The sequence below is a fragment of the Prunus dulcis genome, chromosome 6 (assembly GCF_902201215.1).
Source record: "Prunus dulcis chromosome 6, ALMONDv2, whole genome shotgun sequence".
Taxonomy (NCBI): Eukaryota; Viridiplantae; Streptophyta; class Magnoliopsida; order Rosales; family Rosaceae; genus Prunus; species Prunus dulcis.
In genome coordinates, this window is record NC_047655.1 from 28,562,769 (window position 1) to 28,829,307 (window position 266,539).

At 37.0% G+C, this 266,539-nt stretch overlaps 37 protein-coding genes and 4 long non-coding RNA genes across 73 annotated transcripts; 20 read left to right on the top strand and 21 right to left on the bottom strand.

The window, feature by feature from the left end:
- Positions 1 to 7,188: 7,188 nt before the first annotated feature.
- LOC117632249 (AT-hook motif nuclear-localized protein 20-like) lies at positions 7,189 to 8,106 on the bottom strand. Its single transcript, XM_034365686.1, has one exon. It carries the CDS (start codon positions 8,104 to 8,106, stop codon positions 7,189 to 7,191), a length of 918 nt encoding a protein of 305 aa, XP_034221577.1.
- A 6,666-nt stretch (positions 8,107 to 14,772) lies between these two features.
- On the top strand, positions 14,773 to 17,639 carry LOC117632429. The gene is made up of 5 exons (XM_034365898.1): positions 14,773 to 15,018; positions 15,735 to 16,024; positions 16,129 to 16,218; positions 16,764 to 17,134; positions 17,230 to 17,639. The coding sequence occupies exons 1-5, from the start codon at positions 14,775 to 14,777 to the stop codon at positions 17,492 to 17,494; spliced, it is 1,260 nt and encodes a 419-aa protein (XP_034221789.1). The 5' UTR covers positions 14,773 to 14,774; the 3' UTR covers positions 17,495 to 17,639.
- Positions 17,640 to 17,672: 33 nt separating this feature from the next.
- On the bottom strand, positions 17,673 to 20,060 carry LOC117632428 (pentatricopeptide repeat-containing protein At3g26782, mitochondrial-like). The gene has a single exon (XM_034365897.1). It carries the CDS (start codon positions 20,058 to 20,060, stop codon positions 17,673 to 17,675), a length of 2,388 nt encoding a protein of 795 aa, XP_034221788.1.
- A 126-nt stretch (positions 20,061 to 20,186) lies between these two features.
- On the top strand, positions 20,187 to 21,693 carry LOC117629626 (peptidyl-prolyl cis-trans isomerase CYP19-3). The gene is made up of 2 exons (XM_034362175.1): positions 20,187 to 20,332; positions 20,929 to 21,693. The coding sequence occupies exon 2, from the start codon at positions 20,947 to 20,949 to the stop codon at positions 21,472 to 21,474; it is 528 nt and encodes a 175-aa protein (XP_034218066.1). The 5' UTR covers positions 20,187 to 20,332; positions 20,929 to 20,946; the 3' UTR covers positions 21,475 to 21,693.
- A 1,571-nt stretch (positions 21,694 to 23,264) lies between these two features.
- LOC117629623 (rubisco accumulation factor 1.1, chloroplastic) lies at positions 23,265 to 25,008 on the bottom strand. The gene has a single exon (XM_034362170.1). The coding sequence runs from the start codon at positions 24,877 to 24,879 to the stop codon at positions 23,521 to 23,523; it is 1,359 nt and encodes a 452-aa protein (XP_034218061.1). The 5' UTR covers positions 24,880 to 25,008; the 3' UTR covers positions 23,265 to 23,520.
- Positions 25,009 to 28,749: 3,741 nt separating this feature from the next.
- LOC117629625 (ethylene-response factor C3-like) lies at positions 28,750 to 29,684 on the top strand. Its single transcript, XM_034362174.1, has one exon. The coding sequence runs from the start codon at positions 28,833 to 28,835 to the stop codon at positions 29,583 to 29,585; it is 753 nt and encodes a 250-aa protein (XP_034218065.1). The 5' UTR covers positions 28,750 to 28,832; the 3' UTR covers positions 29,586 to 29,684.
- Positions 29,685 to 37,089: 7,405 nt separating this feature from the next.
- LOC117629624 lies at positions 37,090 to 40,862 on the bottom strand. Of its 5 annotated transcripts, none has more exons than XR_004586130.1 (8): positions 40,560 to 40,862; positions 39,877 to 40,020; positions 39,211 to 39,278; positions 39,054 to 39,104; positions 38,897 to 38,956; positions 38,354 to 38,809; positions 37,695 to 37,760; positions 37,090 to 37,359 (listed from the first exon to the last, which is right to left on the bottom strand). XR_004586130.1 is itself a non-coding variant. In XM_034362171.1 (8 exons), the coding sequence occupies exons 1-7, from the start codon at positions 40,684 to 40,686 to the stop codon at positions 37,706 to 37,708; spliced, it is 966 nt and encodes a 321-aa protein (XP_034218062.1). In that variant the 5' UTR covers positions 40,687 to 40,862; the 3' UTR covers positions 37,090 to 37,359; positions 37,695 to 37,705. The 5 variants fall into 5 exon arrangements, 3 of the variants coding, with proteins under 3 accessions (XP_034218062.1, XP_034218063.1, XP_034218064.1); XR_004586129.1 differs by having other exon boundaries at positions 37,509 to 37,765; XM_034362171.1 differs by having other exon boundaries at positions 37,695 to 37,765.
- A 5,778-nt stretch (positions 40,863 to 46,640) lies between these two features.
- LOC117630760 (serine/threonine-protein phosphatase PP1 isozyme 1-like) lies at positions 46,641 to 50,868 on the top strand. Its single transcript, XM_034363525.1, has 4 exons — positions 46,641 to 47,124; positions 48,125 to 48,684; positions 49,052 to 49,327; positions 50,506 to 50,868. The coding sequence occupies exons 1-4, from the start codon at positions 46,950 to 46,952 to the stop codon at positions 50,521 to 50,523; spliced, it is 1,029 nt and encodes a 342-aa protein (XP_034219416.1). The 5' UTR covers positions 46,641 to 46,949; the 3' UTR covers positions 50,524 to 50,868.
- A 4,388-nt stretch (positions 50,869 to 55,256) lies between these two features.
- On the bottom strand, positions 55,257 to 57,473 carry LOC117633086 (phosphoenolpyruvate carboxylase kinase 1-like). The gene is made up of 2 exons (XM_034366764.1): positions 56,353 to 57,473; positions 55,257 to 55,928 (listed from the first exon to the last, which is right to left on the bottom strand). Exons 1-2 carry the CDS (start codon positions 57,128 to 57,130, stop codon positions 55,882 to 55,884), a joined length of 825 nt encoding a protein of 274 aa, XP_034222655.1. The 5' UTR covers positions 57,131 to 57,473; the 3' UTR covers positions 55,257 to 55,881.
- A 3,929-nt stretch (positions 57,474 to 61,402) lies between these two features.
- LOC117631518 (transcription factor MYB30-like) lies at positions 61,403 to 62,967 on the top strand. Its single transcript, XM_034364726.1, has 3 exons — positions 61,403 to 61,622; positions 61,689 to 61,818; positions 62,293 to 62,967. Exons 1-3 carry the CDS (start codon positions 61,481 to 61,483, stop codon positions 62,756 to 62,758), a joined length of 738 nt encoding a protein of 245 aa, XP_034220617.1. The 5' UTR covers positions 61,403 to 61,480; the 3' UTR covers positions 62,759 to 62,967.
- Positions 62,968 to 63,950: 983 nt separating this feature from the next.
- On the top strand, positions 63,951 to 67,490 carry LOC117631356. Its single transcript, XM_034364465.1, has 10 exons — positions 63,951 to 64,252; positions 64,677 to 64,764; positions 64,881 to 64,985; positions 65,083 to 65,160; positions 65,361 to 65,416; positions 65,881 to 65,938; positions 66,535 to 66,660; positions 66,790 to 66,885; positions 67,070 to 67,141; positions 67,255 to 67,490. Exons 1-10 carry the CDS (start codon positions 64,146 to 64,148, stop codon positions 67,315 to 67,317), a joined length of 849 nt encoding a protein of 282 aa, XP_034220356.1. The 5' UTR covers positions 63,951 to 64,145; the 3' UTR covers positions 67,318 to 67,490.
- A 374-nt stretch (positions 67,491 to 67,864) lies between these two features.
- On the top strand, positions 67,865 to 74,236 carry LOC117630859 (cell division cycle 5-like protein). The gene is made up of 4 exons (XM_034363673.1): positions 67,865 to 68,345; positions 68,730 to 70,427; positions 71,401 to 71,682; positions 72,975 to 74,236. The coding sequence occupies exons 1-4, from the start codon at positions 68,169 to 68,171 to the stop codon at positions 73,860 to 73,862; spliced, it is 3,045 nt and encodes a 1,014-aa protein (XP_034219564.1). The 5' UTR covers positions 67,865 to 68,168; the 3' UTR covers positions 73,863 to 74,236.
- A 632-nt stretch (positions 74,237 to 74,868) lies between these two features.
- Positions 74,869 to 80,208, top strand: LOC117631292 (probable low-specificity L-threonine aldolase 1). Of its 5 annotated transcripts, none has more exons than XM_034364359.1 (12): positions 74,869 to 74,974; positions 75,255 to 75,369; positions 76,553 to 76,657; positions 77,172 to 77,628; positions 78,213 to 78,324; positions 78,679 to 78,729; positions 78,860 to 78,931; positions 79,032 to 79,164; positions 79,291 to 79,349; positions 79,550 to 79,650; positions 79,765 to 79,831; positions 79,933 to 80,208. In XM_034364359.1, exons 4-12 carry the CDS (start codon positions 77,186 to 77,188, stop codon positions 79,972 to 79,974), a joined length of 1,080 nt encoding a protein of 359 aa, XP_034220250.1. In that variant the 5' UTR covers positions 74,869 to 74,974; positions 75,255 to 75,369; positions 76,553 to 76,657; positions 77,172 to 77,185; the 3' UTR covers positions 79,975 to 80,208. The 5 variants fall into 5 exon arrangements, with proteins under 5 accessions (XP_034220250.1, XP_034220253.1, XP_034220254.1 ...); XM_034364362.1 differs by having other exon boundaries at positions 76,570 to 76,657; XM_034364363.1 differs by having other exon boundaries at positions 75,255 to 75,326.
- A 997-nt stretch (positions 80,209 to 81,205) lies between these two features.
- Positions 81,206 to 83,994, top strand: LOC117631561. Of its 3 annotated transcripts, XR_004586341.1 has the most exons (5): positions 81,206 to 81,466; positions 82,000 to 82,076; positions 82,196 to 82,290; positions 83,608 to 83,674; positions 83,751 to 83,994. It is a non-coding gene; the product is annotated as an uncharacterized LOC117631561 (long non-coding RNA). The 3 variants fall into 3 exon arrangements; XR_004586340.1 differs by lacking the exon at positions 82,000 to 82,076; XR_004586342.1 differs by lacking the exon at positions 82,000 to 82,076 and having other exon boundaries at positions 83,622 to 83,674.
- Positions 83,995 to 85,920: 1,926 nt separating this feature from the next.
- On the bottom strand, positions 85,921 to 88,097 carry LOC117631730. Its single transcript, XR_004586353.1, has 3 exons — positions 87,646 to 88,097; positions 87,304 to 87,379; positions 85,921 to 86,061 (listed from the first exon to the last, which is right to left on the bottom strand). It is a non-coding gene; the product is annotated as an uncharacterized LOC117631730 (long non-coding RNA).
- A 3,492-nt stretch (positions 88,098 to 91,589) lies between these two features.
- Positions 91,590 to 92,868, top strand: LOC117632101 (protein LIGHT-DEPENDENT SHORT HYPOCOTYLS 1). The gene has a single exon (XM_034365499.1). The coding sequence runs from the start codon at positions 91,790 to 91,792 to the stop codon at positions 92,435 to 92,437; it is 648 nt and encodes a 215-aa protein (XP_034221390.1). The 5' UTR covers positions 91,590 to 91,789; the 3' UTR covers positions 92,438 to 92,868.
- Positions 92,869 to 96,394: 3,526 nt separating this feature from the next.
- Positions 96,395 to 105,513, bottom strand: LOC117630034 (putative lysine-specific demethylase JMJ16). 5 transcript variants are annotated; one of them, XM_034362743.1, is made up of 13 exons: positions 105,322 to 105,513; positions 104,736 to 104,795; positions 103,723 to 104,247; positions 103,552 to 103,623; positions 103,287 to 103,364; positions 102,678 to 103,196; positions 102,281 to 102,505; positions 101,629 to 101,790; positions 100,330 to 100,698; positions 98,681 to 99,995; positions 98,463 to 98,566; positions 97,500 to 97,697; positions 96,395 to 97,117 (listed from the first exon to the last, which is right to left on the bottom strand). In XM_034362743.1, exons 3-13 carry the CDS (start codon positions 104,029 to 104,031, stop codon positions 96,785 to 96,787), a joined length of 3,684 nt encoding a protein of 1,227 aa, XP_034218634.1. In that variant the 5' UTR covers positions 104,032 to 104,247; positions 104,736 to 104,795; positions 105,322 to 105,513; the 3' UTR covers positions 96,395 to 96,784. The 5 variants fall into 5 exon arrangements, with proteins under 5 accessions (XP_034218634.1, XP_034218639.1, XP_034218638.1 ...); XM_034362747.1 differs by lacking the exon at positions 105,322 to 105,513 and adding an exon at positions 105,043 to 105,293 and having other exon boundaries at positions 96,670 to 97,117; XM_034362746.1 differs by lacking the exon at positions 105,322 to 105,513 and adding an exon at positions 105,039 to 105,291 and having other exon boundaries at positions 96,670 to 97,117.
- A 2,162-nt stretch (positions 105,514 to 107,675) lies between these two features.
- LOC117632666 (RNA-binding protein 42) lies at positions 107,676 to 110,786 on the top strand. Of its 6 annotated transcripts, none has more exons than XR_004586505.1 (7): positions 107,706 to 108,027; positions 108,296 to 108,473; positions 108,832 to 108,929; positions 109,031 to 109,078; positions 109,295 to 109,407; positions 110,112 to 110,208; positions 110,372 to 110,391. XR_004586505.1 is itself a non-coding variant. In XM_034366212.1 (6 exons), the coding sequence occupies exons 1-6, from the start codon at positions 107,794 to 107,796 to the stop codon at positions 110,613 to 110,615; spliced, it is 747 nt and encodes a 248-aa protein (XP_034222103.1). In that variant the 5' UTR covers positions 107,676 to 107,793; the 3' UTR covers positions 110,616 to 110,786. The 6 variants fall into 6 exon arrangements, 3 of the variants coding, with proteins under 3 accessions (XP_034222103.1, XP_034222104.1, XP_034222105.1); XR_004586504.1 differs by lacking the exon at positions 109,031 to 109,078 and adding an exon at positions 109,779 to 109,871 and having other exon boundaries at positions 110,372 to 110,390; XM_034366212.1 differs by lacking the exons at positions 109,031 to 109,078; positions 109,295 to 109,407 and adding an exon at positions 110,562 to 110,786 and having other exon boundaries at positions 107,676 to 108,027; positions 110,372 to 110,457.
- Positions 110,787 to 111,970: 1,184 nt separating this feature from the next.
- LOC117629558 (pentatricopeptide repeat-containing protein At1g08610) lies at positions 111,971 to 114,709 on the top strand. 2 transcript variants are annotated; one of them, XM_034362079.1, is made up of 2 exons: positions 111,971 to 112,137; positions 112,578 to 114,709. In XM_034362079.1, exon 2 carries the CDS (start codon positions 112,792 to 112,794, stop codon positions 114,547 to 114,549), a length of 1,758 nt encoding a protein of 585 aa, XP_034217970.1. In that variant the 5' UTR covers positions 111,971 to 112,137; positions 112,578 to 112,791; the 3' UTR covers positions 114,550 to 114,709. The 2 variants fall into 2 exon arrangements, with proteins under 2 accessions (XP_034217970.1, XP_034217971.1); XM_034362080.1 differs by lacking the exon at positions 111,971 to 112,137 and adding an exon at positions 112,146 to 112,469.
- Positions 114,710 to 115,238: 529 nt separating this feature from the next.
- LOC117630678 (pentatricopeptide repeat-containing protein At3g04760, chloroplastic) lies at positions 115,239 to 117,835 on the bottom strand. Its single transcript, XM_034363387.1, has one exon. The coding sequence runs from the start codon at positions 117,508 to 117,510 to the stop codon at positions 115,717 to 115,719; it is 1,794 nt and encodes a 597-aa protein (XP_034219278.1). The 5' UTR covers positions 117,511 to 117,835; the 3' UTR covers positions 115,239 to 115,716.
- A 225-nt stretch (positions 117,836 to 118,060) lies between these two features.
- LOC117630679 (protein prenyltransferase alpha subunit repeat-containing protein 1) lies at positions 118,061 to 122,992 on the bottom strand. Of its 2 annotated transcripts, none has more exons than XM_034363389.1 (10): positions 122,852 to 122,992; positions 121,281 to 121,634; positions 120,914 to 121,024; positions 120,498 to 120,588; positions 120,037 to 120,105; positions 119,604 to 119,681; positions 119,158 to 119,247; positions 118,903 to 118,953; positions 118,548 to 118,784; positions 118,061 to 118,449 (listed from the first exon to the last, which is right to left on the bottom strand). In XM_034363389.1, the coding sequence occupies exons 1-10, from the start codon at positions 122,935 to 122,937 to the stop codon at positions 118,309 to 118,311; spliced, it is 1,308 nt and encodes a 435-aa protein (XP_034219280.1). In that variant the 5' UTR covers positions 122,938 to 122,992; the 3' UTR covers positions 118,061 to 118,308. The 2 variants fall into 2 exon arrangements, with proteins under 2 accessions (XP_034219280.1, XP_034219279.1); XM_034363388.1 differs by lacking the exon at positions 122,852 to 122,992 and adding an exon at positions 122,316 to 122,838.
- Positions 122,993 to 123,212: 220 nt separating this feature from the next.
- Positions 123,213 to 128,517, top strand: LOC117632447 (serine/threonine protein phosphatase 2A regulatory subunit B''beta-like). Its single transcript, XM_034365921.1, has 13 exons — positions 123,213 to 123,681; positions 124,212 to 124,454; positions 124,612 to 124,717; positions 124,791 to 124,890; positions 125,037 to 125,142; positions 125,289 to 125,379; positions 125,513 to 125,654; positions 125,854 to 126,001; positions 126,206 to 126,315; positions 126,477 to 126,633; positions 127,046 to 127,171; positions 127,292 to 127,443; positions 127,967 to 128,517. Exons 1-12 carry the CDS (start codon positions 123,532 to 123,534, stop codon positions 127,430 to 127,432), a joined length of 1,620 nt encoding a protein of 539 aa, XP_034221812.1. The 5' UTR covers positions 123,213 to 123,531; the 3' UTR covers positions 127,433 to 127,443; positions 127,967 to 128,517.
- A 523-nt stretch (positions 128,518 to 129,040) lies between these two features.
- On the top strand, positions 129,041 to 133,727 carry LOC117632448 (diphthine--ammonia ligase). 2 transcript variants are annotated; one of them, XM_034365923.1, is made up of 12 exons: positions 129,041 to 129,335; positions 129,682 to 129,753; positions 129,891 to 129,995; positions 130,144 to 130,369; positions 130,448 to 130,480; positions 130,582 to 130,664; positions 130,840 to 130,912; positions 131,230 to 131,575; positions 131,676 to 132,007; positions 132,233 to 132,570; positions 132,900 to 133,257; positions 133,345 to 133,727. In XM_034365923.1, exons 3-12 carry the CDS (start codon positions 129,916 to 129,918, stop codon positions 133,558 to 133,560), a joined length of 2,085 nt encoding a protein of 694 aa, XP_034221814.1. In that variant the 5' UTR covers positions 129,041 to 129,335; positions 129,682 to 129,753; positions 129,891 to 129,915; the 3' UTR covers positions 133,561 to 133,727. The 2 variants fall into 2 exon arrangements, with proteins under 2 accessions (XP_034221814.1, XP_034221813.1); XM_034365922.1 differs by having other exon boundaries at positions 129,891 to 129,970.
- Positions 133,728 to 138,564: 4,837 nt separating this feature from the next.
- LOC117632449 (ankyrin repeat domain-containing protein 13C-B) lies at positions 138,565 to 142,449 on the top strand. Its single transcript, XM_034365924.1, has 3 exons — positions 138,565 to 138,952; positions 139,308 to 141,271; positions 141,822 to 142,449. Exons 2-3 carry the CDS (start codon positions 139,625 to 139,627, stop codon positions 142,203 to 142,205), a joined length of 2,031 nt encoding a protein of 676 aa, XP_034221815.1. The 5' UTR covers positions 138,565 to 138,952; positions 139,308 to 139,624; the 3' UTR covers positions 142,206 to 142,449.
- Positions 142,450 to 145,179: 2,730 nt separating this feature from the next.
- On the bottom strand, positions 145,180 to 150,395 carry LOC117632450. Of its 6 annotated transcripts, none has more exons than XM_034365928.1 (10): positions 150,077 to 150,395; positions 149,394 to 149,430; positions 148,903 to 149,222; positions 147,798 to 148,162; positions 147,080 to 147,329; positions 146,762 to 146,927; positions 146,559 to 146,661; positions 146,100 to 146,228; positions 145,793 to 146,008; positions 145,180 to 145,702 (listed from the first exon to the last, which is right to left on the bottom strand). In XM_034365928.1, the coding sequence occupies exons 3-10, from the start codon at positions 149,132 to 149,134 to the stop codon at positions 145,424 to 145,426; spliced, it is 1,740 nt and encodes a 579-aa protein (XP_034221819.1). In that variant the 5' UTR covers positions 149,135 to 149,222; positions 149,394 to 149,430; positions 150,077 to 150,395; the 3' UTR covers positions 145,180 to 145,423. The 6 variants fall into 6 exon arrangements, with proteins under 6 accessions (XP_034221819.1, XP_034221820.1, XP_034221817.1 ...); XM_034365929.1 differs by having other exon boundaries at positions 149,971 to 150,395; XM_034365926.1 differs by having other exon boundaries at positions 147,798 to 148,174; positions 149,971 to 150,194.
- Positions 150,396 to 152,174: 1,779 nt separating this feature from the next.
- LOC117632452 (protein JASON-like) lies at positions 152,175 to 154,317 on the top strand. Its single transcript, XM_034365932.1, has 4 exons — positions 152,175 to 152,437; positions 152,539 to 152,636; positions 152,798 to 153,851; positions 153,937 to 154,317. The coding sequence occupies exons 1-4, from the start codon at positions 152,351 to 152,353 to the stop codon at positions 154,015 to 154,017; spliced, it is 1,320 nt and encodes a 439-aa protein (XP_034221823.1). The 5' UTR covers positions 152,175 to 152,350; the 3' UTR covers positions 154,018 to 154,317.
- Positions 154,318 to 154,592: 275 nt separating this feature from the next.
- Positions 154,593 to 158,245, bottom strand: LOC117632453 (peroxisome biogenesis protein 12). The gene is made up of 10 exons (XM_034365933.1): positions 157,792 to 158,245; positions 157,555 to 157,660; positions 157,290 to 157,438; positions 156,929 to 157,178; positions 156,387 to 156,496; positions 156,079 to 156,153; positions 155,732 to 155,818; positions 155,493 to 155,579; positions 155,228 to 155,365; positions 154,593 to 154,956 (listed from the first exon to the last, which is right to left on the bottom strand). The coding sequence occupies exons 1-10, from the start codon at positions 157,897 to 157,899 to the stop codon at positions 154,885 to 154,887; spliced, it is 1,182 nt and encodes a 393-aa protein (XP_034221824.1). The 5' UTR covers positions 157,900 to 158,245; the 3' UTR covers positions 154,593 to 154,884.
- An 838-nt stretch (positions 158,246 to 159,083) lies between these two features.
- LOC117632454 lies at positions 159,084 to 162,260 on the bottom strand. Its single transcript, XR_004586472.1, has 2 exons — positions 160,405 to 162,260; positions 159,084 to 159,410 (listed from the first exon to the last, which is right to left on the bottom strand). It is a non-coding gene; the product is annotated as an uncharacterized LOC117632454 (long non-coding RNA).
- Positions 162,261 to 163,198: 938 nt separating this feature from the next.
- Positions 163,199 to 164,616, bottom strand: LOC117632455. Its single transcript, XR_004586473.1, has 4 exons — positions 164,379 to 164,616; positions 163,931 to 164,002; positions 163,679 to 163,743; positions 163,199 to 163,229 (listed from the first exon to the last, which is right to left on the bottom strand). It is a non-coding gene; the product is annotated as an uncharacterized LOC117632455 (long non-coding RNA).
- A 4,445-nt stretch (positions 164,617 to 169,061) lies between these two features.
- LOC117631914 (protein PHR1-LIKE 1) lies at positions 169,062 to 173,183 on the bottom strand. Its single transcript, XM_034365256.1, has 8 exons — positions 172,918 to 173,183; positions 171,604 to 172,391; positions 171,139 to 171,331; positions 170,948 to 171,024; positions 170,800 to 170,839; positions 170,324 to 170,381; positions 169,987 to 170,056; positions 169,062 to 169,783 (listed from the first exon to the last, which is right to left on the bottom strand). The coding sequence occupies exons 2-8, from the start codon at positions 172,174 to 172,176 to the stop codon at positions 169,418 to 169,420; spliced, it is 1,377 nt and encodes a 458-aa protein (XP_034221147.1). The 5' UTR covers positions 172,177 to 172,391; positions 172,918 to 173,183; the 3' UTR covers positions 169,062 to 169,417.
- A 3,463-nt stretch (positions 173,184 to 176,646) lies between these two features.
- On the top strand, positions 176,647 to 178,140 carry LOC117629999 (peroxygenase-like). Its single transcript, XM_034362693.1, has 6 exons — positions 176,647 to 176,829; positions 176,952 to 177,101; positions 177,211 to 177,296; positions 177,381 to 177,475; positions 177,734 to 177,859; positions 177,942 to 178,140. The coding sequence occupies exons 1-6, from the start codon at positions 176,715 to 176,717 to the stop codon at positions 178,093 to 178,095; spliced, it is 726 nt and encodes a 241-aa protein (XP_034218584.1). The 5' UTR covers positions 176,647 to 176,714; the 3' UTR covers positions 178,096 to 178,140.
- Positions 178,141 to 178,882: 742 nt separating this feature from the next.
- Positions 178,883 to 180,604, bottom strand: LOC117630000 (60S ribosomal protein L23). Its single transcript, XM_034362695.1, has 4 exons — positions 180,471 to 180,604; positions 179,958 to 180,242; positions 179,401 to 179,442; positions 178,883 to 179,113 (listed from the first exon to the last, which is right to left on the bottom strand). Exons 1-4 carry the CDS (start codon positions 180,481 to 180,483, stop codon positions 179,031 to 179,033), a joined length of 423 nt encoding a protein of 140 aa, XP_034218586.1. The 5' UTR covers positions 180,484 to 180,604; the 3' UTR covers positions 178,883 to 179,030.
- Positions 180,605 to 181,094: 490 nt separating this feature from the next.
- Positions 181,095 to 186,988, bottom strand: LOC117629997 (histone-lysine N-methyltransferase SUVR4). 4 transcript variants are annotated; one of them, XM_034362691.1, is made up of 9 exons: positions 186,827 to 186,985; positions 185,469 to 185,728; positions 184,504 to 184,846; positions 183,561 to 184,216; positions 182,921 to 183,186; positions 182,493 to 182,559; positions 182,287 to 182,337; positions 181,753 to 181,855; positions 181,095 to 181,442 (listed from the first exon to the last, which is right to left on the bottom strand). In XM_034362691.1, exons 2-9 carry the CDS (start codon positions 185,649 to 185,651, stop codon positions 181,435 to 181,437), a joined length of 1,677 nt encoding a protein of 558 aa, XP_034218582.1. In that variant the 5' UTR covers positions 185,652 to 185,728; positions 186,827 to 186,985; the 3' UTR covers positions 181,095 to 181,434. The 4 variants fall into 4 exon arrangements, 2 of the variants coding, with proteins under 2 accessions (XP_034218582.1, XP_034218583.1); XM_034362692.1 differs by having other exon boundaries at positions 185,469 to 186,660; XR_004586185.1 differs by lacking the exons at positions 181,095 to 181,442; positions 181,753 to 181,855 and adding an exon at positions 182,706 to 182,787 and having other exon boundaries at positions 182,293 to 182,337; positions 186,827 to 186,988.
- A 2,036-nt stretch (positions 186,989 to 189,024) lies between these two features.
- On the bottom strand, positions 189,025 to 191,061 carry LOC117629592. Its single transcript, XM_034362121.1, has one exon. It carries the CDS (start codon positions 190,790 to 190,792, stop codon positions 189,539 to 189,541), a length of 1,254 nt encoding a protein of 417 aa, XP_034218012.1. The 5' UTR covers positions 190,793 to 191,061; the 3' UTR covers positions 189,025 to 189,538.
- A 728-nt stretch (positions 191,062 to 191,789) lies between these two features.
- Positions 191,790 to 192,968, top strand: LOC117630626 (plasmodesmata-located protein 3). The gene is made up of 2 exons (XM_034363321.1): positions 191,790 to 192,555; positions 192,838 to 192,968. The coding sequence occupies exons 1-2, from the start codon at positions 191,790 to 191,792 to the stop codon at positions 192,966 to 192,968; spliced, it is 897 nt and encodes a 298-aa protein (XP_034219212.1).
- Positions 192,969 to 193,960: 992 nt separating this feature from the next.
- LOC117630793 (protein CHROMATIN REMODELING 20) lies at positions 193,961 to 207,184 on the top strand. Its single transcript, XM_034363572.1, has 26 exons — positions 193,961 to 194,312; positions 194,922 to 195,077; positions 195,177 to 195,239; positions 195,358 to 195,453; positions 195,534 to 195,626; positions 196,203 to 196,393; positions 196,474 to 196,714; positions 197,160 to 197,273; positions 197,958 to 198,041; positions 198,670 to 199,254; positions 199,589 to 199,878; positions 200,108 to 200,198; positions 200,277 to 200,492; positions 201,305 to 201,424; positions 201,640 to 201,806; positions 201,963 to 202,104; positions 202,430 to 202,579; positions 202,666 to 202,721; positions 202,811 to 203,114; positions 203,348 to 203,483; positions 204,212 to 204,273; positions 204,640 to 204,866; positions 205,280 to 205,483; positions 206,029 to 206,107; positions 206,182 to 206,435; positions 206,566 to 207,184. The coding sequence occupies exons 1-26, from the start codon at positions 194,082 to 194,084 to the stop codon at positions 206,945 to 206,947; spliced, it is 4,734 nt and encodes a 1,577-aa protein (XP_034219463.1). The 5' UTR covers positions 193,961 to 194,081; the 3' UTR covers positions 206,948 to 207,184.
- Positions 207,185 to 211,356: 4,172 nt separating this feature from the next.
- LOC117632549 (KRR1 small subunit processome component homolog) lies at positions 211,357 to 215,163 on the bottom strand. 3 transcript variants are annotated; one of them, XM_034366062.1, is made up of 8 exons: positions 215,130 to 215,163; positions 213,977 to 214,130; positions 213,255 to 213,325; positions 213,003 to 213,110; positions 212,586 to 212,675; positions 212,096 to 212,143; positions 211,967 to 212,011; positions 211,357 to 211,710 (listed from the first exon to the last, which is right to left on the bottom strand). In XM_034366062.1, exons 2-8 carry the CDS (start codon positions 214,110 to 214,112, stop codon positions 211,552 to 211,554), a joined length of 657 nt encoding a protein of 218 aa, XP_034221953.1. In that variant the 5' UTR covers positions 214,113 to 214,130; positions 215,130 to 215,163; the 3' UTR covers positions 211,357 to 211,551. The 3 variants fall into 3 exon arrangements, with proteins under 3 accessions (XP_034221953.1, XP_034221952.1, XP_034221954.1); XM_034366061.1 differs by having other exon boundaries at positions 213,255 to 213,331; XM_034366063.1 differs by lacking the exon at positions 212,586 to 212,675 and having other exon boundaries at positions 213,255 to 213,331.
- A 13,670-nt stretch (positions 215,164 to 228,833) lies between these two features.
- On the bottom strand, positions 228,834 to 231,315 carry LOC117630627 (KRR1 small subunit processome component-like). The gene is made up of 6 exons (XM_034363322.1): positions 231,231 to 231,315; positions 230,102 to 230,244; positions 229,638 to 229,727; positions 229,263 to 229,310; positions 229,127 to 229,171; positions 228,834 to 228,992 (listed from the first exon to the last, which is right to left on the bottom strand). Exons 1-6 carry the CDS (start codon positions 231,313 to 231,315, stop codon positions 228,834 to 228,836), a joined length of 570 nt encoding a protein of 189 aa, XP_034219213.1.
- A 5,869-nt stretch (positions 231,316 to 237,184) lies between these two features.
- On the bottom strand, positions 237,185 to 241,392 carry LOC117631220. The gene is made up of 2 exons (XM_034364249.1): positions 240,870 to 241,392; positions 237,185 to 239,182 (listed from the first exon to the last, which is right to left on the bottom strand). The coding sequence occupies exons 1-2, from the start codon at positions 240,979 to 240,981 to the stop codon at positions 237,582 to 237,584; spliced, it is 1,713 nt and encodes a 570-aa protein (XP_034220140.1). The 5' UTR covers positions 240,982 to 241,392; the 3' UTR covers positions 237,185 to 237,581.
- Positions 241,393 to 242,526: 1,134 nt separating this feature from the next.
- On the top strand, positions 242,527 to 251,336 carry LOC117631935 (probable inactive ATP-dependent zinc metalloprotease FTSHI 5, chloroplastic). Its single transcript, XM_034365277.1, has 19 exons — positions 242,527 to 243,523; positions 243,898 to 244,363; positions 244,509 to 244,709; positions 244,790 to 245,083; positions 245,174 to 245,443; positions 246,046 to 246,135; positions 246,223 to 246,354; positions 246,675 to 246,848; positions 246,960 to 247,081; positions 247,357 to 247,558; positions 248,000 to 248,128; positions 248,219 to 248,401; positions 248,959 to 249,078; positions 249,236 to 249,421; positions 249,529 to 249,603; positions 250,116 to 250,175; positions 250,267 to 250,374; positions 250,564 to 250,644; positions 250,928 to 251,336. Exons 1-19 carry the CDS (start codon positions 242,655 to 242,657, stop codon positions 250,994 to 250,996), a joined length of 3,831 nt encoding a protein of 1,276 aa, XP_034221168.1. The 5' UTR covers positions 242,527 to 242,654; the 3' UTR covers positions 250,997 to 251,336.
- Positions 251,337 to 251,682: 346 nt separating this feature from the next.
- On the bottom strand, positions 251,683 to 255,111 carry LOC117632049 (leucine-rich repeat receptor-like protein kinase PXL1). Its single transcript, XM_034365422.1, has 2 exons — positions 252,368 to 255,111; positions 251,683 to 252,266 (listed from the first exon to the last, which is right to left on the bottom strand). The coding sequence occupies exons 1-2, from the start codon at positions 255,015 to 255,017 to the stop codon at positions 251,857 to 251,859; spliced, it is 3,060 nt and encodes a 1,019-aa protein (XP_034221313.1). The 5' UTR covers positions 255,018 to 255,111; the 3' UTR covers positions 251,683 to 251,856.
- Positions 255,112 to 266,539: the final 11,428 nt, after the last annotated feature.

Here is a 266,539-nt window from a genome sequence, read left to right on the forward strand (position 1 = left end):
AGACGCAGCCTGCAAAACAGCGTCCTAAGGGAGACGCAGGGCGCGCCAGGAGTTTCTTAAAAGGGGGTCACCATGCTTTCTGCGGGAAATATCCAAGTTCCTATCCGTTTCCCAAGGGGGGCAGGATAGCTAAATAGTTGCCCATAAAAAGCGTCCTAAGGGAGACGCAGGGCGACGACCAGAAGCGTCCTTCCGGAGACGCAGCCTGCAAAACAGCGTCCTAACGGAGACGCAGGGCGCGCCAGGAGTTTCTTGAAAGGGGGTCACCATGCTTCCTGCGGGAAATATCCAGGTTCCTATCCTTTTCCTAAGGGGGGCAGGATAGCCAAACAGTTGCCCATAAAAAGCGTCCTAAGAGAGACCCAGGGTGACGACCAAAAGCGTCATTTGGGAGACGAAGCCCACAAAGCAGCATCCTTAGGGGGTTGCAAGGTGGGCCATGAATTTCCTAAGGGAGGTATCCAGGTTCCTATCCGTTTACTAAGGGGGCAGGATAGCCAAACAGATGCCCATAAAAAGCGTCCTAAGAGAGACGCAGGGCGACGACCAGAAGGGTCCTTCGGGAGACGCAGCCTGCAAAACAGCGTCCTACGGGAGACGCAGGGCGCGCCAGGAGTTTCTTAAAAGGGGGTCACCATGCTTCTTGCGGGAAATATCCAGGTTCCTATCCGTTTCCTAAGGGGGGCAGGATAGTCAAAAAATTTGTCCATAAAAAGCGTCCTAAGGAAGACGCAGGGCGACAACCAAAGCGTCCTTCGGGAGACGCAGCCCACAAAGCAGCATCCTAAGGGGGTTGCAGGGTGCGCCAGATATTTCCTAAGGGAGGTATCCAGGTTCCTATCCGTTTCCTAAGGGGGGCAGGATAGTCATACAGTCGTCCATAAGCAGCGTCCTAAGGGAGACGCAGGGCAACTACCAGAAGCGTCTTAAGCGTTTGGAAAAATGCAGAAAACGCCCGGAGTCCCTCAAGGGGGAACCTGGCTTTTGCCAAAATCTCAGGGGAAATACACCGCAAGACACGAACCGGTTACTCAAGCAGTTCACAAGACAATATGCAAATTGAGGTTGAAAAAATAAAGACTGAAATTTCCATAGCAAAGTGACCAACCGGCCAAGTTCAAACAAAAAGAAGATGGTCAAAACAAGACCAATTATTCTAAACAAAAAGCAGACTACAAAAGCTGAAAAGAAATAAAGAAGTCTTCGTCTACTCCGAAACGCAAGCAGGAGACCCCTGATCTGCAGCCTCTTCAGCGTCCACCTGATCAGCCACGCTCTCAGCAGCTCCACATGCATGATCTATGACGTCTGCCCCCGCCTCATCAGCTGCATCATCCTCTGCTCCATCTTCTTCAACTACTGCCTCTTCAGCCACCTGCTCTTCAGCTCATTTGGTATTTGCAGCATTAACCTCCTCACTTTGCACAGGGGGCAAGTGAGGATAGAGAATCTCGATGTCTTCATCTCCAATGGCATAGAAGGGATCATATCCAATTGTGCAGTCCAAGTAGCCTAACTTGTACGCGTCCATGACAGCTTCGGACTTGGATTCTTCAGCAGACTTATGATGGGTGTGAAACCTAGCCAAAAGCTTGTCATAACTATGAGAGATGTCAGCATTCTTGCGCTCAGGGCTGAAATAAGCCTCTTTTCGACTTGCCAAGTCAACAGCAGAAGAGCTGAGCTCGGAATCCTTCTCAGTAAGGGAACTCTTCAGCTCAGATATCATCGCCCGCAAATCAGACGTCTTCTTCTCGTAACGAGTCTGCTCGGCAGATAGCTTGCTAGCCAGCTCAGCATTCTTCTTCTCCAACTCACTAAGCTGAGCAGAAGAGGGGGCAACAGCAACAGCAACAGCAGACGACGAGTTTCGAATGGTCTCCGCAGCAAAAACCACTCCTTTTTGAAGCAGATGAAGTGTTGCTTCTCTTTGTTTTTCCAAGGAAAGACTTGAAAAAGTACCAAGATCACCAGCCTGACGGACTTGATCAACCAACTCAGCGCAAGCAGATGGACTCGATAGAAAGTGCGTCTTGAGCAGATCAGACACGCCCGCATCCCCTGTAGGGCTAGGCTTGTCCACCCTTAAATCAGCTGCTGATGTTGCAGAAGAACCTTTTTCCCGAGCAGATGACTCTCTTGCTTTCTTAGCCTCTGCCAACCTTACTTCCAAAGGAATTGACGACGATGAACCAACCCCACGCTTAACTGCTTGTGACTCAACAGTTGGATCATGATGGTTGGATGGATGAGCAGACCTCACACATCGACCTCCACTCTTCGACTGGTGTAAACGACCCGAACTTCGGAGAGGAAAATCAGCATCTCTTGGCTTTTTCCTCAATGGAGACACATTCCTCACCCGTAAAGAAGTAGCTGGAGTTCTCGAAGACTTGACATCGGCCTTCCTTTTTGGTGGGGGTTCAGCAAAGCACTCATCCTGTTCAGCAGATAGATCATCAGGGTCCGGACCATTCTGCTTCCATCTCTCGACATCCTCGGCAGGGGGCAGACCACCGTCTTCCTCCCGATACTCGCTCAACAGCCAGCGCCACTCACAAACTTTCGGGGAACGTTCAAAGCACGGCTAACCTTAGCCATGTCAGGCCCAAGCTCCAATTGCTTGCTGATGTCACTCACTACAAGCAGAAGACAGAAGTTAGGCCAGGTAGCTCCAAGACCAGCATATGCCTCATGCTCCATCTGATTCCAGCACGAATTCCCCAGCTATTTGTCCACTATTTCTCACGAATTGCAAGTCATGCTAGACCATCTCCTTGCTGCCAAAAATTGAAAATATATATATATATATATACATACATATATATTTTACGAGCTCGACTTACTTGGGATGCACGGCAACTCCTCTCCTCAACAAGCAGTACAAATTCTCCAAAATCTTTCTCAAGCCAGAAGGTAGAGAAGTTAAGTTTGTGATATGAGAAAGAGTGAAGAGAAACCCTGTATTTATACAGGTTGGACAACCCGGGTCAAGAAGGAATCACAAGCTCATTCCTACTGGGAATCCAACTCCAAACAACAGTTAGAAGCCTACACCAATTGGGAATCCGATCTGCGAAGGAGTTCAACTCACATAATAAAGCCCAGACACAGTTGGAGAGCTCGAAAAAAATAACTTCATCTCCTACATGCCACGCAAGCGCAATGCAGAAGCTGGGGGCATTTGTGGGAGCATATATTTTCGTCTCCAATCAGGGCACGCCACGTGAAAAAGAAGATTATCTCTTAAATTAATTAATTAAACCAGTTTATCTGGCTAATTAATTAATTGGGATAAATATCTTAATTAATATGATATTATCTTTATTTAAATAAATAATATCATTAATTAAGATATTATCCTAATAAAGAGAAGATAATATCATTTAATTCATATATTATCTTCTTAAGAGATAATATATTTAATTCGGATATTATCAAAGCCGACTCAATCCCTACGAAACCCTAGCCCCGAGGCTCCTATAAATAGACGGCCTCATTCATCATTCAAGACGACTTCAGAAAATCTACTCCTTATACCCGAGAAAAATACCCGAAGCTCTCTCTCCCTCTCTACTCTCCATATTTTCTCCACACGGCCCCGGCCACCACACACGGCTCCGGCCACCCGGTTTACACCCTACATACAACTCCGTACCCTTTGCTTAGCTATTATTTTCCTACAAACACTCGAACTAACTTAGGCATCATAGGGCCTTTGGCCAACACCCCCCGGGTGTGGTCTACTTACTCCAATCTTTTTTACAGGAATCAAGGAAGAGAGAGAAGGAAGATCGAATGTTGAAGGATCCAGAAGCGAATATTCTCCCGTGAGATTATTTGCACAAACAATAACTATATATATATGTAACTTTTTTTTCTTCTAATAATCTCCATGCAATATCTGAAACAAAGTTGGGCTTACAAAGGTTTTTTGTAATGCTCAATTCCACCCTTTAAGAATTTGGTTTGTTCCTGCTGGAAATAATGGAACACCACCTGTTTTACTGAACTGCAGAGGTTTATAAAGTAATCACGCTATTGAAAAGCTATTCTAAGCTAAAGCTTGCATTTAAATATGTAAAAGCAGATTGTCACTACTATATGCACATCTTACAGATTAATTGAAAGGACAAAGGAGGAAAATGAATTAAGATAGGCACTCCCGCGATCCCATCCCATGAATCATGATTAAAGTAAATATTCTAATAAAAGGATTGTATATGATTTGTTGATCGATCTAATTTCAAAATGAGATCCAAGAGCTGGTTGTCGTGTTGTCATTCGAATAGCGATCAGTTCATACAGAAAATATATAGTATATATAGCTGCGTACAGGTTGAAAGCGTTTTACGAAACGAAGCATTAAAGCACGTCGTCAATTACAAAAGCAAGCCTGCATCCATCTTTTAATATAAAATTAATTATAATATGAATGAATGAATGCCCTATTAGTAGCTTTTGCAGAAACAGCAGTGAAGTTGGAGAGCAGAGCACCTAATCCGGCCAAAGACGACGTGTACTCCACGGCAGGTGCATGCATCCAATCCAATACAAATTTTAATTAATATTTATAAATTATTAATTGTGTTTGCATCATTCACATTCATCTTCAGAGGTAGAGATGGAAAGTGATAATATGCTTTCAGTTTTTTCTCCACCGGTGATTTATTTTATTCGTTAATTATTTCAGTAGGTTTTCCATTAATTATGTTATTATTATTATTATTATTATTATATTATCCAACTTCAACTTTATTGGGTTGTCCTCATTTCCTTAATGCAGTTTTTGCGGATTCCCTTTCCAAAGTATTATAGTTAATTGCGTTGTTTAGACTTTCATACGGAACCGGGGGCTTGAAAAACATGTTGGTAAAACTACACCAGCAAAGAGCAATGAGCAAAGAGAGCAATGAGCAAAGACAACTACTGGTGCACAAAAAGGAGGTTTTATTTGTTTTCTAGTCTTAGTCGTCCCAAGATTATTTAATTGTAATCATCCTGGTCTGATCTGCTTTTAATATTAAACTCCTCAAGGTGGGTTCCATCCACATCGCAAAGCTGCTTTATATTATAAATAATTTTATAATTTATAACGAATGTTGTATGCAAATTACTAGGTAATATTATCATAAACAAATGTAAATTAATTAGGGTTGATTAAACAATGACACGTGAATCCATGTGAAGAGGGTCCTCCGTGTTTCAGTAAACAACTCCATATCTGGCTTTGGCCTGGGATTATATCATCATCTATATGTATCCTTTGAGTGCCAAGAAGACATCCTTTAAACTTTTCCTTTACTTAATATTAATCTATCTAACTTGAATTTTGTCGTGCATCATGTCCCATCCAAATATAAAACAACTCTATCTTAATTATAATAATAACAACAGGATTTGTAAATTTGTTATATTAAATCCACAGATGACTTTGTTTTGGACAATTGTTATATATGGTCATTTCGATCTTCCACATCACTGATATATTCAAGGCATTTGCTGCACTCATCTTATATGCAATGCATGCCCTGCTCTGATGGCCTTTCAAATAATTGGGTGTGTTTCTTCTCCCAAAAACTCGAATTTCTGCGCATATAAATCTTTTTTATATATATATAGAGTCTCTTTTTATTGAGAGATCTTTCAAATAATTTTATTTAAGAGATCCCTCAAATAATTTTATTTGAGAGACGCTCTTTAAAACGCTCTTTAAGGTACCCTACAATTTTTTTTCCAATAATCCAAACCATCTATTTTTTAGGTCTTCATTCATAGATCATCCTTACAAAAAATTAGACAAATCGGAAACCGTTTCAACATCCAATTGTGTCTTACAAAATCAATGAACACGGTGCTTTAAGAAAATACTAAAATTTCAATAACTGAATTGAGTGGTCAAATGATATCGGATTCAAGTGATTTTTTGTAGAGATGATTTTTGAATGATTATCTAAAAAATAGACTGTTTGAATTAGTGAAATACAATGTAAAATCGGCCCTATAAGGGTGTCTCTCAAATAAGCTTATTTGAATGATCTCACAATGAAAGCTATATATATATATATATATATTCTTTTATGTGAACGTCCGGACGTTATTATCTTGCGGACGCCATATATTTTCTATTACCCCTCCCTGTTTTTTTCCTTATTTATAATGGTATCCGTACAATAATAACGTACAGACATTTGAATGAGAGAACATTCAAATGAGAGAATAACTATAAATGTGTATTAAACTCTTTATATATGATAGCTTGGGAATCTGCTGACTATTGTTCTCCATTACGCACATTCATGCCACTAAGACTAAGTAGTGCTATATGTATATGTGGAAAAATACGCATGTCAGGGGACTAGTTGCAGCACCTTAATTTAGAATTATATTGTATTTATACATAGATTAAGCAAGCTATAGCTTCGGGCTTCAGGTTTGGCTCTTCAATTAGACATGCATAGCAAAGTTTTTGGAATCCTATATATACCAATATAATATATGCAGTTTAATTAGTAGCCAAAGTTTATCACCAAAGCTGGTCCTATAAAACTAGCTAATAGAAAATTAGCTAGAGAAACGGACCTGCGTATTAAACTCTTAAAAATTAGACTTTAAAAACTTGATAATATAATTATATAATTATAAAGAGACGAACATGTGTATATATATGATATCATATACTAGTATATTTATATATATAATATACAAAATTGATGCCAAAGATATATGTTGTAGAAATTAATTAAAATATACATGTTGTACTTTTTCAATTTGACACCTTCATCAATCATGATTGTTTTTCATTGGTAATTAACTAATATATATATACCTGTTGATGTAGATAAAATGACTAATTCATAACTAACAAGAGAAGAGAAGAAGAAGAAGAAGATGCAGAAACAAAATAGTTAACTATCATGATCATTATTGGAAAATATACATACAGTCGGACAGTCCACAGAGAGAGAGTACAATCCACTGATGACCAGTTCTTCAACTCATCTCTAAGTACAAATTAAGCACAACAGAGATTTGCAGCTTCATTCATTCAAAAGTTTCTCTTAAATTCAAGTTAATTCCAAACACTACTACTACAACTGCTAATTACTCATTCTCAATATATATATTATTCATAATTAATTCACAATAATCCATATCCCTAAATTGATTGATTAATTCACTAACTAATTAAAATGGAGGCCTACCACCACCTTGACCATGCGCCCAAGATGAATAAGCCGCGCCTTGATCATGGCTCAGTGCCTGTCCTCCTCCATTCGGAAGCATATTCGGCTGCAAGTTATAAACCCCAACCCCCATCGACGGGTCCCCCATCCCTCCTCCGCTACCACCAATCCCCGGTGGGGACCCCCCTCCTCCCGCCGCCTGCCCCGAATTATTACCACCCACCTCTTCTTCCTCCTCCAACGGCAATCTCTCATACGTCGCATTTGAAAACGTGGCTGCGATCACCATCACCGGCCCCGACGCCACAAGCGGGCCCACCACGCTGCCCCCAACAACCTGTCCCTGCACGCCCGCCAAGTATATTGTCATTCCAGTTGACCCGGGCGGTGCCGGTCCGGGCAAAAAAGCCCCGGTCAACGAGAGAATCTCGAACCTTCCGTGAAGCGCCATGACCGACCCTGCCGGGGACGCCTGCCTGATTGTGACGTTGGTGACGGTGCCGCTTCCGCTCAGGACGCAGACGCCACGCTGTCTTGTTCTGGCGAACCGGGCGACGCTGTCGGCGATGTCGGCTCCGTTGGATATCTCCATGACGTGGCTGCGGAGGGCGTTAGGGCTGTCCCTGGTCACGAAGATGGGTGGCTTGGGCTTGTTCTTGGAGCCCGGGGGACGGCCCCTCGGGCGTCTGGTGGCGACTTCGATTGCCCCCTCTTTGGGATCGTCGCTGTTGTTGTCTCGGTCGTCATCGTCGTCGCCGCCTGATCCTCCGAGGCTGCTGGTTCCGGTGTTGTTGTTGTTCATTGAGATTCCCAGATCTGGTTTAATGATGTTTTTCATTGGAGAGTTGGTGGCTGCTGCTGAGGTTTCATTCACTCCTCCTGGTAGACCAACCTGTCCGGCCCACCATCGGTTCGCCATGGTCGATCCAGAAAAATGAAAAAGAAGCTAGCACGGATCGATGTATATATAAATTTAAATCTCTTAGATCTTAACGATCATATATATATATATATATATATATATATATACATGGTTAATTAAGGTGATGAACAATTTTTGACTCTTATAGTTATACAAATACAAGTAGAATAGAAGAGGCTGATTTTGGGTTCACTCTCGATTTTCGAAGCAGGGAAGAAATAAGCTAATTTAAAAAAATTTAAAAAAATAGCAAAACCAAGCAACTAGAAGTGATGTGATGATATATTTCAGTAAGCTTGAACAAGAAAGAGCCGCATATCTGTAGGCGGATGTTTTCTACTTAAAGAAATGATACAAACAGTAAAAACTAATTAATTAGAAGAGGTAGGGTAAAGAAATGGGAAAATTGAGAGAGCTGTATAGGTAGCCAGCCAGCCAGTTATATAAGAAGTGAAATGTAAGAGAGATCTGATTTAACGAAGAAGAAGAAGAAGAAGAAAGTTTGGTTTTGAGTAGGGGTTAACTTGGGTAGGGTAGGGTAGGGTAGGGTGGGTGGGTGTCAAGGTTAAGGTCTGTTTAGGAGGGCTTTTGGGTTCTCTTCTTTCTTTAGGTTTCTCTCACTACAAGCTGATCAGAAATGAGCAGGGGATGAGAATTAAGATAAATAAAAATGAAAAAGAATATGGGGAAGGTGGTGTATGCCAATGCCATGGGGGTGTCGGTCTTGGGAATTAGGGTTTGGGTTGGGTTGCGTGCGCGTGAGAAGGTGGGTTGCACGTCCTCCTCTCCTTTCTTCTCCTTTCGCTAGCTATCTACGACTCTAGTAGCTAACCCTTCTCATGATCATTATGATGGATGCATAATTACATAACCTCCCCCCCACTCTTTAAGTCTAAATATTCCTGTAGTTGTGTATGAAAAATTTCCATTTTTTATAATTTAAATTATCGTTTATATTAAATAAATAAAAGAATAAACCAAATCATTATAAACAAATGTCAAATACAAGAAACACCAAAAATTAATGAGATTCGCCAATGTGCTGTGATGATGTAGATAAATCCACTAGTTGAACTAAGCAATTTGTTACAAATATCACCCTTTTAGCCCCTTTTTGTAAACCCTAATTCTTATAATCTCTCTCTCATCCTTGGTCACCCTCTCTTAGTGCTCCATCTAATTACGTTCACTTTAAGTTGAAATTAGGTCAAAAGTATATGCATATAATTATATATGTATATAGGTCATTCCTAGATAGTTTCAAGGTGTACTTGGGGATTATGTTATTGTTTTTACATCCAAGCACAACACAAGCAGATTAATCAAATCAAAGGATATCTTATAGTATGAACAACAGTAACTACGTACGTACGTACGTTAAGTACACTACAAATTGGAATGCGCACTACTACATTTTACACTTTGCGCGACGAAGATAATTTCGTCGCGCAAAATACATTGTAGTCGCACAAATTTTAACGCGACAAAAACTTCGTCGCGCAGAATCCGTCGCGAAAAGATCGTGAAGAAAGACTTTGCGCGACCAAGTTTTTTCATTGGTCGCGCAAAGTGACTTTGCGCGACGAAAAAATATTGGTCGCGCAAAGTAACTTTGCGCGACGAAAAAATATTGGTCGCCAAAGTAACTTTGCGCGACGAAAAAATATTGGTCCCGCAAAACTTTGCGCGACGAAACACATTGGTCGCGCAAAGGTTTGCGCGACGAAAAATATTCGTCTCGCAAAGTTTTGCGCGACAAAAAACATTGGTCGTGCAAAGTCTCAAAAAAATTTAAAAAATAAAAAATTCCCGCGTTCCATTTTTGGTACCCGCCCACATTTTTAGAGTTTTGCGCGACGAACACTAACGTCGCGCAAATATTTGCGCGACGAAATATTTTTTTGTGTTTTAAATTTTTTTAATTAAAATAAACTAATTTTTACTTTTTATTATTATTTCTTTAATATTAATTTATTCAAAATTTTTACTTTTTAAATATAATTTAATTGTATGATTTTTTTTTAAATCACTTTAATTTAAATTGATATTAATTTAATTATAGTAATTTTTTCAAATTTTTACTTTTTAAATTTAATTTAATTGTAAGATTTTTCTTAATTACTTTAATTTAAATTGACATATTCAAAATAAAATTACATATGAAAAATAGTGATCAAATTATCCAATAAATATTATATATATATAATATTCAAAATGTACACATGAATTAACAAAGTAAAATAATAAAATCCTAATACAAGCATATTGTGGTGGTAGTGGTGGATAATATGTTTTGATAGCTTCCTAATCCTCAACTTTAGCCATCAAAGTCTCAATGATTACCTACAAAAAAAACAAATATGGTCAAATAACAACAACAAAAAAAAAAAGAATGTATAATCTCCCCTAAAATTGTTATACCACAAATCCAACCCAAACTCCAATCTCTCCCCTTTACTCAACCCCAAACCCCACACAAACTCAAAACTAACTCAAAAAACACATATTAATGAAAAAAATTTAAAATTTGGAGAGAATATACCTTTTGGCAAGATTGAGAGTGAGTGAGAATGAGAGGGAGAAGTGAGAGAATTAGATAAGATAGTGATAGAGAGATGAGAGAGTGAGAGATAGTGAAAAGATAGATGAGAGAGTGAGTGAGAGTGAGAGATAGTGAAGAGAGAGATGAGAGATTAAGTGAGAGGAGTGAGTGTGAGAGAAAGGGTGGGATTTGGGGAGAGGGAAAGAGAGAGGAGAGGTAAGAGTAGAGAAAGAAATTGAGAAAATGGTGGAGGAGTTATTTCGGTTTTTAAAAACCGTATCACTTTGCGCGACGAAAATAAGCTTGGTCGCGCAAAGTTTTGCGCGACGAATATAGTAATATTGGTCGCGCAAAGTCTAAAAAAATTATTTTAAAAAAAAAAAATTCCCGCATCGCATTTTTGGTACCCGCCAAAATTTTAAAATTTTTGTGCGACGAAAAATACATATTGGTCGCGCAAAGTCTAAAACAATTATATAAAAAAATTCCCGCGTCCCATTTTTGGTACCCGCCCAAATTTTTGCGCGACGAAAAATATATATTGGTCGCGCAAAGTTTTACGCGACAAAATATATTGGTCTCACAAAGTTTTGCGCGACGAATATAGGAATATTGGTCGCGCAAAGTCTAAAAAAATTATTTTTTTTAAAAAAAAATTCCCGCATCCCATTTTTGGTACCCGCCAAAATCTTTAAATTTTTGCCTGAGGAAAAATACATATTGGTAGCGCAAAGTCTAAAACAATTATATAAAAAAATTCCCGTGTCCCATTTTTGGTACCCGCCCAAATTTTTGCGCGACAAAAAATATTGGTCGCGCAAAGTCTAAAGTTTTTTTTTTTAATTTTAAAAACCCGCGTCCCATTTTTGGTACTCGCCCAAATTTTTTGAGTTTTGCACGACGAACTGTTGGTCGCGCAAACTTTTGAGAGACGAAAAATTGGTTCGTAGCACAATATTTATAAAAATAATTGTTATGAATAATAAAAAATAAAAATATTTTATTTTATGATTTAAAATATAATTAAGGTGAAAGCTACTTAATAAATGTATATACTATTCAATTTCTTAAGTGTTATATGTACAAAATAAATAAATTTAAAGCTACTTAATAAATAAATATATATATACATACACACACACACACACTTCAACGATCTAACCATAAGACTTGTTTGTATATACTTCAAGATCGTATACCCCAAAAATCACAAAAAACAAACATTCAGAGATCTAGTAACGGGACAAAACTTTTCGATAGTTATAAATGAAAAATCACGATTTAACGGTTATTTTAACTCCAATTTTGATGATTTTTTTACAGCTACACTCCTTGACCCTATATGAATACAATGACTGAATTTGATCTTCAATTTAAAACATTTGCACTAGTGGATACCACAAAATGTTATGTTATATTTAACAAAAGTATAAATAAACTCTTAATTGTTAGTGAATATATTGTTTTGATGGCATATGCATTCTACGAAACTAGTTTCAACGATCCAACCGTCAAACTTGTTTTTTTAATCCAACCGTCAAACTTGTTTTTTTATACTTCGAGATCATATACGCCAAAAATCGGAAAAAATAAACATTCATAGATCAAGTAACGGGACAAAACTCTTCGACGGTTATAAATGAAAAATCATGATTTAACGGTTATTTTAACTCCGATTTTGATGATTTTTTACAGCTACACTCCTTGACCCTATATGAATACAATGACTGAATTTGATCTTCAATTTAAAATATTTACACTAGTGGATACCACAAAATCTTATGTTATATTTAACTAAAATATAAATAAACTCTTAATTGTTAGTGAATATATTGTTTTGATGGCATACACATTCTACGAAAACTAGTTTCAACGATCCAACCGTCAAACTTGTTTGTTTATACTTCGAGATCATATACGCCAAAAATCGGAAAAAATAAACATTCATTGATCAAGTAACGGGACAAAACTTTTCGATGGTTATAAATGAAAAATCAAGATTTAATGGTTATTTTAACTCCGATTTTGATGATTTTTTACAGCTACACTCCTTGACCCTATATGAATACAATGACTGAATTTGATCTTCAATTTAAAATATTTACACTAGTGGATACCACAAAATCTTATGTTATATTTAACGAAAGTATAAATAAACTCTTAATTGTTAGTGAATATATTGTTTTGATGGCATATGCATTCAAAAAAACTAGTTTCAACGATCCAACCATCAAACTTGTTTGTTTATACTTCGAGATCATATAGCCAGAAATCGGAAAAAATAAACATTCAGAGATCAAGTAAGGGGATAAAACTTTTCGACGGTTATAATGAAAAATCAAGATTTAACGGTTATTTTAACTCCGATTTTGATGATTTTTTACTGCTACACTCCTTGACCCGATATGAATACAATGAAATAATTCGATCGTCAATTTAAAATATATATTTTCTAACAAAAACCCAATCCGAACAACAAGAATATATTTTTCTAATAAAAATCCGATCCGATCTAAAATAATAAATTTAAAGTTACTTAATAAATATATATACCGCTTAATTTCTTAAGTGTTATGCATACAAAATAAAAAACAAAAATAAATTGGTTTAGGTGACAAAATGTTTGGATTACGTCATGGAAAAAATTTTTAAAAATATTTTTTTTATTTTTTTTATTTTTATAAGGACTTTGCGCGACGAAGTTTACTTTTCGTCGCGCAAAGTCACTTTGAGCGACGAATTATTTTTCGTCGCGCAAAATTTGGTCGCACAAGACTTTGCGCGACGATGTATTGTCGTCGCGCGAAGTGACTTTGGGTGACGAATTATTTTTCGTCGCGCAAAATTTGGTCGCGCAAGACTTTGAGCGACGAAGTTTCAAGTTTCGTCGCGCAAGCAAAGTGGCTTTGCGCGACGAATAATTTTTCGTCGCGCAAAATTTGGTCGCGCAAGGGGTTTTTTTTACTAGTGGCGGTACTGCTTTTTTGATAGCTAGCATGTTCTTTTCCTATGCTTAATGCAGGCTAATTACAGCATTTCCTAGTTTTTAGCATTTTTCTTGTATTCTATATCTAAAACATATAATTTCAAAACAAAAAGCTGCCTCTACAATATTTTAGTTTATCAACTATAAAAGCGAAATGAGAAGGTTGTCGTTTGATAATACAAATAATATTTTATATATACATATGTTTTAGTACAAAAGATAATCTAAACTACAGAGGAGGGGGTTTTTTCACACATAAATTCGAACTTGATATTTCTGATCGCCAAGTCTAAACCCTAATATTATATAATATCTCTCTCCTGGGGCTGATCAAATTTCTTTTTGGGGGTCAATTTGGGGTGAGCTAGTCCATGGGAAAAAAGGGAATGAGAGTAGGAGTGTTCAATTAACATTCGACTTTTACTCCCACAATCTTTTCATTATATCATCTTCATAACGTGAAATTAGTTGAAGTTAATTCTTCGATATATTCTCTCTTGTAAATCTTCAGCCTATTCAAGTTATTTCAACCCATCACCACTCCACCATCTTTGCATGCTCCCTCTTTTTTCTTCTTCTTAAATTCTAAAATTATATATGTAGTTTGATTAGAAGGGGTGCCTATATATAATCTCGAGAAATTATTGTATGGTACCATATTTTGATATTGATTTACACTCAAACCATAAAAGTAGCCCTTGCCTATACATACAATGACTTGGAATACATAGTACACTGGTTTTTTTTTTTTTTTTTTTTTAAACAAAAAATTTTACATCTTAAGAATTTCATCATTACATTATAATAATTTACTTATAATTAAGCTTGTAGTTTATGAAACATGAACATGGTGGACAAAAAAATAGTAACTGCTGCGCCAAGTAATTTAGCAGTGGCTTAACAAACAAGTGGTAAATTAGTAATTATGCCTTGGGTTAAATGCGGATAAGTCTGAACTGATCGTGTCCGGCCCAATGAAATGTATTCACAGTGGGTTGAGTACTGCATTGTAATAGGCCCAATATAAGACAGGGCTCCGATTTGAACAATATATGAACCGGGTTGAGACCCATCGGGTCGGATCGTCGTTTATACTTGCGCGCTGGTTTGGTCAATCTGAACTCGTTGGAGAGAGACATGGCTGACGACCTGTTTGAAGGCCTCCCTCCACCTTCTGCAAACCCTCCTCCTTCTTCTTCTGAACTTCAAGAACGGAAACCACCGCAGGAAGCGTTAAAACCACAACAAAAACGAAAAACAGCTACTTTTAACACCGACTCTTCTTCTTCTGCCGCTCCTGCTCCTGCTCCTGCTCCCCCAAAACCAATTCTCAAAAGCGCCCTCAAGCGGCCTAAACCCTCTGAATCAAACGCAGAAGAAGGTAATTCTTTCTTCATTTCTCCTTTGTTTGTAATTGGGGTAGCTTCAAAACCCATTATTTTACTTCTGTTCCTTGATTATATTTCCAAGGGCTGCAAAAAAGTGCTTTTAGGGTTTTACTCCTGCATTAGTTTTCGATGCTGAGAAACCCCAATAAGAAAAATTGAACTCATTTTCTCTGGGACTTGCATTGTTTATGTTATTTGGTTTCATGTAGTTTGTTTCCAGTTCAAATTCTAGCTGCCAATCCGGGTCTTCTTGACATTTTATTATATTTAGGGCCCATTTGATAACCATTTCAATTTTAGTTTTTAGTTTTCATTTTTTGTGCTAGAGTATAGAGGAAAAAGAGGGGGAATGGAAGTGAGAATGAGAGTGAAGATGGGATTGAGAGGGAAGATGAGAAGGGAGGATGGGAGGAAGGAGTAACAAAAGTGAAAACAAAAACTGAAAACTGAAATCTATTTGAAATTGTTTTCACTTTTTTTACTCCCTCCCATCCTCCCCTCTCATCCTCTCTCTCAATCTCATCCTCACTCCCATTCTCACTCTCATTTTCCTCTATACTATAGCACAAAAACTGAAAACTAAAAACTAAAATTGAAATGGTTATCAAACGGGCCTTAGATTCTCTTTATTTCTTCATTTATGCTACTTGTATGTATGAAATTTAAATGTTTTTAAAATGAAGCTAAAAGTGTTGGAACTGTTTTTCAGCCCCTGTAACTGAAAAGAAGTTGAGGTTTAAAACCACGACAGATGCCTCAGAGAAGCAGGTCATTGAGGCAATGCAGAAAATAGCATCACATATAAAGAATCCTACGAAGTTTAGTAAGGCTTCAAAGCTTGCCATCCAGCTGATTCAGGCGGGAAGTGTCAAGCCTGAAACTGGTGATTACTTCTTTTCCGTTCTAGAAGCCGCAATGGCATCACCTACTTCTTGTACGGATCCTTCTCTGCGAGCCGATTACCATGCACTGTTCTCAGCCGCAAAAGATGCCTCTGAGGTAACATCATAAGTCTATGTATAGTACAGGGTAAAGTTACTGCTGGTTCATGAATTTGTATTTTAATACTCAACTTACATCTCCTAATTTTATTTATTTATTAGTGTCTCAATAAGAAGCAAAAGAATCAATTAACTGCATGGAGAATCAGGGCAGTGATGGCAAATGAATTATTTACTGATGACAGCTTCCAGGTGAGAACCCTTTTCTATGGCATAGTTTGTGATCATACTTTCTGAATCATGTAATGACTAGCTTCCTTTTTATATGATTTAATGAGAAGCATGAACCGTGCGACCATTTTTGACATGCATTCTGAACCAATTATCCAATTATCCATTGTTTAATGTATGAGACGTTTATATCCACACATCAGTATTTCCCCTTTCTTTGAATTTCTCGTAACAATTGATGACTGGTTTCTTGCGAATTGTTTATGATGGCTAATATATTTCTTGTATTTTTTCTAGTTTCTTTTCTTGAGCTTTGATAAATATCTTGTCTGTCACTTTATTGTAATTCATTCTTTATTTTAGTTAATAAAAATATATGTTTTCTATAATAAATAATCGTTTTGTTTCATGTAATATCTAATGATGAATTTTGGTTTGGAACTACTGTTTGTTTTTATGATTTCTTCACCATGCCTGACTTCCCTTTTTCTTTCTTTTTTTCCCTTTCTTTCCTTTCCTTCTTCTTTTTCCATTGTCATGCTTTTTCTATGTGAACTTTTACAAAGTTTTCAAAAACAGCTGCACAAGTAAAAGAAGCCATATCTAATCTGCCAGTTGCAACCGAGGACAATGACAGAGAGGAAGCAGCTGTGCTGGAAGATGAAACAAAGATAGCAGATCAAGATGATCAAATGGAGCAAGATATGGTTTCAGCTGCGCCAGCTGAAGAAAATAATGAGAAAGAGTCTGATCCATTTGGGCTTGATGCATTTTTAACTCCCACCCCGATGAAGAAAGATGATAAAACAAAGGGGAAAAAAGATGGAATTACCAAGATCAGGAAGGAGGAGGGGGAGACCAAGAGATTCCTCCGGTCACAAAGAGAAGCCTTGGTTCTTTGTTTAGAGATAGCTGCTCGTCGTTATAAAACGCCATGGTAGGTTCTTTTGAAATGTCAATTATTTCAACACATTCTATCAGGTTTATGATCTAATAGCTAGAACTTATGTTTTGTTTGATTCTACTTGTCAGGTGCCAAACAGTAATAGACATATTAGCAAAGCATGCTTTTGATAACATCGCAAGGTTCACGTCTAAACAAAGGAATGCCATTGAGAAACTTTGGGCTTCGATTCGGGAGCAACATAATCGACGAAAACAAGGGAAATCAGTTACTGGGAAACTTGATGTCAATGCTTTTGAGTGGCTGCAGCAGAAATATGCTACTGAGAAGATCAGCATTCGGCATTCTGTTGGAGGTAGTGGGGATCGTAAAACTGAAATGTGGCTTGGCTGATAGTATCTCTTTTTTTTGGGTACGAATGTTGATCATTCTTTAGAAGGAAGAAAGGGAAGCAAATTGTAATTGTTTATCTGGAATTTGTTTCAGTGTAGAATGTTTTCTCATCAATACAAAGAATGAATTAATTACATTTAGAATATATGTTACATTTTACAAAATAACTATCGGTTTGCTACCAATAATCAGCACAAGAACAATATCCATCTCTGAAATGGTGAAAGCGGTTACGGTCCCTTACTATCATTACCCTCCCATATATTTTTGATAAAAGCTTGGTTGCTGTGTGACAATCTTCACAGACTCGGAGATTCTTTACAATCCGAATTGGCGTACCTGCAGCAGTGCTGATAAGACCGAATGCCGTGGCCAGTCTCTCACTATGATAGTTAACCACCGTTTCTTTCTCTTCCTCATCAATGTTCTGCAACACAACAGAAGTGTTAGGAGTGTAACCAGCCTCTTTCAGCTTCCTGGTCATCTCAGCCAACATTTCATAAATCTTTCTTGTTTGAGGGTGCGCCTTATCTCCCATTATGAAGTCGTGAACTGAGCCGTTTACTTCAATTGAGCTCAGTCCTGGTTCTTTCTTGGTTCCTCTATCTTTCAAATATTTTCTCACCCCGTCAACTTCATTCCATCTGTTTGATGCTGCATAGATGTTTGACATCAGAATGTTGTAACCGCAGTTTTGAGGTTCCAACTCAAGAAGCTCTCTTGCTGCCACTTCAGCCAAGTTGGGATTCTTGTGAATTTTGCACGCAGCAAGCAGGGCACCCCATACAATTGTGTTGGGCTGCATAGGCATGCTTTTGATCAATTTATGAGCCTCATCAAGGTTCCCAGCTCGACCTAACAAATCCACCATGCATCCATAGTGCTCAACCTTAGGAGCCAAGCCATAGACATGAACCATTTTCTCAAAAAGCCACTTTCCGTCTGCCACCAATCCAGCATGACTACAAGCATGGAGAACTCCTATGAATGTGATGTCATTAGGCTCAACACCTTGTCTGTCCATTTGCTCAAAGAGTTCCAAAGCTTGTTTTCCACAACCATGCATAGCAAAGCCAGTCATCATTGCATTCCACATGCAACTATCTCGATTTGAGGCTTCACTGAATAGCCTCAGAGCCATATCTATGTCCCCACACTTCGCATACATGTCCACTAGTGCTGTTCTTAATATGACATCAACTTCCATCCGTTGCTGGTTTATGTAAGAATGAACCCACTTGCCCAAGTCAAGGGCTCCAACTTCTGCACATAATGAAATGAGGCTAACCATGGTTACTTGATTTGGTCTTACTCCACTATCCTTCATCTGAGCAAAGAGGTCTGAAGCCTGATTAGTGCAATTGGAATGTGCATAAGCTGAGATCAAGGCACTCCAAATCATGACATCTTTGTTATCTACGCTATCAAAAAGAGCCCTTGCATATGTGATTTCCTTGCATTTTCCATACATGTCAACCAAAGCAGTGGCCAATGCCAAAGACATGATAAACCCGTTTCTCAAAATATAGGCATGCAACCACTTGCCCAATTCCAGAGCACCTACAGACCCAGACTCGATAACCAAACTCAACATCGTAATCTCATTCGGATAATTTCTTTCCACCAGCATTCTGTTGAAAAATTTTGCTCCCTCTTGTAAATTTCTGCAATGTATGTATCCTGCGATCATGGCGGTCCACGAAACAATGTTCTTCTGAGCTAACCCATCAAAGACCCTCCTCGCATACGCTAAATTTCCACACTTTACATACATGTCTATTAAAGCAGTAGATATGGAAACTCCCAGTTTCTCATTAGTACTATTCCTTACAACATAAGCGTGCATCGCTTTCCCCATTTCTATATCTGCAACGTCTGCAAAGAGATTAACCATGCTAACCATGGCAATCTCACTAGGCTTTACTAGCATACAATGCATTTCCTTGATAAGTTCCAATGCCTCACGAAACAATCTGTTTCTAACATAGCTCCTAATCATGGTACTCCAAGAAACAACATCTCTATCAGCCATTTGATCAAACAATAAGCGAGCAAATACCACGTTCCCGCATTCACTATACATTTGGATCAACGCATTGCTAACGAAAACATCACTATCCAATCCATTCTTTAATGCAAAACCGTGCGTCTCTTTTCCTAAAACAGCCAAAGAGGATTGACCGCAAGCTTTGAGGACTGAGGGGATGGTGAAACTGTCAACTTGGGTGTCCATTCTACGCATTTGAGCATATAATTTGAGTGCAATTTTGGGGCAGTTGTTCTTAATGTAAGAAGTTATTAAGAAGTTGTACTGGGCAGCAGGGCTCAAGTGGGTTTGGAGGTGCCTAAGAGGAATTTGAATGGTGTGATCAAATTGGGTTTTGATCAAGTGGGCATGGATTTGCTGGGTCTGTTCAAAGTTGGGGTGTTCATGTGGTGTGAAAGAAGTGGTTGTTTGGTGCTTATATGGGTCTGAGTTTGGGTTTTTTATAGGGATTTGGTTGATTTTGAATCTGGAGGGAGGAAGGAGGGAAGGTGATAGGAGATGAGGTTTGGTGGTGACCATTATTTGGTCCATTTTGCAGCATAGAATGCGGACTTGCATGCTTATCTGAACCACAGGGCCATCACTCCGCCTCTTGTGCATAATTTTAATAACAAAAGAAATATGTGGCAATTTAGAGAATATCCAAGAAAACAAGGATGGTCTTGCAAAATAGTTACCATTTTAATCCAAAACCCTAAACCCCATCCCCTTGCGCCTATATAAACACAATCTAAAACCCTAGACACTCATCTCATCTTCACTTCCGTCTCCAAGTGAAATCTCATCTGCAGGTACGCAGTTTCTCTGTCCCAACTCCCTTCATTTTTTCTCTATTCAAGTTACTACTTCGTATTGTTCTCTCTGTAATGCCATTGCATCCCAGTAGTCTATTTCTGAAGAAAAACAGTAAATTGAGAAAAGCACATATCGAAGGCTTATGGGTGCTATATGAATGCCCATGCGCTCAAAATCTGTGCAAAATTATAAATCGTTCTTCTTTTCCGAGTATTCTCTTGATATTTTGCTCGAGGATTGTTTGGAAGAACGAAGACATTGCTGTTGTTATTAATTTTTGTGTTGTTTGATGGACTTGTCTCATTTTTACTGGTTTCCCTGTTTTTCTCTTGAAAGTTTGTGTATTTGATATGAATGTAAGTTTATAAATAATATAGGTTTTTTATTATTCGAAATGTGAGAATTTGGAAAAAAGCTGCCCCGATTGCGTTATCGGATCAAGTAAAATATGTGAAAAGTATACTCTTTCAGAGTTGTTTCTGATGTTAATTGATATGATCAAATATATTTTGTTTTAATGTGGTTGAGACTGGAGCTGCTTGTTTGGTGTCCCCAGAGTGTGGAGTTTTTCTGACATTTTTATTTTATGCAGGTTCTCATAAAAGAAAACATGAAGAACCCGAAAGTTTTCTTTGACATATTGATTGGAAAGATGAAGGCGGGCCGAGTTGTAATGGAATTATTTTCTGATGTGACGCCGAAAACTGCTGAAAATTTTCGGGCTCTTTGCACTGGAGATAAGGGGATTGGAGCAGCAGGGAAGCCACTGCACTTTAAGGGCTCTACATTTCATCGCATCATCCCGAATTTCATGTGTCAGGGTGGAGATTTCACAAGAGGTAATGGGACCGGAGGAGAGTCGATTTATGGCACGAAATTTGCAGATGAAAACTTCAAGTTGAAGCATACAGGGCCTGGAATTTTGTCCATGGCCAATGCTGGACCAAACACTAACGGTTCCCAGTTCTTCATTTGCACTGACAAGACCCCTTGGCTCGATGGAAAGCATGTCGTGTTTGGAAAAGTTGTAGATGGCTATACTGTCGTTAAAGAGATGGAGAAAGTGGGTTCAGATAGTGGGACAACTTCTCAACCTGTTGTTATTGAATATTGCGGTCAGATAAAAGATGAGAATTGATGTTTGAACAGTTGACATCATAGCTTTGCTGATATTATTAGTTCAGTTTAGGAGGCTATTGTAAAGCAAATAAAACTTGAATATGATATGTTTATTTAGTTTGGATCCTCTTTATGTCTATCTTTGTGTGGAATTTCTGGTCCTTATTTATGGAAATGGGATTGGCGAGGCATGACAAATAAATAACAATGTGTTAAGAAATTATTTTCTTCGGTTCAATTCCTGGCTCAACTTGGATGCATTACTTACAGCAACCGGGTACCAAAAGCTACGAATGTGAGAAGAGAAGAGTGGGATTGCCCAGGGCTAGTTCTATGTGCTTCGAAAAAACACAAACAAATTTATAAAGAAAAACAGCATGAAAATGGTGACGACGGTGGTGAGCAACGTGCGCATATCACATGGTTTATAAACACAAACTGAGTTCCTTTTTTTACATTCTGATCAAATTGCACCAAGCGCCAAGAGGTGCCGCTACTTTGTTTACATAAGCAAAGCAATGGAATTATTAGCTAGATATAGCAGATGTTTGTCAATTGCAACACTCTCAGTCGGCTTGTCACATTGTCAAAGGATTGCATATATAAAGGGGAGACTGAATACCCAACCCAACCTAGATATCATATACTCCCAATTGCTCACTAGCCTTTTCAGACAAGAAACAATGGCAGCTGCTGCTGGTGAGAGATATTGTAGCTACTTCCTACTTACATTTGATTAACTGCTTTCTTTATGAAATGCACTAATTGATTCATGTTTTCTTTTTTCTTGAAATGAGAAAACTAATTGTGCTCTATGTCATGCAGAAAATATGAATTGAAGAACATAATCCAGAAGGTAATGGGAAAAACACGGCTTCATGAGACTAACCAATGTTATCATTCCCTCTTATGACATCAAGTTTCTCCAACCAGTCATCTTCTCCACCTTGAAGGTACATACATTATTTAATATTTGAACTAGTTAATAATATAATTAAGTTCGTTAAGTCATTCATTAACTTTCTGTGTATTCATGCAGGCAAAACACGATCCATCAAAGGATGATGTTCTGCTAGTAGATGTCTGCATTGCCGCATCAGCAGCACCATACTATTTCCCTCACTATTTTCCAATGGAGTCCCAAGAAAATTTAACCTCATCGACAATGCTGTTGCAGCCAACAATCCGGTGCACTCGTAGAATTTAACTAATTGATTTGATAAAACTGGTTCATACTCGTAACAAATCAAAAAAATATCTATTTTTGCAGACTTTGCTGGCAATCATTGAGGCTGCTAGGGAGATGTCTCAAAATAAAAAATGTGGCACATTGCTTGAAGAACATTGATAGCAGTAAGCTCCTTGTTCTGTCCCTCGGAACTGGATCTGCAAGGAGGGATGAGAAGCTTCAGGTTGCAGATAAGGACTTGTTCTGTCCCTCGGAACTGTTTTAAACGTTCTTGTGCCTAGTATCTATTAAATAAGTTCAGCCATGTAAGGACTTGTAGAATAAAGCTGGTTTCCCAGTTCAGAGTGTTCTTCCAAGCCTGCTAAGTAGACTTGTGTGTTCGAAACTTGTAATGGGTGGTTCTCTTCTCTTGTCTTCCAGAAAGTATAATCAAATGAGGCTATCTCATAGCAGCTTTAATTACTTCAAATATCCATGGTATCATTTAATTTGAAGATAGATGTGCAGAAACAAAGAGTGCTTGTACAAATCAAGGAACTTCATCATCAATGTGTGGGGAAATAGAACTTTTATTTCAAGTGCATCATGTAGTAACATTCACACTTCATGTGCACAAATTTGAAAGATTAACATGTCTAGTTAAATCATAGATCGTTTTATCTGTGAAAGAATAAATCTGAAAATTACAACAACATGCCTATTACACAAGGGCCATCAAGGCCAAGGGAAGAAAGGATAGGTAAAAACCCTTGTAGAGGGGCATCTAACAAAACCCCATCTCAAGTTTCCAACATTACTGGAATTTTTTATGAGTTGTATAAATCTCAATCGTAACAAAGAGTGACATACAATACAATGATCATACTCTTTCTACTTTTACTCCCAATCCTCTTCGCTCAATTGATCGTCTGTTTCATCTCTTGGTGGCCTCACTATCATCACCACAGTCCCTAAACTTTCCTTCACGCCAGTTTCCTTCAATGCTGATCCCCTCACAACCTTAAACCCCAAACCCCCACCCTCAACTGCTGCCAAATAAAATCCATCATCAGCTGCCACCTCCTTCTTGCTCCTATCAGCCACCAACAGTATAGGCTCCTCCTTGTACCATCTATTCACCTTCCAAGGCAAAACCCTCGCGTCACTAAACGACACCACCACTCCCCCCTTTCCTAAACCTACCACCGGCTCCCATCCCGGCAACACCACCCACCTCTTCCACCCCTTCTCTGCCACCACCACACCAAACTCTCCCTCACTACTACATTCCCACGGTGCCTCCAATACCTCCTTATCCTTCTCATCTGCCCTACAAACCGGCAAAATCACAACTTTACTGGACTCTGCCACCTCCCCAAACTTCAATCTCACAACTGGAACCCGAACCACATCTATAACATCCCCTTCTCTCCCTTCTTTCTCATCAGTCTCCCCCTCCAAATCTGTCAAAATTATTTTTTTGGCCTTATCAGTCCCTGCAACTTTCAGAGCTTGCTCTAAAGCAGCAGTTCTGGGTTCAGAGGGGTTCTTGTGCTCCCTAGCCTGCCTATAATAAATAAAGCCTAGACAATCTCCAGGGTGAGCATAATCAAAGCTCTCCCACCCTTTATCTCCTCGCCTGCGAGGAAAGTCCTTCATAGAACGGGCCAGGTCCTGGGTGCCCTTAACATCAAGCTTGTTCTCAATTATGTAACGGGCTGCAGCAGCACGCTGCTGGACACTCAGGAGCCGAATTTCATACAACAACTCGGAACCCCCGGTGTCAAATTCCGCAAGAATTTTGGGGTCAGTCTTGGATTGGACTAAAGAGTCTCTTACCTGAGCCGCAACCACCAGGCGGTTCTGCTCAACACCGGAAATCCCAGTAACCTCTTCGATGGTGGGAGGCGTGAAGCCTTCTTGGAGTAAGGACGGGATTAGAGGGGCGAATTCGTACCAGAGGCCGAGGCGATTTGAGAGGATTTCGAGGCGGCCATTGGCGTCTAGAGAGCGGAACTTGGCGGGGACTGGAGATGGGGGTGGGCGGAATGGCTGGTACACTTGCTGCTGTTGGGAGCTTGAGGAGGGAGTTAGAGTGGCAGAGATGGGCTTTAGAGAAGAAGGTTTAGGATAGAGGAGGGGTGGTGGGTGTGGGTTAAGGAAGGAAGTGGAGAATAATAAGAGATTGGTGTTGGTGTTGGTGTTGGGGTTGAAAGATAAGAAGGGTTTGAGAGTATTTGCTGTTACAGAAAGCATGGTAGGTTTTTTGAAGTTGCCAATCTGGAGTGAGAGGCAGGGAAGGAAGAAGGAGGCTTTGTCCCTTATCTGCTGATGATGATGCTTCTTCAGTTATGGAGCAAAAACAAAGTATGTTGAATTGAGCTGAGATTTTGTTTAGCAAAGAAAGAAAGCAATGGGCTTCACCAGTAAGTTTGTTCCTAGCATCTGGTTGGGTATGGCCCATATCAACTTCATCAGCCCAAATGAAAGTGGCCAGCTGCGCACAGAATGCAGCCCAATTTGAAAAGACTGCTAGCTGCGCATATGTTTAGAAGAAATCAGCCCATTCATGAACCCTTTCTTTTATGATTATTTTTGCTGAGTCGTGAGTGAGTCGCGAGTGTGGATTTTTCCTGTTTAGAGCACTAATTTCAGACCCAAAAACAAGAGAGCACTAATTTCATATGTGAGATAGCATTAATTAGTATTTCGATTCTTCCATTCTTAGCAACCAAATGACTTACGTCACCGCCGCTGTGAGACTTTTGACCAAATATTCATGTGAGAGTTTGAAATTGTCAAATGCTTCTGGAAGTTTGATTGACCACCCTCTAAGGCCAGCTCCAGCGAGGGAGCCCAGCCCGAGGCAAGGGCAGAAAAAAAAAAAAAAAAAGTCCCTCCAGCGTGCAGCCCAAGCCCGAGTTTGGTGTGGGACCCACCAACTCGGGCCAGCCCGAAGGCCAAACCAGCCCCAGGTCCAAAACTCGGTTGCTGACGTCAGCAGCTACATTATCGCTACAGTGCCCCGCTACAGTGCCGCGCAGTGCTACAGTATCCGCTACAGTACTACTAAAAGTCCACGTGTCGCACTCTGAGCTCTCCGATCAGATTTTTTTTCTCCAATCCAACGGCAGCCAATTTTTGTGCAATAAAAAAATGAAAAAAATTGAATTTTTTTTAAAAAAAATACCAAAAAAATACTCTTTTTTTTTCTATAAATACCAAAAAAATTTCCGATTGAGATATGAATTTTATAATAAATATTGATATGTACGAACCCAAAAATATTATCCAAAAATATTATCTAAATTAATTATTTTTATTAAAACATTTGTGAAAAAAACAAAAAAATGAATAGTAATTGCCCTTAGCTAGGGCAACGGGTGGAGACACAATTTACTATTTGCAAGGACAAGCACTATTCACGTGAATAGTGCTTGTCCTAGCTCCACCCTTGCCATGGCTAAGGGCAAACGGGTGGAGTTGCTCTAAGGATGCATTTAATTCGACAGAGACAATCATAATAACAAAGCTGAAAGGCAGCGAGAGTGATTATATAATATATTAGCCTGACCAGCTTTTGAAACACACAGCCACTAATATATGTTTGTTGTAATTCATGAGTCAAATAAGATTCAAACATTGATTTACGTATATAAAAGTAATGGACTTTTTTCTTTTCTTTTCTTTCTGGTATTATAAATTACTTGTTCAATCTTCTTCTCTTTTATTATTGAAAATGACACTTGATTGGCCCTTGGCTTCATACAATGCACCACATGCTCTATTTCATGACGGTTTTTATTTTCAACAATGTACCACATGCAACTTGATTAGATCATCTACAAGAAACTCTTTGGAGCGAGTCATGTATAAAAACATCCACATGCACGACGGCTAATCAATAATCACTCTCACTCACTCACTCACTGTCTGTCGGTTTATCAATTATAATGCCTCGTCAAAGGCTGTCTTACCCATTATTAATCATTATTAACGGAAACTAACCAGAATATATTTACTTTATTTTAAATTAAATAATTATAGGTGTGAAACAGCAAAAAGCTCGCGATCGAAAGAAAATCTTTTGCGTTCTTCTCTAACATTTCCGGAGAATTCAAATAAGCATTATGTGAGTTTTATTTTATAATAATGACTAATTTTATATTATGTGATGTTTCACTATATATGCCCGCGACGGAAATGTACCAAAGACTTGAGCTAATGATATAGATGGGACTTTTATTTTGTCGTCCGCTGAAGGAAAACAATTATATGAATAAATTGACCATTTGGAAACCATTCATTCATCCATCCATTGCCTTGTTAATCTTAATGATGCACTGGGAAACTGGGGTCTTGTCTTCACCACAAAAATTAACATCTTGTCACTAAAAATGAATAACCAATAATGTGAAAGACACAAGGGTACCAACTTGAACCATTTTGATTTATACAGGTTCATGCACTTTCCATTTACCAATATACATCAAATTGAAATAATATATATAGTTATTCTTTCATTCGGATGTTCGCACGTTATTATCGTGCATATGTCATTGTAAACAAAGAGAAAAGAAATACATAACGTTCGCACGATAACAACCTCCGTACGTCCGCATAAGAGAATTTCTATTTATACATATATGTTTTTTTCTCTTTTTCCTAATTTTTTCCGTTTGAAGGGAATAAGAAATCGGAACTTGTTGAATTGGATAGGGACAGATGATGAGTATTAATATGGTTATTGGCTGGTGGTCCAAAATAGATGGGGCCATGGAGCTCGCAGAGTTGCTGTTGCTGCTGAGGGATCGATTGAGACATAATGCAATGCAAAGCAAACCTTTTCCATTTGTCTAGGTCATCTAATTCCAGACTCCACAATTACTTATCACTTGTGTGTTAATAAAATAAGAATATTAAAATAGACAGCCTCTGAAAAGGGTTTGTAGCATGCACGAACTTTGACTGGACTGAATGCACGATTTTGATAAAGGAATTAGGAATTTAGGACTACTTCCATTACCGTCCACAAAAAGATGAGACACTCGTGCATTATTATTATATATGCATACGTGAACCCCAAGCTCTATGAAAAAGTCAATAACTTTTAAACACATGCTGCAATATCAATTGAAATATAACACTATAAAACCTGAAAATTACCGTACTAGCCCCTAAAAGACAAGCTATACTAGCTCCGCCATTGTCCAGAGAGATGGCTTTTTGCTTTTTATTTTTTATTTTAAATTTTATATGTGAGACTAAAAATGCTTTGGAGCTAAGACATATATATTCCCATGAACAAAGAAGGTTTGGTTTGAAACGGACTGCAGTCGATACAATCTCGTTATTTTTTTGCATTAATTAATAATGCCCCCCCCCCCCCCCCCCCCCCCCTTCTTCTCAAATGCGATGACGTTGTCTAAACTTGATTCACATTATATTTTGTCAAAATTATAACCAACCTATCCAAAACTTAATATTTCAAACATACAATTGCATTTCGAGCAAATTACTATAAACACACGATGACCTAGTAAGTTAATATGACTTAAAATTAGTTTAATTTAAGTTAGGTCACCAATTGATGGAATTGGATGTATCATGTATGTGAGTATGACAAAGACGACACAACAAAAATTGTGAGCAATCCGGTCCGGTATTGAAATTAATAAACTTGCTTAAACTTGGGGTTGGGGTGGGAGGTGTAGAAACTTGCAACTTGCAAGTGGAGAAGGAGGCTCATCCATTGCCACGAAAACCCTCAACTCAACTCAGCCCTCCTCCTCATAATAACAACAATAATAATAATAGTAAGCGCAACGCACAATGAAATCATCAAGCTGATGTCATAAAATAATATTGAATTCTCACTATACCAAAAGGAACATCTAAAAAAAATTGAATTCTTACCTAAGATGGCCGCCATGTGTGTCTTTGACTCACGTGGATACTTGGCCCCGCATTTCAAATTCAACCCCCTTTCTTTCCTTTTCGCCATTATTTTCATTTATTTATTATTATACTTCAAACCCATGGGGTGGGGCCTTCCCTCCCTCCTTCCCCTATATAAACGCCTAATGCGTTCGTAATATTTTCCATCACCCCAAACCACACACACCACTCACTCACTACTACCATATCAATTCCAATTGTTCAAACGACACCTACAACAACAAAAATTCAATTTCCAAATTATTCAAACTATGGATTCTTCATTCTTCCAAAACCCCATTTCTGAATTTTCCTTTGATTTATCTTCTTCTTCCTTCAACTCAACTCTAGATCAATACTATTCTTCTGATCATCATCATCATCTCTCATGGTCATGGGACATGTTCAACTTTGTTGATCACCACCATCACAGTCAACCCTTGCCCCAGCTACCGTTCAATGAGAACGACTCCGAAGAAATGCTGCTCTATGGAGTTCTTGCGGAGGCGCCCGCAGGAGGAGATCACAACAACTCATCGGAGACAATAACTCATTCCAACAAAGATATTCACGAAGAGGTGAATTCTTCTAATTCCACTCCCGAAGAGGATCAAGAGATTTCCTACAGAGGGGTTCGGCGGCGGCCCTGGGGAAAGTTCGCGGCGGAGATAAGAGACTCCACTCGAAACGGTGTCAGAGTTTGGTTGGGGACATTTGATACGGCGGAGGAGGCAGCCTTGGCTTATGACCAAGCAGCATTTGCCATGCGGGGGTCTTTGGCTGTCCTCAACTTTCCAGCCGACGTCGTTTATCAGTCACTTGTGGAGATGGAGTATGGATTCGAAGAGGGTTCGTCTCCGGTGTTGGCCTTGAAGAGAAGGCACTCCCTCAAGAGGAAGTCGTCAATGAACAAAAAGAAGAAATTATCAGATCATCAAAAGAATGATGATGAAGATCAGTTGGTGTTGGAGGATTTAGGCGCAGACTATTTGGAGGAGCTTCTCCGCATATCGGCGATGACCTAGCTACAAGCTAATAGTGCTGCGAGCCGTCCTCATAGAAATTGTCCGTTTGTGTCGGCCATGCCATTTTTGGACCTTGTTTTTTCTTTTTTGGGAAAGTAAAGTTGGATTGAGAAGGTGGAGATGACGGCCACTAGGTGATTCTTAGTTTTTTCTTAGATAAATGTTATTCACCTTTGTTTCTTTCCTTGTATAAATTTCAAGATAATTGATGAGTAAGTAGCTTTTAATTAGTCAACTATGACAAAGAGAAAGAGTAGTTGGTGTACAGTTCTTTGCTAATTATTTTAGTCTATATTAATAATTGATTAATAGATTCAAAGTAGTGAAAAAAAGAAGAAAAAGAAGAAGAAGAAAAGATAAGAGTGCTGTTGGACCTTGATTATGACCGTTCAAACAGTTACTAGAGTTTACATTTGAAAAGGCTGCTGTCACAACCAATTTCAGCTACCTAAAGAATTTATCTCACAAATAATAATATAAAATAAGAGATCATATATTACAGAAAACCACATTATGCATTCTTCTTCTTCATCTTCTTTCTGTTTCTCTTTTTTGTTTTTTGATGTCATAGGAATTCAAACTTAAAACCATTAATATGCAAGTTAAAATCATTTTCCAATGAATTAGACCCATAAACTTATTTTTCCTGTTTAAGAGTCAAATGAGAATACAAGTTATGCCAAAACATCTTCTATCAATATATTTAATAAAAATACTAATAATATATGGTCGAAACCGAAAAACAATAATAACTTGATCGAGTCACTAAATTGAATGCATGATTGGATGGATGAGGATCTTTTGATCCTTTCTTTATTGGATCCTCTCTGAAGTATATATAAAATAAAGGAAATAATGTTAATTCAAAAGCCATTAACTATGTGATGCGAGATATATAGATGTATAGCATTAAATTTAGCACGCCATGCGAAACAGTGACATGCATCAATCTCAGTTGAGGGAGACAGTGCTTGTTTTGTAATTTGTATATGAGGCGGAAAGGCGTTGTTATTGTCGGCAAGCAGCAAGTGGGCAAAGCAACAACATTATATTCATGCATTTGATTTGATGATATATAGGCTAGGGCTACCTTCTTCTTTTTTTATGATGATTTCTTCATATGTAGTTTTAACTTTATGGAAATAGCAGGAAAGTCACTAAGATATGCAATTTATTCTTCTTTCGATTTGCATAAATTAATGTCGAAATCGCGTTCGTTGTGTTTTCTCGTTACTGTTTGGTTTTTAATATAAATGTGTATATATTATGAATCCAAAAATTCATATATGATAATAAAACTAATAGATATATACAGAATAACACCTAGACTATACTTATATATAAAAAACACTAAAGCCAAGCAATGTGAAAACAAGTTGTGAAAGTCGTATTGGCAACATTAAGGTTTTATATATCCAAGTGCTTTTGCCCCTCTTATTGTTTCTGGCCCTTTTCTGGTGGGCTTTCTAGTCCTTTTGGACTTCTTTGCCTCCAGTCAACCAATCCCATTGGGTAAAATTAATGGTTTGTCACACAACGCAAGATTCAAGAATATCAAATTAACAACTTCTAAAGATAAAAAGTTACACTGAACTGAAATGAAGCAAACAGATGAGAGACATTGACCACTGCCTAGACAAAAATTGATCAGTTCGTGTGTAAGACTTATTCGTTTCATCTCTGCATCTACAGCACCAAAAACTGCATATACTTATATAAAAATCATGGTATAGAAGAAGCTGAGGGCTTGCATGGTGGTGGTCGCTGCAAAAGCCTAACACGGGGCTTTTCAGGTGGGGCAGGGGCTACCATATGGACGGGATTAGAGCGTCTGGGAGAAGGTGGAGCACTTCCAATTCTTCGGCCTCCTAAGTTCACAGAGAAACCAGCTGCGTTTGCAACTTGAAGCACCGTATTACCTGCATCATGGATATCATCATGTAACGCTTGTGGCATTGCAACGTAGCTTTTGGCCATTTGACTATTTTGTGAGAGACACAGTAAGCCAACAATTGGCAATATTATCAAAAACAAGCGACAAGGAGCCATTGTTAGTTCACAGTTCACACACACAGAGTCACTTGAGCTACTTAATTATGGTTTGAGTTCTTTCTTTGTAATGCTTCAAATATATATATATATAAATCCATATGTATCCATTTTGTCTGGTGATGGCAATGTATATAGTATGAAAAACTTTCACCTTTATTAGGTGCAATAGTCATGACTTGCTGACTATACTCTTTGGAGTTTCTCTCCCACACAGACAAAATTTTAAAATATATATATGAAGGTCTAGCATCCAGAAATTAAGGAAAATAAAAAATTATATATTGTTGAATAAGATTTCATTGACTATGTCAACTTGGTCCTTTCAAAGATACAAGTCAAGAGGAGACCCAACTGCCGCCTAGAAAAGTTTTTTATTATTTATTTTTCATCTTATTGAATATAGTTATGAAGATTTAGGATGGATTGTTTATGTTGATTTTGTTGTGCTTTGTAAATCATAAATCATAATCAAACTCTACACGAATGGATTACAGACAAAACCCCATCCCTACTTCTACTTCTACTTGTGTGATGAGCAGAAGGGAAAATTAATATTTTATGATCATTGACTAAACCCCATCCTCATATGTATATGGATTGGATTATAGACAACAAAACCCACATCCCCAATGCTTTTCAAGTAAAATATTTAGACGGCAAGAAAAAGACCAAGAACTCCTGTCCTGTTTATTTCGAGTTGCATTTTTTTAATTAAATTATTCATTATATATTCCAACGAGAAAATGTTCACAACAAGTGAATTCAAACTTGATCATACCTCTTGTAATATAATAATAATGCCAATATAAAAGAAACTTTGCAAGCAAACCTTTCATGAGACTTTTGCAATATAAAAGATGTTGATATTTCTTCCTTCCTTGCCTATTGAAGGACTACATCTCTTTTATTTTTATTTTATATGTTTTTACACTTATTATGAAATATTTTATTCAATTTCGTTTTCATTCCCAATACAAAACTAAAAATAAAAATTCAAAAAAGAACTTAGTGTAGCCAAGTGGGTTTAGGGTAATGCCCTGATAGTAATAGATAATGCTCTAAACTACTCTTATCGATAAACGAAAATCAGGGAAAAAAATTTAAAAGAAAAAAGGGATCACAATATATATATATATATAAAGAGTATAGCTGATCGGCTATACTATTTATTAAAAAATAGCGGAGAATTTCTTAACTATGATATTAACCAGTTCTTACAAGATCATGGCATCATACATCAAAGTTCATGCCCTTACACTCCCCAACAGAATGGGGTGGTTTAAAAGAAAGAACATACACTTATTTGAAGTCGTTCGTGCCTCTTTCTTTAGTGCCAATATGCCACAATCATTTTAGGGCGAAACCGTCGTCTCTGCAACATACATTATCAATCGGATTCCCTCTAGTATCCTAAATTTTCAAACACCACTTCAAACACTTCACCACCATATCCAAACACCTCCCACCCCAAACTTGGAACCCTGGATTTTTGGATGTGTTATATTTGTCCACTTACATGATCACTAACGAAGCAAATTGGATCTCATAGCCAAAAAGTGTGTTTTCATTGGGTATGCACCTCATCAGAAAGGATACCTGTGTTATCATACTTCTAGTCAGAAAGTCCATACTTCTATGGATGTTGTGTTCCGGGAAAACGACATATATTTTTCAGCTGCACATAAAGAGCATTGCGACACCAACACTTCTCAAATTTTTGATTTTTTTCCTCCAGAATCGTCCAAGCCTGAAAACGACCGGCCGCCAATAACTCTACCTGATAACTACCAGTCACGGCCTGATAACGACCGGTCGCTTATGACTCTGCCAAAAAACTTCTCTACCCGAAAACCAGCCTCAGCTTGATCTGTGGTCTCCTTGCTGTCCAACTCAGGAGGAGGAAACTAATGAGATTTTGCCCACTCTGGAGACTTCTTCAGCTTCAGTACCACACCAATCATCTGCTAAGGCTGTCATTCAGGTAACATCTTGTCCTGAAACTGATAACATTAATGAAATATCCCATGATAATTTGATTTCAGAAGGCACAGAGCCTGAATATCAGATTCCAAAATGGAAGAACCGTGGCAAACCTCCAGTACACTACGAAGCAGATCTTAATGCCAAAGGAAAATATCTCATCAACAATTATGTATCCATCAGCAAATTATCAAAGTCACGACACTTTGTGAAACAGTTTGCTGACATACCTGTTCTCAACAGTGTAACTGAAGCAATGGAAGACCCAAAATGGAAAGAAGCCATGAATGAAGAAATGTGAGCTTTCCAGATGAATGGCACATGGGAACTCGTGCCATTACCTCATGGAAAGAAGACTGTGGAATGTAGGTGGATTTATACTATGAAACTCAAAGAAGATGGATCCATTGAAAGATATAAAGCTAGATTGGTGGCGAAATGGTACACACAAAGATATGGGATAGACTACTAAGAGACCTTTGCTCTAGTAGCCAAGATTAAAACTATCAGAGTCCTTCTGTCTCTAGCAGCAAATCTCAATTGGCCATAACATCAGTTTGATGTAGAAAATACATTCTTACATAGATACTTGGAAGAAGAAGTATATATGGACTTACCACCAAGTTGTAACTTAGCTCGTGACAAGGAGAGTCAAGTTTGCAAGCTCAGAAAGTCATTGTATGGGTTAAAGCAATCCCTTAGGGCATGGTTTGGCAGATTCACTAAATCCATGAAGAATTTTGGATATATACAAAGTAATGCATATCGCACTTTATTCTGCATTGATTGTTTATGTGGATGACATAATCGTAACTGGAAACGACATAGGAGAGCAACTGAAACTGCATAAATATTTGTCTCAGAAATTTGAGATGAAGGATTTAAGTGATCTGAAATACTTTCTAGAAATTGAAGTAGCCAGGTCCACAACTGGTATATTTCTGTCTCAAAGGAAGTATATATTAGATCTGCTCACTGAAATAGGAATGCTTGAATGCAAACTTGCTGATACACCCATCGAGATGAATCACAAGTTATGTGAAGGCATGGATCAAGAACTAACCAATAAGGAATAGTACCAACGCCTTGTTGGAAGGTTGATATATTTAGCCTACACAAGACCAAATATTGCATATGTTGTAAGTGTGGTTAGTCAGTTTATGCATTCACCCAGTGTGTCCTATAGGAATGCAGTTGATTGGATCTTAAGATATTTAAAGTTAGCACCTGGGAAAGGATAAATATTCTCAAAAAATAGAGATCTCGAAGTTGTTGGATATACAAATGCTGATTGGGCTAGCTCCATTACTGATAGACGCTCTACTTCAGGTTACTTGACCTTCATGGGAGGTAATCTAGTCACTTGGCAGAATAAAAAACAAAATGTTGTTTCTCGGTCTAGTGCAGAAGCAGAGTATCAAGGAATGACTCACGGAGTTTGTAAACTACTGTGGATCAGAAGACTATTGACAGAATTGGGTTTCAAGCCAGGAAAGCCAATGGAGTTACAGTGTGATAACAAATCAGTCATTGACATTGCCTATAATCCAGTTCAACATGATCGAACAAACATGTTGAACTAGATAGACATTTTATCAAAGAGAATATTGAGAAAAAGATCATCTGCCTACCATTCGTAAAATCAGAAGATCAACTGACAGATATCTTAACAAAAGCTGTTTGTAGCAGAGTATTTCATGACTTACTTACCAAGTTGGGCATTGGTGACATATATGCACAAGCTTAAGGAGGAGTGTTGACGTGAGTCTCCTAATTAATCAAGGAGATTTATTTCCTTAATTAATTAAGGGATTTACTTTCCCATTTTATTTAGTTGACAAATCTTTGTATAATTAGGATATATTATCCTACTTGATTACTGTATCTATTTCCTTGTAAAGCACTCATGTAAACTCCTATATATTTTCTTATAGAAAAGAATATAATTCAACTTGATACATTCAAACAATATTCACATTTTAAATTGCACAGCTAATAATAAATAGAAACAACACTTCCTTTCCTTACTTAAATAAAAGGAAAGGAGAGTTACATTTCATCGGATAATCTATTAATTATCTGCTTAATTAATATCATCCGTGTTTTATTAGATTGCATTGCATCACGTATGCATACAATATCAATATCACCTTCATATGACGTCGATATTGCCCACATAATTCTCTCATTATTCCAATATATATTAATTAAATACTTTCAAACTCATAGATATTCATCTCATCTCCACCACCTGCTTGTATGGTTTGTTGCCACACGTGTGAGAATTGTGGTTGAAATTGAATAAAGGGAGCCGAAGAAACTGATGGAAATATTAATGTCGATAGCAAAAGGAGGGTACTAGGGTGGATGAAATATTTAAGCCAATTAATGATATGTAACAAGAAGTGATCCAGAGGAGAGGAGAGTGAATGAGGATGAATAGCAAGCATTAATGAAGATGATATGCCTCACTCACATCCACATCCACATCATAATCAATCAATGCTGCGGACAAACCATTTTTCACCCAAAATTTGAGTGAGGGCTGAAGCTAAGCTGCCACTTTGTTAATCAATCACCAGTCGAACTGTAAATTTTATAATTACAACCATCATTGAATTTGTTTGACATTTGAGTGTTTGAGAGTTGAGTTGAGAGAGGAAACACATATTTTGTTCAATTAAGGAACCTCAAGTAAGATATTCTGTTTGATAATATGTGGAAGATGAAAGAATACGAGGTGGCTCAGTTATCTCTCTCTCTCTCTCTCTCTCTCTCTCTCTCTCTCTCTCTCTCTCTCTCTCCACATATATATATATATATATATATCTATGACGATGGTGGTGACAGCTGTAGTGGTAGTGATGGAGATGCCAATGGTGACGGTGGTGGTGGTGGGGGTGGTGGTGATGGCAGTGATGGTGACTGAAATGGCAGCGACGGCGGTGGTGCTGATGAGTTTGATGATGGAGACGGCTGCAGTGGTGGCAACATTGGCGTCTCTGGCGGAGGAGGAGGAGGTATTAAGGCGAAATGGCCACGAGGACGATTAAACAGAGGTGGCGGCGGCGGAGATCGAAAGCGACTGGGTATCATAGAAGAAGCTGCTGTTGCTTTGGCTTCTGCTTCTGCTTCAGAATCAGAGGCCTTCACCCTCTCTTTAAAACCTGATCTTTCTACTGGGAGTCCCACACCCACATTAATCAACAACACTAATAAACTCACCACCACCAACAACAAATGTGAAACACTAACACCCATTTGGATGGAGCTCTGTTGCAAATGGAGTATGTATCATCTACTTTATATGTATCTATGGACTATGGGGTTTGCTGCTTGCTCCTGCTCGATTTATATAAATAAAACAAGTATCATGTGGTGAACTCGTGTCCGTCAGAAGATACACATTTCAATTCAATTAATATCCACCCACTCCACTAGATATAAATAATACTTGAAAAACACAAACACAAGAAGAAGAAAAAAGAACATATTGCATTTACTTCAAATTTGACAATCATGCAGTTACCTACCTCATCCATCCCCCTAAACTAACATCAAGATCTACCCAGTATACATATTACATATACAATAAAATGCAGGCCGTGTAGAAAAGCATTCCAATTTGACATAACAGCTTGGTGCTGCAAACGAAAGGGTCATATTTTGCAACAGAGTTCCACCTTCCAAGAATATATGAATCTCATGACAGCTTCAGTGCTCTCACCGCCGCAGCAAAAATCTAAAATTCATTGACAAAAGTCTTCAGGTCAGGCAATTCACAAATGGCTATTATTACACTCCACTAATTGACAGTAGTACATCAAGAGTTTCAACATATGCACAATAAAACAATTGAAAGAAGATGGCATCACAAGCACCACTTATTACCAGGTTTATTATTGCATCCTGACCATCAAAATTAGGTTACATCAAATAGGATCCAAATTAGGTGACTAAAGCTAGCCAACGCTTAATAAACCCACAGCTGACAAATATCAGATGAAAAGGCCTATTTTCCACTTTGAGGAGCCTTTTGTTTTCAACCAAGAGGGCTTTCGGGCATTGGATCCTCACCAATGTTTGCATTACTCATGCGGACGGTCTCTCTTCCGCTTCATGTGCTCCCCTCTAGGTGAAATGCTGCCCTACCGATGCATTGTTTTACAAACCAAAGTAAGAATTCTATTATAGTTCTGTCTTCACTCCACAACCAGATATATTCTATGCAGCCTTGTAATGCCTTTTGGTTAAAATGACCCAACCTCAAATCAAATACTACATACAGCAACACAAAATACAAAACCAGATTTCACAAATAAAATAATTCAAATCTGATTTTTTAATTCCCGAAACAGGGGAACAGAATGAACTAGAACAAAGGACATTATTGTACTGCAAGCAGTGGAATTATGCAATAAGAAAATATGTTCATAAGGAAGGTGAAGAAGGAATTAAGTTACAAGTATAGACTCAAAATCAGCTTGCAGTAGAGCATCAAAGAGCACAACTGATGCAGTACCGCAGCAAAATAGCACACAAACTTATGTCCCAAAATTGTCATATTTCAGCTTGTATGACATGTCAAAGTCATGCATAAAAATCAAATTAAAATGAAACTAGACCTTATAAAATATTAAACTACATTGACTTCACACACAATTCTTATAATGGAATCAAAGTGTGCATGCACTTGTTTCAGGTATACTACAAAACTGAGAGAAAAAACTGCAAACCTTAGAAGGTGCACCAGGATGAGGTCTCAAACCTCCAGATGAAGGTTGACTGGGGCGGGTGATTTCCTCATACTTAATGGGACTTATTTTCTCCTTGTTATTTGATGTTAATGCCCCCTTATTAGAGGTCTCACTTAAGTTAGCAGATGGCGTTGTATCCTCTTCAAAAGATTCACTCTTTAATGGAAGTGTCCTTACAGATTGTGCTGTATTAGTTTGGGGAGTTGTTTCAAAATCTTGAACTTTCTTGGAGAACTGTGTAGCTGCTGCTCGTGCACCAGCTATGGCCGCTGTGAGACTTGAAGATCTCTCCAGTTCAGAAGTTCTAGTTTCTGGGACATTTGCAGAGATAGACCCTGGTTTCAACGAAAATGGATCTTGTGGATTTGGAAGTAAAAATTTTACTGGAAGGGGACCTTCAACCGGGGTAAGACCTCTAATAGCAGCTTCATATATCTGAGACAGATAAATAAGTTAGATCCACTACAAAATATACTCAGTGAGAGAGAGAGAGAGAGAGAGAGAGAGAGAGAGAGTATGCACCTTCTTTTCCAAGTTATAAACACCTTGGTACCCACGCATCTCAAACGGAATTAACAATTTCTGCATTAATCAGATCAACAAAAGCTTTATTATATAAAATGGTTACTTCTTCAAATCACAGGAGTAGCCAGAAATGGGCCAGTGTGAAAATACATACCTGTGGCTGCTCGCAAAGCCAACATAAATCAGTTTGTGCTTCCAGCCTCACCTGCATATGAACAGTCAGAGCTTAATCAACACAGTCTTGGAGCCCATGAAATCATCACCTTGCTATATTATGAAATAAAAAGGTCATAAGTAAATAGGTAGCCCACCCCTTCAGGTACCATCTCCCAGCATGCTAGTTCTTCACGTCTAACACATCCAACCACTTCAACACACCCTATGTCAAAGATGAAACTGAATGTCAAAATTTGTGTGCATGAGAGAGAGATATAGACGAAGAAAGAGAAACATAATATCCAAAGAAACTTCAGTATTTTTATATAATAGAATTATGGAATTATTAACAAAACATGGAGTCCATAAACCAAAAGCACAAGATGTCTACAAGAGAAACCCACCTAGGAAAGCACGACAAAGAACGTTTAAAACAACCGTCATAAAAGCTATACAGAACAGAAGTTTTACTATGGAAGTATTTTGCCATCCCCCCACCACTCAAAAAAAGGGAAGTAAAGAACCAGCCTCAGTAAAACATCTTAGAATAAAGAGACTTCAAACTTTAGCTGCAAAAGTTTCCAAAAGGCTACGTATTCCTGAGCTTAATAATTGATTCACATGCAAATATGTTAGCAACACAACTTGAACCAGCCGACTCAAAATCCAGTTGGTATAAGCATGACGTGTGAGGGTGCCTTTGGGTATTTTCATCCTTTCTTTCCAGTTATCTGATTGATCTTAACATCCCCAAATTTGTGTGCACACACACACACACACACAAGGAACGTGCATCACAAAAAGTACCAAACTTGGAATACCTAAAAGTCTTGAAACTGGATAATACTCTGGAAATTTAAGATCAGCGATTCCATCCACTGCATAAATTTCCCTGTAGAAGTCCTCCATTGCTTTGATTGTAGCCTCATCAGGAACCTTACTAGCGGCATGAATCCAAAGGCGCCCTTCAAAATACAAATTCAAGGCTTTAGAAAAAGGCTCATCTCAAAGTTCAAAATTATAATGGCAATGAATATAATCATAATAACAAGAGCACCCCAAAACAAAAAACAAAAAAAACAAAAAGATCCAAATTGAAGAGCAAAAAACCAATTTAACAACAGTAATGCTTGATAATCCTACATTAAACTTTTTCCTTTTAAAGAATAAAAAGAGAAGATTGATATCCCACTAAGTAGTTTAAACGTTCAGCGGACAATTCAGCGAGTTAACCAAAAAATCCAATCTTTTGCTCAAAATCAAATGCTTACAAACTAAAAAATTAGCAGCTTACTTAAAGTTTTCTACTTGTTCAGTTCCCAATATATAAAATATTTCTAACACTCAATATTCACACCCTCTCCTTTTCCACTCTTTCCCAGCTAGCAAATAGACCACATTCTCAAAAGTTCAAAGCTTAATACTTCCACGGCAAAGATGATGCGACTAAAACCAAACGGGTGTTGAAAGTTTGAACTGAATTAAGAGGTTTTAAGGTTCAAACCTCTAATAGGAGCGGCCCATGTCCGGCCTTCGATGCGCTTGATACCATAAACCAGCAAAGAAGCCCATGGCTGGTGCATAGTCAAACATGGGTTTCTGTAATTCCCAGAAGAATGCCCTCTCCTCATCTCTGCTTCTTTGATTCTTTAGAAGGGACAGGCAGTTTGATTCTCTCGCTGCTAATTGTTTCCGAGAATCTCCGATAAACTTAATAGTTACAAGAACGATTTTGATGAGTCAATAATTAGGAAAGCCTTCTTTTTTCATGTTTTAGGCGACAGCAGACAAGACTAAATTGGGAAAATCAGATGTAGGGGTTGTTTTCGTAGGTATGCTTATTTTTTGGTTTTAACCTATAGTTTTTTGTTTTTATTTTTTTTTTCTCCTTTTTGTTTTTAACCTATTCAATATTATTTTTAGGCTTATTTACTGTAGTGCCCCTTAAAACATCGGTCAAATTTCACTTTACCCGCACAAAATTAAAGTGGTCCACTTTCATCCCTTGACAGAAGTTTGGTGACCCACTTTGCCCCATGCTGTCAACTTCATCTAAAACTTTGCTAAATTTAATGACGTGGCAGGAGTGTTTTTGTAATTTCATACACATGAATTATTAAACTAATTAAGTAGGTGAGGTGGATACCACATGGAATTAAAACTTAATTAAAAATTTTTAAATCAAAATATATAAAATAATAATTAAAAAATCTAGAAAAAGTAACCAAACAAAATTCAAAAACAAACCCAGGCCATCTCATCCTCCGTCCCCCATCCTAATTTCCCCTCCCCCATCTCATCCTTCAGACTCTCTCTCTCTTAGATTGCCTTCACCTGAGGAATCTTTCATCTTTTCTTTTCCCCTTCTTTGTTGTTTCTTTGGTTACAAACTTCTGTTTTCGCTGCTACTTTTATGTCCAGCAATCTCTCTCTCTCTCTCTCTCTCTCTCTCTCTCTCTCTCTCTCTCTCTCTCTCTCTGCGCACAAAGAACCCATATTCAAATTTGGGTTAGGGTCGGTACTCTCTCTCTCTCTCCCCATTTCGCACACATAAGACAATGTCATACGCAGACCCAGTTTGTCGAAACAAATTCAGAGTTTGCTGGTGGTCATGGGGTTGTTGGGTGGTGCAATGGGTACTTTGTGGTGGTGGGTGGGGATGGGAGAAACACAGTGGGTATTTGATTTTAAATTAAAATATCAACCTGGGTTAGAGGGTTTGAAGAAACAAAGAAAGAGACATGGAGAGTGAGGAAAAGATAAGGGTTGGGTGGCTTGGGAACTGATCTCCACTGTAATTTTTTTTTTGCTTTTGCTCTGTTTCTCCTTGGCAGAGAGATTAGAGATCAAATGATGATTGAGTGATGGGGTTGGTGGGTGGCGAGAATTGTGGCGGCTGGGGGAGTGATTGGGTGTTGGGTAGGGTTTTTAATTATTATAATATATTTTTTTTAATTTTGTTATTTTTAATTATTATAATATTTAATTATATGTTTACCTATGTGGAAGTGGGCTCAACTTGCCATGTCACTCACTCAATAGGTGTAATGATTCATGTGTAAGAAATTACAAAAACACTAATGCCACGTCATCAAATTTAACAGAGTTTTGAATGGAGTTGATAGAAAGGGGCAAAATGAGTCACCAAACCTCGGTCAATTGATGAAAGTGAGCCATTTTAACTTTAGGGGGGTCAAGTGAGAATTGACTGAAATTTCAGGAGGCACTACAGTAAATAAGCCTTCTTTTTATGGCATGCTTATTGATTCGTAATCAGAATGAAGAGAAATTGAACTGAGGAAACTTTAGAATTTAATCAAACTGTTTATTAAACTATATAGAATGGTATTGATTAAATTGTTTATTAAATTATCATGAATCGAAATTGAAACTAATTAAATTATTAAATGGCTTATTTATGGATATGCACTCTGTGTTTTCAAAATAGTCTTAGATTACCACTTGTTTTTTGAAATGTCATAATATATCACCTATAATTTCAATAAGTGTCTCACGTTAGCTATTCCGTCATATTTGATAGAAGTTCTGTTAATTGATGTGGCCCCCACTTATTTTTAATCTCTTAACAAGGAAGTGGAAGGTTTAGTCAGGTGGAGAAAATGGGGAATTTGGGAGAAGGGTTTAGGGTTGAGGGAATTTCATATTTGAGAATCTAGAGGTTCATATTTGGGAGAAAATGAGGGATTTTGGAGAAAAGTAGGAATTTGATTTGAGGATTTCAGTAAGGGGAGTGAAAACAATGACTAAAAATTTGATCTTAAACATTCTCCTAAATCTGAAATCCCCAAATCAAATTCCCTATTTTCTTCCAAATTCCTCATTTTCTCCCAAATATGAACCTCCAGATTCCCAAATATGAAATTCCCTCAACCCTAAAGCCTTCTCCCAAATTCCCATTTTTCTCAACTTGACTAACCATTTCTCTCTCTTGTTAAGAGATTGAAAATAAGTGGGGGTCACATAAGCTAACAGAACTTCTCTCAAATCTAACGAAATAGCTAACGTGAGACACTTATTGAAAGTATAGATGGTGTATTGAAACATTTCAAAGAATATGTGGTAATCTGAAACTATTTTGAAAGCACAGGGAGTATATCCATAAATAAGCCTTATTAAAATGAAAATATTTTAAAGAAATTATTAAATTAAAAAATGATTTATTGATGAATTAGTTCTACATGAATACCGCCTCCTAGAATTCCTCATTAGTTGAATTGAAGCCATTATAGGAACCTGTTACCTGTCTCTATTTAAAATCCACCCCAAAATCTCTTTTGAGTCATCTCTTCTCGTCTCTGACGACAACACGAGCGACCATGGACATGATCATTGGGACCGACAAGGAAGGTTACGTTGAGCTTTTTGTGAAGTGGTACGAGGATATAGAAATCCTCCAGATGGTGAAGAAGAGGTTAATTTTCCCCTCCACTGAGAACTAGGATCCAGACAGACATACTCGTTATATATACTAGCCTTGTAAATATTATATATATATATATATATATATATCTCTCTCATTTAATTTTAATTATGTGTTTGCTTAGGGTTGTAAAAGCCATATCAACGATGGATATCGACAACGTGAACAACGGCATCGCTGATACGCCAAAGCAGAAATTGAAGTGGTACAGAATCCAGAAATCGTCCAAATATTTAAGAAGATGTTTGGGCCTTCACTGTACGAAGATGTCGTGCCTGACCCCACCTCGTTTCTCAGTCGCTGCCCTAATATTTAAGAAGATGTCTAGACCTTTTTTACGGTTTAGTTTATGATTCTTAAGATTTTGGGTGAAGTCACTCTTGTTTGATTTGTTTGACTCCAATCCAATCCAAAAGGAGTTGATGGGCCCAGAAGAATTAATATACTAGTAATAATATGGTAAAGCTCAGTCCGAAGGCCAACCTCGCTTAATATGAATATCCCATTATGATCATATTCATAGCAATCCATAAAACATGGAAAGGTTTTTAGTTTTGTATATGCAGCCGAAGTTTGAAATGTGACTGAATCATTTAGTTCACGGAAGTACTTTCACATTCACACTGATTCCCCTCAATGTCAATGTAGAGTCTAAATTAGAAACTTCACTCACTTGATAAATATTCGTAACTTACAATCTTATTAAGCAATAAGACTGTAAAACTCAGAAACACATTGTGCTTTCATATTCAAATCCTAATAAGAATCTAAATGATGATACTTCTCCAGTACTTTGCTTCTCATTTTGGACTCCTACGTACATGGTTTTTTGTTTTAACTTTATGTGCAACAATTAGATTGATAGAGAAAGACCATAAAAGAAAAGGAGAGGTCTTCGTCCATCTTCACTAGAACTATATCCAGATATGAGAAGAATGTTGAATGACCCAGATGAGGGAAGGTGAACAGAAGAAGACTACCAAACTGAGAAATGAAAACAACATGTTTGAGATAGAAATCAAATTACTTAACTATTTCAAATTCTTTGGAGTTGACTACAATATGAAATTAATGACTCACTATGAGGGTACCTCCATACAAGTGAAATTAAACTATTTCATTTTAGGCTTTTCTTTTTCAAAAAAGAAAAGAAAAAATTCCATTATTACTTAAACCATTCTTGATTGATTTATTTATTTATTTTATAATGACTAATAATACTTTAATTGTTTAGAAGAATAAATATGTTCTTACCAATGAGCGTTTGCATTGTTTCGGCCAGAAACGGATTTGCAGCTAGTCCAGTGGGGCTAGGATCCAGACATACTCGACATGGTGCATAACAGGATGTTTGAGCCTCCTCTGAATGAAGATGGAAAGCCTGAAGGGATCACATTTTCTAGCTACTTCCCTGAATGCTATGGTACCCCTCCTCTCTTGCTTTTATTCGTCTTTTTGTGTTAGCCTGCTCAGTCACTTGGGGAAAAAGAGAAGGAAATTGTTGAATTTTTTGAGTTATGATTATAAGATTTTGTGTGAAATCAGGCTTTGGAAGATAATCTCCCTTGTTTTTTTGTTTACAAGGGAGAATCTAAATAAACGTCTCGTTTGGGTAATGCAAGTAAGATAGAAGAGCTTTGGGTAGTGTTGGTTTGGAAGAAAGATAGAAGAATCAAGATTAAAAAAAAAAGGAAGAAGTACAAAAGAGGGGCAGAGATTTTGTCTTGAGTGTTGAATGGAGGAGGGAAGGGCTGGGATGAGGAGAGTGGTCTAAGGGCTAGAATGGGGAATGGTTTGGTCCCTGGGGTGGGATTTTGGGCTGGAACTATGCTCATGATAAACTCTTTTTCTCTGAAATGGGGTGGGCTACTTGGTTTTGTCACTAATATCTGACATAACTGTACTTGTTTGTTGGTGATGGGTGAAAGCAACCTAGTATGAAATCAAGTGCTTAGCCCGAGGGTGCCACCTTACTATTGAATGGTGTAGTTATTTAAAAGAAGGAATTCTTTCTTACCTATGAGTGTTGCATCTTTTTGTGCAGGAACATATTTGCACGAAGCTTGGGCGATGGTGAAATCTGCTTTAAAAGAGTATGATATTTCATGCAGATTGAATTTGGTATGTCATGATAAATGTTGAATTTGTAAATATGAAATATTGATATTTGTGAAATCTATTCTTGATTGATCCAGATATGTCAACAAGTTAGGAGTACTGACCCAGATATTATTGTCAAGGCCAAGCAGCTTGTTGAACTATTGTCAATACATATTCCTGTACATAAGGTCCAAATGGTAGTCCTTTGTTATTCTTTTATCATCTGCATCCTATGAGCTATACTGTGGTTTGAAGTAGCTGTTAAGGCAGTAAGGTATTTATTTTTGCAGTTTCAATGCGACTCTCATCTCTTTGAAGGCAATAGCATGCTATTTATATTGGTTGCACCATCGTTTTGATTTCAGGCCAAGCTCGCTTCCTATATTAATGAATAATACTACCAACTACCAAGCAAGTGTGAATTAATTCAGAACCCCCTTCCTCGCAGTGGCCGTGTTGTGTGAGATGTGTAAATTAATGTTTTTAGGCGACAGCAGACAAAAGACAAAGTGGGAAAAACACTCGTATGGGTTGTTTTTGTAAGTATGCCTTTTTTTTGGTTTTAACCTGTAGTATTCTTTTCTTTTTATAGGAACCTATCTCCCTTCTTCTTCTTTTTGTCATTTTTATAGGAACCTATCTAGTATTTAGAAGGGGGGACACATTACATTTGTAGTAGGATTTGAGGTTTTTCCAGTCATCAAAGGGATTGCAATCATAATTACATATACTAGAGCCCTAGACCCAAAAAATATCACTTTAAAAAAAATCTGGTTTTGATGTATTTGGCAAGTAAATCTGATGAAGTTTCCTAGGAAGGACAGTATATCTATGCCTCAAATGTCAACAAAAACCAAGTTATTATATCTACTGACTCTCAACTCAAGGAAGGTATTTCCTTTACAGCAAAGTTTGTACTCAATTCCCACCCAACACTGAAAAGAACACTTTCATCTTGTAGCAGAAAAAGAAGAGAACAAAAACAAAAAAAAGAATCTTATACTGTTCACTCTTCTGTAGACAAGAAAAAGAAAGAAAGAAAAAAATGAGGGTCACCCATTTTCCCATTTGTTCTCCTCCCTCTGCTCAAACTCAAAAAGGCATTTCCCACTTTTTCCCTTCCAACTCCCAAAAACAGAAGAAAGTCTCAAACACCACTCTCCAACGCTGAAACGACACCCTTTTCTACAGAAAACGACAGCCAGAACCCAACCCACCATTCCCCACCAAGGCTCATGCTTTTCTCTCACTCCCTCTCTTCCTCTCCTTCTGCTTCTTCTCTCTTCATGTTTCAGTCTTTCAATTATTTCCAATAGAGCCGTTGACTTTTCAGTCATTGACCGCACCTAGGAAATGGACCAATCAGTTCTGGACGACATAATCAATCGTCTTCTGGAAGTCCGAGGCCGACCCGGAAAGCAGGTCCAGCTTTCTGAGTCCGAGATCCGGCAACTTTGTTTGGCCTCTAAAGAAATTTTCTTGCAACAACCTAATTTGTTAGAGCTTGAAGCACCCATAAAGATTTGTGGTATTTTTCCTTTGCCAAAATCCTTCCTTTTCTTTCCTCCGTTTTATTTCAGTCTTTCATAGTGGGTTTGTTTCACTTGATTGAACTTTGAATTATTTGTGATTAATTGGAAAACCCGTTTCTTTGATTTGACTAGGTCATCAGTATTTCAAATATTTCATGTGAACCCATTTTCTGTGTTCGTATGTGGGCTCACTCGGTTGTGTTGGTTGTGGATAGCTGTAAATGGGGGCATTTTTAGTTGGTTTATTCTGAATCCCATGTTTGTTCTTGTGGAATAACCCATGAAAATCGTGCTGTTATATGCCAACCTTACTTATATTTTGTTATCAGGTTTACTGTCTTTGGGCATGGTAGAATTACTTCATTTAGATGCCTATACAAAATAATTAAGAGCTTCATTGAGGAATTTATGTTAATAAATTATTAAGCCAATGTTGGTACTTTGATATACATCAAGATTATCATTTGTGTGGTTCAAGTCATCTGGTTACTGATTTTGAGCATGACCTTGTTTGCTGAACGATATTGTAGATAGAAGTTATCAGAGGAACTATTGAGCTTGACTGCAGGCGTTTGCTTTATGGTATAGTATAGATATGTTTTTAGATAAAAGGTCATTCTTTTTAATCTTTCAGATATTAGAGGGTGTTGCGTAAGATGTTGATAGGGGGGGAACTTAGGGTTTATGGGTCTCTAAATAGTATTAAAAACCTAATCTGAATAATAGCTCTGGTATGCTATTTTAATGATATAAAATAGAGAGCAGGCACATGATCTCTTTGTGAAGCTGCATGTTTTGTGCTCAGTTCATCATTTCTTGTGGAAAGTTGAAGAGACCAAATAATTTAGAAAATTTCAGTCAGATTGCTAAGTTAATCATTCGGATGCTTATCTTGATATTTTAATTACTTATCTGCGTTTTCATATAAATAACATTAATTTTCAAAGGTTTATTAATGTCACGGATTCTTAAAAATCTACTGTTTATGGTTTTCAGGTGACATACATGGTCAGTACTCTGACCTTTTAAGGCTTTTTGAGTACGGTGGATTACCTCCTAATGCCAATTACTTATTCCTAGGGGATTATGTGGATCGTGGAAAGCAAAGTTTAGAAACAATATGTCTTCTCCTTGCATATAAAATAAAATATCCTGAGAACTTTTTCCTCTTGAGGGGAAACCATGAATGTGCTTCTATAAACCGTATATACGGATTCTATGATGAGTGTAAGAGAAGATTCAATGTGAGGCTATGGAAGACGTTCACAGAATGTTTTAACTGCCTACCTGTGGCAGCTCTGATTGATGAAAAGATCCTCTGCATGCATGGGGGTCTTTCTCCTGAGCTGCAGAATTTAGATCAAATCAGAAATTTACAGCGGCCAACTGATGTACCAGACGCGGGTTTACTCTGTGATCTTCTCTGGTCTGATCCCAGTAAAGATGTTCAAGGTTGGGGAGGGAATGACCGGGGAGTTTCATATACATTCGGTCCTGACACAGTGACGGAGTTTCTTCAGAAGCATGATTTGGATCTCGTTTGTCGTGCTCACCAGGTTTTATTGCTTGAATTTTTTTGGTTTCAGTTCATATCCTCTTTACACTTGCAGGACTGTAGGGAATATACCTGTGGGAGCCAAACACCTCTCCTATCAGAATTTATATGGTGATATTGGGGGTTTAGTGTAGTTCTAATTTTTTTTGTTCTTTTTTTTAAAAAATAATAATAATTCAGAGCAATTTACATCTCTTTGGTATAAGCATGAAGCCCCTGACACTCCCAGACCTCCACTGCTGGTGTAGTGGTATTGGCGAATGTTGCTTCTTTCTTTACAGTCTTGCACTGACTATTGAGGATATGGAATTTTACTTGATTTCAGTGCTTAAACATAACTAGTTATGTTTTCTTTTTACCAATGACAGGTTGTTGAGGATGGGTATGAGTTATTTGCCAACCGACAACTTGTGACAATATTTTCAGCACCTAATTATTGTGGGGAATTTGATAATGCCGGTGCCATGATGAGTGTGGATGATACATTAATGTGCTCTTTCCAAATATTAAAACCTGCAGATAAAAAGTCAAAATTCAACTTTGGGAGCACGACTACAGCTAAGCCTGGAAATACTTCGACTGGAGTTAATGCTTTTGGGAGCACAACTACAGCTAAGCCTGGGAACTCTGTAACAGGAATCAAGGTAAATGCAGCCTTTTACTCAAGAGAAATGAAATTGTGTTTTGTGAAGGAAGGTTTTAGATGGCATGTTAGACATTTAAAGATTAAATTTGAATTTGACACTAGTTTGTTCCTGTCACATCATATTGGTATCTTATGGCTTTAGCTCGCAACATGCCAGTTCTGTGCTTGCTTTTATATTCTGATTTTGCAAAAGGAAAAGAGAATTCGCTATGCTAGTGTTAGATTTATTAGAGAGTATAACGAAGAAAAATATAATGTGCATAAGAAGTGCGTTTTTCCTGTCACGTTTCTTGGATAACATGTAAGCAAATGCTTTGATCTTAATGTTTGTTCTTTTGGATCCATTCATTTGGTTTGATAAAAATATTTAGAAAAATTAAAGTTCTCATCTTGTTCCTAGGAATTTTATGCTATTGTAATTGGTTTCCTATAGTTTTGATTGGTCTAGTGTTTACAAAGTTTAAAGAAATTACCTGGTGGATCACCCATGTTTCCCCTACATCAGTTTATATAGAACCATCACTCTGGTTGTCCTGGAATATTAAGTTAATTGGACATTATTCCAATATAACGAAACTTCTCTGATAAGCAGATGTTTTCCTTTGCAGAGTTTTGTGCCATGAAACATCTATTGGTGTTTGAAAGAGGAAATTTATCTTTTATGTGATAAAAAAAGAGGAAATTCCTTTTCAGATTCATTCCCTAAACATGGATAAGGATTTTCTCCATGCATAATATTGTGAGTTTAGAGAAAATATTAGCTTTAATATGTCATTTTCTTCCAGTTAGATATTGCTTTCCCAGATAGAGATAGTGTATGCCTGCATTCACAGAAATCATTACCTGAAGGCTTCAACCAGTGAGATTATTTCTTGTGGTTTCCTTGGGTGAATCCGGCAGAACAAGTATAAGCTAATTATTCCAGCTAGAAATTCAAAAGTATAGGTTCCTTATTATTTTTCTCTTTCATTTACCTTGGCCAGAGACAGTTATAACATGAATCTGTATTATGTTTCTTGATGCAACTTGGATTTGAACGAAGTGCTTTCGCTAGCTACCTTTTTGGGCCATTCTTAATGCATTTCATTCAATACATTTTCGATTTGACTAGATTGAACTTTAAGGATGCATGTACATGTTTTGATTGCAAACGTGTTTTTTCCTTTTGCTTTGCAGTCCTTGATGCAGAGGTAAGATGTTGGATTTGGCAGATATGGGAGGTGCCGTGGCCCAGTTTGTATCATGAGCATGTCAAGGTCTCCACTGGGAAACATGAGGTCCAATTTATTTTCATTGTATCTGTTTAAATTGTAAAATTTGGAAGGAAAAGTCGTTAGAAACTAATGCAGAATGATATAAAGTTGGGTTTGGAGGTAGAAGGCTGCATCTCCTTCCCTTCCTCCTTGTACACTAATGGCTGCTACTTTTGCTGCTATGAATTATTACTCTCTCCGAGACCAAAGAAAAGGTCAGAACAGTCGGTGCCTGCCTATAATGAAATTCAGGGACAGCAAAATAGAGATGGAAAGAAATTTTCAAGTCGTTTTGTTAACAAAAGATATTCTCATGCATGTTAAGTTGCCGTGTTTTATCCTTAAATTTTTGTTGGCCTGGTGGTGAAGAACTTTCACACTACACTTGAGGGCCGAGGTCTTGTGATCGAATTAAGAGTTATACTAGCATAAGTCACGGGGGTGAGCCTCCCACCTGTATCAATAGTTCTTAACCAACCCTTTCTCTAGAGCTTTATAAAGCTTTAAGAGAGAATGGGGAGTAAGGGGGACCTTCGCTTCATTATAAAATTGACCCGGAAAGTAACCGGCATCAGGTTAGTATGGTTCTCCTGCTGCTGATTCAGGAGCTTCTTCTTTAGTCTAGGATTCAAAATAATAATCAAATCAAAAGAAGTGGCTGGCCGGAAACAAGAAACAGTCGTCGTCCAGCGGTTGTTAGCTGACTTTTCTTTGCGAACAACATGTGCAGTAGCCTAGGAGAAGAGAAGAAAGGTACCTTCGCCTACCTCCCATCTATATGATATCTATGGGCAGAACAGCACTGGTAAGAGCTGGTAAGCGTGGTATAACCCTTGTATTAAGAATACAAGTAGAAGAGTCAGATCCAGGTTTATGGTGGTGGCATCTGGAGTTAAAAGCCAGTTACACTTGGTGGTGACCATGTTACATTAAGATGGATCGTTTTTCAATTTAGTTAAACATACATCAGATGATCAGACGCTTAACTCTGATTGAATTTGAGTGACTCAGTTACAAATTACAATTACTTTAGGCTTTCACCACTAACAGTGTCTACTCCGCTAGCTAGGGTTTATATTCTTGGTGTTGGTGGGCTAAGGCTTCAATTAAATCTTTGATTTCCGTGGTCATTCACCTGCCCAGCCAAGAACCATTATCTATCTGAAACAAACAGAATAGCAAGCATAAACTCTCTCTCTCTCTCTCTCTCTCTCTCTCTCTGAAGAATCATAAATATATATCATATATGATATCTGCAGACTGCAGTGCAGAGTAAGCATTTTAAATTAACGATGGATGGATGTGCATTCCAACAAAAAGAAGAAAAAGAAATGTGTGTGCAATAATGAAGCTTTCGTCTGATAATGATGTTTATTTAAAAAATAAAAAACAAGTTATAATTAAATTCAATCAGCATATATAATACCATAGTAGGAAAAGCATTGGTGGTGTTACATGACTACGAGACTGTCGTTGGAACACGTGGTAGGTGTAGGATACGTCCACCCTTTTTATGATATTAATTAAATTTCTATTATTATATTTGTACTTGTATAATAAGATCAAATTGCTATTTAATTTAATTATATTGTGGCCTGGGTTTTAAATTTTTTAAAAGGGCCAAACCACTAGCGCCCAACGTTTTCATTTTTTATTTTTTAAGTTGCTTACTTGCAATAATGAGCTGAAAACACATACATTTTTCAGAAGAAAAAAAAAACTAAAAACTAAAAATTAAAAATTACATAGAATGTATAATGCACGCACTTTTGTTGAGTTAAATACTTTTTTGGTCAATAAATTTTATATGAATATTCAATTTGGTCACTGAAAAAAAAAATATAATCAAAATAATCATTGCATTTTTTTAAATTTACAATTTATAGAAGCTCGAAAAATTAAAATCTAAATAATTAAAATATAGATTTGAGACAAATAAACATTTACCTAATTACCTAATTACCTAATTGCATAGTAGGTAGCATGATGCAGATGCAGCCACATGGGATGGGAGAAGATACCCAAATGGGACGGTAGAGTCCCAAGTTGCAAGTGCAAATAGACTAAACACTGTTAGTGGTCCCCCAGATCAGCAGCACCACATGATAAGGACAGAAGCATTACTTATCAGAGTTAATCACGGACGAGCCACATAGAAATCTGGAGCTCCTGCGTACGTATTGATCTGCACAGGTACATATCATTTGTATTTGGTCGGGTAACCCAACCCAATTCACATCACGTGCTAACACGTGTGAGCCCATTTTCAAAGTTTATGCATTCATTGGACTCGGCCATAGTGGCCCAGTCACCCAACTGAAATATTTTATAGTACCTATAATCAGTTCAGTACTGCCGTTTGTTTTCTCTCCTCTCTTGTTTTTTTTTTTTTGGGTCAACTGAAAGTTCATTCTTTACTTGCTGTTATATATTATATACACACAAATTGAAATGGGCACATGCATGCGCATTTGATAAAAAGAAGCCAAGTCAGAGAACGCATGAATCAAAGCACATGTTAATTTTAATTTAGAGTTAGATGGATCCAAATAGGCATGGTTTTAGCTCATTTTATTCAAATGAATTCGAAAACCAAACAGAAAACTTCACATGAGTTTTTTTTTTTTATAGAACTTTTCCTATTGAGAGGGGCGATAGCATATTAAACTCACACACACTACACAGATGCTAAAACTCGAACCCAAAACTTTGCCTGATGGAATAAATACTCTATACCAGTACACTAGTGGGTCCTTTGCACATGACTTGTTATATTATACTAGAATGAATCAAAGGAATGGACCATGGAACAAGTACAAGTACATGGGCGGCCTTAGAGGAAAGATGCTTTTTCATATTCCAAACTGAAGAAAACTTCACATGACCATTGACCTGGCTTGTAGAATAAGCAGTGCTCAAGTACATGGGCGGCCTTATACGTATATTGTTAATGTTGTAGTAAATGAATGTACAGCGAAGCTTTGAGAGCAAGTTTCCTCCCGTCCTTGTTTGACTATGAGTTCAATATAGTGAAAAATCAATTCAAACCAAACAAAACGTTGGACAAATTCATGTTCAATAATTTGTCGTATATTTGATCTCTAAATATATATATGGGATGGGAAGGGACCGTGTGTGGGACGGTGCTGCAACACAATAAGTTGGACTTATGTGCTTCTCAAAAAAGAAAAAGAAAAAACATTTATGTATATGTATATGCACATGTCACCAACTCGCACATCAAAGACATAATTGGTTTTCCACGCAACGCAACACGACCCAGATGATACGTCAGGGATGACCATTCATTTGTGCAAACGATTGGAAATTTTTTATGCTTAACTTTTTTCTTTACCTTCTACGAAAGAAAAGGGATGACCTTTCATTTCTTCACCAAGCCTAAACAAGGAGATACCCAACTCAACTTATCACAGTCCAAAAAGTAGAGCCACATGGCAAACCGTTGACTGTCCATATGTCGAGGCAACCCAAATTTCACAACACCAAATTAAAAAATTTGCAATTACTTTGTCGATATGGACCTGTACTGATCATGCATGTGTATCTATTTTTCTCAGTGTCTTCCTCGTAATTCCCACTTAATTTACCTGAAACTACGGGTTTTCTACAGTTGATTAATTAATTAATTAAAGGTCTGCCACGTCTTCCTCCCTTGTGGCCCTAGTTTCAAAATTATTTAGGTTGCGCCACCCGTAATCCAAGGTTCATCTATTGTTAGATTCGCATAATTAATCATTTTAATTTTTAATTAAATCTCCTAGTCTTCCCATCCCTTCTAGTCCAGTCCAGTCCAGATGTAGATGCCTAGCAGCCTTGATTCCTAGATGCCTAGATGCCTAGATGGTGGGTGGATTCAATATACGTTCGACAGCTCACATGCTGCTGGTTCCCCTCTAATAAGGACACTTGGACCCTGCAGCTGCCTATTCATCAATTTTACTACCTACATTGGTAACTACTAACTAGAGTGGGGTTTTTTTTTTGGTCGACCTAACTAGAGTGGTTCGGCAAACATCAATTAGGTCAGTTTTCAAAAACAGTGTGTCTGTGTCTTTATATTAGAGTTCGATCTTCTTTTATTGGTTGAGTAATATTAGATTTATTACATTTTTTATACTACATTGTGTACTATTTTTGGACTCCACTTCTATTAGAAAGGTGGTACACAGTGTGGTATGAAAAATATGGTAATCCTAACATTTTTCTTATTGGTTTAATATGTCTGTATTTTTACATCAGAGTTCAATCTCCCTCCGTTAGTATATCCGTCTCTTTACATTAGAGTTCGATCTCCCTCCACTGGTACTACATTGCTTCGTCAAAAAACTAGATTGGTGCGATAATATAAAACAGAATTTATTAAATAGCATTTATAAAAATTTGTTGCCCTGGCCTGCATCTAAAATATCATTAAAAAAAAGTCAAAATATCCGTTGATTATGACACTATTGGGTATATAATATAGTTTTTTCCCTGTGTGTATCCATTTCTTGGCATGAAATGAAAGTTGTAATATGGTGGAGACTGGAATCAAAGCATATGCTACATAGCTTCAGAATTATGGACATTTTGATCCCAAAGTAATGGCATAAACCAACAAAAGTTTCATACTTGCTTGCATTGCACATGGATATTTAAAAGCATATACCGAAATACCTACATTAAAGACACGTTTTATTCCACCAGAAAAGGGAGATGAAAGAAACTCAGATTCCAATCTCCATACAAACAAAAAGAAAAGAAACTCAGATCCCAACTCAAAACACACACATTTTCCGTACACAAAACATGCTTTTACACTCAAAAGAGTAGATGATAAAGTAGCAGGAGTACCATAGCCTATGGGATGGGAGTGGTTTTGCTTTCTCACTTCCTAATCTCTCTCTGACCAAAAAAAAAAAAAACCAGAGAAGGCGGGGAAAGACAGGATCCTCATAAACCCCATGATATGTATCTACAATCTCAGATTCTCTCACAACATTTTCTTTTTCTTGTTTTCTTAAAGTAAAAAAAGAGAAAAACCCTTCCAAGAGCTTCATGTGCAGGGGCATCTTCTCTCAGACCGATCTTCTATTTCTCTTTTTGTAGCTCTTGATTGGAAGAGGGAGGAGGGGGTCTCTGGATCCATCCATTACATCAGGGTTTTTGTGCTTTAAGAGAGTGAAAGTGGGCTCGCTTATATTCACATAGATGGTTGGGAACCTGGGATATATGTTATATGTACTTGGGTTGGCTCTGATTGGTGCGCTTTTATATGATATCTTCGAACCAAGTCAGATCAGTCTATTGGATTTGCCTCTCCGCCACTTAAGATCCATGGGTGCCCTGGAATTTCACAAACAAAACAACACAACTTTGTTAGTAATCAATGAAAAACTACAACAAAAATAAAAACTCATGAATTGAGGAAGACAAAAAGATGAACATGATCCTACAATTCCATTTCTTTCCTAAAAAGGAAAATCTACAATTTCTAATTTTGAACATGGCAAGGAGTAACTTTCTGAAACTTATCCCTAATTTTCGTTTCATAGTGTGGCAGGAAACCATCTAAGAGTAAAAACTTTTTTCACAGACTAAAACAAAAAAGGAAACATATTTCACAGGCAAAACAGAGCAAAGATACTAGAAAATCAAAGAAAGTTTAAGTCTTTCAGGTCAGGTGAGATCCTACAAAAATAAAAATACCCAAATCAAATAGAAAGTGAGAAGATATTTCAACCGCACAAAAACAGGGGAAGAAACTTACTAAGTGCCTGGTCAGCGGAGAATCTCCTGGAAACGTCTCTGCAAATCATCTTCCTTAACAGATCCTTGGCAGCCGGAGACACAGATCGGAAAACTTTCGGAGGAAATCTCAAATTCCCTCTCAAAACGGCCTCGAAAATATCGGAAGCCGACTCACCGTAAAACGGCGGAATCCCACCGAGCATTATGTACAGCATCACGCCGGCGCTCCAAACATCGACCTTCTCATTGTACGCTCTTCCCATCAACACCTCCGGCGCAACATAGTATGGCGTGCCCACCACGCCTTCCATGGACCCTCCCTCACTGACCCACTCCGCCGACCCAAAGTCCGCGAGCTTCAAATTGTTCCTGGAGTCGAATAGAATGTTCTCCGGCTTCAGGTCCCTGTGAACGACGCCGACCCTGTGGCAATGCGAAATCGCTTCGAGAAGCTGCTTGATGATGGAGGCGGCTTCGGGTTCGGAGAGCGGGCGCTTGATGATCCGGTCGTAGAGAGTAGTGGGTTCGCAGAGCTCGAGCACCATGGCCAAAGAGTCGTCGGTTTCGTAGACGTTGAAGAGCTTGAGAATGTTGGGGTGAGGAGCGAGAAGGCTCATGATCTTGGGCTCTTTCTCGAGGCAGGCGCGGTCTTGGGCATCGGTGAGGCCCGATTTGTCGATGATTTTGCAGGCGACGAACTCGGCGGAGTTGGGGCAGAAAGCTCGGATGATTGTGCCGAATCGGCCGCGGCCGATTTCTTCAAACAGTTGGTAGGCGTCCTTCAATGTATCATACATTTGGGGGGATTTTGGGCACTGTAGGTTGATGGTTGTGTTGTGTGTGGTTTTTGGTTTGTCTCTCGCTCTATCTGAGAGCCCCTGAATTTTGGTTTTTCGGGGTTTCTTTGGTGCAGGTTTTTTGGGTTCTCGTGAGTTTTGGTGTTTGGGTTATATAGAAGAAAACAATTGGAATACTCGGGAGGAATATTCGGTTGGTGGGTAAAGGTTTAAGCTAAACCGCCAGTAAACGGTTCAAACGAGTATTGGAGGAATTGTTCGGCTGTCGTTGTTTTGTTTCATCAATTATTTATACGTCCAGTTGGACTTTGGGGGGTTTCAGTGCGAGTGGGTTTTGGTTTCGGTTTCGGTGTGAATATGGTACGCTAGTGTAAAAGGACACAACTGCCCAATTTATTGTGTTCAGTGAGTGCGAAGAGGAAAGCCCAAATCGGGAAAATCATTTTCCCAAGAACTTTCAAGAACTAGTACCCAAAAAAAAGGCTATATTCCTAAAAACAAATTTTAAAACAACTTTAATAACAATTAGCCTCTTCGCACGTGTTTTTGTGCTTAAGAGGGGGTTTTTTTTTTAAATTTAAATTTATTTTAGAATTAGAAAATATAAAAATAGAATCCATTATTTAAATTTTCTTTTAATTTTAATTTTTAAAAATATGAAAAAATATAAATTTACCATATTATCCTTATTTAATTAATATTTTTAATTTTTAATGTTTGCATTAACCAAGAGTATTTTCTGGCATTTTGAATGTTTCACTATTCTCTGCCTTTTGCTTTATATATATAGATTACCACGAATTTTTTCTAGTTAAAACTTCAAAGCACACTGAGTGAATGTCCATTGTACACATACAACAACTTCTTCTATTGTATTATCCGCAAGTGAATCACTGTCAACTATTCATTAGAATATAGAACCAATTGAGATAAAACGAGAATTGTTAGTCTATTAAACATGGACCATCTTTTTTTAGGGGTTGGGGGGGTAAAATAAACAAGTAATTAAAGTTTCTTTTGTTTATGAAGTTGGGATATGACTCATTTCGCAAGCATGTTTTTTTTAATCAACGAGAGAAATGAATTCGAACTCAATACATCTTTTCTAGTTTTAGATAGAAAAATACGGCCACATCATAAAACTATTAACATATATGAAATTAACAAATGAATCAGATGAAGATGGAAGATAAATATGATTTTATTTGGCATGCTAAATTTGAGTTTGGGTTTGGAAATAAAATAATGAAGAGCTTTATATGTTTTGTTTTTGGGCAACAGAGATTAACATGATCTATTCTACATTGAAGAACTTCCAAAGTTTCAAGAGCGTCATTATTTATATGTACCAAATTCCACAGAAAATTTAGATGTTGGTTTGGTATGTTAGCATATGGATGATTAGACATTGTGACTTTTAGTAAAGAAGGCAATTTATTTCATGTAGTGGAATTTTCTTTACTACAAAATAATAATAAAAAGTTTGATTGTTACATTTGTATGTACTAATATATATTTATAAAAATAAATATTTGTCAAATCAGTCTGTTTCCGGAAAAGAAAAGAAAAAAACTTTTAAGATCGTATCAAATGAATAGTAAGCCCCTTGGCTTCTTTCTACTACCTACCTTATCTGTGCTGAGGATTGTCTACTCTGCTACTCCTCCTTTTGAAACACCTGGACCTGGAAGTTGGAACTAGAAAAAAAGAAAAGAAAAGAAAACTATTCCGTACGTACCGGCTACTGGTTGAGCTTATAATGTGATAAATCATAATCAACATCAAGGAACATCAAGTCATGTCGTAAGAGACAAAAGCAATTGGCAATTGGTCCAGCATTTAAGCATTTTATTCACTTTAATGTCGTGCTTGTCACTTTCTCCGGGAAGGTGGAGGCTGCCGTGGTCCGACCTTTTTTATTTTATTATTTTATTTTAGTTCTCTTATCTAGAGTCTACAGGCTACAAGTAGAAGATAAGGATAAAGTCCTTCCCCATTTATTCTTAATTAACAACTATATTGTGGTTTGGCCATTCGCCATTATTATGAAAATAAGGTTGTGATAATTCTTTTGACAATGAGAGAAGTGAGTCCAGTCCAGTCCAGTCCAGTGATACAAAGGTATGCATAATGCATTGCAATTTGCAAAGGTATGCATCCAATCCAAGTAGACTATGAGATGAGTAGGCGTGCATGCATGCACCCCAAAACCCTGCATCCATCTTTTTTTCTTTCTTATTTTTTTCCTGCAATTTTTATCACCATCCTAGCCTAAGATTCCTAACCTTATTATTAATGTTTTTATTTGTTTTTGGTTTTGTTTTTTAACTATGAAATGAACTGAATTAAAAATTACGGATATATGTTTAAATAGTAAAATAGGGGCAACGCTTTTGAGATATGATTCTTCAAGTTAATTAATTAGTGGTTTTAGTTAAAGTTTCGCTTTATTTGGGAATGAATGACTCGCCAAGTCTCTTTTTTCATAAATCAAACGCAACCTAAAGACGATCACGTTAGACATGTGTTTGTTTCGATTAAGAAATTTTAGCAAAAGTTTTGGTTTTAAGCTCACTAAATGATGCAAATTATCCTTTTTCAAATAAAAGAATCCAACCTTTTCTTTGTGGTGGGGGAACTCCAACCTGATTATATGGAATCTTTTAATATTAATAAAATATAATAATGTTTGGTCATTGGTGACACGACTCATATGAGTAGTGACTAGTAGTACATATGTTTCTCTCTCCATTATTAACTTTTTTGTCTATCTTTGTAGCTAATGTAAAATCTCAAACTCTTTTTTTTTTCTTCTAAGAAAAGCATGTTTCTCTTCTCCATTATTAACTCAACTGTTTGATAATTGAATGGATGGGAATAATCCAATAAAAAAAAAATAGATAGGGCAAGTCACTAATAGTTCATAACATAGCGCATGCCACTTTGGATAAACGTCATGCATCACGTTAAGCATGTCATTATCTTATATTAATCAATAATCTTCCGAGGTTTCATTATTTTAATTTTGGAAAAATGCTCCGCGTTAGCTATTAGATCAATTCAATTATTTAGATTCTGATGTAAGCAATTATTTTATTATTATATTAGGTTCATATGTCATTTGGGTCCTAATTACTAATACTATATTTTTATTATAATAAGTGAGGTCATTCTTTCTTAATCATCAAGTTTATATTTTGATCAACGTTCCTCTGACAGTTGGATGATCTTGCTGATATTGAATATAAATAAATAGATTTGATTCATCGGCGACCTCTGGGCTTTCACTTAACCACTTCTGTGGATGATCTGGGCTGGGTTGGTTTGATATTCAATAAAAGTTTGGATTTGATGAAGAAAGACAAAAGCCATGAAACAGCTAGTTGGGCTCGTGGGAGGTGTTTCTCCCCCCAAACGCTTGAGCCTCGTTTGAATTAAAGACAATTAACGCCATGAGTTTAGTTTATGTGGCCAAAAATCCTGTGTCGGTAAAAGCAAAGATTCTGCATAGAAATAGGGAATTGGTATGCATGTATATAATACAGTCAGCCTCCTTTATGCGGCTAGACTTTTCTGAAGGAAGTATAATTGGAGATCTCTTGCCCCAAACATAGTCAAGATCTGGTCTGGGCTATGATTCTCTGCTTGACCTAAGCATTAAAGCGTGTGTAAGAAGGCAGTGTCCCAAAAGAAAATACTACCTACTTTCTGTAATAAAAATGCAAACTTGGTTTGAAGACCGATGGATTAATCAGTTTAATAAGAAGAATGCCTGCTTCTTTTTGGAGATTAAGTTCAACCCAGTGATGCATGCACGACAGTTCTCTTCTCTGCAGATACGACGTATATGCCTGCCATGGTTTCATCTAAGTACGTAATATCTATGAAATACAATTCATTTCACGCTGTGCTGCGGCTGCATAATAAATAAACAAACGTGCATGTTTTTGTCTTCTGTCCCCATATATATATATATATATATATATATGTCGAGATATTGCTAGCAAAGCAGGGCGGCTTTGGATGATCGCTAGTGGCGCATGTTATATTTGACCATTAGACACCAAAAAGTGTTTTTCTAAGTTTTCCAACTCAAACCAAGACGAGAGGAACAATGGCACACGACGAAATGAATTCGTCATTTGCTTTAAATTCAAGAATAAAAGTTACAGTTGAATTGTTCTTCCTTTAGTGATCAACGATGATATCCATAGCATCTCTTCAACTATATATATTTATTATTATTCTAGTGTTATAGTGGTGCATGCGTTGCGTGTGAAGAGAGGAAATTAACCAAAAACCAGGGTTATATATATCGGACTGGCTAGCTAGTAGCTTCTTAACTATTTGATGAGAAAAATGGTGAGGGCTTCTTGTTGTGAGAATATGAGGCTAAAGAAGGGACCGTGGACGCCTGAAGAAGATGAGACATTGATTTCTTACATCCGACAACATGGCCATTCTAATTGGAGAGCGCTTCCAAAACAAGCTGGTCAGTATAAATTATCTACTAATTAATATATATGATTTTTTTGATATAAATAATATATATATATAGGTCTGTCGAGGTGTGGAAAGAGTTGCAGACTTCGGTGGTTTAACTACTTGCGGCCAGACATTAAAAGGGGAAATTTTAGCAAGGAAGAAGAAGAAACCATCCTCAAGCTGCATAAACTTCTTGGAAATAGGAGCGTACAGTACTACTCATCATCATCTCTTATTATCTGCTTCATTATTAATTCGATATATTTATATATATATATCATGTAGTGAACATTATAATTATCATTAGCTAGCTCCAAAATGTTGATATATGATATATGATACAAACATTATTGACCACTTAATTAATTTTCCTCAAACTAGACTCTGTCACAGATACACAAGTTATGAAATGGACTAGTTATATGTACTATAGCTGATCATATACTAGAATTTACAGACAGTGTAATCTGTTTGCTACTCTGAGATGGAGCTCCTATGTTTTGTGTATGCATATTTGCTGCAGAAGATTTTATGCTTAATAATATGCCTAAGTTGATTATCCAAAGTAATTACTTTTTTCACGGGAATCATTGGATTGGATCGAAGAAACAATCAACAACAACAAGCGTTTTGGTTTTGCTTAGAAACTCATTTAGTGTTTTAATTGTTATGTACAGATGGTCTGCCATCGCATCAAGATTGCCAGGCCGGACAGACAATGAAATAAAGAATTTCTGGCACTCTCACTTGAAGAAAAGAGTTGAACAAGAAAGTCAAGTACCTGCAGCAGCCCCCCTAACCAGAAGCATTAATAATATCATCCCCCTCAAGAACGGAGACCAAAGAATTCAATGTCCTATCCAATATGCACCAACAACCCTTTTTAGACTTGATGATGATCTTCATAACAAGTTGTTGTCAAAACGGACATGTAGTTGTCCAAATATTATTAATGCAGATCCAGGACTTCAGCCTCCTTTCTCTTCTTCTTCTGACTCTACCGCGGGGCAAATCATGAAAAGGGAAGGATCCAAGACTCATGAAGACATGGATTTTTGGTACAGCCTCTTTATGAAAGCTGGAGAGACATCAACAGTAGCACTGCCAGTCTGCCACTGCATGATGGAGTTTAGTGCAATTTAGTTTTCTTCTTCAATTCTTTGTTTTTCCCCCACAAAAGAAAGCAGAGGAGAGTTGGCATTCTTGGTTTCAGTTTTTGAAGGTGGTGTTAATTAATAATTATATATATATATATATATATATACATACGAGAGCTACTATTGAGGGATCCTTCAAATTAGCTTATTTGAAGGATATCTTTGTAGGGCCCACTCTGTATTGTATTTCACTAATCCAAACTGTCTCTTTTATAGATACTCATTCAAAGATTATCTCTACAAAAAATCACTTGAATCCGATATCATTTGACAACTCAATTGAATTATTGAAATTTTAGTACTTTCTTGAAGCACCGTGTTCATTGATTTTGCAGGACATAATTGGATATCGAAACAGTTTCTGAATCGTCTAATTTTTTTCAAGGATGATCTATGAATATAGATTTAAAAAATAGATGGTTTCGATATTTGAAAAAAAATTTGTAGGGGACCTTAAAGGATGTCTCTCAAACAAAATTATTTGAGGGATTTCTTAATAGAAGGGGACTGTATATATATATAGCGAAAGACAGAGAATGGTAAAACATTCAAAATACCAGAAAATATCATTGGTTAATGCAAACATTAAGAATTTAAATTATTAATTAAATAAGGATAATATGGTAAATTCATACTTTTTCATATTTAAAAAAAATCAGATAATTGATCCTATTTTTATGGAACACAACTATCCATTATCTTTTTTAATTCTAAAATAAATTTAAATTTTTTTTAAAAAAACCTCTCGCAGGCGTGTGCAGAGAGGCTAGTATATATGCAATATTGTACAATAAACAAGAGACAAAAAGAAACTAAAACTTTATATTATTTCAAGTGGAGCAAAATAAAACAAGGCATATGTGATCAAAATTCATAAGCTAAAAGGGTTGTAAAATTAATAAAAAATAAATGCAAAATTCATTTTAATTTTTAAAAGAGATCAGTTATATTCTCCCCAGATATATAAAAGTTTTCAAACCCAGCATCAGCATTCATGTATGTAGGCCTGAAAACACGCACAAACACAAGGGTACTATAGGAAAACGAAAATAAAAAAATGTTACTGAAGAAGTTTTTTTTTGATGCAGAGTTACTGAAGAAGTTAAAATTTACATTACAATTTACAAAAGAAAGAAAAAGGGCCGTTTTCTTGACCCAAAAAAAAAGAAAAAAAAGAGGGCCGTTTTGGTTCAAGGAATTCTGATTTCCCAACTCTGTTATCCAAACAGAAAATTCTTCCAATTCTACCCAGTTTCTCCCATTATCAAGCCCATTCCCGTAATACTTCTCTATCTTTCTCACACCTCAAAGCTCAAAACCCTATAAAACCATGAACCCATAAATTCAAACTAAGCTCATTTTCCACAGTGCAAATGGCTTTGGCAATTTCTCATGCTTTTCACTGCCCCAAATTGCAGTTGTCCCAGAGGAATTTCCGCCCTAAAGTCCCAGAGTTAAGGTTCCAGCCTTCTTTCTTCAGGTAATTTAATTTAATCACTTTGTTGGAAACCTTTGTATGCCTCATTCTTTTGAGCCGTTTCTCTGCGTTTGGTTGGTCGGAAAACTGAGATAAGAGTTGGTCAATAGAACGTTCAGTTTTTCGAGGGTCGAATGCTGAATTTTATATAGATATTGTTATAGTTAAGAAATCAGAGAAGTCTGTATGTAGTAAGGTTTGGTTGAGAAACTGCGGGAAACTAGGGGTAGAGTTACAGAGCATTGTAGAACTTATTTGAAATTTCATAAATGTAAACTTATTCTTAGTTGTTGTTTTTATTTATTTAATGGGTTTGTGTGGATAATAACGCTACTACAATCATCCAACAACAACTTTATTCAGCTTATTGTTCATGATTTCAATGTATAACTTTAGCAACAGGGTGTTAAACTTATCATATTTCTAGAACAATTCCACAGAATACAAGGATAATTTGTGCGGCTGCGTCTGCAGCTGGAAGTTCTAATCCAGACAGTGACTTAAACCCATATGAGGTAAATTCAGTATGTAAATAGTATAAACCCTTGAAATTGATGTTGCAAGTGACTGAATAAGCGGGTACTCGTTTATGTGTACTTTATTTATTTATTTGTTTTCTAATAACCCCCAGGTTCTCGGTGTGAGCCCCATTGAGGGGTTTGACATGATCAAGGCAGCATATACAAAAAAACACAAGGAGGCTGTAAGGAGCGGTGATGAAGCAACTGCTGCCAGAGTAGGTTTCAACTCTCTCTCTCTCTCTTTCTCTTAAAATATTTGGTTGCAACCACCTCATGAACTATATTCTTATGGTTACATACTCATTTATGTAGCTGGAGAAAGCATATGACAAAGTCATGATGGCACAGCTAAGTAATAGGAAGAAAGGTGTGACGTTTGGTTCCTTCAAGGTACATGCAGTGATACTTTATTTTCTGAATTTTCTTCCATCAAGGTTTTACGCGCTTCTCAATTTCATCTTTGCAATAATTCCAATTTCAGGTTGAATAATTATCAGCTGCAACATAACAAGAAAAGTTTATTATCATCCTTTTCATCTTCTGCCTTGTACTGATGATTCCTCTTATGTATATTTTTTTCAAAATTGCAGGTCTCAAAGGACATAAAATATGCTGATAAGCAACCAATTGTACCATGGGGGCCTAGGTTTGTCTACGAATCATGTGACTCCTAATTAGTAGCATAGAAAATAGTGTTGTTGAGAAGATGCATATTAGTGGCTGCTGATTTTGATACTTGGTTAAGCATGCATTCTATTATATGAAGCAAAGAGTAGGTTACCCATGCGTTAGCTAGAGGCTGGTACTTTTGCAGTGTAAATCTCATGCGGACCTCTGGCAATGATGCCACTCACTTGTCATCTCATGACAATGCTGGCTGTTCTTATGAGCCCTCAACATGGACAATGCTATAACTATTCAGAATTTTTTTAATATTCTGCATTGGCGTTTTTGTGAACATGACTTAAGGCATGCTTTTTTTCAATTAAAATATGAAATCGCTTTCATGTCTTTTCTCCATGTGTGATGTATTGACTGTTTTAACAGGATATAAGTAGTCTAGTGGTGGCACTGTATGTTCTAATCTATGGACTTTTAATATGTTTATAGGTTCACCAAGTCTACTGTACAAGATATGCGCATCAACCTGGCAATATCTGCTGTATTTGTAAGTAGTGAAGGAATGGTTGATTATCTTTATCCTTTTTCTTTTATTGTTTTGGAAAATATTCTTTGGTGGATGATGTTGGTTATGAAACAATTCTCAAAGGCATCTGACTTTCACGAGGTTTTGAACCTTTGATTACTTTCTGCAGTTTTCTTGTAATTTGTTATACCTTTGTGGTTTCTAGTTTCTATTACATAGATATTTTAGCCTATGTGGAGAGGATGAGTGATATCTTTGAGAGCTAACCAGAATTGTCCTTTTTGAAGGTAACCAGGATGAGTGATATCTAGTGGCATTAGTCTCCAATTTGTTTAGAGTAGGTTCCAGGTTCAAATCTCCCATGGATTCGATACCTATTTGGCAGCTGATTTGAGCAAAACACCATTTATTTTGTTATGAAATATCAGGTTAAGAAGGGAGCGTTACCCTGTGCATGTGGTGTGATTTGCATGGCCATTGTACTTCTGCAATAATTTTTGCCGGGCAGAATTATACGGTCCTAGCACAACTTATATATTTCGGCAAAATAATCATTCATGTTTCTTTTGTTTTTATTCTACTTGATTTCCTATTTTTGTACCCTCATCTTTTTGCAGATTGCTTGGCTTCTTATCAAGCGGAATGCTGAATATAAACCCCTGCAGTTTTTAACTTTTGCATTTGTTTATCGGATCTTTGAGAAGTTGAAATCCTTTGAACCACCTGTATCTCCAACATATACAGTGAGTCATATTGCTAAACATAGATTGCCTCTCATTATTTTCATTTTTTGAAACCATATTCAGGAACTTATGATGAGCTTTATTTACTATTTTGAATTACTTTTCGATCTAATTGTGCTATTGATGCAGGAAGATGGTGAGGAGGCAGGGAGGGGACTGCAAACGGGAAAACGGCTGCTTCGTTCTCTTGCCCTAGTGTTTGGCTGTATTGCTGTTGCTTCTCTGGTATATTATCTTGTTTGAATTATTGGTGCCCTAGTGTTTGACAGGGAGGGGTTATAAATTAGGGGATTGAAGTTCTGTTCTGGTTGTTTAATTTGGCTCCCGATCTTAATATTTGGTTATGTTATAATTTCAATTCCTCTTGTTTATGTTAATTTCACCAGTAGTCTTGGTTAATTTCTTGCAGGGATACACCGGTCTTCTGAATTTGATTGAGTTTACGGGTAGCTTTATTCCTGCTGCTCTTTACAATAACCAGGTATTGCTAGTATAAACATCTTTGCATTTATCTGATAGACTTCGTTGTATAATGTTGTACGCTTGGGAAAATCTTTTAATAAACCATTTGTGAAAATCTTTCTGCGCATGCAGGAATTGATAATCACCACAGCAACTGCAGGCATGCTCTACATTCTGGCATCATATTATAGGTGATGAAAAATGTTTGTAAATCGGAGAGACATGCAGCAGCAAGCAATCATGCGCCAACTACTGATGCTATTCTGTACCAATTTAGCTGTCAAAATTTAAAAAAAAAAGAAGGAGAAATCAATGTTGTAAGTTGAAATTTTGAGTTGAAATTTTGAGAGGAAGGCTGTTCGAATTCAGTTTTATCTTGTGTTGCGTTGTATGAAAATTCCTTTTTTTTGTCTTTTCAAAAAGATACATTACAAAGAAAAATGGCATTTGCGTTATGAAGATTAACAGAACAAATATTCTTGATATATAAAAAAAGAAAAGAAAAAACAGAAACAAATACTCTCAATCATGCAATCAAAGATTCAGAGGACATGCCAAATGATGGATGCGGATTAGTTAGTTGGATGGGACAGCAACAACAACAATACGCGATGTTTTATCCAACAATTTTTAAGATTGGGCAAGCCTGTACACGATCTAACAATAGTTAAGCCCATATTTTGGGGCCCGGGTCGGGTCGGTTGGGTTAAACAAAACGACAGCCTCCACTTGCCTCCTCTCCACATAAGAGAAGGGCCTCCTCTCTCATAAGAGGAGGACATTACTCTCCCAAACAAAAAGGGGAAAAAGAAGTACTATTTATAGAAGCTGAGATTTTACACTGAGACAGAGTTAGCCACCGATTTAATACGAAGAATGGAGGGAAGCGCGCGCTAGGGTTTAATCAAATCCGATTATCACCGATTCTTAAACCCAAGGAAGGGTTTTTCCAGTTTTCTTCTTCTTCGTTTTGTCCTAATTGAAAAACCCTAGGATTTTCTATCAATCGTATCAATTAGTGTGTGAATTAAAGAAACTAGGTCAAGATGAGGATTATGATCAAAGGAGGTGTGTGGAAGAACACCGAGGATGAGATCCTCAAGGCGGCGGTCATGAAATACGGGAAGAACCAGTGGGCTCGAATATCGTCGCTCTTGGTTCGCAAATCGGCTAAGCAGTGTAAGGCTCGCTGGTACGAATGGCTCGACCCCTCCATCAAAAAGGTAATATATTGTTTTATTATTATTGTTATTACTATCACTTTTGTTCAGTTTGATGTTTGGTTACTGAAGAAATAGAGGAGATTGTGAAAATTTGTAATGTGGAGTTATTTAGGATTTGTGTGGTGCTTCTGAAAACTGATTTGGTTATATTTTGATTTTTTCAATCTGCTTGGTTTCTTTCAGTTGTTTAAATATTCCACTTTTTTTTTAGTTTGGGTTACCATTACACTGAGATGGGAGCAAAATATGAAATTTGTTATTCTATTTGGTATTTAGTTGTTTTTTCCTCTTACCCTAAGTCTATTTCGCATCCTTTGGTTTGCCTTTATTTTTGTTTTAGTTAGATGGATTTGTATGCTGATTCAATTACCCTGATTCTTGCAGACTGAGTGGACTAGAGAAGAGGATGAGAAGCTTCTTCATCTTGCTAAGCTCATGCCTACACAATGGAGAACCATTGCCCCAATTGTTGGTCGTACACCATCCCAATGTCTGGAGCGGTATGAGAAACTGCTTGATGCAGCCTGCGTTAAGGACGACAACTATGAACCAGGTGATGATCCACGGAAATTGCGCCCTGGAGAGATTGACCCCAATCCTGAGTCAAAGCCTGCTCGCCCAGATCCTGTTGATATGGATGAGGATGAGAAGGAGATGCTTTCCGAGGCACGAGCTCGGTTAGCAAACACTAGGGGCAAGAAGGCCAAAAGGAAAGCCAGGGAGAAACAGCTTGAAGAGGCCAGAAGGCTTGCTTCACTACAGAAAAGAAGAGAATTAAAAGCTGCTGGAATTGATACTAGACAGCGAAAGAGGAAAAGGAAGGGAATAGACTACAATGCCGAAATTCCCTTTGAGAAGAAGCCTCCTCCAGGCTTTTATGATGTTGCTGATGAAGATAGACCTGTGGAACAGCCTCAGTTCCCTACGACCATTGAGGAACTTGAAGGGAAAAGAAGGATTGATGTGGAAGCGCAGTTAAGAAAGCAAGATATTGCAAAGAACAAAATTGCTCAAAGGCAGGATGCTCCCTCAGCTATTCTACAAGCCAACAAGTTGAATGATCCAGAAACAGTTAGGAAGAGATCAAAACTGATGCTTCCTGCACCCCAAATTTCAGACCATGAGCTGGAGGAAATTGCAAAGATGGGTTATGCGAGTGATCTTGCAGGGAGTGAAGAACTCACAGAAGGGAGTGGTGCAACTCGAGCTCTTCTTGCAAACTATTCCCAGACACCAAGGTTGGGAATGACACCTCAAAGAACACCTCAAAGAACACCTTCTGGAAAGGGTGACGCAATCATGATGGAAGCAGAAAATTTGGCCAGGTTGAGAGAGTCTCAAACACCGTTATTAGGAGGAGATAATCCAGAGTTGCACCCATCAGATTTTTCTGGGGTCACTCCTAGAAAAAAGGAAATTCAAACACCAAATCTGATGCTGACTCCTTCTGCAACTCCTGGAGGTGCGGGTCTTACACCTAGAATTGGCATGACTCCAACAAGGGATTCTTTTGGCATGACTCCAAAGGGGACTCCCATTAGGGATGAGCTCCGTATCAATGAAGAAATTGATATACATGATAGTGCAAAATTGGAGCAACGAAGAAACTTGCAATTTGGTTTAGGCAATTTACCACAGCCGAAGAATGAGTACCAGATAGTCATGCAACCAGTTCCAGAAGATAATGAAGAACCCGAGGAGAAAATTGAAGAAGACATGTCTGATAGGCTAGCTAGAGAAAGAGCTGAGGAAGAAGCACGCCAGCAGGCGTTACTTAGGAAGAGATCAAAAGTATTGCAGAGGGAGCTCCCCAGACCACCAGCTGCCTCATTGGAATTTATTAGAAATTCCTTGACAAGAGCAGATGGAGACAAGAGTTCCTTTGTTCTTCCTACTTCAGTTGAGCAGGCTGATGAAATGGTTAAAAAGGAACTTCTTAGTGTACTGGAGCATGATAATGCCAAGTATCCACTTACTGAGAAAGTAGACAAACGGAAAAAGAAAGGTGCCAAGCGCAGTGCTGGTGGACCTAGTGCTTCTGTCCCTGTGATAGAAGATTTTGAAGAAGATGAAATGACAGAGGTGTGTTTTTAGTTCCTCTTATATGTGATTGCTTTCATAATGCCACTTTCATACGGACACACATACATACATGGAGGTGTTGGTACTGTCTTCTTTTATTCAATTTATTAGGTACTGTTTCATATGTGCCTGGGTTGACAAAAATCTAATCTTGTTTAAGCATTATGTTTTGTTATGTAGCAAAGGGTTTGCTAAAAAGCAGCTGTATGAGTATTTAGTGGAGTGAATTTTGACTTCTTACTTTAAAATACGTGTGTGTAGTTATGTACTTCTATATGGATATGATAAAAGATTTGTTCCCCCAAATTAGTGTAGTGAGATCTGATGTGTGTTGAGACAGACTGAGACTGAAGTTTAACAAACTATTAGTATTGAAAAGGTGAAGCAATAATGTAAACTTAAAATGAGATTGTTCCAAGAGTCCTAAACACGGGTGTACATAATAGATGGTCATTTCAAAAAGATCTTTTAAAAGTATAGATTGATGAATTTACACTCCTTAGATAGTTTGCAATCAGTTGTTCGCTGGGGCATGATGAAATTATACAAGATGTTCAATTCTTTGTGTTGACTGTTTTTTTATTCATTTCGACAGAGTGTCCTTCATTTTTCTAGACTGCCTTTGAGCATGTCTAATGATTATATATCTGCATATTGTTTATGATCTCCATGTTGTAAGTTAAACTTAAAATGAGATTGTACCAAGAGTCCTAAACATGGGTGTACATAATAGATGGTCATTTCAAAAAGATCTTTTAAAAGTATAGATTGATGAATATAGACTCTTTAGATAGTTTACAATCAGTTGTTCACTGGGGCATGATGAAATTATACCAGATGTTCAATTCATCGTGTTGACTGTTTTTTATTTTATTCATTTTGATCCAATGTCTTTCATTTTTCTAGACTACTTTTAAGCATGTCTAATGATTATATATCTGCATATTGTTTATGATCTCCATGCTGTAAGCAGGCTGGTTCAATGATAAAGGAAGAGGCTCAGTATCTTCGTGTTGCAATGGGCCATGAAGAAGAATCCCTTGATGAATTTGTTGAAGCACACAAAACTTGCCTAAACGATCTCATGTACTTGCCTACTCGTGGTGCTTATGGTCTATCAAGCGTTGCTGCAAATATGGAGAAACTTGCGGCATTGCAGAATGAATTTGAGAATGTGAAGAAGAAGATGGAAGATGATATCCAGAAGGCAGCAAGCATTGAGAGCAAAGTTAAAGTTCGGACATATGGTTATGAGGTATGATTCTGTCTTGTATAATGCTTGCTGATTTTATTTTATTTTGGTTATAGGAAGAGTTTTTTATTGTTAGAGCAAGGCCTCTGTGTGCATTTTTTTCCACACATGTTATGGAAATTTCTTGTTCTTTTATTCTAGCATATGGTTACCATTGTTAGTTTCCTTTGAGAACCAAAGTGGTGCTCCAATGGAATATTCTTTTGCCCTCCCTCCCTCCCTCAAGCCTATGGTTACACAAATATGCTACTTTCTATTCTTGCTTTGCGATTCAGTGATCATATGTGACTTTCAAGCTTAAGTGATGCAGGAGCATCTACGAAGTTCTTTTAGATTACTTAGGCTCGTTAGTGAATTGGGCTAGGGTTCTAGTTTCTTTAAATTAATAGTTACTTCTTTTGTTTTCCTAGGACTAGGATTTTTTTTATTTCCTGTTTTGGTTTTTAATTTCCTTTGTCAATTAGGTTTTCTTTATTCTAGTATAAATAGGCTATTAAGAGACTCTTTATGCAGTTTTTTTAATCAATATATCAGTATAATTTCAGACTTTAGTCTATAGAGTTTTCTTTGGTAATTTTGCCCTAGAACTCAATTATCTTCGTTCCAACTTCAATTATACTGCTGTATCCTTCTATTCTCTGTATTTTTGGGATGTTTGGGTCGCTGGGCAGCAGCTTGTAACCACTGCTCTGCATTATTAAGGTACAAGATGCTTGCAATTGATAGGCTGGGGTTTGTATAATAAACTTTCAAAGCTTAAATTAACAGAATTGTACGCAGAACTCCTGAAAAGTGTAACAAAAACCTCATCCGGAGTTGTGCTAAAAATTCATAGGCCTTCCTCTCGTTATCTGAGTATGAGCTCTTGTAATATACAAAACACCCATACTTTAGTAATTATTCAAGTAATTGCTAGTGGACATTGGACTCCTTATATTTTTGGCATTGAATAAGATTCATCTCCATCTGATGTTTTGCACACAACCCAAACGAATGATACTTAAAGTTGCTAAAAATGAAAAGTATCAAAGTATTGATCTTTGGCTGCATTGAGTACCATCATGATCTGGTTAGCGAAGTTTTTCTAACACGTGTGTGTATTTCTTGTGTAATTATATCTCAAGTATAGAAGTGAAACATATTTTATTACAGTATGGTGCCAGGGTCCCTATGCATAACTGCTTAACCCAACTAATGTTAGATTGAACAAATTAACTGAGAGGTGCATTGCTTTTTAGTTGTGGAAATTGTTTGAAACCAAATTTATTTATCTTTTGTCCTTTCTTATTTTCCAGATGCGAGCTAAAGATGGTCTTTGGCCAAAAATTGAGGAGACTTTTAAGCAGATGGACACGGCTGCAAAAGAACTTGAGTGCTTCAAAGCTTTACAGAAGCAAGAAAAATTAGCGGCATCACACCGGATAAATAATATCTGGGAGGAAGTTCAGAAACAAAAGGAGCTTGAGCGAAATTTACAAAAGCGGTATGGAGATCTTGTAGTGGAGGTGGAAAGGGTACAGCACCGTATGGATGAATACAGAGCACAAGCAGAAAAACAAGAAGAAATTGCAGCCATGAATTGTGATCAAGAGTTGGCTGAGGCCACAGAAAATGTGACTGTTCTGCAGACAACTGAGAATCCTGATCCTACAACTGCTTCAGATGAGCTTGGGAGCACTGTTCCTGGTGGTGCATCTAATGGTGAAGCTACAAATCTGCAAATGGATGGTGATAAGGACATTGATGCTGTAAAAGATCGCGAGACAGTGTCCAGGGATGTTAACTTACCTGCTAACATGCCTTCTGCTGTGGAAGGAGAGAATGATCCAAATTCTCAGCTCACTAGCTCAGGTGGAATACACTCCAGTGGGGTTGCAGCTCAAGACTCTGTTAGCAAAGGAGATAATGTTTCTAACAATCTGGTTGCAACTGAAAACAAAATGGTAAATGATCCTGATGATGGGGTAATTAGTGACAATATGACAAGTAGTGCTGTAGCCGAGGATCAAAAAGTTGAGATGCAACAGAACTTGACTGAACTTGAAGGCAGTGTTCAAGCAGCAGGGGATGGTGGTTTGGCTAATGGGAGTACCACCATTGTTTCTATTGAAGGAGAGGTGGAGAATTCAGCTGAAAACGCAGCACCAAATCTAAACGTGTTCAATGGTGAGGAGACAGTGTAGTTTGGGTGATGAACTTTTGCTAGTCAAAACGTTGGTGGATAGGTTCCCAGTTGGGAACCGGTATGGGATTGTCAATCGGAAATTGTTCCCTACTTGATGATTTGGAAGATAATTGTTATCGTTTTCAAAATCGTGCCAATCCATATGCTTCACCTGAAAGAACAATTGAGATCGTTTTCTGGTCTTCATACGGTGTAATTGTTATTAGATTGAGGAGCTATTGTTGTTTACCCCCAAAAAAAAAAAAAAAAAATTGACGAGAACAAGAGAGATTGAGGAACTCTTTTTGAAACTCTTTTCTTTTTTAGAATATCTACCGTCGATTTCTTTATTGTTCTGGTACCTGTCAATTATCTGTATTTTATATTCCGGTATGGCTTCTTCACTCTGCTTGGTCCATTGTATGTCCATAAAAGTATCATCAGTGAAGAGTGAGGTCAACGAATGACATTTGCTATGCCGTCGGCGACATGCAAAGAATTACACGCACACAATTTTTGGTATGACTGGACAAGGATTTAAATCTAGAATCAATTGGGTAGGAATTGACATTTTTTGATTCTATACTCTAAAGTGGAAATATTAATCGTCATGACTGGACGAGGACACAAACTTTTGGTATGACTGGACGAGGATTTAAATCTAGAATCAATTGGGTAGGAATTGAAAATTTTTGATTCTATACTCTAAAGTGGAAATATTAATCGTCTACTTTAATCTTGTCGGCCATCTATATTATTTGAGGGTATTTGAGGGTTATACCACACCCCAGTACTACAAGTGCTCGTATCTTTATTCACTTAAGCTAAACTTTCATCATTAAATATTGGGTACTCTCAACAATTATCAGTTTGTCCTTAATGACGTCGGATGGTTTCAACAATTATCGACTTATCCTTGTGTTTGAATAATATTATAAGGTATGAAACTATAAACCGAAGCTGGCATTGAATGAAGACATTATTTAGCAGATAACTTTTCCAACTAAGCACAAGGAAGTCAGTCTATTTTGCCATCTTGCTGGATAAGCTCGCCCCACACTTGAAGCTGCCATATAAAAGCTCCCAAAACTCTCTCTCTGTCTAGCTGACTGCCCCTGCCCAGACCCAGAGGTATCATATTGATAGTGGCATATCTCTTGCTCTGTTTTTGAGTTGTAATTGTAGGTTTTCTGTGCTCTGGTTTACCTTCCTTCTTCCACTCTGTGCAGCTTCTTCCTGGTTGAGTAAATAAGAAGCTGATTAATCTGAAAAAATTGCAAGTATAAATTTACTTAGAATGGACCATGCAACCCAACCCAGATAAATTTCCATAAAAAAAGAAGAAGAAAAAAAAACACAGATAAATCATAAACCCATTTTACAAGTGCTTTTATTTTTGTTCTTATTGTAGGAGGTCTTGCTATCGACTAGCCAAAACTTCATTGATCTTCGTCATCTATATCTACTACTCGGCTAAGAAAGAGTAAGAGGCTCCTGCTCTGCTTCCTAATTTATGATTCTGAGAGGTAAGCAAGCCTTGTCCATCTTAAGTCCAAGCTTTTTACGACTTGGGTGATCGTTGAATTGACACGCATATTTCTCCTCCACTTTTTTTCTTCCTTTTCCACAACCGCTTTTAACAATCTTCTCTTATATAAATAAATAAACCGTACACAAATTTGAATTTCATTAACACAAGACCATGTCACATCTGTAATTTTTACACTGGCCAAAGCAAAGCAATTGTGATCAATCAACTGGCACTTGATAAAACCAGCAAGTCCCCTCACTATTCACTAAAAAACAGAGCTCTCATCTCAAATATCTGCAATTTATCAATTTCATTGTCTACATCAAATCAGGAAGAAGAAGAAGAAAAAAAGTAGTCTTGGCCCAGTCCCCACAAAGCCAAGACAAAAGAAGCGTTTTCGTTGCTTCTTTGTGGGAGTGGTCTCATATATGATATATGATGACAATTATGCAAAACTTTCCATCACTTTAAGAACCCAAAATAATATTGGGCCACTTGGATTCCAAATGAACCACACTTCAAAAGGGAAAAAGAAAAACGAAAGAAATAAGAAAGGTTATCTGCAAAATCTTTGGATTCCAAATGAACCACACCTCAAATGGTAAATGAAATTGGGTTGTCAATCAACAGAAAAGAATTGTTGGGTTGGGGCTAAGTCAGGAAACTATTGATATAAGCCTTAGCCAGCCACATCAGTTGCATGCATGTTAAAGTTGTCATTTTGTTGGATTGGATTGCATGAGTCGGGACTCAGGACACCATTTATGGTTGAGATGTTTTCCTCGTGATTCCTAATCACTAAAGTTCCAAGTGGCAACTTGGAGTGTGTACGGTGTACACACACTGACTAGTCTGAAGAATACAATTTGAAATTGGCGTGGTGGTGGGTTAGGTAGGTAAGGTCTTTTTTTGGATTTTTCTTCCATAGTTTTGTGGGTTCTTCTTGGCCTTACATCATATATAAAGGTTCCATTTTCAATCATTCAACAAGTTTTCTGAATATAATTAAGCTGTCTGTCTCGGATTGCAACTCAACTTTTTCTTGTAAGCTCCTTTTGCATGAAGCCTTTTCTTGTAAATCCCATGTCAGATTTTCTGTGCTGTATATGTATATGTTGATGATGATTAGTTATTTTTGTGGGTTTTGTAAGTAATTTGCACTAACCTCGGCTTTCTAGTTTCTTAAACTCTGCAGTGCCACAATTTAAGGAATAAGGGGATTTCTTTCTTTCGGCTTAGTTTGTTGGAGAGGGAGCTTCGCTTGCATATATCTCTCTTTACATGTAAGCTTAGATGCCTTGAATTTCCTGAAGACTAGTTCCAATTTGATTGGAATGGTCGTCTTGTGACTTAGAAATGGATTGAAGTTTGGAAATTTTTAATTGGGTCCTCTGTTTTGACCATTAAAAAAACTCTCCCATTAGAGTAGTTAGATTGAATTTCGCTTGAATTTAGGGTCAACATAAATGAAAGTTTTTCGCATCAGAGTTTTTCTATTTTGTTTTATTTTGCTATGTTGATGAAGGGATTCGTTTTGCATCGGAATTTTTTTTTTTTGTTGCTTCCAAAACCACACTTGGGTTTGCCATAATTTTTCAAACAACAGAGTTCTGTTCTTTTTTCCCCCAAATTCATTCATACTACTAATTGATCATTTTCGTAAAGTATCTAAAATGGTAGCTGAAAACAATTTCTGTAAGTATTAGTTTATATGTCTGTATTTAGTAATTTGATTATCCGGGCAATAGATTATGAACTGATTCTGTGTGTCTCTCCTTTGGTTCAATTGGGGATTAGTTTTTTCAGCAAAAATGGTGACTAAAACTGTGGATCTCCGATCCGACACGGTCACTAAACCAACCGAAACAATGCGGGCTGCAATGGCATCTGCTGAAGTTGATGATGATGTACTGGGAAATGACCCGACCGCATTCCGCTTAGAATCAGAGATGGCAAAGATCACGGGCAAGGAAGCAGCCCTTTTTGTTCCATCAGGGACAATGGGAAACCTCATCAGTGTGCTTGTTCATTGTGACATTAGAGGAAGTGAAGTAATTCTTGGACATAATTCCCACATTCACATTTATGAGAATGGAGGCATCTCAACAATTGGAGGTGTGCACCCCAGAACAGTCAGAAACAACAAAGATGGAACAATGGATCTTGATTCAATTGAAGCCGCCATCAGGGACCCGAGAGGGGAGCTTGTGTATCCGACGACGAGGCTCATCTGCTTGGAAAATTCACATGCAAAGTAAGGATTATCTTATTACAAAAAATAAAATAAAAAATTAACACACATTTAGCTATCTTGCTTGTTGCAGATTACGATTTGGTAACCACTTTATTAGTTTTAGTCATTTTATATAATATCTGGTAGACACCTACTTTGTGTTCCATGACTAGGGGGTCATTTTATTTTATTTTATTGGCCTGAGAAATGTTGCGGTGGGATATCCTTAGTTTCTTTTCTCAGTCCCACTTGCATATATGTAGCCAAAGTTGGCTCCTGTCTCTTCTGAAGAATCTTTAATCAACCATGCGTTTGTTTGTTAATGCCCCCACACCCACGTGTTTTGGGGCCTGACTTGACTTCCCTGTATTTGGATAATTAGGAAGAGATTATCATCCTGCTTAAATATAACCTGCAACTTTTTCCCTAATAAATTTAGGTTAGTTTATTTCTCCCAGATATTATAAAACTAATTGAAACCAACCTATCAAAGTTGAAGTTGGTTATGATTATTTCTCCTAAATCAGTTCTATTTTGTTGCTTAGCCTTTGCTCTTTTCTTTATCATTTGTAAAGCCTTGTAAGTGGTATAATTGCCAAATGCAGCTGCGGTGGTAGATGCCTGACTGCAGAGTACACAGACCGAGTGGGAGAAATAGCTAAGGAGCATGGTTTGAAGCTTCACATTGATGGGGCTCGCATTTTCAATGCATCAGTTGTGAGTCAATTTTCACCATGCATTTAGTTATGAGTAATGTATGCAATTTGGATGATATTCTGTTTCATAATAAATAACAAGGCTATAATCATGTCAACGACGAAACTGATCAATGTAAACGGAAGAGATTGATCTTGATAATTAGATAGACTGAAGTTTAGGCTGCAAAGAAACTAGTTATAATTTCTTTTTGTTGAAGATTGAACATTGGTTTTAAACTTGATGGATAATGAATGAATTCTGTACATAATGTGGTAGCTTCATTTGTTACTTAGGGAAGGCTTGTTAATATTTTATTAGTTCATAAGAGACCGCAAGTTCAAATGTTATCTTATTCATGGTAAACGTGTACAGGCACTTGGTGTTCCTGTTGATAGGCTTGTGCAAGCTGCTGATTCAGTTTCGGTATGCTTCCGATAACTGGCTTTTTTAATTATCTTTATAATGCAGTACAGTTCTGCAGGATTCTCTTACCAATCTTTTTTCCTTTTTTTTTTTTTTCTTTTCTTTTAAAAAAAAAATAATAATAAACTAGGTATGTCTGTCAAAAGGTATTGGTGCTCCTGTTGGATCTGTCATTGTTGGTTCCAAAAGCTTTATTACTAAGGTATTCTTGAGAATTCATCTCTTAAAGATCAACATCACATCTTTTCTTTTCTTTTTTCCTTCAAAATTTGATTCGTTGCTGTTTTTGCTTCTTACTTTAGGCTAGAAGGCTCAGGAAAACCTTAGGAGGTGGAATGAGACAGGTTGGTATCCTTTGTGGTGCTGCTTTGGTCGCTTTACATGAGAATGTTGCAAAGCTTGAGACCGATCACAAGAGAGCTAAAATTTTAGCAGGTAATTCTCAGTCTACTTGATTGGTTCTGTATACCAAACTCTTGTTTGGAGGGTAGCCATCGCTTTCTCTCTTCTCAAGCTTTATTCATGGATTTTTCTTTTTTCTTTTTCTTTTGATGAATTCAGAGGGACTAAATCAAATCAAAGGACTAAGAGTAGATATTGATACCGTTGAGACCAACATTGTGAGTATTATTTGCTCAAATTTAGTCTGGCCAGCTCTGAATTTGTTTCTACCACTTACTTTTATGTTCTAACAGATGCATGACGGCTCATGTTAACAACCCTGCTTTCTTTTGTAATTGGAAACTTGTAATATCATATCAGTGCTTCTGATAAACATGGATCATCTCTGAGCAATTTATGCACTTTTGCATATGAGCAGGTATATATTCATGTTGTAGAGGGGTCAAATATTAGTGCAGAAAAACTACTCAAGAACTTGGAAGAACACGGTATACTCATGATGCGAGAGAGCTCGTCAAGGTATGCTTCTTCACCTCTCACTCATCAAACATCTTTATATGCATCAGGCTAAGTTTCCCAGAATGTATAAATTTGATTTTGGAATTTTTAATTTTGTTTTGTTCTCTTGATCAGCATTAGGATTGTTCTCCACCACCAAATTTCGGCAAGTGATGTGCAATACACTTTATCATGCTTTCAGGTAACTTAATTAATATCATCACGTTCACATGTTTGCATATCTGCAATTTCTTTTTCTCTTGTTGCCCAAATTTATGTTTCTTTTCTATGTAAACGTTGCAGCGAGCTCTGACTGGAGGCCATGATGAAAATAATGGAAACTAATGGATATAGGACAACAACACAAGCTCTCCACCCTTCTCTCTCTGTGTGTCTCCAACATGAGATTTCTATCTACTTCTTTGAACATGCAATAATTCACTCTTTGCCAAACTTGGAAACTTCTCTGTGCTAGTTTCATTTGTAAGGTTTTATGGTGGCAGAATTTATGTATTTTCTTTTCTTTTTTCATGTATATAACATGAAAAATCAAAGTTCCAGTCATCCTGCGTCTTAACATTTGACTTTCTCTATTAAAAGGTCTGACTTATAATAATGGAAAGAATTAAAGACCCAACTAAGCTAGCCTATAATGGTTTTTTTATGTACCAAGTTTTTCTTAAGAATCTCAATATACCATATTATAAAATAAAATTTAAAAGCAGATTTTGTCAGTATACGGTATATATCACCAGATTCTCAACTTTTTTTGGGGGCTGGAAAATATAATTTATTGAAAAAATATCATAAAATGTACAATAGATCTCAAATTTCAAACAATTACACAAATTCTTTAGTCCAATTCCGTAGAACTAGTAATAATAAGACCTTTTCCTTATTAAACTTATCCCGCTATGCACCGCTTTGAAACGAAAGCTCATCCAAAACATACATCGCATGTAGAGAAAATAGATGTATTATTGAAAAATACGTACTTACGTGTATAATATGAATATTAAACGTGAAAATACCAAATTCTTTATATGGGTAATATAACTATAGCAAAGTAAAAAATCAAAGGAGACAATAGAGACTTGAGTAATGACATAATAGTAATGGATAATGTTCTAAATTACTCTTATCGATAAAAGAAAATTGAGGATTTTATTTATTTTAAAGGGTCCCAGTATAAAGTGTATAGCCGCTCGGCTATACTATTTATTGTTTTTAAAATCCCAGTACAGCCCACCGGCTATACTGTTTTGAAAAAGGAAAAAAAAATTCCGCATATAGCGCCTAGGTGCCCAAGTGTGGAAATACGTATAGCCGTTTGGCTATACTATTTACTAAAAAATATTAAAAAATATCCAGGTATTCCAAGAGTATAGCCGCGCGGCTATACCTTTTTTAGTACAGCCGCACGGCTATACTATTTGGTGAGATACCACGTGTCAAAAAACGTATAGCCGCACGGCTATACTATTTTTCAAAATATTAAAAAAATACCCGAGTATAGCCGCCGGGCTATAACTCACTCTAGACTTCTCTTTCATTTTTATCCCATTTCCTCATTTTTCTCTTTAAAATAAAATGCCATATCTACTTCGTCTTTTTGGCCATGGCCTCCGCCGAGTTCGCGGAGATCGATTCCGATGCTTCGTCAGTGCCCTCCTCTGGATCACTGACATGAGGCGCTGGAGAGAGCCTTTTCCTCCTCCGGTGAGAGATCATGAAGGACCGTGAGATCGGTAGGTCCAGGTGTTTCGGATTCGTTACCTTCAGCAACGACAAGGACATGCGGAACGGGATCCAAGGATGCCAGAGCCTTCATTTGAGGGTTAGTGCTCTTCTCTGATATTAGAGCCGGTTTTATTTTGCGATCTTAGGGTTAGCTGTTCCTTTTCGATTGCAATGTTAGGGTTAGCTAGGGTTCTTTTGCGATTGCGATGTTGGGGTTAGCTAGGGTTCTTTTGGGATTGTGATGTTAGGGTTACCTTGTGTTCTTTTGCAATTGCAACGTTAGAGTTAATTTAGCTTTCTTTTGCTTTCTTTTGTAATTGCAATATTAGGTTGAATTTAGCGTTCTTTTGCTACTGTCATGTTAGGGGTTAGCTAGCGTTCTTTTGTGATTGTAATGTTAGGGTTAGCTAGCGTTTTATTATTATTTTATTTTTTAATGTTTGGGGTTAGATGGCGTCCTTTTGCAATATGTGATGTTTGATTAGCTAGTTTTCTTTTGCGATTGCTGTTTTAGGGTGAGTGAGTGTTATTCTGTGATGTTAGTGTATTTCTGTGGGGATGTGGCTTCTTTTAATGTTGTTTATAACCCGTAGTTCATAGACAAAGTAAAAATAATTTCCTTTGTTTCAGACATTTGATCTTTGTGGTTGTGCACTAGCTCATGTTGGTGTGATGGACTTGCTGTGGTTCCCACGAATCTACCATAGGTTTTTAATGCTTTCTTTTGGGCGCTAAATTGTTTGCAACATGGTTTGATGTATAAACGTTGACTTATCTCTACCTCTCCTCCCATCTATTTCTGGTAATCGCTTCTTCACTATGTCAGGTGACCATGGGAACAACATGGAAGCCAACCTCACCACTATCTATCAAGATCACGATGACTGATTTGCACCATTACACCAATTGAAGTTATTAGAGGTTGGCCTCTACCTTATTATTAACATAGTCCACATATCATTATTGAATGGGAAAATATTATATATGCTGGTTCTGATACTCAGAAAGTTCCAAAACTACCATATTCAGTTGTGGGGTCAATGATTGAACATTAATAATTGGTATAGTAAATCTATGTATGATATTACATCTTATAATAACTTTTGTTATCGCCCTATCATCATTTTCGTTATCTATTTTATGGCGGTGTAAAAACTTATATAGTAGTAATTGTGAATATTAAGAGGTATTTATTAGTAGTAATGTTGATTAAAATAAAGTTATACATATAAAATATGGTATTTTTAAATTTTTGATTGCCACATGTTGTATTCTGATTCGTCAATAGTAACATTTAGCTAGGTCATTCCCACCCCATATATTCTTCCAAAAAGTTTTCCACGTCTTGTGTTTAAAATAAATAAAAAATTGTTCTTCCTATTGGCTTATTTTATTGATATGAGAAGTTTGATGTCCTGTAATATGTTGTACTGCCCTATCGTTATTTTCATTATCTATCGACAATTACATTTTTTGGTTGTGTAAATAAAATTTAAAAAAAGTTTTTAATTTCATTGTAAGGTTATGGACATAGCAATATGGTATCTTACAATTTTTCATTGCCATATGTATTCTGATTTGCCAATTGTAGCATTTAGGGTGGTCCCAAATATTCTTACGAAAAGTTTTCCACGTCTTGTGTTTTAAGTAAATACAACGTTGTTCTTCCTATTTACTTATTTTATTGATGTATGACAGGTTTGAAGTCCTGTTATATTTCCGTAGTTGGTATACATAGAATCTTAATATGATACGATTTTGACATGTCATCGTAACTACTATTATCTTCCTATCGGCATTATGATATACTCTGTTGTTTTTAGATATCCAAACTTCAATTTGGTTTTTATAATAAAACCCTCCCATTTATTCTTTAAAGATATCGGAAACTTCAATTTGGTGTGTGAATCCTTATGATCGAAGTTATATACTCTATAACATAGGCCTTATCCACACAAGTAATGGAGAACATACGAAAGCTTTGGAATATTATTTTAGTGTTAAGTTCATACCTTCAGATTGTGTATTGCTACCTTTAGAATGTTCAACTTCCTTAAGTTTGTAAGCTCATCCATTCCTTTAAGATTTTATGTCTTCTTCTTCTTCTTGGTTCTGTTCATGGCAGTGTGTCTTTTAATTGCAAAGGAATGAGAATTTGTAGGTTATAGGCATTCACAGTGATACAATGTTTCATTTCTTCATCTAATTTTATTTACTCATTGATGAACCGATGTCAAGGCTGTCTTTTGCAGCATTCACACTGCCTGACAACTAGTGGACATTGCCTGTTTTCTCACTGAATCAGGTAAATTGCCTTGTTCCTCTATTATTTTTGGCATGTTTTCCATTGTAAGGTTTGATAACTGAGTTTATTTTTGCAGGAAATATATTTTTTCTGAAAGCAAACTGACTACCAGTGCTGCACCTTATTGCAATTGATCTATAGCCGATGAAACTTTAGGACGAAGCAGCTGAGTCGGTGGAATTTCAGTCGAATACCTTCTCTTTATTTTTCAGGAAAAATGTCTGTAATGTTTCTCCTCCTCCGTCTGTCATGGTTCCACCACGTTTCTGGTCCAATAAGCCCATATTACCCAAAAAGTTATAACGAGTCCAAGTACCCCACGAGGCCCAATTCTTAGTGGTACAACGTTTAGGCTAAAAACAAGCTAAGACCCAATTCCTTAATTGGTCCTTTTACAATTACCTGGCCGAAAATTCTGGGAAGTACATCTGTTGGACCAATGATAGGCCCAATAACTTAAAAATTGGGCGCGTAAGTGGGCCCAAGGAAATGCCCCAAATGTTGACCTAATTCACCTGAAAATGGGCCAACACGTCAGCCCACTAATATATAAATAGGCCCTATACTCCTAATTATTGTCAAACAGGCCCGAAGGTTAGCCCAATGACTTAAAAATGGGCTCCCTTCTGGGCCCCATAATCTGAAAATATCCCCAAAGGTTACCCAAATAATGTGAAAACGGGCTCAAAGTAGGCCCGAGATTATGAAAACTAGCCCAAAAAGGTTAAATAAATGCCCAAAAACAACAAAATTGGCCTAATGACGTCTCAAAAAAGAAAAAATAGGCCCACTGAAGGATGAGCAAACGACAAATAGGCCCATGAATACCCATAAAACGACAAAATAGGCCCATAAAATAGATTGAAAACGACAAAATAGGCCCAGACAATGGCCATACACGACAAAATAGGCCCAAAAAGGATGGGATAAAAGACAAAATAAGCCCACAAAAGTGCCAGAAACGACAAAATAGGCACATATAAGTCGTCATAAACGACAAAATAGCCTAAAGTTGGGCTCATAAACGACAAAATAGGCCCAAATAATGGGGCCATTAACGACAAAATAGGCCGACAAAGGTATCATAAACGACAAAAAGGCCCAAACAATGGCCAGAAACGACAAAATAGGCCCACAAAAGTGCCAGAAACGACAAAATAGGCCCATATAAGTCGTCATAAACGACAAAATAGCCTAAAGTTGGGCTCATAAACGACAAAATAGGCCCAAATAATGGGGCCATTAACGACAAAATAGGCCGACAAAGGTATCATAAACGACAAAAAGGCCCAAACAATGGGCCATAAAAGACAAAAAGGCCCAAACAATGGCCAGAAACGACAATATAGGCCCACAAAGGTTGCCATTAACGACAAAAGAGGCCCACAATGGCCATACACGACAAAATAGGCCCAGACAATGTACATACACGACAAAATAGGCCCAAAAAGGATGGGATAAAAGACAATAAGCCCACAAAAGTGCCAGAAACGACAAAATAGCCCATATAAGTCGTCATAAACGACAAAATAGTCTAAAGTTGGGCTCATAAACGATAAAATAGGCCCAGATAATGGGGCCATTAACGACAAAATAGGCCGACAAAGGTATCATAAACGACAAAAAGGCCCAAACAATGGGCCATAAAAGACAAAAAAGGCCCAAACATTGGCCAGAAACGACAAAATAGGCCCACAGAGGTTGCCATTAACGACAAAAGAGGCCCACAAGGTGCCAGAAAGGACAAAATAGGCCTAAATAATTGGGCCATTAATGACAAAATAGGCCCATAGAAGTCGCTATAAACGACAAATTAGCCCACTGTTGGGCTCATAAACGACAAAATAGCCCAATAAACGGCCAAGTAGGCCCAAAAAAAGTCAGAAAAAGACAAAATAGGAACACAAAAGGCACCCAAAATGACAAAATAGGCCCAATGAAGCGGATAGCGACAAACAGGGCCCACTAAAAAGCCCAAACGTTAAAACGGCCCACAGTTGGCCCAATATTATGAGACAGGCAGGATGTCTGCCCAATATTATAAAACGAGCCCGATAATGTGAAAACTAGCCCAGAGTAACAGGCTTGAATTACGTGCTGCAGGCGTGATTTTACTTTACTCGACGACCCAATTGTTTTAACGGGCCAAATTTTTTGATCAAAAATAATACGGAGAGTGGTATAGCCCAATTTAATAGTGAATTATCTTTTGGCACAGTAGAAAAAGAAAAGCATGCATACAAATATTAATTACAATCCGCAGCACTCAAATAAAAAGATTTATATTGTACAGGCTTCTTTTCATTGAAATGAGATCAAAACAGCAAAAGAAAAAAATAAAAAAGGAATTTGAGGTGAAATCCTGCTAGCCTCCGGTTTTAGATTTCCTGGGGAAAAAAAACAGTTAAACAATTAATAAGAAATAATTGGACAAAATTAACAACAAAATTAGATAGATTGATAATCAGAAATAATAATAACCACAATTGGAATAAGACTGGAATAAACCAGATGGTCACTGTGCAAAACTGAACCGAAGCAGAAGTTAAGAATACTGAATGTGCAAGCGTGCAACACAAGAAACAAACGTATCAAAGTACCACACTAACAAACGAACTAACAAAAAATACATTATGAAACTTCTGAATACTAAATGTGCAAGTGTGCAAGTGTGCAACACAACAAACAAACATATCAAAGTATAACACTAACAAACGAACACACACAAAAAACATTATGAAACTTCTTGCACGTCACTGGAAGAAGCAGCAATCCTCAAAACTACTTATCAAATAATAAGCTAACAATAACAGACTCTAGCAACATTTCAGGAACAACTAATGTTGTTAAAAAGTGGACAAAGTTCGTAATTTAAAATGATATAAAAAAAGCTATAGAATAACAATTTTTTTTAATAAAATGCAAGTAGTGGCATTCGTAGGAAGAACATTTCTTACATCAACAACCAAAAAACATACAAAATATTTAAAATGTAATATATGGCAAAGAATATTTGGTGTGGGATGACCACTATATTGATAGCATACCAGAATACAACCTACCGAAGAAATATTTTTAAAAACTCTATTGCTACAAATGAATGATAAATAGTTTTGATGAGTTATTATATCAAAATAAGATTGATGCTACCAACTAGAAAATATAACAACAGAAACACGAGACTTGTTATATCAACAAAAGAAGTATCCATGGGGAGAACAAACTGTTTATTAAAAGTAATAGACGTTGCAAACTCATAGGAAGAACAAATTGTTTATCCACCGGGTGACTACATTTTTATATTTACAACGTTCTTTTCCTCAACATTTCCTACTGATAAACACCTGTAAATATTCAGAATTACTACCAACTAGAAAAATAAACTACATCAGTTTAGTTCTTAACACACTATCATCCCTCGAGCTGATATATCATTCAACAATAACATAATATTTCAAAGCGCTCCCATTTCTATTCTATCATGTGATATCGTTAAGATTTCAATAATATGATATTTGCCCCTGAAAACTCTTTTTTTTAATTTAAATTTTGGTTCCATTTAAAAACTAAAAAGGAATGATATTTTACAAAAGAGAAACATCTATGCTTGAATGAGTAAGGAGTAAAACCTTAAAGATATGGAAGCCCAGCTGTCAGTGCCTCTATCAATGCACATCGCATCTTGAGCAAGCTGCCATGGAGGACCTGAAAGCAAACAGCACACTCGTTAATGCATTGAATTAAAGATTGACCTAATTACTCAGCCCTTTCGCTCTATCAAAACAAAATCAATGATCTCGCTAAACCATAAACCTAAGTAAACCCTAAATTTCAAAATCAACTTTGACGGACCTACAAATCCCTCATCCCTTTCGCTCCATCAAATCAAAATCAATGAACTCGCTAAATCATAAACCTAATTAAACCCTAAATTTCAAAATCAACTTTGACGGGTCCTGGAATTCCCATACCTAGCCCCATCAGATCTCCGGTGTTGCTGTTAATTCCCACGCCATTTCAACGACAAGCTCTTGAACGGATCCGATCGTGCTCGCCCGGCTAGGACAGTAGGACTACCTCTGACGTAGAAGCCATGGCGGCCATCGAGGCGTTAAATCTCGCGAAACAAGAATCGCATCGAAGCGTTAAATCTCTCTTTCTTCATGCTCGTGAATCTGGTCAAAAACGAAGGCTCCGATCACAGAGCCAATGCCATTGTTCGGCCGTATGAGCCCTTCTCCTTTGGCATAGATCTGATGAAGCTTGGTTCGGAGGGTTAGAATTTCCTGACCTTCTCTCTGTGTCTCTCATCTCTCACTTTCTCAGATCTGTGCTCACTCTCTTTATTTGAAACTCTGAAGGCCCGAGGATAAAGCTTTTGTCATTTGTGAGATCAGGCTCCTTTCGACGGAAAATGCATAGATTATTTTTCTCTGTACGACGTCGGTCTGTTATGTATTAGAATTTAGAAGTTATAGAGTTAGTGGACTGGACCGGTTTGCTTAGTTGCCTCGACTCTGGACTTGGGCGCGTGTCCTGGGTTTTAATTCGCATTGGGCCATCCTCTTATAATAGTCCAGCAACAGATTAGTAATAGTCAGCAGCAGTGAGTGATAGCCTTTGTTGCGACATGTCGTCTAAAGTAAGCTAGCTACTTTCAAGTTTAAACATCTGATCTCGACTCTCTGCATTTAAATAGTGTGCATTTTTATGCATTTGATGAAATATTGTATACTAAAATAATCAAATACTTCTTAATACGCCACATTAGCTATCATTAGTATGAGTGTTATTTTTTCAAACTCACGGTAAAGTATATTGTCATTAACTTTTTTTAAATGTACTACTCAAATTCCCGAATATAATGCCCATAAATATTTTAGACAAAAACAAAAGAATAAACACAACAATAGGATTAGGGTACTATCGGTTTGGATATGTTAGCATTAATTTCCCATCAGTCATATAAAGCAAATTAAAGTATGAAACATACTGAGCAGAAAATGATTAAGAAACCCATCTTGGTTGTTTGCTAAAAGTAGGAGGAGAAATATTCGTTTGCTCTTTATTAATTTGCAGGCGATGGAGTGGAGAGTCAATTATTTCTCAAGGGACATTGACACGAGATTTTGGATGAAAGTATAGAGGGAATTGCGATGAAGGTTCCTCATTAAGTTGTTGCTTTCTTGGTTGTTTGTTTACAATCTCGGATTTGTAAGCATTTGTGAGTGACATTAACGTATTCACCCATACTCATACTCATCTCCTAGTTTCTCTATATATCTATCTCTCCTCTATCCAGTGCCACTAACTTTCTTGACAACTTTTTTTTTTTTTTTCAAATAAAATAAATTATAAAGAGAATTCGCGTCACATGTTTAACATTGCCTTTGTTGGATATAAAAATTAAAAATATATTTTTTGACTAAGAATTTTACCTGGATGGAAAACTTTTATCGTCTTTAATTTGGATAAACCATTAAAAATAAAGAAAGTAAAAATTAATTGATAATTTATACATGCATGTCAAACTGTGATTGTCAAGAAAGTAGGAGTTTCTACTTCCGAGAAATGAGACAAGTACTTTCCATTGATAAGGGGGGGAAATATATAGTAGTGAGAAGAGAGAAGTTTTGCACACTTGATTATGTTAGGTAAACCAGAGATTAAAAATGTTTTAGTAATATATTTAAGTTTTAACTCCTTTTGTTCCCTAATATGTAACAGGGCTTAGGCCAGGAAGATTAAAGAAGTGTATTGTTTGTGAATCATCTGGAGGTTTCGTTTCCTTAGCACAATGCTAACTCTAAAAGATGAAGAAGCTAGCATACCTATACATTTTCTCGGTTCTAACAGTTTGGACCAGTACTGGGAAGTTCATTGGGCATCCCAATTTTATAAATTTTTGGTTTGATATTCCAAATGCAGGAAGTGTGTTCCTTACCCAAAGTAGAAGGGTTTTCCTTGTAAACATAATTAGCATATGCTGCTGCTGTATCAGTTTATCTAAGCCAATTTTATATCTTCATTTCTTATGACACGTTTACTTATTTGTAATCATGCGTATATTAACACATGCGTAGTAAAAACCTATGTATATTTTATATTACTATTACTAATTCAATACCTGAAAAACTAGTAATTAGATTTACTAAAGGAGTAGTAGACTTGTTATAAACGAGTAAAAAGGATGTTAGTTTTATTTACCCTTCTTCTTTTTACTAATTTATAGTTTTAAGTGCTTAATTACTATTGGCAATCATGCTAGTAAAAATGATAGTCTACAAAATCACCCAGAATTCTACCCTATAATGAGGCCCACCCAAGACCATAAGAGAAGAACAGATATGTTTACTTATGGCCAAGCAAAGTCTCTTGTCCCTTAAAATTGCCCCTACTTCCTTCCCAGTTTCTTCTTCTTCTAAGCATCTGGCAATGGCCCCCATGCTACATACATCAATGGGTTTGGAATGTGAAAACGTTTTTCCGATGGGGACTTACATTTACGATATACCCATCCTGCCCTTCATTTTTGTTTACCAATAATTATGTATGATCAAAATTAATTACTAGTAAAATTTGGCCTCTATAAGCATTTTACCCAAAAAAGAAGGCAGATGAAAGAAGCACAGTACATTTTTTGGATGATATCGTAAACAGGTAATTGCTCTGAAGTTTCCTGCATACATATGTTCCATCATTAACATGTAGGTAGCTATTTACTTACTTTAAAGCGAGATGTCAAATATTAAATTTAAATTTAAATTTGATAATTTATGTGATAATTTCACATTTTGCTCGATATGCCGTGTGGTTTGGTCTGTTAGTACTGTGTCAATCCTTCTCATAAACAAACTGTTGCTTTACCATCCTGGTTAAGGTTGGTTCACGATTAAGTAAAAAAAAATTATGGTAAAACAGTCTTAAACACTTTGTTTCAAGGCCATTATTAATTACGGCGTATCATTACTATGAGTAAAATCATGTGTCAATATGTTACATCACACAGAGCTACCTCCTCAGCAGCATGCTGCATGCATGTACCTTCGATTTGATCGATTCATTTCACTTGTTTTTTGGTTTACTGAAAAATTAATCTCACCCTCAAATTAAAGAAAAAATGATTTGTTATTTTGAAGAGAAGGAAATATTGGGTTATGGGTGTGGTTGCACGCGCATAGAAGGGGTTGGTGGTTAAAAATGTCATTGTGGCAATGGTCACCATCAAGGTCTGGCCGATGCTGCCTAACTTGTCCTATTAAGGCAAAACACTTTTCCTGTTCACTTTACTTCTTCTCTCCTCTCTTCTCTGTTAACTTTATTTCAACTCTTAGTCCTTAAACAGACTGAAACCTTTCATGACTCTTCTTCAGTCTTAGCTTCACCCACTGCCCTCACTGAACCACTCTGTCCTCTCTGTCTCTCCCTCTCTCTCTCTACCTCTTCCTCCTCCAACAATTAATGTCTTAACTATCTCAGTTGCTACCTCTCTCTCTCTCTCTCTCTCCAATGGTTAAGTGCTTTGCCTTCTTTTTTCCCTCAAAATAAAAATATGATATGAAGATCTTCCTTCTTACAAATCATGATGCACCCAATCTAACTGCAGTCTTCCAAAGATTTCTTCTTCCACCACCAGACTGTTACTCAAAACTAAGTTTTCCCCAAACAAACCTTACCTTGATTCCTTCTATTCTCTCTTCTTAAACCTTCTCTATTTTTCTTTAGGCTTACCAAATCCAAATTAGTTGTAAGTTCCAAAGTCCAAAACCCCTTTTCTTTTCTTCTAATATCTCCTCTCTCTCTCTCCCTCTCTCCGACAAATTCTATTTATGGAAGCCATGCAAAGTCTAGCATTTATCTTCTTGTGGGCATGTTAATAAGTCCCTCCTTCATCCCTCATTTGCACTTTAAAACAGCTCAAGTGAGAAAGGCATATACACTCTTCAAAACATCTCCTCTCTCTCTCTCTCTCTATACCATTATTCTCATTCATAAGGAGCTAGCTAGTCAACGAGAAAGAGAAACCCTAAAAGAAGAAGATCAGAAAGACTAATTGGTCCAACATCCACAACAAATCTCACCCTTCAAGGAGCAAAATCTCACCTTCATTCCACAATGGACATAGTTTCAGAGCCAATCACCAAAAATCCCCCCATCACCTTTGAAACCCCCATAATCAACAGCTCCACAAGTTCCATGATCACTCCATCATCCTCAGCAATATCTCCAGCCACAACCGCCGACTCCATTTCAACTCCAACTCCAAGCCGCTATGAAAACCAAAAGCGGCGCGACTGGAACACCTTCTGCCAGTACCTCCGGAACCACAGGCCTCCGCTGTCTTTGCCGATGTGCAGCGGGGCCCATGTTCTCGAGTTCCTCCGGTATCTGGATCAGTTTGGCAAGACCAAGATCCACAACCAGACCTGTCCCTTCTTCGGCCTCCCCAACCCACCAGCACCCTGCCCCTGCCCGCTCCGGCAGGCCTGGGGTAGCCTCGATGCCCTCATCGGCCGCCTTAGAGCGGCTTATGAGGAGCACGGCGGGAGGCCGGAGGCCAACCCCTTTGGAGCGAGGGCTGTGAGGCTCTACTTGCGTGAGGTTCGTGATTTCCAGGCCAAGGCAAGAGGGGTGAGTTATGAGAAGAAGAGGAAGAGGCCCAACAACAATAATAATAGTAATAACAATAAGCCAAAACCAAACATGAATGCCATGCTCATCGCAAGTAGTGCTGCTTCTTCAACAACAACAACTACAAGTTAATCAGTGGTCGGTCGGGCTCTGAGAGGGTATATTTCTCTCCCCTATCCTCTCTACTTTAGTTCCGTTTTACCTTTGCACAAAAAAGGAAAGATCTTATGAACTCTTTTGTGATATGTTGTTGAAATGTTGAAGTGCTTTTTTTCTGTGTCTGAAAAAAAAACCCCTATAGTTTTGGGGTTTGGGCCTCTTGGACCTTGGCCCTTTTCTTCTGATCTGGCTGGGGGGGTATCTAGCTTTCTAGCTAGCTCTGAAACTGAATGGTGAAATTATTACTAGAGGAGAGTGAGAGTGTTGGGGAAAATGGCATCGGAAGAGCTGTGGGTGGCAGTGTATTTACTCGCTGGCAAAGTAGGTAGCAGATATTATGATATGATTGTACTTGAAGCACAATATGAGATCATCATCATCAATGAATTAATAGTAGACTGTTTGCATTATTATTTACTTGTCTTCTTATATGTTTCTTTCTAAATATAATTTATCTTTATGGATCATGTGTCTGTCTCCCATTATCAATCAAATTAAAACCCCATTGACATCACATCACATCACAGATGCCTCCTCGCAAGTGCTATTCATATGGTTTAATTAGCATGTGCTTGCTTTGCTGCTATCATAAAATTGTGATTTCCATTTTGGTATATATAATTAAAACATGAAACACGAAACACAACTAGATAATTAAGCTCTAATTAATCCATCTCTCTCTCTCTCTCTCTCTCTCTCTCTCTCTCTCTCTCTCTCTCCCCACCACCATAGACGCACATATAATAGTCATGAAATTAAAGAAATCATCATGCATGATTCATGAATGAGAGAGAATTGTACAAGTGAAAAGCTCACGAGAGAGAGAGAGAAAGAGAGAGACTAGTCACTATATATAGTCAAATCTGGTTAGGTCGTATTAGTTTAAAGATAATCTTATTAGATCTATAATTAGGCAAAAAGACAAAGCCTAGATTATCTTTGCTGTGATTGATGCCAGCTAAAAGACAAATGTATAGAGGAATTTAATAAAATGATATTGGAATTTGAAGATTTCATACTTTTATTTCGAATCCACCTGGACAACAATGCTTTAAATGAATCAATTGTTGTTTTTCCATGGATGTTAGGCTGATGTTGGGTTCTTCTGTGCTGGCTGTATCTGATATTGCTATGTCACCTTTCAAGGGTTTATTATCTTTTCAATCTTTAAGAGGCAAACTCTCGAAACCAGAAGTCGACATTTTATGTCCGTGTTTCTCTGTGTGTCTGCTTATGGGAATTAGTTTGGTTTAGGATCAGAAAAACAATTGAGTTTTGTTTGTTTGATTAAAAGATGAGATGCTTTAAACCAAATGGCAACACAATTCAGCTTTGTTTCATTACTTTTACTGTAAGAAATTTTACACCAAGGAAGGACTGCTGAATTTTGAGTATTATCTATGCATTTTGCCTTTGAGGCCGCTTCAGAATTTCGCATAAACCAGTAGCCAGCTACGTATATTTTTGTATATGTATTTGGATTTGAGGTTCATTAATTTGTTCCCAACCAAATGAATTATGGCATAAATATTTCTTAATACAGGAATTTTTTTTTTTTGGAAGAATATTAGTCTCTAATTCTCAATGGTGCATTTATATATGTCTTTCACACATAAGTACGTAACATTCATAAACTTTCATGGTGTATTATATCTGGAACCTCACACTTCAATTGTGTAAACTAGATTGTTCCTTATATCACCCTCTCTTTCCTCTCCCTCTCCCTTTCTCTTTCCTCTCCCTCGCCCTCCTTGAAGTTCATGGATGTATGTATATCTTTGGTTTTGTATTCACCTTTTCTTCCTCATGCAATGCGAATAGGTTTAATTGACTTTGTGAATGCTGCTGGAGTATTTTTTGTAAAGATCATGCTTATTTATTTGGATCGACAAACATGACATCCTCCGTATCTCTTCCCTTTCCTGTATATGTATAATCTCCTTTTCAAATCTTGAACCAATATTCTAACTCAATCAAGAAGTTCCCGTGGTTAATTTCAACATATTAGTGTTGAAACGAAATAGTAATTGTGATAACAGTGATTTCTGTATGGGAAAATAAAATTGAAAAACAACTCCGTCTAGACTTGGCGCATAAGAGTATACAAACCCATTCAAAATCTTTGTCAAAAATCAAAAGAGTCTAGTATAGCATTCCTATCAGGGTTACAAAACTGGCACTTGGGTCTCATCGTTGATCGGAGCAGATCAATTTTTACGACTCTTATGAGCATGAGAAGAAGAACAAGAGCTAGCTCTAGTCTCTTTTGTTTATGCAGTTCTTCTCTTCGAGTTTCCAGAATTGGTTAAAAGTTCAGATTGAGGGTTTCATGGAACTGCATGCATATGCTTTTGTGTTGAGAAGAAACTTGTAATCGTGATTAATTTGGTGCAATTAAACTGCAATGCTTGACGCTCTGTTATAAATGAAATCATGGTCTAAATTTAAAGAGACATAGGATTTGAAGAGTACGTGAGATGAACTAATCCTTGTAACCCAGCTAATTGATAAACATATACCAATATCAACAACATGCATTGCATTGCATGATGACGATAACCTGTTAAAACACACATATTTATATTATATATAGCGCATCCCCGTGCTGAGCTAACTACGATTGTGGTGGTGTTGTAATTTGTTCTCATTTGTTCATTTCAAAAGAATAAATGAAGTTGGAATGAATGAAAAGTCTCCATCGTCTTTATCAGATTTTGTTTTTCTTTGCTACACGAGTACTCTCCACCCATCATCTCAGTTATGGTGTAATGGTACTATGGAATATCTGCTGTTACGGCATGGCCCCAATGTACTCACTTTAATAGTAAATCAATGTTATGTTGAGTTTGATTATTTTTAATTAATTAGTGATCAGCAATTTACTATTACAAAGCGTGATAGGTTAGCCGGAGGAAGACAAGAATCAAAAGCCTGGCGCAACAATCCAAGCAGGCCGTACAATGGGAGATGAAGAATCAAAAGATCCCGCAATCGTCGGACTCAGGTGGCCGACACGTGCACATTGCCTGGTGGTCCCCACCCCAACCAAGCGCTTGCTTCCACGTGTATACTTGTGCTGCGTGTCAGTAAATAACGTGCTCCTATAGTTATTTTCCTTATCTTACATAATTTCCAACGAGTTGCTTAAACGATAGTCTAAATTATTCTAAATTAATTTAATCTATAAGGAAGAGGGGCTCACTCACTTCATCATCTACGAATGAGCTCCAAAGTTTAAATTCAGAGAATGGTTTGGGATTCCGCACGAGGAAGGGGGTGAATTTTTTCCCTGTTTGGGTCCGAATTGGTTTGCTATTTATGGGTTTTGGGTGTTTTGGGGGACGCATCACTGGAGTCGACTCGAGTCTCGGAGTCAGATATACATCCATAACATAACCATGTGATCTTTTGCCTGAATGTTGAATATTGATTTACTTGAGACTTGGACTTGGACTTGTGGGGACCATCGACTTCATTGGCTCATTTTTTGGTTGCCTTTTAATAATCCAAATTAGATTTAGAAAAGTGGGCACTTGGGCGTGTGATCAGATCAATTTTATTGGACAAGGAATGGAATGTCTTTGAAATTTGATGTGCAATTTGTATTAATCAAAAACCTAATAACAATACAAATACAAATATATTATAACATTAATGCTACTGTTGAGACTTTGAGCTTGTGGGGTTCGAGGCCAATGTCACCAATCACCATACAACTTACAAGTGAGTAGGCTAGGGTAGAGAGCATGGCCCACTCATGTTTGATTGAGAGCTTGTTGGGTTGGGTCTCCTGGATTGGGGTACGAGCCATATCAGCTGAAAATTATAAAAGACCGAGTGTGTTAGGCCGGAACCACCATGCCCGGCCTTTACAATTGCTTAGCTCTAGCCTAAAAAGGGCTATTTTAGCCAATTTCGGTAAGATTTACATATACGAATTGGGTTCTCTTCAAATTTCTTGAGATAAAGGAAGTAAAAGAAATGGTCAACCACCATGCATGATGCATGTTCAGAAAAATTGGTGTTATCCATCGTACGCTTCCTAAGTTAACTTCTTCCCTGCTACAAGCAGAGAATACGATTGAAAAAAGGAAAAAAAACGCTCCACAGCCTACAGAAGAAGAGTCTTTTCTTCCCCTTTCCCCTCTCGTTTTCTTCTCTCTTTTTTTCTTTCTTTTTCTAGCATAAAGAATGAGCAGGTTGAGTAAGATGTACATGCAACCTGGAAATCAGGAACGCAGAATTTACATTAGTCAAAAACTGGCAGAGCAAGTTTAGACTCTAATCCTTGTTTTGTGATTGTGAAACCAATGAATTGAATCATGTGGGACGACTATGAATCTCTTCATTAAGAAGCCGCATCACTAGGCCTCGACCAGCAGTTTGCTGATTGTCACTTAAAATTCTGTACAGTGAGTTTAATTCTTCTAGGTTAGCCTTCTTCAATAGGCCTCTCAGTGTTGTATCAACTCCAGTGGGGACAAGATCATTGTTGGGAGCCTCTTCATCATTTCTTTCCTTTGACATTTTATTGCAATTTTCACTACTTTCTCTGGATTGAGGTTTTTGTAGAATCTGTACTTGAGGTCGGGAGTAGGGACGGGAGTCCCAGTATTCGGAACAGACACGATTTCGATCCAATGCCTCTATGGCCTGTTCAAGAAAACAAAAATCGAGAAATGCTTAGCCTTAAAAAAGAAAAAATCTACTAGTAAATAAACATGAGTGAAGCTCAAAATTAATAATTCAAGAAATGACACGAAGGGCCATACTATGAAGGTTCTAGTCCAAGGTCCAGCATTAAAGCTTCAACTATTAAAAAAATAATAATAAATAATATAATATATATATATATAAGTAAATTTAGGTTTTTAATCCATGAAATGAGGAAGTAAACCCGAGGAAATGGGAAAATGAATCTATAAAAAGCAAGATCACGCATTTTAAATTTATAAGTCCCAATCAACATGAGTCGGATCATAAAGAGGTATTTGGCAATAGTGAGAAGTAACTCCCAGTTCTTTGGTAGATTTACCTGTACAATAGCTGGTGAAGTAAACCCAAACATTTCAAAGCCATCAAGACTTCCAGGTGGCTGCAAAGGAGGAAGGTTCATTCTTCCCAATTTATGTTGCCTAGTGATTTCTTGATTGACTCTCTCTCTCACCATTTCCCAGCATCTGCCAGCTGAATTATGTATGAAAACCTCACTTGGACAGTGCTCCAAAGAAACCTTAAGGGGGGAGAAAAATAACATAATGTATCAGATAAATTATAAACACTTATGTTTACAATATGAAGATATATACAGCTTCCTCTTTTATCACCACTACTTAAATATTGTTTTGCCCGGAGTCAGGGGAGCTGTAGAAAAAGAGTTCTTATATGCCCGGAGTTTTCTATATGCATATAAACATTAGGAGCTATCTCATTTCACATCTTCCTATTAATTCCTCTATTATACTCATTACACTTGTATTTGTCACTAGAGGCATCTTAAAATATGAATTCTTTCTTTGACGAAAATCAATTAACTCATATCCTAGGTAAAACATTCAAAATAAGCTACAATAATATACTGATTGAAGAACCGTGGAAATCATAAGATGCATGGAAAGCAGCATCATTCCATGCTGACTGGAATATCTCAGCATTTCAATAAATATCCTTCTTGCATTACTTTGTCACATTAACACACAGTCCAAACAACTTTAGGAAGGAAAACAATTAACTCTCCTGAAACTACCCATTTTTCTTTTCTTTTTCTTAGCCAAAAAAATTATCCAATATTTTGAAAGATGAAAAAGTAGAAAAGAAAAAACCAATTTCCTAGACCTTTGTCTGATTTCACTAAGAGGCTGGCAGGAGGTTATGAACAAGCAATTGAGCAGATCATAAACATACACGGGTAACTTCTTTACAGAAAATAACTCAAGATTGAACGTGAACTGAATAGGAATAAAAATATTTTAATACACCAAAGGAAAATTCCTAGTACCTTGAACAGTGGTCCAGCCTGCCCAGCATCCAGTACTTCTGAAACATAATAACACATAACAGTTGGATCCAGAACACTCATGTGCCTAACCCGGCTCCTAAATCCTGTATCAAGCAGAATTAACAAGAATTACATGAATGCGGGTCTTAACTTCTCTTTTGGGACAATATCTCAACTGCATAAGTCACAACTCACAAGATACTACAAATGCAGCATACCTTTTGGAAAAATGGCCTGGCTGTTACACCATGACTTTCCAGAGAGCACAACTCCAAATTCCAGAGGCTCAACAATGCAGGAGATCCTCCGCACTACCTTTGCTATTCGGGGACCCTTCTGGCGAAAGTATCTGTCCAAATTGTTTTGGCAGGATGACAGGCTTCCAGTTGTAGTTCTTACATAGTCCACTAAATTTGTGTCAGCATTTGTTCCTACCTTTTCATGTCTGTCCTCGTTCTCAAGTTTTATACTGCTACAGGGCTGTGAATGCTGTGGGTCACTCCTGGAATTAGCAACTTTGTGTGCACTGATGTTGCTAGTGTTTGAACCACATTCTGTCTTAATAGAAACAAACTTGACAGGAAGGTTAGGTGGATTGGATCCTAATTGTCCACCATTATCCTGTTCATCTTTCACAAGCACAGAATGAGATGAAAAATCTTTTTTTTCTCCACCAGGTAAGCTGAAAACTTTTTCACCCATCACTGCTGCATCAGTCCCTGGTGTATTTAAGATCGGTTCTTTCTCAAAATTAGAAGGGCTCACTTTTCCATCAGAACCCACCAATCTCTTCGAAAGTTCTAACTGGGTAGCTAAACATACCTCTTTAGAAGGTAGCTCCTTTGGTTCATCTCCTTCATCATCACTAAGAAGTATAACATTCTCAACTGAAGTCATCTTCATCCCAGATTTCGTTGCATCTGAGTTCATAGCATATGATGTGTCTTCTTGAGACAACTGGCAAACCTGCACTCTTGACTTGGAAGTGTTGAAAATTGATTCTTCTCTCTTCATATTTTGTTGTGAAGAAGTCTCACCAGTGATCCCAGCTGGATTTATAGGACTCGGTTTAGAGATTTCTGTTCCTAGCGGATCTTTAAAGCAAGTGCTTTGTGGCTGTGAGCTAACCTCTTTAAGTACAGCATCTCTGGAGGAATAAGATAAGTTACCAACTTTCATATTGTCTTTTGCAATATAAGAACTTAGCGCCAGCCCAAGATCCAGTCTAGCCCATCTGTATACTGCACTCAACTTTCCGTCCAATGCCTCAAGAAGGATGTTTAACTCATCCATGTCATAACGAAAGAGGAAAAATTTGGCGCTCCAAGCACATGAACAAAATTTCTTTGCATGATTTAAGCACGCATATCTATCTGGGGAACAATGATGACAACCAGCTGCTGACAGATGCAAATCAAAAAAGCAAATGCTGCATTCCCTCTCACTGGTGGCATCAAAATTGTTATCCATCTTCAATGCCTGTGAAGAACTGCAAAGGAATTCCCTCCTCACACGCTCCATCTCAACACGTGCCTAGGTAGGAAAATTTTAGAATGTCAGAGGAAAAGATGTTGACATTTAAGTTATATAATGTATGAATATTTGTAGGTAAAATTGCCAGCTCAGCAATCAGATTTCCTGAATTATAGAAATCTTTTTTTGTTTATAAGTCCTGTAGTATCACCCCTTATTGCATTGAATTGCAAACTGGATTAATTCCCAACTTATATTTTTTGCATTCAACTTTTGGAAACAAATTAGGAATTACCAATTACCTCCAACACTGAATTATTATTTTTTCCAAATTATATTCCATTCTGCAAATTTGGAGTCCAAGTCAACACAAGAACTAGAAAGCAGATTTTACCTTGAGTGCTTTAGCTAAGATCCCATCCTTTCCACAGAAATCTTTCCATCTTAAGTTATCTGAAGTGTTCTTCTTCAGTAAATTGAGTTCCCAATGTGCTCTCACCGCTTCCCTTGCCGCCCCAAGCAACAATTTATCGTGGGAAATGGATGTCTTTCGTCCCTGCTCCTGGTATAGCTCTATAGCAATCTGCCCATGGGGCAACCAATCAACAGGAGCTACGTTAACTGCCTCGGCACAATTGAAACCACAGTTGAACCCTGAATGGTATGCTCGAGGAAAAGTCAAAACAAACTCTCCTGGATTCTGACAACATCTATACACAGGTACCCCCTCAGATTTCAGTATGGAGGGGGAAAGCTGTGTGACCTGCATGAATAAACAGAGAAAATGACAAGGGTCATGGCCTCACAGATAATCTGGCATAACATAATTATAAGAGAAACCCTGCATTTGTGACTTGTAAAATAATATACCAAGTAATTGCATGTGCAATCTAGGTTATGAATCAATATTTCCAATATACAGACAATTAGAGAGGATATAGAAGATACATAAAGAAAAGAGAAAAGAATAAGACAATAATCACGATCCATAATTCATGAATAGTTTCGAGTCCATCTTATGTTGCAAAGAAATGGTGGCACATAACTCAAACTATCCATCTCCTAACCAAAAGATGTTAACTGAGTCTTCAATATGAAATAATTTATTCTATAATTGCATGACATTACAAGCGAGTTAGATGCCTCCAAGCTGCACCAGAGATATGCTTGCCTCCCAAAATAGCCAATGAAGGTTACATCCTGATTAGGTGCGGGTCTTAGGGATATATTTGTCATATATTGACCCTTCAGTCTGTATTTAAAAAAAATGCTAGACCACATCGAAAAAATGCCATGAGATAGAGAACTTTTGTAAGTAAAATTACTTATAGGAAACCTCAAGTGATGATTAAAAAAATAAAAAAATAAAAAAAATAAAAACAAGCAGTCAACAGCATGGAAGACTGGAAAAAGAAATCATGGGGGTGGTGATTATGTAATCAATTTAGTTCAGAATCGAGAATATATTTGGCTTCAGAGTTTCAGTCAACAGCACAGAAGACTGGAAAAAGAAATCATGGGGGTGGTGATTATGTAATCAATTTAGTTCAGAATCGAGAATATATTTGGCTTCAGAGTTTTGATTGGATTCTCGCTTTGTATGTCCAAACAACACATGAGCTTGTGCACCCAAAGCCACAATTATTAAACATCAAACAATACAGTAGCACAGACCAAGAGCTGTCGCACTCACCAACTTATGAAGCAAGTCAGGTTGTTCTTCAAATAGGCCAGGGAGGTGCTTTCTCATTGCCTCTTCAAATTTAATGGCATCGCTGCCAGGGATACCATACCACAACTTTGGAGCACCCCAATGCATATAATTTAAAGAGTACAAGTGGTGATCTTCAACATGCTGTCTCAGAAATAAAAGAAAAAGAAATAAGGAATCAGCAGTCAATAACATGTCTCACATATACATGAGCTAAGGCCTCATGCAAAAGTATGGAAAACTTTGTCTGGATGAAAATGAATGCAGGCATTGCTTTCGAATGAACATTCAAGTTTAGGAATCAATAAACAGAATGATCCCAAGTTCCCAACACCTTAAGGTTTGACACGCTACACTGTTCATCACTTGCAAACGTGTCTTAATATAAATCCAGTTGATAGGATGGGCAATAAAATGAAAACCAGAATAGTGGAAACAACTTTTCTGGTTGTGAATCTTCACACCCAACATACATGCTCAATATGTGGTTTTTCACATCCCACATAATACATGGCAGACTCGTGCTAGCACATGCACTAAGCAAGCATGGGTTTGACTATTTTAAGAGTGATAGTGAAAGTACGCAATTATGCTTAGATGATTACTCTATTGCAAGGAAAAAAGATTGTCTTACCCAGCAGAAAGAAGAAAAGCACATCCCTACGTATAACCATGGCACCAGAACACCAGATATATCACTGCTTTCATAAGAAAGAACAGATCCAGGAAGTCTAGGAAAGTTGTTCAAGTTCCAGCCTGATTTTATGTACTGCTCTTCTGAAGCAAAACCATCCTTACTGGACATCTTGGGAAAACCACTGCCGAAAACTCCAGTTTCCAAATCAGCCCCGTATAGAACCTAGAGCAGATCAGGAGCACCATGGTTAGGGTAATTTATCTTTAGCCTCAACAAAATGGTTAAGGCTACAATGCACCCTCACACCAAGCAATCATTTGCACGTGTGCAAGAACACATATGTAACCTCAAAAGCTACAAAAGCTGGTATTTGTATAAATTTCTTGAGTCGTACCTCAATTTCTTCAGTAGGTCTCTCTACCATCCGCCAATATTCGCCCTCAATATTTTCCACAGATGGCTCCCAGCCCTCTTTAAGTTTAGACAAGTTACCTCCTATATCAGTAATGTGTTCATTCTTGCTGAAGTATTGGGTCTTGAAGTCATCAGCGTATCTTTCAAATGTTTCTAGAGTAAACTCTGGACCAGGTTCAAACCCAAACCTTTCAGCCTCACAATATCCATCATCCCCAGATCCTCTGCCACCACTTGGACAATCAGCCCCCATTCGTGTGCATCTTCTCCTTTTCTTCCTCATATGATTATGGTTTTTCGGAATCTTTCTCATTGAATCTCGATTCTGCAGTTTGTCAACTCTCTGGACTCGAGTAGCAAATTTAGAGGTCTCCCAAATATCCTTTTCCTTGAGAGGACAGGGAGGTCTCCAAGAAGAGGGAGGAACAATGCGACAGAGACCATATGGTTCAGCTTTTGCACGTATGCTCGCTATATATTTCAATGTATCTTTGAACTCCTGAAATTAGTTAACAAGTAACATGAGTAAGAATAGGTCAACAAACTTGGAAACTGTAACAACTTAAATTCCACTAGTAACAAGATGCACCTCTTCGGTTGGTTTGAAGACAGGAGCATCCTGAAGGTCGGGCCTTTGGCCATCCTCCAGATGCCATCTTGCAGAAACCTGTTCCAGGACTCAATAATCAATTCTATAACTTTGAAGACGTATGTGAAAAATTCAAAAGCCCAAACGGTTTCTCAATTCATGAGAGTAAGGTGTGAAGAATATAATTATGATAAAGGATTACACAGGAACCAAACCAGAGTAAATAGAAGGGTGAGAATAAAGTGCGTGAATTTTGAAGAGCAACCTTTTGGCAATTACTACATTGTGGACATCCGCGTATAACCCCCTTGGGAAGAAGAGAATTTAGAGCAAAATGCTGCAAGAACAATTGTATATGAGACATAGGAGATTTCATAGAGAAATGGCATATGAAATTATTAAAAACCAAGAACTCAGAGGAGCACTGAAACACTACTTGTTCAAGTCGCTCAGAGTTAAACTCATCCTCTGGCTTGTTATCATGTTGCCGATGGTTAATCCATGGTCTGCGTCGGAGAGACCTCTTTGCAACCTCATCAGTGGCAATGTTAGTCTCCATCTGAACTGATTGTGATTCAGAAACACTAGCAGTCTCTGAGCAACTAATTCTGTTTTCACTATCTTGTTTCTCACTTTCATTTACCCTTTTTAAGCTGAAAGATGTGAATGACTCAAATCCGGGTGGAACTGAAGGAAACTCATCGTTATCTTCTTTTATGCAAACTCTCATGAGTTCTGTCCCCATACTATCGTGAATATTGATTGATTGAAGTCTGCAAACTGCTTGTATACGTGGAAAGATTCAATCTAATGTATAACAGAAGTAGGAGGATCCCTTATCTTCCGCTTTATGAACTTCAATATTATGAAAGCTGCTGTTTGTATCTCACTGCCAGACAGCTCAATTTGGAGAAGCAATTCAAAAACTCCAGGTATCTTAGTAGCAAAATAAAAGTTTTGTCTGCAAAATCCCAAAAAAAAAAAAAAAAGGATTGAAGCTGTAAGATCATATGTTAGCAGTCAAATGATCTTGCAGCTGAATATAAGATTTAGGAGCTCCATTATATTATTTTTCATTTTTCATTCAGCCATTTATTTTCATCATTCTAGCTCTCTAACGACATATATGATCCTAAATCCTCAAGATCTCATATCATAACGTATCATCACAGATCATTCATCCACAATACACAAATGCGTTCATGAATACATAAAAAAATTATGTCACGAACAAACATACTGATAAGCTCATTACATTTCAAAAACTAATTGAAATTCTTTTAACTGAATTAAAATATACTAATATATCAAAACGGTGACGAAAAACACAAAGCATTTTTAGATTTTTGAGGATTTTGTAGCATCAGACAAATTTACAGAGAGGGATAAGATTGCTCCAAAAGTCAAATCAGATGAATTTAATTTAATTTCAATGAAATTAGGGCTTACATCGTGTTGATCCAAGAGCCTGAAATTTCCACTGAACTAAATCCAGCTCAACTTCATTCCCTACACCCAGATTTTGAAGAAACCAAATCAATTCAATAAAATTGATTCCAAAAATTAACGGAGGAAAAAAAAAGAAAAAGAAGAATTAAACCACAATTTCAAATCCCAAAAAAAGGAAACACCTGTGAATCTGATTGAACAGATCTAAACCCTAACCCTAATTCTAACCAAGACGACCAGACACAGAAAAGGCACAGAAACATAAACAATTTTGCTACAGAAGAATTGGTCAGAGATGGGTACCCACAAACGCGTAAATGACAAACAAGGCCAACCTTTCAAACCATCATGAAAATCATCTGAGATATATGCAAAATCCAGAACTGTGGGTAAGGGTAAATCTGGAAAAAAAAAATTGAAACTTTGAATATGTGTAATTTGGAGAATCAAATTGGGGCTAAATTTCCAAAGTTGTAGGGAACCCTAACCCTAAGCTTCAAACAAAAGGTGAGAAAAAACGTACATAAAACTTCTAACAAATTGATCCAGTGCCATTTAATGTATTTGCTTGGTACAAAATCAATACCTTTTTATTACAGATGATATAATAACAGTTGGGATAATAATGTCTTCTGCTTTGGCCTTTGGACTACAAAGCCTGGTTGGGATTCTAAAAAATATAAAGGGAGACAAAAGCTTGGATTGTAAATTTTGTTTTTGCAAAACAATTTTTGTTTTTTTGGGAAGTGAAATTTTGTGATATTGTTGATGAATTTCGGATAAATACGGTTTTGATTAACTAGTTAATATAAAAAGGTGGGCACTCTTCTTTTTTATTTGTTTTATTTTCTTTTCCGCGATAAATTGATGAGATTTTGGAGGTCTTACTCTTCTTACCTGAGTTTGGTTGGTCGATTGCTTTGGAATTGCGTGTTGAAACATGCGAGGTTTTAATCAAAATAACAAATTCGATGGGCGGACTTGAAATAACAAGTTGTTTCGTGGAAGGAATGTAAATGTTATAGTGATTACGGGTCTAAGTAGAAAGAAATTGCATGTAATGGGTATATATTCCTTTTTATACATATATTCCTTTTTATATATGTCTCTTCTCATGTGACTTATTATGTGAATTAGCCTCTTCACACATGTTTTCGCACTTGCGAGAGGTTTTTTTATTATTTTTAATTTAGTTTAGAATTAAAAAAGATAATAGATAGTTGTGTTCCATAAAAATAGGATTCATTATTTGAATTTTCTTTTAATTTTAATTTTTCTAATATAAAAAAGTGTGAATTTACCATATTATCATCATTTAATTAATAATTTTAATTCTTAATATTTGAATTAATTAAGAGCATTTTATAGTATTTTGAATGTTTTATCATTCTTTGCCTTTTGCTTTATATATATATAGATAAAGAGAATGGAATATACAATATAGTATAGTATGGTTAGGGCTTTTTGTTTTTTGTTTTTTTACTCTAAGAGCGCTCTATCTCTTTTTTGACGGACTGGATTGAACATTTAATTCAATTCAATTGAACCAAACGATGCCTCTTGGTATTAGTAATAGCTTGATATGTGCCTAATATTAGTGTTTTTCCTATCAACAATTGTGAAGGGATTTCAAATTTGAATCTCTTCCAATATTTCACAATCAAGTCAAGCCTTCAAAGACTTTAATTAGGATTTTGTAATAAAAGTGATATTGGGAGAAGGAATAATCGAACCTAGGACCTCGGGTACATAAATAAATGTTTTAAACGACTTAAACTACAAATTCCTTGAAAATTTAAGTAAATCACTTATGGATAGTTAAATTTCACACCTTTGAATTAAATAGTATAAGTAGTTTATTAAACTTTGCAAGACATATGACTTTTATATATAGTTGAAGCCTCCCATACATACCAAATGCCTTCGCAGTTTGCTTGCAGTACCAATAAGCCAGCATGCCCCATGACCTACCTAGCCTAAGCCAAGTGCCCCTTAGAGTAAGACAAAAGACATTGCCCATTATGTTAGCCAAAAGGTAATAAATAAATAAATAAAACTTTTGATATTGTTTTGGGTAAGAGTCTAGAGAACAAATAAAATTGTTTCTTCCTGCTTACGACACACACAATACAAGCATTTGCTGTCCATCCATTGGTGATTGACTGTTGGTTGGCTGGCCACTCCAATGACTTCCTCGGCCTGTCCCGCCCGCTGTGTCTGCATCATCGCTTATACACACAGGGAGATTACTATTGGAAAATTTAACTTTATAATATTAGCTGATGCAGAAGAACAAACTTACTGCAGTAGGTATGAATGGGCGTACTGCATTATATATATATATATATGTATGTATATTCACAAAATCAAAATGAAAATGAAAAACACATCAAAATTAAGTGCATTTGTCACATGTGAACCAACTTGGGTGACCTTGCTGCAATTATAAATTAAGTAGGAATCAAATTGCTTTCAATTGTGATAGGAATAAAGGAATCAAATTATATCTATAAACTTTTGTTTCGTTTGGTACAAGGGAACAAATATTTGAATTCTAAAATTTCATCCACCCTCATTACTTTTACGGATTTTAATTTATTTATTTTTCCATTTTAGTATAAACGATTTACGGATTTTAATTAATTAATTTTTTCATTTTAATACAAACGATATTGAAAGAAGTTGAATACATAACCACAAGTGCAGAAGTAAGCTCTATTGTCATTGTATGTGCATAATTTTTTGCTGAAAATATAATCCTCTCTCTCTCTCTCTCTCTCTCTCTCTCTCATAATCCTCAATGTTGTTGTTTTGGTTGTTTGGGCCTTCTGTTTTGTTCTTAGATTTGGGCTTCGTACCGATTTATTGCATGGGCTCTCCTTTTGTTTGGAATTGGTCTTCGATCACTTTTGAATGGGCCCAATTAGCTAGGAAACGAAAGAAATAGCAAAATTCTAGAAGTCTCTGAAATCTCTTTCCCCCTTTTCAATACGATCCCGATTGTACCCGATTCCTGCCCATTCAAAACCCTAGCTTCAGCTTAGTTCCGATATTGGCCATGGCGACCCCACCGTCTTCTTCCACAGCTCCTGCATCGACTTCCTCTCAATTCACATACGCGAACGCTTCGTCGTCATCGTCCTACTTCCCCATGCCCTTTCACCTCCAGCAACCCCAGTATCCCACGCCTTACGCCGCTGCAGCGCCACCAGCCCCGCCCGTCTACCCAGCCCCGGCCCCGGCCCCGGCCCCGACCTCTGGTGTCTACTCTCTCCCTCAGCAGTATCAACAGGTCTGTCTCAAACCCTCATCACGCACATGTCTTTACATGCATGTACTCTTGGATGCATATATGCATATGTTTAGGTTTATTAACCAATGTCTGATCTCCTGAATAATTGAGAATAAATAGAATGGGATTTCTTTCATTGTTTTACTCTTTCGTCAAAAGTAGGATATTTCTGTAACTTGCATAGAGCTACTTATCAAATTTTGCTATTTTAGGGGAAATTGTTTGGATGTTTAGGTTTCATGTCTATAATTTGTTGTGAAATGAACAGGCTCAGCAGTTATTTCAAAGGGATGCACAGACGATTACACCTGAAGCTCTTGAGAGTGTGAAAGCTGCCCTGGCAAACAGTGAAATCGAGCACAAAGCTGAAGCTAAGAAGAAAGCCATCCCCCGTAAAGCTGCTGGGCAGTCTTGGGAGGACCCAACTCTTGCAGAATGGCCAGAAAGTATGCATGCTTTCACTATTAAACTTTCCCTTATCAAATTAGTTGTATATTCTTCCGCATATATTCGTGCATACACGAACATTAACATTCAATACCATGATTGCGTCCCATTTCAATTTTTTCTGTTTATTCCTATAATGCCAGTTTTGATGTTGCCCTTCTGGATACTTAGTCAACTGATAGAACAGATATGTGATACCTTGTTAAAAGCCTCACTCTTCATGGGGTTTGGTTTTCATGATAGTTTTTTTGGGTGTTTTAACATGTTGTTCATTCGCAACATTAGCGTGTTCACGATTCGTCTTCTGTTTGGTGCATCTTTATGCCTTACAATTCTGTTGGGTTTTGGCTTTGACAGATGATTATCGCCTATTTTGTGGTGATCTTGGTAATGAGGTGAATGATGATGTCCTTTCAAAAGCATTTTCACGATTTCCTTCCTTTAACATGGCCAGAGTAAGCATCTTCCTCAGATACCTTTTCTCTTTCTTCCTTTGAAGTTATTTTCTTGATTGAAATTGTTTGCTTGGTGTAAACATTTTACATTTCCTCTTCAGATTTATATTTCAAGAGAACAGAGCACTTAATGTTTTATTTATTCTAAGGTAGGTTTCATCTACTGTTTACATTTTAGTTAGATATGTGTGACCTTATGAATAGTTTTCATGATGCATTTTTGCATTTCTCTGAGTTCATGTACTAATAACATTTAACCGTAAGAGGTGTACTGACAACCGACATGAAATTATGTGATCAAGCGCTTGCTGTCTAACTGTGAGATCTCAAAGTTAGTTTAAATCAGGTTTGACCATTTAATATAGGTTGGACTGCTGGAATCAACATTTGGAGCTTGATTTGGTTGAATTTGACCTGACTCTCATGGGCTAGCTTGAGTTATTGCTTGTTGGGTCGATTTGAACGAGTTTGGAGTCAGGTTAGTGAACCGATTGAGCTTCCGAGCGGGTTCTTTTTCTCAATATTTTTATAAACCTTAGGGGGGTCTTTAGCCTTTCTTTTGGGCTCGGGAAAACAGTACTCTATAATTACTTTTGTTGGTCGGTGAAATTCTGTGTAAGAAATTTGAAATTTTGCTTATGTCCTTTAGCATAAAAATATTTAACAAATGTTAGACAATTGAGTTTAGAACCATTTAACACTGGATTTCCTTGCCAGTCAACCTTCAAAATCATACAAGAGTTGGCTCCATTCAATTTTGCATTATGGCCCTAAAAAACTATATCTGATGTCTTGGAACTAAAATTAAAATTTGAAACACATCTAAAGTCTTTCCGTTGCTGCATCAAGGCTTGTTTCCAGTTGAGAGAACCTGAGTGGTGGGGCAAGGGGGGTGTAGAGGAATATGGGAGTTGGGCCAATGGGTATCCAAGCTAGAGCATGGTACGAAATTGAAATTATACTTTGTTTTTTATCTTTAGTCTTGTGTATCTTATGCTTTGCTTCTTGTTGTCGTTGTGTGTGATATTTATGTTGACTGCCTGGATTGCAGTTATAATCTTTTGCTGATTGTGCATTTTCTATCTACTTTTGATTCATCTACTTTTTCTCATAGAATTTATGATTTTTTACTGTGATTGAAAACTAAGAACTTGTATATGTCTACTTTATCACCATGTCTAGGTTGTTAGAGATAAGAGGACTGGCAAAACCAAGGGCTTTGGATTTGTTAGCTTTGCCAACCCTTCTGACCTGGCCGGAGCACTCAAGGAAATGAATGGTAAGAATAATATGCCATACCATTTCTGTTTATGCTCTCGTTTGGGTATTTGAATTGCTGATTTTGTGTAGGGAAGTAGGTTGTAATCATATTGAGTGTTGTTGATATTGTTTGACTTTGATTGATATGATAACTGTCATAATGTAATTGGCACAAATTCCAGGTAAATATGTGGGAAATCGACCAATCAAACTTCGCAAAAGTAACTGGAGGGAGAGGATAGATTATGACGCACTAGACAGACAAAAGGTATCATTTCCACTTGTGTCGTGTAGTTTCAAATTTCCCGCTTGCCATACTGTAGTCTGTACTTACCTTTTGTGTATCTGTTCCATTCTATGGTTTTGTGGTAGAACTACAGTCAGAAGAAACCAAAGCTTTCGAAGAAGAGTATTTTGCACAAGTGAGCCAGAGATTTGTAGAAGACATGGTGAATATGTTCTTTATTTCTCAATTCCAACTCGACTCTTGGTGTGAATCAAGTTAATGTAGGGATATGTGAAGATGTTTAATGATGATAATTTTGAGGAACGAACGATAAAGGAATTTATAAAAAGTGACACCTTATTATCTTTTGATTTTGAGGTTGCATCGGGTCGTGGTCCCGTCTGGATGTGATGTGAGTCAACAATGGAATATCTGATTTATTAACTAACCTTGCAATGCAAAGTTTTCTTAACTAGAAAATGGCATACATAAAATGTATGACTTAACAAAAAGGTTCAACAGAATATCCTTTTTTCCCCCTTCCCTCATTTTTTACAGATGTAGAGTAGGAGTACATATGATTTGATATGTCACATTGTCCTCAAGAACCCTGGAACATCAATGAGGACGCTGTTAAGATTTTTTCTGAATACTTGATACTTCTTCCGATCAAGAGTAGATGAAAGCTGATTTTAGACATTGTAATGCATTTGTCAGCCTTGATTTCAAGGTTGCATTTGCCTGCCTCTCTTATCAGCTCGCTGCCTGATCTCTGCATCCACAAAACTCATTTCTTCAGACAAAAATTTACATACATTCATTTTAAGAAGAAGCAAAAATAGAAAAATCTAAGAAATGGGGAGTGATAGTATATTTAGTTGAATCGAACTACGTGCAGGCAAGACATCTAATTTGACTACTGCCATATATCATTCAGTTCAGTACAACATCAGAAATTTTGAGGAGTGTGCTACCCATATTGGGAAATGAGATTATGAATGAATCATGGTGATTAGTACCTAAGAAAAAAAGATTACATCACCAGAAGAGGGAGAGAGACAGACAGAGAATGAGTTCCGTTTAAGTAAATTTAGGTTTTAGTAATAAAAAAATTTTCACTTTTGAAAAAAGTCAGAACTTTTCAAAAAAGACAGAAAAACTTCTCAATTTTCAAACAAAAGACATGCAAATGTAAATGATTCCTTAGAAAATTCAAAAATAAATAAGGGCGATTTTGTCTATTTTAGCTTCTTTAAAAAAATTTCTCTCTCCTTTGGCCTTTTTTAAAGTCTCCCGTTTAATTACAAGAGGCTTGTTTCAGAGACTGAGTAAACGCAAGAAGAGGGAGAGACAGAGGGTGTAAACTAAATAATGTGATTTTTCACAGGGTTTTTCTCTATTTTTAAAGTTAAATGTGGCTGTTTTGAAATTGTTCAATTCGTTTGGCCCTGACATGGTAATTTATTTGTTTCTGTGGGAGGAATGTCTAATTTTATTAACTTCAGTGGAGATTAATGTAATTCATTGACCTCTGATTGCAATTTGACAACCCTAGTCCCTAGTTATTAACGTCTGCCTTTTCGATTTTATCAGCAACAGCAACTCAACAGAGCGCTCTTTTCATTAGCAAGAAAGGGAAAGAAAAAAAAAAAAAAAAACAGAGCTTTCTTTCTCCTCTCACTACTCACGGAAGGACAGACAGACCTAAATCCCAACCTCACAGTACGCTCCTTTATCTATCTATATATGTATGTATACTTTTATTTGGTCTTGTATGTGCTGCAGTGTGATGAAACGGTAAAAGCTGAAGTTCAAATGGTTCTGAATTCTGATTATGTGAAAATGGCCTAAATGGATTGTTGAAATGATTGAAAAGAAGATATTGGCTTTTTGAATTTTGGTGAATAATGGAAATTTGTTTGAGAATTATCTAATGAATTGACAACTGAGTTCACAGTAGCTGGCTGGCTGGGCACGTGGTCGGTTGAGACTTTGAACTTGTTTTATATAGGAATAGGAGCGAAAACAAAATCTTCTTTCGCTTTTTCTTTTTGGTGAGCTGAAATATGGTTTTCTGTAATTATGTTTGGTTAATTCCTTTGCCTCCTTTTCATGTTTGAAATTTGCTGGTACTGATATTATTGGTTTGAACCTTTTCACAGTTGTTGTTCTCAATCTGAAGCAGAAGAGTCAAGAAAGCCGGGTAATTGTTTTGCTTATTTCGGAGTCTATTAAAAGTTAATAAACTTTGGGCATTCCCCATTTTGTGAGAATCTCATTTCTTTGGATTTAGAGAAGAGCGGTAGTTGGATTACAAGATATACTTCCTATTGGTCTTTTTATCTTGTTTGACTTCATTTGTTCAAGCGGAAGGAGATGATGGGGTATACAGTCACCCAACATAATTTTACAGTTGATGTTCGTACTTTGCATGGGTGTACAAAGCAAGTTAGCCCTTGTTCTGGCATTGGACCTTTCTCAATATCAAAGTTTTTGAACAAGTATAATCATGAAGCTCAATATGGTTTACAGTGGAAAGGAGATGTTAATTCCAAAAGAAATGTGCGTGTTTTACAGCGTAAGGGTTTCCAAAGAAGTGTTTGTATTGATAGAGTCGATGAAGTTAACGTAGATGAATGGAGCATTGATAATGATGAGATGGGTATTGAGAAAAAATCTGGAGAGGAAATAAATAAAAAGAAGACTCGTACTTCTTTTATATTGAATGTAGAAGGGCGCTTTGTTGGAAATTCTGAGGAAACCAATAATGATATTCTTCGAAAATTTTGCAGCCGTGGGAGGTTAATCGATGCATCAAGGTTAATTGAGGTCATGGCACGTCAAAACCAAATTCCATACTTCCCTTCTTGCACAAACTTAATCCGGGGCCTTGTCAAAATAGATCGATTAGATAAAGCTGCGAAAATTCTGAAGATCATGATCATGTCTGGGGGGGTTCCAGATATTATAACTTATAACATGATGGTTGGAGGTCTCTGTAAGAGAGGACAGCTAAGGTCTGCAATTGATCTTGTGGAAGACATGAGCTTGACTGGTTGCCCTCCGGATGTGATTACTTACAATGCAATTATTCGCTGCATGTTTACTTTTGGGAATTTTGATCAGGCAATTGCCTTTTGGAAGGACCAACTGAGAAAGGGATGCCCTCCTTATATAGTCACCTATACCGTTCTCATTGAGCTAGTCTGCAAACACTGTGGAACCATGCGGGCTGTGGAAGTTTTGGATGATATGGTGGTAGAGGGATGTTATCCTGATATTATCACCTACAATTCTCTGATTAATTTTACTTGTAGGCACAATATGCTTGAAGATACTGCTTTGATTATACATAATCTTCTATCTCATGGGTTGAAGCCAAATGCTATCACTTACAACACTATTCTCCATTCTCTTTGTAGCCGTGGGTGCTGGGATGAAGTTGATGAAATCTTCACAATAATGAACGAAACTTCTGAATCCCCTACAGTTGTTACTTACAATATTTTGATCAATGGTTTATGTAAATTTGGGCTTTTAGATCGTGCCATCAACTTCTTTACTCAAATGATTTCTCAAAATTGTTCGCCTGACATTATAACTTATAACACACTCCTGGGAGCTCTTTGTAGGGAGGGAATGATTGATCAGAGCCTCGAATTACTTCATCTTTTATGTGGCACCGGTCGATCGCCTGGTTTGATCACTTACAATACTGTGATTGATGGATTGGCTAAACAGGGTTGTATGGAGAAAGCAATGGGATTGTATGGTCAAATGGTAGAAAATGGAATCGTTCCTGATGAAATTACCCATCGTTCTTTGGTTGGTGGGTTTTGCGGGGTGAATCTAGTTGAGGAAGCTGTTCTGATATTGAAGGAGATGCAGAAGAGAGGCCATCCGGTCCGTAATATTTCTTACAAATTTGTGATCCATGGATTATGTAGAAACAAGAGAGTTGATGTTGCAATACAAGTTCTAGAAATGATGATATCAAATCGATGTATGCCAGATGGGGCAATTTATTCAACTATAATTGAAGGTGTAGCTGCTGCTGGTATGACAAAAGAGGCTGATGAGTTGCATCAGAAGCTGATCGAATGGAACATTTTAAGTGAAGAGGTCATGTGTTAAAATAGATAGGGTTTATGCAAAATTTTGACTCAGTTTGTTACTTCTTATGGGCATCTAGACTGCCATTTCTTTGTTGAAGTTGTATAGAATCTGCAATTTCATAAGGTGGTTCTCTTATAATGTTTTACCAGAAATTAATTCTGTTTGATAATTTCTATCATGGTTTTCTGTCTCTGAATCTCATCTGTCGACACTTATGAATAGTCAATATCTTATGTCTTTTTCTTGTTGGAAGTTCTGGAGGGAAAGGTCTGCCTTTATCTACATCAACTAAAAACACGAGTTTTTCAAATTGAACTAATTTATATGGCTATGCTAAATGCTATGGTTAAAAGTTTATTTTACGTGGACTTGGTGGTGCTGTTCCTATTTTGGCAAGATAGGGGATATTTAAAATTTAGACACTCTTCTTACAGAAAGTGAATTATCTGTTTGTTGTTTGCCATTTGATTTTGATCCGTTGCTTCTCGTTGTTTCAGAGCTTATTATGATATCTATTTAATAGCTAGATTTTAGGCGCCGCTAAATGTCATGAGAGTGATGGAATTACAACTGGTTCTTTAGCCATTCAAGATTTGCTCCCGGAGATAAAAGAGGGGGAGGGAAACTGTATCTTCTCTCTTATATTTTAGGGTCCTCTTGTTTTCATTTTTTGGTGCACAAGACAAGCCCCAAAAACTTCCAGTGAATGTTAGGAAGGAAAAACAAACTAGATACTATAAAAGGAGAAAAACATGTCTCTAGAGCAAATGTTTGCATTAGTAAATAAAATAGAAAAGGTTTAAAAAACAAACTAAAGTTTGCTATGTTCTTCTGTGCTGTGTTGCAAAGCAAAAGATCAACCCTCCAGGTATTGCCAAATCTGCCCTGCAATGCAATTTGCTCATTGTTGAGGGGGCACAACCTCGAACTTCGTCTGGAACCTAAAATGGTCTTTTAATCCAGCTGCATATGTTTGTTTCATTTGTAGTCCATCGCTGAATTACCTGCTACAACTCATTCCTTTTCCTTTATAAGGATGCCGCACTTGTAATCTGAACCCTTTGCACATTCAGGATCTACTCTCAGTTAACATGGAATGATTTCAGGGCACCATGCAAAACTAGCAAGAACACATTCAGAAAAGTCCATGAGAGACTGAAAATGCACTGAAATATATACCAAAAGCTAGTTCTTAATCTCAGACAGGGTAAGCTCTTTGAAAACATCAAGCATGGGAAAGGTTCTATTCAAACGTTTGAACGAATCTTCAGAAATAGCCCTTAAACTAAAAACAGAGTTGGCAAGCTCCATAGCTTCAGCTCGCCATCCTGCAAAACCAATTCCTTCAATCAATAAAATGTAGGTGGTTTCGTTCGGGCGACATCCCTTTTCAACCATTTCCGTGAGCACTTGAATGGCATCTACAACTCGACGTGTTTTGCACAATCCAAGAAGAAGAATGTTATAACTGATAACTGTCGGCTGAAAGCCGCCAGTTTCCATGTCTACCAACAACCCAATAGCCTCATCTACCATCCCATCTCTGCACAAACATGATATGAGTGAATTGTAAGTAATCTCGTCAGGTTTAATTCCCTTGCCTACCATCTCTGATACCATTCCCAGAGCTCTTACTCTGTCTCCACAATTCCACAGTGCACTGAACATGGTGTTGTAGGAACTCACATTTGGAGGGCATCCCACTTCACCTAGGTTCTCAAAGATTTGCAAAGCCTGATCAGCTTTTCCACTCTTACACAAAGCAGCCAAGATTGTATTGTAGTTAACAATGTCTGGCAAGCAACCATCAGATATCATGTAATCCAGGAACTCTATTGCTAAATCTAATCTCCCCTCCTTGCAGAAAGCAGAAACCAAAGGATCATAACTATAAGCATCTGGAGTTAACCCTTTTTTCTTCATAATCTTCAACACGTTTACCGCATCCTCAACTTTGCCATCGCGGCACAGCGTGCTAATCAAAATGCTGTAAGTCACAACATTAGGCTCACAACCTCTTGAACACATATTAGTCACTAGCTTCTCCCCTTCTTCCCATTTACCACGATTCAAAAGTGCTCGTAACAAAATGTTATACAAGATTACATTCGGTGGGCAGCCCTTGGAATCTAAGCTCCTAACAAACTGAAAAGCTCTATCCAGCATCCCTTCTCTGCACATTCCCCTAATAACTGCATTGTAAGTATACATGTCAGGTTTAAGCCCTCTTGATAGCATCTCATCTAAAAGCTTCATGGCTTCATCAATTCCACCATCAACAATGGTTGCTTCTATCAAGATTGTGTAGGTAATCACAGTTGGCCTGCAATTGTCCTTCACCAACTGATCCATGACCTTCAAAGCTAACCCAAGCTTGCCCCTACTACAAAGACTCCCTATCATTATATTGTAGGTCACAACATCAGGTGAAAATCCCTGACTTCTCATTCTATCAAGCACTTTGTTTGCTGATTCAATCCGATTTGCCTTGCAGAACCCGCTAATCAATGCATTGTATGAAAACAAATCAGGTTCACCATATTTTTCCAAGATTTGCATAACCCGGATGGCCTTTTCGATATTTCTCGAATTGAAGAACCCTTTAATGAGCTTTGTGCAAAGAATGACATCAGGTTTGTAGCCCTTGTTCACCATAAGCTCAAGAAAGTAAAGTGACTCGTTGAACTGGCCTGCTTTGCAAGACCTGCTAAGGACCTTGATCAAATGGGTCTCTTTGATATCATAGTTTGGCAAATGGGTTGGTTTTGTTTCAGCAGAAACCATTACCTTTGTTAGGTTTCTGGAGCTGTTTCTACCATTTGATGAAATACACACTCTGCAGCTCACAGCAGCGTTGGTGTGAGGTGAATGGGAAGTGAGTTTCAGCTGGGCGGTGGTTGCGTGGAGGTTCTGAGGCAAGAACTTGGTGGAAACTATTGTCATTGATGGTGTTTCTGCGCTCAAGTCATGGACAATCATTTTGCATAAAACTTGGAAAGATGGAGAGAGTGGCTGTAAATGTGCAGGGAGCAAGCAAGGTGACCAAACCAAATTGGAAGTTGGCAGTTGAGAAGGTGATGTTGCTGGATGGAGTTCTTACCTCATATATATCACAAACAAGGGTTCCAATCGATTGGATTTCAGGACAAGTGTTATGGATAAGATAAGGAATCACCTCTTACGTTGCAACTTGCAAGGTTTGGGTATTGGGCCTGGACACAACTACTTGAACTCCCGAAACTTGGGTCCAGTTCTAGTGGCAAAGTTGTTCGCCCATGGCCCAAGCAAAAGGTGAACTAAAAATGCTAAGACAGTGGGCCACACCCAAGTGGGTAATTTGCTAATTTTCACCGTTGATTGAGTGATTTCAACATTGCGAGCTCCTCATACATCAATTGCTTGGAGTCGCCCACGAGCACACGTGCGACTCCCATAAGCACTGGCTTCAACAGAAGAGTACTTCATTTGCAATTTCGCTCTTATAATTCCGCAATATAGGAATGTTTTTGTTAGTCTGCGTGCTACAAAATGTCCGTTAACATGCCATGATTTTATTGTAAGTCTCTGATATATCCTTTCCTTATACAACGCAAAATTAGTAAAGTAAATTTTGGATACATCCGTTAACACAGTTCTTTGCAAGGCTGCTCTGATACTCAGCAATCAAGATAATACAACATCCTTTTAACAATATGGGCGTATGTATTAAAAGGTGATGTAACATATCGGGAGATCGGTCAAGATTAAGAATTGATCCAGGGTCTAACTCTCCCTCATTTAATGGTCAGATGCTTCAACGTAGCCCATTAAACAATGCCAAGTTGAGGACCTTTCTGGGCACACCTTATTCAGCAGAGCTTTCAGATTTTCTGTTTTGAGCTTCTCTTGTAATTCAATCCAACAAGAATCAGGGATTTGCTGATGCAGGTAAGAGTAACATAAGCATCCAGGCAACTTGATCAAAGAGGACTGTGTAAAGTCATGACAAATTGCATATGGAGGAAAATTTCCATTACCTTAATCAACCATAACATGTAAGTAGCAGAATGCATAGCCTGTGCTTGGTAATCGTCAAAGCTATTATCTGGAATGATTGAGCAGGAGTGGAGGAGATGTAACTCATTATCCATAAATACGCTGAAGTCATTATTCATGCTGGTTTTCTGCTTCCCATGGCCGGACAGACCAGTGTGATCAGTTAAGAAATGCTTTATCCAAAATAAGGAAAGGAAGCGGCGATGAAGCCATAGAGCCTGTTTACAGTGAATACCACAGAAATGAAAACTCAGGGGGGTCTAAGATAATTGGTGAAATGAAGTCTACCATGCTCCTGGAAAATATTGTTACAATTAAGAGATGTGTATCACCGACCTCTCTTCCTATGTAGCGCTTTATCAGCATTTCATCCCAATCAAGTTCATCCTATCATGCCCACATTGTTAAGCAGTGAATGCAAATGTAATTTCAAATAAAAGGAAAAGACAAAAATTGATATTATTGATACAAGAATAAATGAGAAACGTTCACGTAAGTAACAGAGCACTGACCAGGTATCTAAAAAAAAGCTTGCCTACAGAAAGTGATGGTGTCATAAATTGTCGAAAAGAGATGAAAGAAGATTTGTACCTTCCACAGTAGATATATTTCAACACTGTAACCAGAAGATGATATTTCTTGTTCATAGCATCGGTCCTCTAAAATCTTAAGCATTAGCTGCTGCAAAACGATAGAAACAAGGATCGTGAGGAGAATTAAAGTCCAGCTCGTTTGAACTTGCTAGTTCGAGAATGAAGAGCATTGTGTTCTTTTTTAAACCTATGCCTTGCTAATTCCATGAACACAAATGTAAGAAGAATTACAATGATTAGCTATCAATCAAAATTAGTGTTATACAAAAGAACAATAACTCCATATCAAACTGAGGCAACATCATTTTGTGAGGATTTATACATTATTTAAGGAAAAGATGATTTAAGATCACAGTTAAAAAATTTGTTGCCAAGATCATACCATGGTATTATGATCAATGAATCTTTAATGAGGAGGCAAAACAAAAGAAAACAAAGACTCACACTACGATAATGGAAGCAACTATGATCCGCAACATGCAAGTTGGCCCAGTTTCTGGATCTCTTTAATTCATGTAGCAACTGCAAGCACACATTTTCTATATAAGAAACGGCAAGCAAGCACACATTTAGGGTGCATATAGTTCACATTACCCCCAAGAGGCAAAATGGATTTCCTGTAATATAAGTATGTATGTTGGAATAACAAACTGAATGAAACCAAAAAACTTATGTGTCACAGTTTCAGCAGAGGAAATCAGATTCACGTTTTTTGAGAATCAAAGGCTAACATAGACTTCTCTTCTTGGACTTTTCAAATTTATTGGAGTGCAATTTGGCTCATAATTGTTCACGTCACTACAATATGAAGAGTCCTAGAAGGTAACCTGAATTATTCCCCCACAAAAGAGAAAAAAAAAATTTGATGAGATCTAACCTGTTCTCTTGTCATGTAGGAAACCAACCAGCAACGATGATTCCATGCACGGTAATTCATTTTTGACCTCTGTAAAGAAATATTCTAATTATAAAATAGTAAACAATGACAGGGAAAATTATCATTTACCCAATAAAAGAAGTAAACACCTAAGGAAATTGTGGAATGCCATAAGGAATAACCATTGCTATCCATGAACACTGTGCTTTATGTTGGACAAAGAGAGTGAATTACAGATATTATCAGCTAGTTTGCTACAGAAAAATTGGCAGCTTAATTGGAAACCTTATTTCACTGACAAGTTGACTGTCACATGGACAGATTATAAGAATTGTGTTGTTTTCTCTAGGAAAGCAATAAAGAGAATGACCACAAGTAACACATGTGATAATAAATCTTGATAAAGTTTAAGTAAACCTTTGTAAATTAAAAGTATGCAGTTCCCTGAACTGAATTTAAACCTCAGCTATTTTCTCCACCAGCTCAGACTCTTTGGTCACAATCTCTGGCAGAGTTGAACACTTTTCAGAAATTGATTTGATAACCCACTTCCTGCAATGATCGATATGTTCATAAAATTCGAGTCTAACGCCATTATATGGGAAAAATAAATAAATAAATAACTATAACAAGAGACTTGATTAAACCATACCTAGCTGAATACTTATAAATAAGAAACTTCACGCCAGTTATTAAACATGCGTGTGCATATATAAATCAGTGCAGTCAACTATGGCGGTACCCATAGTTAAAATGATTTTAAATCCCTATATGTCTTCTTGAAGTCAACTATGGCGGTACCCATAAGGCAATAACCAACTACACTTGTCAATGTTTTTCTTGCAGATAATGTAAAAAACCTTTGTTAAAATGTTACCTATGGCTCCAAGCATACTCAGACTTAGGTGAATATGAAAGAACAAGTGCTGACAAGAGAAGTTCATCCAGTAATGATGAGAGCTCATGCTTCTCCAACACCACGATCTTCCTGTGTCAAATATACAAAATCAAGTAGGTGCCATGACACTGTTTCAAAAACATAAATACACACACACATAATGAATTGGGCATAAGATAACAAATAAACATATCATGATCCTTGATTCTGTACGGGTAGGGCATGTAGTTGCCTTAAGTTTAATTCACAAGCATATTTGATTTTATTTTAAAAAAAAAGTATGTTTGAACAAGTATAGCAAAGAGAAAACAAGTATAACTGAACCAAAAATGAAAAGAAGGAAGACCTGGAATGCCATGCAGTGCCGAAATCACAACTTAGCAACAAAAGAGCCCTGCTATGCTTCATGACGGCACTTTCAATACTGTCATCCAAAGACGGTGAGGTACATAGAGAATTCTCAGCCCCAGATACATCAGAGGTGCTGTTCAGTTCCTTAAACTGTCTATTGGCTGTCATAAACGCATCCTTAGATGCCTTATATAATGGAAGAAGAACTTGGGTTGAAATCCCCAACTTATGATCCTCATTCCAAAAAACTGAATTTTCATCAGCTGAGCTGTCAGATGAGGGTAAGGAATGACCTGCCTCTTCGTTCAGCTTGAAAAACTGGGATGGGTGAACAAATCCCACCTCATCGCTGGGTTCAATCAAGTGGCAATACAATATATAAGACAGTGGCATAACTACACATCCCAAAAACATATATGAGAACCCTTTAAAAAAGAGAAGCTATACACAAAATCATAATGCACCCACAATACAAATACACCAAAAGCATAAACTTTAAAAGATTTAAGCAAAAGAATGAGTATACTTGGCGGGTCCAGGAATTTTACTTTCAGGGGTCGACATGTAAAAGCTCACAAATATTTTTTAGACAAAAGAGACCTGTAAAAATGAAACGATAACATTATAATTCATATATAATATGCAATATTTGCCTTTTCCTTTATGAATCAATACCACTTGATCACTTGTGAGTTGTTTCTATGCTACTCCTTCTTTGGCCGCGTATTAAACAAAAGAAATCAAGATTTCTTTTGCACTCTCACAAAGATCACTCAGCTAATCTGAAAAATTATCACTCAGCTAATCTGAAAAATTAGAACTTCTTGTATGGACATTTAAATTATCTAATCTCAGCTCTATTTTAACATACTCACACCTTGTGCATTCTGTCTCCCCTTTCTAAAACCATTAGTTCCAACATTATTTCATTTGGGGTCTAAAGATGTAAATATGCATGAGAGATGGCTCTATGCTGCAAAACCATATATCCCAGTTCTAAAAGGATCAAAAGCAAGAGACCAAATGCAACCTTTGGTTTCTGTTTCCTCTCCTGGGTCTTTCATGTAAGCTTGTGAGACCATATAAATTAAAATCATCACTTTGCTGATTGCTAAATATGAGTGCCCCTTTAATGTTTCCATTAACTCCTTTTTTGTTTCCACTTGACAGTTGCAGAGATCTCAAGCAAAATTGGCATAAACTAGGGGCACCTAGGCAACAATTTTCCATCTCCAAACCGGTCCATTGAGCTCATCAAATCCATGAATGATGGCGTGTGAAGCTCTATGATACCAACCAGCTAGGCAACTCGCTGCTGCTGCTGAAACATGGCGAAGCTCGCACCAGGATCTCCACAGCCTTTTTCACGGTTTCCCTTCCAAGGGGTCGATTGACCCCAGTGACCCATGGTGGCTCCGCCACACAACCAAGCAACCAATAAAAACTAGCTATTAAAAAGAATTATGCTGGGCATTTTAGCAAACGTGAAGTTTGCATCACTGAAAACAGAGAATCAAAACCTGCTATCATTTGATTCTTTGCTACATAAAAGTATGAACGACTTACATGTGAGGATCGGATTCCAAGATATGTTCGAATTGATTCAGAAGATCGACCATTTTTGCTTCGGAACGCAGCTCGTCTTCGTTCATGGTTTTGTGTTTGGTTGCCGAGAAATACAAAGAAAAAGCCGAGGGAAAATGAGAGTGTTTATTGCATATGGAGGATGATAATTAATATGGTGAGTGATCAGTATGGAATCTGATATAGTGGGACAAAAAGGTAAATTCATTAAAGAAACCAGGTGGAAGGTTTCCATTTGTTTGTCAAAATAAGCTGCAAAGGAAAACTTATGAGACTGGTCGTAGGTGATTTCACGTTAAGCCTAAACCATTGGGACACGTATACATCTTTCTTCTCCGAGCCTTTTCGCATTTTCTTTTTTGTTAGAATTTGAGCTGCTATTGCTATTTTACAAATCTCTCTCTCTCTCTCTCTCTCTCTCTCTCTTTGAGCTAAAAGTGCATCAATCGACGAAGAAAATCTCTCTCATTTACCCTCGCTTTCTCCCGTTCTCGCTCTCTCGCTAATCACTTCAATTCCTCAAGGATCTGGTGTTTCTTCCACTTCAAATCTTACCCTTTTCCAATCACATAAAAAGGCATTGAAGCAAATTTTTATTATTTATAAAGCTCTTGGGCTTTGAATTCTGAATCTAGGGTTCTGTGATCTGTATATGTGTATCGATGAGTATGGAAATCGCGGTGGATGCGGCGTCGTTTGACTCCGAGTTGTTGCAACTTACGGAGGTGTCCCCTTTGGCCCTCAAATCGAATCCAAGCTACGTCGAGTCGCTCTTCGAGCAGTGGCTTTCGCTTCCCGAAACTAATCGTCTGGTACTTAAAAACCCCTTTAGTCTTCAAAATTTGAAATTGTTTGTTTTTTTGCATTGTATTGGTTTTGCATCTTATTGGGTTTCAAAGAATTTCTGGCTGCATTTTTTGTTTATTGAATTTGATGAGCTTGGTTTTTTCTATTGAAATAATAATTTATGTGTTTGTATGTGTATGTTTTGAACACATAAAATTTGCATGGATTTGTATATGTATTTGTGCTAATGTGTGAAAATAATGTGAGCTAGAAATAATGGTGCGGAATTTATTCTTGTATATAGTCATTTTCCTGCCCATGATATTGAATTTGTTCAGAAACGATGTCATTGTGATTGAAGAAGCATAATAGGGCACATTTCAGTCATGTAAAAAGGGATTAAATTTGTAAAGCGCGGTGTTTGTAATTACGAATGCCTTAAAGCACTTCTTTAAGCATTTTTAATTAGGAGACGTATGCTGTATATCCTATACATTGTTTCTTGCTTTTGTGGTGCATGATAATTATTTCATGTTTCCTGCTTTTATGACTGCAGGTGACACAATTGCTCGCTGAAGCAAAGGCAGGTGGATCCTTAACTGTCCATGGCAACTCTTCTAGTCCGCATGCGACTGCAGGCAATGCTTTGCCTTCCATGTTTCCAGCGGGCAGTGCACCACCACTGTCACCAAGAAGTTCAACTGGCTCCCCTCGCATTATGAAACAGAGGACGGGCCCTTCTAATTTAGGTTCTCCCCTGAAAGTAGTTAGTGAGCCAGTTAAAGAATTGATACCTCAGGTTTGACAAATCCTGATGTTTTCCAGCAATCTGGTGCTACTATTTTGCTATATAATTTCTTATGCACTTTCTTCATTTGAACTTAACTAGGTGTAACGATTTTTTTTAGGAGAAGGTTAGTAATTTTTTTTAACTTGGATTTTTGTACCACTTGCAGTTTTACTTTCTAAATGGTCGCCCACCTCCAAATGAACTAAAGGAGCAATGTTTATTTAGAATCAATCAGTTTTTCTCTGGAAACGTGGACGGACTGCAGATGCAAGGTGAGATATACGTAAGATATGAGTTTATGTGGTATTACTGGAATGAGCTGTAATTTTCTCTCTGGTATATCAGAATTTAAATCAGTTGCTAAGGAAGTTTGCAAGCTGCCTTCATTCTTCTCCACGTCTCTTTTCCGAAAGATTGATGTTAATAGCACTGGATTTGTAACAAGGTATTATTCACTTTCTGTTATTGCTTGTGAAAGAATGTAGTTTCCTAAGTGTGCTCCCTACCCCAACCCCCACCCCAGTCCATGTCTGCCCTACTGCGTTTTATTTTATGTCCATGCTCTTACTTTTTCAATTAATTTGTTTGTAGGGATACATTTACTGATTATTGGGTCAATGGCAACATGTTGACGATGGATATGGCTACTCAAATATATTCAATCTTAAAGCAACCAGATCTGAAGTACCTTACTCAGGTTTTTGTTTTGTTTTATATTCTTCATCTCCTTTTATGTATTATTACAGATCTATGTACAACCTTATATCTCTACAAATATGAATCATGATAAATGCAATTTGTGCATTACCTACTATCCTAAATCCTACTCCTGTTTGATATCAGGATGACTTTAAACCTGTCCTTCGAGAACTTTTGGCAACTCATCCAGGGTTGGAGTTCTTACAGAGCACACCTGAGTTTCAAGAAAGATACGGTTTGTTCTCCACCTATAATCAGCTTTTTCCTTATACTGTTTTGGTATTCCATTTTTTTTCTCTGGTTATGATTGATGCAATAACTTTAGCATGATGCAAACCTTAACACGAGATAATATTGCAATGGGCCAGCTGAAACTGTAATATACAGAATATTTTACTACATAAATAGATCTGGGAATGGTCATCTCACCCTCAGGGAGCTGAAACGTGGAAACTTGATTGATGCAATGCAACATGCGGATGAAGAAGAGGACATCAATAAGGTTTTGAGGTAAAGATTCCGGATAGGGACTTATTTGTGTTTGAAAGTGTGAGCAGTAAAATGAGGAATCACCATGTCTCGTTTCTTTCACACAATATGGAATAGTGTGCTAGAGTGTGTTCCTCGCTGCATCTTTATGTACAATATCTGATATCAAAACTTTTTGGTCTTCTTCTAACCCCTTTATTTCTTATATTATCTGTTACAGGTACTTCTCTTATGAGCATTTTTATGTTATATACTGCAAGTTTTGGGAGCTGGATACGGACCATGATTTCCTTATCGACAAAGAGAACCTGATAAGATATGGTAACCATGCACTTACCTACCGGATTGTTGACAGAATATTTTCTCAGGTTTGTGTCATGAAGCTTTTGTGTCAGACCGACTACAAGAAAAACCTTTCTTTCAATAAAAGCTTAAATCTTGGTCCTCTCTCTCTCTCTCTCTCTCTCTCTCTCTCTCTCTCTCTCTCTCTCTCTCTCTCTCTCTCTCTGTGTAATAGGAAGACAAAAACATGCAGTCTTGATTATGTATTAAATGAGTTTTTTTGGTTCCAGGTTGCAAGAAAGTTTACTAGCAAGGTTGAGGGAAAGATGGGATATCAAGATTTTGTGTACTTCATTCTGTCAGAGGAGGATAAATCGTCCGAGCCTAGCCTTGAGTTCTGGTATATCTTTACCTCTTACCTTTAGCTGTTAATTAATTGTAATTGAATGTGTGCTCTCAGTTTACTAAAGTGATGGATGGAGGATCTGCTTGATTTAACTTTATTCAGTTAATTATTCTATCAGCTGCCTAGTAGCTGTGACACTACATTGTTCTTGTTAGGTTCAAGTGCATAGATTTGGATGGAAATGGAGTTCTGACACGGAATGAACTGCAATTCTTTTATGAGGAGCAATTGCATAGAATGGAATGCATGGCCCAAGAGCCTGTTCTCTTTGAGGATATATTATGCCAGATAATTGACATGATTGGACCAGAGGTTTGCCTTTTCCTATTTGTACCTTTTTCTGACTGTTCCTTTTTATTGTTATATTCTTCTTCTTCTTCTTCTTATTTTTTTTGGAGAATAAACTGAAGTTTATTAACAAAACCTGGATGTACTAGGCTGAGGACACGTAGTCCTTATCGAAATACATTATAAAAGAGATAAAGATCACTTGTACATGAGCAATCAAAACCAAGACTAACCAATTTATACACATTATTCTGCCTTCCAATTCTTACTATATTTGAGTAACCCCCCTCCTTTCCTCTCCTCCTTTTAGGTTTATTGCTTCAAGAAAGTTGTATGAAAGAATGGAATTCTAGGAATCTTTTACGCATGTTTCTCCAAACGCACCATTAGTTAGATATGGTTTTACTGTGGTTGACATGAAGTTTTGTTCTTGCAGAATGAGAGCTATATCACACTCCGTGACCTGAAAGGCTGTAAGCTTTCAGGAAGTGTCTTCAACATCCTTTTCAACCTTAACAAGTTCATGGCCTTTGAAACTCGTGATCCGTTTCTCATTCGTCAGGTACAGAAAACAAATAATCCTTTCATGATTTGAAATTGGAAGAGTCCAGATAAAAATGTTAGATTAGCGGACTGCCTTACTATTGTTGGTGACTGCCTTGCTGATATTGGATGTGTACAGGAACGCGAGAATCCAACCTTGACAGAGTGGGACCGGTTTGCGCATAGAGAATATATCAGACTTTCTATGGAAGAAGATGTTGAAGATGCCTCCAATGGAAGTGCCGAAGTTTGGGACGAATCACTTGAGGCTCCCTTTTGAGTTCAACTCGGGTAAGATAGTAAATTTGGTGTAGCTTTATTTATTTTTACCTTTTCCTTTGATGGTGCAAGCTAGATGTGGAATATGGCATAATATCCTCCCTGGGTAAAGATTCTTAGAGTTCTAAAATGAGTATGAGTTCCCTAAAATAATTATGGTGAATTTGTGTGATGGGCTGATGGGAAGCATCTTGTTAGCCTCAGTTTCTTAGACTGAAAATTATATAGTTGAAGCAGATGACAATAACCATGGGTGCAGATCCTAAACAACTTATAAGCAATCATCACGAAGATTTGTTGTTTGACTTCACATGCAGTCATGGATACTTTCATTTGTGTTGCATTTGATTTTTGAGATACTAGCTGAGACACCAATCCTAAGTCCGTAGACTCTCTCAGATCAAACATCATAACTTTGTTTGTATGGATCACAAGTTCCAAGGCATCAAATGATGAATTTATTGTTCTGCATAATTTCTTTTCTTGTCTCCATTACCTATGGAAATTTCACCTTTGCATTTGTATTTCTTTGCAGGAATAGACTAGGAAATTTAAGATTCTTCTTAAACTGGCAATCAGACAGAACTGACGACTCATAGAATCAGTATATTGAACAAACTGTGGCAGTTGTGACACCTACACTTTATTGACGGAAAATTCTGAACTTGGCGGTGTCAGGGTACCTTGTGCCAGTAGTAAAACAAAAACAAAAACGGTCTGCGTGTTCGTGAATTAAACAAATGATGGGTCAGAGTGCAAGCCCCATTGCCCCATATCGTAGCATGCGGAATAGCTGCCTGCTCAAAGATGATTAACCACGTCCAGTTGAAAGATAATAACATCCGTAACATTCAGCCACCCCCACTTTCCTCTCTCTCTCTCTCTCTCTATTTGGTTCAATTGTTACCTCAAGTTGTAAGATATCACTTATTTAAGTTTCTTATTTATTTTTGTTATAGTGGTTGGTTGTTCAAAAATACATTCATTTGTAAAATTTATTAGGTGGTGTCAGACTTTCTTTGTTAAGAAATTTTGAGTTGGATTTTGGTTATTATCAATTGATATTCTTGGTTTCATTTTTCGATATTTTCTATGTTAGTAAGCATTGACTTGATGTTCTGAGTGGATGCCACTTTAGCGCTCCTCCATTCTATCTACACCATTTCTCGGTACCCAAACAAAAAGCTAGGGAACCCGCGACTAAAGGCAGATGGAAAATTCAATTGGAATACTTTGTTGAATTTGAATACCGGCAGATGAAAAATTCAACGGAAACTGCAGAAGCTCAAGACTTTAATAACTGCACTTTCGAGTCAATTTCATTGCACAAAGCATCGCTGTTTTAATAATCAGGAAGTCAAAAGCTACTTTTCTGAAGTAAGCAAACAAGACAAAGACAATTGGTAAACTATCATCTTCTACGAGTAACCTTCATGTCTAGGAAATTGAGTTCCAGCCATTTAGCAAATTAATTATCATATGCATCGTAAAATTAAGGTTTCTATTTCCAATACAAAGTCCAAAATTTTTGGGATGAAATTCAAATGGATCCTTTATTATTATAAAATTCAGTATAATTAACTTGAGAAATAAAATGTTAAAAAAATAAACTTTTATGTAAAATTTAAACAAAAAACGAAGAGGTTTGGTTTATCTGGGTCTAAGTCCAATCCAAGTCCAAATCAGTTCACTCAACCAAGGGAGGTTTGTGCAGCTAAACGCCCAATCACACAGACGCAAAACCCTGGCCTTCCCCAAACACACAGAGAAGCTGAAACCGTAAACTTGGTGTAGCCGCCGGTGTTGATATCGCAGCAGGCAGAGATATGAAGGTGGTGGCTTTAGTAAGCGGCGGCAAAGACAGCTGTTATGCCATGATGAAGTGTATCCAATATGGCCACCAGGTTTCACCACTTCCTGTTTTGGTTCCCTTAAAAACGCAGGAACATGAAAGAAAAATTAAACTCTTCCTTTTCTTTCATGTTGTTTTCGCCTTGTATCTATTTTTCTTTTATAAAAATGCAATTTTTATTGCTTAGTTACCTACCCAAAACCTCTTGCTGAACTGAGCTTAACTATATGTTCCAACTTTAATTTTCTTTTTGTCAGAAAGGAACAAAGAATATAATAAGTTGCACCCTATCTCTTCTTTCTGTCCTCATATGTTTGCAGAAAATGAAAAAATATATATATATTTTTAAATGCCATCTTTCGGAGTTTGAAGACTCATTTGTGCTTTTTATTACTCAGATTGTTGCAGTGGCAAATTTGATGCCTGCTGATGATTCGGTGGACGAGCTTGATAGCTACATGTATCAAACTGTAAGTCTCTCTTTCCTTCAAATATTTTTTCTTCTAATATGAAGAGCTAAGTTGTGAAGATGCATTTGTCTAGTTTAAACTTTAAAGTTAAGGAAAGCTGGCAATGTGATTCTTGAGCTATTCATTACTTTCCGTAGGTTGGACACCAGATAGTTGTCAGCTATGCAGAATGCATGGGAGTTCCGTTGTTCAGAAGGCGAATCCAAGGATCCACAAGGCAAGACTTTTAAGAAGGAAATTTGGTAAAACAAATTATCTTAGATTGAGAAGTTGAAATCTCTGATATTATTGTTGACAAAGTTCCTTCCTGTAAGAATTCTTGTATCCACTTGATTGCTTGATTGTGTCAAGCATGTTTTTACTCTCCCATGGCTTTTGTGGATTATGTAGGCATCAGAAGCTTAGCTATAGAATGACTCTTGGGGATGAAGTTGAAGATATGTTTTTTTTGTTAAATGAAGTGAAAAGACAGATCCCTTCTGTCACAGGCGTATCTTCCGGTGCTATTGCATCAGACTATCAAAGGCTGCGGGTGGAAAGTGTCTGTTCTAGGTTAGGGCTTGTTTCTCTAGCATACCTGTGGAAACAAGATCAGTCATTGCTTCTTCAAGAAATGGTAATTTGTTTATTAGCAGCATGAATGCAGTCCATTAAGATAAGATTATTTTAACTCACAAATTTTTCTGCCAACCAGATAACTAATGGGATTGTGGCGATTACAGTGAAGGTAAAGTTTATTGTTGAACATTTGTTTTTTTAGTTCAAATGACTTGCATGTTTATTTTGATGTTTTTGGGGTTGGAGCCTAATACTGTTTGAATGTCATAGGTTGCTGCCATGGGGTTGGATCCCTCAAAGCACTTGGGCAAAGAAATGGCATCCTTGCAGCCCTATCTGCATAAGTTGAAAGAGTATGCCATGCTTTATTTTCTTTCTGTTTGGGTGGGGGGCGGTGGGTGATGTTGTATATTGTATATTTTCTGCCACTATGGAGATCCCACAGAACCATCAACTCACCCCAAACCCCTAAACAGAAATTTATCCAGTATCCTTCATTGTATTTGCTGATCTTCTATTCCTTGGTAGGTTGTATGGTATTAATGTGTGCGGAGAAGGAGGGGAATATGAAACGTTGACACTGGATTGCCCTCTCTTTGTTGTAAGTTCATACCATTCCTTAAAATTACAAGAATAGATTCAGTTGTACATAACAGGTGCTCAAAAATGCCCATTGTGTGCATACCAGTTTGCAGAATCTGAAATGTATTACTTAGCTTTATCCTTTGCTTGAAATTTTAGTTCTTTCCAATCAATAATGTCTGCTAATTACTGGAAGGTATTATCCCTACTTTTCTTGTATACTGTATTCTCATCACATTTTGGAAGTTCAAATTTAGGTCACTTGTTGCATTTTACAAAGTTTTGGAGATTTTAATTTTTATATCATTGCCTTCTACAAAATTTTGAAATTTACAGAACGCTCGAATCATGCTGGATGAGTTTCAAGTTATACTGCACTCATCAGATTCCATAGCTCCAGTTGGGGTGCTTCATCCCCTGGCTTTTCATTTGGAAAATAAGGCACAATCCTGTTCTTTGGGAAGCAGTGACAAAACCCATGAGATGTATCATGAGAAGAAGGGTTTTGTATGTGAAGTGCAAGGAGACCATCCCCAAGGATGTGATGCTGCATGCCAGGATGATGCCCTAGTTAACAATTTGGTTGAACTTGCTGAACATAAACTTCACATTTCAAGAACACAAAAGGGTGATACGTTTTCTATTTGTTCCCGGTTGCAAGATTCATGTACAACTTCCCCAGGTAAACAGTAAATGAAATATACTTCTGCAGTTGTATTCCCTGCCAAAGTATTGCCCTTCAGATAGTATGATTACAATTTACTAGTGTTTTTAATATACAGGTTTGCAAGAAGATCTGGAGGCTATTTTAAAGAAAATTGAATCACTACTTGTAGAAAATGGTTTTGGTTGGGAAAATGTTCTGTATATTCATCTTTATATTGCTGATATGAATGAGTTTGCTACAGCAAATGATACATATGTGAGATATATAACTCAGGAAAAGTGTCCTTTTGGAGTTCCATCCCGCAGTACAATTGAACTGCCTTTGTTGCAAGTGGGTTTAGGTAGTGCTTACATGGAAGTTTTTGTGGCAAATGACCATACCAAAAGAGTTCTACATGTACAAAGTATATCTTGTTGGGCACCCAGTTGTATTGGACCATATAGCCAGGTAAAAACATATGTCATCAATAAGTTTCAGTCAACGAAAACAAGATTCCGTATTGGCTTGGATGTGAGACTTGCCTTGCTCAGTGTTTCCCATTTGAGCACCTTTCCTTATACTTTTATTTTAAAATGAAAAACAATAGTTTAGCATATTTTCGTGATACAAAACTCCATTAATTTTAAAAATGTGGTTGATTTTTTAATTTCAATCAATTTTGTTTGCTTCCAGGCAACTTTGCATAAGGAGATACTTCACATGGCTGGACAGTTGGGACTCAACCCTCCCACAATGACATTATGCCAAGGAGGCGCCATTGATGAGCTGGAAAAAGCCCTTGAAAACAGTGAAGCAGTGGCTAAATGCTTTAACTGTTCAGTATCTACTTCAGCTATTGCCTTCGTCATTTACTGTTCAACAAAAATTCCATCAACAGAGAGATTTAAAATCCAGGACAAGCAGGATGCGTTCCTTAAACAAACAAGGGTCTTCAATTTGGATAAAGGAACCAATTCTGAAGCATTTGATCCCATTTTTCTATATGTCCTTGTCCCTGATCTGCCAAAAGGGTATTGTTCTGTCTCCATGTTGGGCCCTTCTTCTTCATATTATGCACTCGGAAGAAAATCTATATGCTTCTTGCTCCTCATTTGGTTTGATTTTATTTCATCATGATTGTGGGATCCTTCTTTCAACAATTCTTGCACATATCTGTATATTTAAGTTTTACCAATTAAAATCCCTTAACTTCTAAAAAATAAAGAAAATGCCTTAAATTGCACCTGTCAATTCTTACAAAATGCTAATGATAGATTGCTTTAGTAATTCTGCTGTACCTGACGACCTGAAATATGGATGAAATTTATAATCAGGTTCCATTCTCTTTCTGCCATTGCAGGGCCCTTGTAGAAGTTAAACCCATTCTGTTTGTTGCAGACGATATTGAAGAACCAACTGGAGATGTGAAAGAGCAATCTTGCTCAAGCACTCCTGGTTACTGGGGTTTTCAGCATGCAGAGTGGCATGATTCTTGTTTTCAGAAATGTGTTGTTCCTGGAAAATTATGTACAGTCATTTTGTCTGTCAATAGTGAACCTGCTGCGACCATCTGTCATGACCATCTAGTTGGTAACAAGAACAAAGGGGATAATCAAAATTCTCTCACAGAGTGGCAGATGGATAGAGTATTAAGATTTTGCATATATCTTCTTGATAAAATTATCACGGAGAGCGGTTTCTCTTGGGATGACACAATGGTTTGTTTCTTGTCTAGGTACTCCTTTGTTTTCTGTTTTTTACGTTTTCATTACTATTATTCTCATTGTGTGTCGTTCCTTGCATAGTATTTGAGGTTCTACTTTCCAATAAGTCTTCAAGTGCCCGCAAATGCACTCTCACTCATGTTCACCAATGCATTCGATGAACTTGCTGCAATGGGTCGGATAATCAAGACTGGCAAGGAACCCATCTTCAACCTTGTTCCCGTCTTAGGTGCCGGGAGGTCTTCAGCATCCATGGATGATATAATCACCTGTGAACTTTTAGCTCGGAAGTCCTGAGTTTCATTGCCTCATGTAAGGGTGAAGATCCATTGATTTTCTATCTGGTGTTGGGTGTAAATGCTGAACTATTATTTGTAATGGGATAAGATAAAATCATGTGATATTTAGTCATATACCCATTCTTAGCACTAATTATATAAATAAACTCTACACCATTTAATTTCTATAAACAAACCAAAAAAAAAAAAAAAACTCAAAAAATGACAGTTGGACTTATTGAATTTAATTTTGATTATTCAATTACTTTGATGTCCTATTTAGTGTTTTAGGCTTTTTTAAGAGGTTTTAGGGTTGAGCTTGTTTTAAGAAATCGATTGTAGTTTTGTAATTTATAAGAAGTTAAAAGCCTCTTTGTTATATTGTAAATGTGTTTTAGGTGTATTTTTAAAGTTCATTTCATATATAGGTTTTTTTATAATTTGAGCCCCTACATTGAGTATAATAGTGAATCTCCCTAAAATCATCTGATTTAAGCCAATCGACTTTAGGCCATTTTAACTTAGAAAGATTCATAAAGCAAAATTTGAATGGATCCATATTGGATCCGAATATCTAATGGGGTCGGGTCGCAAAAGAACCGGAACCATAAAAATGTATGTAACATTTGAACTTACGAAAATGTACACTTTTGGAGTGATGTGATTTTGGGTTGGGAGGCTGAATTGGGCTGAGCTGAAAAATCTGAGTGTAGGGTTTACTTTGAGTTGAGCTAGTTACCCAAGGAGGTACCAACATCAAAACAGTGAGTCCAGAATTACAGCATGTGTGCCGTGTACTACACATTACACGTGGCTTGTCCTGAACTGCAAATGGACCAAGTCAGTTGGCGAATTTTCCGACAGTAAGACAACCGACCTTGGGGTCATTCCGTGAATATTGTAAAAGACTCCAATAATCCAAGATACGACCCTCAGTGTATAAGTTCAAGTTCATCTATAAGTTCGTTCACAGTCAGATAAAAATTTCCAAGTCATAGAATTATTGTTCAAAAATAATAATATGATTAAAAATGTACGAAAGTAGGAGAAGAGAGAAATCAGATTGTGATGTCTCAAATGTGAGTGGTGTTGTGTGTGTAAAATAAGAAACAACAAACCCACCAAACACAACCTCATTAGTCATTTCTTAATTTCTGCTGTCTGCTGGCTGCTGCTCATTCTCATGCATAAAAATTGGAGGGGTTGGACAAGAAATGGGGTGAGCTTCAAATCAGGACATAATGGTTGATAAAAGGCAAGCACCGAACCGAATAGGGCTGAAAATAATGGGGTTGGTGAATTAGACAAAATCCTTTAATTAATCATGTGTAATGTTTCAGGTTTGGCTTATTTCCAACCAAAGACCCCGACTAATGTGATGCCTAATGTCTTATCATTCTTAAAATAAAATAAAATCTTGAGCGGCAATCTCTCTCTCTCTCTCTCTCTCTCTCTCTCTCTCTCTCTCTCTCATATATGATTGGCTTGGCTTGACACTTAACACCCAACCCCCGCACCCCACCACCCCAATTGATGGTATGCGCTACAGCCTCTTAATTAGTTATCTGTAATTATCAGTATGCTCTTGCAATTCGTTTCAGTTTTGCACCCAACAGATATATTATATATACACCAACCAGACAGAAAAAAATGCATAACTAATTCGATTCACAAATTTTACCTAATTAATTTGGAATTAAAAATATATATATTTTCATCATATTTTTACCAATGCCAACCTATGAAATATTTGAGGTGCTTTTTTGATCATATAGCTAGCAAAAGACTGAAAATCAAAGGAGAGAAAATAGATGATCATTTTTTTTCTTTTTCTTTTGTGACAAACAACAATTATGGGTGGCTAGCTTCTTACCATACGTAGAAGGGTGGTTGTCATCATCATAGCCTCATTTCATCATACCCTGCTCCTCCTCCTATATGCATGCTTTTTAATTAATTTTAATTCAATTCTATATATAAATCTTGCAGGGTGGAGGGACAGAGATGCGATCAAATCAGCAAATTCTTTCAGTTGTGTGTTTTAGATATATATATATATATATATATATATATATATATGGGCAAGTGTGGGGGCTTTCATTCTGAAAAAGCAAAAAGAAAAGGGCTTTAGATTTAGTTAATTATAAATTTATAAGCGAATAGCCATAGCCACACATGCATGCGTGAGGGGAGGGGACCATGGACACCATGCATGGCCTGGTTTTGTGTTGTGACTCGTGAGGGCAAAGCCAAGAAAAAAAGAAGCGCGCTAGTTCAGAAGAAGCATAAAGAGCAACTTACAAGTTACAAGCATATATATATTTACTCGTACGGCCTGTGTGCTGTGCTGTGATGTGGCCTCTCCTCTCCTCAGATATATCTATATATTATTATATATGGTCCCCGAGGGCCAATGCCTCATTAATAAAATACAAAATACAAAAAACAAGAAAAAAAATTTAAGGATTTGAAATCAGAAAGAACAGCTTTTGTTAAAAGAGAGGAATGAAAGATAAGTAGAATAACATCAAGTACACATGAGGCACAACACAATTTCACAAAGAAGAAAGTGGTCAACGTTGTTCTTGTTATCCGTTTAGTAGCCCTAGCCTGTATTGATAGTGAATGTGAAATGAAATTCTATTCACTTTCATACGTACATGTAATGTATATTGATTCTAAAATTCTAAGTATTCCATTCATTCTTGCATACAAGCGAAGCGATGTTTGTGTAATATTAAACTCATACGTAACATGACGGTCACATAAAGTAAATTAAACAGAGTATAAATTAGTTAAAACTATACTTAAGTACATATAATATTGGCAAACTTAAGTATACATGAAGAATTCATTTATCTAAGTATTACCCTTAACTACACTTTGTTTTAGAATTTAAAATACAGAAAGAAACCAATTAAAACTACTTAGTACGATTGGGATAAATTCAAAATTGAAAACATAAATTGGGTTTAATCATCGCATTTGTTGTCGTTGATATAAGTTCTTTGACTTTTCTGCCAAATTGGATTATATTCCTTTTTTTGGTCTTTTCTGATGTAGATCTGTTGTTTTTTTTTTTTTAAAATTATATAGTTGTTCCTATTATACCCCTGAAGTATAAATCGTGTAAAAATTAATTTATAGGACCATAATTACGAGATCTACAATAATTATGTAGATATATTATTATTATTATATACTCTTGTAGATATATTATCTCATGGTGTAAGTATGTATATTGTCCTCTTGCCTATTGCATAGGTATATATGTATTTTTTTTTCTTCATATTTTTGACAATGTGTAATAGTATTTTATGTACCTTTTTTTTAATAGGTAGTCTTCCAATTTATGTTCATAACTTATAGGTAACATGATTTATCATTAAATTTTTTTCGTTGCTAATAATAACACTATTTACTTGTATGTCAAGTGCATAATTTCATGTAGGTGCTTCTTGATTGTTATAATATTTTGGTCTTTGCTTATCATTGATTAAATTAGATAAAAATACCAGCCAATCAAATTTAACGTGAGGATTGGATTAGAGGCTCCTAATGCAATCTCTCAGCAACTGTCGATGGTCCTTTCTTTCTTTAGAGGATACAATTATAAATTTTATAATTTCTATAGTTTTGTTTGAACAATCTCCACCATCATCTTTTTTGCAATTTCTTTATGTTTGGAATAAGTTGCAGAGATTTTTTGGGTTCTCTGTGTAGTTTTCACCTCTCCTTTTGTGAGAGTTTTTCATCTCTTCTTTGTGAGAGTTTTTCATCTCTCCTTGGTGAGAGTTTTATTTATATTGTTATGGCTTGGTTTTTTCAAGCTTTATCTTTTTTTTATTATTCTAAGTTTGCAATCTTAGTTGGGATGCCTATGCCAGAATTTCTTCTATCTTGCCTGATCGTTGGTGGAGACATACCTGATTTTCTTAATTTTGATATTAGACCGCTCAGTTATTGTAATGGCTCTTTTGTGGCTAGTTTGTATTGGCCCTTTGTGGCTAGTGGTTTTTTTGGCTAAATTATAAATGGAATCATAGAATTTCTCAACCAAAAAAAAAAAAAAAAAAAAATTCCCTAAACTTGTTGCCTTATTAATTTTATTCCCTTGCTATTAAGTATAAGTACATCGTTATAAATTATAATAATGTGGCACAATTTATGGCGAAACTTTGTAATTAATTTCCTTACGAAATAAATATTAATAATCACACCGTACATCCAATCGGTTCATTGCATGATACGATAATTAAAAAAAAACTATGTTATGATTAATAGATGTAGATTGGTTTCTGATCTTAACAATCCTTGATTTACAATCCAAACCATCCGGTAGAAACTAGAAAGTCCAAAGTTATAAGGTATGTATTTATGAATTTTACTAACTCAATAATAGACCTTGAAAAAGACACCAAAAACACACAAATTAATTGGATTGTCAAGTAAGGATTCATGATGAATAGAGCGGTTTGTGTTATAGAGTAATAATCAAGCAATTTATCTAATTTAATATCTATATATATATAAAGCAAAATGTTGAGAATGATAAAACATTCAAAATATCAGAAAATGCCCTTGATTAATGTACACATAATATGGTAAATTCACACTTTTTCATATATTTTTTTTAAAAAAATCAGATAATAGATCCTATTTTTATGGAATACAACTACCTATAATTATTTTTAATTTTTTTAAAAAAATATAAAAACAAATTCTCTCTGCACAAAACCGCGTACGAATAGGCTAGTATAAAAGAAGGAAGCTTTTGTTGATACTTTTTACCTTTTTTCTTCTTCTTATTTAGGAAAGAAGAGAAACAACTTTTCTCCTAGTTGTGGGGCTAACCACTTTTATAACTAAATGAGAAAAATAAAATAAAAAGTGAAAAAAACTGATAACGTGAGATGGTTGTTTTCGGTCCCGGATTATTGATAGGGAAACTGGAGTTGGTAAATTGTAATAATTTATTACCATACCAAAACAAGAAAATTGCCGGGGATGGCGAGGAAGTAATTTAGTGCCAAAAGGAAGGCAAAAGTGTAATGGCGCTCTAAAACTGTGACAGAGAAAAAGCAAAAGTGAAGAGACTCAACCTGGAAATACAGAGAGAGATCTGAGGTGGGGGACTGAGTCAGGGACCGAGTCGGGTCACGTCCTCTGCAGTTGTGCTTTCAAGGCTAATAATACTGTGGGAACCAGAAGAAGAAGGATAATAAGATCACGACTGTTAGATCCCGTATCTGAAAACCCACACCAACCGTCCGATTAACTTCCATCTCTCTACCCCTATCCCTCTCTGTCCTTCTACAGCTCAATTTGGAGCCCACCACAGATAAACAACCAGAGGCAACAACAGAGAGCTTAGCTTCACTTGAAACCCAATCCATTTTTTGCTTTCCCAGGTATTTTCTTGCTTTTTTGTTCCATTTTTGGAGAGCGAAGGAGAATCATTTTCTGTTTGGTTGCTCGGAGACTGAAATATAAAATAAATGAAACTGAAATTCTGATTCTTTTTAGGTGTTATTTGGGAAAAAAAATGTAGATAATTAAGTTTAGCTATGGTAATAAGTTGTTTCATATTCGTTAGATACAGAGTATATATAAATGAATTGTTTTGTTATACAATTTTCGGCAACCAAGAGAAAGTAATGATTTTTAATTTGGGTTATTGGTGCATAAATCTGTGCTTCATTTGTACAAGGTCGCTCGCTGGTCTGAGCTTATTTTGTTTATATCTCTTGTTTCTTTCTTTTACAGATTTGAGGCTGTCTCGTAGCTTCTATATACTATGATGGAGCTCAAGATCCATAGCCGGGATTCGAAGATTGAGCTGCAAAAATGCTTAAAGCTTTGGCAAAGGTGAGATAATTAAGTCTGATTTGATTCCGAAGCGGATTATCCGGACTCAGTTCTTATTGAGTCTTCTGGATTGGGAATCCATGGGGCTAAACACTAGTAAAAAGAATCCTAAGTTGGTAGATTTTGTTGGTGTGAAACCCTAGGCATCGTTTGTGGTTCTTGGAAGTGGAAACTTGAAGATATGAGAACAATTGTTTTCAGTTTTACTTCCAAAAATGAAAAATGAAAGCAACATTAGCTTCGGAACTGAGAGAACAGTAAAATCCATAGAATCAATGGAAGATTTTTCAAAATATTCCCACAGTCCAGCTCATTTGGCGGTTGCACGACGTGACTGTGCCTCCCTCAGGCGCATTATCTCTACTCTCCCTCGGCTTTCCAAGGCCAGTGAAGTAAGCACTGAAGCCGAATCTCATGAGGCTGAGCTCCGAGCTGATGCTGTCTCAGCTGTCATTGATCGCCGAGATGTTCCTGGTCGTGAGACTCCTCTTCATCTAGCAGTGCGTCTCCGTGACCCAACCTCAGCTGAGATTCTGATGGCGGCTGGTGCTGATTGGAGTCTTCAAAACGAGAATGGTTGGAGTGCTCTCCAAGAAGCCGTCTGCACTAGAGAGGAAGCAATTGCTATGATTATTGCGCGTCACTACCAGCCCCTTGCTTGGGCTAAATGGTGTCGTAGACTTCCCCGTATTGTTGCCTCTACGGCCCGTATTCGTGATTTTTACATGGAGATAAGTTTTCACTTTGAGAGCTCAGTCATCCCGTTTATTGGTCGAATTGCCCCATCGGATACTTACCGCATTTGGAAGCGTGGTTCTAATCTTCGAGCTGACATGACCCTTGCTGGCTTTGATGGGTTTCGAATTCAAAGGTCTGATCAAACATTTCTGTTTCTTGGAGAGGGGTACTCTTCAGAGGATGGTAATGTGAATTTGGCACCTGGTTCTTTGATTGTTCTTGCACATAAGGAGAAAGAAATCACAAATGCTTTGGAAGGAGCTGGTGCCCAACCAACCGAAGCTGAAGTTGCCCATGAAGTGGCCTTGATGTCACAGACAAATATGTATAGGCCAGGCATTGATGTTACTCAGGCTGAGCTTGTTCCCCATTTAAATTGGAGGCGACAAGAGAGGACCGAGATGGTTGGAAATTGGAAGGCCAAAGTTTATGATATGCTTCACGTGATGGTTAGTGTGAAGTCAAGGCGGGTTCCTGGTGCTATGACCGATGAGGAGCTCTTTGCAGTGGACGATGAAGAAAGGGTGGCAAATGGGGGTGATAATGATGAATATGATGATGTATTGACTGCTGAGGAAAAAATGCAGTTGGATTCTGCACTTCGAGGGAACTCAGATGGTGCTTGTGAGGATGAGGAAAATGGGGTCTCTGACTGCCATGAAAATGGTTTGGGAGGATCCTATGAGAATTGTGAATCCAACGGTGTTGTTAAGGAGAAGAAGAGTTGGTTTGGTTGGAACAAGAAAAGTTCAAAGGGAAATGATGATTCTGAAGATCCAAAGATTTTGAAGAAGTTCTCAAAGTTGGCCCCAGAAGGTGGCAACCAGAAATCACTTGATCATCAAAAACCTTCATCTGAATTTCCTAGAGATGATATTGCAGATGCCAAGAAAGGAAAAGATAAAAACAGTAAGAAGAAAAAGAAGAAAGTGGCCAGTGATGCTAAGCATGAGAGTGAGTACAAAAAGGGTCTGAGACCTGTCTTGTGGTTGACACCAGATTTCCCTTTGAAAACAGATGAGCTTCTTCCTTTACTAGACATCTTAGCAAACAAGGTCAAGGCTATAAGGAGACTCAGGGAGCTTTTGACTACTAAACTTCCCCATGGCACTTTTCCTGTCAAGGTAATCCAAAAGTTTTAGCTTTATAGACTATTGTTTCAATCTATTTTCCACTGTTTGTTTATGCAGTTTTGTTGTTGATTAGATCATGCTATCCACTTTCTATAATAAATCACCTCTTTTAATAAATAAATAAATAAATAAATTTCTATAATAAATCACCGGATAACATTTTTGTTTCATAAACCAGTAAAAGTTTTCATGAGTTTAGGAATAAGATTCAAAGGCTAATGAATATATTGTTATAGTTGGTAGTGGCCCAAAGCTTCTAAATGATAATTTGGATACTGAACCTTGATTTGTGCCTTATTGTTGGTTGGGAATGGTCCATTTTCAAGTCATATTTGGTCGACTATTGTGTTTGGCAGGTACTGTGCTTTTTAATAAATCGCACCAGAAAAGAAAAAAATTGTCCTGAAACAAGTCCCTTCAAACTGATATTGCATGACTAATCTTTCTTTCTCAGGGTTCAATTTTAATCGAAAGAGTTGCATCATGTTAATCTTTCTTCAGCCTTTGAATGTCAACCTAATATTGCATTTCCCTACTACAGGTTGCTATCCCAATCGTCCCAACAATACGAGTTCTTGTAACTTTTACGAAATTTGAGGAGCTTCAGCCATTGGAGGAGTTTTCAACCCCTCTCTCCAGTCCAGCACATTTTCAGGATGCAAAGTCAAAGGAATCAGAAGGATCCTCATCATGGATATCATGGGTAAGAGGGGGTCGTGGTGGGCAATCAAGTGACAGCGATAGCCACCGATATAAGGATGAGATTGACCCTTTCCTCATACCATTGGACTATACCTGGGTTGATGCCAATGAGAAAAAACGCCGCATGAAAGCCAAGAAAGCTAAGAGCAAGAAACACAGGAAACATGCAACAGCCAAGGCTAGTGATGGGGGACATCAGGCAAGTGAGGATATCGAAGAATAGTTTTGCATAAATTACAGTCACTTTGCCTCTAAGAGGGGATTTGGTGGGACAAAAATGAGGTAAAGCCCATTCTTGTGCACTCCTGACCTATATTCTTCACTTTGGATTCTATCGTGGAAGTGTTACCAGATACATTTTAGGCCCTTAATTGTTGATTTAGAAGAAGGGATATCTTCTTCAATTGTTGTATTGTTATGTGCTGTGAAATCGGAGAGGAACCGACTTGTCTTTTTCTAATAGCTTCTCACATTCTAATTTATCGTTCACATCAATCTTTGTATCCAAGTTGTTTTTTGTCAAGTTCACATTTTTGTGGTTGGTAATCTCCACATGCGCTTGTCATTGGAGCTAAGACTAGCTGTTTTGGTTCTGCATGGTTTGTACTTCTAATAATTTACATGAAAATGATTTAATTTTCACAAGATAATAACAACCAAGTTCGGTTTTTTCAGAACTTATGCTACTTATTGCACCTGCCAAAATGTATTACTATTAACCTTTCCCTCACGTTAGAACGACTTCTGCCTGACCTGACCTGTCTTAGAAAACTGAGATTTGGGTAAACATTTTGCAAAAGAGATTTGGGTTTACATCAAATTAGAGAGAGAGAGCAGGAACATAGAGGAAGGCCACCGACCCCCTGGTCTACCGTGGCTGGCAGTGTACGGAGTTGGGATGATTTCATCTTCTTTTTTTCAATTTTCGAAAAATCACAAGGCAGTAGGCGGGCGGCAGGGAGCAGCCTAGCGCCTAGAAGAGTAATCGGGGCCCCTAGGCCTTTTTTAAAAAATAATTGTATTATAAATTATAAAATTTAGGCAAAAAGTCATTTTTGGTCCCTGTGGTTTACCACTTTTACCACTAAGGTCCATGTGGTTTTAATTTCGTCACTTTCGTCCATGTGGTTTCAATTTGATGCATTTAAGGACAATTCCCAATTTCTGATACTTATTGAGGGGCATTTTAGTCCAAACTTGCAGCCCCTCCCCAACCACTTCCATCGCCCCTAGCCCTCCAAAAACTCCTCCCTGTTGTAAACATTGACAATCCCACTGTCTAAATTAGCAACAAACAATGCTCCTTGGAAGAAAGGTACCATTATACAACCTTCATTAATAATTTTTTTAGAGATTATGTTGAATTACATAATAAGAAACTATCAAAGCTTGTGACACTGGCACAAGGTGCAGTAAGAGCTGCAATTGATGATGCTGTTGTAATCCTATGCTATTTTTATGAAGCTTACAAAAGGCCGAAGTAGACTTGCTCTGGCTACCTTGTTTTTCTTTTTTGGCTGGAGATTACCTTCATCCCTTATGAAGAAATGAGATGAATTATGATTATAATTGTGAGTTTTTCTTTGGGTTAAAAACAAAAACAAAAAAAGGAAATGTATCTCCCTTGTGTAATCCTAAGACCCGCTCGATTATGATTTTGTTAGTTGATGTTTATGTATAGATGGCCATAATTTTTATCAACAAAAATTCAAATGGAGCATTGTTTGTTGATGGTTTACAACCGAGATAAGTTTTTAGAGGGGCTGCTGGGTGGCTGTAGGGTGGTTGGGGAGGTGCTACAACTTTGGACCGAAATGCCCCTCAATAAGTATCAGAAATTGGGAATTGTCCTTAAATTGGTTCAAATTGAAACCATAGGGACAAAATTGATGAAATTGAAACCATAGAGACCTTAGTGGTAAAAGTGGTAAACCACAGGGACCTAAAATGACTTTTTACCTAAAATTTATACCAAAATTAATTTAAAAAATGTATATATGTACACAATTAGGTTATGTTTTATGGGCCCAAGCTCATAAGAGAACCTTGTTAAAATACCAACCCCTAAGTGAAACACAGCGTTGCACTAATCCTATCTTCACCATTTTTGGACGAACTCTATCCTCACTTCTCACTCATCTATCCACCTCCCATCTCTCCTCTTTCTCTGTCTCCCTCCTCTCCTCTTGCGCACCTTTGAAATAAGATGCGCCCAGCAACAGCTACAAAGAAAAGAAGAAAAATTCAAAAATACCTTTGACGAGTAGAGAAGAAGCCATCGCTGCCACTGGTTGGGTCAAGAAGCAGCCACCCGACCCGCCCAGGCGCCGCCTAACTCCCTGGCGCCTACCCTTAACGATTAGGATGAAATCTAGCGCCTAGGCGTTGTCCTCCCGCCTAGGCCAATTTTTTGAACACTTTCTTTAGCTTTTAATTACGAGGAAAAAATTGAGAGATTAATAAGACTAAATTTGAGAACTGGTTTCCAAAATCATGTTTGAGGATCCATAAACCCAATGAAAATTGATATTCCCAAACCAGCCCCTTCGCGAAATTTCTTACGCAGAGAATGCACATTACATAGAACTTCTCTTTGGTGGTCTTTCTGATCGTGCCTTCATATGCATCCTTCTCCATCTCATTAAACACATAATCTTTCAAGAGAGAAAAACTAATTTGTATTTCAGTTTTTCTAATAATATATATGTAAACTGTATGAAGTGTAGAGCATAATCCAAATACCTGATGAAGTCGTGAAAACGCAGCAAAAACAGGTCTTCTACTCTACGTCAGGGTTCTAACTTTTGTAGATGCTAATCTAATAAAGTCCCACCATTAAGGAGTTCTTATTAGGACGTCCGGAATTTCTAATTGTAAGGACGCCATTGTTTTTCATTTTTCTTCACTGCTTTCCTGCCTCTCTCGGTTTTTCTCCCCGTCTTTTGTATTCATATGCTTCAACAAGCAGTGGGTATATAAAACAAGCTTTAGAGCTAAGACATATAGCTGCAAGAATGGCATCCGTACGGTAAGAAAATCTGGACATCCTGATAAGAGAATAATTGAATACATATATATACCTATATTATATATTTTTATTTTAGGTAATTTACAATAGTAAATTTTGTAATTGAAAATCTCTTTTGTGAAGTGAACAATATAAAGTGTGGGAAGTTCTACTTCTACACATGCAAAAATGGAAGTCAACACATTTCTACTTGTATTATCCCACTCAACTCGAGCACACTCTCGTGCAAAAGTAACAAATCATAGACCTTCTATGTTAAAAGTCTTTCCTAATGGATCTTTGCTTATGTGGGCATGTACATAACTTACATGATTAAGAGGTAGATAATACATACTGATATACAGACAACAAAATTGTTGACCCTAATGATTTACATATCTATAATTCTCATTGCCTGTAGTTTAGATGGATCTCTACCAGAACCGGTCCTTGTTGACGCTCAAGTATCCGGCCATAACTTTCCCCCCGGTATTTCTCATTCCATCTATAAGGAAGCACCAAGTGGAACCCAATGCTCCAACAAAAAAGTCAGCTTCACTTGCCATCAAGAAATTGACAAGTGGATAATTTGTGCTAGTCTCCCTGCCGAGACTCGTTTCATAAGTTGCCATTGTCATGTTTCCGACTTGGCGGGTCACGTTCGTGTAGTAAAAGTCCCAGTGACGGTAACTTCTGGATTTGTCAATGACTTCCTGAAGATTGTTAATGGTTAGGTTTAAGCCTCATGAGCCATCACTTCTAAAATTATTTGGAAAGATGATGTTAATGCAACAAAACTAAACCTGCATTTCAGTGGAGAGCCAAACACTCTTGAGCTGTGGGAAGCGCTTTCTAATGCGGCCAGCAAGACCCATGTATTCTTCAAATCCAACTACCTTCATTTCACATGCTTTGTCTCCCATTCTTACATGCATGCTGAGTAGTGGCCTAGGCATCCAAGGCTTGTGACTAGACCAAACAAATTCTTCAATATCAGGCCTTCGATCGACCGTAGCATCCTGCAAGAAACGTCTAATTGTAAAGCATAATTGTTTGTTTACCTCTGTCCTGCAAGAAAAACAGGGCAGATGGGATACATGTCCAACAAACCTTAGGCCATTTCCCTTCAAAAGTTGTGACGACCATATTGGCAGCTTCCTTTCCAAATGCAGTATGACGAGCAACATTCAATAAGCCACATGTGTACTCAGTTTGAAATCTCATCAAGTATCGTACTGCCTGACATAAATGTAACAATATACAATCAAATATCGAAAATCAAAGTGATTATGTGTAACTGAATAAAGGACACTGTTGGTTCCTCATTCGAAAATATTAATGATGCAAGGAAAATGCTCCCTGTGTCTGAGTGTACCAGAATATGGGATCCGACAATGTCCTCTTGAAAAAACGGGGGAAGAAAACTATAATGTACATATGAAATTTGCATTTATTTCTACATTTTCATGAAAAGGGTGGGCGTCTGGCAGACCTTTCTTTCTTTCATGAATATATTGGATTTATAAAAGAAAATATATAATTCATTTATAGAAGACCTATACAGATTACCTGTGCCCTCCACCACCTCCGATCCATTTTGCGATGATAAGCAACTAAACTTCCATTGATGTCTGTGGTAGGTTGCAAATGACTCCAAGGATCACCCCATGTTCTGCATTAAATATTTGGCATAGTGACATGAAAAAAGTTACGTGCTGCCAAATACTGAGAAGTGAACTGAAAATGAAATTGTTCTAGATGAAAATTTTCACCTAGGTGTAGGTCCAGCCCATATTTGCTTTGAATTATAACTTTCTTTTGCCTTAATGGTGCCTTTTTTCCAGGCTTCTTCACTTCCCATAAGCTCAAATGCGCGATCTCGACATTCTTGGGATGTTTCAGGAAAGAAGTAGCAAGACCAACTGGAGCGGGATGAATCTACAAATAGAAAACAAGAGGTCTATGTTGATGTTTCAAACTTGTTCACTATGTGATGAGAGCAATAGAAAAACAAGAAAATAATATCTTTATATAAGAATTAAAACCATTTAAAACCACTGAAGTGAGATGTCATGAATCGTGATATTAACCTTTACAACCATCATGGTCGGCCCGATTATAGTAGTTGGTAACAAGGACCCTCTTTTCATTGATTGCAATAGCTAGAAGCCCACACATTCCAGCAATCTGGGCCCCAATTCCAAATCCAGGTAATCTTTCCCAGTCAGCTACAAGAAATTTTACACTAGGATCCCTGCAGTTCAAAGGATGTTGATGCATCCATATGTCTCGTTGCACTTTTCTGGTCAGGGGGTAATTTTCTTCATCAGACCCTGTAATCTGAAGGAACTTGCATATTAGTAGAACTGTGGAAGATTGTAGAACACAACATCTTATTTCACAGAGCAACATGAAAATTCAAAGTTATGCAGTGATTTATAATGTACAGACGTGTCAATATAGCACATTATGTGCTTAAATATGGAGCTCATCAACCATGTAAGATTAGAGGCAGATGGGTTGCGGTTCCCTTTGCATTCTTGCTAGCTATGCAGAATGGGGAATCCTGATAAAAACAAGAACTGATTGGTCTTGAAATTCAGGACCCAAGACTCTTAAGTTCTTTCATTGTTGGATTATTGAATTGAATAAACACGTGTGTGTAGACACGAATGAACTCATGTGCAAAATGCATATGTACAAATCAGAAATATATGCATGATTTCATTTGACATATATGGCTCATTCTTCCAAATTGTTGTTCTACAGTAATAAATAGTTATTGGACTTCGAATCCTAGAAACATACCCAGGGAGCATAAGCACCTTCAGATGTAGCTTGATGCTCGTTAGTTGCAGCTGCTGGGTACTTGGCCAACAACCCTTTCCAACTTGTCCAGGGAGGATAAGTCTCATTCTCAGCACGCTTATCGAGGCGCTCATTTACTTGTGTTTTTAACTTGCAGTTTTCCAAATGAGGGGCATTTGGCACACGAGATGTGCTTACTCCAAGTCTCTGCAAGTCATCACTTTCTCCAGACTCTGATTCAGTCAGTAAAGCACTCCAAGCTGAATACAACAATGAGACACTCTCATTATTGATCATTTCTTCACTTCTTAGTGAATCAACTATTCTCCCTGTTCTGATTATCGGTTTAAAACTGCAGTTTGTGCCTGCAACCATACCTTTAATTCAAAACCAGAAATTAATCTCTTTGATAGATTGCTTCAAAAAAAAAAAAAAAATTTCGTTAAACTATAAGATGCATGCCAATGATTGAAAGCACTGTTCTTCGGTTCGTAACTCGTTGGAAGCACTTTGTGGCTAGGGGCAAGCCGAACCCCGAGCGGGGATTAATCCCACACTTCGGGTGTAGGGACACTTCGTGGTATTTACCAAAAAAAAAAAAGATGCACTGTTCTTCTTATCTACAACGCAGGTGTGAATTGAATCTGGAAGTCACAGAGGTGCCATGAGTGTTTTGGAACTAATGTCAAGGGTCACCAAAAAAGAAAGAATCTAAAGGCATCAGATTTACACCTCGTCACGGGAGGGCTTATCTTCATAATCAAAGCAGACATTCAACTAGCAAGTAAAGTCAAAGTCAAATATTGAAGTGAAGAAAATGTGTTGATGAAGAAGCCATTCTAACTTTAAGTGGTTTTGAATACACCTTTTAATTAAACCTCATTAAGAAGTTTATGAACGACCAAACTCATTCATGTTGGCAAATTTTATTTCTCTGCCTTCTGTCCCTTGCATAATTATTTCATTCCCAACTTTCCTTTCCCTTGGATTTAAAGCAAGCAAGGCAAATAGAGAAAAGAAAAAGCAGAAAAGACCCACGTCCATTAAAACAATGAACTTTAAAGTAGACAAGAATTGAAGATTTTATCAGGAAAAATTGACTCACTGATGATCTCTGAGCTTGAATTTTCAGCTGAAGCACCCTCGGAAATGGTCGAAAATGAAAATCCACCAAACTCAAAAGTACCAAATGAAGTAAGAGTAGCCAGAAACAGAGAAGTGAGACAAACTCCACACAGAAAACCAACCACACAAATTTGGCATGGAAATGAACTCCCCATTTGCAAAGCCTTCTGAGAAACAGCTCTCTCAAGCGACTTCTGATTTAACGGTTCCATTTTCACCTTTAAGGATCAATCAAAGAACCCAAGAGCAACTCTGAAGCTTTTTTCACCGGAATTTCATGGGACGCCAACCAACTCATCACTGCAATCACACGAAGCAACTTAACTTTTAATTATCTTATTTTCTTTTTTACTTTCTACTTTTGTGTATGAGATTTTCATAAGCAGAGAAACATGAGAACAGGGCTTATGCCAATCTACCAAATGAAGGAACAAAATCACAAAAATTGTCAATATCAACCATCCATTTCACCTTAAACTTTGGTGGCCCACTTTCATCTTCCTTCCAACTGCAAAAATAAATGAAATTTCCTATCAGAAAAGAAATGCAGAACTCGAGCCAGAATATTGCACTAGTGATGGAAAATAAAATATTACTATCATCACTGCAGTAATAATGAAAAATCAGCAAATTCAGTAAGATAGACATTCGAAAACTTTTTTTTTTGGGTGTAAATCAAATTTAATTTTGCTGGTTAATATAAGATTAGTAAAGACACCATTAAATGAAGACAGAAATTGCAGAAGCACAGGGACCAATTTTACATTTTAAAGTAAAAAATAGAGAAATAATAGAGAGAGAGAGTATTAGAATACCATGAATCGCAGAATATCTTCTTGTATCAAGTAAAAGGTATAGTTCACTTGGATGTCAAAGATAAACGGAAGCAACAGATAGGTAACAAAACCAAAACTCATAAAGAGAGCCCATGCAGAGAGACACACGCCACAAAAGAAGCAGCAAACAGTTTAGAGAAAGAGATAAGCATGGCCAAAAGCAACACCAAAACAGAAAATTTGGAAAGAGTTTTATCTTCAATTATGTGTACCTTTGAGTAATTGAGAAAAAAGAACGAAATTGAAATGGGTATCTCAGCAAAACCAAGAAAATACAATACAGTACTTTGAGAGAGAGAGAGAGAGAAAGTTTGTGACTTTGTTTGTGGGTGTGAATTTGTTGAGTTTCTCAAGAAGAAAACAGACATCTCATCTTCCGAACAACCGCGGCCATCCACTCGACGTTGTTAAGATTTTTATGCAGTTTATGCAAAGAGACTCTGTCAGTGTCTAAGATAGAGTGATGCACAGTGGACACATGGCACAAACCCAAATGAAAGAAAAAGATGGTGTTTTTATGGTGCAGGTATAACAAGACCTTTAATTTCTAGCTCATTACCAAATACCAACTGCCTCCCAAAAACTACGTTTCATGATGAACCTCTCTCATTATTATGAGTTGTATTTGGATGATAAAGTTTTGAGTGCAAATTAGGAAAAGCTCTTAGCTTGTAAAAGACACGAATCCCCTTTGATTAATTGATTCCATCATTTAGTATGTTCTAGACTTGACACTTACACTTGCTCCTTCCCCACTTTATTTTGGTCCTATAAGATCTTAACATTTAGGGAGATTCACTATTATACCCAATATGGGGGCTCAAATTATAAAAATACCCTATATAAAATGGACTTTAGAAACACACCCAAAGCCCATTTACAACATAACAAAAAAGCTTTTAACTTCTTATAAATTACAAAAATGCCATCAATTTCTTAAAACAACCCCAACCCCAAAATCTCATAAAAATACCCAAAGCACTCAATAGGGCATCAAAGTAATTTAATAATCAATATTAAATTCAATAAGGCTAGCTATCATTTTTTGGGTTTTTTTTGGGTTTGTTTATAGGAATTCAATTGTGTAGGGTTTATTTATAATATTAGTGCTAGAAATGGGTATATCACTAAATATCTCTAACATTTATTGGGTATTTGGCCCAAAAAAAACTGAAAAAAATAATAATTAGTTGGTGCTCTGTATTCTTGATTTCCTTTGATTAAATTATAATTATGTAGTTGTTGGCAAGCATCCTATTACCGTCCCTTGCTAATCATGCATATCTAAGATTGGAGAACTTATTTATTTTAATGAATTGATGAAGACTCAAAAATGAAGTCGTCAAGGGGGTAGTATAGTAATTGCATGTGCGAATAGTTTATACTTGTACATCCAATTTGAAAAGTCCAAGTTGATATGATGAGATGCTAATCTTGACACAAGGCCAGCCACTTGGTAAATTTCTTTTTATCCGCCGACACGTACAGCAAAAAGATCCCAAAACTAGCGTTGGACCACTTCTTGTTGATGATAATATTATTATTAGAGGAGCTGAAAAATTCATACTTGTAAAACAATTAATGAATATATTCAGTTGCCAGATATATGAAAACTCCATTTTCACAAGACTAAGACTTTGTCCGGGCTGCTCGCCTCTCACTTGGGATTTATTATGTATCGTTTCTCTTGTGCGTGTTTTTTTATATTTGTTTTAATTACCAAATGAACAATTTTATTTCATGGTCACGGAGTCAAGGAGTCAAGGACAATACGTATAGTTGTACGCTAGATTAAGAAAATACTAATGATACAAGGGTTCTTTTTTTATTCAACTAATGATACAAAGATTAACCAAATTGGTTAGAACGAAAGTGTTTTTCATTTTACATTCGAGTTCGAATTCTCATCTCTATAATTTAAATTAATTTAAAATATATTATCGCTTGTATGAAAAATAAAAAATAAAAACTAAAAACTTACCGCTTACCAACCAGAGAAGATAGAGCACTTATCTGTGGCACTCGACGACATTGCGTTCCATGACAATAAACATTTTTGGAGGACCTACTTGTGGATCCCACCGGCTTATTTGGTTTTCGAAAAATAACATATTCTTCGCGAGTTACGAAATGGCTCTGTCTCCTCTCCTGTCGTTGTCAGTTTGTCACACTGATACATATGTTATTCGGTCCCACGAAAATAATTGTGCAATTTAAAAAGCAAGGACTAATTTAATTTGCATTCGTGTTCCACTAACTTTCAGAACAAGCCGCCAATTAGGATCCACAGGCCCAAAACAACTGCCTCAACTTGGGCTGGATGAAAATGATACCCCCTCTCTTCTCAAGCCCACCCGAACTAACTTCTCTTAAATGAAGCCGAAGAAAATCTCAACGGTCATATTTTCAAGCTCCAGATTCTTCAATCAGACTCTCTTGTGACCGTTGCGTCCTCAGTCTTCTTCTCTCTCTTTCTCTAAAGTCTAAACCATGAAGACCGCTTTCTAAACCACTCTCTCTCTCTCTCTCTCTCTCTCTCTCTCTTGAAAGCAAAAGGCATCCGAAAGAAGTCAGCTGTAAAAGCAGCTAATCATGGGGTGCTTTCCAAAATGTTTCATTAGTTGTAAGCCCCGAAAGCTCAAAAAATCAGTCACCGTGACTCCATTTAAACACCAACAAGTAAGCAAAGCAAGCCCTGCATAATCACATTTTACTAATTGTAGTGTAGACTCTGCTCTTCCCAATTTGGATTTTACTTATCTGAGATTAATTTGTTGCAGGGCCATGAAGGTACTGAAAAAGTTGTTCAAATTCAACATGCTGAACCCACTAAGCTAGAAGACGTTTTGGAAGCCATTAAACTCACCAAAGAATCAAAGTAAGCTTTATCCGTTGTTATAGCTTCGATCTTGATTCTGTTTCTTTTTTGGGAGCATCTGTTTCATTGGGTTTATGCCTTTGTGGGTTTTTTATTATACATTTTTTTTTAAAGTTGACATATGTGGGGATTTATTTATGGTCATTAATAAATGTATACAGAGAGGAGGAGAATGAAGAACAATCAAAGAATGATGCCAAAAAGAAAGTTACGTTTGATTTGAATACCAAGGTCCATCATGAAGAATCATCTACCACTACCAAGGAAGTCACCAATAGCTTGGTGGAAAGCTCTGATGAGAAAGAGGAAATACAAAAAGAGCTGGGACCGATTCTGGGTTCCATTATATCAAGCGTAGCACCATCTCATCCGTTAAACAAAAGATACGAAAATTGCCAAAACAATGAGGATGAATATGAAGATATGGTAGACTTGGATGGAAGTGATTTGGATGCAGCTGATGATTATGAACAAGGACATGTCGATGATGAGTTTGATAGTAAGCAGCAAATCTCAATTCAAGAAGAGTCTTCCGAATCGTTGTTTTCACTATCGATAGATTCCAGGAAACAAGTTTATGATGCTGAAATAGATGAGAAGGAGGTCAACAGTCCAATGCCAAAGCTCAGTGCCTCTAACCAGGAAGTTAATCTAATAGGATCAAACCAAAATGCTAGGGATCAATCAGTGCTGAAGCCCATTGAAAATCTTACTCAATGGAAGGAGGTCAAAGAGAAAGCAACTTCCACAGCTTCAAAGCACCAAGAGAAGGAGAACATAAATACAGAGCAAGATTGCTATGTACCCTTTAGCCCAGAGCCTACTTTGAAGCTGTCAAAACACTGCCCCAGGCCAAAGTCCGATGACCAGGGAACTGGGGTTGACACTAGCCTTTCAAGCTGGTTGGTTGAATCTGAGACCACGCCCAAGTCCAATGCCAGTAACAATTCTGTGGGGAACAACTCACTTTGTGAGAGAGTGATAAACTCACCCGGAAGCCGTGACGATAGGCCAATTTTAGGAGCTTGGACAACTGAAGAGATAAAACAGTTGTCTGCTTTTTCTACCCCGAGACGGTCGCGAAGCCCAAGTCCGGACCAGATACCGATCATAGGCACTGTTGGGAGCTACTGGTGTCATACTGGTCAGACCATGGATTCAGACTCAAGCTCTTCTTGCAGCGGAATGCCAAGAACAGCAGGGAGAAACAGAGAGGTAAGCGTAAAGTTTTTCTTTTCTTTTTGGAAAAAATGCTATGTGATTACTTGAATTGTGGGTTAAACGTGGTTTGATTGTGCAGGATCAGAAAGTGAAATGGAAGTCTACTGCATTTGAGGCAAAATTGGAGAGAGCTTTAGACATGGGTGTACTTGAAGCTTAGCTACAAATTATAGCAATGGTGTCCGAGATGGGATATTCAGTATTTGTGATTAAACGTGGTTTGATTGTGCAGGATCAGAAAGTGAAATGGAAGTCTACCGCATTTGAGGCAAAATTGGAGAGAGCTTTAGACGTGGGTCTACTTGAAGCTTAGCTACAAATTATAGCAATGGTGTCTGAGATGGGATATTCAGTATTTGTGATATTCATGTAATTTTGAATTCCAGGGGTCTAAATTTTAATCCGGTTGTCTGCTAGATATTTATGTAATTTTGTTATTTTTCTAATTGTTTTTTCATAAGGAAATTATCTTACATTCAATATTTAACTAATTAAGAAATGAAATTTTCAACTAATAAATAAACTAACAGAGACGAACTCGTCAGGGAAATACAAAAATTGAACATGCGTAAAATGGTCGCATCAATTGAAGGTGCAATTTGTATGTCTCTATAAGATCGACCTGTGACAACTCATGAAAAATATGTAATGACTAAAACAAAGAAATTTTCTTACATGGGAAGCCAAAAGCTAAAAATCTCTGTAATGACTATAAGATCGACCTGTGACAACTCATGAAAAATATGTAATGACTAAAACAAAGAAATTTTCTTACATGGGAAGGCAAAAGCTAAAAATCTCTGTTATACGGTACTAGAACAAAATACTCAATACATCATTCTTCCATTTTCCCCCCAAGACTACAGTTTACCCAAGAGACGATACAACATTTATTTGTTTTGACAGTAATCACTCCCCTATCTTTGCCTTATATTTGAATCAGTTACAAGATCCTCTGAAAGGGAAATGTGCTATTTCTCCTTTGATTTTTTTTTAAAAAAAAAGACAAGGACCCAAACTGGGTTTTCTACACATCGTGAAAGAGCCTCCTTATCTGGTCGACAGTGGTTGGCATCAATGTGATTGGACATCGCTTATACTGTGTCAATAACGACCCATAAAAAGACATTCAGTTACATGCTATGGAAAAACAACATAACTTGATGCATGGACAACACAAACACTGATTTTCTTTGCCTGCTTGGAATATGCAGACATAGCGATGTACTTGACAGTATGCAATATCAGTTTATATACTTCACTTCAAAGGGCAGCCTTTGTCAGACTTTCCCAAGGAATGTGAAAGTGTGTTTATCCACACAAAACATCGACTATTGAAAATTAAAATTAACGGCTTCTGAAGGCCTCACCTGAGAAACATACTTGAAAATGCAGGCATAGCAAAAGACAAACCCAGAAACTGTAATTACAGATGGATTCGCACGCCTCTGTGAACAGAGAGGACAAAGAGTTCTATCGGGTGGCAGTGGAATCCCCTCTTTGGCAACCTGTTTACAGTAATGGATTAGACTTGATTACTTGAGCAACATACCAACTCTTTGATTGATTGGAAGTGCTATTAAATTCTAAAGAAAATGATAAATTAAAGCCAAGATGGATTGGAAAACACTTCACCTGGGGAGGTGGAGGTGGAGGAGGTGGAGGGTATATGGTTGGAGCTGACATTCTCTCTTCAGCAGATTGGTACCACCATTCCATCATCTATGAGTTTAATTCAAATCAATGAAAGTTACAATGAGAATCATGTGATAAAAAATGACTATGAAAACTTGCCACCAGTCAAATTAAAGATTATTATGCTTGTTCCATAATTACAAAGGTCTTAATATCACATATGGGTAAGCCATGCTTACTTTAAAAAAGAATACTGCTGCAATTAACCCAGTCTGTGCATAATCGAGCACTGTGTATGTACCACTGAGCAATGCTCCTTGTAATGCCTGTATGGTGATTCATGTCAGATAGCAAGAAATGAACAACCAAGGTCAATCCAAACATACAGAAGTGCTTCCTCATAATCTTTACATAATTTGTACTTTTTCTCGTGGAATATTACTAATCAAACACAATAATAATAGCAGACTACTTGCATATGTAAGGTCAACTACTATCATACCATGTTTCAAATCAATATGACTAAGAATCAAACTAAAAAGACTTGATTAAAACTATTAACCAAACTAACCAAATGTAGTTATACCTTCAACCAAGGAGGACCACGAAGTCTCTCACGTTCATGGCTTCTTGTTTTTGAAATTCTAGAAGATGTATCCATCTACCTTGACACCAAAAAATTGTATTTCAACTATTGAATCATATACATAGAAACAAGAAGTCATCACCAAGCCACGCCAACTATCATTTTTCTTTTTCTTTTTTTCAATCTCATAAATGTAACAAAATTCAACGGATAAAAGTATATCATACCAAAAATCCCTGACTAAATGCACTGAAAAATATAAAAGGATAAATGGATGAGAACCAAAACAAATTTTTGCCACACAATACCAGCTCTTGCCCTGTAGCTCGACAGACATGAATCCCAAGAGCATGTAATCCTAAGGAATAAAATCCAGTTGCATCCAACAAGTATAACATCTGATAAGCAAATGAAAATCCTGCATCACCAGTTCTAGGTTAGAATGTATTATCTAACCAGACGTTCAAATGGTAAAATACAGATAAAGGACCTAGAGTACTCCTAAGAAGAGATCAACAGATAGATTCACTGTGAAGATGTAACATCGTACATTGAAAACATAACAACATTAAGGGGACTTTAGATATATAATCTTTTAATTGGCTAAGTTTAAAGAGCTTCATGTCAACATTATCTATTGTAAAGAAAAAGAACACAAGTACTAGTCTTTTGAAAGTAAAACTTCTATAATTACACAAATTAAGTAACTTCCCTCAGTTTCTACTGCTGGTTTATGCATAACATGCATATCCTCACAAATATGTTCGAGCAAAAAATTAAAAACAAAATCCAAATTGAAAGATGAAAGTCATTCTTTGCATATAAAGGTCAGCAAGAAAGATGCACACACCTTCAGTACTAGCATGTAGCAAAGGATAGCAAGCACCTATAAATTTCTGGATCTTTTTAGTCAAACGCGTTCTAACTGATGCTTCCATATCCAAATTTCCTCTTGGAATAACAGAATCCTCCCCTCTATCAAATATATCAGCATCATCAAATCTTTCATCAACGTGTCCCCATAAGCTTGCTTGAAGTCTGGCTTCCCTTTCTTTATTATAGATTGAATGCAATTTCGACTTAAAGTAAGGCAATACAACCTAGTACATATTCGTTCACAAGTCAGTCCTCTTTCATATAGCTAGACTTATAAGACAAAAGAAATCTACATAGCCCTATCTTGCAAAAACACAATAAGCAGGAGACCGTACCAAAAATACAACTGACAGAACTCTTTGGCGCTTTTCTAACCCAGAATGCTGAATTCCATCACCTGGGTTCAGGCGAGCATCATCCTTCATGGCTTTTATCTTCACAGCCCGCCTTCTTAATCCATATAGAGACTCAGAGAAGGAAGCATCTGAAGAGAACAGGACCCAGAAGACAAAATTATTGTAGATGGTAACAGTCATTGATCAGTCAGATGCACAATAAAGTAAATTCGTAACTGCTGGAGCAAAAGATGAATCAGAAAACCTGTAGTTCTTAAGCTATGAGTTTCGAGAACTAGCATGAGCAACGAAAAGAATTCGTCTTCATAGTCTAACACCCTATGGAGGAAGGGTCTTCGTAAAGCTAATACCTGTTGAAATTAACATTCAGAGATAAGATCATTCTCAGCCTACCAAACCCCAGAAACAAAGAGAATTGTAAACAATCAAATTTTTACAAAAGAGAAAAAAGAAGAAGAGAGTAGATAGAGGTAGAGCTTACGCCGATGGAATAGGTGAGAGCGGCGCGAAGACTGGCGGGGAGCTGCTGAGCCGCCGCCATCTCGAAGAAGGTGGGACGAGTCCCTTGGCCACCCACTTGAAACAACATCTTCTTTACTCTCTCTCTCTCTCTCTCTCTCTGTGTTCCTGTTTCTTGAGCTTAATAAATTTGTTTTGGGTGCCAGCAGAGTAAGGACCTACCTAGTAAAAAAAAGGTTGCGAACTTGCGATGCGATGCGAAATTTGACAGTTTGTGTTGGAAGGAACACAACACCGCCACATCCAAATTACAATTACAAAAGCATATTGCCCAGCCTATTTGTTTTTGTTTTTCTTTTCAAGAAACACCACATAAATTATTAGGACTATGTGCATTTGTCATCCAATTAAAAAAAGAAGAAGATAATTTCATGAACCTGAAGAACTATTTATTTACGATAAAAAGCTTTAAATAAATAAAACGTTTATTTATGGGTGTGGGATAAAGGAAATGTAATCAATTCTTTAATTCTTGAGTTGATGACTATAGCCATATTATTGAATTTCAGAGAAAACAAAACAGGACTGTTAAACCATCCATTAACAATGAATGTGAATGCAAGTGCTTTACAAGGAAAGTGTTCTAGACATTTTGGCTGGAGTTTTATGTATACATACTGTTCACAATTGGGCTGCATGATAGATGGGGTATACCTATACATACTGGGCTGTTCTCATGGAGGCCTACATGATTATTGATTCTCGTATTTGAGAAAGAAAAAGAGGTCCTTCACTTTTGAACAAAAAGGAAATGAAAAAAAAAAAAAAAAAAAAAAATGATACTAATTATTAAACTGTTCAAATTCAAAGCCCAAGTACCCGCCAATGCTAACATGATTTATATGCTAAAGTCCAAAGTAAACAAAAACTAACCCATAATTAAGCGATTGCTAATATTATTTAGTGCTAATTAAAACGAGACTATAACTCCAACAAGAACAAGGTCCTCCAAAATGGTTGAGATTCTTCATAAATGCAAATCCTCGAGATCCTTGTTAACTTTCAGATTCCTTAAAATGGCATTGAGGCGAGGGAAAAGATCCACGTTATGAACAATGAAATTTACCACGATCTTCTTGATAAATTTTAGTCCGTACTATGAACCTATAACGACAATCATGTCTTGTCCATATTCAGAAGTGCATGTAACAGTTGCGCGGAAAAAGATGCAGCAGCCTACCAGTCCTCCAAGTATCTACATCATCAGGAAGTAAAGTACGTAATTTAGATGTAGATTTATATTTAGAAGAGTACTAGAAAAAAAGCCCGCACGATGCTGCGGGTTTTGAAATTACATACACAAAATAAGATTGTTTATATATACAATGAGATTTAATTTGTAGCATTATGCTTAACTAAGGCAGTATAAGTTGCTAAAAAAGAAAGTAATAACATATTTTACAGGCTGCTTGTTATGTTAAAATAGTAGGCATGTTTGTGTATACATTGAGATGTTAATAGTGGGAAGCAGTTATCAAAATAGCAAAATTTGGATAGTTTTGAGTAGCATGCTGTTTAATTGGGCAGGTTTTGTTTTGCAATTTCTTCATGACTTTTCTTCTCTTTGATGGAGATCTTGACCTGTTATAAAAAAGTGGGAAAATAGTAAGTGTTAGTGTTGATGAATGGGGAAAATCAAGTGAGGACAATAATCATAAACATCTAATTATGTATAAACATGAATAATATAATTTAACAATTTAATAAGAAAGTTATAAATGGTTTTCCAATCGAGGAAACACAAAGTAACGAAATTAAGAGAACTAATGAGCAAGTTCTAGATGGTTTTCCAATTGATGTCACACAAAGTAAACATATTTTAAATTCTGTGTTTATCTAAAGGAAAAGTTGAAGAGAGGTAAAAGAATCATAGTTGGATGTATTGAAGAAAAATTGAATTTTATGAAAAATGAATAATGCGTAACCACTATTTCTTAATTTGAGCTCCCCTATATACATATATTTCACAAAATTTCAGCAAGAGAAAGTACTGTAAATCTGTTTAAAATTGAGAAGAAGGAAAAAAAAAAAGAAAAGAAACAAATCATCCCTGCATATAAGAATAAGAAAAGAAACAGTGCAATAAAAATATGGCAAAAAGTTTAACCCCATAAGCTCAAACTCAATTAAGTTTACCAGAATAGATGTCTTTTTGAAGAATAGAAGGAAGCACTTGATTCAAAACACCCGTTAAAAAATTTAAATATGCTACTATGTTATTTACACATCATCGATAAACAGATTATTAAGTTATAAAAAAAAGTCTATCACAAAATTTAATCAACAAATCATAAACCCTAAATTCCAACAAATCAAATAATCATATATAGTCATCTATAATCCAACAAATCATTATCCACACACAAAATCATCAATATTCATTCAATCTAATAAATCATTATCCACAAAGAAAATCATCAATATTCATCTAATAACTCATTATAAAAATTTCAACTAACTAAAAATATTAGGCATTATCATCAATTAGGGATTTAGAGTTTAAAAATCACTTGAATATGAGCTTTTCCAAACCAATAGATTAAAATCGGAGATGGAGATGGAAGAGAATGAAAACCTGGAGAAGTAAATCAAGCTCGCAGGCCAAATAAATGAGGCTCCAAAAGCAGCTCCCAACCTTTTCTGTCATACACATGAATTAATCAAAGCAAACTGTCATATCAATTAATCAAACAGACCATTTTATTTTTTTTTTAAGAAACAAATTTAATTAAGACAAATGCACAAACAGAGAGAGGAAAAGAGGTCCATCACAAAATTTAATCAACAAATCATAAACCCTAAATTCCAACAAATCAACAGCTTTACCATTTGACACGCCCTAAGAGAAAAATATCACACAAAAACAAATACCAAATGCACAAACCGATCTATGTTATTATTCTGATGTGAATCGAAACTCGAACTCGGTTCCTAGTGAAAATTGTGAAGACAGTAAGCTGTTATTGAACTATTAGTCATGTGCCCCTTCATGCTACTGAATGGGATTGGACAGATAAGGTTTAGAGACACATGTGCTGAGGCTGAAGAATTTTTCAAGGAAAAGAAAATAATGAAATTGGGTGAAAGGAAAGCATGCACAAAGCTACTGGATGTGTGCACAGACATCCTTCCATCTAAAGTGAAAGGAGATAGAAGCAAGTCAGTTCTATTTGATGCATGCAGGCTTGCTAAAGCCTTGCAGTCCCTGGAGTCAGATAGAGGGGGGACTAATGGGAGAAAGTGGCAGTTTGTAAGTCATGTGTGGGTGGAGATGCTCCCTTATGCCGCCAATCAATGTCGACGGAGTGGTCAGGCTCAGCAGCTCAGGCGAGGAGGAGAGCTGCTCACCCATGTCTGGCTTCTTATGGCACATCTGGGTTTAACTGAACAGTTCCAAATTTCAGAGGGCCATGCAAGGGCAAAACTGATTGTGGAGTTTTTCTTTTTTTAAAAAAAACGCGAACAGGACACAATTCACTCTGAACTTTTGAAATTATGTGTTTCTTTAGTTTGTTTTCTTGTTTTGAAGAACAATTAATAACTTATTGTGGCTCCTCTGGTGTTTGCCTCAACTCATTGTTCAGACACATTTCACTTGTAGTAAGTTCAGTTGGTTACTAACTTTAATTTGACTCACTTTGGTCTGATTAGGTATCAGAGACACTGAAATTTTTGGTGATATAAAAATAGTTTAGTTTCTTTTTGTTTATCTTAAATTACACTATATGTTTGTTCTTGAAGAAAAACCCTTTTAAACGATCGACTTCTTCACTATAAACCTAAAGAAAATTAAACCCATTTTCATATGGTGCCGTAAGCTAATTTCTAAGCTCTATTAACCGAAAGATCAAATTCATGCGAGCTGAACACTTTGCTAAAGCAAAACAGGAATTAAGAAGCATTAAGAAAAGAAAACAAAAACAAATCCCAACTGACAAAGAGCCAGCCAAAAAAATCTCCCATTCTTATCTCCCAACAATCCCAACTGAATTTAAAATCTGGTTCTGGTTGTATCAACAACTCCAACCAGATAATGAAGGTAGTTTTCAAACTTAGAAAGAGAGAAGAATTAAAATTCGTAAATCAAACACCCAAATTGAGAAACCCTAACAAACAATTTAAACCTTTAAAACTTGGAAGGGCAAAGATTTGAAATAATAACTTGGGAAATAGCTTGAACACTACCCCTTCTTTACGAATTTAAATGTTCTCTCTTTATGAGTTTGACCTAAAGTTCATCACGGGAAGCTTTCGGATACAATTATGCATTCCCAATGACAGACCTCTCAAACTTTGGTCTGCAAAATATCCATTCCAGACCATAATTTTCAAAGATCCTTCTATGTCTCATCCTTTAAATAGATTTATATAAAAAAAAGTATTGCTCTCATGAGCTATAATTCCTGCAAGAATTCATGCCTTTGCAGGTACTTTAGCCTTTCAAGTGATAGAAGAAGGACTGAAAAAAGAAAGAAATGGCTCTTCAGTGAATCTTCTAACAGAAGACTTTGCACAAAAATAAACCTAAGAACTCAAAATTCCAACTATGCGGTCTATATGAATTCACTTTCTAACATACCATTCATATTTCCACAAAGATCAAAATTCCATACATACAGAACAGTCCTCTACAGAAGCATTTTGACCTAATTTATACCTAATTTATACCTACTTTATACCGTTATGGCCTTCCAGAAAAATGGGTTCAGTGTGAATAACAGGAAGAACACACACTTACACACCAACATCCACCAAAAACTAAGGGAGCTCAATAGAAACTGATATTAAACAAAGGGCTTTATATGAAGAAATCTTATAAGAACATCCACCAAAAACTAAGGGAGCTCAATAGAAACTGATATTAAACAAAGGGCTTTATATGAAGAAATCTTATAAGTAATTGAAAGAAAAAAACTCTATTCAGATACTATTTTCCTCTGTTTTTCTCTCTCCATCAGTCTCAAAACACTCAAAACATTCAACAACATGCTCAGATGTTTCAATCCATTGCTGTACCCTAAAATTAACCTCAACAAAACACCCAATAGATTCAACAACATACTCAGATATTAGAGGGTTTAGGGTTAGAAAGCTCATTTTTATTATTATCAATAGATGGTTTACTTGCAGCTTTACCATTTGACACACCCTAAGAGAAATATATCACACCAAAATAAATACCAAATTAAATGGAACCTAAGAAACTGTGAAGCAAAAAAAGATCCATTGGAGCATGTAGCTGGCGAGGTATCAAAGTTACTGCAGGAGTTTTTGGCAACTTAAATGAAACTACAACTCAAAGGAGAGGAGGTCCTTGGAGTGGTTTCAAAGATACTTAACCTCAGTAGATTAAGTCCCCTGCTCTGCAGATTATCTTCTAAGATAGTTTTCTGGGTGCAGCTGAAATTCAAGCAAAATATACAAACATAAGGTTAGCAATGTAAAATGACACCAACCCAAATGACCCAACAGAGGACAAAAGCATTAAAACAATAACATGCGGGGGAATGCCCTCAAGTGCAAGCAATCTATGAGAAAAGTTAAGCCCAAAAAGAATAAAGCACCCAATTTCTATTTTGTCGAAACATGATTAATCTTCACTTCTTTTTTCCTTGTGTTTTATCATTAATTTTTTTTTCTTCTCCATATTTAGGATACAGCAACCAAAAGCAGATAAAAAAAGGAATTTTTTTTTTCTTCAAGCACCCTTGGTCTTTGCTGTCCACTGTTTTATCGGCAACCAAAACAGAAATTGGGAATGATTTCCATTTCTAAGATTTCTCCAAGAGAGCAAAGTCATTGAATCGACAATTGATTAAAAAAATTAATAATAAGAACAATGGAAATACCTGAGCTAATATGTGAGATTCAATCCCCTTCCTGATAGAACCCAAGTGAGTCGAAAAGTGAGCACCTTGGAAGATAAGAGGAAGATCATAGCGATGAAAAAGACGAAGGCAAGGAAGTCGGTAAACAATGAAAACACAAACTGATGGAAGAAATACCTCATTTCAAAATCTGTAGCTTCCAATCAAATCAATCATTAGTATTATTATCTTAAAAAAATCACAGAAACTTAGCAATGGGTACTCATAAAATACCTGTTGGCAATAGAGGCGAGCTAACAATTGTACTTGGAGCAGTCAACATTGACATCTTAATGATAAAATCACCTGAAAACACGACCCTTTGCACATTAAAACACACAGATATATACCTAAATAAAAACACATGCTTATTAATTAAGATTCAATTAAACGCAATTGAGGAAAACTATGAGCAAAATTTATCCAGTGAAAACTCAATAAAGAGGGAGATATTGGTTTTAAGGGGCCTTATCACATCAGCAAAACTCAATAACTAAAAGGATGTTTTGGGTTAACTAACAATCACATCGTGCAAAGAGATCAGAAGTCGGAACCTAAGAAATCTGTTGCATATCTAAAACTATGATATTAATCAGATAGAGAAATTTAAATTGGTATATCGTTAAACCAAATTGAATTTCAGATACTTCACTACAGTTTCATGAACCATTAAGAGGCTAACCTGATCAGAAGCCAAGGCCAGGCGAGCAGCAGACGGAGATGAGTTTAGATGGAAATTGATCTTCGAATCGAAAGAGAAGAAGGCAAGGAAGTCGGTGAAGAATGGAAGCCAAAACTGAAGTCGGTGAACTATGGCTGTGTAAAACAGTAAAAGCCTCCAGATGTAGACATCGAAGAACCAACAGCTCTCCCATTTTACCCCTGAAGCTCTCCAACCAGCTAGTTGAAATCCAACCAGACGCTAGTTACATCCCAAGGAAAGAGAGGGCAAAACGGGAAAAACACAAAACAATCAGCCAAGGGCAAAATCGAAATTTTACTGTGCAAAGGGAGAGAAAAAGCTGGCTGAACAGTTTAAAATAAAGGCATTTTCGTAAATTTACTGTGCTTAGCTACAGTGATTAGTTGGAAATCAAAATGTTGATTTAATTTATATGTATGCTGTGCTGTTTGTTGCCTTCAATAAGAGTTGCATTGAAACTACAAAGGCATTAACACCTTACTGCCTTAGCAGCAGCTAGCTACTTCAAATTCAAACCAGAGAATATATAACTCTCATAGGACAAGAAGGATGATGCAGATGAGAAACACAAATAACAAAGAGTTATCTACCGTTTGTACCTGATTTACCGGAATATGTATTGATAAGAGATGAACAAGCTGCTTGGTCTTTACAATAATATCCGGGTCAGTAGTCTTGGTTGTTTTGATTGTTATGTAACCAAAAACCTGACCATACATGATTAAAAACAAAACAAGTTAATTAGTATCTGCATCCAATCATACATAATTTGAATCAACCGTCGATTGATCAAGAGTAGATATTTCAAAAACAACATTAATTTATTAAGACATACCACATCCAATCTGCATATGATACCATACTCTTTTAAAGCAGATTTCACCTTCGGCCAAGCTTCTTGCAAAAATATTGCTGCACGAAACAATTCAACGGCTCATATTGATAAAGTATTTGTTCTTTTATATAACTAAACCATTAATAGTAATGATTTGAAAACATATGGGATAAGTTATGTCGAAATCCTTTTATTTCTAGAGGTCTCAGACTTGGTTGTTTTCTCATCACCCACCCACCCCAACGATAAAATAACTAGAGAAAGCGATGCCTTGAGGCTTTCCATCTTCGTTCAGCAGAGGCTCAAACCTCCTATTATACAACATTTTGGATATGTCTGGATCGCGGCTCCAACGGACTAGCTGCAAATCTATTTCTGCACAAAACAATGCAAAGGATCATCTCATATTCTCATTGGTTGGTGCATCATGCATGCACAAGTATTTGTTCTTTTGAATTAGTATACTATTAATAGTCATTATTCAAAATCTCAAGAATGGTGAAACTTTGAGAGACACACAGAGAGAGGGCATGTACCGAAGCCTTGAGGGCAGCGACTGAGGAAAGAGGTGATTTCAGGATTCTCATCTTCGTACAGTGAAGGGCCAAACATCTTCTTCAAAATTTGGACGATTTCTGGGATGAGCCGTGGATCAGACGGGGCTCTTTTGGGCCTAGACGGGCGAGTTGAGACATCCAATTTCTTTTATAAATTTGTTTTTGAAAGAAACCTCAGCAAGGAGGCATAGTGAAAAGAGACTTCAGGCAGTGTCATGAGAAAGCTCTTAATATCCTCATATATGTTGCCAAGACTAGAATGGTACATTCCCGGATTGTTCACCGCTGCCGCCACCACCACCAAGGAGTCCCCTTCAAACATAGGGCGCGCTAATTGCCTTTCAATCGCACACTCAACCATGCTCAGCCGATGATACTATTACTGCAAACTTCGCCATAGCGCCCACAAAGGCACCATCATCCTGTCGCGCAACTATCACAAGGTGAATAGTTTAACTTGCAAACACACTAAGAACAAAATCTTAGTTAAAACTTCTTCCATATTTTATCTTGATTCTGCCATATTTCTTCCCAACCGACACAACCCCAAAGTTCTTCTATCTCAAGCTGATTTAAATTTCTCTCTTGTTTCCCGACTTCACACAAAAATTACAAAATCATAACGAACAAATTCAACAATTTCCTTTTCTTCTCCCTTGTGATTTTTTTTTTTTTTTACCATTCTTCAACTAAAATATAGATAAATTCATATTATCAAAGGTGCTGAAGAGAAATCTAGTATGTGCTTCAAAAAGATAATGGAAGATTAATGGGAGATTCACTATTATATCCAATATAGGAGTCTAAATTATAAAAAAAAAATCCTATATAAAATGGACTTTAGAAACACACCCAAAATTCATTTACAACATAACAAAAAAATTCTTAACTTCTTTTAAATTACAAAACTGCCATTAATTTCTTAAAACAAACTCAACCCAAAAACTCATAAAAAAGCCCAAAATATTCAATAAGGCATTAAAGTAATTTAATAATCAAAATTAAATTTAATAGGGCCAGCTATCTCTTTTTGGATTTTTTTTTGGGTATGTTTATAGAAATTGAATGGTGTATGATTTATTTATAGTTTTAGTGCTAAGAATGGGTATGACTAAATATCTCAAGATTAATCTCATAATAATACTTACCGTACATATACATGATACTGATTGTCATATTTTGAAAGAAAAAATACTGATTGTCATAATTAATAACAAGCATATCATTTTGCATGAAATCACACTTTTGAAAAAATAATCACACTTTTGAACAAAGCTTGGAAAACAAGAAGCAATTTTGAGATTGCATATTTAATATAAATAGTATCTTATTGTTCATTGGCGGTGGTGATTAAAGTCCAAAGTACTAAGTAAAAATTAATCCATAATTAAGTGATAATTGTTTGCCATACAGTTTTGACTATACTGTAGGCTGGCTAATATTTGCAACACAGTGCTAAAGTTGTTCCATTTAAAACGAGACTATAACTCCAAGGTCCTTGACATTCTTTGTCACTCGAATCGAAAGCATCAAAATAATAACTCACTCCAAAATCCTCGAGATTCTTTATAAATGCAAATTCTTAAGATTCATCGTCGCTTGAGAACTCGTTAAAATCGTATTCACATGGGAGAAGGATGCACGTCATGAACAATGACATCTACCACGATCTATCTGATATTCATATTCGAAATAGCCTGTAAGGGTTGCGCGAAAAAAGATCTCCAAGGCTACCAATCCTTCAAGTATCTGCATCTCAATTATATTTATTTTCAAAGTTGAGACAAGCGACAAACAGAAAGAATTAAACAATGTACCTAGCTAATCAAGTCACAGTAAGTAAAGCATGATTTAGAAGAATATTTTATACACCTACATGTAAGTAATTCATGAGGCGTCCCGGCCGCACCTAACATTGCCCATGCACCCTATTATTTTTCTTTAGTTTCTCGCAAATATTTAATTACAACATGCGGGTCTCTTGCATTTAACTTTTAGGATCTATTTAACAGATTTTGAGCTTCTGCATTTAGAGATCGTGTATATATACCCGCATTTTGTTATGGAGGATGATGCACGTCATCATAATGCCGAAGCACCTCTTCATCAAACATATGAGCAAACGCCCTAATGATTGCCCACTGAGCTTGGAGGATATCAAAACACATTTTCACATCTTTCCTATAACCCTCTTGATAGGCAGCAAAGTATTTTTCCTTCTCCAATTGGGGATGCGGAATTGTTTTGACGAATGTCGTCCACCTCAAGTAAATTTCGTCTGCTAGGTAGTACCTACCAGAGTATATGGTATTGTTGATTTCATACGCAATCTGAGGGACTTGACCTTTCAACACATTGTTGTGAACCACGGTGGAATAAATTAATCTTTCAAGAGATTCTTACTCCAAGAATGCCTACATGTGTTTATGTTCGGGCCACGACCGGGTTGTGAACCACGGTGGTGTTGGCTTGATTGATGAAGCATACCCACTGCCATGACAACTTGATCATCATCGTCTTCCCACTCCCTTTCTTCTTCAGCTCGTTTATGCATTCTTTCTTGGTTTTCTCGCTCGGCACTCTCCAACAACCTCCTCGTGTAAGATATTTAGAGTAGAATGTGTTTTCTAAAATCTGAGAAATTAAAGGATAGAGAGGATATAGTATGAGAGGTCTGAGTTGAGGCTGTGGTTTTATAAAGGGATTTATAAGATAGAGATGACACGTGGCGCAATTGTAGCAACTGAAAATCTTATCTGAAATCTGATATTTGAATTTTATAATAAATATAAACACGTGGCAACCAAAATTTTTATCCAAAATATGAGATGAATTTTCTAATAAATATTGACACGTGGCAACCGAAAATCTTATCCAAATTAATCGTTTAAGTATAAAAATAAAAATAATTTAAAGTAAATAGTACGGCAATTGATGGAAACACTTGCCTTTTGCAAGGACTAAACTAGCACTATTCACATAAATAGTAACAATCATTGTCCACTCTTATCCTTTGCCATGATAAATGGGTGAAAATACTTTTAACTCAGGCTAAATTTCTTGTCGGCCCAGCGCATGTGCCAGATGGAGGGAGCAATCATGCGTGGGTGTGATAACCCAAAAAATTCAACAATTTCTTTTTCTTCTCCGTTGTGATGATTTTTTTGACCATTCTTCAACTAAAATATAGATAAATTCAGATTACCAATGCTGCTAAAGAGAAATCTAGTATGTGCTCCAAAAAGATAATGGAAGATTAATCTATAGTACTTACTGTACATAACATACATGATTCTGATGGTCGTCATATTTGAGGAGAAAAAAAATAATCATTCACTTTTGAACAATTTCATCTAATAATTAATAGTAAGCATCTCATAGTGACTCATAAGCATAAAAAGTAAACCCATCATTCTAGGTGGTGGTGACATTTCGCAACGAAGAAAGAAAGAATCCATCCCTAGTCAGGGAATGCTAATCAGGAAACTCATGGACTAAGGTTTTATGTTTTGGTCAACCATGACCTATAGTTTAAACCACCAAAACAGGGATGGGAAAACTCCCGGAGCAGCAAAATGCATAATAAGACTTCAATACGAAGCACATCAACTGATTATACCGCTGCTTCATCCATTCCTGGCACGTTTTGTGGGCTGGGTACCAGACTCAACATCACCTGGGTGGTCAGGCTCCTCTTGACTTTCGGTTTCTTGTGCCTTCTGCTTCTTCCTATTTGCATCTTGTGAACCTTCTTCCAAGGGAGTGCTCATACTACTAGCGCTTATTGGTGTTTTCTCATGGTCATGTTTGGAGGTCTCTGGTTTATCCTCTCCAGGGGAAGGACACACAAGATTTGATGGTGGAGTAGCGTGGTCATCCACAGTGGATGATGCGGCCTTCACCCTGCTGTCTTCCATCTTTCTCTGTTGCTCAAACATCTTTTCAAGGTACTTTCCTTGTTCTTCAATTTGCAACTGCAACTTTCTTTGGTTCTGCAAGAATTAAATATGGAATCATCAACAGAATATTTAAATTATTATTCAATAAAACTCATTTAAACAAGAAACAAAACTGAACTCTCAAGATGTAAATTACACTGATTCTTTACACCCTACCCAGTTCCCAACAAGCAAACAGTTGTTACACATTCTAAACAGAAAATAGAGAAGGCAATCTGTGTCTTCCAACTGCATACCTCAAGTTGTTCGTGAAGCCGCTTTTGGAGCTCCACCTGCAACCGCAATGCTTCAGTAATCCCCATACTCCTGCAAGAGGTGGACAACAAAAGGTGAAGCCTGATTTCAACTTAATACCTCACAAATAGATTGTAGTACAGATCTCTCGCAGAAAAGCTTAGCATTCCCAGTTGCATAGGTTAATAAATGAAACTTTTGTGCTAACAAAGAGAATACGCGAAACTTTTATAACATAGGATAGCAATGGTCACAAACTAGAAGGTATAAACGAGTATAGGAAAAGAAAAGAGTGAGATGCTTATGCTTCAATATTCTGGGTGAATGAAAAATACATACGCTTTCAAGTCTAGAGAATTTGTTTCTTCAACCGGAGTTGAAACTTTCTCACAAGCTCCTGGAAGAAAAGAAAGAAGAACATAATTTACTCATAACTCAAATGCTTGATTCTTTTACAAAGAGATGTCTACATACACACATAGACATACACATAGGGATCCTCTTTTTCAGACAAGAGAGCATTATAAAGACATAATAAAGGAACACAAATGATGTATATTTCGTACCGTAACACAATAACATAGGAAGTGAGGGGAAACAGAAATGTATAAATGAAAGTCAGCTCAGTATTTCTAAGAGTTTGAATAAAAGTTTAACCATCAAGCAACACAAAAGGCTGTTCATAACTACCAGGAGGACTAATTAAAGAAATCACCTAGAAATCAAAACATTTTTATAAATGACAATTTGGCAAGCCAAAGGTCTCAAAGATGTTTCAAGCAAAACACCTAATAAATAACAGAGGTAATATTTACCTTCTGATGACTCCGGTTTGTATCTGGCTGTTCTATATTTCTGAAATTTAAAATAAAAAAAATTAAAAAAAAAGGTCCAGCAAAACAAATAAAACAACCAACAACTTGTCATAGGGAACTAATCGAGGATAGAAATATATTCACATACCTGTAAATGGCTTTTTACATGATAGATTGTCAAGCCTTCAACTTTCATGAGGTTTAAAATACCCTTAGGAGTAGCTCCTGTTTGTTAGTTATTAGCCAATGACAAAAGAAGCTGTCACTTCTCATACCCATGGAAATAAAGAACTATGACATGATGACCAAAAACAAAACATGGTAGCATGTGTTACCCACGTTCACTACCATCAAGCTGGTTCACAGCTTCCACAAAGGCTTCATGAAGTTCTTGTGTCCAACGCATTCTGGGTTTGGTTGGAGGTGCAGTGGATAATGGTTCAGGGCTGGGACGAAATTCTTCAGATTGAACTGGCTGATGCTGTTGAATCTGGGGGGGCTGCACCAGGATATCAGAATATGGGTTCAACACCTGGCACATCATTTAAAGTTATAAGTAAACACAGACAGACTAGCCCCGAAGTAAAGTTCAATGTGAAAATTCAATTTTTTGAAATCTCTAAAAGATGTGTCAAAACAAAATAGTCGCTACATATTAAGGTCACAAAAACTGCTGACTAGAAACAAAATATCATACCACATTACTATTCGCTAAACAATAAAATAGCCATGAAATTATCAAAATGTTTTAGCTCTATTGGAAATACTGACTGTAATCATCCAAATAGAAGTATCAAAACACACCTTTGGTTTGGGATCCACTGCATCAACATCAATGGGAAGCTCCCAGTTTGGGTCCAGAGCATCATCAAAGGAAATTAATGGATCCCAATCAGACCAATCGGTCTTCTCAGCATGATCCTCAGATGTTATGACACCAGTACTACTATCCACCAGGCCATTCTGGTCAGGGACATTTTCAGGGAAATGAAGAAATTCCTGAAGTGAATCTGGGTACCAGGAAATATCTTTATTTTCTTCAGAGTAATTAATCAATGCTGTAGGTTGTACTTCTGAATGGGAAGAATGGGTCAGTGACAATGATTTTTCATCAACTGGTAATTTAAAAATGAATGGAGAATTTTGGGAACGCCTTTCACAAGGGGAAACTGAGGAAAAATGAACATCATTGGGCCTGGAAGATGATGAAAATAAGTGCCCAGGGGGAGAAGCCGGTGGTAACTTAGAATATCTAGTCTTCTCCCTTTGTGATGAAACTTGAAAAGAATCTGGCAATCTGGAATACTTATCATCAAGAGGGGTAGAGAGATTTGGAAATGATGAAGACATAGCTTTGGAAGACCCGAAGTTACTCATCTGTTTTGCACCCGATCTTCAAATAAATAGAGCAGTATGGATGTTCGTTATTGTTTGCAACTCAAGTCTGCCAACTAGTGTCTTCCCAGCCACTCCCACAACGTTATTCTTCATTGTCAACATAACAGAAACTACATATACACATAAGGAGAGCTTTAACCACATTCATCCTAATATTCACATTCACTATCATCCAATGACATGATTGCTGGTACCTGTGAGAAGAAAATTACATACAGAATGAGGCTGGTCAAAGTATTTTCACCATATCTCGGCCAACAGTGGTATAAACAAAAGTCAAAGTCGCAGAGATTGAACATTTATTCATATGAGTTTAAAAGCAAATTGAAATTAACTTTTCAGAAGACTTTTGATATTTTCCAACCAACCAAATCTCAACCCCACAAAAATAATCCATAATTTCAATCCCTTAAACAACTATAATCAATAAACTCCCACATAGCATCATAAACACGTCAATAAGCAAGCACATAACGCAAAAATAACCCAAAGAGCAAAAGCAAACGAACTCAACAACGCAAAACCGCATATAATCAAATTATCTGTTCAAAATTAAAGACAGCACAGCACAGAACACGTCAAGAAAGCGCACTGATTTCCCATAATTTCAGAGAAAACAAAACAAAACTGATATGGAGATATAAACTATACAGAAAAATCATCTATGTAAACAGAATAGTGGGAATTGAGCAATCTTAGCCAAAAGTGAGAGAACTGAACCTTGAATCCCGAAGGCTGGACTTTGAATCAAAGTTGAATGCTTTGAGGGTATGCAGCAGAAAAGCGAGCCAAAAAAAAAAAAGGAAAACTATCTATGAAAGATTCTGGTAGACACGGGATGATATCACGACGGCTGTTCCCTCCTTGACTTAATCTCACATCACAAGAACTCCCTTCTCTCTCACCAGAAAGAGAGAAGAACGTATTTGTCTTGTATTGTCTCTCTCTCTCTCTCTCTCTCTCTTTGTGATGACTAGGAAAATGTTAAGCTGCCGCCATTGAATATTGATCTTAGATTCTGGCCGTTTGTTTGGATTAATTATAATTAATTTGATGATTAATCAACAGTTATGATTTGAGGAGAATACTTTGGTGGTGGTCTGAATGGCAGCCATACACAAAGCTTGTGGGACCCACTCTCAAGTGGCCCCTCCTTGTCCTTTTTACGCTATTTCCCATTCACGCTTCAATGCTTTGGGTTGGGTCTACCTGCAAATTTCCCTTCTTATTTCTTAGGTTTATCTGGATTTGGTCAATTACTTATGGAAAATGTTAGTAACATTTTCTTTAACCTTCTTTTTTAGATTTCTTCATTTTCCTCATGACATGTGTCATTCTCTTTATATTTAAAACAATGTCATTAATGCATTTTACTAATTATATTTTGTTTTCCAAAATTACCCTTAATAAATGTATTGAATTTTATGTTTTCTTTAATTTATCCAAAAAAATTTAAGAAATTGAAAAAAATATATATTTTTTTTTTCAGAAAAAAAAAATCTGAATAATAAAATAAAGCCCACAATTTTGTTGCACAGAACAATTTTGAAAGAAAAACGTGACTTCAAGACCACAACCACGTAAACAGCAAAATTGCACAGGACAAAAGAAAGCCTTAGTATGAGCAAAAGACCTTTAGCACGAATTACGATTTTCCTTTTCCATATACAATAACTCTTCTACGTATTCATACACGAACTATTGTAGGCTTTATTACTTTCTGAAGAAAAAATACAGATACTTTCTTTATAAAGAATAACTTTTTTTCTTATTTAATTTTTTAATAAGGTAGTAAGAAAGTAATGAAAAAAAAAAAATTAAATTTGGATAAATTGAAAGAAACATGAAAGTCAATACATATAATAAGGGTAAATTTGAAAAATAAAACATAATTTGTATGATAGATTAATGACATTATTTTAAGTGTAAGGATAGTGACACATGTCATGAGGAAAATAGAGAAGGTTGCTAGCATTCCCTATTACTTATTATTTTTTTCTTTCCGGCAGTAACTTATTGATCACATAAGTTAATTGGATATAGTTGTGAATAATAACACTACTTTTTCTTTCTGTTTACAACGGTGAATATAAAATTAAAAGTTTTAACTAGTGATTTGCCCCCTGAACTTATACATAACTTTCGATTTATCTCATATTCTTTTTTTTTTTCTTTTATAGAAAATTAAGGATATGAACTTATTTTTTTCTCCAATTTCTCCCATGCCCTCTAAATCATCAACATTTCATCCAATTTTCTAATAAATCATTAAAAATAACTAATTTTTTTTTATAGAAACAATTAAAGAAAAAATAGAACAAACAAAAAACAAAAACAAAAACCTATCCCCACCATACCCCCATTCCGCTCCCTTTTTTTCTTCCCCAACCTGACCACCCCCTTCCCCACCTACAACTCATCCCAAGACCCATTCACAACCCATCCCCCCTCCCCACCATCTTTGCCTACCCTTTCGCAAAGCACCCACGACCACCCTTTTACCCATCACAGCCTCCTTTCTCAACAGCCCACCCTCCCACAACCACCACCCCATAACCATCTCACACACACACACACACACTCTCTCTCTCTCTCTCTCTCTCTCTCTCTCTCTTCCCCCAACCCCAGGCCTGGCCCTGACACACAAAGTTACCCACCTCGGCCTACACCCCGGTGGGTTTTTGCTCAAATAGATATGGATTTTTTTTGTTCAAATATATGGTGGTGGTTTTGGTGTTGTTGTATGCATAGTCTAAAATATCGATAATATCGACGAAATCTTTTTTTCGAATCACGGATATTTCAAAACGTATCCATGCACATATCGTATAAATATCGAGAATATCGACGATAATATCGAAAAATATCGACGTCGGTAATTTCGTTTACACTTCAGCAATATTTTGTTACAATATCGCTAAAATATCAAAAATATCAATATAATGAAAAAAAAAAAAAAAAGAAGGGAAAAAACACAAAGGGGATTCAAGGTGTTTCCTCTTGTAAAATTAGTCATCCTTGGTTTGCTTTGTATTGTGGCGTCCAAGTGGTAAGTTCTTTTTTCTTCTGAATATTGAGACATGGACAGGTAAGGAATGATGGACCTTACATTTCTTACTTTGACAAAGTTCACACATGTATATCATTAATTTTTTTTTTTTGGGACGTATAAAAATGAGACTCTTGAAACCAATTTCTTCTTAATTTGTATAAAAATGGGGGCCATTATGCACTGATTCGTTATCTATAACTTCGAACTCTGTTGGAGTGGGAAGTAGTAACTATGATTATACTCATAACCAACCATTTTCCTACCCTTCATATCCCATTTATTTTGGGAAGGAATCGAGCAACTCATGGAAAGAATCCGAGACTCAATCTTCAAATGATTTTGCTCATGGACAATGTCAACCAACCTTAGATCCATATGGGTGGCACGTTAACAATTACATGCAAAACTATTTTGGGGATTTATGATTTGATGACTACTCTTCACAATACACTTACTCTACACATAGAGATGACGAAGATGGTGAAAAATTTGAACCTCATATGAACTCTATGTGGTACTAAGTCACTTATGTATCTTACCATGCAATGTATAAAATGTAAACTATTGTAGTAAATCATTATATATAAATGATTGTGGTGTGTTTCATCTTCTTTCATTAATTACTACATATTTTCTACACTTACAGTGTTTGTCAGCTCGCTATATAATCAACTTAAATTAGTTAAATCTATCATGCAATGCATTTCCTTCCAATTTTTTGTGATAAACTAATAGATAATTGACTAAATAAGCATCCTCCAAAGTTTCAATAAAAATTTCCAAGTTTTTCTTACAATTTTCGTGGTTTTTATTTAATTTTTATCGAAATCGATAATATCTCGATATTTCCATCAAAAAAATTGGAGAAAAAAAGAAGTTCATATCCTTAATTTTCTATAAATAAATAAAAAAGAATAAGGAGTAAATCAAAAGCTAGGTACAAGTTTAGGTTGCAAATTACCGGCTAAAGCTTATAAAGTTATAACCCAAAAATAAAATAATAAACAAACAAATATTCTTTTTGGGTCACATCACATGGGGCCTAGAGGCCCAAAAGAAAAACTAGACCACAACGAGTATGGGTTCAATCTTCATAAAGCAAATCTAAAATGCAAAGCCTTCAATTATCATTGGATAACCCAAATTGACATTGAAATAAATAACCATTACTTCTTTTTTTTTTTCGCAAAATTAAAATTTGACTCATCTATAATCGACAATACAAAAAGAAAAAATTTGTGTACAAGTGTCAAACTGCGACAAGCACTGCGAGTCACTTGGAGTTTGTTGTGCTCAATTATCAGCTTCTTACCACTTCTCAAATCCTTGTTTGTTTGTTTAATTAATTATTAATTAGAGCAGGGTTGATTGTACAAATCACAGAGCATATTAAGTTCTTGTGCACCTAAGGACGTAGTCTGTAGGTAGCTAAAGCTGAGTGAGAGTTTGAGAGAGAGAGAGAGAGATGGAGACTGAGCAACAGGTATCGAACGAAGCCATGGCAACGGTGGCTGAGAAGGCACCAATCACCGTGGAGAGGAAGGTCCGCAATGATCTGGAGACCAAGCTCCCCAAGCCTTGTAATTAGTTTCAGTTTTGTTTATTTAAATTACTTCACTTGTTTTAATTTTACCTTTTAAGTTCTACAAAAATTAGCAAATATTAATTTTTCTTCTTCTTCTTCTTCTTCTTCTTAATTTAGACATGCCTAGAGCTATGACTGCTCCTGATACGGAGAACATCAATGGCACATGGGGACATAAGCATTGTAATATGTCTGTGCTTCAGCAGCATGCAGCTTTTTTCGACCAAGACAAGGATGGTATCATCTACCCTTCCGAGACATATAGAGGTAAGCTTAGACAGCTATAAATCAATCCATCAATTTCCAAATTTTCTAAGTATTAGGTTTTTTATTGTCACAAGACAGCAACAGATCTGACTTGAATTAGTATTTGCAGGATTTCGTGCACTCGGGTTTAATGTCGTTGCTTCTTTCATTTTCATGGTTCTTGTCCATGCAACAATGAGTTATGCAACTCTGCCTGTAAGTTAGGCAATGCTTTTTCTTGTTTGTAACTTTTAAGAGCCAACTAATCACCTGAAGACTAATTCCTTTTTTCTTCTGCAGACATGGATGCCTTCACCTTACTTTGCAATACACATCGAAAACATACACCGGGCAAAGCATGGAAGTGACTCAGGGGCCTATGACACAGAGGGAAGGTGAGATGAGAATACTTGCTTTGCTCATACCTAATAAATAATGATGGATTGATGGATGGATGGATGGATGGATGGATGGATGGATCATGGGTAGTTAATTGGTAGAAACCAATTGGGGCTTTGCATGGACATTAAATTGTCACATGAAATTGCAATCCTGTTAGTTCTTATGGCTTCCATGCCAGCATTTTCTATCTTTGGCTAAAAGTTATAGCTACTGCAAGCTTAGTATATGTTTGTCTTCCATGTATGCTGCAGGTATATTCCGGCAAATCTTGAGAACTTGTTCAGCAAGTACGCCTGTACCGTGCCTGATAAGCTCACCTTCAAGGAGCTTTGGCACATGACTCAAGCTAACCGTGACGCCTTTGATTTCTTTGGCTGGTCTCTTTCTATCTTCCTCTCTCAAGCACGCACACACCCACGAAAACGTAGTATAGTTAATTCAATTCTGATACTGCTGCAGGATTGCAAGTAAACTGGAATGGGGAGTTCTGTATGTTCTTGCAAAAGATGAACATGGCTACTTGGCAAAGGAAGCCGTGAGACGCTGTTTCGATGGAAGCTTGTTCGAATACTGTGCCAAGTCGCAGAAGGGTGCTGTTGGTAAACTGGGATGAGGAGGAGAGCATCATAGTTTATGACCCGTTGGTTTGTGTTTGTATTAGTTCTTGAGCTTGATAGGCGTTTTCTTTTGGTCTGAGATTTGATAGACTGATAAAGTGATAATAGAAAATGGTCTAAATAATGTGACTTCAAGGAGTTGGATGAACAACTCCTAGACTTTCAGTTGATCCCACTCATTTAAAGCATCAGATTTTTCCTAAGCTTGAAACTGTATGATTACTTGACTAGATGGCTAAGTGAGGGCTCACCTCTCTTCGCACTTGTGTGTAAAAACTTTGTTTCTGTCTGTTAATCAGTAACAGCATTTTCCTCTACGCGAATTAAAACACACAAAGACAGTAGATGATTATCTATATAATCAATCTGCATTATTGGCTAACTTACAAAACCATCATAGACGAGATAAAAGCCCTAACCACAATCAACTGTCTCATGCCCCAGATGATTTTGTGACTGCAACATGCAATGCTACTACAGTAGCTTGCTTGTGCCTCAACAAATTTCTTAAATTAATTTTGTCAGTTTTTCAACTTATGGCACTTTTGTCCTTTTTTCCAAAATTTCATGTAATCAAAAAGCATGCCTACTAGAATCCCGAGGGGTAAACCAACTCAATGCAATAGTTTTCAGTGTAACTCCCCAGCCACCAAGAACAAAGATGGCAACTAAGCTCCAAGTTCAAACGAGCACAAATGGAAACCACTTATCCTAAATGATTTGGCAATGCAATCACGCAGAAATTGTGCAACTGAAATAGACCGATAAGATAAACAGAAAACATGAAAATAAATGGACCTACCGAAATTTTGCAGTGATTAAAAGAAATAGGCTCCCTTACAATCATAAAACAGTCTACATGATAGTCAAAACTAACATCCGTAAAATGAGAAAGAAAAAAAAAACAATATAAATAAGGGAATTGAAGAACTTAAACAATGGCATTGGCTGCACTTGCAATCCTTGGCCACAGATCAGCGCATTCCTTTCCGATAGGTCCAGTGATCGCAGACCCTACGACAGCAAGTGAAATGAAGAACATTGTTAAGATAATGGTCCTACAATGTCGAAACTAATGGCAGATGACTTAACTGCATTTCAGACAGACCAATATTTTCACATCACCTGAACTAAGACAAGCCTTACTTACCACATTCTAGGACTTTTAAGTCTACAGAATCAAATAGTATAAGCAAGCAAGCAATCATGCATGCACTATATTAAACCTCCAAAACCACAAAATAGTATATTCTTATAGTGAAGTTATTAATAGGTGACACTATCATAGAACAGCTACACACCTTTCATTTCACCCTTTGGATTTACGATGACACCAGCATTATCTGCATCACAAGAACAATCACGGTCAGAAACCTTGAGGAGCAGAATGACTTATATCATAAGAGCAGATCTTAAACTACAAAATACTTCAATTTTTGAGATAAGTCAAACTCCAACTGCAATGTATCTGTCTAAAATCTTAATTTTAAACTCTCTACAAAGTCCAAAACAAAATGGTCAGCTCCGTTGGTATAATCATACAAACACAAACAGAAAAGTATATGATCATTCAGAGCAAACATCCTAAACAACAATTTAAATTCCAACAGCACAATTGCCCACAACCAGTGCACAAACAATATCAAGAAAAACTATGGTGATGCACGATAACCGGGATATTACAAAATCCACATACCAAACCAGCTTAACTATTTAACAGGACACAACAATTACTTCCACATCAATTAAAGCATTCATTTCAATTCAACGCATAACCAATCAAACACTTTTGTTTCTTCTAAACAAGTTCATATCAACACAAAAAAAATCTTTATCTAACATAAACACAATAAATTACCTTCGAAGTACATGAAAACACCGTCCTTTCGGCGCCATGGCTTGCGCTGGCGCACAATAACAGCAGGCAAGACCTTCTTACGGAGATCAGGCTTGCCTTTCTTGACAGTTGCCATCACCATGTCACCAACACAAGCAGACGGGAGGCGGTTAAGGCGACCCTTGATTCCCTTTACAGAAATTATGTAAAGGTTCTTAGCACCGGTGTTGTCTGCGCAGTTCACTGTGGCAGCCACCGGCAGACCCAGCGACATCCGGAACTTGTTTCCGGCAGACCCTCCACGACCTGCAATTCAAACAAATTTATGAACTTTTAACATAAAAGAGAAGAAACCCATCAAGCTGTGATCTTTTGGAAAGAAAATCTCGGGTTAGAGAGGAATTAAGGGTTGATCCATTTTAGTCATTTTCCACCTGCACCACGTTTGGTTGCTGAGGAAAGTAACTCTTTGGACCAGTTGAGGCTAGAGATTGAAATCTGAAAAAATAAGAAATACTAGAGAGAGAGAGAGACCTCGTTTCGACATGGCCGCCAAACCAAAGAGACTTCAGATCTCAAGACTGAGAAGTGGCCTGCGGTTTTGGGCTCCGGAGTTTAAATATAGATGGACTAGGGTTTTGTCCTGTACACAACTTTTCCTCGCAGTATTTGTTTTAGACATTTTCCTCCTGCACTGTTCGCTGTTTTTTTTTTTTTTTTTTTTTGGGGTCTGATCACTGTTCGCTGTTGTAATTGAACTTTTTATTGGGCATGTATAATTAAACAATTAAATTCTAATATTCTATGGTTGATGCTTAATTTATTTTAAATTCATTTAAATTACGGGGAGGGAGATTCAAACTCGGGTGCAAAATATAGAGTACATCCGCTCTAAGCAACTCGATTAAGCCCATATCTACATATTAATGTTCTTATGTGTGTTTTTTTTCCGTAAAATAAGTCATCGCCAAACGCGAGACCTAAATTTAGCATATTAACAAATGGAATGATATCCAACTTGAGTTGATTGACCACAGATACTGTACACAACGACTTTCTTACTGAGGAAAAAAAAAAAGCAAAGCATGATATTTGGCTCATGTCTTTTCCACCACTACACAGAGAGTCGCTCGCTTTCAGGAGCATGAAACTCAAACCTGAAGTCATTCCTCAATTTTCAGTGACAATGGGAATTTGGATGATGAAATAAGTCAAATCAAGTTGATTACAATTTTCCCACGAAAACGCACAGAATGAGATAGCATTACAAGGATCCTGTTTACGATCACCAGTGTGCTTCTATGGCTTCTACAATATATCTCTAATCTTCTCCAACCTTCTGCTTAAATTTTCTCACTTTCAACAAAATTGTCTAGTTTTGGGGCTTGGAAGCATTCCCATTCAAAAATTTGATCAGCCACTGCTATGCTTCATAACCATCAGCTACCATATCACACAGTCAACTTAAGCCAGTTTAAGGTACAGCCTCGGTCACTGCTCATCTAACTGCAAAAGCAAGCCATTAGTCAAGTTTTTATCTTTTCCCCGCACATGAAAACAGCCATAATTACCAGCAACAAAGACGAATGAAGTACTAGATAAACTGAAAATTTTCATCACTGGGGAGGAGTTGAGTTTATAGCCTCAGAAATTAGTATGGATGGAATAGTCACAAGGAACCAAAACACCAACTATCACCCATCCCTCTTTCAAAAAAAAAAAAAAAAAGACTTTGTCACAGAGCCTTAAAAACCTCATAAAAATAATTGCTACGTATGCCTTTTTTATCATTTTTGTAAACTGTAGTGTTGCTTACCTTTTCGTCCTTTCTGTCTTTTGCTCCGACAAGCTACACTTCCACAATTACACTGAAATGCCTCAATAGGATGTTCTAGATCATCAAAGTCAATCCCATAATCCTGCAAAAGGATTTTGCTGATCATTTTATGAACACAGAAATTCAAACTTTCCAATAACTCAATATGGAACAGCTGGCAAAGCACTCATAATGGTACTGGATGAAATTGCATGTAACTTTGCGGCACTGGACTAGAACAGGTGTATTTCATACATATAATAAGTAGTACACATACCATTATACAAAATGAAGACAAATGAAAAACCTTCACTGTGTGTCATCCAAAATAAACCCCAATGGTAGGTCGTCTAATGCTCAACTCTCCCACAACGAAAACTCAAAAATTCTCAAACTTGCTAGTGGAACTTAGTAAGTTCCCAGTTGGGACCAACCTACTGTAATCCCAAAATCAAAGCCATATTCTTTTATTTTCTTTTTCTCCAATTGCCAAGAAGAGTTTCAAGTAGTAGAAAGAAAAGCAAGTTCACTCACCCACGTCAGCTCTTCAAAATCACTCACTGTCCTGGTTGTAAAAAAGGCAAGCTGCATACAAGGAGCACAAAGAAGATACTCAGAGATGCTTCTCATTCACAATGTATAATCACAATCAAACAGAAAGCCTTCAGACTTTTGAATGTGCATACATAGTGTGTATACGTGTGTGTAAGAATTCACATAAGAAGCAACCAAACCCATACATGATAATAGTGACGGTCAGGAGTCTCCACTTGAACTGGGATATCAATCAAATTTGCATCACAGCATCTGGAATTATAAAGGAAAAAATAATAAAGTAAGAAAATACAGGGAGCAAAATGATTTAAAAAATTGACTAGAGTCATATGATCTTTGTCTAGATCAATGAATATGACAATTGCTCCTAATAGTTAATTCAATGTAAGAGGTTTCACTTGTTTATTTGACTCGGTAGGAATGAGCAGACCACTTATTATGCCAAGATTCCTCAGTTCTAAATTATATCACCGAAATGACCTGCATAGGCAAGGATTAAAAATACAGGTGTGTATATACCATTTATATATACACACATATAAAAATGGGAAATATGACCTCCTTAACCTAAGACAAAGACAAAAAAGAAAATGCAGAAGCATTGAAATATTACCTATGATTGATAAATCTTGCAACATTTCCATGAAATGTTGCATCAAGACAAAGTGCATCCTCATCCCTCAAAACCCGCTCTGAGCCCCAATCTGCATCTAGTGTTACAGGGTAGGTATGCCTCTCAGCTCCACTGCTGTGCGTATTTCGCTCATATAACTCTGTATTGGTCAATATCTCCCCAACATATTCACACACAAATGTCCCCTTCTGCAAGACCTCTAATGTTCTGACACCCCAGCCTTTTCCTTCAGGAGTCAAGAACACCTGAAGCATATCAGAACAAGATGTATTTACTGGTTTATTACAACTTATAATGATCTCCGTAAAACAAATTCTAACATCTAAAATGGCATATTATTAACAACGTAATTAAAAAAATACCATTTCATAAGGATTAACAATGAAAACAAATTTAACAGAGCTACCAGTGTTCGTTGTTAATAGCCAATCAATGGATGCTTGAAGAAGATAGTACAAGATTAAAAGAGCAATAAGTATGGCATTGCGCTCATCTAGAATTTCTAAGTAAAGAAATGAAAACCCTGGTGAAATATTGTGCAGCTTCAGCTAGTAATCAATTAGCCAAATAAGATATCCAAATTGAAAGTTACTACCAAAAGGTACGAAGTCAAAATAACCTGTAACTTGCAGGAAATACCCCTTTGCACTACACGGTTTCCACACCACAAGTCGCATCCACATTTTCTCCAGCATTCTTTAATAAACTTTCTGATGTGGTGACCTTTGCATTTTTCAGGCATGTACTCATTCTTCAACCTCTCATGGGGGCAGTCTTGACAATAAAAAAAATTTTGCTTATCTGGTTCCCTCATGCAAGCTGTTAGAAAGTCTTCTTTTAGCAGGCCTTGTTTTGTGTACACAAAATCCCCACCGGTTTCTTGAGCGCATGCACATGGAAATTCTGATGAAAGACAATCTCCTGAACAACCAATGCAGCAGTCTTCATCCGAAATACGGGCCAGTGAGATATTCACATTGGCATGTTGGTAAACTATATTATCCGGAATATAATTGAACTTCGGGAGAGACTCATTTCCAATTTCATCTGCCAATGATATTTTCACTTTTTCGGTAGATTTTGATATGTCATCGAGAGATTTAATTGGCTTCTTTCCCTCACGAGTGATACCATTTAAATCTACCTGAGAATGTTCTATTCTACAAGGTCCCTTACTTGGTCCTGAAACATGGAGGGCATCCCGACCACTTGTAGCCACTTCGGAGGACGCCAAGGATGTGACAGAGTTACCCCCAGTTGAACCCCCTGATGAACCTGGAAGAGTTAGACAGTAGCATGCTAGGTGGTCAGAAAAAATCCAGTAGCAGCTAAGGCTTCAATAGGATGGACAATTGGGTACGCATGGGAAAAAAGATGTCATCATATTTATGGAGGCCCTGTTGTCTTTGTTTTGATGCATCTAACTATAACTTTTACCAGACCAAAAAAACCTATAACTTTTGGAAGCTCATTGCAACCCAAGTGAGAATGAGAATGAAGGAACAAGTTTTGACAATCTTGTAATAGATAATAATATCATGTAGTGGTAAGACAAAATATACCTGGACGTCTCATTGGAGCTGGTTGTGCAGAAACTGGAACACAATTTGCGGATTCCTCTGTTTTTGGAATCAGAAAGTCTTTCTTGTGATTACCACGTGAGACTGCAGATGATGTGGGATTCTTTCCTTTGTCACGGGACTGTTTGAGGGGAATTTGAGAACTAGATCCAGCTCTGCCGTCTCTTAAACAAGGTTCAGAAGACTCCATGCTTGCCTGTCGGCTGACCATTCTTGAAGGAATTTCACTTTCTCCATGATCTTCGTCATTAGCCAAATGCAGTTTTTTAGCTGGTCTTTCAGACCCACCGTGCCCCATATCAACTTCTCTCTTATCTTCTTCTCCCTATTCCAGAAAAAGGAAAAAAAGGGTAAGGGGCAACCTCAACAATTGCATATTTTATTGCAACTAGTATACGAGCTAAAAGATAGTTACACTAGCTGGGCACTTGGTCCACTGGAGTTAGACATCGTATGTGGCGGGACAACTCATATGTCCAGTAAATATATGATGTAACTTGTAAAGCAACTAGCATGTCCCACCAAAAACAGAGGGAGGTTGGTTTTCAACGTGAATTTTTTAAATCAACTACAATTGAATTGAAATTTTTGTTTAATTCATTTTCTAACAATCTAAGCTTTTAAATTCAATGTGATCTAACATCAAAGTTATAATTATAAAAGGTTCTCCAATCCTCCAATCTTCCATCCCCATTGCCAAATGTCTTAATTTACAAGAAATATGATGAACTTGAATTTATTCTTCGTTTCTTCAGCATGTAACCATAAATTAAACATAGAGAAGAATTTAAATAGATATACATTAATAACACATTTCTTGATAGCTTAAGTTTTTTAAGTCTCATTGTTCCCAATTTTAACCACTGTCATTAGTATATATATATTAATCTTCCAGTTCCCAACAAAGGCATAAATTAATAAAGTAATAAAAAAAATAACTGAAATACCTTATTATCCTGAGACTCAAAATATGCATCCACAAGAGTCCTGTAGTTGTCTTCTTCAATAAGCTCCCAATTTTTATCATACACAGCCAGCAAATTCTTCAGAACTGGTTTGACCAATCTATCAGGAATTCCCAAGGCCCTCGTCGCCTTAAAGGCTTTCAAAACTCTCGGGTTGTTGGTCATGGCCGATGCAAAAGTTGATGAACACTTAATCCGATACTAATTCAGCGGCCTCTTGTTCTTTATGTTCCACACAGCACCTGCACCAATTCTCGGGGCATGTTAGATATAAAACTCAAAAGCACACAGCCCATGAACTTTTTACTTGAACAATAGTTTGGATGCCTTACTAATCTCGCTTCCTTTGTCCTGCAATACTTCAATGTTCAACAAATACAAGTACTGTTTATAAAATGACAAATCATCTTGATCAAACTACTAAAGGACTCATAAAATACATATTAAGAAATAGGAGAAACTAATCATTTTTTATACGGTAGGAATTCAACGAGTTTATCATATCAAAATTAGATTGCTCATCTTTGACACTATTCTGATTTGTGTTTTATGTGTGAGCGGGTCATGTTATATTTGTGTTCGTGCCAAGTAATGTTCAACACAAATTCACTATCTTCGTATCGGTTCGAATCGTGCCAAATATGACAACTCCAAATTCTAGCATTAGTTTCTCGACCAGAAAAACAGAAAATAAAAATAAAAATAACAAAAGAGCACACCCAACAAATATTTCCCACAAAATTCAAATAGTAAATAAACAATAAAGTGGAAACCCCACCCACAATAATATCATGACAGCAACACGAGACTCTTTTAGCCAGTGTATAAATATAATATTCTGATCAACAACCGTACTAAAAACAATCAATATTATTAAAATACGGACATAGGGGACGGAGCATTTTATTATTATTATTTTTCGTTTTTTGCCATGAATGGTTCTGTTTGGCTGTCGAGAAAATGTTGGAAATCCCAAGTTTTTCCCTTTAGGTTTTCCACGCAATAGACAAACCAAACAGCAATTACGAGCAGTATAAACCCACACTGACAAAAAGCTCCGCTTGGGTCGCTGAGAAATGTAGGAGAATAGAAACACCGAAGTTTGTTCATAGCCGCGAACATTCACACCGACACACCAAACGACAAGTAGGAGCAAAACCTTCATCTTTTAGGTCTAACAGTAAACAAATTTTCAATTCAAAAATGCAAGCTTTAAGCACCTCTACTTTTCAGCTTCTGACATTGTTAACAATATTTTAGAGTTTCTCTGAGAGAGAGAGAGAGGTTCTAAATAAAAAATTAACACTTGAAATTTAATATAAAAGAGAAATGCTATTTACCTTCTTCTCTTCTCTTCTGTATTTGTATTCTTTTTAAGAGTTAAAAAAGGGCTCCATCTGCCATGGTGGAAAACAGCGCTGAGAAATAGTCTGGGGGGTCCCGTCTCCTCTGCATTTCTCCTGAGTTCTTCTGATAGAAAATAATAGTGCTAATAAAGGCGGCGTGGCGTGGCGTGGTGTGTGGTCCTTTTGAATGATTTGGGGGGTTTAGGGCCCACGTTTACATAGAGAGAGCCCCGACCTCGAGCAAGTAGTGCTTGCTAGCCTTTTGCTGCTACTTGCGGTTGCGGAGTTGGAACTCCTTTTCGTTTTTGGGTTTGAATTTGGTGTTTAAATACTCTTTTTATGCAATGTATCTAGCCCAATAAAAAGGGGCCTTAACTTAAATATCAAAAGTCTCATGTTTGAATTTTTACGGCTCATAGTTGTGTATATGAGATAAATTCCCCTCTTTTGTAATTTAAACTATCGCTTACACTAAAAAAAACTCTTTTTTATAAAAAATTAGTTTAAATTTATTTAAGAATTAAAAATAATAATGAATAGTTGTGTTCCATAAAAATATGATCCATTATTTTAATTTTATTTTAATTTTAATTTTTTAAATACGAAAAATTATGAATTCAAACCTGGATTTGAAACCAAACTTCTACTCAGGAGGATAGATGGGGCGGTTCTGCCATATTATCCTAATTTAATTAATAATTTCAATTATTAATGTTTGCATTAATCAAGGGCATTTTCTGGTATTTTGAATGTTTCACCATTTTCTGCCTTTTGCTTTATATATATAGATAAAAATAATTATCCATAATACTATTAAATTTTAGGAACGATGCTTTAAGCAAAAACCTTCAAATCTTGGTCTTGTATTTTTTAACATTATATTAACATGTTCAATGACTTTTAAACATTTTGCCTTCGTATTGGATTGTAAAACTTTTGAAATATTTATTAAAATTTCAATGCACTTGAATTCAGTGTAGATAGACTATTGAAAATTATAAGAAAATCATGTGTCAAAATTAGAGAGAATAAAACAAAGTGACATATCTCGACAAGGAGCAATGTGAATAACCATAGGAACATCTATAATCATGTTCTCTATTTTTAGTTAAAATTTAGTTAAAAACACATAAAAGTTATTTTATAGCTCTCTAAAAAATTTGAACTCCAATCCTACTCCCTAATAGAGAGTCATAAATACTAAAGTTATTTTTTAATTCCATATGATTGGTCCATCTTTATAATTTAAAAAAAATAAAAATAATAGTTATCATGAATTAAAAGTTTAAATTATGCATAAAACAAAGCATAATTCAATTATAGGGAGCCACTAGGAGTTGTTTCTCTCTCATCAGATTTATGAGCTCCTAGAGGTCTCCTTATTTTAGGAGGTGGATAGAGAGCAAGGATGAAGTTATATTTTTCCAATTTCTCCCTAAAATTTGTCTTTAAATGTGATTTTGAGAGCCCATTGTGGATGCTCTAAGTGGACAAATTAAGTATAGAGAGACAAAGGGAAGTAAATCAGGTGTCAAATTAGTGAGAATAAAACAAAATAGCAAATCTCGACAAGGTTGATGAAGAATAAATATAAGTGGTCAAATCTAGCTTGAGGAAGAGTTTGGAAGATTAATAAAGTACTTGTCTAGATGTGAGCAACTGCAATGAATAAATTATCTTGCCCTAAGATGTAGAGGGTTGAGGATAGCAAAACAGTGCTATCTTGGTTCCAAGTAAAAAAAATTTCCTTAAAGAGGGTAGTGTTATAATAATTATGAGTTATGAGTTACGAGTCTCCAAAAAAGTTATGACGAATGCTAGATACTTTCTCCTCTTGCATCCCTTATTTAGTTTGTTCAATGTGTATTCAACTCGTAGATAAATATATTTATTTAATGTGATTCAAAACTTTTATTATATTACAAGAAAAATATTAGTAATTTGCATTGAATACTTAGATTTATGTGTGAGTGAAATAGTGATGAGACAAAACTGAATGAGGAAGACAAGAAGGGAAAGGCAAAATGTAGCTAGCATTGTTCTAATACCGATAACATATTTATATGTAGTGATTCTAAAAATTAACAATACAATATTATATAATTATTGAAACAATACTATATTTTTATCATGAATAATTAATAAATGGAAAATGAGCCTTGCTTGATATCATTGTTTAAACAAATATAAACTTTAACTAAACACAAGTTACATGTATGTTACATTCACTTAGAATCCCACAAAAGAGAATTGAGACAAAGAAAAAATATACATTCAGCAATTGAAAAGATGAATGCCTCTCATCCTTTTCAATTCCCAATGGCAATTAAATGAAAAAGCAAAAACAAAATTAAAGATCAAATAAGAAAATAATAAACATAAGGGGAGGGAGAGAGAAGACGCTCATAGCCTCTAACCGATTTCACACCCCTCTTCTATTCCTCTAATTCTACGCCCCAATATTCTCCATCAAATTCCAATTCCAAGCGACCCAATAATGTTCATACTCAGTCTTGACAGCTCCAATTAACAATCTGTGCATCATCTTTGGGCCGCTAATCACATCTCACCTCAGTTTTGACGGTAAAATAAAATCAAAACCTTTGCGGCTTTGCAAAAGATGTGATGAACATCAACGTCAATAAAATCAATGTCGTTCACCACAAAAAAAGAAGGAAGAAAGAAATAAGATGTCGTTTTGACTGTCTACCGTAAGTACGAGGAGCCGTCGAAAGTCATATCAGATGTGCCGAGATGAACCTTGCCACTACTCTTCTTCTTAGGCTTCTTACCTCCGCCACCACAAGTAATTGAAAGCTCGCAACCTAATGCAAAGCACGAAAACAAACTTCTGCCGCTGCTACGGCTCCGGCGACTCTTCGGCGGTTGGTTGGTGAGCTGGTGAGACGACTGGAGCAACTTCGGATGTTGACTAGTATTGTTATTGTTATTGTTATTGTTCTTGTTCTTGCAGTCGTACACTGGGGGCAGCTCTGTCCGCCACCTTTCGATCTTTGTCTTTAACCCCTCCACGCTATCCTGGTCCGTCCATTCATCCAACAACGAGTTCCGTGCATCACCTTGTGCCGCGTGGCGCACCACATTGCCTCCGACATGGCCAAGTGGATATATCCCCTTGGCTATGGCGGCCGCCACCACGGATGGCGAGGGCCCCACGTCAGAGCAAATGGACCCACCCTTTCCCCCTTTCTGCGCAGAGCTAAGCTCAGAACCGTTCACAATCGAGCTATTGCAAAATGAACCTTGAGGTTTAGCAGTTTTTGAGAAGCCCCCTGTAGCGGCATTGCAAATGGCGCTCGAGGCTTTGCTTTTCGAGAGCCCGTCGCAGACGGAGCTCGGGGGCCGGCTTTTCGAGAACCCGTAATCGCTACCCGTTCGATCGCTCTGGGATCTTTGGAAGATTATGAATTTGTCTTGATCCTTGTAGTTGCGGTCGTGGTTCTTTTGATTTGCCCCCTTTCCTTCCATCAAATCCCAATACCCGACGGCAGAGGAGCTGAGCTCGCTGTAGAGCGGCATGCTCCGCATGGTGTTGTCAAGGAGGCCGAGGCCGATGTTGAGAATCCCCTGCGGCCTGCCGGAGGGGCGGCGCAACTGGATCGCCATGAAGCGCATCTTGGACTTGTTCTGAAGGTTGTTCACCACCACGGCAGCCGTCCCGATCAGCACGTCGCGGAGCCACGCGGAGGCGTAGATCTCGATCATGATCTTTGACGTGTCGTCCTTGAGGAACTCGTCGTCGACTCGGAAGACGAACTTCTCGTTCCACGTCGGGTTGGTGTGGCCGTTCTGGTCGACACGTGTCGTCAGCTTGCGTTTCGGGTTCACCCACGCGACGGCGAACGTCCGCATGGATTTGGACGCCGGGTAAAGATCTTGCGCCGAAATCAGATTAATCTCCAGGAGCTGGAACGACGAGGCTAATGGGGGTCGTGGCATGATTTGTAATTAATTAATGAATAATTAATTGCTGCAGCAATCACAATAACAATTATATTAAGAAAGTAATTGCTGCGAGCAATTAACTAAAATATTGCGAATGGCAGGCTGTTTGGATATAATAATACTGATTAACTATTTTTATGAAGAGGATTAGGCACCCGGAAGAACGTACGTGGTCAAACGACAACGACTGACCGGCAGACAGTCGTGACCGGCCGCCGGAGACGTACGTATGAGTAGTAGGAAGAGAGGGATGTGCTGCAGTGAGGAATGGTTTGTGTGTGTGGAGACGAGAGGCTTTTAATTGAAGGCGTGTTGTTAGGGAAGTTTGTTAAGCATCTACGGTTTTAGGACCGTAATTTTCTGAACAAAAGCTATAATTATAAAACTCAACACTCATACGGGAAACAAGACAACAAATAAATTATCCGAATGATGCTGTTTTTCTCAAATTTAGAGTCTTTAGATCTGTTAACAAACTATCCCAATGAATCCGAGTCACAGCGGGGGCAGCTTTCTGTTCACTGACTCTCTTTTGATTAAGAAATTAATTAGAAACTTCTACACCTCATCTCTGATTAATTATATATATATATATATATATATGATTATTAGGTTGTTAATTATAAATAATTGTGTGAGAAAAACTGTCGTGCTTAATACGATTAATTTATGGCTCTCTAAACCAAAGCAAACCTCTGTTTATGTTACCTACGTACGTAACCTGTATAATTCCAAAACAGGACACCTAATTACACGAAAACGTTGATTGCCCTGTTTTTCTTTTGGTAGCTGATTTTTAAAGCAGTTGTTGTAAGTTATTGTAACCCAGTTAGTCTGGTGAATAAAACTCACAAGTTCCCACCAAAGTTAGATACAAGTAGGCAGGAAAAAGAACAAAACCCCAAAACACAAGCAACAACCACAGATTGAGAGAAAACTGCAATCTCATCTCTTTTATCGGGAACCACTTTGCATTGTCTTCAAACCCCAAATGGATTTAACCTTGAAACCATTCTTTCTGTGTCTTGCAGCACTACTATTGCTACTACTTTCTCTACTATCTTCTGCAAACCCAATTAATTCTGACTACAATACCTTGGTATACAACCAATGCGCAAATCAGACATTTACTACTCCTCCAACACAACAAACCCTTTCATCCCTTTTCCAAGAACTAATTGCACACTCCTCCCAATCAAAGTTCTTCAAACACACCCAAGCCACCGGTGACGATGATGAGACTCAGACGGGCATTTCCGGTCTCTTCCAATGCATACAGGACATCAGCAACGAAGAGTGTCAGAGCTGCGTTTCCACTCTACCTGATTTATCAAACACCTTATGTAGAGAGTCTGTATCGGCTCGGGTTCAGCTACATGGTTGCTACATGCATTATGAGCTCGATGGGTACGATTCAGAGTCTTCAAATCATAAATTAATGCACCAGACCTGTGGGGAGTTATCAAATGGGTTGGCTGGTGGGTTCGAGGAGATGAGAGACGCAGCATTTGCAGCTCTGGAAAGTGGTATTGTGATGAATGGTGATGGGTTCTACAAAACGAGCTATGAAGCCGTACAAGTAATGGCACAGTGTGTTGGGGGCTTGGGGACCTGTGAATGTGGACTGTGTGTAAGCAGTGCAGTTCAAATTGCTGAAGCAGAATGTGGTGCTGCTCTTTCAGGTCAAATTTACTTGGAAGAGTGCTTCTTGAGCTATACTTACCATCCAGATGAAATACCTGACCACCCGCATCCAGGTAATTAAATTTCAAAATTAGTTCTGATCTAGATACTTCTGTTCTTTCTCAACATACCAATAATAAAACGTATCAATATGCTACCGACGACGTAACGTGCATACAACGTGCACATAAATTTTTTGAATTCATTATGCCTTTTTCTTTTTGGCAAATGTTTTATTTTTTTAGATGGGTTGTGTTATCAAACTTGTCAATTTTTCAAAATTATGTTCATGACTTTTCCTTGAATATCATTCAGTTTGCTAATGTGAGGTATATATACATATTTTTAAATAACAGAAAAAAGAAGAGACAGAAATGGAAGCAATGGGAAATCGGTGGCAATTGTTGTGGGAGGAGCAGCAGCTTTGTGTTTGGGGTTCGTTTTTCTGTTGTTCGTCAAGTCTTGGTCAAAGAAAGAAGATGACTAAAATTCAATTGATTATTACAAAACAAAGTTTATTTATTTATATTTTATAGAACGTTTTAAAGTCACGGACTCGGGTGCCCATATTACAGGTCCAGGCCCAGGCCCAGGCCACGGGCTTTATCAATGAATGATATTATTCAGTACAAAAATAAAACAAAAAGAAGTGGAAATCTCTCTTCTTCTGGTGTGTAAAAAGCAGAGCAGATCTAACGTATATGTAACATATGTTTACAGAATATAAACAAACTATCTAGGGTTATTTAATAATCTAGAATAGTAAAAATTTAACACAACAACAACTGAATTTGGAGCACTTAAAAAAGAACATATCATTAAAATTTAACTTAGAGTTTGTATTTATTTACTAAAGAGCGGTTTCATTACGTTACGAGTTTGTTCAACTATACACGATAGATTTAAGTGTAGTCAATACTGTTATTTTGATACCATAATATGCAACCACATATGGACGTCATATATAGATATATAGAGCCTTTTCGTTGAGGGATTCTTCAAATAAACTTAAAACCACTTGAATCTGATATCATTTGACTATTCAATAACATGTTTGGGAATTTAAGTACTTTCTTGAAGTATCATACTCATTGATTTTGTTGGTCTCAATTAGCTGTCTTAATGATCTTCAATTTGTTTGATTTTTGTAAGAATGATCTATGAATAAAGACTTGAAAAATTGATTGTTTGGGTTGGAAAAAAGAAGAATGTAAAGTATCATAAAAAGTGTTCATCAAATAAAATAATTTAAAATATAAACTTCGTAAATACTTGCGGCGAGTGTGGTATTTACCGTAAAAGATATAAACGCTAAATACTTTAGTTTTCTATAAATAGCCCAAAATGTGTTGAAACAATGGAGTGATGAACCAATTTATCTCATCCTCGTAGTAAACTTCCAAATCACAAATGTCAAACAATATAACCAAATTAGTGCAAATTAACCAATCGATCCTCATTTTCCTATTATGACGTGACGGCCCTATTAATAAATTTGCATGAATCATCCGTTGAAATAACAAAACCAAAAACCCTAGATCATGAAATTACAGAAAATTGGGTGACCAAAACAAAAAAGGAAATACCCAAGTAGGGGTGTATGCAGCCATCCGGCTTCTCGAGCTCGTTGCCTCATTCAATTCTTTTTGTATTTTTGCTTTTTGGGAAATCCACCATTTCATTTCCTCTTTCAATTCAAACAAGTTCAAACAGCATATATATACTACACGGAGCCAGAAGAGGGACACAGAGAGGGAGGCAGAAGGAAGAGCAAAGACAAAGGCTCTGCATTTTCTCACCTCACGTAGCCACGTGCCTTCCCCCTATTCTGGTAAGTCGCTTCTATTTCCCTGCTCTTCCTCCCCCTCCTCCTCCTTCTTAGGCTTTGCAGAGTGTTGTACAAACGACACCGTATCGGTCGAGAATACCAAGTATTGCTGTGGTTACGCGGCGTGCTCAAAATAGCGTGAAGCTTTGATTATTTTTCTATTTGCGGAGATAGTAATTTTGTTTTGGTTTGCCCATATAGAAAGTCTAGGTATATTATTATTGTAACTTGAAATGTGGGCTTAATTTACTTAACCAAAATCATTTCGAGAACTTTGAATTCTGCCCTATGTCTGCTCTTACTTGAATAGCGAGCTTGGATTCTTATTAGCCATTTATCACACAGAGGGACCGAATTTGAGAAAATCGTACGGATGAAGCTTTCACATGAACTTCGAAAGCCATTTTGCTTGGACTGTAGGAGATTCTGTGATCCTCAATTACTAGTTGAAATATACCATATCAAAGCTTCTTTTTTTTTTGGGGTTTAGGGTCACAGTAAATTGGAGTTTGTTACTATTGAATGAAATGCTCTGTTCATTGTTTGAGACTTTTTAGGTACTGATTTTAAGGCTTACTTGTCATTTTGATGTGCATTGATATTGTTGGGCAGGTAATGGAGGAAAGCCACAAGCAAGTGGAGGAAAGCCACGAGCAAGTGGAGGATATTGATAGTGCTTCTAATGGCAGTGATAGTGATTCTTTTATAGATGACTCAGAAGTTGATGAAGTTTCGACATCCGGACAAGACGACAAATTGCATCCAGAGGCAAGTTCTTACTAATGATAGGTTTTTTTGTGTGGCTGGAATATGAAGCATTTTTCCCTTCTGTTTTAAATATATGATGTTCTTATCTTTGTTATGCAGGAACCTTTATCTGATAAAGAAATTGAGGAGCTTATTGCTGAGTTTTTGGAGGTTGAGAGTAAGGTATCAATGTTTTCTTTTCTTTTTTAACAGTATTTCAACTATGCACACAGATATACGTATATAGTTTTTATGTCCATGCTGAGTAATTTATTGGTTTTTTATTTGATGCCCAATTTAGGCTGCGGAAGCTCAAGAAGCACTTGAAAAAGAGTCTCTTGTCAAAGTGGAGAGTGAAGTTAGAGAGGAGTTGGCACAAACTCTTCATGGGGATGATGTTAGTTTCTTCCTTCAAAATTCATCCCTGTGGACTAGATTGTCTTTACCAATAACTTATATATTTCCACCCGTCTATAGCTGGAAACAGCTGTTGCAGATGAAATGACTATTTTAATGGAAGAGTGGCAAGCTGAGCTTGATGACCTTGAGACTGAGAGTGCTCATTTGTTGGTCTGCTTCTTTCTTCAATTCTGAGTAAATCTTTGGTTCCTAATACATTTTTAGCTTGCATGTACTTTGATGCTATAAATTTATACAGAAAATAAAAACCCGCTTAGTAAGAAGGATTTGCCTCTTCTTGTTACTTATACAAGTGGGATATAATTTCAGCTAGCCTTCCCACAATTTTGATTTCTATGTCGATTCACTTTGAAGAAAGTATCATTTCCTCTTTTCCATTTTTTCTGGATTTCATATTGCTCTCTGCATATCTTGACTCTTGTCTCATTGTTTTTCTATGATTATAATTTATAGGGTATAGTGGGTAGAGGGTGACAGCATGTACCATCTTAAAAGCTTTGTTTATATTTTGGGTTTGCTAAAGAAAATTTAGAGGCTCTAACTTCATGGGATATTAACTAAAGTTGTTTATGAAGTTTTTTGCAAATGTCTATTCACTGACAAGAATTTGTATGTCCCTTACCAGTAATTGCAATAAACCTTTTAATTTGAAATAGATTGATGCTTGCTTAATTTGTGAAATATGGAACCTGAAATTACGTCTACCTATTTTAAATTCCACGAAAGGAACAACTTGATGGGGCTGGCATTGAGCTACCAAGCCTTTATAAGTGCATTGAAAGTCAGGCTCCTAATGGTTGCTGCACTGAAGCTTGGAAAAGGCGGATACACTGGGTAGGATCTCAAGTGACTGGAGAATTTACTGAGTCAAGGACCGATGCAGAGAAGTATCTCCAAGCCCACAGACCTGTAAGAAGGTACAGTTCTACATTTTTAGCTTTGTTGATTCTGCAAGGTATAGAGTTGATGGTACATAAACTTGCACTTTTGAACTTAGGCGACATGGTAAACTATTGGAAGATGGCGCTAGTGGATTTCTGCAGAAAAAGCTAACCATAGATGGAAACAAGGATGCTGTGACTGCTGAGGTTGATTGGTGTTCTCTCAACAAACTATTTTCTGATGGTGCAACTGGGGATGGTGCTTCATTTGGCAGTAAGCACTGGGCTTCTGTTTACTTGGCCAATACGCCACAACAAGCTGCTGAGATTGGACTCAAATTCCCTGGTGTGAATGAGGTGCCTAACTTTTTCATTAACATAATTATGGAATTTCTGCTTGCTACCTAAAGCTAATCTGGAAAATAAGTTATAAGAAAAGGAAAAGAGCAAAAAAGAGGGAATCATATTAGGTAAAGGAGGCTCTATTTCATGTAGTTTTATCATTACACTCAACATGACAGCCATTGTTTGTAGGTGCTGTGCTTGTTCTGCTTTCCTTTTCCCCTCTTTTTGAATGATCATTCATGGAGGTTTCCTATTGTAATTTAGATCTGAAGCTTCTTATATGTTGGGGTGATTGTTTGGTTTTGGGCGTTCTTATGGGTTTCAGCATCTTTGGAGGTTAAGGGTAGTTACTTTTCTGCCATTTTTTTTTTTCCAATTAGAAGCTACTCACTGCAACACATGCTCTATTTTGGCTTAGTGTGTTCTTTCATTGAGTTTTTGAGAATAATTTTGCCAGGTGGAGGAGATTGATGATATTGATGGCAATTCTAGTGATCCATTTGTTGCAGCTGCCATTGCAAATGAAAGAGAACTGGATCTGTCTGAAGAACAAAAGAAAAATTATAGGAAGGTATGTTTGTGCCATCCAAATTCCAATAGTTGATGTTCTTGCTGTTAACATCATCCTTGTTGTTACTTGTTATTCAAAGATCAATTTTTACACACAAACACACATTTACATGTACTAAACAATTTGGCTACATGTATATTTGGTTTCCTACACCAAGAATTAATCATGAACCTTGGTGGATATATTCTCCACTTTGGTGATAAAATTATGTTTCTTATAAAAAAAGGATATAACGTGGAATGGGTGTAAACATGGAAAATCATGTTAGTTGGGAAATTCTGAGGACTTTTTCACTGCTGTCTGGGGACGTACATGGGTTTAGAAACCCCTTAATAAACCCCGGTGTTGGTTTTTCAGTGTCCCCATAATTTTTCAATTTTCCACGAGGATTGTGCAGTCTTACCTTTTTGACGTACATTTTAGTTAACTGGTATTTGATTGAATATACTCTGTCTTATCATCTCTTTTAATCTTTGATGGCGGTCTCTTTGTCGCTTACCAACTTGGTTAGAGTAGGCATATGTGGATACGTTTGATTTACCTTTTTCATCAGTAGATAGATAACTCCTGCTGCTTTTAGACTTATAATCGACATTGTTCCCTTCATTAACTGCAAATGTTCTTGATAACAGCTGGTCGAGCTTTAATTAAGTTGATAGTGTTTCTGTACTTATCCATTGCAAGGTCAAAGAAGAGGATGATGCATATGTTGATCGGAAGCTTCAAATTCATTTGAAACGGAAGAGACATCAAAAGAGACGTAAACAGGTTATATTGTGCTTGTGTTTTCCCTCTTTCTTGATTCTGGGATTTTGAGTTGCAGTTTAGATAACTTTTTAAAGTTCTATTCATATTGCTAATGTAGAGTTTGAGACAAGTTATGGTGCTTAGTGCTGCAATCATTTGGTTGGTTATCCTAGCCAGAGTCCAGCAGTCATTATATGTCGTCAGTACAATTGTTATTCTTATCAACTCTATTTAGTGACATCCTATGGTTTTTCATTTCCAGAATCTTGTAATTTTCGTTTGAATTTGTTGTTGAGAATTACTAATAAGAGAGAATTGACGGCCATATTATAGTAAACTTACTTTCATATGAAAAAGGGAACAAAAATAGAAGTCCCATTGATGATTTTGGATGTGATTTTAGGGTTATTGTGCTCTTCTTTTTCTTTCCCTTTTATAGCACCAAGTTCATTAGGGCTTTTTGTGTACAAGATGTGGAGTTGTCCTGCATGAGCATACATTTAACGTTCATTATTTCTTTTTTCCTGTTACCGAATTAGGATGTTAGAAGGAAAGAAGTTTGCCTAGTTGATCAGGACATGGGTATGACCTGCATTTAGGCATTCATTTAACATTCATTGATATTCATTCTTTCCTCCTATCAAATCAGGATGTTGGCAGCAAGGAAGTTTTCCCAGTTGATCGGGTGATAGAAAGCAACATGGCCCAGTCTCCGTCTCTGCTAGACTCTGCTACCTGTATCTCAAATGGGAAAATTGATGAACATGGTGAAATTTTTTCTAACAATGATGATGAGATAGGATGCCAAAATATGAAGTCTTCTGTGCTTGAAGATTTGGAAACCTCTAATAATGTCGACCAAGAAAGCATAATGAGTAATGGTTCTTCTCCGGTGCCTGATTCTAGTGAATCAAGAGGCTCCAAGCGTCTGAATGAGGATGAGGAACTAAACCTTGATAATAAGAGGGGTCGAACTGTTATAATAGATAGCGATGATGATGCTCCACTGAAAGATATTTCAGACTGCAATTTGATAAAATCTGAGGACCAGTCCAATGCGGATGCGAGTATCAGCATATCTGCCACTGGTGGTCTTCCTTCACATGGTCTGAATAAGAAGGTCTACTGCACTGCTTGTAATAAACTTGCTGTCGAAGTGCGCTCACACCCACTTCTGAAGGTGATTATTTGTACAGATTGCAGATGCTTATTGGACGAAAAGATGCATGAGAAGGTATGGGCATGAGTAACTTTTATGCTTTCTGTAATCTATATTTGAACAGTTTGTATAAACTTTTCATGGTCATGCAGGTGATAGAATGTATTAAACTGATTATTGGAAGGAAACTGATATTATAGTTTCTAATGAATCTATATCCTCAATAGAAAGACCTTTAACTTTCTCATCACTTTTGGCTGTCATATGTAATGAAAGAAAAGAAAGGAAAGCTAGCTCTTGTTAATATTTTATATTGTTAATAATCTTTCTAAACCGTTTAATGCTTATAATTTTATATATTTATTTTAAGTAAATGCTAGATCTTTTAGTGACCTAAGAAGGTGTGCAGGATCCTGATTGCTGTGAGTGCTATTGTGGGTGGTGTGGGCAAAGCAAGGACCTTGTAAGTTGTAAATCTTGCAAGACGTTGTTTTGTACGACTTGTATAAAAAGAAATATTGGAGAGGAATGCTTATCCGAGGCCCAGACCTGTGGCTGGCGATGTTGTTTCTGTTGCCCAAGTCTTATACAGACATTGATGTTACAATTAGAGAAAGCAATAGGTTCTGGAGATATGGTAGTTTCTAGCTCTGATAGTGATTCAGATAATTCAGATGCAGAACTAGATGTTGCTATCAGGTATAATGGTATTTATTGTGGTGATTTCTAAGTGAATTATTCTTCTCTCTCTCTCTCTCTCTCTCTCTCTCTCTCTCTCTCTCTCTCTCTCCCCATCCATTGCTGAAGAATGCTATAGTTTATGTTTGTTAGCATTTTAAACTCTAAACAAGTGTTGAGATTTGTTCTTGAGCATTAGGTATTTTTGTTGTGCTTACTGTGTTTCTGAACATATTTGGACTTTGTTCAGTTCTAAGAGGAAGAGAAAGAAGAGAATTCGGAGGATCATTGATGATACTGAATTAGGAGAAGAGACCAAAAGAAAAATTGCAATTGAAAAGGTACCTTCTTATGATGATTTTGTATTCTAACACAGGCCTTTTGGTACCGAAATTATTTCATGAACCTATCTTCTGTAGGAACGTCAGGAACGCTTAAAGTCTTTGCAAGTACAATTTTCTGCCAAATCTAAGATGAAGAGCTCTGCAAGCTGTAATGGGAATTTACCCGAAGGTGCCAGTGCTGAAGTGCTGGGTGATGCATCAGCTGGATATATAGTGAATGTTGTGAGAGAGAAGGGTGAAGAAGCAGTCAGAATCCCTCCAAGCATCTCAGCGAAACTGAAGACACATCAGGTTTTTCCTAATCTGTTAACTATTTTTCTCTTGAGGCTTTTCTTCTGTGAATTCCCTTTAGACATTTTGACAAAGCTGGGACTGATATCAATGCTTTCCATTTCTTTCACATTGTTTCTTCGAAATAATACATTCTGGGGACATTCTTGTTCAACGTCACGGTCTTAGCTTTCCTGCATCCTGCCAAATCTTCTATATTCTTACGATAAGCCTGTGCATAATTTAGCCTGGTTAAGAAATTAGTTACACGTGCACATATATATACTTGTTTATTTCAGTTTTTAATTGAATGCACTAGCTCAATTCGGATCCATTGGGATTTATGTTCAAAATTGACTGGGACAGGACATGCCATGCTGATTAATGGCAGTCTGTTATGTGTTAATTTTCAGATATTGAGGAAGTAGCTGTATATTATCTGCCTAGTGCCTGAATGCTGATAGTATAGTCCTCTGTTCCAGTCTGAATGTGTGATCAGATTTCCATATTGGTTCTCACATATAATAAAATAATGGGTTCAAAGTGTTGAAGCCTGTGATCAGGACGAGTAAAAAATGGGTAAAGGGTGAGGGGAGTGTGCCATGCCTCGACAGTTGAAAAGAGTTCCATGTCTTACTTTTTCACTTGAATTTCTTTATTGCCATGACCTGCTAGACCTATTATTGTTTAACATATTTATCTTTATATGACCTCCTTGATTCTGGTTTGCAGTAAAATTCCTCTGGGAACTCTCTTTTATGTGTCATTAACTTTTTATGACTTGCCGTTTATCTTTTATATTGTTTTTGTTACAATCTGATATCTTATCACAGATTACGGGGGTAAGATTTATGTGGGAGAATATCATACAGTCAGTCAGAAAAGTGAAGGCTGGGGATAAAGGTCTTGGATGCATTCTGGCTCACATGATGGGCCTTGGTAAAACTTTTCAGGTATTATGTTCTGTCTGTTACATGCTCTTCCCAATAACTATGGGCATTTCTTTAGATTGAAATAGGTGTCAGTGCATTTAGCAATGACCCTGTAGCCTGGTAGGATAGCCTATCTTACAGAATGCAAGGAGGTGGCTCATATTTTCTTTGCAGGGCATATATTTTTAAGTGGTTGATTGATATACTCTGCATAATTTGTCAAATGGCTTTCACAGGTCATAGCTTTTCTGTACACTGCAATGAGAAGTATTGATTTGGGATTGAAAACTGCACTTATAGTCACTCCTGTGAATGTGCTACATAATTGGCGGCAGGAGTTCATGAAATGGAGACCTTCCGAGCTAAAGCCTCTTCGCGTTTTCATGCTAGAAGATGTGTCAAGGTTTAGTTAAACATTTGTATATTGTTTCATTCCATTTCCATCACAGTAAAACATTTTGCTTCACTGTTGCATTTTACCTTTTCATGATTTAAAGTCTATTAGGTATGTCTTTGTTACTTGGTGTTGTTGGTTGCTGACGATACCTCTGTTTGCCAGGGAAAGAAGAGCAGAGGTTCTTGCAAAGTGGAGAGCTAAGGGTGGTGTTTTTTTAATTGGCTACTCTGCTTTTAGGAACCTATCCCTTGGAAAGCATGTGAAGGATCGACACATGGCTCGAGAAATTTGTCATGCCTTGCAGGTAGGTTGATTTTAATTGTTAACCTCTAAAAGTGTCGCTAATATCATGCGTCCAATTCTGTATTGATTATTAACAGTAACTTGGTAGTCTGTCCCTTTCAATGTCTTCTGACAGCCTATTCAGTAATAAGCTCCATCATGGTACCATATATTTAGTAGCAGACTTTTTAATTACGCTTGTTTAGTTTTCATGTTCCCAAAACATAGCATGCATCTTTTATCTGATCTTTTTAGATTTTTCCATTTCATATTGTCCCCTGTATTTATCAATGAAAACAATGTTGTTTGCAAAGCTTGTGACTTATTGTTACATTTCCAACTGTCAGGATGGACCTGATATACTTGTTTGTGATGAGGCCCATGTTATAAAGAATACCAGGGCTGATGTAACCCAAGCCTTGAAACAAGTGAAATGCCAAAGAAGGATAGCATTAACTGGATCACCTCTCCAGAACAATCTCATGGAATATTATTGTGTGAGTTCACTTGAAAGCGATACATTGTTTTATTTCTTACAAATTACCTACTGTCTTGATTCCTTTGAAATTTTAATTGTTCACAGATGGTTGATTTTGTAAGGGAAGGTTTTCTTGGAAGCAGCCATGAGTTTAGGAATCGGCAAGACTTCTTCACTCAAAACTTGTTTGCTGTGCAATTTCGTTTTGTTTTTTTCCACATATCTTAATACTGCCTCCCCTTACATGCAGCTTCCAGAATCCCATAGAGAATGGCCAGCATACTAATTCAACCGTGGATGATGTGAAAATTATGAATCAAAGGTCTCATATTCTGTATGAACAATTGAAAGGATTTGTTCAGAGAATGGACATGAATGTGGCAAAAAAGGACTTGCCACCAAAAACTGTTTTTGTAATAGCTGTTAAGCTCTCTCCCTTACAGAGGAAATTATACAAGAGATTTCTTGATGTGCATGGATTCGCTAATGACAAGGTTTACAATGAAAAGATAAGGAAGAGAAGTTTTTTTGCTGGCTACCAGGCCTTAGCTCAGGTATATTGAGCACCTTTGTTACACACACACACACACACACACACACACACACACACACACACTCACTCACTCATGCATGCATGCAAAAGCATTCAGTCCTATGCTAAAGCATCCACTCCTAAGCGCTTGGTTAACCTTTATTGACATTTTATGCAATGATAAACATCCACAATCTGTCATGCTTCTTGCTTCATGTAAAATGTTGTAATATATGAGCTTTTTGTCTGTAGTAGATATGGAACCACCCAGGGATCTTGCAACTAAGAAAAGATGACAAAGACTATGCGAGACGCGAAGATGCTATTGAGAATTTTCTTGCAGATGACAGCTCTAGTGATGAAAACATTGACGATAGTTTGGTTTTTGGAGGTATTTTATTCTCTCCCCTTTCTTTTCCTATAAGAAGTCTTCCTTTTATTTTTTATTTTTTTATGCTTTGAATTGATTTTGACATTAGATGACAGACTAAAATACAGAATCTTCTTTCAACATCAAGATGCTAGTTGAGCTCAGTAATAAACCCTAAACCCTCATTGAACGCTGATGATTAATGTGTCAGAATAAAAGGTTAAGCATTTGGCAATATCGGTAAGCCAACGAAGTTGGTCATAGTACCAGAGTAGGAGATCTGGAGTTCAATTCCCTGCAATTACAATCTCTCAATATAAGTTGATTTTGCACATGATGGGCTTGTAGAAATCCACAAGGTTAGGAGTCTTAAGGGGTCTGTTGTCTTCAAAGTTACAGTTGTGCTTGGCTATCAGGCTATCAGGGAACATCCATATCTATGTGGCTGTGCACTAAATTTCTGTTCAACCTGTCTAAATTGTCTTATTTGTCAAGTCGTGCTTTGGCTAGTTTGATGAACTGCTGACTGCAAATTAATAAGGACACAAACTGTGAAAAACGCTTTTGCTGCTATAATTTCGCATCAGCATTAACATTCTCATACCTTTCCTTGCATGGTATGGCTGAGACATGTTAAGAAATCATGGCGTGACTTTTTTTTGTCTCATTTGTTTAGATGCATGTATGTAATCTTGTTGAGAATAATTCCTTCACAGTATCTAATAATGGTAACATATCTTGCTTTACAGAGAAGCAGAGGAAGATCAATGATATTTTGCCAGGGAAAAAGGATGATGACATTTTTCAACAGGTAGGGATATGGACTAAATGCAATGTTGCACTTCATTAATATTTGATTTCCCTTCTATTTGACTATATTTGAGATGTGTCAATGCCCTTAGTGTTTTACTAGGAAAAATAAATAGAACACTGTGTTGGGCTCTGTAGTATACATGACCATCTGAAGTGTCGCTTGTTGTAACCCCCTTTCATGAGGAATAGGTGCACCCAAATAAGTGCCTCCTTTAGTCGATATGGTGAGGTGCATCCTTTTATTGCCATAAGGGTGCTGAAATCCAGAAACCAGTCTCTAAAAAGTTACAATTTCTTACTTTTGTTTGTTATTGTTCTCTTAATTTTTGTTTGAGCGTATTGCTAACCATATATCACTTATCAGGATTGGTGGAATGATCTTATTCATGAGAATAATTATAAAGAGCTTGATTACAGTGGCAAAATGGTATTGCTGCTTGACGTTCTCGCCATGTGTTCTGATGTGGGCGATAAGGCGTTGGTGTTTAGCCAGAGCATACCAACACTTGACCTCATAGAACTTTACCTTTCAAGACTACCTCGACATGGGAAGAAATGGAAGTTTTGGAAGAAAGGAAAAGATTGGTACAGGTGGGTACATATTACTGAAAACAATTTACAGTTGTCCGACAGCATAGGTTTTCTTGTCAGCTGCTTGAGTTTGTAACTTTATTCATCAAATGAATTCCCTATTTGTCCAAGAGCTTGGCTTGTGCTCTGTATCTTGTTCTTGCTTTGGTAGTGGGAAATGAAAAACTTTAGAAGAAAGAGATTTTAACTTGGCCCGCTTTTGTTTAGTAAATCATGTAGCCGTGAGGTTCTCACTTATTTATCCAGTCCATTATCACTTTCTTGCCTTTCTTGAATGTTGGGCGTAACTCCTTACCCATCGTCCTTATTTTGACCTTTTTTTTGCTATAGATATAAATACGATGGTCTTTAAATAAAAGTGACACTTCCTTTTACTTATGTCTTTCTCACTTGTTTCTTTTATTGCTTCTCAGGCTAGATGGAAGAACAGAGAGCTCAGAAAGGCAAAAATTGGTTGAGCGCTTTAATGATCCCCTAAATAAGAGGGTGAAATGCACTCTGATTTCCACCAGAGCTGGATCTTTGGGGATAAATCTCCATGCTGCTAATCGTGTAATCATAGTTGATGGTTCTTGGAATCCGACATACGATCTTCAGGCTATATACCGTGCTTGGAGGTGAGTTTGCATTTATGCTTTTGTAGTCCTCAACCAGCTTGTTTAGTAAGTGCACCTTGATATAGTGTAATTTTGGGGGTATATCACATTAAAAGCTGGTGAACTTCGTAACTTGGAGGGACTGTTTGCGGTTTTAGGTTTTAAGAGAGATGAGTAGCTGCAATTATGAAATTATTTACTGAATTGACTGCAACAATTAGAGGCCTTGGGGTTTGGTTTCTTGTGAAGTATAAACTAGAAGTCAAACTGTGGGGCTATTTTATGAATGGCATTGTGGACTGTAATAGAGGCTAAATTTGGAGATGGGGTGCAGGAGATTTATCTCATTCTCTAGTTTTGGGAAATAGATAAGAAAGCTTTAGGCTTGTGCCAGAAAATGCTCTTCAAGATGGTCCCACCCCTCTAATTCTTACACATAGTTATATCATATCAAAGTCCTTGGTGGACGGGACAGTAAGCCTGATGATTATTTTTCCTCTACCAAGCATGGAATCTTTCACGAACAATGTGACAAATTCTAAACAATGCATTTGTTCCATTTTCAGGTACGGCCAAACAAAGCCGGTTTTCGCTTACAGATTGATGGCACATGGAACCATGGAAGAAAAAATTTATAAGCGTCAGGTAATGGGAGAACAAACTGGGTGTACGGTTCTATTATGCGAATGAAATTTTAACAGAGGAAATGTGGCAAATAGGTAACGAAGGAGGGCCTGGCTGCAAGGGTTGTTGATAGACAACAGGTACATAGGACAATATCTAAGGAAGAGATGTTGCATCTTTTTGAATTCGGTGATGATGAGAATCATGAGCTTGGCCAAGATAAAGGATGCTCGGACCAAAATATGACTGGTGAAGTTGAAATTTTGCCTAAACACAAAGTGCCTCTTTCTCAAGGAAGTTGCTCTTCTGACAAGCTAATGGAAGGTTTACTTGGCAAGCACTATCCAAGGTATGTTTCCATGTTCTTAGTATTTTCATAATCTATTGGTATATGATTTTGTTGCCTGGTTACAGCGGCCACCACTGGCAACTTTACCCTCCTCACTCACTCTCTTACGGATGAACTACCCCGTTTTCAGGTGGATTGCCAATTTCCACGAACATGAGACTCTTTTGCAAGAGAATGAAGAGGAAAAGCTCTCAAAGGAGGAGCAAGACATGGCTTGGGAAGTATACCGGAGAGCATTGGAATGGGAGGAAGTGCAGAGAGTTCCTCTCAATGAATCTGCAGTCGACCGAAAGCCAGCTGCACTAAATGTGGCCTCATCTGCACCAGAGATGAGCAGCCTTGCTGAATCGAAAGCGAAGGATATTTCTGTGCAGCGGAAATGCACTAATCTTTCACATTTGCTAACCCTTAGAAGTCAGGGGACAAAAATTGGTTGCACTACTGTGTGTGGGGAATGTGGTCGTGAGATATGCTGGAAGGATCTGCATCGGGATGGCAGGCTTGCAAGGTGAACGAGAGTGCCTTCCAAGTTGTAGATTGTGTGATGTAAATGGTTCGATTGTATATTGCAGTTTCTGTAGGTTCAATGCCCCCTTGAACACAATTGGAACGTTCTTTTTGGCGTACTTGTTTTGTTTTGATGAGGAAATGTCCTACTCCTTGATACCACAGAAATAGGCTTGTATAAATCAAAGTTTCGAGAATGAACTGAGCAATGAAAATCCGAAACCTTTTCCTTGGGATGAATTTGTTGAGATGTTTTTTATTTTGTATTTCATCTTTATTTTTAAAATACACCCAATATGGTCCTGATTTCATAATTCATTTTTTGAAATGAAATTGTTTCTTAATGAGTTGAAGAGGAAGAAGATAATCAGAACAACTATCAGTAGGACGTACCGTGTTCACTATTAGAATGAATTGAATTAAACGGGAAATGCTCTTCAACCTCAACTACAAAGGGGCCGATTGGCAATTAATTTCACAAACATATTGCAAGTTTTATAAGTTTGCACAATCGATCTCTTGTTTTTACTTGTTCACGTGATCAACTTCTGATTCTGAAACAAATTAAGGTGAAAATCGAATAATGCGCTCTTCAAAGCCTATTCCTCATTCATTCACATAGGAGAAGTTCATTCATAGGAAGAAAGAAAAAAAAAAAAAGAGTGGAAAATCCCGATATCAAACAAGTGATGGTCCTAATGTGTTTAGGAATAGCGAATATGTATCCTTGATCATCAAGGAAAGGGTCTTGCATAGAAATCGGTGATCGTTTCTTAGCAAATATTGTTTTTTATTTTTTTTATAGATAGTCTGGGTGAAGAATTAGAAAGCTCGTTTGTTTTGCTTATAAACAGTAATATTTTCTTACAGATAATCTTTACACAGCTATTTGAAATCCAGGTGAATTAAGAGTTGGAAAACTGGTTCAAATTGTCCTTTAGGTTTAGGAATTGTTAATGCTTCTTTCTTGAGTATCAAGAAAACGGTTTTACTTGTAAGTAAACAGTAATATGTGTTCTCCATAACTCCCAAGATCCCCTCAAATACAAGTAACAATATTGTTTGTTTCAGAAACTAATTAAGTCATCAAAACTCACAATCAATACTTAAGCACTGATGAGGGCTAAACGACATTATGTATTTTATGATGACGACCATGAGGATACTGGAACTTAGGTGACCATAAAAAATAAAATATTTATTTTCGGAATAAAATCTTTTGGTTTCTTTTTACTTGGCATGCATTAAATTATAACTTAATCTATCCCTCGAATAGATTATTATAACTTAATATTCTATCTCTCGCATAAATTATAAGTTAAAAGTTAACAATTTGATCCCATAACACGAGCTTTGGCCCAAATTGAAGCGAATCGGTTCAGCTCCCTTCCCGCCTCCTTAGCCGTTCCGAGCGTCTAGTTGGACGTGCTGAATTGTTTCTGGACGACCGTAACTCTTCAGACGATGGTAACCCTTCAGTAGATGACGACGTAGATGTTGGCGGTTCCCAGTCAGAATCAGATGACGGTAGCTGAGATGGTGATGAACCTGACTCATCATCAGCTTCAGAAGCTGGACTTGCTGCTGGAAATGTCTGTGGGTGGCTGACGCGGATGATGGCTGCGCTGCCGAAGCCGAAGCCGATGCTGTGTACGAGCTCGAGGCGTGGGTTGAATGCAGTCCCTCTAATACTCTCAATAATATGCGAATCTTGAAGACGTTTGCCGTTGAAGAATAGGGTTTGCTGGGATACATTTATCCCTAGTAAAGTATCAATATGTTGCTTTATAGATTCCAGAGTCTCAGCCAGGCTCACCTTAAAAACTTTGTCATTATGCCCTTTACGCTCCACAACCAAGTTGTGGTAGTTCCTGAAAATAAAACCTCAAAATAAGGATTTGTATTGTTGTTTTAATTTGTTTTTAAATCATTAAAAAAAACAATTAAGAAGAAGTGTTTGAGAATGGGTAATTAAGTCGCATAATATATGGGTCTTGCTTTGGATTTTCAGAAGCTTTATTTGATGGTGCAATTCAGGGAGTAACATTACTGTACGTAACAACAAACAAAACAAAAAAGTAGGATACATACCCGAACATCTCCATCCCCTCCCTTGCTACGCCTTCGTTACGGGAATTGGCTTCTACTCTCAGAAGTTGATTCTCCTCCTCGCCAACTGCATTACCGTCATTGGCTACTACTCCCTGAAGTTGATCCTCCTCCTCGCCAACTGCGTTACCGTCATTGGCTGCTACTCCCCGAAGATCCTTCTCCTCTCCAACTACGTTGCCGTCATTGGCTGTTACTCCCTGAAGATCCTCCTCCTCTCCAACTACGTTACCATCATTGGCTGCTACTCCTTGACCGTGATGGGGATCTTCGCCAACCACGTTATCATCACTGACTGCTACCTGACCCTCAACAACGATTCTTGTCCAGGTTGTTCATCCATTGTACGTAAAATCACAAACTATATTTATGAAGTAAGAAAGAAAAGAAGCAACAATGAAAAAGATATGATCGAGAAGAGAAGCTTGTGTGCATGCACAATGGGGGTAGAGAGAGAGGGCTGTATATATAATAGCTCTGTGATCAAGTAAATCACTATCTATTTCTTCTTTTTCCTTACTGTTTTGGGATAATAGCTCCTGACTTAATTACACTTTTTGATATATCCCAGTTTGTTTTGGGATAGTAGCTCCTCACTTGCCCTTTTTTATATGGCGGCTTGGGATAGTAAAGCTCCTCACTCGCCCTTTTGGATATCCAGTTTGGTTTGGGATAACAGCTAGCTCCTGACTTTGGAGTACATACCAAACTATCCCAAATAAGTTTCTTGAATGGTTGTGCCAACAGCGATTCCTATAGAAGCCCAAATGTGTGCTATTGGTTTGTCTTTGGCTGTTTTTAAAAACAAAAAGCAAAACAAAATTAAAAAAGAAAATTTTGAACCCAGCATTGGTCTGTTCACCATATGTGTTCCAAAATTGACCATGTACCCACACCAAATCCAACCCTTCTAATGCATCAAACCCAGGAAAACATATGGTTCAAACCTAACCTACTAAGCCACCACCGCGTCGCCACCGCTCTCCTGATTCACTGCCATTGCAGATATATGTTTTCCTTGCTTAATCTTAATATCCATATGAGAACAAATTTTTTTTCTTTTTCTTTCTGATCATATATCTTCAATATTATTTGAATGCAAAAAATACAGCCACATTTATGGCCATATAGTTGATAGGGGAATTTTCCTTGGGCAATATATGTGGATATTTAGTCTTTTTTTATCTGTCTCATTGACCTCTTTGGGGAGCCGGTCTTGAGTCCTACTGAAGCCATTTATGGGGGTGTGCAAAGAGTATGAAACAACGAGTCGTTTTATGGTGAGGGTGTCATATATGGATTATAGATGTGGACTTTCATTTTAGCCACATGATTCATCTGAATAGTAACCTCACTTAAGTTTAATATGAAATGATCTTGTAGCTGATATGAAGGTCCGAGGGGGTCTATATCTGGCATATGCGGAACTGCGATTGAGGGAAGGCTTTTCTTCTTTCCTCAGCTTTCCTCATTTTATCGCACTCGATGAAACGGAGAGCAAAAGAACCTTGACTTTAGCAAACTAAGAGACAAGCAAGGATGGGAAGCTACTGACCCTCGTTTAGTAGAACCTAGTGAGGGAAGAGCACCCGCTGCTCTTGCTATATTAGTGTTATAGTAGGGCACGCTACTCCTTCCTTTAGGAACAATGGCCGACTAGTCTCTTACACAAGTATTGGTGGAGTCGCACGCATAGCTCCCTGTTTCTTTTTTAGTGTACATACCTTGGCTCGGGGTTTATTCTTTATTAATAAGTGGTTTAGCACCTCACTGTAAAATTTCGCATGAAAACATAGTAATATTAGTAAAATGGGCTGCATGAAAGCCTTTTGCATTGGAGCCTAATAAAGTCGGGAATTATACTCGCAACGCAAAAGCCTGTAGATTCAGTATTATCAAACCAAAATCCAACGTCGGAATTACCGTAATGTCATAGAAAAATAAAACATATTTCCACCAAACTCTCACTGCATTAATTAAAATAAAAATAAAAGCTGTATAGGTGATGAATTGAGAAAAGCCAACAAACTGTCTCCCATCTGTCGTCGTCAATACACAAATAAAGGACTTGCCCTCCTTTCATTTATGTTAGTATTTTTTCCTTCAATATTTCAATTATTATTCTACGGGCTAGATGGCAGACCAGAGATGGCTTATAGAGGCAAAAGCTGGTTCAGCACTTACACGATGGGATCCCCAAAAGTTAAAAACAAGAACTGCACTGCACTCTGATCTGATTGGTAGAGTATATTATTAACTACTGTACGTAGATTATATTGATTAGTGAAAGAATTAAGCACTTCATTACATCGAAACACAACAAATTAAGCATCTCAAAAAGTAAATAATATATTTCTAAAATGCAGAATCCATCCTTCAATTCCTAGTTTTTTAGTTATAGAATTGATCATCTTGTAGTGTAATGTAAACTCATGGACTAAACGACCACAATTGGAGCAGCAGAACCCAACATTCAATCTCTCAACCTCCAGATTATTCATCATAATCTCAACGCCTCAACGCCCTTAATTGCTTGAACATAATTTGCAAGCCTCTTTACACGATGTGCCGGAGGCATATTATGAACAATGCAGTCTTCCACAATACTCCTAACTAGCTTCAATCCTTTAATTGGACCCATCGCAGCAACCATGTCATTCTATTCATTTACAAATAAATAAAAAATAATTAGAAGTCATATTTCTCTTCTCACTCCACCTGTGTGGGAAGAACAAATAAAATAAATTTACAAATTTGAGAATGTGAAGGTAAAAAGTTCCACATTGAAAAGTTAGAAAACCTTGTAAGGGCTTATAAGAAGTTGGGCTACCCACCCAATTACCAATTGGTTTTGAGGTGGAACCTCAATTTCCTTCAACAAATACAATGATCAAAAGTAGGGAAAAAACACTAACATTTGGGCGGAGATAAATGGAACAGCCTGTTAGTTTTTCAAGTTCCTGCATTCCAATTACATTATGAGAAAAGAATACATAAACGACAAGCAGAAAAAAGTAAACATGATATAGAACACTTTTATGCACCTGTATCGGGAGAGTCATGAGCAATTTCTTCCGGGAAACATATTTATCCTGCATAAACACATTACAAGATATTAGAAAGAAAAAAAAAAAGAAGCAAATAACTGAGCTTTTGCATATTTCCATCATTACGGAGAGCTCCGGCTCTTCATGTGATAGAGAGCATAACACCAGAAGTTTTTTAACACCATCATCATTACAGACATCCAAGAAGTTTTTTAATACAAGTGATATTCTACTTTAATTTAATCCAAACTATGCGGAGGGGGTTACGAACTCGGATACAGAGTGGGAATAAGTCATATTTTATTGTCACATTAATTCTTTTATCACCACACCCTAACCAATTGTAAACCTTTTTAAATTCAAATATCATGCTATATAGTACTCTTGAAAATTTAATGATTCTGCATCATAAGTACAGAAGAATGCTTATGAGAACATAAATAACTACACACAAACAAAAATTGAAGGAAATTTAAGAAATACCCACCGTCTTGATCCCAAATTTTGAGCAAAGCCCACCTAAATGATACCCAGTGTAGATAAGGTAACATGGCATTCCGTACATTACTTTTAATGCCTGGATCAAAATGTTGCACACTCAAATCAGAAGTTTATTAAATAGAAGAAAGCTCTATAAAAAGAAAAAAAAAAAGAAAAAAAGAAGAAGAAATCAGTTCAATGAGAACAGAAATCCTTGGAGGATTCAAGCAGAAAGGAAAAGTCACAATAAGTTTCTATAATTAATAGTAGATACATTGAACTTGAGCTTTCCATTGAGATGTAAATATTCTAAAATAAAATAAATATATATGCGATTACCGTGAGAGAAAAAGGAATAATCACTCTTGAAGAATAACTCGTAGGTTACCATAAGAAACAATAAGAAAATATTTGACATTTGTACCTGACGTGGAGGAACTTCTGCTGCCAAAAGTCGGATAAGATATCTAGAATTGAGAATAGCGTATGGGTCCTTAGCCCTGGTTGTTGTGAATGTTATGAAAAACTGATCCTAAACATGATAATAAAAATAAAAAAACAACTTAATATGTGCATAAGCATAACTAAAACTACTCAATATGAGAAAAAAATAATCATACATAGTTTGAAAAACAAAAACACTAATCCATATAGTTCAACATTTATTATAAAATACCATATCCAATTCACATGAAATGCCATATTCTTCTAAAGATGATTCCAGCACCGGCCACGCTTCTTGCAAATCTGTTGCTGTTAAAAACCATGCAGAGACTCATAAGTAAGAAAGATTTGTTCTTTAACATAATTATCATAGTAATAATCATATTTGCTGGCCCGCCCCACTTCAGATTTAAAACTTAAAAATAAATTAAAAAGGTTTGTCCTAAAATAAGTTTGAACCCCAGTGGGAAAATCCCACCATGCCCCACCTCATCTCCCATTCCAGGACTTACTCCAGTCACCCTTCTCTCTCCTTTGTCTTTCTTCTAATTATTTGGTTCTTCTAGATTCTTTTATCTTGCTCACAGCCCACCCCGCCCTACCACAATCAGCGGCTGCTTCTGCTTCTTCTTCTGTGAGTTCCCTGCGGCCTCTGATAAATTTATTGCCTATGGATTGTTTTAGGATTTTTTTTATTATTTATAAATTTTTGGTTTGTGGTTTTTGTCTGATTTAGGGTTCTAAATTAGCATAAGTATTGTTTAACTTAGACTTTAATCAGGGTTTTAGATTATGGTTTCATCTAGGGATTCAAATTAGGCTATGACTTTGGAGTTGTTTCTTTTAAATTCTCCCAAAAATATCATCGTTGCTAGAACGAAATAAGAAAAGGAAATTTTCATGAGCAGGCTAACAAAACGGAAAAAATAAGAGAATAAGAAGAGAGAAAAGTACTCGAGCGTCTACGAAAAGGCATAAGGAGAATGCTGTAATCAATTGGGCTATCTTCGTTCGATGCAGGGGGGCCAGACTTGTCCATCTCCATGTGGTTGACGCTTGGATCCTCCACGCCGTTCACTTTGTTATTCATCGCTCTTGTTTTGAAACCCTAGGCACAGACAGAGAATGAGTTTCTGCGGTGAATAATAATAGGGTAAATTTTATTTTACTACCCGGATGTTTACCAAAGTTAAGAGTTTAACTACCTAAGCAAAGGATCCATTAGTGTAGTGGTTTGGAGTATTTATTCCCTCAGGCAAAGTCCTGAGTTCAAATCCTAACAACCGTGTTGTGTGTGTGAGTTTAATATGCTAACGCCCCTTTCAATAGGAAATGTCCTTTAAATAAAAAAAAAAAAAGATTTTTTTTGGTGTCATATCCAAAATGGATCCAGATCCTCTACTTTGATTTTCTCTATCATAATTTGCTTAACTTTTCACCATATGACACCTCATCAAAATTTAATATAAGCGATTTAAAGTTTGACACGTCATCTCTAAAATAAAAATCTAATTTACCATTAATTAAAAAATAAAAAAGGAACCCTAATTGAACTATCAAGAAACTTAACTCCTCCAAATTTTTTTGGTATCTCCTTTCTCTTCTTTCGTTCTCTACAGCTTTTCAACCCAATTGCACAATTAAATTTTCTTTTTTTAATGGGAGAAAATGCAATTTTCTTATTTTGTATTGGTTTGATTAAAGACAACTTTTTGTACTTCTTTTGTTGGTTTGTTTGCTGTAATCCTGAGTCTCTTTTTTTTCTTTACTGTGCTCCCTACGCCCTGTTGGATTTGATCTTTTAGACTTTTTTTTGGCTTTGTTTCTCCTGATGATAACAAAACATTGAAATCCAATTCAAAGCCAGACAGAAAACCGACTAGTTTCGGTGAGAAAGGGGAAGTTCTGAATTGTTGCAGAGATAGGAAGAAAACCAAAAAAACACCATGTAGAAGGGACCAATAAATAAGAGCTTGTAGCTGGGACAAAAAATAAGAGAAAAGTATGCCATCAAACAACCCCGGAATCCAGATATATTGAAACATGATTTCTCTTTTATCTAGAGGAAAAGCACGCCCTCCGTTTGGATGAAGAAATTGAAACTTACATAGAATTTTAAAATGACGGAATTTCAATTTCCATCATTTCAATTTATGGCAATTGAAGATTTTAGTGTTTGGATTTATGTATGTTGAATTTTATAAATAGCACGATAGAAATTGTGAAATAACGCCTATTTTGATGGAAATTAAACTCGAGAAGTTGATGCTCCAATTTCCATGATTTTTTCCGCGCTTCATTTAATAAATTCCGCGCTTAACTTGCCAAATAAAGGAATTGTCAATTTCTCCTCTTAAATTCCCAACTTTTAGCTAAATTCCGAGTTGTTTTCTCTCATCCAAACGAAAGGCAAGAATACCTTCTTTTTTTTTTTTGGGGGTTTTTGAAACCACCCTCTTCATGGATATGGGAAGTTATTTTTTTTATCTTGTAGAAAGGAAAGAGAAGAGATTACAGAGGTTTTGGGAAAGGAAATCTTGTAGAGGTCGTTAGTTGGGTTAGGGTTTTTTTTGGTTTGTTTTTAAATTTGTAGTAAATTGGGTTTTTGTTTTAAAGATATATGTCAAATTTTAAACTCTTTAGATCAAATTGTAATGAGTTGGTGTGTTGAGAATAAAAGTCAAGCAGATCATGTTAGGGAAAAGCAAAGCAGCAGAGGATCCGAATCCATTTATAGAATAGGTTTGCGTATTTGTAATGGTAATCGTCTTTGATGGTAACGGTTATGATAATGAGTTTTGATGATTGAGGTCATCGCCTATTGGGCTTTTATGAAAAAAGACCACTTCACATTCTATTTCAGTGAATTCACTCAAAAATAAAATACATATTATTTCTTTTACATAAGCGATTTTAGGTAACGAAGGAGAGGGCCTGGCTGCAAGGGTTGTTGATACACAACAGGTACATAGGACAATATCTAAGGAAGAGATGTTGCATCTTTTTGAATTCGGTGATGATAAGAACCATGAGCTTGGCCAAGAAAATGGATGCTCGGACCAAAATATGACTAGTGAAGTTGAAATTTCGCCTAAACACAAAGTGCCTCTTTCTCAAGGAAGTTGCTGTTCTGACAAGCTAATAGAAGGCTTACTTGGCAAGCACCATCCAAGGTATGTTTCCATGTTCTTAGTATTTTCATAATCTATTGGTATATGATTTGGTTGCCTGGTTACGGCGGCCACCGTTGGCAACTTTACCCTCCTCACTCACTCTCTTACGGATGAACTACCTCGTTTTTAGGTCCTGACACTACTACATTTTACACTTTGCATGACGAAGAGAATTTCGTCGCGCAAAATACATTGTAGTCGCACAAATTTTAACGCGTTAGAAACTTCGTCGCGCAGAATCCGTCGCGCAAAGATCGTGAAGAAAGACTTTGCGCGACAAAAAAATATTGGTCGCGCAAAGTTTTGTGCAACAAAACACATTGGTCGCGCAAAGGTTTGCGCGACGAAAAATATCCGTTGCACAAAGTTTTGCGCGACGAAACACATTAATCGTGCAAAGTTTTGCACGACAAAAAACATTGGTAGCCCAAAGTCTCAAAAAAATTTATAAAAAATAAAAAATTCCCGTGTCCCATTTTTGGTACCCGCCCACATTTTTAGAGTTTTGCGCGACGAATACTAACGTCGCGCAAATATTTGCGCGACGAAATATTTTTTGTGTTTAAAATTGTTTTAATTAAAATAAACTAATTTAATAGTTTGCGCTACAAAATATTTTGTCGCGCAAGGTTTTTGACTTTTTGTTTTATTATTTCTTTAATATTAATTAATATTAATTAATTTATTCAAATTTTTACTTTTTAAATGTAATTTAATTGTGTGCTTTTTTTTTTTAGATCACTTTAATTTAAATTGATATTAATTTAATTATATTAATTTTTTTGAATTTTTACTTTTTAAATATAATTTAATTGTAAGATTTTTCTTAATTACTTTAATTTAAATTGACATATTCAAAATAAAATTACATATGAAAAATAGTGATCAAATTATCCAATATATATATATATAATATTCAAAATGTACACATAAATTAACAAAGTACAATAATAAAATCCTAATACAAGCGTATTGTGGTGGTAGTGGCGGATGATATGTTTTGATAGCTTCCTAATCCTCAACTTTAGCCTTCAAAGTCTCGATGATTACCTACAAAAAAACAAATATGGTCAAATAACAACAACAACAACAAAAAAAGAATACATAATCTCCCCTAAAATTGTTATACCACAAATCCAACCCAAACTCCAATCTCTCCCCTTTACTCAACCCCAAACCCCACACAAACTCAAAACTAACTCCAAAAACACATATTAATGAAAAAAATTTAAAATTTGGAGAGAATATACCTTTCGGCAAGATTGAGAGTGAGTGAGAATTAGAGGGAGAAGTGAGTGTGAGAGAATTAGATAAGATAGTGATAGAGAGATGAGAGAGTGAGAGATAGTGAAAAGATAGATGAGAGAGTGTGTAAGAACCCAAAACAAAATATCTAAAAAGAAAGAAAATATCTAAAAAGTAAGGAAAATATCTTCTAGCAAAAAGACCAAATTGCCCTTGCATATTTTAATGGGGGAAAATTTGACTTTTTAATCGAGAAAGAATTTGGGAATTCCGCTTACGCCACTGCGTAGAGTGCGGCGAAATGAGTTCGTAGACACGGAGTAGACCCGAATCGGAGCGGTAACGAAGAAGATATGGTCTAAAAACCACGAAGGGCAAAACGATAATTTGGCCAAAAAGTCAGATTTTTATACCCATTTCTCTCTCTCTCTCCCCCGTCACTTTCTCTCTCTTCCTCTCTCTCTCGCGCGAAACAGGGCCGTGCGACCCTTCGCCTTCTCGGCGACGGCCCGGCCACCACAGGCCGAGCCGATCTCCGCCGTGGGTACCATCGGGTCCGCCTCCGTGTCGCCGTCACAACCTGGCCAACCTCCACCCCGGGGCCGCCCTGAGCTGGCCGGAAAACCATGTTTTCCGGCGGAGGTTCCTTCGAAGCCACCCGAACTTCCAGCTCAAAAGTCTCCTTCGTTTCTCCGCCAAATCGATCGAGTAAGGTATGGTTTTTGAGCTATTTTTCGTGTTCTAGCTGATGGGTATATGGGCTTCGACCGATTTTAGCTCTAAGGGGTTCGATTTTCGACTTGAAATTTGGCCGAAACTTCGGCCCTTCGAAACTACTATTTATGATCACTTTTTGGGGGTGGTCCAAGAACAAAACTGACTCCAAATGGGGTGTTTTACCTAGGGTAGGATTTTGGAGTCTTGGTTCCGAGATTTTTCGGCCACCCGAAATCGCTTTGGACACCCAAAGCTGCCCGCGCGTGCTGGAGCGCGTGGGAGAGGGTACCGATGTAATTCTGGGCAGATTTGTGACCCTCGTGTCATCACGAGCGTGTGTGATTTCGCGGATCTCGATTCGGAGTCCGTTTGAGCCCCGAATGTATTTTCCATATCGCGTGATCCGTGAGTGCAGTGTCGTTAAATTGTCGGATCGCGCTGAATTTTGGATATGTCGGTCTACACGATGTCAGGATCGTGTAGAATTCGACGGATTGCGAATCGGAGTCCCGGATACTCCGGAATCGCGAACCCTGGGGCTAGGGTTTGGATTTTAAGCGATAATGCGATTTTGGCCAATCCGACCGTCCGATTTGGACCAAACTCGCAGAACATGGTTCCCTCTCTGTAAGGAACCTTCAGGGAAGCCCAGATTGGTTATTGGAGATCGTGGACCCACGGGGCCCCGGTCGGCCGATCGGACAGTGTATTGCTTAGTTGAGCGTCGGACCCTTTAAAACTGTTCCAAGCGTTTGAAAAAGGCTAATGTGGGCATAAGAGTAATTTGAATTGAAAGGCACGTACTTCTAGGAGCCGGGGGCAGGGTGTTTAATTTAATTCTTTTATTCAGCGGTTTACTGATTTATTATTCATGGGTAATCAGGCATCAGAGGTCCAGCCGACCAGCAGGAGAAACCTTCAAAGGGTCGATTTTGCTCGGACCATCTGTGAGTGGACTTTCTTTCGTAAATTATTTTATAAATGAGTTATATAGAAGATTTCCATAAATAAGATTTTATAAGTGATTTTATATAAATGAGTTTTTATAAATGAGTTTATTCGAATAAATTTCCTTATTTGATCTTGAGTACGTTTTATTATGGTTTCGAACACGATTATTATAGTAATAGTTCTATAAGTCGGTGCTGCTTATTTACCAGTTATAGAAACAGAGTTTGAGTTTCGAATCAGTTGAGACCGCAGCACGACTTGAGTTTTACAGTTACTATTCAGATATTTCTTTTTAAAGGAATTTATTTTAAAACCACCTCGTACCCGTTTTTTTTTTATGGTGATTACCCAGAGTCGGACCGATGTCTACGGACATCCAGTCTGATTATAGTTCAGTCAGTGCACTTGACTTTGCCTCACGAGTTACGGGGACGCTCGGACCGTGAGTGCCAGGATTTGCGGCTCGGCAGACTTGGTGTCCCGAGACCTGCCAGGATTGCGGCTCGGCTGACTCTGTGTCCCCGAGACCTGCCAGGATTGCGGATCAGGCTGACTACGGTCCCCTGCATCCTGCCAGAGCGACTCGAGTTGACTTGGTGTCATCGAGGAATCTGCCGGCGGGACAGGCCGATCATAGTCCCCTGATTTCGCCAGTTTGCGGCTCGGGTAGCCTGTGTGACGCCCGAGACCTGCCAGGGAATTGACGGATATGACAAGGGTACAAATTGGTGGTATTTTCGAAGAATTTTGAGTTTCTTTTATTTAATGATGATTTTCAGTTATTTTATATCAGCTTTTCTGATTTTTCAGGCATAGATACCTTTATATTTGTTCAGTTATGCAAGGTTTGAGTACAGAGTTTTTATACACGTTTGATTTCAGCATTTTTATGCAAGCTTTGATTTCAATGGTTTTGTATGAAACTTTCGAGCTTGAATATGACTGATATAGAATGCCTTGAGTTGAATATGCTTGATGCAAAAGAGTACGTATTCAGTTTTATTTAACTATTTTTTTCCATGGGGGATATTATGTTTATGAAAATTGTTTTGAAGAACATTATTTTTGTCCACTCACATTTTCAACCTGTTTTTCGCCCCCAGGCCGTAGACGTATGCGGAATCCACCACCGGGCCATTCATAGCTTCCGTGCCTCAAAGCCAGGTATAATGTTGTAAGAAATCCTCACAACCCTGAAGGACCTAGAAAACGCTCTAATATCTAGTTGAAAATTTAGTGATTAGAGTTGAAATTGATTACTGGAAACATTCTGGCAGTTGGGAGGAAATATTTGAGATTGTTTGACAGGTGAAAATTTTTGGGATTAGTCAAAAATACAGGGGAGACTCTGCCGAATTTTCGGCAGAAGTCTAAGGAATTTTAAAGAGAAAATGAAGTAAGAAGGGTAAAAAGGTCTTTTGTGCCCGACCTTCGCCAGGTGTCGGACACGCACAGGACTTGGCTCGAATTCCAAAGTGGAAATTGGGTCGGGTCCTGTCAGAGTGAGTGAGAGTGAGAGATAGTGAAGAGAGAGATGAGAGATTAAGTAAGAGGAGTGAGTGTGAGAGAAAGGGTGGGATTTGGGGAGAGGGAAAGAGAGAGGAGAGGTAAGAGTAGAGAAAGAAATTGAGAAAATGGTGGAGGAGTTATTTCGGTTTTTAATATCGTATCACTTTGCGCACGAAAATACTGTTGGTTGCGCAAAGTTTTGCGCGACGAAACATATTGGTCTCGCAAAGTTTTTAAATTTTTGAAAAGTCTAAAAATTCCCGCATCCCATTTGTGGTACCCGCCAAAATTTTTGAAAAGTTTTTAAACATATTGGTCTCGACGAAACATATTGGTCGCGCAAAGTCTAAAAAAATTATTTTTTGAAAAAAAAAATTCCCGCATCCCATTTTTGGTACCCGCCAAAATTTTTAAATTTTTGTGTGACAAAAAATACATATTGGTCGCGCAAAGTCTAAAACAATTATATAGAAAAATTCCCGCGTCCCATTTTTGGTACCCGCCCAAATTTTTGAGCAACGAAAAATATATATTGGTCGCGCAAAATTTTACGCGACGAAACATATTGGTCTCGCAAAGTTTTGCGCGACGAATATAGGAATATTGGTCGCGCAAAGTCCAAAAAAATTATTTTTTTTTAAAAAAATTCCTGCATACCATTTTTGATACCGGCCAAAATTTTTAAATTTTTGCACGACGAAAAATACATATTGGTCGCACAAAGTCTAAAACAATTATATAAAAAAACTCCCGCGCCCCATTTTTGGTACCCGCCCAAATTTTTGTGCGACGAAAAATATATATTGGTCGCGCAAAGTTTTGAGCGACAAAAAATATTGGTCGCACAAAGTCTAAAGTTTTTTTTTAAAATTTTAAAAACCCGCATCCCATTTTTGGTGCTCGCCCAAATTTTTTGATTTTTGCACGACGAACTGTTGGTCGCGCAAACTTTGGAGAGACGAAAAATTGGTTTGTAGCACAATATTTATAAAAATAATTGTTATGAATAATAAAAAATAAAAATATTTTATTTTATGATTTAAAATATAATTAAGGTGAAAGCTACTTAATAAATGTATATACTATTCAATTTCTTAAGTGTTATACGTACAAAATAAATAAATTTAAAGCTACTTAATAAATAAATAAATATATATATATATATACACACACACACCCTATTCAACGATCCAACCATAAGATTTGTTTGTATATACTTCAAGATCGTATACCCCAAAAGTCGCAAAAAACAAACATTCAGAAATCTAGTAACGGGACAAAACTTTTCGATAATTATAAATGAAAAATCACGATTTAACGGTTATTTTAACTCCGATTTTGATGATTTTTTTATAGCTACACTGCTTGACCCTATATGAATACAATGACTGAATTTGATCTTCAATTTAAAACATTTGCACTAGTGGATACCACAAAATCTTATGTTATATTTAACGAAAGTATAAATAAACCTTAATTGTTAGTGAATATAATGTTTTGATGGCATATGCATTCTACGAAACTAGTTTCAACGATCCAACCGTCGAACTTGTTTTTTTATACTTCGAGATCATATACGCCAAAAATTGGAAAAAATAAACATTCATAGATCAAGTAACGGGACAAAACTTTTCGACGGTTATAAATGAAAAATCATGATTTAACGGTTATATTAACTCCGATTTTGATGATTTTTTACAGCTACACTCCTTGACCCTATATGAATACAATGACTGAATTTGATCTTCAATTTAAAATATTTACACTAGTGGATACCACAAAATCTTATGTTATATTTAACTAAAATATAAATAAACTCTTAATTGTTAGTGAATATATTGTTTTGATGGCATACACATTCTACGAAACTAGTTTCAACGATCCAACCGTCAAACTTGTTTGTTTATACTTCGAGATCATATACGCCAAAAATCGGAAAAAATAAACATTCATTGATCAAGTAACGGAACAAAACTTTTCGACGATTATAAATAAAAAATCATGATTTAATGGTTATTTTAAATCCGATTTTGATGATTTTTTACAGCTACACTTCTTGACCCTATATGAATACAATGACTGAATTTGATCTTCAATTTAAAATATTTACACTAGTGGATACCACAAAATCTTATGTTATATTTAATGAAAGTATAAATAAACTCTGAATTGTTAGTGAATATATTGTTTTGATGGCATATGCATTCAAAAAAATTAGTTTCAACGATCCAACCGTCAAACTTGTTTGTTGATACTTCGAGATCATATACGCCAAAAATCGGAAAAAATAAACATTCAGAGATCAAGTCAGGGGACAAAACTTTTCGACGGTTATAATGAAAAATCAAGATTTAACGGTTATTTTAACTCCGATTTTGATGATTTTTTACTGCTACACTCCTTGACCCGATATGAATACAATGAAATAATTCGATCGTCAATTTAAAATATATATTTTCTAACAAAAACCCAATCCGAACAACAAGAATAAATTTTTCTAATAAAAATCAGATCCGATCTAAAATAATAAATTTAAAGCTACTTAATGAATATATATACCGTTTAATTTCTTAAATGTTATGCATACAAAATAAAAAACAAAAATAAATTGGTTTAGGTGACAAAATGTTTGGATTACGTCATGCAAAGATTTTAAAAAATAATTTTTTTATTTTTATAAGGACTTTGCGCGACGAAGTTTACTTTTTGTCGCGCAAACTCACTTTGAGCGACGAATTATTTTTCGTCGCGCAAGACTTTGAGCGGCGATGTATTGTTGTCGCGCAAAAGTTTGTCCCGCAAAGTGACTTTGCGCGACGAATTATTTTTCGTCGCGCAAAATTTGGTCGCGCAAGACTTTGAGCGACGAAGTTTCAAGTTTCGTCGCGGAAAGTGACTTTGAGCGACGAATAGTTTTTCATCGCGCAAAATTTGGTCGCGCAAGAGGTTTTTTTTACTAGTGACTTGGATATCCAGTTTGGCGGCTTGGGATAGTATAGCTCCTCCTGACTTTGGAGTAAATATCAAACTATCCCAAATAAGTCTCTTCAATGGTTGTGCACGTACCAAAATAAGATTTGCGAACAGCGTTGCGGTTCATATAAGCCAGCATTTGTGCTAATAGTTTGTTTTGGGCTGTTTTCAGTGTTAAAAATTGCCCATATATGATATACCCACACCAAATCCAACCCTTTCAAATTGAAACCCAGGAAAACCTAACCCAGTCACCGCTCTCCTGCCGCACTGCCATTGCAACATGGGATGATATGTTTTCCTTTGCTTAATCTTAATCCACATGAAAGCAAAATTCTTTTTTCTTTTTTCTTTCTGATCTGGGGCAATATATCTCACTACTACATTTTACACTTTGCGCGACGAAGAGAATTTCGTCGCGCAAAATACATTGTAGTCGCACAAATTTCAGCGCGACAGAAACTTCGTCGCGCAGAATCCGTCGCGCAAAGATCGTGAAGAAAGACTTTGCGCGACGAAGACATTTCATTGGTCACACAAAGTGACTTTGCGGGACGAAAAATATTGGTAGCGCAAAGATGTGCGCGACGAAATACATTGGTCGCGCAAAACTTTGCGCGACGAAAAACATTGGTCGAGCAAAGTCTAAAAAAATTTTAAAAGAATAAAAAATTCCCGCGTCCAATTTTTGGAACCTACCCAAATTTTTTGAGTTTTGCGCGACGAAATATTTTTTGTTTTAAATTTTTTTAATTTAAAATAAACTAATTTAATAGTTTGCGCTACGAAATATTTTGTCGCGCAAGGTTTTTTACTTTTTGTTTTATTATTTCTTTAATATGAATTTATTTATATGAATTTTTTCAAATTTTTACTTTTTAAATTTAATTTAATTGTATGATTTCTTTTTAAAATTACTTTAATTTAAATTGATATTAATTTTTACTTTTTAAATTTAATTTAATTGTATGATTTTTTTAATTACTTTAATTGAAATTGACATATTCAAAATAAAATTACATATGAAAAATAGTGATTAAATTATCCAATAAATATATATATATATATATAATATTCAAAATGTACACATAAATTAACAAAGTACAATAATAAAATCCTAATACAAGCGTGTTGTGGTGGTAGTGGCGGAGGATATGTTTTGATAGCTTCCTAATCCTCAACTTTAGCCGTCAAAGTCTCGATGATTCCCTACAAAAAAAATAAATATGGTCAAATAACCACAAAAAAAAAAAAGAAAAGAAGAAGGCATAATCTCCCCTAAAATTGTTATACCACAAATCCAACCCAAACTCCAATCCCTCCCCTTTACTCAACCCCAAAACCCACACAAACTCAAAATTAACTCCAAAAACACATATTAATGATTTGAGAATATACCTTTTGGCAAGATTGAGAGTGAATGAGAATGAGAGGGAGAAGTGAGTGTGAGAGAATTAGAGAAGATAGTGATGAGAGAGATGAGAGAGTGAGTGAGAGAGAGTGAGAGATAGTGAAGAGAGAGATGAGAGATTAAGTGAGAGGAGTGAGTGAGAGAAATGGTGGGATTTGGGGAGAGGGAAAGAGAAAGGAGAGGTAAGAGTAGAGAAAGGCATTGAGAAAATGGTGGAGTTATTTCGGTTTTAAAAACCGTATCACTTTGCGCGACGAAAAATATTGTTGGTCGCGCAGAGGTTTGCGCGACGAAAAATATTGGAATATTAATCGCGCAACCTTTTGCGCGACGAAACATATTGGTCGCGCAAAGTCTAAAAAAATTATTTTTAAAAAAAAAATCCCCGCGTCCCATTTTTGGTACCCGCCAAAATTTTTAAATTTTTGCGCGACGAATAGAGGAATATTGGTCGCGCAAAGTCAAAAAAAATTATTTAAAAAAAAAAATCCCCGCGTCCCATTTTTGGTACCCGCCAAAATTTTTAAATTTTTGCGCGACGAATATAGTATTATTGGTCTCGCAAAGTCTAAAAAAATTATTTTAAAAAAAATAATCCCCGCATCCCATTTTTGGTACCCGCCAAAATTTTTAAACTTTTGCGCGACGAAATAGTATTATTGGTCGCGCAAAGTCTAAAAAAATTATTTAAAAAAATAAAAATCCCCGCGCCCCATTTTTGGTACCCGCCAAAATTTTTAAATTTTTGCTCGACGAAAAATACATACTGGTCGCGCAAAGTCTAAAAAAATTCCCGCGTCCGATTTTTGGTACCCGCCCAAATTTTTGTGAGACCAAAAAAATATATTGGTCGCGCAAAGTTTTGAGCGACAAAAAATATTAGTCGCGCAAAGTTTTGAGGACAAAAAATATTGGTCGCGCAAAGTCTAAATTTTTTATATTTTTTATAAAAATCCCGCGTCCGATTTTTGGTACCCGTCCAAATTTTTAGAGTTTTGGGCGACAAACTGTTGGTTGCGCAAACTTTTGAGAGACGAAAAATTGGTTCGTAACACAATATTTATAAAAATAATTGTTATGAATAATAAAATTAAAATTATTTTATTTTACAATTTAAAATATAAATAAGGTTAAAGCTGCTTAATAAATATATATACTATTCCATTTCTTAAGTGTTATACGTACAAAATAAATAAATTTAAAGCTACTTAATAAATAAATATATATACACACACCATTCAACGATCCAACCGTCAGACTTATTTGTATATACTTCAAGATCGTATACCCCAAAAATCGCAAAAAACAAACATTCAGAGATCTAGTAACGGGACAAAACTTTTCGATGGTTATAAATGAAAAATTACGATTTAACGGTTATTTTAACTCCGATTTTGATGATTTTTTTTACAGCTACACTCCTTGACCATATATGAATACAATGACTGAATTTGATCTTCAATTTAAAATATTTACACTAGTGGATACCACAAAATCTTATGTTATATCTAACGAACGTATAAATAACCTCTTAATTGTTAGTGAATATATTGTTTTGATGGCATATGCATTCACCAAAACTAGTTTCAACGATCCAACCGTCAAACTTGTTTGTTTATACTTCGAGATCATATACTCCAAAAATCGGAAAAAATAAACATTCAGAGATCAAGTAATGAGACAAAACTTTTTGACGGTTCTAATGAAAAATCACGATTTAACGGTTATTTTAACTCCGATTTTGATAATTTTTTACAGCTACACTCCTTGACCCTATATGAATACAATGACTGAATTTGATCTTCAATTTAAAATATTTACACTAGTGGATACCACAAAATCTTATGTTATATTTAACGAACGTATAAATAAACTCTTAATTGTTAGTGAATATATTGTTTTGATGGCATATGCATTCACCAAAACTAGTTTCAACGATCCAACCGTCAAACTTGTTTGTTTATACTTCGAGATCATATACGCCAAAAATCGGAAAAAATAAACATTCAGAGATCAAGTAATGGGACAAAACTTTTCGACGGTTCTAATGAAAAATCACGATTTAACGGTTATTTTAACTCCGATTTTGATGATTTTTTACAGCTACACTCCTTGACCCTATATGAATACAATGACTGAATTTGATCTTCAATTTAAAATATTTACACTAGTGGATACCACAAAATCTTATGTTATATTTAACGAACGTATAAATAAACTCTTAATTGTTAGTGAATATATTGTTTTGATGGCATATGCATTCACCAAAACTAGTTTCAACGATCCAACCGTCAAACTTGTTTGTTTATACTTCGAGATCATATACGCCAAAAATCGGAAAAAATAAACATTCAGAGATCAAGTAATGGGACAAAACTTTTCGATGGTTATAATGAAAAATCACGATTTAACGGTTATGTTAACTCCGATTTTGATGATTTTTTACAGCTACACTCCTTGACCCTATATGAATACAATGAACTAATTCGATCGTCAATTTAAAATATATATTTTATAACAAAAACCCAATATGAACAACAATAATATATTTTTCTAATAAAAATCCGATCCGATCTAAAATAATAAATTTAAAGCTACTTAATAAATATATATACTGTTTAATTTCTTAAGTGTTATATGCATACAAAATAAAAAACAAAAATAAATTAGTTTAGGCGACGAAATGTTTGGATTACGTCATGCAAAGATTTTAATATATATATATATTTTATTTTTATAAGGACTTTGCGCGACGAAGTTACTTTTCGTCGCGCAAGGTCACTTTGAGCGACGAAGTTACTTTTCGTCGCGCAAAGTCACTTTGAGCGACGATGCATTGTTGTCGCGCAAAAGTGTGTCGTGCAAAGTTACTTTGCGCGACGAAACAATTACTTCGTCGCGCAAAATTTGGTCGCGCAAGACTTTGAGCGACGATGTATTGTCGTCGCGCAAAAGTTCGTCGCGCAAAGTCACTTTGAGCGACGATGTATTGTTGTCGCGCAAAAGTGTGTCGCGCAAATTACTTTGTGCGACGAATGTTTTTTCGTCGCGCAAAATTTGGTCGCGCAATACTTTTAGCGACGATGTATTGTCGTTGCGCAAAAGTTTGTCGCGCGAAGTGACTTTGCGCTACGAATTGTTTTTCGTCGCGCAAAATTTGGTCACGCAATACTTTGAGCGACGAAGTTTTTTGTTTCGTCGCGCAAAGTGACTTTGTGCGACGAATAGTTTTTCGTGGCGCAAAATTTGGTCGCGCAAGGGGTTTTTTTTACTAATGTCTGGATATTATTTGACCGCAAAAACCTAGCCACATGTATAGCCTTGAGCTTGGGCAATATATCTGGATATTTATTGTCCTTTTTTATTATCTGTTCCATTGACCTCTTTGGGGAGCTGCACTGCATGAAAGCCTTTTGCATTGGAGTCAAATAAACTTGGGAATTATACTCTCAATCTCAACGCGAAAGCCATGTAGAGGCAGTATTATCAAGGCAAATCCGACGTGGAATTACCGTAATGTTATATTTAAATAAAAAAACATATTTCTCCCAACATCTCGCTGCACTATGCTGCATTAATTAAAAATAAAATAAAAGCTGTATAGGTGATAAATAAAGAAAGGCCGTCGTTAATACAAACAAGAGACGACCCCACAAATAAAAAACTGACTTGTCCTCCTTTCATTTATGTTGGAGTCTTTTTTCCTTAAATATTTCATTCCTAGTTATTTAGTTATAGAATTGATCGTCTTGTACTAGTGTAGTGTAAACTCATGGATTAAACGACCACAACTGGAGCAGCAGAACCCAACATTAATTTTCGAGATTGTTCATCATAACCTCAACCCCTCAACACCTTTAATCGCTTGAATGTAATTTGCAAGCCTCCTTACACGAGGTGCCGGAGGCATATTATGAACAATGCAGTCTTCCACAATCTTTCTAACTAGCTTCATTCCTCGAATTGGACCCATAACGGCAACCATGTCATTCTATTCATTTACAAGCAAAATAAAAATCATTGAAAGTCATAACTCTCTTCTCACTCCACCTGGACGTGTGGGAAGACCAGATAAAATAAATTTCCAAACACAACCATCAAAAGTAGGAAAAATAACACACTAACCTCTGGGCAAAGATAAATGTTACAGCATGTCAGTTTTTCAAGTTCCTGCATCCCAATTACATTGTAAAAACAAAAGAACAAATATAGAAACGACAAGCAAAAAAATGTAAATGTGATCTAGGAAGCTGTTGTGCACCTGTACCGGGAGACTCATGAGCAGTTTTTTCCTGAAAACATACTTATCCTGCACACACACATTACAAGATATTTTAAAATTAAAAAAAAAAACATATAACTAAGCTTTTGCATATGTCCAGCATAACGAAGAGTTGTTGGGTCATAATTTTTGTAGGATAGAGAGCAGAACACCAGAAAGTCCATATTCCTCATTATTGTCACATTAGTTCTTGTATCACCATACCCTAACCAATTCTAAACCTTTCTAAGGTCAAACAACAACTCTAAATGCCATGTTATAGTACTCCTGAAATTTAAAGATGCTGCTTCATGACTACATAAGAATGCTTATAAACGAAATAAAAAAATAGAAGGAAACTTAAGAAATACCTACCCGCTTGATATCAAATTTTTGGCAAAATCCATCGAAAACATACCCAGTGTAGACGAGGTAGCATGGCATTCCATTCAGTACTTTTACTGCCTGGATCAAAATGATACTGAAATCAGAAGTTTAATAAATAGAAGAATTCTTTTTTCTTTTTTTTTTTCCCTTAAACACTTCAATGAGAATAGAAAACCTTGGAGGATTCAAGCAAAAAGGAAAGCCAACGTAAGTTTTTATAATTTAAGTTAGATAAATTGAACATAAGCTTTTCATTGAGATGTAAATATTCTAACATAAAATAACATATATAAGCAATTAGCATTCAGCGTCCAAATATGATTGGCATGCCGTTGCCTTGAGGGAGATGAATTACATTGAACTAATAACTTACTAACTTAGCAAATCAATTGAACTTGAAGAATAGATAGGTTACAGATAAGAAACAATAACATAAGATTTGACATTTGTACCCGAAGTGGAGGAACTCCTGCTGACAAAAGTCGAAGAAGATATCTAGAGTCGAGAATAGCATATGAGTCCTTAGCCTTGGTTGTAGTGAATGTGATGAAATACTGATAGCCTTGGTTGTAGTGAATGTGATGAAATACTGATCCTAACCATGGTTATAAAAAATAAAAAAACTTAATATGTGCATAACTAAAAATACTCAATATGAGCACAAATTTAAAAGCAACATTTATTATAACATACCAAATCCAATGCACATGAAATGCCATACTCTTTTAAAGCAGATTTTAGCACTGGCCAAGCTTCTTGCAAATCTTTTGCTGTGAAAAAACAACGCCAAGACTCATAGGTAAGAAAGCTTTGTTCTTTTACAAAATTATCATAGTAATAGTCATATTTAAGAAAACTCATGAATGGAATAACTTAGATGGAAAATTAAACAGAAAATAGGACACAAAGATGAAAGAGTTAATTTCATACACAACAGCCTTGACAATTTGAAATAGTCTAATCCCTTTTATTTCAATTTCAGAGACGATTGTTTTACTTCATCTGAGTGGCCCAAACACAGCAAGGAAGAATTACAACACCCATGTTTACCATAATTTTTATTTTCATCAGATATCTATGATCAGAATGAAACAGATTGGGTCAGCAGTCAGAACCCAATATGTATATATAGGTGCATGAGAGAGACAATATATTAAAGTGATCAATGATTTCTTCTAATTATTTGGCTCTTCTAGAGTCTTCTATGTTGCTCACATCCAACCCCCCACCCCAAGTAGCGGGCTGCTGCTGCTTCTTCTTCCGTGAGTTACTGCTGCCTCAGGTAAATCTTATTGCTCAGGTACCTACTCGGGAATTTTTTTATATAAAAAGGAAAAAGAAAAATAGTCTTGGTTTTTGTCTGATTTATGGTTGTAAATTAGCATAATTTAATCAGGGTTTTAGATTTACTTTAATTTAGCCATTAAAACTAGGCTACGAATTTCATCCATCAATCTCATAATCATTACTAGAACAAAATAAGAAAACGAAATGTTATTTGCAGTAAATTGATGAGAAGGGCAACAAAAAGGAAGAATAAGAAGAAGAGAGAGATACCCTTGCATATATTAATGGGCATACGGAGAACGCTCAAATCATATGGGCAGTAGGACTTGGCCTTCATGTTGTAGGCGATTATCTCCTCCATGTTGACCTTGTTTGTCATCGTAGCTAATTGTTTGGATACTTGTTCAATCCCTAGCCTACGCACAGATAAAGAGAATGTTTGGGTAGTTGTTGAAAGCCTATGACAGGCAGAGAGAAAGAGAATGTTACCCTAGGCAGGCACAGACACAGAAAAAGAGAATGAGTTTCTGTCAACGCCGTGAAAAGTAAGAACGTGTTTTTTGGTGGGGTATTTATACGAGGGTGACGTATAATGGATTTTGATGATTTTGGTAATTGCCTAGACTATTGGGCTTTTAGGGTTTAGGGATAATAGCTCTGTGATAAAGTAAATCACTATCTATTTCTTATTTTTCCTTATTGTTTTGGGATAATAACTCCTGACTTAATTATCCTTTTTGATATATCGATCCCGGTTTGTTTTGGGATAGTAGCTCCTGACTTGCCCTTTTATATATCCCAGTTTGTTAATATCATGCGTCCAATTCTGTATTGATTATTTACAGTAACTTGCAGTCTGCCCCTTTCAATTGCTTCAGACGGTATATTCAGTAATAGGCTTCATCATGGTATAATATATTTTCTAACAATGATGATGAGGTAGAATGCCAAAATATGAAGTCTGCTGTGCTTGAAGATTTGGAAACCTCTAATAATGTCGACCAAGAAAGCATAACGAGTAATGGTTCTCCAGTCCCTGCTTCTAGTGAATCAAGAGGCTCCAAGCGTCTGAATGAGGATCAGGAACTAAACATTGATAATAAGAGGGGTCGAACCGTTATAATAGATAACGATGATGACGCTCCACTGAAAGATATTTCAGACTGCAATTTGATAAAATCTGAGGACCAGTCCAAATGTGGATGCGAGTATCTGCATATCTGCCAATGGTGGTCTTCCTTCACATTGTCTGAATAAGGTCTACTGCACTGCTTGTAATAAACTTGCTGTAGAAGTGCGCTCACATCCACTTCTGGAGGTGATTATTTATATTTTGTATAACTTTTTCATGATCATGGAGGTGATAGAATGTATTAAACTGATCACTGGAAGGAAACTGATATTATAGTTTCTAATGAATCTATATCCTCAATAGAAAGACCTTTAACTTTCTCATCACTTTTGGCTGTCATATGTAATGAAAAAAGAGAAAGGAAAGCTAGCTCTTGTTAAGATTTTATATTGTTAGTAATCTTTCTAAACCGTTTAATGCTTATAAGTTTATATATTTATTTTAAGTAAAAGCTAGATCTTTTAGTGACCTAAGAAGGTGCAGAACTAGATGTTGCTATCAGGTATAATGGTATTTATTACGCTGATTTCTAAGTGAATTATTCTTCTCCTCTCTCTCTCTCTCCCCCCATCGCTGAAGCATGATAGTTTATGTTTGTTAGCATTTTGAACTCTAAACAAGTGTTGAGATTTGTTCTTAAGCATTAGGTATTTTTGTTGTACTTACTGTGTTTCTGAACATATTTGGACTTTGTTCAGTTCTAAGAGAAGAGAAAGAAGAGAATTAGGAGGATCATTGTGTTAGTGTTTAATAAGCTTCTGATAAAAATGGAGGAAAATGAGTATATTGAAGAAGAGAGTGAAGGGAATAATAATGCTCTGTAAAACTTTTATTTTTTGTTGTTGTATATTGAGCTGTATATGTCAAGTCCTATGAGACTTAACAAACCGTTTGACTATTATAGACAGCTTAGCCTATGAGCTAAGTATAACACTAAACCAGCAATTACATACTAAATCAGTTTACCATTTTGCACATTAACACTCCCCTTCAAATTGTGAACTGATTTCACCCCAAGCAATTCTCTGAGATAAGAGAATTGTTCCCTTGCCAAAGCCTTAGTGAAGATGTCAGCTACTTGCTCCTTTGTAGGACAATAAATCAAGTTGATTACACCCTGTTGTAGAGCTTCTTTGATGTAGTGATACCTCCGGTTTATGTGTTTGGTTTTCTGATGAAAGATCGGATTCTTGGTGATAGCAATGGCTGAGGTGTTATCACAGTTTAGGGGTGTTGCCACAGTCTGCATTTCACCAAAATCTTCTAACACAAACCGTAACCAAGCAGCTTGTGCAGTTGCCTCTGATGCACTCACATATTCTGCTTCAGCTGTGGATAGAGCAACACATTGTTGCTTCACAGATGCCCAAGAGAATACTCCACTACCGAATGAAAAAGCATATCCCGATGTACTCTTCATATCATCTTCTGATCCAGACCAGTCACTGTCACAGAAGCCTACCAAAACCGATCCTTCTCCTTTCTTATATTCCAAACCAAAGTCAAGTGTACCCTGAACATACCTTAGTACCCTTTTGGCAGTTCCATAATGTTTATTTGTGGGCGAATGCATAAATCTAGCCAACAGACATGCAGCATACATTATATCCGGTCTAGTTGCAGTGAGGTAGAGTAGACTTCCCACTAGTTTTCTGTATTCAGCTTCATTTGAAGCTCCACTTTCATCATCTCTCTTCAATTTGTCAGCTGGTACAAGAGGAATACCAACCGGTTTACAATCCTGCAGACCAAACCTTTTCAAAAGTGTGGAAGCATATTTCTTCTGGTGTATGAAAATGTAGTCTTCACTTTGGATAATTCCCATTCCTAGAAAGTGATGTAGCAAACCCAAATCTGTCATCTCATACCTCTGCATCATATCAGTCTTGAAATCTTGCATTAGCTCTTGAGAATTCCCTGTATAAACTATATCATCCACATAGATAGATACTATGACCAGATCCGAGGTTCCCCTGCCTTTAACATATAATGTTGCCTCACTTGTGCTCCTTTTAAAACCACATTGCACGAGATAAGAGTCTATTTCTCCATACCAGGCTCTAGGAGCCTGTTTCAAGCCATACAAGGCTTTGTGCAATTTATACACTTTATCCTCTTCTCCTTGCACAATAAAACCATCGGGCTGCTCTACATACACCTCCTCTTGAAGCACTCCATTCAGAAAAGCTGATTTCACATCTAATTGATACATTTTCCAACTGTTCTTTGCAGCCAAGGCAATGAGAGTTCGTATAGTATCCAACCTTGCCACTGGTGCAAAGGTTTCATTATAATCTATTCCGGGCTTTTGTGCATAGCCCTTTGCAACTAGTCTAGCTTTATGTTTTTGAACCGAACCATCCAAGTTCAACTTAGTCTTGTACACCCATTTTACTCCAATTATAGGTTTGTTGAAAGGTCTATTTACCAATTACCACGTCTGATTCTTCTCAATCATTTCATCTCATTTTCCATTGCCTTCTTCCAAGCTTCATCCTGTGCAGCTTCATCAAAGTTCTCAGGCTCCACTATGCATGAATGGCAACTTGCATAGATCTCACTCAGATTTCTGTACCTCAAAGGTGTGTCATCAACCGAGGGATCATCTGCAGGTTCTTCTTCTATTTCAGGTTCTTGGAAAGCAGGTTCTTCTTCTGATTCAGTTGTTCTCATATCTGACAGTTCATCCGCAGGAAGTGGAATGCAGATTTCTTTCACTTTGTGTTGCTCCCAGTCCCATTTGCCATGCTCATCAAAAACCACATCCCTTGAAAGCAAAACCTTCTGAGTTGCAGGATTCAATATTCTGTATCCCTTCTCACATGTACCATAACCAATAAAAACTCTTATGGCACTTGTTGCTTCTAGCTTATGCTTTAACTTTCCAGGAATAAGTGAGTAACACACTGAGCCAAACACCTTGAGATGTTTAACTCCAGGCTTTCTCCCACTAAACTTCTCAAAAGGTGTAGTATTCTCCAAAGCTCGGGTTGGACTTCTATTAAGTAAATACACAGAGGTATTCACTGCCTCACACCAAAGCGTGTAGGGAAGCTCCTTGTCATGAATCATGCACTTTGCCATTTCTACAATGGTTCTGTTTTTCCTCTCCGCAACGCCATTTTGCTGTGGAGAATAAGCTACCGTGAGTTGCCTTTCTATTCCCAGATTTTCACAAAACTGAAGAAAATTAGCTGAGATGTATTCTCCTCCCCGATCAGTCCTCAACCTCTTCACATGGTATCCGGATTGAAGCTCCACCATTACTTTGAATTTCTTGAACACATGGAATGTCTCGGACTTATTTCTCAAAAAATAAACCCAGCACATCCTTGAAAAATCATCTATGAATGTGATAAAATATTTATTTCCACCTAGGCTTGCTGTTTGCATTGGACCACACAAGTCTGACTGAATCAGTTCTAATGGCTCCTTGGCTCTCCACTTTGATTCCTTAGGAAATGGCTCCCTGTGACCCTTCCCAAATACACAACCATGGCACAACACTTCACCTTTTTGGATTTCAGGCAGCCCCAATACCATTGCTTGGCTCTACAGTAGCTTGAGGCTTTGAAAGTTTAAGTGCCCAAACCTCTTGTGCCATATCTTGGAGCATTCTTGCACATTTGTTTTCAAGGCAATCTCCTTGATTGTGTTGAAAGTTAAAGGAAAACACCTGTTCCCCTTTTGCTTTACACTTACCACCATGTTACTTAAGGAACTATCATCAAAGATGTCAACCTTGTGATTTCCAAATACAAGAAAATAGCCATGCTCTGTCATCTGTTCTACACTTAGCAAATTTTCAGCTAGACTAGGTACAAGCATAACCTCCTTTATATACCTCTTACCCTTCATTGTTTCAATGATCAGTGTCCCTTTTCCTGCCATTTCAACTAAAACTCCATTGCCTACTTGAACCTTTGCTTTCACTTCTCTGACAATGTCTATAAGCAAGTCTTCCCTGGATGTCATATGATTGCTACATCCACTATCTATGTACCATTCATCACTCATCTTCTTTACTTCTCCAGAATGATTAGCAAAGAATAAGTTTCCGATTTCTTCAACCTGATTAGCAAAGTTCACCTGCTGCACAGCCTTGTTTGTATGACAATATTTTGCAATATGCCCAATTTTATTACACTTGTGACACTTGACCTTGTTCTTAAACCAACACTCTCCATAGTGCAATTTATCACAGAATTTGCATTTATTTTCAGTGTTTTCTGTCTCATTTTTCACAGAGGAATCAGACTTATTACCTCCATCACCCTTGTTGCCCCATTGCTGCCCGTGATAGTAATTAGACTTGGCCTTCATGTTGTAGGCGATTATCTCCTCCATGTTGACCTTGTTTGTCATCGTAGCTAATTGTTTGGATACTTGTTCAATCCCTAGCCTACGCACAGACAGAGAGAATGTTTGGGTAGTTGCTGACAGGGCAGAGAGAGAGAATGTTACCCTTGGCACAGACACAGAGAGAGAATGAGTTTCTGTCAACGCCGTGAAAACTAAGAACGTGTTTTTTGGTGGGGTATTTATACGAGGGTGACGTGTCTATCATATTTATATGGGAAAGGCTGAATGCGAGAGAAAAGTATTTGCTGGGGAAGTGCACATAGGCCGATGGGTTTTGATGGGCTTTGGATTCCGAATAGGTCTGCGTATTTGTAAAGCTAATGGGTTTTGATGGTTGAGGTCATTGCCTAGACTATTGGCTTAAAGACCGTTTCACAGTTTATTTCAAGCTAATTGACCACCCCTCCCCCAAAAACCCAAAAAGACAAACACATTGTGTAAAGAGAACATTTTAATCATTTTTCTAAATTTTTTTAAAAAAAAGAAGAAAAAAATACCAACGATACTCGGAGAAGCAAGAATTGAACTTAGAGCCTCTAGTGTAGCGGTAAATACTCTTAGCACTCAAACTCCTTGCAATGACAATTGTTTTCTGCTAAGGCAAACGACCTTGATTTAAATTGGTGAAAATTGCAAAATACACCATATCATTTCTACCCTACTAACATGACAAAAAACATCCAGGGCACTTTTGAATATCCCACTCCGTTTGTGTTTGTGACCTCCCTTTCTATGCTGGTAGGAGGCACAACTATGAAATCAAGGAAAGACCTGAGCTTCAGCATTTGTATTAAGCAAAGAAAAAAAATTGTGCAGGGATTTCTTTAAGAATGTTTATTCTGCATGCAGCATGCTCTGCATTGTATTGGATGAACCTAGCTGTATACATTGGATTTAAGTTATTGTCTGCCCAAGGGAAACTCGGCTGTAGTGAATAATAATATACCACACCCTATGACTGTTAAGTAGTCGCAGGTCTGCTGCATTCACATGCAATTGACATTTCAAACAGAGAGTGCATCCACCACCTCAATATCTTGCAATATTATCCTACTTTCCCAAACCCTTGAAGGTAAAAGGGACTGTGACAATCTAGAAGACGCAAAAACTTCTTGCATGGTTACCCAAAGAAAACCAAGGAAAGAAAATCATTAGCACCTTTCATCTCCTAACCAATTGTCCTTTTCCTTAGGGCCAGTTGGCCCTTCCTCTCCATAGAGTTGAGTAGGAAACAAATCAAATAGGTTCTCCACTGAGAATCGAACAAAGAATGGAAGATGATCAATCAACTTATCAAGTTCCGATCGAGAATCATACACAATGGTGGGACCCCAGTCACTCATATACTGCAACCAACATGGTTCCGAAATTACACCATCACCAAGGTACTCAGCTGCTACAATTTGATACTTGGTGCTCGAATCAATACAAAACTTGCTCCGAGAAGCATCATTCCTCACTCCAATGTCAAACTTCGATGACCCCTGAAGGTAGGTTCCAGGATGGGGGTAGCTACTATGACCATATTTTGAAGAATAAACAATTGGCTTATTCCCTTCAATGAACTCTAAGTCAGAAACATCCACCCATCTACCACCACTGTGCTCTGAGAAATACGCTTGCCAGAGTTCTCCTGTGAAGTTGCTCACTCGTAGAGTGAAGTGTTCCCAGTCACCAACATGTTGCCCTATCTTGTTCATTGCAATACTTACTAAACCAATCTTAATGGTGGCTGGTCCGTTGAAAGGACAGAACACCCACATAGCAATATCAGTAAAAGTTCCCCCTAGAGCCGGTTTTACATGAACATATAGCTCCGCGCTCTCTATGTTTCCGCCCTTGAGATGATTTCTAGCATCATCGTCATTTGGCAAATCTATCCAAAAATCACTATCATTTTCCCCTCCACTAGGCAAATTGGAGCCTCTGTAATCAATGGGTTCACCATTCCCAGAGTCTTCGTGGTACAAAAGTGCCCCATTTTTGAAAAACCATTGCACTGATGATGGCAAATAAACCTCATCAGGATGGAAGAATACCGTGGGGCCATAGTGCTCAAGGAGTGCATGAATCTGGTTCAGATTTGGCATTGCATGTAGGGACGAATCAATATTCTTCAAGCACGCAACTTCTAGTTCATCATCAGAATCCAGGTAGGTACTGCAAAAGAATGTACCAACTGAAACACCACTACACAACATACCCCGTTTGCAGGGTCTTGTGTTCCACACCTGAAATTGGTCCTCCGACAACTTTGAATCCATGGCAAGTACCCGATCACGTGTTTCACAAGCCTCTGTAAGATCTTCTCGTACACATCTCACTTCTTCAGGTCTGGGCTCCTCGGAGTTGTCAGTGACCACAAAGCCCATGGCCTTATAACCCACAGGTGGGTTTGGCAACCAGATATAACCACACCCATTTTTATTTGAGTCCGCATTCCAGACTAATGAGTAGTTAACAGGCTTTCTTAAAGCTGGTAACTCTAATACTGAGTCTTGGGTACAACCATCTTCCAGCCTTGTGGCAACTGTGTCACGAGCCACAAGAACATACCCTCTCAAAGGCTGATCATTGGGCTGGCAGTAGTAACCGAGGCAAAAGAAGTCATCAGGGATCCCTGCAGGTCTGTAAAATGTGACACCTTTTGATTTCCCATGCAACAGATTACAGCTCCAGATGCTCTCAAACTTGGTGATCTGGATAACTTCAATTTCTCCTAGGCACATTCTTCCGGTAGCAAAACCTCTGCCTGAAGAAATGACAGTACACATTTGTCAGAAAATGGGCTCATAATGATAAGTTAATATTTATAATGACGAATACAGATGCAGTGGGCCCTACAAGAGTGTCCCTCAAATAAGCTTATTTGAAATACAAAACGGAGTGGGCCCTACAAGAGTGTCTCTCAAATAAGCTTATTTGAGGGATCCCTCAAATAGGGGGAGAGAGAGAGAGAGAGAGAGAGAGAGAGAGAGAGAGAGAGAGAGAGTTTTTCCTTCCCCTTTGGGCCTGAGTTCACACAAAACATCATTTTTTAAAGAAGGCTTTTTATCGCAAATGATCCCTAAGGTTAATGGTCCTTAAGGTTACTCTCTATACATCCCTCCCCCCTCCGCTCCCCTCCGTCTTCCCCTCTTCTCTCTCTCCCCCTCTGCCCTCTTTCTCTATTTTCTCTCTCCAGAGCCGCAACACGACTCTCTCTCTCTCTCTCTCAAACGAAATAATCAAGAAAAGAAGATGGCATCAAATGCAAAATCGGTCGCGGGCATTGAGTTGAGTGTGAGCAGAAGAAAGGGCTCTTACACTGCCAATGGTTTCCCTACCCAAAAAAAAAAAAATTCAAACTTTAAATTTAAAACACTTGGGTATGGGATTTGGGTGTTGGGGTGGGGTGGGTTGTGGGTGGGGCTGGGTTTGAGGGGTGATTTGGTTCGTGGAAGGGAGAGAGAGACGGCTGCAATTTTTATTTTATTTTTTAAATTGAAGTTATAATATCCTTTATCTAATCTCTTTTTTTTATTTATAGAATTTAATTTTTATGGTATATTTTATTCATCAAAATCCACTTGGCTTTATATAATTGGATGTGTGGGCTCCATACATGTGCCATGTCAGCACTTTAATAGAAAATTTGACGGAAACTAATGGTAGGGACCAATTTGATGTAGGGAGAGTAACCTTAAGGACCATTAATGTCACCCAAAAAAAAAAAAAAAATACATTAAGGATGAAAAGTGATAATTTAGGAACCATTTGCAATAAAAAGCCTATAAAGAACTTGAAATTGAGCTTCTACAATGAAGTTAAAAGAGACAAACTTCAAAGTTTTACATGCGACTAAGGAAGAATATGGAAACTTTCAAATTCCAAAAACTACAACTTTCAAGGCATTTCAGGAATTTGTTGACCATAAAGTTCGTTCATTTCATTGTTTTATTTTTTTACTGGCATGAAGGTGAAAAGCATATACACAGTGAATCAGACTCATTCAAATTTTCAATTGTTCTAAGATGAGTTGTTTCTCTTCTTTCTGGGATGTTTGAGTGGATGGGGCAGGTTTTCCAATATGTGGACCTCAAGTTGCCACCGACCACGGCCGGTAGCTTCTGGGAAATACCAAAAGCCCATTATTTACTCGAAACAAAGACAACAAACTAAGGACCACCAACTAAAGAAAAAAGAAAAAGAGAGAACAAGCATATGCAGAACATATTCTGATAACCCCCCACAAAAAAAAAAATATAAAAATAAACAGAAGACGAAAGAAATCAAGACAAATACAATCTTAACAAAGCTCATGAAGCCATCTGAATGCAAATAATTCTTCTTCAAAAAATAGAAAACTTCATTTCTTAAAAAAATAATAAATAAATAAGGAAACAAATTGCAACATATAACTGTGTAAGTTGAGGAAAGAAAGGAACTTAGTGGCATACCTTGAGGCCAGTGTGGGAGAGGTGAAGGCAGAGAGAAGGGCTCTGGCTCAGAGTAATCATACAATTCATAGTCAAACTCACTGCTCCAACACCAAGATTCACACCCAAACATCTTAGCTATAAATAAGCTCTGCCAACTCTCACAAATTCAACAACCCACAAAAGTATTTATCTTCAAGATCAATTATGGTCCTCAGTCTCTCAAATTCCTCTGCCCATATTTACTAACCAAACCCTCAAGGCTGAAGAAAATTTAAAAGAGAAAGAAGGAAAGAAAGAAAGCTCTTCCCTCTCCCCCTCACTCAATCAGCCAATTTGTGCTTGAAACTTGAATTATTTGTGCAAGGGAAGAGAGCACAGAACCCGTGAGGAAAGAGAGAGACTTCAAAAGAGGTTGAGTGGATAGAGAGGAAGCTGAGAGAGAAAGAGAAAGAAGAAAAAGGAAAAGAAGGGAAAGGAAGTTGTTGAATGCTTGTTTTTGTCTGCTTTGCGTACAATTTTCTATTTGGAAATTGGAAGGTGGGCTTTGTTTCAAGCTTCTTCATTCATTTCGGAAGCCAAAACCACCACCAATAATTGTCTCCCTCCAACTTGATAAGGAAAACGGTGAACGGTCCTCTCTCATGACTCATCATTCGCACCTCACTCTCCATTTTGTCGAGGTTGTGACCACGCTCCAAGTTATTTAATTTTACCAAACCAAAAAATGTATTTCATTTTATTTTGGCTTCTTTAAGGGGTGTATTTCTGTAATTTACTGAAGGAAAAAAAAAAAGCATAAAGATAGGATATTCTAAACAAAATAGTTTGTTTTTCAAGTTATCATCAACCACCTTAACCACCTTTTTTGTTGTTGTCAGAATATTATTAACCACCAAGCTTAGATGTTAATAATCTCATGCTCCTAAATCAAGTTGGGTTTCACATTATGAGTGTCATGTGTTAATTATAGCTAACTAAATAAATTAACTGCAGCATTAAATTTAGGCCGCCATAAAATATGACACTTAAGGATATTGTCAATGGATTTTTGGCGTGGAGTTGTGGCTGAACCCTCAATCAAAAGTCTAAAGCCGCCTCACCTGACTTCGCTTAAAGAAAATTAATACAGAACAAACAGCCTCCTATACATACTATGTCGTGGTCGGCCAAAAATTATTTACGAAAAATAATTAAAGAAATCCAAATATTTAATAATCTTACAAGGAATAGTGGCTAGATTGAATTTGTCACACGTTCACCTTGATTCCACCCACAAATAATGATATTTTTTTTATAATGAAATTTAATAAGACAAAATTGCTAAACTAATTGTAGCAATAGTCTTTGAATTATACTTAATTTTCATTACACCCGTCCGCCAATTCGATCTCCTATTGCATCATTCGTCATTTTCGTCAGATATGTCAAGTTTTTCATTTAAAATGATTATATGGTATACAAATTAGGGTATAATTAAGGGACTATTGCTTATAATTAAGCCTTTAAAACCCAGAAAAGAAAAGAGGGAGACAAAACTGATTATATTGGGCTGAACAAAAGCTTCTTCTACTTTGGGCTTAAATTGCAATAAAATTCTAATACAAGATTTTTGGGCCATTGGCCGCCAAGAAATTGGATCAAGACCTGAAACCCAACTTTAAACCCTTTTCAGTTCACTTCACCTTCAGCTTGCTATGAGCTCTGGTTAATCCTTTAGAATTTTGGAAAGGGAACGACAATAACAATGGCTAGCTTCAGCTGGAACACTCCTTCTCCTTAGTCGCTGGTCCTTCACTTGTCTTCATGGACACCATTCTCGCCTTTCGTCCCCTTCCCAACTGTTTCGCCCCACTTCGAAATCATCCCTTCTCAATTTTCAACACAAACCGCCGTATCAGAATCCAAACATTCGCTTCCAAATTCCCCAACAGCCCCCGAAATCCAATCCCAATTCCGTACAATCCCCGCTCCTTCAGCTTTCGAGAAGCTTCCAGAAGCTCGAAGGAAGAACAAAGGCCACTTCTTTCCGCCGAATGCATTGCGAGGCAGTTAGTGTTGGCGCTCTTCTGTTTCGCAATCGGTTTTGCTCCGTTTCGGACGGCTCGTGCCATCGCTGCTCCGGTGGTTTCAGAGGCTGTTTTGGATAAGGAAGTAAATTCAAAGGGTCATGAGTATTCAAAGTACACGAAGAGGTTGCTGGAGACGGTGTCTGTGTTGCTGAAGAGTATAGAGGAGGTTAGAAAAGGAAATGGGGATGTGAAGCTCGTCGAGGCAGCATGGAAGGCGGTGAGAGAAAAGAAAGAGGAGTTACAAGAGGAGATATTGGATGGTCTCGATGGGGAGCTAAGGGAGCTGAGGAGAGACAAACAGGTGCTGGTGAAGCGGTCTGATGATGTTTTCGCCGAGGTGATGAAGGTGAAGAGGGATTTGGATAAGTTGGTGGGCAATGTGGGTAAGGAGAAGGTGAAGGAGAGGGCGGAGGGGATGTTGGGAAGATTAGAGGAGGAGTATAATGAGGTTTGGGAGAGGGTTGGAGAGATTGAGGATCGGATTTTGAGGAGAGAGACATCAGCAATGAGTTTCGGAGTGAGGGAGCTTTGTTTTATTGAAAGGGAATGCGAGCAATTGGTTCAGAGTTTTACCCGCCAAATGAGGAGGAAGGGGACTGAGAGGTATTTATTGCACGATCATATGTGTGTTCATGATTTTGAATAGGACTGAAAGTCATATAAAGAATTCTTTATTTTTGGTGAGATATGATGTTGAAAGTGATCAACTTTATCCAAGTTACGTTGATATTTCACTTTATATACTGCTGCCAACATACTTTCTGTAGACTCTGTAATGCATAATGCCTTGCTATATATGAATAGTCATTTACAGTTGGTGGTTTTGATAAATGAATCACTACTTTAATTTTTATCATTTTGCAATGATATGATGCTTGTTCTTCAACTTTGCATGCAATATCTTTTTGGAAAAAGAAGAAGAAGAAAATTTAGTAACCAAAATTGTTGTGTGAGTATAAATTGTTATGTGGTTGCAGTGTGCCAAAAGACCCGGTTACCAAGCTTTCTAAATCTGATATACAGAAAGATTTGGAAAATGCGCAAAGAAAACATTTGGAGCAAATGATTCTGCCAAATGTTTTGGAAGTTGATGATCTGGGACCTCTCTTTTATTCGACTGATTTTGCTCAACGTATAAAACAAGGTCTTCAAGATTCAAGGGAGCTGCAGAAAAAGACTGAGGCTCAAATAAGGAAAAATATGAAGAAGTTTGGCAGCGAAAGGCGTTTTCTTGTAAAAACACCAGAGGATGAGGTACTGAAGGGATTTCCAGAAGTTGAGTTGAAGTGGATGTTTGGAGATAAGGAGGTTGTTGCTCCAAAAGCTGTTGGCCTCCATTTGTACCATGGGTGGAAGAAGTGGCGGGAAGAAGCTAAGGCAGACCTCAAAAGAAATCTATTAGAAAATGTTGATTTTGGTAAACAGTATGTGGCCCAGAGACAGGTAACTTTTGCATCCTTATATTTATTGTCAATCTTTGTTTTAAATGGCTGTGAGCTAACATAAAGGATGATTACTTTAGTATGAAGTTATATGGAATAGTTCGATAGACCTGTTTTATCTGCTATTTATCAAATGTTGATTGCAGGAACTTATTCTTCTGGATCGAGATAGGGTGGTGTCCAAGACGTGGCACAATGAGGAAAAAAATAGGTGGGAAATGGATCCAGTGGCTATTCCTTTTGCCGTGTCAAAGAAACTGGTGGAGCATGCCCGAATTAGGCATGATTGGGCTGCCATGTATATTGCACTCAAGGGTGATGATAAGGAATATTATGTTGACATTAAGGTAAGGCATTTGCATAGTTTGTTCAATTTCTTGCTGTTTGTTATTGTCATTATGTTTCTAATCTTTAAATTCTCATTCAGGAATATGAAATGCTATTTGAAGATTGTGGAGGGTTTGATGGCCTGTACATGAAAATGATTGCCTGTGGTATTCCAACTGCTGTTCACCTGATGTGGATCCCTTTGTCTGAGTTGGATTTCCGTCAACAGTTTCTCTTGACCCTAAGACTGTCTCATCAATGCTTTAATGCATTGTGGAAAACAAGAGTAGTATCATATGCAAGAGATTGGGCTCTTCAGAAATTCAGAAATATAAATGATGACATAATGATGACAATAGTGTTTCCCATTGTGGAGCTTATACTCCCCTACTCTGTATGTTCATAGCTCACCAGTTCAGATGCTTAGTTTTACTAAGGTGATTATTATTGTTGTTTTAAGTTCTATCCCTGTTTCTTATAACAGGTAAGGATACAGTTGGGGATGGCATGGCCTGAAGAAATTGATCAAGCCGTTGCCTCAACATGGTACTTGAAATGGCAATCTGAGGCAGAAATGAATTATAAATCTAGAAGAACGGATGACATCCAATGGTATTTTTGGTTTCTCATTAGAAGTGTGATATACGGATATGTTTGTTTTCATCTCTTCCGTTTTATGAAGAGAAAAATTCCCAGACTTCTTGGTTATGGGCCATTACGCAGAGATCCAAACATGCAGAAGTTGAAGAAAGTGGTATTGCCTTCTTCCTTTTTCTATTGACAACTTTATATTTGAAGCTGATGACAATCAAACTGTTGCTTATGCTTTGGAGCATTGTACTATTCTTTCTTGACATTTCCATTGTTATCTTACTTTGCTTTTTTGAGGTTAAGTTATATATATTTCTTATGGCTAGAACCCTAGCAATTTTAATGATCGTAATGACTTGCAATGCTGTATTGTAATTACTCTGTGAACTTTAGTGTTCTATAATATTTCAATGAGTTGAATGTATTTTTCATATCGAATTTATATGTGCGGACATGGTATTAAATGGTCTAGGAAATTTGTTAAAATAATTTTAGTATCAGATTCTTTTGAGGCTGTGAGTAGTTTCTATATATCCTCTGTTTTCATTTTAGATTGTGAAAGAAGATGGGATACTTGAACTTAGGTGGCCATTGATAATCGATACATATATATATATATATATATATTTTTTTTTTTAAACAGCCTTTTTGGTCTCTTATTACTTAGCATGGAAGTGATATGCATATCTAGATCTTTTTCCATATTGTTTAGCTGCATGAGTTTGCATCTTTTAATTGATCCTCTCTTTTGCTCATCTCTCGCAGAAATTCTATCTTAATTATCGGGTGAGGAAAATTAAAGGCAACAAAAAGGCTGGTGTTGATCCCATAACACGGGCTTTCGACCAAATGAAGGTTCATATTGGAACTTAAAATTCTTCTGTACTTTGTAACTAGATGAATTTTGAGAAATTAAATTGTGAGATCAATGGCTGGTTGCAGAGGGTGAAGAATCCACCAATACCATTGAAGGACTTTGCCAGTATTGAATCTATGAAAGAGGAAATCAATGAAGTTGTGGCATTTCTGAAAAATCCTGGTGCATTTCAAGAAATGGGGGCCCGTGCACCTCGGGTATGTTATTGCCAATATAATTTTAGATATTTCCAGTATAAACTATAGGGTATCTGTACGTAATTTACTTTCATAAACTATTATAGGTAATTTGCTTTTCAAACTTCGTTTGAGAATTTTTCAGCATGAAAGTTATGCTGCATGCAAAATACATGATATTCGAATGTTAGCTTGTGCTATGAGCATATATTGATCTTTGTTCAATTAGTCAGTATAGGATCCATCTCAAGTACATACGTTAGACTTCTTCTAGTTGCCGCTGTGGATACTAATTTAATGGGTTCATCAGCTTCTGAAATTGTTTATTCTTTATATTGCAGGGAGTTCTGATTGTAGGTGAGAGGGGAACAGGAAAGACATCTCTAGCACTGGCTATAGCTGCTCAAGCTAAGGTTCCTGTTGTTAACATTAAAGCTCAAGAGTTGGAGGCTGGACTGTGGGTTGGGCAAAGTGCATCAAATGTCAGGGAGCTGTTTCAAACTGCGAGAGAATTGGTAGCTAGCTATCTATCTTGCTGAGTTACTTTATGTGAATTATGAAAGAAATAATTTCCTTTACCTTTCTATGTCTGTATCTTTTGCTGAGCCAGTTTATGTCATTTCTAGGCACCTGTAATCATATTTGTGGAGGATTTTGACCTCTTTGCTGGTGTCCGTGGAAAATTTATTCACACTAAAAATCAAGATCACGAAGCTTTTATTAATCAACTGCTTGTGGAACTTGACGGGTAACCCTCAGCTCTTCTTTTGTTTATTGGACTAACAATCCTTGAATAAGATTCTTTTATGGGCCTTTCTTTGGCCATATATGATTGTTGAGGTAATGGGTATTTTGTGTAAAGCTGAGTATCCTTTTTGTATGTATAGATATATACTTGATGTCATTTTAGCTAATAGTAACTGAATAACGTATCAGAGGTGTTGTTACTTTCCATCTCCTTTGTCTGTCTATGTTACTAGTGGTGTTAGAAATGATCTGCAATGTATTCTACCCTTGATGCAGGTTTGAGAAACAAGATGGGGTTGTATTGATGGCTACTACTGGAAATCTCAAGCAAATTGATGAGGCCTTACAGCGGCCTGGCCGCATGGATAGAGTATTTCATCTTCAAAGGCCAACTCAAGCAGAAAGAGAGAAGATATTACATATTGCTGCAAAAGAAACAATGGATAATGAACTCATTGATTTTGTAGACTGGAGAAAGGTAATAGCTGAATCAGTTTCTTATACTATTTGTTTTCACACTAAACCTGTTTTGAGGTTGATGAGTTTCTTGTGTGGGTTTGTAACCTGGCGGTACACAAATGTGTGTGGATGGTTTCTATTGCTCTCTGTTTTCTTACTGAGTTGTGATACCTTATATGTCCTCAATATGATCATTTGAGCTGTTGACGTCATTGCTTAAATCTTTTAGTCCCTTACTTACCCAGGTGATTTTCATTTTTGGGTTTTCTTGTTGCTTGTAGGAGTTGACAAGTTCTGTAATTATTTTCTGAAATATACTCCATTCTCTACTTTTTCTATCCATAAGCTATATTACTCCATCATATTATAACATGTATACCTTCATTATATGTCATTATATTTATTCTTAAAAGCTTTTCTAGAAATTTGTACTTCACATGTCAACATTCTCCGCCTTCAGGTTGCTGAAAAGACAGCTCTTTTACGACCTATAGAATTAAAGCTGGTGCCTGCATCCTTGGAAGGTGGTGCTTTTAGGAGCAAGTTTCTTGATACAGATGAACTTATGAGCTACTGTAGTTGGTTTGTGGTAAAGAATTGATACAGTTGTCTCATTGTCTTTGAAAGAATCCATGTCATTTTTGTATCCATTTTGAGTGTGTCCTTATTGCTTTTGCAGACTTTCAGCACTGTCATTCCTGAAGGGATGCGGAAAACCAAAATCGTGAAGAAGCTAAGTAAAATGCTGGTGAATCATCTAGGGCTAACGTTGACTAAAGAAGATCTGCAGAGTGTGGTTGATCTGATGGAGCCATATGGTCAGATAACCAATGGAATAGAACTTCTAAACCCTCCTCTTGAGGTAACTAGTTATTACTGCAAGTGTTCTATTAATTATTTCAAGATACTTTCTTTTCATAAATTAGCTGTGAATAGCTTGAGGACATACTACTGTACTTTTATTTCTTAAAACTTTTCACTGCTTTAAATAATTTCTTCTACTCGATTGTCATGGCACAGAGAAAGAAATTAGATGTTTGAATTTGAATATACCAACAATTTGTGGGCTGAAGTGGTTATATTACCTAGTTAACTTTGGCGGTTCCTTCCTTGACTTCCTTTGTTTAATTGTTGCAACTTTGTAGTTGTCCTAGGTCAGGTTGTGCTTTTTAAATCGAAAGTAGTAAGAATAATCTTGGATTCAAGTCCTAATGATGTATTTGTACATCAAGAGTTTTCTAGTTTTCATTGGGAAAAAAAATTGTGATTTCTATTCATTGTTTATCTTTATTATTGTTAAACTTAAAATACATGTAAGTTTTCAGTTTACTTCAGAATTTTACATGCATACAATCATGATGGAACCGTCGTTTCCTTTTGTTTCAAGAGTGATTTAATATAAGTTCATTAATTCTCCAGTGGACAATGGATACCAAGTTCCCACATGCTGTTTGGGCTGCAGGTCGAGGTCTCATTGCCCTTCTATTGCCAAACTTTGATGTTGTAGATAATATATGGCTGGAGCCATTGTCTTGGCAGGTTTGTCCTCTATGTCATAATGTATTTAGATCTCTAAAGGTTAAAAACTATAAAACGTGTTCGATTTATAAGTTTTGTGGGCAGATAATGTTGACAATAATTATTTATGGAACATAACCTGGGAAAACACTGGAGAAGTTTAAGCCTCTTTTTACAGGGAATCGGATGTACAAAAATAACCAAGGTGAGAAATGAAGGATCCGTGAATGCGAATTCTGAATCAAGATCTTATCTTGAAAAGAAGCTTGTATTTTGTTTCGGTTCACATGTTGCAGCACAAATGCTACTACCTTTTGGGGAAGAGAACTTTCTTTCTTCTTCAGAGTTAACGCAGTCACAGGAGGTTGATTCTTTTCTATGCTTGATCTTTATCTATAAGAAGCAAAAAATATCCTGAGGATATGCAATCATAACTGCTTTTCTGTTTTCCCCCTCCCCTTTTTGCAACAGATTGCTACACGGATGGTCATTCAGTATGGTTGGGGGCCTGATGATAGTCCTGCAATTTATTATCACACTAATGCGGTATTCTTCTGTCTTTACATTCAAAATTTGGTCATGTGTTAAAGAAATAGATATTTCTCATGTGTCGTCCAGTACTGTATACATTATATTTCTTATTCTTTTATGATAATGGAGGGCTACCATCCTGCATAGGTATGTTTGTTAGTTCTGAACTTCGGAAATTGTTTTTGCTGTCAGAGCTAGCTCTGCTGCTGTTCTACTCTTCTGCCTTGTGCAGTTTGGTTGATAAATCTTGTTTATTCATCTAAAAATGTATTTCTTTTAGCTTGCATTTCTTATAAAAGAACTGTTTTTTTCATTTAAAATACATTCAATTGTAATACTTGGGGAAGTTATTGGTTATGGACGTGGGACAGTTCCTTGCCAATCTTGTTAGAATGAGGTAGCAAGCAGCAATGTTTTCTTTGCACTTCCAAATATGCATCAAATTTCACCCCTAGTTGTTTCTATCTGGTTTAAGGGTTCAATAGGCTGCTTGTTTAGTGATAGATTGCACGTTCTCATTGGCACAGGCTACTGCTTTAAGCATGGGGAATAACCATGAGTATGACGTGGCAGCTAAAGTTGAAAAGGTATGAAGGACTATTACTCTTATTTCTTACTAATCAATTAGTGAAATATTGGTTGATGCAGCTTATCTAATAGTGTCTTCTTATCCCACAGATATATGATTTAGCATATTATAAAGCGCAAGAAATGCTCCACAAAAATCGTCGAGTTCTTGAAAAGATAGTTGAGGAGTTACTGGAATTTGAAATCTTGACTGCAAAGGTAAAAAAATCTTGATTTTGAATTGGCACATCTCTTATTTTGACTGGTACCTTTACACATCCTCTTTTATCCAATAACTTTAATCTCCATCTATCCACGTTGATTGACTTAGTTGTCTGATATCGGCAAACTACAAACGACATTTATTTATTATTTAATATTGAGATCCACTCTTCTTGGTATTGGCAGGATTTGCAAAGAATTTTTGAAGACAATGGTGGTGTTGGGGAAAAAGAGCCCTTTTTTCTTTCTGGATCTCATGATAGAGAGGTATTTTATCTGTCAGTACTGAGTGAACTATATGCTGTTATTGGTGCCAAAATTTGAATTTCCTTTTTGCTTATTGTATGAAGTTTTATCTGTCAATTTTGTAGTTAGAAGTAGCCCTACTATCATTAATTAGAAGAAGAAAGTATTTCTACAAAACTACCTCTGAGCAATAAATTCATTTCATCTGTAACCTATACACTTCTCATTATATACTTATGAACTGGGTATCTCTCTCTCTCTCTCTCTCTCTCTCATTTTTTTCCCTTATCTTCCTTTTTTCCAGCTACAATCCGGCAGCTTTCTTGAAGGTGGGAATGTATCAGGAACTGCTCTTTTAAGTGGAGCAGCATAGATTTCCGAGGAATAGACAGTTGTAGAACCAATACAAATTTTTTTGGCTCTGAGGTAAAAGCCCTCCTATTCACAATGAGATTCAATGTTTGTTTGTAGTGCAATATGGTCTTCCTTGTCCTCATGTCACATGGTTTTTGTTTTTTAGTTTTTTGGCATAAGAGATGTAAGCCAGTTATAGAGGAAATAGTTGTGCCTTGAGAAGAGGCAACATTTTTCCTTGCTCAACCACCATTTTTCATTATACTGTGATTGGAAATCCTCATTGTATTTCCTTTTGTCAACGTTGTAATTAAAATTGTTAATAGAATGATTCATTTTGAAAGCATTCCTTCTGTTTACTACCAGTGTTCGAAAAATTGGCCTAGGCGGCCGCCCATATACTAAAACATAACCTAATTGTGTTTTTATTTCAACCCTCTGCTTTATATAAAGTCATATATCTTATGACTCACATATATACATTTAAAAAAAATTAGTTTTGTTATAAATTTATAATACAAAATATTTTTTATTTTATTTTAAGAAACGCTAGGCACTAGGCACTAGGCACTAGGCCCCTGCCTGCCCGCCTACTGGCTAGCGATTTTTCAAACATTGTTTACTACGATTACCTTGATAGTATTTGTGTACTATTTTAGCCTAAATGCCTGTAGTACAATATATTCGTAGAAAAGAGAACATTTCTTGGCGGGGTAAAAAGAATTTTCAATTTAAATTAATGTAAGTTTTTTTTTTTAATGAACATTCAATGGCATATCCTGCTATGAATGCGTGGTATAAATTTAAGTACAAAGAAAAGAGAAAATGCATTTACACGAAGAAAATGATACTTATAGAAAAAACCTGGAGAACAAATTCCTACAGAAGCCCCATGACCGGTGAGGTGCTAAAGATAGGCTTCTCTTTGCCAGTTTTCTGGCCCCTGCTCTCACAAATGCTTTTCCTCCTTGGTTTTGCCTCTCCAAGCATTGTTATGATATCTCTCATGGATGGCCTGTCTTTGGGGAGCTTTGCAGTACAAAGAAGTGCGATTCGGAGGACGAGAAGCATTTCTTCCTGGACATGCTTGCATTGACCAGCTATGCTAGCATCCAGTGCTTCTTCCAAGGCTTTCTTGTTTCTCATCTTCCTTCGAACCCATTCCACGATATCCACAGCTTCCCCGAATGTAGGGTCTAAAGGCATCTTTCCAGTTATAAGCTCTAAAAGAACTACACCGTAGCTATAGATGTCAGTCTTCTCATCAACCTTTAAGGCGTATCCATATTCTGCCACATAACAATAGAAGTTAGAATTAATAGGGCTAACTAGTTTCGATAGTATGGTTTCTGTTTGAGTAATTAAAAAAGGTTCTTGGTAACTAACTTACCAGGAGCAATATATCCGTAAGACCCAGCCACCATTGAAACCGTCTCATTCTTGTGCATCATCATCCTCGCTAACCCGAAATCTGCTACTCTGGCGTCAAGGTTTGTATCCAACAGAATGTTGTTCGATTTGATATCTCGGTGGACGACTGGTGGCTGACAGTCATGGTGGAGATAATTCAAACCTTGTGCAACACCCACTGCTATATTGTATCTTGAAACCCAGTCTACCAACAACTTTCCTGCTTGGTTTCCATGCAATGCAGTCCCAAGGTTCCCATTTGGCATGAAATCATATATCATCACCACATCGGTTTCGTTGTGAAGGTACCCTAGTAACCGTACGATGTTCCTGTGCCGGAGCCTGCCCAAGAGATTCACTTCACCAAATAGATCATCCCCATTTTCAATGTCTGTCCCTGGCCTCCATAGCTTCTTAACTGCCACAACTGAATGTGGCCGATGGATTTCAGCCTTATAAACCACCCCACTCCCGCCCATGCCAATGATATTTGATTCTTGTATGCAAGCAAGAATGTCAGCACTTGTGAAGTTAATTCTCTGAAATGCTACTAGCCTCCAAGGCCATTCTTGATTGGTAGTCTTAAACCAGTTGTTAAAGCTGTTATACGAGTACCACTTCCTATACACCCATCTCCCAGCGAAAAATGCAACGCCAAGACATGAAATTACTGAGATTCCAATGATGAATCCAGTGATGATGTGCTTGATGTGCATGTTTCGATGCGGACCTGCTGTTGCAGCTAAGCTTTGAGGGCATGGTGGAAGTATGCCTCCACAAAGACCAGCATTGCCTATGAGATCGTTAGGATTGATGGTCATTAACATACCATATGCTGGTACTGGACCCTCAAGTCTGTTGTAAGACAAGTTAAGCATCTCCAAGGCTGGTGAACTTCCAAAGCTTTCAGGGATTTTACCAACCAAAGAATTGTTGGACAGATCAAGAATGGATAATGTACGCATTGTTGCTATCGGTCTAGGGATTTCCCCATTGAACTGGTTATTTCTAAGGTTCAGATTTACCAGCTTCTCACAAGAAGCTATGCTCTCTGGAATTTTTCCAGAGATGTGGTTGTTTGAAATATCGAGCACTGACAGCGACGGGCAATCTTGGAACTGGTCTGGGAGTTTGCCTTCCAAGTTGTTATTGGAAGCCATGAAAGTTTGAAGATTTGGAAGGGAAAGAATGCTAGAAGGAAGAGATGATTCAAGGTGGTTCCAAGAGACATCAATGAAGGAAAGAGATGCAGACAAAGCAATGTCCACAGGAATTTGACCAGTAAGATTGTTTTTAGCCAATTCTAGCCTTTGAAGAATAGGAAGATTTCCCAGACCAACTGGCATGGTTCCTGAAATAAGATTATTTTGCATACGAACACGAACCAGTGATAAACAAGTTGAAAGACCTACTGGAATTGGACCAGAAAAGGAATTGTTGAAGAGGATGAGTTTTGTGAGATTGCCAGAACTACACAAACCTGGTGGGATATCACCTGATAATGAATTTGATGACACATCTAACCACTGCAATGGGGAATTCTTTCCGAGGTTCACTGGCAAAGGACCTGTCAAAGAATTCTTCCATAGCTCAAGTACCTCTAAGTTGGGTAACTCGCCAAGCTTGTTAGGAACTGAACCAGTTAGTCTATTGCACATTAAGTTCAAAAGCTGCAAATTCATCAACTGTGCAAGCTCTGCTGGAATCTCTCCTGAAATCTGATTATCAGAGAGATCCAAAAACACCAGTGATGTAATGTTACCAAAGTCTGGTGGAATTTTTCCTGTAAAATTGTTTTTGTACAAATAAACTGTTGTAAGTTTTTGTAGCCTACCCAATTCAGGTGGGATTTGACCACTGAGATTGCCAACTGCCAAGTCAAGATACTGAAGATTGGTAAGATTGCCAAACTCTGCTGGGATTTCACCTTCAAACGCATTGTATCCGAGAACAATAGTCTCTAAAGAGGAAAGCTGGCCAAGTTCTCTTGGAAGGTTTCCAGTGAGATTGTTGCCAGAGAGGCCAAGAAACTTTAGCTTCTGCAGCTTCTTGTAAGATGCAGGGATTGAACCTTCGAAGAAGCTCCCTCTGAAATCTAGGCTTTCAATGGACGTGGCATCTCCAAGATCCTCTGGGAGAAAGCCTGAGAAGTTATTGCTTGATGCATTAACTGAAGTCAGTCCTGAAGCCCTTCCAAGACCAGTTGGAAAATCACCAACAAAGTAGTTTTGACTCACATCAATGGTATTCAGTGAGGTAAGACCAGATAGCGATTTTGGCAACGATGATGCAAAACCATTACAAGAAATGTTGAGAGTAGAAAGACTGTGTAAGCCTTGAATGTGATCAGATACATGGCCGCTGAGGTTCATGTTGGAGATGTCCAGCTTCTCTATAAAGCCTCTGGAGTTGCACATAACTCCAGTCCAGTTACAATGGGGTGAACCTTCCTGAACCACATTGCTTGGAATTTTCCAATCTTTGAGGCCATCCATTGGATCAACAAGACTAGCTTTGATTGATAGTAAGGTGGATAATTCCTCATTCGGCACGGTTTGAGCTCCCTGAGCCTGAGCAAAAACAAGAGAGAGGCCAGTGAAACAGTAGAAGAACATCAAAAGGGTTGACATGTTTGTTGTTCTTCTACCTGGTATGTTCCTATCCTAGCTCTTAACAGAATGGTGGCATTTTCTGGGCTTTTGGAACAAAGGGAGGAAGAAAGTGTCAAAGACACAAGAGAAGAGAGAGAGAGAGAGAGATTAAATGCGTTCAGTTTTGATAAGTAATAATGACAGATTGGGATTAAATTATTGTGAATACGTGGGTTCTTGGGATCAGTGGGTAGCAGCTAATCTAATTATATGAATCCTAATGACTGTCAAGGTTTGGAGTTATTGGAAATCTCTGAGACAGCAAAACATGGAGAGAATGTGTTTCCAGGGACTGATGATAAATACTTGCATATTCTTATAATTGATCATAGTCAACTCAGACTGGTATTAACTAATAATGGTACTTGGTTTCCTCCTTTTTCTTGTAATTTATTTTGAAAAACTGTACTTTCATCTTCTGTTTAATGTCCCAAGAGAATTAGCTCCTCAGCAGCTTATTAATTACTTGGGAAAACACTGACATGCATATGCTTTTGTAGTTATTTTAATAAAATAACTCCCATTTCTGGTTTGTCAAGGCTGGTTGTGCATTTAACTTATAAGCAGTGAATCAATCAAGGATTGAATTGATATGCTTTTTGGGTACTGGTCCTGGACATGATTAATTTGGGCAGATGAGAATCTCTCCAGGTTATAACTTATAAGATGTGGAAAAACAGTACATGATAGACACCTTGGAACTTTCTCTCACAGAGACAGAGAGAGAGAGAGAGAGAGAGAGAGAGAGAGAGAGAGGAGATAGATGGTGGGTCTCCATGAAAAAGGAAAGAAATGTTTTCTTACTATTCATTTTCCTAACTAGGTCACCAAATACCAGCCCCTCCCATAAAACAATGTCTGAAGCCTCCACAACTTCACATGCACTGATCTGGCTCTTTTGAAATAATTTATATATGAATCAAAAAATAATGCAATGTAAATGTACAGATAAACAAATGAATATTTGCAAATGCGTTTAAATGGAAAATTATTAGACAATAATTGAATTGAAAGCATAAAAAAGATGGAAAAGCCAGGAGGGAGGCCATGTGAAAAGGGCAGCTTCCTTGGGAAAGGACTGAAAATTCTTATTATTATTTGCAATGCCATGGGAATTAGGACAAACTGCCACTAAACAAATATGTATATGGGCCTTTTACTTTACAAAAATATGTAGATAATAGATGGATATGGATCTTTTGTTGTGTATCCATGTCAGAATCAATGAGGGGGTGCATGATTAGTTAGGTACCCCCACATGCCTACCCCAAAAAACAAAGCCAGTGAAAGCCGCCACCACCACCATTAATCATTCATCCTTTCATTCATTTTATCAAATCCATTACACACAAAATATCAAAGATGGAATCAATCAAATTCATTAGTGGGCACCATATGACAAAATAATTTTTTTTTAATACAAATAATAGTCTAACTTATTCTAAAATAAGCTAATATAAAAAGAGGAAAATTCAAACTTGGATGCAAAGAGGTAGGCTCACTGTCCTGATCAACTAGCCTAATCGATTTTTTATGATTGAGGAGTTTGGGCCAGGTGGGTGTTGGAGCCTGCTTGATTGATTCTCGTCTCTACTATGGTAGTGGGCCAGGGTAAAGTTCACGAAGCCCATTATGGGAATTAGAGTCCGTACTATGTGGACCGACCCAACTGCACACACTCTCTCTCTCTCTCTCTCTCTCTCTAGACGTGAAAGTGAGCTAACCTAAGCAGACTACTTCAGCACCGATGGACTTCGTTTAGGTGAAAAACAACACGTGGTTTATCTACCACTCGAACCATTTTGTCCCGTATATCTTGACCAAAAACACAAAAGTAAAGGGTTTGAAATCAAAATCCTCCCGAGTAATTAATTTATGTGCTTTCTTTTGGCAGTTAGTTGAAACCTGTTGGGTGATAACCATGAATACAGAGAGCCTTGATGATGAGGAGGAGATGTTGGAAGTATAAGATTGTCCTCATTTGCATGCAATCCTTAATGTGCTTTTCGCAAACAAGATTATCAAATTATTAGTTGCTTAGTTTGAATTATACGCATTAAATTCCATAATCATCCCAAATCCTTGGAACTGAGTCCCCAAAGAAAGGAAGAGATCAAAACTAGAAACAACCTTGTAAACCAACCGTATCTTGTCTACACTATATTGTGAGTATATATATTAAGCGCCACAGATGAGTTCACATTTTATGGAGTATATAATATCAGACTTGTAATTCAATTGAATTGAATGTAACCAATTAATGCAGCAAAGTTGAAAAAAAATTTATTTATTTTTAATATAAGCGATATTATACTTTAATCTAATCAAACTCGTTTAGAAGTGGAGGGGGATTCGAACTCGGGTATGCCGGAAATTATTATTTATATAGAGCATTAATCTAACCTGGGTTTTATAGAAGCAAGCAAATCATTCAAAATACGAATCGATGACCACTAGTAAAAGAAAAAAGAAATTATTACACTGGAAAAGCTAACAACAAATTACAACTCAAAGTTATTAATACGGTCTAATTCATAGTTCCACTAAATGAAATTAATAACAAGATATAAAGTCGGAGTTTCGATCCCCATATGGGGGGAGGGAAGAACAGCACAGCAGAAGAAAGAAACAATTAAGAAGCGAACAAGTAAAGTAAAAGTAAACATGAGCCAAGAACCAGACTTGCCGGGTTACATCTTCTTCTTCAACCCCTTTTGCTTTGGTTGCCTCCTTGTATTTATTGCTAATTGAGAGCAGTAGAACTCATCTGAAAGCCGTAGGTCTAACCATTCTTAATTCCATTTCCATGGAAGCTGATGATGAAGATCAGCCTCTCTGGACATGCATGGCTCTTCCACAGCCACGGCTTCTGTTGAATTCTTGTGCTCATCGATCTCTCTAAGTGGCATGATCATGATCTTCTTCCTGTGCTTTTGCTTCAACAAACCAAAATTTAAATTATTGCTACTTTCTATTTCTTGTGGACTTTGTTGGTATATATATAGAATACATAGCTAGAGAGAGAGAGAGAGAGAGAGAGAGAGAGAGAGAGAGAGAGAATTTAGGATAAAAATAAAATAGCATATCACTTATAGATAATATTGTATATATAAATGAACTACAAATCTGATAGATGAAGACCTACAAAACTCTTATTGGTAAAATCGTACAGGAGATATGTCCCATCCCATAGGCAGAGAAGCTTTTAAATTAGACTGTGAATCTTAGCTGAACCAACTTATGTGGGGTCCATTCATGAGAAAGCTTCATTTCCTCTAAGCCCTCCATCTGTGTGTATTCTTTCTAAATTTATAATGAGTTCGTTGGTGCATTTGTTGGGTGCCCAATTCACCACCATTCAGCAAAAAAATATAGGCCCCAACAATTTTTTTCTCTTTAAATATCATTATGGCAATGCAATCTCTACCTTTTTCTTGTTCATTCTTATTTAACAACAACGATATCATAATGCTAATGACCACTACTAAGAGTCATGAATATCCCAAGAATCTATGCCACCAATAATCTTTGAAACAAAAGTTTGACCTCTGTCCTTGCTGTCTCTCAATAGGAACTTATATATCATAGTGCTCTCTTTTAGTCTTTGGTCGAGTGGTGGGCATCAATGAGGGGGTGCTCTCTTTTAGCGTTCTTGAAAGAGGAGGATGACCCCCCAATCTTTTGACCCTTGATCTCAAAGTTTTTCATGAAATAAAGTATCAGGGTTTCTTTTTTTTTAATAATTTTATTTGCCTTTTGATGAATGATCTTTGGATTCATTGAAGAGTGTGGAAAAGTAAAAGTGTTGGCCCTTTCTTTTCCTGAATAGTAAAGTTAACTTGTAGACTAAGGTTACAAATCATGGATAAAATCATGATATTTACAGTGGTCGCTACATGGGCCAATCTCCCCACGAATATATAATAATTTTGTCACGAATTGTTGAAGTTATGTGTATATATTAATCAGAGCGACAAATAAGCAAAGGGTTTGCATTACCCTTTCTAACCATTGAAGAGTGATATTGATTTTTTTAATAAAAGTAATAGTCTAAACTACAATGGGAGATCGGGAGGCTTTATACACATATTATCAAAGTGTCATGAAAATTCGAATCTGAGATCACTGATCTATTCCACTAGGCTAGATTCCGTCGGTGAGTGATTTTGATTTTTGAATGGCTGAAAAATGTTTGATTGGGTCACCAAAATAGCAAGAATTTTTAAGGACAAATAATGTTAGAAACTAAATATACCAGAGAGACTGAGAAAGGGACAAATTTTCTGCAATGGGATTGTTATAAAAAAAAAAAAAAAAAAACTTTATTTAAGATTATTGCAACATAATGATCGGTTGAAGATGATGAAGAACAAATTAAGAAGTGGAAATGGAGACAAATAATAATTGCTTGAACACGTATGATATTTCTGTCATTTATGCATAACAAATACGTAAAGGTTAAAAGTGAGTAAGATTGATTCGATTTGTCTTAATCTTGCCGCCCTAAGCTAATTAAATAATAATTTGTAATTAATTTTACCTTGCCGAAAGTCATGCATACGATGCTTAGATTCCCCTATGAGTAATGCTATATTTATCATATTTTTATCCTACATTTTTATACCACATGATGTGGCATGTCCATATTATATGTCACATCAATTAAATCAATGATGTGTATTTTAATTAAGACAATTAGAAAAACAAATACTGGAATAAATCATATAAGAAAAGAAAATATTAAATAATTTTAATTTATGTGGAAGTCCACCTCAGCTGCTACATAAGATTGTATAAGAATATGGTATACAAATGTGATAAGAATAGCATTATTCTTCTCCCAATGTGGATATGGAGGTGGATTACTATGCCTGCAAATTAAAATATTTATTTATTTATTTATTTATTGGCTAATTAGGTAATATTATTTGTGCTATATTCAAAGTGTTTATTGCTCAATGTTGCATGTACTTGTATATTCATTCCACTAACTAGGGGTTGTCTGCTTTTCTATGCAGTGCTGGCTTCTCTAGTGGCTTTGCCGGCGACCGACCTTTAGACTAAAAATTATGTGAGAGCATAATATAAGTAAGTCTCACTTCTATTATAAAAATGATACATAATATAATATAATATAAAAAATAGTTTAAATTATATTGAATGTAGATTTTTCACATACTCACTGTAAGTCAAGAGTCAAAAGACTAGAGCATTTATAATGTGAGATTTGACCAAAGTTTCAAAAGGCATAATAACTAATAAGCCTATATTATATTATGATCTTTCAACATATTCAAAGCAGATAGTGAAGAGTGAGCAATTTCACAGTAAATCAATCTAAGAGTTCAATTTTTTATTCTTTTTTTCGTGGGAATGTTTGACTTTGATCTACCTCATTCTCTCGAATTCTACTAAATTTTGTTACTGTACATGACAGGACCCGACCCAATTTCCGCTTTGGAATCCGAGCCGAATCCTGTGCGTGTCCGACACCTGGTGAATGTCGGGCACGAATGACCTTTTTACCCTTTCTTTTCTAAATTCTTTTTAAATTTTCTTCCGACTTCTGCCGAAAATTCGGCAGAGTCTCCCCTGTATTTTGACCATACCCAAAGTCTTCCACCTGTCAAACAATTTCAAACAACACACCAACTGCTAGACTAAAACAACCAACAGGTCTCAACTTCAGTTTTTCATGCTCAACAAGATATCAGAGCCTTTCTATACAAATTTACAATTTCAAGAAAAAGTTACGGCGAGTTCCTACACTTTGGTGGTGGGTCAGGAGCTAGGATGATGGCCCGAGTGGTTTCCTTCGTTCTTCTACGGCCTGGGGGCGAAAAACAAGTTAAAATTGTGAGTGGACCAAAAATAATGTTCGTGAAAACATTTGTGAATATAGTAACCCCCGTTTGAAAAACATAGGGATATAAAAGCTACTATTTGATCATAATCAAACCCGAGATAATCATTTAAACATAGATAAACGTAACTATATAAATGTTCACATACTAAACAAAGATATAACAGTATAACACATGTTTGAGTATCAAATATACTGATAAAAAATAAGTGAAATAACAACTGCACTAAAAAGTTTTAAAAGAATCCTTTTTAACTGCCACCTAATTGTACCCCTGTGATAGCCGTCAATTCCCTGGCAGGTCTCGGGCGTCACACAGGCTACCCGAGCCGCAAACTGGCGAAATCAGAGGACTATGATCAGCCTGATCCGCCGGCAGGTCCTCGATGACGCCAAGTCAGCTCGAGTCGCTCAGGCAGGATACAGGGGACCGTAGTCAGCCTGATCCGCAATCCTGGCAGGTCTCGGGGACACAGAGTCAGCTGAGCCGCAATCCTGGCAAGTCTCGGGACACCAAGTCTGCCGAGCCGCAAATCCTGGAACTCACGGTTCAAGCGTCCCCGAAACTCGTGAGGCAAGTCAAGTGCACTGACTAACTGAAATCGGACCGGATGTCCATCGACATCGGTCCAACTCTGGGTAATCACCAAATAGAGAGTGGGTACATGGTGGTCTAAAATAACTATCACTGATAAAATCTGATACCCTCTGTACTCTGGTAAATCTGAGCCAAACTACTATTTTTGGCTCAAAAATCTCAAATCCGTTGCTGGACTAATTTTTTTATTTATTATGAAAATAAAGATGCTTTCACAATAAAATTTATGCTATAACAATTATTCGAAAGCAAATAGAAAATATAATTATAAAATCTTTTAAGAAAGAAAAGTCCACTCACTGCTGGTCCGAGCTAGCTGGACCCTTCGAAGGTCCCTCCTGTGGATTAGCTGGACTCCTGGTGCCTGATTATCCAAGAATAATAAATTAATAGACTGCTGGATAAAAAGAATTTAAATTAAACACCCTGCCCCCGGCTCCTAGAAATACGTGCACTCGTTTCAAGTTACTCCTATACCCACCTTATCCCTTTCAGACACTTGGACCAATTTTGGAAGGTCCGATGCTCGGCTAAGCGATAAACTGCCAGATCGGCAGACCCGGGACCCGTGGGGTCCACGATCTCCGATGGCCAATCTGGCTTCCCTGCAGGTTTCTCACAGAGGAGGAACCATGTTCTGCGAATTTGGTCCCAATCGGACAGTCGGATTGGCCAAAATCGCATTATCGCTTAAAATCCAAACCCTAACCCCAGGGTTCGTGATTTCGGAGTATCCAGGACTCCGATTCCCAATCCGTCGAATCCTGCGTGATCCTGAAATCACGTAGACCGACATATCCAAAATTCAGCGCGATCCAACTTTTTAACGACACTGCACCCACGGATCGCGCGATATGAAAAATCCGTTCGGGGCTCAAACGGACTCCGAATCGAGATCTGCGAAATCCTACGCGCTCGTGACGGAACGAGGACCTCAAAACTGCCCAGAAACATGCCACCACCCTCGCCCACGCGCTACCACACCCGCGGGCAGATCGGGTGTCCAAAGCGATTAGGGTGCATCGAAAAAATCTTGGAACCGAGACTCCAAACTCCTATCCTAGGTAATACACCCCATTTGGAGTCACTTTTGTTCTTGGACAACCCCCAAAAAGTGACCGGAAGTGGCCGATCACGGCGGGTGAAGTTCGGCCGATTTTCAATTCGAAAATTAAGCAACCTAGAGGTGAAATCGATTTAAACCCAGCCAACCATCAGTTAGAGCACACAAAATAGGTGGAAAACCATACCTCACTCGAAAGATTTGGTGGCGAAATGAGAGAGAACGATTGAGTGGAAGTTTGGATGAAAATCCGGCGGAAACCACCAGTTTCCGGTCAAATCCCGGTGAGCTGGGGTCGGCGACGGCCAAGGGAGGAAGGTGGCGACTAGCTGGTCCGGTTGGCACCGACGGCGAGGGTCGCCGTGCCCTGTGGCGGCGACGGGCGTGATCTGAAACGGGGAAGGGGGCTGCGGGTCGCACGCGGGGAGGAGAGAGAGAGAGGAGAGAGAACTGAGGAGAGAGAAGGGAGAGAGGGAGATAAAAATCTTAATTTTCCAAATTACCGTTTTGCCCTTCGTGATATTTTGATCGTATTTTCTTCGTTAGAACTCCGATTTGGGTCTACTCCGTGTCTACGGACTCGTTTCGCCGTGCTCTACGCAACGGCGCAAACGGAATTCCCAAATTCTTTTTCAATCAAAAAGTCAAATTTTCCTCCATTAAAATATGCGAGGGCAAAATCGTCTTTTGGCTATAATAAAGAAATCTTAATTTTTAGATATTTTGGTTTGGGTTCTTACAGTACACATTATTTGTCGTAGAGAATTGCATGCTGAGTTGGAGTATTTTTGGTAAAAAATGTGCATTTTACCGAGTCTTTAAGATATGTTCGGAAAACGAAAGTATTACTAAAAAAATACATACGTATGTGTATAAGACTAGTATTAAACTGAAAAATTCTAAATTTTTTATATGAGTAGTAACTCTGGAAAACTAAAAAAACAAAAGGGGAAAATAGAGACTTAGGTAATGGTCTAATAATAATGGAAAATTCTTTAAACTAATAAACGAAAAGCAGGGGAAAAATAATAATTTTAAAAAATAATAAAAAAAAAAGACCAAGAATAGCCATGCGGCTGTACTATTTAAACAAATTTTCGGTTATAGCTGAGGGCTATACTATTGAAACTAGCAAATTGATATGCATAAAGTACAAACTAATGCAATTATGAGGGTCCTTTTTTTAAAAAAATATTGTTATTAAATAGTATAGTCGTTCGGCTATACCTTTTGAATATAATGTATATAGCTGGACGGCTATACTACGATTTTTTAAAAAATTATTTTTGACATGTGGCGCTATAGGGTCTTCTTTTTTAAAAAATAGTACAGCCGCACGGCTATACTCCGTGTTTTTTATTTTTAAAAAATAGATTAGTTTTGACACGTTTTTTTATAATAAAAAAATAGACTAGTTTTGACACGTGGCGGTTAATATGTGGGGTCCTTTTTTTATATAAAAAATAGTATATCCACACGGCTATACTATTTTACACGTGGGCACCAAAGGTCTATGCGTCTGTTCTTTTTTTTTAATATATAGTAAATAGTACAGTCGTTCTGCTATACTCGATTTTTAAAAATGTTTTTAAAAATATAGTATAGGTAGGTGGATTTATAGGTTTTTTTTTCTATTAAAAAAAATTGTCTTTAATAAATAGTATAGACGAGTGGCTATAGTCTTTTAAATATATACTGGGATCCTTTTTTTCTTTTAATTTTTTCCCCTATTTTCGTTAATCGATAAGAGTAGTTATTCATTACTATTAGGCCATTACCCGAGTCTCTATTGTCCCCTTTTAATTTTTTACTTTTTCAGAGTTATTACCCGTGTAAAGAATTTAGCACTTTCACGTTTAATACTATATTATACACGTACGTAAGTGTTTTTCAACAATACATTCGTGTTCTATACACGTCTCACATTTTTTAAAAAGAAAATGTGGAATAGTCATATTGTACATGTACATACGTATTTCTAATGTTTAATACACGTATTTTTTACAAAATTTGTTGTAAGACACACAAAATTCACGTATTATACAAATAATTCTCACATATTATTGAATAAGAATAATATACGTATAAAAAAAAAACTATTACAATATTATATAGTGGCCAATTAATATCTACTTTGAATATGTTGAAACTAGCAAATTAATATGTATAAATTACAAACTAATGTAATTAGGGGCACGCCCTTTTTGTTCCAACAAATCGTAAATAAACGGATTTATTTAATTTGAAAACTAAAATACTTGCTTGTTATTACGATTTTAATTTTTTGAAAATTAAATAGTATAGCCGGGAGGCTATACTATAATTTTTTAAAAAAATTGATTTTGACACGTGGCGTTTATTGTTGACACGCGGCGCTAGGGTCATATTTTTTTATAAAAATAGTACAGCCGTACGGCTATACTAAATGTTTTTTATTTTTTTAAAAAATAGACTAGTTTTGACACGTGGCGGCTAATCGATGGGGGGCCTTTTTTTATTAAAAATAATATAGCCGCACGGCTATACCATTTTACATGTGGGCGGCATAGGTATGTGCGTCTGTTTTTATATATATATATATATATATATATATATAGTAAATAGTATAGCCGTCTGAATATACTCGATTTTTAAAAATATTTTTTAAAAAATAGTATAGCCAGGTGGATTTACTAGTTTTTTTTATTATTATAAATTTTTTTAAATTGTCTTCAATAAATAGTGTAGACGAGTGGCTAAAGTCTTATATATATATATATATATATATATATATATATTGGGATCCTTTTTTTCTTTTAATTTTTTTCCCCGATTTTCGTTAATCAATAAGAGTAGTTATCCATTATTATTAGGCCATTACCCAAGTCTCTATTGTCCCGTTTTAATTTTTTACTTTTCTAGAGTTATTATCAGTATAAAGAATTTAGCACTCACATGCCTTTAAGTTCTCATTCACAGCCACTTCCAGAATCATATCACAAGCCTCTTTGGAAAATTAACAACAAAGATGAGATTTTGGCATGTTTGCACCATAAACTTGCGCTTGGACTTGAGATCATTGCCTTGTGTTGAATGCACCAGAATCAAGTCATATTTGATATGCCCAGATTATAGGGTCGTTGATTGATTCCTTGTATACATGTCATTCAATTGTTTTATTTCTTTCCTAGAATAAGACTCTCTCAGTTTGTATAAAGCTGTAGCTATATTGTATATTCACATATCAATACAAAGATCTTCTTTTCCAAACTATTTTCATCATTCACCATTTTTACATGGTATCAGAGCACCAATTTTGGTGACTCTAGAAACCCAAACACCTTCCGCTACAACACAACACAATAACCATTTTAAAAATATAAAATTTGTTTCTTTACTTTTGTTTTTTGGCCTACTTCTTTAATCACTTTGCTTAGTAATTATATGTTAATTATTATTTAATATAAAAAAATTAAAGAAAAAGTCCACATAGTAATTAATTTCTATTTATTAAGTATTTTGTGAAATCGTTGGGTGTCTTAATTAAATTTCTCCACAGCCCAAGAGCCCTATCCATTACTATTAGACCATTACTCGAGTATCTATTGTCCCTTTTTGATTTTGTACTTTTTGAGAGTTATTACCTGTATAAATATTTTAGCACTCTCACTTTCAACAATATATTATACACGTACGCACGTATTTATCATGTTTAATACATGTACTTTTTACAAAAACTTCAGTACGACACACAAAATTTACGTATTATGCATATAATTCTCACATATTATTGAATAAAAATAATATATATTTAAAAAGGGTATAGCCGAACGGCTGCACTCAGTTTTTCCTAATTCAAAAAATAGTATAGCAGGGGCTATACTCGTTTTTTGAAATTTTTTTTAAAAAATTGTATAGCCGACCAACTTTACCTGTTTGACACGTGGCGCTTAGGCGCTGGGCGAGTCTTTATATGTATATCTACATAGATAAATAGT

What these genes read in the sequence shown, in the direction of transcription:
- LOC117632452 (XM_034365932.1), top strand. Translation starts at nt 152,351, where the DNA reads ATGGGGTGCTTTCCAAAATGTTTCATTAGTTGTAAGCCCCGAAAGCTC. An exon ending in AAACTCACCAAAGAATCAAA is followed by an intron (nt 152,637 to 152,797) that starts GTAAGCTTTATC and finishes AAATGTATACAG; the next exon opens with AGAGGAGGAGAATGAAGAAC. An exon ending in CAGCAGGGAGAAACAGAGAG is followed by an intron (nt 153,852 to 153,936) that starts GTAAGCGTAAAG and finishes TTGATTGTGCAG; the next exon opens with GATCAGAAAGTGAAATGGAA.
- LOC117632101 (XM_034365499.1), top strand. Translation starts at nt 91,790, where the DNA reads ATGGACATAGTTTCAGAGCCAATCACCAAAAATCCCCCCATCACCTTT.
- LOC117629623 (XM_034362170.1), bottom strand. Translation starts at nt 24,879, where the DNA reads ATGCTTTCTGTAACAGCAAATACTCTCAAACCCTTCTTATCTTTCAAC.
- LOC117632549 (XM_034366061.1), bottom strand. Translation starts at nt 214,112, where the DNA reads ATGAATAACAAAGTGAACGGCGTGGAGGATCCAAGCGTCAACCACATG. An exon ending in CAAAATTTGGGATCAAGACG is followed by an intron (nt 212,144 to 212,585) that starts GTGGGTATTTCT and finishes GTGTTTATGCAG; the next exon opens with GATAAATATGTTTCCCGGAA. An exon ending in TCATGACTCTCCCGATACAG is followed by an intron (nt 212,012 to 212,095) that starts GTGCATAAAAGT and finishes ATTGGAATGCAG; the next exon opens with GAACTTGAAAAACTAACAGG.
- LOC117630627 (XM_034363322.1), bottom strand. Translation starts at nt 231,315, where the DNA reads ATGACAAACAAGGTCAACATGGAGGAGATAATCGCCTACAACATGAAG. An exon ending in TCATGAGTCTCCCGGTACAG is followed by an intron (nt 229,172 to 229,262) that starts GTGCACAACAGC and finishes ATTGGGATGCAG; the next exon opens with GAACTTGAAAAACTGACATG. An exon ending in ACATTTATCTTTGCCCAGAG is followed by an intron (nt 228,993 to 229,126) that starts GTTAGTGTGTTA and finishes GTAAATGAATAG; the next exon opens with AATGACATGGTTGCCGTTAT.
- LOC117631220 (XM_034364249.1), bottom strand. Translation starts at nt 240,981, where the DNA reads ATGTTTGGGTGTGAATCTTGGTGTTGGAGCAGTGAGTTTGACTATGAA. An exon ending in TCTCCCACACTGGCCTCAAG is followed by an intron (nt 239,183 to 240,869) that starts GTATGCCACTAA and finishes TCATTTCTTCAG; the next exon opens with GCAGAGGTTTTGCTACCGGA.
- LOC117632429 (XM_034365898.1), top strand. Translation starts at nt 14,775, where the DNA reads ATGGCTGACGACCTGTTTGAAGGCCTCCCTCCACCTTCTGCAAACCCT. An exon ending in CCGCAAAAGATGCCTCTGAG is followed by an intron (nt 16,025 to 16,128) that starts GTAACATCATAA and finishes TTTATTTATTAG; the next exon opens with TGTCTCAATAAGAAGCAAAA. An exon ending in CGTCGTTATAAAACGCCATG is followed by an intron (nt 17,135 to 17,229) that starts GTAGGTTCTTTT and finishes TCTACTTGTCAG; the next exon opens with GTGCCAAACAGTAATAGACA.
- LOC117629624 (XM_034362171.1), bottom strand. Translation starts at nt 40,686, where the DNA reads ATGAGGAGAGGGCATTCTTCTGGGAATTACAGAAACCCATGTTTGACT. An exon ending in ATGGGCCGCTCCTATTAGAG is followed by an intron (nt 40,021 to 40,559) that starts GTTTGAACCTTA and finishes TGTATTTTGAAG; the next exon opens with GGCGCCTTTGGATTCATGCC. An exon ending in GGGAGATGGTACCTGAAGGG is followed by an intron (nt 39,105 to 39,210) that starts GTGGGCTACCTA and finishes GTTCATATGCAG; the next exon opens with GTGAGGCTGGAAGCACAAAC.
- LOC117631518 (XM_034364726.1), top strand. Translation starts at nt 61,481, where the DNA reads ATGAGAAAAATGGTGAGGGCTTCTTGTTGTGAGAATATGAGGCTAAAG. An exon ending in AGCGCTTCCAAAACAAGCTG is followed by an intron (nt 61,623 to 61,688) that starts GTCAGTATAAAT and finishes ATATATATATAG; the next exon opens with GTCTGTCGAGGTGTGGAAAG. An exon ending in CATAAACTTCTTGGAAATAG is followed by an intron (nt 61,819 to 62,292) that starts GAGCGTACAGTA and finishes TGTTATGTACAG; the next exon opens with ATGGTCTGCCATCGCATCAA.
- LOC117629592 (XM_034362121.1), bottom strand. Translation starts at nt 190,792, where the DNA reads ATGCCACGACCCCCATTAGCCTCGTCGTTCCAGCTCCTGGAGATTAAT.
- LOC117631356 (XM_034364465.1), top strand. Translation starts at nt 64,146, where the DNA reads ATGGCTTTGGCAATTTCTCATGCTTTTCACTGCCCCAAATTGCAGTTG. An exon ending in GTGACTTAAACCCATATGAG is followed by an intron (nt 64,765 to 64,880) that starts GTAAATTCAGTA and finishes AATAACCCCCAG; the next exon opens with GTTCTCGGTGTGAGCCCCAT. An exon ending in GTATTGCTGTTGCTTCTCTG is followed by an intron (nt 66,886 to 67,069) that starts GTATATTATCTT and finishes AATTTCTTGCAG; the next exon opens with GGATACACCGGTCTTCTGAA.
- LOC117632453 (XM_034365933.1), bottom strand. Translation starts at nt 157,899, where the DNA reads ATGTTGTTTCAAGTGGGTGGCCAAGGGACTCGTCCCACCTTCTTCGAG. An exon ending in TCATAGCTTAAGAACTACAG is followed by an intron (nt 157,439 to 157,554) that starts GTTTTCTGATTC and finishes TGTTCTCTTCAG; the next exon opens with ATGCTTCCTTCTCTGAGTCT. An exon ending in TTCTGTCAGTTGTATTTTTG is followed by an intron (nt 157,179 to 157,289) that starts GTACGGTCTCCT and finishes AATATGTACTAG; the next exon opens with GTTGTATTGCCTTACTTTAA.
- LOC117629999 (XM_034362693.1), top strand. Translation starts at nt 176,715, where the DNA reads ATGGAGACTGAGCAACAGGTATCGAACGAAGCCATGGCAACGGTGGCT. An exon ending in GCCTATGACACAGAGGGAAG is followed by an intron (nt 177,476 to 177,733) that starts GTGAGATGAGAA and finishes TGTATGCTGCAG; the next exon opens with GTATATTCCGGCAAATCTTG. An exon ending in GCCTTTGATTTCTTTGGCTG is followed by an intron (nt 177,860 to 177,941) that starts GTCTCTTTCTAT and finishes ATACTGCTGCAG; the next exon opens with GATTGCAAGTAAACTGGAAT.
- LOC117630000 (XM_034362695.1), bottom strand. An exon ending in TGTTTTCATGTACTTCGAAG is followed by an intron (nt 179,443 to 179,957) that starts GTAATTTATTGT and finishes CTTGTGATGCAG; the next exon opens with ATAATGCTGGTGTCATCGTA. An exon ending in TCCAAAGGGTGAAATGAAAG is followed by an intron (nt 179,114 to 179,400) that starts GTGTGTAGCTGT and finishes TTGCTGTCGTAG; the next exon opens with GGTCTGCGATCACTGGACCT.
- LOC117631292 (XM_034364359.1), top strand. Translation starts at nt 77,186, where the DNA reads ATGGTGACTAAAACTGTGGATCTCCGATCCGACACGGTCACTAAACCA. An exon ending in ATGCGAGAGAGCTCGTCAAG is followed by an intron (nt 79,651 to 79,764) that starts GTATGCTTCTTC and finishes TCTCTTGATCAG; the next exon opens with CATTAGGATTGTTCTCCACC. An exon ending in ACACTTTATCATGCTTTCAG is followed by an intron (nt 79,832 to 79,932) that starts GTAACTTAATTA and finishes TAAACGTTGCAG; the next exon opens with CGAGCTCTGACTGGAGGCCA.
- LOC117630859 (XM_034363673.1), top strand. Translation starts at nt 68,169, where the DNA reads ATGAGGATTATGATCAAAGGAGGTGTGTGGAAGAACACCGAGGATGAG. An exon ending in AAGAAGATGAAATGACAGAG is followed by an intron (nt 70,428 to 71,400) that starts GTGTGTTTTTAG and finishes TGCTGTAAGCAG; the next exon opens with GCTGGTTCAATGATAAAGGA. An exon ending in TTCGGACATATGGTTATGAG is followed by an intron (nt 71,683 to 72,974) that starts GTATGATTCTGT and finishes CTTATTTTCCAG; the next exon opens with ATGCGAGCTAAAGATGGTCT.
- LOC117630760 (XM_034363525.1), top strand. Translation starts at nt 46,950, where the DNA reads ATGGACCAATCAGTTCTGGACGACATAATCAATCGTCTTCTGGAAGTC. An exon ending in AGCACCCATAAAGATTTGTG is followed by an intron (nt 47,125 to 48,124) that starts GTATTTTTCCTT and finishes TATGGTTTTCAG; the next exon opens with GTGACATACATGGTCAGTAC. An exon ending in TCGTTTGTCGTGCTCACCAG is followed by an intron (nt 48,685 to 49,051) that starts GTTTTATTGCTT and finishes TACCAATGACAG; the next exon opens with GTTGTTGAGGATGGGTATGA.
- LOC117632049 (XM_034365422.1), bottom strand. Translation starts at nt 255,017, where the DNA reads ATGTCAACCCTTTTGATGTTCTTCTACTGTTTCACTGGCCTCTCTCTT. An exon ending in TTACGGATATATTGCTCCTG is followed by an intron (nt 252,267 to 252,367) that starts GTAAGTTAGTTA and finishes GTTATGTGGCAG; the next exon opens with AATATGGATACGCCTTAAAG.
- LOC117632447 (XM_034365921.1), top strand. Translation starts at nt 123,532, where the DNA reads ATGAGTATGGAAATCGCGGTGGATGCGGCGTCGTTTGACTCCGAGTTG. An exon ending in GACATCAATAAGGTTTTGAG is followed by an intron (nt 125,655 to 125,853) that starts GTAAAGATTCCG and finishes TATCTGTTACAG; the next exon opens with GTACTTCTCTTATGAGCATT. An exon ending in ATCCGTTTCTCATTCGTCAG is followed by an intron (nt 127,172 to 127,291) that starts GTACAGAAAACA and finishes GGATGTGTACAG; the next exon opens with GAACGCGAGAATCCAACCTT.
- LOC117630034 (XM_034362743.1), bottom strand. Translation starts at nt 104,031, where the DNA reads ATGGGGACAGAACTCATGAGAGTTTGCATAAAAGAAGATAACGATGAG. An exon ending in TCTTAGCTAAAGCACTCAAG is followed by an intron (nt 99,996 to 100,329) that starts GTAAAATCTGCT and finishes TTTCCTACCTAG; the next exon opens with GCACGTGTTGAGATGGAGCG. An exon ending in CCAGGCCATTTTTCCAAAAG is followed by an intron (nt 98,567 to 98,680) that starts GTATGCTGCATT and finishes TGCTTGATACAG; the next exon opens with GATTTAGGAGCCGGGTTAGG.
- LOC117631935 (XM_034365277.1), top strand. Translation starts at nt 242,655, where the DNA reads ATGGACACCATTCTCGCCTTTCGTCCCCTTCCCAACTGTTTCGCCCCA. An exon ending in TTCAAACTGCGAGAGAATTG is followed by an intron (nt 246,849 to 246,959) that starts GTAGCTAGCTAT and finishes TGTCATTTCTAG; the next exon opens with GCACCTGTAATCATATTTGT. An exon ending in TGGAGCCATTGTCTTGGCAG is followed by an intron (nt 249,079 to 249,235) that starts GTTTGTCCTCTA and finishes CTCTTTTTACAG; the next exon opens with GGAATCGGATGTACAAAAAT.
- LOC117630626 (XM_034363321.1), top strand. Translation starts at nt 191,790, where the DNA reads ATGGATTTAACCTTGAAACCATTCTTTCTGTGTCTTGCAGCACTACTA. An exon ending in ACCTGACCACCCGCATCCAG is followed by an intron (nt 192,556 to 192,837) that starts GTAATTAAATTT and finishes TTTAAATAACAG; the next exon opens with AAAAAAGAAGAGACAGAAAT.
- LOC117629558 (XM_034362079.1), top strand. Translation starts at nt 112,792, where the DNA reads ATGATGGGGTATACAGTCACCCAACATAATTTTACAGTTGATGTTCGT.
- LOC117632448 (XM_034365922.1), top strand. Translation starts at nt 129,258, where the DNA reads ATGAAGGTGGTGGCTTTAGTAAGCGGCGGCAAAGACAGCTGTTATGCC. An exon ending in GTATCCAATATGGCCACCAG is followed by an intron (nt 129,336 to 129,681) that starts GTTTCACCACTT and finishes TTTATTACTCAG; the next exon opens with ATTGTTGCAGTGGCAAATTT. An exon ending in TTGTGGCGATTACAGTGAAG is followed by an intron (nt 130,481 to 130,581) that starts GTAAAGTTTATT and finishes TGAATGTCATAG; the next exon opens with GTTGCTGCCATGGGGTTGGA.
- LOC117630793 (XM_034363572.1), top strand. Translation starts at nt 194,082, where the DNA reads ATGCAGCCATCCGGCTTCTCGAGCTCGTTGCCTCATTCAATTCTTTTT. An exon ending in CGTGCCTTCCCCCTATTCTG is followed by an intron (nt 194,313 to 194,921) that starts GTAAGTCGCTTC and finishes ATTGTTGGGCAG; the next exon opens with GTAATGGAGGAAAGCCACAA. An exon ending in AAAGGAAAAGATTGGTACAG is followed by an intron (nt 204,867 to 205,279) that starts GTGGGTACATAT and finishes ATTGCTTCTCAG; the next exon opens with GCTAGATGGAAGAACAGAGA.
- LOC117629626 (XM_034362175.1), top strand. Translation starts at nt 20,947, where the DNA reads ATGAAGAACCCGAAAGTTTTCTTTGACATATTGATTGGAAAGATGAAG.
- LOC117630678 (XM_034363387.1), bottom strand. Translation starts at nt 117,510, where the DNA reads ATGATTGTCCATGACTTGAGCGCAGAAACACCATCAATGACAATAGTT.
- LOC117630679 (XM_034363388.1), bottom strand. Translation starts at nt 122,515, where the DNA reads ATGGAAAATTGTTGCCTAGGTGCCCCTAGTTTATGCCAATTTTGCTTG. An exon ending in CCTACATGACAAGAGAACAG is followed by an intron (nt 119,682 to 120,036) that starts GTTAGATCTCAT and finishes GTGTGCTTGCAG; the next exon opens with TTGCTACATGAATTAAAGAG. An exon ending in AAATATATCTACTGTGGAAG is followed by an intron (nt 118,954 to 119,157) that starts GTACAAATCTTC and finishes TGGGCATGATAG; the next exon opens with GATGAACTTGATTGGGATGA.
- LOC117632428 (XM_034365897.1), bottom strand. Translation starts at nt 20,060, where the DNA reads ATGGTCACCACCAAACCTCATCTCCTATCACCTTCCCTCCTTCCTCCC.
- LOC117632249 (XM_034365686.1), bottom strand. Translation starts at nt 8,106, where the DNA reads ATGGCGAACCGATGGTGGGCCGGACAGGTTGGTCTACCAGGAGGAGTG.
- LOC117632449 (XM_034365924.1), top strand. Translation starts at nt 139,625, where the DNA reads ATGAAAAATGAAAGCAACATTAGCTTCGGAACTGAGAGAACAGTAAAA. An exon ending in ATGGCACTTTTCCTGTCAAG is followed by an intron (nt 141,272 to 141,821) that starts GTAATCCAAAAG and finishes TCCCTACTACAG; the next exon opens with GTTGCTATCCCAATCGTCCC.
- LOC117633086 (XM_034366764.1), bottom strand. Translation starts at nt 57,130, where the DNA reads ATGTATGATACATTGAAGGACGCCTACCAACTGTTTGAAGAAATCGGC. An exon ending in CTCCGCTGACCAGGCACTTA is followed by an intron (nt 55,929 to 56,352) that starts GTAAGTTTCTTC and finishes GTGAAATTCCAG; the next exon opens with GGCACCCATGGATCTTAAGT.
- LOC117632450 (XM_034365926.1), bottom strand. Translation starts at nt 149,134, where the DNA reads ATGGAACCGTTAAATCAGAAGTCGCTTGAGAGAGCTGTTTCTCAGAAG. An exon ending in CGACCATGATGGTTGTAAAG is followed by an intron (nt 146,928 to 147,079) that starts GTTAATATCACG and finishes TTCTATTTGTAG; the next exon opens with ATTCATCCCGCTCCAGTTGG. An exon ending in GGCTCTCCACTGAAATGCAG is followed by an intron (nt 145,703 to 145,792) that starts GTTTAGTTTTGT and finishes AACAATCTTCAG; the next exon opens with GAAGTCATTGACAAATCCAG.
- LOC117629625 (XM_034362174.1), top strand. Translation starts at nt 28,833, where the DNA reads ATGGATTCTTCATTCTTCCAAAACCCCATTTCTGAATTTTCCTTTGAT.
- LOC117629997 (XM_034362691.1), bottom strand. Translation starts at nt 185,651, where the DNA reads ATGACCAACAACCCGAGAGTTTTGAAAGCCTTTAAGGCGACGAGGGCC. An exon ending in TTGAGTCTCAGGATAATAAG is followed by an intron (nt 184,847 to 185,468) that starts GTATTTCAGTTA and finishes TTTCTGGAATAG; the next exon opens with GGAGAAGAAGATAAGAGAGA. An exon ending in GTATTTCCTGCAAGTTACAG is followed by an intron (nt 183,187 to 183,560) that starts GTTATTTTGACT and finishes GATATGCTTCAG; the next exon opens with GTGTTCTTGACTCCTGAAGG.
- LOC117631914 (XM_034365256.1), bottom strand. Translation starts at nt 172,176, where the DNA reads ATGAGTAACTTCGGGTCTTCCAAAGCTATGTCTTCATCATTTCCAAAT. An exon ending in CAGTGGATCCCAAACCAAAG is followed by an intron (nt 171,332 to 171,603) that starts GTGTGTTTTGAT and finishes ATGATGTGCCAG; the next exon opens with GTGTTGAACCCATATTCTGA. An exon ending in GGCTTCACGAACAACTTGAG is followed by an intron (nt 169,784 to 169,986) that starts GTATGCAGTTGG and finishes TAATTCTTGCAG; the next exon opens with AACCAAAGAAAGTTGCAGTT.
- LOC117632666 (XM_034366212.1), top strand. Translation starts at nt 107,794, where the DNA reads ATGGCGACCCCACCGTCTTCTTCCACAGCTCCTGCATCGACTTCCTCT. An exon ending in CTTCCTTTAACATGGCCAGA is followed by an intron (nt 108,930 to 110,111) that starts GTAAGCATCTTC and finishes CACCATGTCTAG; the next exon opens with GTTGTTAGAGATAAGAGGAC. An exon ending in AGCACTCAAGGAAATGAATG is followed by an intron (nt 110,209 to 110,371) that starts GTAAGAATAATA and finishes CACAAATTCCAG; the next exon opens with GTAAATATGTGGGAAATCGA.